Genomic DNA, 288,358 nt, shown 5'->3' with positions numbered 1-288,358 from the left:
CCCCCCCCCTCACAAGAAAATGAATAAGTAAAAGTACAGGCAAATTCTAGAAAAGTACAAACAAGTTTAAAACTGAGTTAGTGAAATAGATATGTAAATATGCATATGTATTCCATCTTGCTCCTGCTGACTTTCATTCCTCTTCTCTCCTATTCTAACTAGAGAAAAAAATAAAAAAAATATATAGCTGGAGCTAATGTAAGGCCTGTACCTGAGGTGAAAAGCTCCTCAGATGCAGAATCTAAGTTGTATGACTTGTTGCAGACATTCCCAGATGCTTTCTTTGCCAGTGTCTTCACTCGAGGCCAAGCCTATCAACTACGGAAGAGTACCAATCTGTCTGTCTCTGTATTTGATTTAGTCTTTGCTGGTGACGTAGTCCTGCCACCTAGTACTGACATCCCAATGTGTTTACCTGGAAAAGCAGAAGAGTTTTTGACCCTCTGTGAAGCATTTCAGCTACCTGTCAAGCGAGAAATCAGTGACACTCTAACTAAAACTTTTTACTGATGATGTTGGTACATGGGAGATGAAGAGCAAGCTGCATTCCTTCTGTGTTGACAATCAAGTGTTGGTGTGTAAATGTGTACCCCGTGCTACAATTAATTAATTCCGTCCATTAATTCATTTTAATTAATGCAGAGCAGTTCTAAAAGACTTCCATTTCAAAAATGACAATACACTGCGCCAAAGTGCATTTCAAAGGGTATGAGAGGAACTGATTTGATTGGCCAAGTCGAACCATGCTTCAACTCCACCTGCTTATCCATTTTCTTTAACAACTGCACCATGCCAGGGTTGTACACGTCACCAATTTACCAAAATATATTTGGCACATCTATGTACAACTGCACTTGCATCTGCGGATGGTTTAATGAAAATAGAGCCCATTGTGTCAACTGTGTTGACACTGAGGTGCAAGGCTTGTTGAAGTGCTGGTACCTGACTTTGAAATCCATACCATGTAAATCTCCCCTTGGGATGAGGCTGCTGTTTCACATCATTAGAGTCTAATGTAAAGTCCACCTATCTGGGCCTACATATGACAAGGTGGGCTTGGATTTCAAGGATATGCACCTTCATTACTATGAAACCAGTGAGTGAGAGAGCTGTTGAGAAGCTCTCTTTTTTGTGATTACCTTTGTGTGAATATCTGCAACTTATATTTGCAGAAAAGAGCTCAAGGACTTTTTCTGTCTTTTTGAAACATCTCTTAGTCTACTATATAAGGTCAGAGGCACACTGTCAGGAGAGGCAAATGTTTGGGGCCCCCAAAATAACTTTGGGAAAAGACGCCCCCAATGACCACTCATATTGGCACATTTTGCAATGACAACTATAAACCCCGTTAAACCTCCCATAAAGGAGAATAATAAAAAAAACTCACATAAAGGCATTATATAGTACACCACCACTGCCTCAAAGCCCCCCTAAGTCAGGCCCCTTCTATGAACGGTGGGAGGATCAGGAGAAAGCAGAGCTTGCCTACCTAATGCCGAATTCACAGTATATGATTGTAGCCCTGATTTACTAATAATGGTAATTTACTAATATTTGCCGCCCGGTAATAGGAAAGAACATTGGGTAGTGCAAGTCCTCCATTTAATTTGCATCTCTGAAGTAAGGATCTACTGACCCTGGGTGGGAGGGTGGTTGAACCCCCCCCCCCCCCCGATGAATGTGGTGATGGCTTGGTTAATTGAACTAAAAAAGTAGTTGGGAAAAAACAGCAGGATGGATTGGAATAAGTGAAGAAACTTAGGGTAAACTGATCATTTTAACAGCACTGATCCTACTCATAAGCGATAGTGGTAGGTTACCCCACCTCTGAAAGTCAGACTTCATTTGAGCAAAGAGGGGAACGAAGTTCACAGAGAAGAGTGGATAATGAGCAAGTTACATGAAACTAAAGCAGCATAGCTGAAAAGGTAAGTCAGATTGCTGAAGTTGTAATGCAGCTGGATTTATCGGGAAACATTCACTCTTCTGAAGATTGAGTTTTGTAGCCCGAGAACGAGACAAAATTCTCGAAAACTGAAATAATAGAGGGTAAAAACACGGCTGCATTTTTTAACATAAAGCAATAAATTGCATGTGTATAGAGATAGTTTATGTTCCACGTCCTCCCGTATCACACCCTGGATGGAGGTGGAAGCGTGTAAAGCTGCAGAAAGAAGTTCAATGGCCAGCACAAAGAGCAGGGAGTTAGAGGACATCCCTGACTTGTACCACGTTCGAGGGTAAAATTGTTTGAGCAAACCTCATTAGTGCAGACGCTAGCTTGAGGGGATGTATATTGTAGCAAATTCGGGGGACAACCCAACCACAGGAACTGCCGCGGCCGGAAAGCGAACCTGTATCGCCCGCACCGCAGGAGACATCGCTAACTGCTCGACTAAAGGGTCAGACCCGCGAGCCATGCACGTTACACTACTCCCGTCCTTCGGGAAGCGCGTCCCCGCGCTTAAGCATATCAGCTCCTTCACGCCTCAGGGCGCATACGCTTCCGATGGCCTTACGGTCGCGCCATCCCACTTCTGACACCAATGTAGCGAATTCGGGGGACAACGCAACCACAGGAACTACCGCGGCCGGGACGCGAACCTGTATCGCCCGCACCGCAGGAGGCATCGCTAACCGCTCGACTAAAGGGTCAGACCCGCGAGCCAGCGGCCAGCGTGTCTTCTTATCCATGCACGTGTAACGGGGGCAGTCCTATGCTGTTCTGTGCTGGTCAGCCTGCTGCATGCCCGTCACTCTCATCATTAGCTCTGCGTTGTGTTCTAGTTGGGTGGGGCCCCAGGTGTTGTGGGGGGCCCTCAGTCTCTCATCATCATCATCATCATCATGATCAAGGAAGGAGCGGGGACACACAGGACTCTATTTGGCCCACCTTGCCATTTATTTTGGTTTCAAACCCTTCGACAACCGTCCAGTCCTCCAGCGGGAGCGGTGTTTCTTACGGACGTGGGGGTCGAAGTTCAACCACTGCCCGGACTCCACTCGTGTGCGTTAGAAGTAGAAACCGTCCACGGGACTCCGATGTAAGAAAGGATAAACAAGTATTTTATCCCACAGCTTGCAGTATCTTCTTACAGGGATACTCAAGGTTACGTTCTCCTCAACCAGCAAAACTGTCCCACGGTAAGAAACAGGTGTGGCTCGGCTCGATTGCTGCTTGAGACTCCTCCCACAAAACAAAAATGGCCTCTCCCGCGTTCCCTCTTCCGTGTACCCACAAGACCTCTCTCTTAAAGCGACAGTACACGTATATGACGGTCGTTGGAAAACATACATAAAAGTAAATAATGACATAAAATAAAATGTAGTAAACACAAATAACAGCACACAGACAGGATTTGGTGATATTTCATACTCAAACAAAATAAAATAAAAACATTAATTTTAACCTGGTTACACACGTTACACTACCCCCCTCCTTCGGGAAGCGCGTCCCCGCGCTTAAGCATGTCAGCTCCTTCACGCCTCAGGGCGCATACGCTTCCGATGGCCTTACGGTCGCTCCATCCCACTTCTGACACCAATGTAGCAAATTCGGGGGGGGGGCAACCACAGGAACTGCCGCGGCCGGGACGCGAACCTGTATCGCCCGCACCGCAGGAGACATCGTTAACCGCTAGACTAAAGGGTCAGACCCGCCAGCCAGCCAGCGGCCAGCGTGTCTTCTTATCCATGCACGTTACACTACCCCCCTCCTTCGGGAAGCGCGTCCCCGCGCTTAAGCATATCAGCTCCTTCACGCCTCAGGGCGCATACGCTTCCGATGGCCTTACGGTCGCTCCATCACACTTCTGACACCAATGTAGCGAATTCGGGGGACAACGCAACCACAGGAACTGCCGCGGCCGGGAAGCGAACCCGTATTGCCCGCTACAGTATGTTAAAGAATGAGTAGCTACCCTTTATAAAACCAGTTTGTTCTTCTGATATGATATCTGGTAAGATTACTTCCAACCGCCATGCAAGGACCTAGTAGCGTGCTTCCCCATTCTGAGGAGTCGAGATATAGATGCCTGCGTCAACGTGGGTGGACGGGAACTACTCTCGAGATTCGTTGTAAATAGATAAAAAGGGGGCCATGCAAATAGATAAAAAAGCAGAGGGGCCAGCTGGGCACGGAATTTTTTTTTTTAATTCACAAGGAAAGTCGTCAGGGCCTGGGGCCTTACTCCTCTGCATTGATCTGATAGACTGGATAACCTCATCAATGGTGAGAGGAGACTCAAGGTCATCTGCAAGCTCAGGCGCAACTGAAGGAATCACCAGTTCATCAAAAAACTGGGTCATGTTAGCAGTGTCTGATGGGAACTCCGACTTATACAAAGTAGAGTAAAAAGATCTGAAGGTATCATTAACCCCCTCTAAGTCAGAAATCAAACTATCGGAGGAATCTACAATTTGTGGAATTGATCGTGAGGTCACACTGAGTTTTAATCGGTGCGCCAGCAGGTGGATTGCCTTATCGCCGTGTTCATAGTATGTACCACGTGAGCGCAAGAGTAAACGCTCTGGGTCCTGAGTAGACAAGAGACTGAATTCAGATTGGAGATTTAGGCGCTGTTTATATAGTTCTGGAGACGGGGTTAGAGCATACTGATGGTTGAACTAAAGAATAGCCATAGAAAGCTCATCCAACCTAGCTTTACGGGTCTTATTAAGACATGAAGAATAACAAATAATTTGCTCTCTGAGATAGGCCTTAGCAACTCTAATAGGAGTGAGTGTGGAATGGAACCTGTCCAATTAAAAATAAGAAAATCCTCAATGGAAGCGGAGATCATGTCACAAAACACTGTATCAGACAGCAAAAAAGAATTGAATCTCCAATATGGAGGTGTTCGGGGTTGTGCAGATAGAACTATGTCTAGGGTCAGAGGTCCATAGTCAGAGTTGTGATTGGTAAATATTCAGAGGAGGTAACCTTCGATAGTAACGCCTGATCAATGAAGAAATAGTTAACGCGAGAAAAGGAATTGTGTACATGTGAAAAGAATGAATACTCATGAGATTGGAGATACTGGTATCTCCAGGGGTCAGCACAACCATTCTGAGACGTGAAATCTGAGAAGGACTTTGCCATAACAGAGGGAGGCATTAAGTTAGGAGAAGAGTGGTCTAAAGAAGGGTCAATAACACAATTTAAATCCCCTCCGAATATCAAAAGGTGGGTGTTAAGAAAGGGAATCTTACTCAGCAAACTGTTGGCAAAAACAGTACAATAAGAATTGGGAGCAGTATGACAGGTGTGTGCCAAAGGGTACCAGTAATAATTAAATATTTCCAATTTTTCTCAGAAATAACATCAGAGGAGGAACATTTTATATTCTTACCAATTAGAACTGCAACACCTCTGGCCTTGGAATCAAAACCTGAGTGAAAGACCTGGCCAAAGTATTGCTTCTACAGCCTTGGGTGGTCTTTAATACGCAAGTGGGTCTCTTGTAAAAAAAAAAAACACATCTGCTTTTAGCTTTTTCAGATGGGAGAAGACTCTCGATCTCTTGACAAGGCTATTCATGCCTTTCACGTTCCATGATAAAAACTTAGTGGAATTAGGCCTATCTGAACTCACATCTCTACCTGCCATCTAAACTGTAAAATTTGAAGCGTGTATCGGCCCAAAGAGTACATGAGAGAGAAGAGAGAGAGGAAAAAAACACAAAATAAAACAACAACAAAAAAAACAGAAAAAGGAAAGGAGAAAAAAAACATACACACCCAGAAGACAAGTAGCATCAACAACCAACCACCCACCCCTCCCCAAACGATGGAGACAGCAGGTAAACCACTCTCGTAGCTTCAGGGCACAGAGGTGCACACCTCCTAACTACAGTACATTTGACTGGTTAGCGCAGTCGCCTGTGGTGCGGGCGACCCAGGTTCGCGTCCCAGCTGCCCCTTGAATTCGCTACATTGGTGTCAGAAGTGGGATGGCGAGACCATGAGGCCATCGGAAGCGCGTGCGCCCAGAGGCGTGAGGGAGCTGGTATGCTGAAGCGCGGGGACGCGCTTCCAGAAGGAGGGTGGTAGTGTAACGACCACGGATGACTAGACTCGCTAGCCCTTGGCTAACGGGTTGGATCTTTTAGTTGACTGCACTCCCGGCTGCGGCGGATTCCTGGCTGCCCCTTGAATTCACTGCAATATTAATAATAATCTTTATTTGTATAGCAATTTTCAAAAAAAGTCCATTAAAAGGCAATGCAGTAAAAATGTGAAAACATATAAACACACATGCACATATCTAACGAGAAAAAAAGCTTAATTTACAAAAATAACTACTGTGACATCCCTACAATACTAAATGTGTTTCTCCTGCCAAGGAACGCAACCTGCAGGTGAGACAAAATAATCACGCAGAAGGTTTCATTGCATTTTTGCAGTAACTGTTGGGTTGCGCTCCCTTCTATACCCCACCAGCTATAAAGTCCTAGTCCCTTTATTTCTCCAGGCTCCATCAACTAGTTTGTTGTGGTTAATATTCTCCCAGTCTGGGAGGTGTATATGCCTCAGATCTGCACTTAGGAGGAAGTTTTGGATGCATAGGGAGGCCATAGTTATCTTAATCACCTTGTCTGGCTCCAAGCATAGGACTTGAAAACCCTCAACACATTTGCAAGGTTGCCAAAATGAATTTTCTACCACTCTCTTATGTTTGATGTTACATATTTACATGTTGCTCCTGTTTTATGTTACATATTTTGACGCCTGTGTGTGTATGGTGTTATTTCTTTAATAAACGATTATGATGTTTGATCATGCACAAATGACCGAAGGAATTTTTTGACTGAATTGACTGAATTCATTTTTATAGGGGTGTGGGGTGGGCTCAATGGGCTTCTTTGCCTGGGGCCCCCCAGAGTCTAGGATTGCCACTGTGTAAGGTAGTTAGTCATTAAATCCCTGAGAATTTCCTTTAAATCTCCTATGCATGGGTCTGTTTTTTTTTCATTCATCATCAGCCGCTTCTCCGGGGTCAGGTCGCGGTGGCAGCAAGCTAAGTAGGTCACCCTAGACGTCCCTCTCCCCAGCAATGCCCTCCAGCTCCTCTTGGGGGACCCCAAGGCGTCCCCAGGCCAGACTGGACATGTAGTCCCTCCAGTGAGTTCTGGGTCTACCCCGGGGTCTCCTCCCAGTTGGATGTGCCCAGAAAACCTCCAAAGGAAGGCGCCTAGGAGGCATCCTAATTAGCTGCCCGAACCACCTCAATTGGCTCCTTTTGATGCAAAGGAGCAGCGGCTGTACTCCGAGCTCCCAAGCTCCTCACCCTATCTCTAAGGCTGAGCCAAGACACCCTATGAAGGAAACACATTTCAGCCGCTTGTATCCGTGATCTCACCAGTTCGGTCACTACCCAAAGCTCATGACCATAGGTGAGGGTTGAGATGAAGATTGACTGGTAAATTAAGAGCTTTGCCTTCTGGCTCAGCTCCCTCTTTACTACGATGGTCCGGTACAACATCCGCATTACTGCTGATGCTGCACCAATCTGCCTGTCAATCTCTTGCTCCCTCCTACCCTCACTCATGAACAGACCCCGAGATACTTTAAATCCTTCACTTGAGGCAACAACTCATCCCCAACCCGGAGGGAGCAATCCACCATTTTCCGGTAGAGAACCATGTCCTCAGACTTGGAGGTGCTGACTCTCATCCCGGCCATTCCACACTCAGCTGCAAACCACCCCAGTGCGTGCTGGAGGTCACGTTCTGATGAAGTCAACAAAACCACATGATGTGGGTTTTTTTTACTTTGACTTTGACATCATCTGCGAAGAGCAGAGATGCAATTCTGAGGTTCCCAAAAGGAACACACTCCTCACCTTGGCTGCGCCTTGAGATCCTGTTCACGAATATCACAAACGGAATCGGAGACAAGGGACAGCCTTGGCAGAGTCCAACACCCATCAAATACGTTTGTGCCGAGAATGCGGACACAGCTCTCACTTTGGTTATACAAAGACCGGATGGCTTGTAGCAACTGCCCCGGTACCTCATACTCCCGCAGTACCCCCCACAGAGTGCCCTGTGGTACACGGTCGTAAGCCTTCTCCAAGTCCACAAAACACATGTAGACTGGCTGGTCAAACTCCTATGCCCCCCTCAGCACTTCCGCAAGGGTAAAAAGTTGGTCCGTTGTTCCACGACCAGGACAGAGTCCGCATTGTTCCTCCTGGATCCGAGGTTTGACAATCGGTTGGAGCCTCCTTTTCAGCACCCTAGAGCAGACTTTCTCAGAGAGGCTGAGCAGTGTGATGCCCCAATAATTGGAGCACACCCTCTGGTGTTAGATTTGGTTTATGCAATGATATTACACAACATCTCAGAAACTACCAGTACGGTTTGACAAAAATTATGCAACGTCTTATTGAGATCTGGCATTATGAGACCATGTCTTCATTTCAATAAAGGGAAATTGTAGAAAATTGAGTTATTTATTCATTATCTATCCAGATGACCAAACAAGTGTAATGAACAAGGACTTCTTAAAAGTCCAAAAGCGTTGTGGTTTACATACATAGCTAATAAAACAGATATAGGTAATAATAGCTACAGTAAAACAGATGCAGTCATAGCTGAGAAAAAACAAAGATTCATCATCTTTCATATGTGCCTCTGCTTAAATGGGTGGTTGAAGCAGATGATGACAACATTTGTAATTTGGGTAATTACTTTTGATTTACATTAATGTATAACCAGGAGAAGGATTGTAAATTCATAAAAAAAAATCACACACACACACACAAAAGAAGAGCTCAAGCGCCTGACTTGTGCTACATAACATGTCACAATTAAGAGAACGTGTTCAAGATATGTTCCATTGGCTACCTTTCAAAGCTGAGTTAAATCCATTCATTTGGAATTTAAAACAAAAACTGCCTGTTGGACTTTGAAACTCAAATTTTGGCTTTAAATGCCTATTAAGTAGATGCGGGCAGGGGTTTGCTAGCATACCCCCAGGTGTTCCTCATTAAAATTTGCAACTTTTTTCTTTATATATCTGATATTGGCTTGTAAGTGAATGTGAGGCTTCGTGATGCTCTGGAGGGGAAGGAAGGATTTTTTTTCTTTGCAATTTCTTGTGTTTGTGTTTGAGGATCTTCGTCAAAACTAGAGGAGCTTGGTGATATATGGGTAACCTTTTAAATTACAAGCCATTCATTACTCAGAAATAATATATGAGTTAAACGGATATAATGAAACTATGACAGGTACTTATCGAGTAATATATGAGTAGAATAAGATTTTTCCATATCTCTAGTTTTGTTTTCTTGTCATTATAATGTGGTGTTGGAATATAATCTCTATCAAACACTGTATGGGTTAATTCACAAATCCCATTATGATAAACAGTATTTTGGATCATTTGATAATTTATGTCTCAGGAATAAAGGTAATCGGCTATTAAACTTAAATATAAGGTGAATATTGAGCATCGTGCACCCCTTACAATGGTTCTACTACCCAGAAGTTATCAGTCATTACATTACAATCACATCTATATTACACATATATATCACTTGATAAATTCTGTGTAATGACAGCCTGTAATTTAAAGGGCTACCGACATATGCTGATTTATATTCCAACTTTACACTGTACCCAATGATTCCAATTCTTTGCACACCATCTATCAAACGGGCTAAATAAACAGTGCTTATCTATGCTCTTCATTCAGGTTACTGATAAAGAGTAAATACTTTTAGTGTTGTGTTTACTGCACGTGTGGTTAGTTTGTTCAGGGTTGATATAAAGAGTACTGCTATGGCACCACTGGGTCTAGTTCCTCGCCTCACCTCTGATCTCAAACCCTAATTATTTTCAGGCAGAAATGTCTCGGCCACCCTGTGATTAAGGTGATTAGGCCATGTGCCCTCTCATCTTCGCAGGGTTCTGCTTTAAGTACTGAGGCTATCTTCACCTTTTAAATCCTGAACTTTCATGTACTGATAGGAATAGCCACAACATGATTGGGCTCTCATTATACATTTGGGGGCATCAGCTATGACGTCCATAGGACATTTAAATAAACCAAGTTAATTAGTTTCAGATCTGAAGTTGTACATTCCTGATTACAGGAAATTCTGTCTTTGCTTCCGAGAAACACACATGCAACGACTTTAAAAAATAGAGACATTTATTAATGGATAAATGTCTACCAATAATAGAATAAACGAGTAAATGAATAAATGAAAGAATAAATCAAAAATGAAAATCAGAATCAAATCAGTGAAAGAAATAACGACAAACAGAGCTTACCACTTAGTTTGGCGATGGTATCAGAGGGTATATGATTTTCAGAGTTACCGGAGGAGGCGGGATGCTATGGAAGGATTTCAATCTCTCTAAGACTTAAAATGAAGGTCTCAGATCATTATTAGACACCGACTCTCATCAAAGGCAACAGAAGTGACTCGAGCCTACTCGACATGAAGTGTTGCTGTAGAGATGATTTGAGCCGACTGGAGGCCGCTGTGGTCGGCGCAGGATACTCCCGACTTTGGGAGTCAGTTTGTTTCGAAAAGTGCTTCAGACTGAAGAGGTCACTTAGATGAGTGATGAAACATTTCTCTCAATAAGTGTTGTGTCCAGATGAACAGATTCAACTTTCTGTGATTTTCTTTACCTGGATTATTGAGCATACACTACCGTTCAAAAGTTTGGGATCACCCAAACAATTTTGTGTTTTCCATGAAAAGTCACACTTATTCACCACCATATGTTGTGAAATGAATAGAAAATAGAGTCAAGACATTGACAAGGTTAGAAATAATGATTTGTATTTGAAATAAGATTTTTTTTACATCAAACTTTGCTTTCGTCAAAGAATCCTCCATTTGCAGCAATTACAGCATTGCAGACCTTTGGCATTCTAGCTGTTAATTTGTTGAGGTAATCTGGAGAAATTGCACCCCACGCTTCCAGAAGCAGCTCCCACAAGTTGGATTGGTTGGATGGGCACTTCTTTGAGCAGATTGAGTTTCTGGAGCATCACATTTGTGGGGTCAATTAAACGCTCAAAATGGCCAGAAAAAGAGAACTTTCATCTGAAACTCGACAGTCTATTCTTGTTCTTAGAAATGAAGGCTATTCCATGCGAGAAATTGCTAAGAAATTGAAGATTTCCTACACCGGTGTGTACTACTCCCTTCAGAGGACAGCACAAACAGGCTCTAACAGGTACTATTTAATGAAGATGCCAGTTGGGGACCTGTGAGGCGTCTGTTTCTCAAACTAGAGACTCTAATGTACTTATCTTCTTGCTCAGTTGTGCAACGCGGCCTCCCACTTCTTTTTCTACTCTGGTTAGAGCCTGTTTGTGCTGTCCTCTGAAGGGAGTAGTACACACCGGTGTAGGAAATCTTCAATTTCTTAGCAATTTCTCGCATGGAATAGCCTTCATTTCTAAGAACAAGAATAGACTGTCGAGTTTCAGATGAAAGTTCTCTTTTTCTGGCCATTTTGAGCGTTTAATTGACCCCACAAATGTGATGCTCCAGAAACTCAATCTGCTCAAAGAAGTGCCCATCCAACCAATCCAACTTGTGGGAGCTGCTTCTGGAAGCGTGGGGTGCAATTTCTCCAGATTACCTCAACAAATTAACAGCTAGAATGCCAAAGGTCTGCAATGCTGTAATTGCTGCAAATGGAGGATTCTTTGACGAAAGCAAAGTTTGATGTAAAAAAAATCTTATTTCAAATACAAATCATTATTTCTAACCTTGTCAATGTCTTGACTCTATTTTCTATTCATTTCACAACATATGGTGGTGAATAAGTGTGACTTTTCATGGAAAACACAAAATTGTTTGGGTGATCCCAAACTTTTGAACGGTAGTGTACATAAAAACATCATGGTCAGTTGCATCTCCGGCATAGAAAGTCTGGTGGGGCACAGTAAAATTTGCATGGGCAGCATCCGACTCAAAAACGAAACTACACACAACCCTACTTGCTCAATAAATCCAAACACAAATGCACCTCATCAATGAATGAAATCACAAATGCACACATTAAAGTAACACGGCGCAGGAGTTACCAGAAATGGAGACAGGGATATGAGTGACGTCATCAACAATGACATTTGATCTACACAACTGGTATACTACCTTGTTATACAGCATCACAGTACAAATCTAGCATTGTCAAGCAGCAAGGGTTAAATTGGGATTTGTTACGTGGGGGGGCACTCTGTGGTTTCAGGGTTCCACGGGTGCACGCGTGTGTGCATAAACAATATCTGACTGAAATCATACGACAAACTGTAAATAAAATATAACAAGGTGAGAACACTCTACTCTGAACACTAAAATGCCAATCAAAGTCATTATAGAGACAGTTGGCAGTGTCCAAAACTACAGCCGACAATAAAATATTTCTGTAGGTGCACTCTCCTGTGTATCTGTATCAATGGTGCTGTTATCGCTACAGAGGAGAATAACAATACGAAGTAATGTGAATAGAATAGTCTGTTTAATAGTTACCTTAATCTGGAATTAATTTACAGTTTACAAATAAACACAGGCTGCCAACACTGTTTCAAATTTCCCAACCTTTCCATGGCTGTTGGCTACCAAAAGATAGGAGGCAACCTGCCGCCAAGTATCTTGCGTTAGTATAATTTTGTAAAATCGAAACATTGTTGAAGCAGAATATCAGAGCAATTTACAGTCTTACTAAATTTGTCAGTTTCTGACCTATATTTCTCCCTACCTTGCCCTCCACCTATGCCACACACTGGCCTCTGGCCTAACTTGATTAACAGGATGGCTCATATCAATTCATAGTCATAAAATTAAGCCTAGCAAAATGGCCCTGGCTGCTGACATTACTGCCATACCTAGCTAGCTAAAATAAGTTACTTGGCTGTCTGAGGATATGATGAGTTTGCCTTGATTTGAAACTACAAAACTTGGTAATGAAAGACAATGGTCCCCAGTTTGTAGTTAATTAAGTTTACGGCAGTTTGCAAAAAATATGAATTTTGATAGAAGAGACATTGTTTAGTGGAAATATCAGATGAACTGTGTGGTATACTCACTTGCGCCACGGTGAGGACATTTTCCCACCGGTTAATAAGCTCATAATGACAACACTGGCGTTACCCGATACACCGAGCAGACATTTCCTCTGCGGGTTTCCCGCCTGTCCGGGTCCTGCATGAGTCGGGCACGGCAGCCAGTGGATATGACAGTCTGCTCACCACTGACCGCAAAAGTGATGGTGCAACATCTGATGATGCAATGACGCAATGTCTAAATAAAAAAAGAAGAAGAAGCATGAATCGTTATTTGAATGGCCAGCATTTAATATATGTATTCTTTTAACAATAAAGGCAGAGTAAAAATGTATGAATAAAATGAAATGTTGATGGAGGATGTTGTTTTTTTTCCTTTTTTCCTGGTGCTCAACTCCGCCTGATGACATTTGTGCTGCTATGTGGCAGGGCTGAGCCCTGGACTGCCCCGGCCCAATTTAATCCCTGTCAAGTAGTATCAAATCATTGTGGTCTGCAACAGTAATAGCACATCCAAAACAACATTTCAGAGCAGGGAAACCCATTGCCTTCTGGGCCTTAACTTATAGCGAAAATAACACGCCTTGTAATAATGCAAAATAGACTCACCAGTGACATTCATTGAAAAGAAAAGATGCATGGCGATCTTTCATTTGGGCAAACGTCAATAACTTTTCTGTCAAAGTCCACCAATCCATGAATGAATTAATTTTCAACTGATAGCATAGCAAGTGCATTTAACCTCAGTCTCCCCATGGTCTCAAATGGTGTTGCATGTAGCTGCATAGCAACACCGATACAATAAATGACATTTACTAAACGTCTTGACGTACGTCATCTATTCTATTAATTTTTATTGGCTGCTCTCAGTATGGGGCCAACATGATCGTGCCCTACACCTCATTATTGAAAGCATGTTGAACATGCACACAGTGTTTTCCAACTGAACACTGATGGGCTGGCCCCATGCTCACCTAACAAAGACTGCTAGGAGAAGTACTGGCATTTACATAACAGGTACAGGAAGATATTTGGAATGTATCGGACAGTGCTAGCATTATCATATGTAATAAATGTGGAACAATGTTAGATATGGGAGGGGAAAACAATTGTTACACCGAATTGTTATCATGTCGTGCAATGGTGAGATCTGGTGGGGCCAGGCCCCACCGGCCCCTAATGCAGAGATGCTGTTGATCATGATAAGGTAGATGCATTTGCGCTTTTTATTCTAGTGTTTTGAAAGTCACTATTATGTAAAACAATAAAAAGTTTATGAAAGCCACATAACCGACTTGTCTAAGTTATGTCTGTCAAGCACACCACCTATGCATCTTTTCCCAGATATTGAGATCATGTTAGACTTATGGATATACTGGATCGGTCAAGGAGGCCCAGGTTACCAACAACTGCCACCAGTATTGTTGGCCAGCAGGGTGCCGCGGGATACTATGCTACTGTTGGGCAAAGGAGAAGGAGAGTGGGAAGGCATGTGCAGAGGCAGCGTGAGAGGATTAAGGGCAAGAGTGTGGAGATGAGAGTTGGAACTTTGAATGCTGGCACTATGACTGGTAAAGGGAGAGAGCTGGCTGATATGTTAGAGAGAAGAAAGGTGGGAATACTGTGCGTGCAAGAGACCAGGTGGAAGGGGCATAAGGTCAGGAGAATAGGAGAATGGTTCAAACTCTTCTACCATGGTGCGAATGGGAGGAGAAATGGGGTAGGGGTAATTCTGAAGGAAGAGCATGTTTAGAGTGTGTTGGAGGTGAAGAGAGTGTTGAATAGAGTGATGAGTATGAAGCTGGAAAACTAAGGTGCGTTGATGAATGTTATCAGTGCATATGCCCCACAAATTGAGCGTGAGATGGAAGAGAAAGAAGAATTCTGGAGTGAGTTGGATGAAGTGGTGGAGCGGGTACCCAAGGAGGAGAGAGTGGTGATTGGAGGACTTCGATGGGCATGTTGGTGAAGGGAACAGAGGTGATGAGGAGGTGATGGGTAGGTATGGTGTCAAGGAAATAAATGTGAAAGAACAGATGGTGGTGGATTTTATGAAAAGGATGGAAATGGCTGTGGTGAATACATATTTCAAGAAGAGAGAGGAACACAGTTTGACATATAAGAGTGGAGGAAAGTGCACACAGTTGGACTATATGTTATGTAGGAGGCACGATCTGAAAGGGATTGGAGACTGCAAGGTGGTGACAGGGGAGAACATAGCTAGGCAACAGCGGATGGTTGTCTGTAGGATGACTTTGGAAACCAAGAAGTGGAAGAGAGTGAAGGCAGAGCCAAGGATCAATTGGTGGAAGTTGAAGAAGGAAGACTGTTGTGTGGAGTTCAGGGAGGAGGGAAAACGGGTACTGGCTGGTAGTGAAGAGTTACCGGATGGCTGGGCAACCACTGCAGAAACAGTGAGGGAGACAGCTAGGAAGATACTTGGTGTGTCATCTGGACAGAGGTAGAAAGACAAGGAGACTTGGTGGTGGAATGAGGAAGTACAGCAAAGTATACAGAGGAAGAGGTTGGCAAAGAAGAACAGGATTGTTAGAGACATGAAGAAAGCAGACAGGAGTACAAGGAGATGTAGCGTAAAGCAAAGAGATGTGGCAAAGGAAAAGGTATATGGTGAGTTGTATAAGGTTAGACACTGAGGAAGGAGAAAAGGACTTGTATTGATTGGCTAGACAGAGGGACCGAGCCAGGAAGGATGTGAAGCAGGTTAGGGCGATCAAGGATAGAGATGGAAATGTGCTGACAAGCAAGGAGTGTGTTGAGAAGGTGGAAGGAGGACTTTGAGGGGCTGATGAATGAAGAAAATGAGAAAGAGAGAAGGTTGGATGATGTGGGGATAGTGAATCAGGAAGTGCGGTGGATTAGCAATGAGGAAGTGAGGGCAGCTATGAAGAGGATGAAGGGTGGAAATGCAGTTGGTCCTGATGACATACCTGTGGAAGCATGGAGGTGTTTAGGACAGATGGCAGTGGAGTTTTTAACTAGACTGTTTAACACAATCTTGGAAAGTGAGAGGATGCCTGAGGAGTGGAGAAGAAGAATACTGGTACCGATTTTCAAGAATAAGAGTGATGTGCAGAACTGTAGTAATGTCAGAGGCAGGGCTTAACTTGTGCCGGAGAAAGCCGGAGCGCGCTCCGGGACCTCCCAGATTTGGACCGGCATCTATTTGATTGGCTCCACCACATCTTTCGTCACGATAAAATAATCTGTAAAAACATTTTCTCTAATATCTAGAGTTATGTGTTCTGTCACTCTATTATTTCCCACTGACATTTTTCATAAATTGCTTGTTTGCCTACATTTGATGCATTTTAAATCAGCTATTTTTTGAGAGAAAGAGAGCGAGAGCGAGAGAGTCACGCAGTCCATGCCACGTCACAGGAGCTAACACGAGCTAATACACGGGTTCGCGTCCTGACTGTGACGGTCCGGCTGGGCTGCCCCCCACACAAGGTCAGATTTCCCGCACCACGGGCGACTACGTTAACCAGTCGAGTCTGACCTTTTAGCCAAGAGCTACCGAGCCTATTCATCTGTGATCGTTACATTATGCTAACAAGGGAACTACCAAACAGGGTACAAAGAGTTAATTGATGATTTAGAAGTACTCTTCCCACAACATTGGTCGGACGACCCTGGGGCACTGTTTGGGGAAGACAAAGTCGAAAGACTCTGCCAGTAGTTTAGAATCGATGGCGCGCGGAATGTCATTCAGGCATATAGAGATATTGGGACAATGGTGGGAAATTTGTCCCAGATGGACTGAAAGACCTCTTGGCAGCAGTCAACACTGTCCCCATCTCAAGTGCAGAGTGTGAGAGGGCTTTTCCCAGATGAACCTATTCTGCACCACCAACAGGTCATGTCTTCGCACATCCACCATCTCCACGCTACTCTTCCTTTGCCTTGTTGGACCACCGCTCACCCTGTTAAACCCCATTCCATATGTGAGGTCATGGATTACTAAAGGACATAGAACTGCACAGGACAGTAGGAGTAAAGTAATGTAGCGAATTCGGGGGGCAGCTGCGGGGAACCGGCACAGCCGGGACACAAACCCATATCTCCTGCACCCCAGGCAACAACGTTAACCAGTTGACTAAAGGGTCCGACCCGTTAGCCAAGGGCTACAGAGCCTATTCATCTGTGATTGTTACATTGCCCCCTTCCTTCGGGATTTGCGTTCCCGCGAATCGCCACAGCCAGCACGCGAACCTGGGGCTCTTGCACCACAGGCGACTACGCTAACCAGTCGACTAAAGGGTCCGACCTGTTAGCCAAGGGCTACTGAGCCTATTCATCCGTGATCGTTACATCATGATCATTTAAGGGTTCGTGTCCCGGCTGTGGCGGTTCCCGCGGCTGCCCCCCGAATTTGCTACATTGGTGTCAGAAGTGGGATGCATGCGGATGCGCTTCCCGAAGGAGGGGTTAGTGTAACGTACACAAATAAGTAGACACGTTAGCCCTTGGCTAACGGGTCGGACCCTTTAGTCGAGCGGTTAGCGATGTCTCCCGCGACTGTCCTGGTGCTGGATGTGAGTTTGGATGGATGTGATGTGAGTGGATGTGAGTTTCCCCAGCCTCACCAGCTGCCTCCTGTCTGTCAGGAAGTTTTTTAATCCACTGGCAGATGGGGGCTGGGGTACAGTGAGCCGGGTGTGGAGTGGAGGATATCTGGGACGATAGTGTCGAATGCTGAACTGAAGTCCACAAACAGGACCCTTGCATATCTCCCTGGGGAGTCAAGGTGTTGAAAGATATAGTGCAATCCCATGTTCACTGCATCCTCCACTGACCTGTTTCCTCGGTAGGAAAACTGCAGAGGGTCGAGCAAGGGGCCTGTGATCTCCTTCAGGTGGGCCAACACCAGTCTCTCGAAGGATTTCGTGACCACAGGCGTCAGGAATGATCATTAATAAAAAGGTCCCATGCGAGGCTTTCTTTCCTTGTGATATAAAAAAATAAATCAAAGGGTGGCTTACTTTGAAAAGAGATACAAAACTCAAGTTTGTTTCAAAATAGCACTGACACGTGCGCACCTTAGTGAGGGAAAAAGCAAAAATACGAAGTATAAGAGAAGTAGGAAATTAGGAATACTCTGAGAAAAACTGAAAAAGCGAAAAACTCAAGACATAAAAAACTGTTTAGAAATAAGTTTACTTAGAAGCGTGCAAGAAGAGAAAAGTCTTAAGGAGGTGGACAAGAAGAGACTAACTGAGACCAAATCCCAATACACCACTTAGCCCTATCCTCCGTTTTGCGTGTTCAAGTGTAGGGATAAGGTGATTAAATTCTTGTTGGGATAGAGGGGTAGGGTGAAGTGGTAGGGCTACATGGCCCTCCAAACAGGTTTTTCAGCGATACACTCCAAACCAAGCGTTACGAGAAATCGCCCAGAATGCCTTGCAAATCATTGGCAAGATGGAGGCGAATGCTGCACAAGCAACAAAAGAAAACAATAAGGGTAAGGTTTTACTTCTTAATAAAGATTTTAAAATTATGATATTATCTTAATGTAATTTCAATGTATTATAGAGCTTTTCTGTGTAACAAGTGTTACAAAAAAAAGTGATTATAATGATGTCTCATGCCATCTGAACAATTTTCTGGGCTATTTTCAGTATAATTTACTTGTCATGCCCAGCAAAATTAACATACCTGTCATTTAAAAAAAATACATTGTTTATGTCTTATATTTTTATAATTTTAAATATTTAATTCTTTATATTGTTATATTTTTCTTTCATCACCTTATTTTAACTTTTTTTCCCATCATAATCCTTGTTTTATTGGCTCTAATTCTCTTTGTTTTAATTATGCTCTTGTGACTTTATCCTGACCGTGTTTTATCTTGCTCTGTGGAGCAGATCTGGCATTATGTCTTATATTTTTGTTGAATTTTGTTGTTTTGTCTTGACTGAGCATTATATTATCCTGTTGTGTAAGGCACCTTGTTGCCAGGGAAGCTGCCAGGGAAGAGGAAAAGAGGAAGGCCAAAGAGGAGGTTTATGGTTGTGGTGAGGGAAGACATGCAGGTGGCAGGTGTGACAGAGGAAGATGCAGAAGACAGGAAGAAATGGAAACGGATGATCCGCTGTGGCGACCCGTAATGGCAGGAGCCGAAAGTAGTAGTAGTAGCAGTAGTAGTAGTGTAAGGCACCTTGTAACGTTGTTTATAAAGGTGTGATATAAATAAAGTTGATCATTATTATTATTATTTGGATAATGTGGGTTTGTCCATCCAACCATTATCTAAACCGCTTATCCTGCTCTCAAGGTCGCAGTGCCCCTCGCTTTATGACTTGCCTCTCTGGAACAGAGTTACAAGGGGTAGTGGTTGAAATCTTCCCTTATGAAATGGGGCAACCCTTCAAGACCCTGATATGACATCAGTAGTTGTCAATAGCATTTATGTAAACAGACGTGACGAGTTTGCTGCCAAACATTTTGAATCTGACAATGCCGTCACCTTCAGTTGTAGGGATTTCATGTGCATTGTCTATAGGCATCCTTTTGTAGTTGCCAGCAGCAAATCGAAGGAATGTAAGCAAAATAAAACATATTCAATGCCTGGTAATGCTGGTGGATCAGTTTGAGGTATATAGGATAGACTGCAAACAAGTTTTGTTGTAGTTAGCTGGCTACACAACATGCTAACTACCTAGTATAGTGACCCGGGAACTAACATTAATGTTGGATCGACCCGTTTGTGATACATACGTAATGTTGTTGTTGATCTGTGTGCAGGTCTGATTGGATAGAATACCGTATACATGCATTATATGTAGCTATTAATGTGTTTGTGCCATATGCGCTTGGTTTGGGGGATGGGGAAATGCCGCATTTCCCACAGTGTCACCTTGTAAAAGTCCTTCCGGTTAAGATTAAATGATGTGAACTTATTTCCTTTCAAGACTCGTCATCCTATGTCATACTGCAAGCTAAATCACAACATGTTCATCCTGTGTTTGTAGTTTAACATAGAGGCTTAGCTGAAGCAGGACTTCCGCCTCAGCAGAAGAGCCATGCATGGTCTGCAGAGGCTCCTAAAGAGAGGGAACAGGACCATGGCTGGGGTATTCAGCTGGAAGTCCTGATCTACATTCACTGGCTGGCTCAGGGACTGTCCTATTGGGTTGTATCCAGTGTTTTCAGTGGGCCAAAAGCCACAATCCACTGCATCATCCAAAGTTGCAAAACATATGGATAAACCTGAAGCAGCCCATCTGTTTACCACAGGCAGGAGGGCTCCATGCAGTTGGGCAAGGATTTGTCCAGCTATCACAAAGCCCTGTCTTCTCTTCTACCATTGCACCATAGAGAGCTTCCTGACCAGCTGCATCTCAGTGTGGTACGGCAACTGCACCTCAGTAGACCAGAAAGCTCTGCAACGGGTCGTCAAGGCGGCCAAGCATATCACCGGTACCCAGCTCCCAGCCATAAGACATTTATCACAAACGCTGCCTTCGAAGGGGTCTGAGCATCAGCAGAGATCCCACCCACTCCAACCATGGACTGTTCTCCCCCCTGCACTCTGGGAGGCGTTACAGGAGCCTCAGAGCCCGCACTACCAGGGTCAAAAACAGCTGCTTTGCACGTGCTGTTGCCCACCTGAACCTGGCCACCCATTGAATGTCTATAGATATTTTTAAATATTTTGTACTCTTGCTCTTTTTTAACTTATTTTAGCTTTTGGTCTTCATGTGTGTATATCTTATACTGTGTTTGCTGTGTTTGTCTGTGTCTGTCTTGCACTGTTGGTGAAGCCACAGCCCTCATTTCATTTTTAACATGTACCTGCACATTTTCTTTAATGACAATAAATTGAATTGAATTGAATTGATTTCAACAGCATCGTGGGTGCAATAGATGGCTGCCATATCAGGATCAGACCCCTCTACAGCACTGAATAGGCTATTTGAATTACAAATGATTCTTTTCAATAAACACAGACAATTTGTGATTCCCATGGAAAATTCCTTGATATCTTTGTTGGCTACCTGGGGTCGGTTCATGACATATGCATCACTAAGAACAGTAGCTTTTACAGGGCAAGACCATACCTTCCCACAGTAACATCCTTTTGGGTGATGGCGGCTATTCCTGTTTGGACACATCAATCTGCCTAATCACATCTTACAAGGAGCCCATTAATGGACAAATACAGGGCCATTTCAATTATTATCATTCCAGGGGGCGCAGCATAATCAAAAGGGCTTTCGGAATGATGAAGACCAGATGGAGGTCTATCCTTTTCCGAGCCTTGGAGGTTAAGCCTATGTTTGCACCTCTGGTTATTGCGTTGTGCCTTTTTACATAATGTGTGTCTGGATAATGGTGACATGCTGGGGCCAGATGTTGCACAGGACATCCTTGACCCCTAACCTCCCCGTGAGCCTGTAGCAGATAATGAGAGCTCTGAGAATGCTACAATGGAAAGACTGGCTGCCTTGGTCTCGGGCCATGTGCAAGCCCCATAGTAAGGATGCTGTCTGTGATCCAGAAATGGATGGGTATAGAGTAGGGTTGCCAACTGTCCCGTATTAGCTGGGACGCCCCGTATTTAGATCAAAAGTGGTTCGTACGTTTGTCCCGTATCTGAATGATTTAAAAAATATTTTGTATATACACATATACTGCCTTTAAATCTGGCATATGTGTGCTGTGTGGGAATACCGATGGGTGGCGCTCAGTTGGAAAGAAGCATTTTAAACTAACTGGCCCGTATGTGTAACTTACTCGTCTCCTCCTCTCGATCCTGTTGGGGAAAAATGAGTGCAAGTGTAGATGGTGATTCAGGCCCTCCGAAAAAAAAAAGATTGTGTACATACAATAAGCTGTGGGAAGAGAAAGATAATTGGGTTAAACTTTTCAGTGGCGATTTAGCTGGAGTTTTCTGCAACCTGTGTCATCAGGAATTTTTGATCAGCCACGGGGGAGAAAATGTCGTGAAACAACATGCCGCCACGCACAAGAGGACTACACAAGCTGAAGGTGCATCTAACATTAGAAAGTTCTTTGCCACGACTGCTACTGAAAATGACAAAGTTCCTGTGTGCGAGATTTCATGTGTATATCATACAGTTAAACAGGGACTGAGCTACAACAGCATGGACTGTAACAATAAGCTTAACAGCAAAAAGTCCTTGATAGATAAAGTTATTATTATTATTATTATTATTATTATTATTATTATATGTATGGATATATTTTTTAACAGACATGTGTTTACTCTATATCTTTAACCTACTATAGTATCTTCTGTATTGAAATGTAAAATCACTTTGGGCTACATGGTTTGTATGAAAAATACTGTACAAATAAAGTTCATTATTATTATTATTATAATATAAGGCTCTGGGCTACCTATACAAAGCATCATGTAGGCTGGTACTCTGGCAAACTTTTCTTTATTACCCCGGCCTCCCGTCCCGTTTTCCTGGGATAGAATGTTGGTAACCCTAGTAAAGAGTTTGTATGTTAGCTATGTTGAAATGGTTTAAAACCATTTATTTGGCATGTTCCAGTTTTTTCTTTGATACACACAGATGCTGCTTATAGAGCTTATCTTAGGAATGTCTCCAAGTTATTTTTTCCAAAATAATATTTACTTTTATTTTTTTCTAATAAATCTTTTCGTACTTAAATATGTCTCAGGAATTTTACTCCTTAGTTGGTATGTCTCGGGAATGCAACTACTAGCTACGTGGAAAAATTTGGTGTGATTGCATAAGAAAAGTCTGTTATTCATGCTCACAAACAATCTATTAGAAACAAAACTATTGCATTTTATTGGGCCATTGGCATCACAGTCAGCTACATTTTAACTGGTGCATTCTTATCGCCTAACAACATTGTTATATTAATGTACAAAAATGTAATATATAAAAACAAAGTATAAAAATAGAACATATGTGCTTCCGAGGTTACTGACATCTGAATAGTGCAATCACAATGTAAACAAATCAGGCATCACACAAACAACAACCTGTCTACTACAAGGGGAAAAATATTGCACATTGGAGTCAAGCCGACAAGAAATTAAGTGTTTGGCATTTTATCAATTAGCCGCTCAAACACGACTAAGAACTGCTCTGTTTTCACCTCTCTCTCCTCATGGCGCGTCTGCTCCTTAGCACCTTCCTGTACTAGAAAGTCCAGCATGGGATTTGTCTTCTTCTTTTTATGTGAAGGGGTTGGGGGGCTTGAGGTAGCCATAGCAGCAGTATAGGCTGCCATGGAAGAAGCTGTGCCTGAGGTGCAGGGGTTGGGCTCTGTGGTGTCAGCACTCATTGTGGGCTCGACGATCTCCTGAAAGAAAACAAGACAGGTGAGAAGGAATTATATAGCAGAACTGGGTGATGTGGCAATGTGTCTCATACAATATATAATAACTATGTTCACTATATATTTCTGCAAAAACAAAAAATGAAACATACTTGTTTGTCAGTCACAACATTACATTGACTGTATCCATAATCAACTGAATTCCAGGCTACATAGCATTTTAAATGGCCCTTGCACTGGTGAAGGGCTGGCTGGAGATGGGGCGGCACTCCGAGTGGACAGAGGTGTCAGCACTGGGGCCCGAGGTAAAGACCCAACACTCTCAATGGGGCAACTTCGAGCTCCAGGATGGGTTGGCATACCAGAGGTGGCAAGCTCCTGGACAAGGGAGCGGCTTCCTGCAGCTACTGGTGCCCCATTTGTCCCCAAGTTCTCCAGATGGTCCATAGCTCAGTGAGGGTGGGGCACTACGGGCACACCAAGACCCTCCACTTCCTCAGCAGGTGGTTCTACTGGCCTGGCTGTCAACGAGCCATGGAGCTGCACGTGCACTTCTGCAACTCCTGCACCCGCCGGGCCTGAGCCGGCTCCGTAGCGCGGCATAAGAGGGCCTATGACACATGGTGCTTTGGGCAGTCTGTTTGCCAGCAGCAACACCCTGGAACTTTGGGGGACTATGTATCGGATGATGGGGTTGTCAGGGATGACTAACCCCTCAGGTGGGGACTATGTAGCGGCCAGGGGAGGAAGTCACTCCAACTCTCAACGGCTCTGCGCCGGGAGAACGCAATGGCTGATGTGACTGTTAGTGTTACAGTTAAACTTGTGTTTTAACGATGTTCTGTTCATAATTTGGTTATTGTTGTGTTGTTTGTTTGGGGGTTCGACTTGGACTTAGTAGGAGATCGTTGACTGACCGACTGACTGGCTGTAGGACTGTAACTCAACTGGTGTCACAACTGGTGACATCAGTCACCAGTTGTGACATGGTGGGGGGGTCGTTACGTTACGAGGTCAGTTCTGGTCAGTGTGTTAATATCCCACTTCTTCTTTGCCAACCTCTTCCTCTGTATACTTTGCTGTACTTCCTCATTCCACCACCAAGTCTCCTTGTCTTCCTTCCTCTGTCCTGATGACACACGAAGTACCTTCCTAGCTGTCTCTCTCACTATTTCTGCAGTGCTTGCCCAGCCTTCTGGCAACTCTTCACTACCACCCAGTGCCTGTCTTAACTCCGCCCTGAACTCCACACAACAGTCTTCCTTCTTCAATTTCAACCATTTGATCATCGGCTCTGCCTTCCCTCGCTTCCTCTTCTTGGTCTCCAAAGTCATCCTACAGAACACCATCCAATGCTGCCTAGCTTCGTTCTACATGAAAAACATGTTCACATTTTAATTTAACACTGCCACGAGCATAAAAGTGCAAAATCAATGACTTACCTTCACTTGAGGATGAAGTCCATTCGCCTGTCTTTCTCCACGAATCTCTCCGTAACGTGACGTGACGCGACCTTAACGGCTCTGTTGGTTCGCACTCCTGCCATAAGCAGTGCCTTTCCTCACCTGTAGATTTCGCCTTAAGCTACGCAACACGCATGCACCAACACCGAAATTCACAACATTAAAGGCAATCCTGAAAAAAAGCAGAGCCTACCCTTCCGATTGGAAAAGTAGGCGCGCTTGTGCGCTATACGGCCTTTCGCTCTGATAAGTCCTGATAAGGACTTAAAAAGGACAAGGACGTCATAATATTTTAAAAAAAACAAGTCATAACACAGCATGCTTGTAACTAGAATCATATTTTTATATGTTGTTATGAATTTGTTGTATGGTTATTTTGATTAAACCCTGTGACCCTGGCCGCACGTCATTGCTTCACCATAGCTCAGGGTGTGGCCGTGGTGACGCGGTGCCATGTGGTTGGGCGGGGGTAGTGCTAGTTAGAGATGTTGTTCGTCGCCGTTTTCGCCACACAGTAATAATAAACGTCACTACAGTAGTGTTATACTCGACAAGAGAATGTGTGTATAGGTATAAAAAAACAACTTTCAAGAAACATTTCAAACTTCCCACCTGCCACTGTCCCGGGAGCGGGTCGCGACCGGCGGAGGCCGGCCGGTTTACGCCAGAAACAGCGCGCTCGGGGCCCGCCTCACCGGGTAAGTGAAAAAACGATAATGGCGTTTCACCTCTCTCCCTGAACGCTTTGTTATTTCCACTGTCGTTTCACTCGTGGTCGTTTTCCTTTTCTTCGGTGCATCGCCAACGCCAGATTTATGCTTTGAAGCCACGATCACGAGGGTACGCACGAAAGTGTTAATTGAAAACGACGCACACAACGTTTACGCGATCAGACTTAAAATGGCGACGACGGCGCGGCGTTGTTCTCCCTCGGGCCGACGAACCGCCTGAAACGCGCAGTGTTTTGGGCGTCGCGCAAAGTAGTCCGTCCGGACCGCTGTGTGTAACTCATTCATTCGTTCATTATTGTTAAGTGATATTAAATATAACCCGAGTGTATTTGTATTACTCTGTAACCAATGCATGCAACCAGAACAGAGGGTGAAGAAAGACACATTCATGTAGATGAAATATATTGCATGCCTCGCACTGAATGTGGGTTGCCCTCCCCTGGGGCCTTGGGAGAGATACCGTGTCTGGTGCAAGGAGGGCCCCCGATAAGAGTTACAGGTCCAGACAGGATGAGCACTCCCTAAAGCTCAACCATGAAAGGGAGCATTGACCAAACATAGTGGACAGGAAAATCAAGGTCATGTGTGATGAATGAACAAGGGAGGTGTTATGTATGCACACATCGACAGTGCTGCATTTGATTTGGTGCTGTTCTATTGTGCTGGGATCGATTGGTGATGCCTGCGGGCTCTGGGTTGTTTGATCGGGTCTGCCTTTGATGCTGTGTCAGTCTAAATAAAGAATGCCACGGAGAGGTTGTGTCGAGCGACAGCGCTGTGTCCTGACGTGATTTCTAAATACAATATTGGCGACGAGGATGGCTGATATCTCTCTCCCACCACCTGCCCCCTTCCTGGCATTACCTGGCGAGCCTCCGGTACCATGGACTCGCTGGCTACATAGTTTTGAAAATTACATCATCGCCTCAGGGCTCGACGACGTGAGCCAGGCTAGGAAGACGGCTCTGTTGCTTCACTGCTTGGGAGCAGAGGGTCATCGTGTGCTCGGGACTCTGGGGAACGTCACAAGCTTTGCCGAAGCTGTGGGACTTATGAGCACCCATTTCACTGCTCCACAGAGTGCCCTCCTTCGGCGATTTATATTCCGTCAGCGACACCAACTGCCTGGTGAGTCTGTGCGGCAGTACGTAGCTAATTTGCGAGGGCTAGCTAGCTCATGCAAGTTTGGCCCGCTTCAGGACGAGATGGTTCGCGACCAGCTAATCGAACACACCAACAACGCAAAGGTGCGTGAGACTCTCCTGCTGGAAAAAGATGATCTGCTGCTGTCCAGAGCAATTACCATCGCACTACAGGTTGAGGGAGCAGCTGAGTGTGCTGCTATGCTAAATACACAGCAAGTGGCCACCTCCAGTCAAGCTGCCAACGACTCCTCCCTCTACTCACGGCTGCCCCTCGGGACGCAACCCAGCCAGAGCGAGGCGGGCGCCGACTCCACTGGGGACGTCTTGCAACTGCAACGACGGCGTTCTCGGCCCCGCCCTCAACAGTCCTGTGGTAACTGTGGGTCTCGGTCTCATGTTTCAAGGGCTCAGAACTGCCCTGCCCGTGGCCAGACATGCCGTAGCTGCGGTAAGCACAATCACTTTGCCAACGTCTGTCGATCTTCCCCGGCTGGGTCAGAGGGCCACACCCCCCAGTTTTCAACCGCCGTCATTCACAAGGTGAGCTCTGCGCCAGTGTCATTCAAATCATGCACAGTCAACATTAATGATGTGTGCATTCCCCTGCTGTTGGACACCGGTGCAAGTGTGTCTCTCCTGAATGTTGATACCTACAGTCAATTTTTCGGTTCGCTGCCACTGTCCGCACCCTCAGCTGTCCTCTGTGGGTATGGTGACTCCAAAATCGATCTGGTTGGCTCTCTCCAACTGACTGTCCGCTATGGAACCAAGCTGGTGCCTAATGCAGTTTTTCATGTGGCACGCCGTGGGGCCAACCTGATGGGCCTGGACCTGTTCTCCGCTCTGGGGTTCTCCCTCTTAGACACAAGGGGGGCAGCAATCCTGACTGTCGCCACACCTTGGCAGCAGAAGTGGCCATCGCTGTTTATGGGGCTTGGCTGCCTCTCCGCCTTCACCCATCAACCTCTCCTCAACCCTGCTGTGAAATCTGTCATCCAACCACTGCGCCGCATCCCGTTGGCTCTCCGTGATGGGGTCTCCGCCGAGCTGCAACAACTGCTGGAAGCTGGCATCATTGAACCGGTGGACGCGTCACCTTGGGTCTCAAACCTCGTGGTGGCTAAGAAGAAGTCGGGGGGCCTGCGTGTCTGCGTCGATCTACGTGCAGTAAATAAGGCAGTGGTCCCTGATAAGTATCCACTGCCCACCTCAGAAGAACTCACTGCTCAGTTCTATGGCTCTGAGGTGTTCTCCAAGCTCGACCTCAGACAGGGGTACTTACAGGTGCCCCTCCACCCCAGCAGCCGAAACCTCACAGCCTTTGTGACACATGCAGGAGTGTTTCGCTACACCAGGATGCCTTTCGGTCTCAGCTCCGCCCCTAGCTGCTTCCAGAAAATCATGGTCTCCGTGCTGGCTGGCATACTGGGCGTGGCCATTTATCTGGACGATATAGTGGTACACGGGCCCACCAGTGAAATCCACGACAAGCGCCTTAACATGGTCTTCGCAGCCCTGTCCAAGCACAAGCTAACTCTCAATGCTGAGAAATGTGTCCTCTCTGTGCCAGCCATCGACTTCGTGGGGTTCCGGCTGTCAGCGAGCGGTGCAACTCCACTACAATCCAACGTGGACGCCATTCAGGCCATCCCTGAGCCCAGCTCGGCCGCCCAGGTCGCCTCCTTCCTGGGTATGACAAGTTACTACCTGAGGTTTCTTCCCCAGTACTCTGCGACCACAGCCCCCCTGCGCCAGCTGCTGCGTAAGGACGAGCCATGGGTGTGGTCAAAGGCATGCAGTGACGCTGTGCGTGATCTCAAGACTCAACTGATTTCACCACCAGTGTTGGCTCACTTCAACATCTCCAGCTCCACCTTTGTGACCTGTGACGCATCAGCCACAGCGATAGGGGCCGTGCTGTCTCAAACCCAGAACGGTGTGGAGAAGCCCATTGCCTTCGCCTCCCGTGCCCTCAACCTGACCGAGCAGCGGTACTCCGTGGGTGAGCGTGAGGCGTTAGCCTGTATCTGGGCTTGTGAAAGGTGGCACCTCTACCTCTATGGCCGCTCCTTCACCCTCAGGACAGATCACCAGGCCCTGACAGCGCTGCTGTCCACATCTGGGACAGGCCACAAATCCCTGAGGCTGCACCGCTGGTCTGACCGCCTCCGCCAGTACAACTTCAGCCTGCAGTTCACCCCAGGCAGAGACAATGTTGTCGCCGACCTGCTCTCTCGCTCTGTCTCCACCCCAGCTCCACAGACGGACACTGACTGTGTGGAAAAGGACATTGTCCAAATGCTACACACACCCCTCCAGGCCACTGTCTCTCTGCAGGAGCTGAGGGCAGCCTCCGAACAGGACCCTGTCCTCTCCCAGCTCCGCACCTACATCCAGAACGGCTGGCCTCACAAGGTCCCAGAGGAGCTGGCTGCGTTCGCCCGAGTCAGACAGGAGCTCTCCTGCTGGAACGACACCTGCGTGGCACGTGGGTTTTGCACAGTGGTCCCAGCTGCTCTCCGTGCACGTGTTTTGAATACGGCGCATGAAGGCCACCTGGGCATTGTGAAACTGAAACAGCGCTGCCGAGACCTGGTGTGGTGGCCGGGGATAGACAGAGATATTGAGGCTCTGGTGAAGGACTGTTCTGCCTGCCTTGTGAGTGGCAAGACTGGCCACCAGGCTCCCCCACCCCTGCAACCTCTCGCCTGGCCCTCTCAGCCCTGGGAACACCTGCAGTTGGACATTTGTGGTGAGATCCATGGAGTTCCCCACCACCAACGCTTCATGGTGGTCGCCTACGATCTACACTCAAAATGGCCTGAACTCACCACTTCCGGCACTGTGACCTCACAGATCATCATCGACTTCCTGGACTCTCTTTTCTCTCGCTGGGGCCTCCCAAAGGCCATCACCACTGACAACGGCCCTCAGATGGTCTCTGCTGAGTTCACTGCTTATCTCGAAAGCAAGGGCATCCGTCATATACGCACTGCGTACTACCACCCCCAGGCCAATGGCGGCGTTGAACGTTTTCACCAGTCACTGAAGAACGGCCTCAGAGCACACATGGCCCAAGGGTGCTCTTTCACGCAGGCCATCCGTCACACTCTGCTACACTATCGGGCCACACAGCACTCGACCACAGGCGTCTCCCCAGCCTCTCTCATGCTAGGCCGGGAACTGTGCATGCCCCTTGACAGGCTCCGCCCCTCCACACCTCAGGCACCTCCCTCTGGGGTCAGAGCCTCAGTCACTCGTCAGCAGACGCGGATGAAGCAACGGTTTGACCAGTCAAAACGAACCAGGGTGCCAGACATCAATGTGTCAGACTGGGTCAGGGTCCGCAGGCCCCACAGGGACAATAAAATGGCTTCATACTGGTCATCTCCTCTCCAAGTCACCCGTCAGCTGGGCCCAGCCACTTACCTCCTCAGCGATGGCACTCGGTGGCACTCCAGTCGTCTACGGAAGGTGTCAGCTCCGCCACACACAGCTGGTGACACAACCATAGCCATTCCCTCAGCATGGCGAGACGCCCCGGGGCTTCATGCAGCTCCTACACGGGCCCCAGACATTTCTGGGCCTCAGCTCCCCCTGCCATCTCCCTCCCCACCTCGGCCTGCCCAGCCTCAGGCCGCCCCGCGACCTGTTCGCACACGTTTACGCCCTGGCCACCTAGAGGACTTTGTGTCAACCTTTCATGTTTGAAATCCTGCCCGGGGGGGGGGGGAAATGTTATGTATGCACACATCGACAGTGCTGCATTTGATTTGGTGCTGTTCTATTGTGCTGGGATCGATTGGTGATGCCTGCGGGCTCTGGGTTGTTTGATCGGGTCTGCCTTTGATGCTGTGTCAGTCTAAATAAAGAATGCCACGGAGAGGTTGTGTCGAGCGACAGCGCTGTGTCCTGACGTGATTTCTAAATACAATAGGAGGTTTAGCATATAAAGAAGCTCACACACAAAGAAAGTCAGACACACACGACGGATTGGCAGTGTGTCTCCAGATCTGTACTCAATAAAATTATTTTAATCTCCTAAGACATGGTGGCTGTTTTCTTCACATCAACGGACCCGGGGACGAGGAACACGAAGGTGATTCCCAACAAATTGGGGGCTTCGTCCGGGATGTGAAGAAGCGGTCCTAATTGGACAGTGTGGCTGCCCGCCGACACCTTCCGAGCTTGGGGTCGACCCACAACACGAATAAGGTAAGCAGAACCTGTTTTAACGAAATCTGCATATTGGACTGAATTACTAAATTGTACTAAGCTCGGGAAGGAGAAGGCGGCCAGTTTAACAAAAAAGTAAGGGTTGGAGTCCCCTACGGTAAGATTAAAAAGGAGATGATCGGTAGAAGAGGTTGGAGTCCTCTGTCTAAGATCCTAGGTAGTGGCGCACCCACTCACTCTCTGACGAGGGGGTGAGATTAAGGCTGGGAAAACTCTCCCGGGGAATTGAGGACCCCCAAAGGAGGGAATCTTAGAGCTCAGTAAGGGTTGGAGTCCCTGAAAAAATTGGTTAAATACAGTAAGGGTTGGAGTCCCTGAAAAATTGGTTAAATAGAGCTCAGTAAGGGTTGGAGTCCCTGAAAAATTGGTTAAATAGAGCTCAGTAAGGGTTGGAGTCCCTGAAAAATTGGTTAAATAGAGCTCAGTAAGGGTTGGAGTCCCTGAAAAAATTGGTTAAATACAGTAAGGGTTGGAGTCCCTGAAAAATTGGTTAAATAGAGCTCAGTAAGGGTTGGAGTCCCTGAAAAATTGGTTAAATAGAGCTCAGTAAGGGTTGGAGTCCCTGAAAAATTGGTTAAATACAGTAAGGGTTGGAGTCCCTGAAAAATTGGTTAAATACAGTAAGGGTTGGAGTCCCTGAACAATAGATTAAATAGAGTAAGGGTTGGAGTCCCTAACAGATAGACAGGAGACGAAAAAGGTAGAATGGAAAAAGAAGAAGGAGAAAAAGCGGTGGCGGACCGCAGTGGAAGTCCCTGCAGAAGCAGGGCGACATACTGATACAAATGATGATGAACCAAAAAAATGAGGGTGCCAAGGCAAAGGCGAGACGAAGGGAGGAAGAACAAAGGAGGTTAGAAGAAGCTATTATAAGGGAAGAGAGAAAAGCGGAGGACGCTGTTCCGTTGGGGAGGTATTTGTGGAAGCAGGAAAAAATGTGTAAGGAAAAGCGAGTAGAGGCAGAGAAAAAGAGACAGACATGTGGGTTGATGTCACAGAGGAAATGGAATAAGACTATAAGGCAAGCTGAGGAAGATCGACTAAGATGGTATAATTATGCTATCATGTGGCAAGGGCTTGTTCATTGCATGAAAGAGAAAAAGAGAAAAAGACAGGGGGACCCCAGATAGAAAAAAATGATCCTCCTCCATACGAGGTGGGAAGATGTAGCCCACAGCCACAAGGACAGTGTGAGGGCGGATTATATCCGGTATTGAACATTACGGATGGTACATTTCAAATTGAAACAGCTCCGGTGCCCAGCGCCCCCAAGATAGCAACCCGATCACGGGGGAGAATAGAGACTGTGAATGAAGGGCCCAGCTCCCCGGAGGAGGAGGAGGAGGACGAGGAAGAAGAAGTCCCGTTTAAACAGAGATTAGCCAGACAACAGGGAGCCAGAGGGGCGCGGCCGAAGCCGAAACAGCGGGAAAAGGGGGAGAGGCCAGTGGTCATCACAGGCTCATTGTCGGGGGTGTGTGAAGATGATAATGAGATATCAGATACCTACCATGTGGGAGCCATGGGCGTAGCCCAGGGAGGCTGGGAAGATGAGGGAGAGAGAAGTAGAGAGAGAGAGGAGTGTGTGGCGGGGGCTTTACTAACCTCCGCCACTGAAGCAATGAGAGAAGCAGAGTTGTTGTTATCCCCAGGGAAAGAGAGGGGGGGGGCAGGGCCCCCTCCACAGACACGGGCTAGGTCCCGATTGCAGTGTCCACTCGTGCAGTCGCATAGGGGTCAGGGGAGCCGATATAAACCATGGAATTTGGGTGACGTACAAGCCCTAGTGGATAAGATGCCCCCGATAACTGAGGGAGGGGGCATATGGTTGGGAGAGTTGGATAAACTCACACAGGGAAAGACATTGGCTACTAAGAAGTATGAGAAAATATAATTGTATTGTGGCATACCATGCAATGAAAGTGTTTCACATGTAATGTTTAAAACACATGGAGAAACACCACGAGGGAAAGAAAATAAGTGTCCTAGTTTAGTACAGCAAAACCATTTGGACAAAATAAGACGTAATCAAAAGAACGAGTCTGGGACCGTCTTTTTCTTCCCTGTAAAAACGGAGAGTTGTCGCAAATTTAGGAAGAAATAAGTAAGAGAAAGAATAAGGACACAGGGAAAGATTTGTTGTTTTTCACAAACTGTGGGGTGGTTTCCTGGTTTTCGAGACTTTTCAGCCTGTGTGGAAGTTTGAAAAAAAAAAAAACACACACACACACACCAGGCTCCAAAACCAGTGTGTTTGCTTGTCAAATGGGGAAGGCCTAGCAGAATATAAGGGACAAGAGATAAGGTCAGGGACCTAGAACACTGTATAGCGCCTCCAGAGTAAAAGGGGACACTCGGGGAGTGATACCTGAGCGAGATTTGAAGTGAAGGTACGGCCGCCCCGTGTGGGTAGAAGCTTGCTGTATTGTTCTCGCTCGAGGTGATCAGAAAACCGGCGGTTGACATTGGGTGACCCGACGGGGCCCCAACCTCTTCTGTGGCTGAGTTCCCCGGCCTCCCCCGGACCTAGAGTCCACTTGGTTGGTGCATCAGTGTATGTGAACAAAGTGTGTCTTGAAAATGTCTGATAAAATTAAAGCAGTGATAGATGGCTGGCAAAAACTACCCCATGACACATTAGGCAGGGTCCTGCACAAAGCCGTAATGTTAAGAGCATACAGGACTCTGCCCGGAGAAAGAAATAAATTGGCAAAGAAAATTAATTAGTGATTTGGGCACATGAAATGCAGGAAGAAGGCCTGCTAGGGGCGTGGACTGATCCACCACCCAGCGCACAACTACTAGAACAATATGAGGCACAAGCCCGCGTTAAAGCGGCTAAGGTGGGAGAAAGGAAGTTGTACCAAATATAGACAGTAAGAGGGAGGATAATACACGTGATTCAGAAGGAAACAGCACAGGAAGTAATTAAATGGCTGGTTAAAGAACTCCTACCCAGATATGGGTTGCCAAGAACCATCAGATCAGATAATGGTACCCACTTCACAAGTGAGGACCTTCAGAAGGTTGAGGAAATGTTTGGGATCAAACACAAATACGGCTCAGTCTATCACCCTGCCTCCCAGGGACTGGTGGAAAGAGCAAATAGGACAATCAAGGAACAATTGGGGAAATTATGTAGCGAACTAAGCCTGAAATGGCTAGACGCCATACCATTGGTACTGTTCAACATGAGATCTCAACCAAATGCAGCACATGGGTTAACCCCTCATGAGGTGCTAACGGGTAGAAAAATGCCATGTCCATTCACCACTTGCCCTACCACAGACGGACACACTCTTATAGGACAAAGAAAAGAGATTGGTGATTATGTAACAATGCTTAACATAGCGGTGAAGTGTTTGTCCTCACAGGTACAGGAAGCGCTTCTGCATGATCCAGACGACGTCGTCCCACCACCGGTGGAAATAGGGGAATGGGTGTTGAGGAAACAACACCAACAAAATTGGAGTGAACCACGTTGGCTCGGCCCATTCCAAGTGGCCCAAGCTACAGACTACTCCCTGAAAGTCTGGTTGCAAACAGACAGACTAAGCAACTGGTGGCACAAGACTCAGTGCTGCAAAACAGACGCTCCGACCGAGCGGACACTGACTGACATTAGAAAAAACCTGAAGGACCTTGACAGTGACTACGACAATCCCAACGAGACCTAGACATGACACAGGAAATCCATTTAGGCTACTCGGATGTGACAGACTCCAAGGACTGATCACCCTATGGTGTCTCTCACTGATGATAGCAGGACCACTGTTGTGATGGAAAATGGCTCAGGCCTCACGAGAACGATCTAACCTAGAGTCAATTCATATTGAGAGAACTGGAACCCCACTTACTGATATCGCTAACGATACCAATCTGACCCAATTACACCACCACATAACTAAAAGAGCAGTCAACACAGCTCTAAGGGATAAATGTTTATCAATTTACGGGGGAATAGAACTAAATTATACTACAGGGAAAAGCTACACTTTCCAATTCGACCAAACACGGTGCCTGATGGCACACTTACCAGGGCATTGACAGGTCTAAAGATGCTCTCAGACGAGCTCCAAGAACATTCAGGAGTAAATGGCCCATTTGGAAACTGGATGTCAAAATGGTTCGGCAAATGGGAAAATTGGCTGTCCTCTCTGGCCGAACCCATATTGGTCATAATATTAGTGTTGATTATTGGAGTTTGTTTCTGTATACCTATGTACAAGGCCTTATACATTCAATGCATGGACAAACACATGAAATCTAGTATAACATCCCTCCCCCTGCCCTACCAGATGACAGAAGTAGAATTGCTCAGGCCTCTCAACCCAGACGGAGAGAGCCTGTTAAAAGGTGAGATAGGGACTTTTAGGGAGGATAACCACTCTCTCAACAGTTACCATTCTGGGATGTTCGGTATGGACCATCCCCCACGAGACGAAGGGGGCCTAGAGGGACCGGACCTCAGCGAGTTGGATTCGGATGACCCAGACAGCCCACTGGACAGCCCTGTCTGAAAGAGGATCCGTAAAGCATGCATTCTGCGTTTATGTCTCTATGCTTGTAGAAACGGCCTAGCCTCCCTCAGTTAACTACACTTTGTATTACTTATATACAACTCTGCTGTGTGCAATGAAGAAATGCTTGCTGCTTGTATTTCGCACCTATGTACCCACATGCTACACATAGGCCTTGCAGGTCATTAAGGAAGCCACAGTGGTGCCTTGCAAGGATGCCTGGGGGACATCCCACCCTGGGGTGGAACCAATGACCGAATACTGATATAGATACCCACGCGCCACACTTAAAATATTATGTGAGGTGATAAATCACCTCAACAGGGGGACTAAAGGAGCTGGGCCTGAGAGTAGGAACATTGTACGCCAGCCTGATAGAGACGGCCTTGGAGTAGAAACACTATGTGCACCAACCTCATTAGGACGGCCTTGGAGCAGGAACGCCATGCACATAAATCTGATTAGGACACGCGCTACACCTGCAAGAAATATAGGACGATCTACAAGAAGCGTCCACCTCTTCGGATGGACTCGAAGGTTCACCGATCCTCCCCAAAGCCGACACCGTTAGCAGAAGTCAGGGTGAAAGTGCTGGTAACCTCTCCCCTAGGTCATAGATGAACTAGCCGGACGATCACAATTCCCGGCCAGACGTAGACGGAGAACCGAGGGGCGGACGACTAGACAGACCAACGTATTAACAGATATAACTATGAATGACAGTCATGAAGACAAGGGGAACAAGGGTTATAATGGGAATAATGACTATGATGGTATGCCTTTGTTTAGGGTTGTGGGCCCTGGATCAGTCCCTTCTAAGAGCCAAAAGAGATGAAGTGAAAAGGGGGGAAGAGTTCAGGTGCAGTCAGGGACCAGGCGGGAGAAGGGGGTGGTACAACTCGTGGGTTAATTGGACCCATCCAGTAGGCACCACTGCCACATATCAGGTAAGGCTTTGCGACCTGTTCCCGTGTCCAGAAGGTCAGGAAGATTATTGGAAAAAACAGCCAGTCTACATATGCCGGAAGGTGTTGTGGCCCAGCTGTTATAAATGGTCTTATGTAGACGCATACACAGGGGACATAGGGAGTCACCGCAAAGAAGATTACGGCAAATATATGAAAGTTCAATTAGGAGGAGATGGTAAGACCATTATGGTCTCGATAGAAAAAACAGTTGACCGACACCTGTGGAAAGGGACCTAGATGAAGATATTAAACGTAGTTAGTGATCTCCTTAGAGGAGATCAAAAGGGGGAGTTGTTAAGTGATATTAAATATAACCCGAGTGTATTTGTATTACTCTGTAACCAATGCATGCAACCAGAACAGAGGGTGAAGAAAGACACATTCATGTAGATGAAATATATTGCATGCCTCGCACTGAATGTGGGTTGCCCTCCCCTGGGGCCTTGGGAGAGATACCGTGTCTGGTGCAAGGAGGGCCCCCGATAAGAGTTACAGGTCCAGACAGGATGAGCACTCCCTAAAGCTCAACCATGAAAGGGAGCATTGACCAAACAGTGGACAGGAAAATCAAGGTCATGTGTGATGAATGAACAAGGGAGGTTTAGCATATAAAGAAGCTCACACACAAAGAAAGTCAGACACACACGACGGATTGGCAGTGTGTCTCCAGATCTGTACTCAATAAAATCATTTTAATCTCCTAAGACATGGTGGCTGTTTTCTTCACATCAACGGACCCGGGGACGAGGAACACGAAGGTGATTCCCAACATTATCCAAACCGTTTATCCTTACTCAGGCTCGGGGGGACGCTGGAGCCTATCCCAGCGCTCATTGCGCGGCAGGCGGGGAGACACCCTGGACAGGCAGCCAGTCCATCACAGGGCCGAGGACACACACACACTTAGGGGCAATGTAGTACGGCCGATTCACCTGACCCACATGTCTTTGGACTGCGCAATCACGGTGGGATTGGTGTGACAACCCCGGAATATTTCCCCCAGTTACGGTTATTGAGGGGTATTGTGTCGTTGATCGTCGGCCCTCCAAAAAGGCAGCTGCTCCAGCCGGAGTGTTGAACTCTTGTCTGGTATCGTCTGCTATCACACGGCGCTTAGCAGCAAAAAGTAGGCTAAAGAGGAGCCCCGCCTTTCTCAATTCGGCCTTGACAGGAGTGAAGACGGCTCGCTTTCTGGGTACCTCAGCAACACAATCTGGATAGATGTGGATCTCCGAGCCTCTGTAAAACGGGACCTTTCTCTTTTAACAGGTTTTATTGATTTTCACAATACATTTTTTATGCACATACACATGAAAATATATATTGTAGTGGTTATGGGGATACATAATTCCCCTTATTGAGCTGGTAGGAACGTTAGTTTATAGCTGCTGTTTTCTCGGTTCGGGTTTACAGTGGTACACTTCCGCTGCGCGGGTTTTTTGTTGTTGTAATGGTGGAAGGAATAAATGGTGCACGTTGTGTAGCCGAAAGAGAAAGTTGTCACGACTCCTGCTTGAGCTCCTCTACAATATGGAAATAAATGGCCATAAATGCATCATACCTAATCCATATACATAGATTAGTACACAGATTGCACATGTATCTTGCCATACATATTATTCATAATACACACATACATATAGAAAAAGGGAAAATAAACAGACAAAAAACAAAAAAGAAAGAAAGAAATGGGGGGCGGGGAGTTCTCTGCTGCCTCAGTCTAACTAATCTTCCTTTATTGAGTGGGATTTGTAAACTCTTGTAATGGTCGAAAAAGGGAGTCCAAATCTTCATAAACTTTTGTATAGAGCCTTGACGGGTGTATCTGATTTTCTCAAGTTTCAAAAACTGCATAATGTCTTTATCTGGAAAAATTAGGTGGTGCTTGTTGCTTCCATTAGAGAACAATGAGATGTCTTGCAAGCAAGGAGGTAAATGCTATGATTACATGTGCTTTACCTTTAAGGGTACGAGTTGCTGGAGCAAAACCAAATGGGACACATATGGGGTTAGGAGGAATGTCTTTTTTAAACATCTTGCTATAGGCATTAAAAATACTGGTCTAAAATGTGTTAAGGTTAGGGCATGACCAGAACATATGTGTGTGATCTGCTGGTTGACTTTTACAGTGAGGACAGGAAGGGTCTGCATTAGGAAACATTTTGGCCAGTCTAGCATTGGTCAAATGTGCTCTCAAAACAACCTTTAGTTGTATTAAGCTGTGTCTTACACATGGTGAGGATGTATGTATTAGGCCAAGTGCAGCCTTCCAGTCATCATCAGTCATTTCCTCTTTGAGGTCCTCTTACCAAAGTCTCCTAACAACTTGCAATGAATGAGGGGAGATATTACTTATTCTGTCACATAAAGAATTGATATCAAGCCTTTGCAGTGTGGGGATAAAGAAGGAATGTGATCGATTGTATTGTTTGTTGGAAAATTTGGAAAAGAAGTAATGTTTTTCTGAGCAAAGTGTCGGATTTGGAGAGATCTGAAAAAGTGAGATTTTGGCAGATCGTACATTTGGGAAAGTTGTGTAAATGAACCGAATTTTCCATCAATGTATAAATTAGAAAGTGACTTGATTCCCTTTGAGAACCAAACTCCAAACGTAGAATAAGAGAGACAAGGCGGGAAGTTGTAATTATTTTGGATAGGGGAAAGTACTGATGTCGTATGCAACTTAAAATGTCTCCTAAATTGTGACCAAATTCTAACTGAATGGCACGCTATTGGGTTGGAAGAAAATTGGCTTTGAGGAGGCACAAATTAAGGAGCATAAATTAAATGGGCTGGAAGCAGGTTCCATTTGTACCTAGGCCTCACAGCTGTCTTGCACACACTCCCCCATTCAGGATAATATTTTCTTAATATTACAAGCCCAATAATATAAATGAAATTAGGTAGAGCAAGGCCAGCAAGCTTTTTAGGTCTCGGCAGCACACTTCTTTTAATTCTATGTGCTTTACCATTCCAGATAATGAAGTTATACTCTTCTCTAATGAATTAAAAAAAAGACTTCATGATCAGAATGGGGATATTTTGGAATAGGTAAGTACATTTTGGTAATATAATAATTTTAATAAGATTGACTCATCCAACTATGGACAGGGGGAGCTTCATCCATCCAGCCATAATTTATTTACATTTTTCAAATAAAATTCGAAAATTTTCCAACCGCACACCTCACCATTGTCACACTTCCCTCATACATATCCTGCACCACTCCTACATACTTCTCTGCAACTCCTGACTTCCTCATACAATACCACACCTCTCTTGGCACCCTGTCTTATGCTTTCTCGAAATCTACCAAGACACAATGTAACCCCTTCTGGCCTTCTCTATACTTCTCCATCAACATTCTCAAAACAAACATCGCATCTGTGGTGCTCTTTTGTGGCGTGAAATCATACCGCTGCTCGCTAATCGTCAGCTCTCCTCTTAACCTAGCTTCTGTTACTCTTTCCGATATCTTCATGCTGTGGATGATCAACTTTATACCTCTGTAGTATCGCCCTTGTTTTTGAAAATCGGTACCAGTATGCTCCTTCTCCACTCCTCAGGTATCCTCTCGCTTTCCAAGATTGTGTTAAACAATCTAGTTAAAAACCCCACTGCCATCTCTCCTAAACATCTTCATGCCTCCACAGATATGTTATCAGGACCAACTGCCTTTCCACTCTTTATCCTCTTCATAGCTGCCCTCACTTCCTGCTTGCTAATCCACTGCACTTCCTGATTCACTATCCCCACATCATCAAACCTTCTCTCTCACGCTCTCATTTTCTTCATTCATCAGCCCCTCAGAGTACTCCTTCCACCTTCTCAGCACACTTTCCTTGCTTGTCAGCACATTTCCATCTCTATCCTTGATTGCCCTAACTTGCTATACATCCCTCCCAGCTCGGTCCCTCTGTTTAGCCAATCAGTACAAGTCCTTTTCTCCTTCCTTAGTGTCTAACCTCTCATACAACTCACCATACGCCTTTTCCTTTGCCACATCTCTTTGCTTTATGCTGCATCCCCTTGTACTCCTGTCTACTTTCTTCATCTCTCTGACTATCCCACTTCATCTTTGCCAACCTCTTTCTGTTTAATTTGCTGTACTTCCTCATTCCACCACCAAGTCTCCTTGTCTTCCTTCCTCTGTCCTGATGACACACGAAGTACCTTCCTAGCTGTCTCCCTCACTGTTTCTGCAGTGCTTGCCCAGCCATCTGGCAAATCTTCAGTACCACCAACTCCTCCCTGAACTCCACACAACAGTCTTCCTTCTTCAACTTCCACCATTTGATCTTCAACTCCCACCATTTGATCTTCAACTCTGCCTTCACTCGCTTCCTCTTCTTGGTCGCCAAAGTCATTCTACAGACCACCATCCGATGCTGCCTAGCTACGTTCTTCCCTGTCACCACCTTGCAGTTTCCAATCCCTTTTAGATCGCACCTTCTACATAAGATATAGTCCACCCGTGTGCACGTTCCTCCACTCTTGTATATCACCCTGTGTTCCTCCCTCTTCTTGAAATATGTATTCACCACAGCCATTTCCATCCTTTTCGCAAAATCCACCGCCATCTGTCCTTCGACATTTCTCTCCTTGACACCATACCTACCCTTGACCTCATCACCTCTTTTCCCTTCACCAACATGTCCATTGAAGTCTGCTCCAATCACCACTCTCTCCTCATTGGGTAACCTGTCTACCATGTCATCCAACTCACTCCAGATTTCTTCTTTCTCTTCTGTCTCACACCCAACTTGTGGGGTATATGTGCTTATAACATTCAGCAATACACCTTCGATTTCCATTACTCTAACTCTCATCACTCTCTTCACCTCCAGCACACTCTTGACATACTCTTCCTTCAGAATTACCCCTACCCCATTTCTCTTCCCATTCACACCATGGTAGAAGAGTTTGAACCCCCCTCCGATACTCTGGTCCTACTCCCCCTTCCACCTGGTCTCTTGCACACACAGTATGCCTACCTTTCTTCTTTCCATCATATCAGCCAGCTCTGTCCCTTTACCAGTCATAGTGCCAACATTCAAAGTTCCGACTCTCCCCTCCACATTCCTACCCTTCCTCCTCTCTCGCTGTCTCTGGACATGCCTTCCTTCTCCTTCGCCCAACAGTAGCATAGTTTCCACTGGCACCATGCTGGTTAACAGTACTAGTGGCGGTCATTGGTATCCCGGGCCTTGACTGATCCGGAATGGAAATCTTATTTATAATCCACATATTCGATTTGGCAAGGATTTTACGCCGGATGCCCTTCCTGACGTAACCCTCCCCATTTATCCAGGCTTGGGACCGGCACTAAGAATGCACTGGCTTGTGCATCCTCAGTGGCTGGGTTCTAGTGATAAGTGAACTAAACACAGAAAATAGCAGTCAATTGAACAAATGAAGAGGTTAGATCATAAACCTGAAAAGCCTGTAGTTAAAACTGTGAGGATTTTGACCAATGAGTCAAAACTGGAGCTCCAGGCCTGCCTCGACTGGAGTGTTTTTGAGGCTGCATCTACAGACTTGGACGAATTTATGGACACTGTGACAGCTTATATCAGCTTTTGTAAGGACGTGTGTGCCCACCAAAACTTTCTGTACCTTCAACAACAATAAGCCCTGGTTCACAGTGAAACTCAGACAGCTTCGTCAGGCAAAAGAGGAAGGCTATAGGAGTGGAGATAGGATCTGGTATAACAAAGCCAGAAATACACTCACAAAGGAGATCAGAGTGGCAAAACTGTGCAACTCTGAAAAGTTGAAAAAGCAGATTTTTTGCCAATGACCCATCATCAGTCTGGAGTGGTTTTCAAGACATTACCAACTGCAGGAGATCAGCCGCCCACACTTCAGGGAACCATCAACTGGCTGACGACCTAAATGGGTTTTACTGCAGGTTTCAAAAGCAAACTTTAACAACCATCACCCTCTCAACTGCACTCCCTGCCAGCCACTCTCCCCTCCCCACCGAACCCTGAAATGCATTCAGGATCTGTGTTGAGGATGCACGCCAGCTCTTCCAGAGACGGAAGGCACCAGGCCCGGATGATGTGTCACCCTCCTGTCTTAAAGTCTATACTGACCAGCTGGCCCCCATTTTCATGCTGATCTTCAACGGATCACTGGAGCTGTGTGAAGTCCCCACCAGCTTCAAGAGCTCCACTATCATCCCAGTCCCCAAGAAACCCCATAGCACAGGATTAATAAAGAAAAAAAAAAGACTACAGGTCCATTGCTCCAATATCTGTGGTCATGAAATCCTTCGAGAGACTGGTGTTGGCCCACATGAAGAAAATCACAGGCCCCTGCTCAACCCCCTGCAGTTTGCCTACTGAGCAACAGGTCAGTGGAGGATACAGTCACCATGGGATTGCACTACATTTTCCAGTGCCTCAACTCCACAGGGACATGGGCAAGGGTACTGTTTGTGGACTTAAGCTCAGCATTCAACCCCATCATCCCAGATATCCTCCACTCCAAACTCACCCGGCTCACTGTACCAGCCCCCATCTGCTAGTGGATTAGAAACTTCCTGACAGACAGGAAGCAGCTGGTGAGGCTAGGGAAAATCACATCCAGCACCCAACAATCAGCACTGGTGCTCTCCAGGGATGTAGGCTCTCTCCTCTACTCTACTCTTCTTCCTCTACACAAGTGACTGCACTTCAGGTGACCCGTCTGTTAAACTCCTGAAGTTTGCGGACAACACAATCATCATTAGCCTTATCTGGGATGGTGACAAGTCTGCATATAGATGGGAGATTGATCAGCTGGCCCTCTGGTGCGGCCATAACAACTTGGAGCTGAACATGCTCAAAACAGTGGAAATGAAAGTGAACTTCAGGAGGGGTCTCCCAACACTGCCCCCCACCCCCACCCCACCATACTCAACAGCACAGTGTCTACGGTAAAAACCTACAGATTTCTGGACACCACAATCTCCCAGGACCTAAGGTGGGCATCCAACAAAAACACAATTATTAAAAAGGTCCAGCAGAGGATGTACTTTCTCCGCCAGCTCAAGAAGTTCAACCTTCCTCAGGAACTGCAGATTCAGTTCTGCACTGCAGTAATCCAGTGTGCCCTCGGCACATCCATCACTTTCTGGTTTGGATCTTCCATCAAAGAGGACAGGGATGGACTACAACAGACAGTTAAGTCTGCAGAGAAAATCATTGGTGCCAACCTGCCCTCCATTGAGGACTTATACACCTCCAGACTCAGGAAATGGACAGGCAACATCACTGCAGACCCATCACACCCTGGTCACAACCTGTTCTAGCTCCTCCCCTCTGGTAGGCACTACAGAGCACTGTACCCCAAAACAACCGGATATAAAAAGTTTCTTTCTGTGGGCTGTCATTCAAATGAACACTTAACACTGTCAAATAATTCTAACCATTTTGTCTTTACTGTAGTGTACATTGCATGTATACTGGTACAGTACACTGTCATGTCCATCCACCTCAGGCATGTAAGTAACCTGCTAACATCTATTTCAGCATCTGTGATATAGTCTCTGCACCATTGCACTTTTATCACCTAGTATTTCACCTGTATAAGTCAATCCTTTTGTTTAAATTTGAAGATTGTTGTGTTGTAGTGTTGTTATTCCATGTTAAGTACACTGAGAGAACCATGAAACCGCAGTCAAATTCCATGTATGTGCAAAGCAACATGGCCAATAAACATGTCTGATAATGTAGAGGAGAAGAGAGAACAAGAGAATAAACAGCTGCTATCGATCTCACAAAACCAAATCTCACGAAGGCAGAAGCCGAAAGCAGTTGCACTCGATTATCCAAAGGCATTGCTGTAATGTGCTGTACAGAGAGACAATTAAGATAGAGAACACTTGAATAAAAGAGGAGATTCCCCTGTTAAAATAATGAATTAAATTTGCATTATTAACAAAGTTCATTGAGGAAAATGTGGTCTAGTCATGCGGGGGGATATATATATATTTTTTATAGACCCTTAAATATCTTTCTTGCATATATCAGGAATCAGGAACACTTTATTTGTCATTCCACCTCATGTACTTATGCACATGAAATGAAACGAAGTGCCGTTTCCCCAGCCCACAGCAGTGCAACCTACAGACAAAAACGCATTCAAGAACTAGAAGAACACACATATATCCAAACCAAAAAAAAAATCACCTACTTATACTCTGAAGCCTAGTCAACTCTGATGTATATCACCTGATCAAAATCATGCTATCAGCATTATCATAATCATTCATTGCTCTTGTCTTTTCAGATAGCGCTGGACACTCTTCACAGTCCTTTTTCTGATCACAGCTACAAAAGTTACAATTGTTTTTTGGGTTTAAAGATCACATCTGTGTTGTAGGATGTGTTGTCATGGTTGCTTCACAACAGGGTTCATGGGAGATACACTTCCGCCAACACAGAACAGGAAGTAGGGGTGGTTAGCCAGGGTGTGTTAAGTGTAGTGTGAAGTTAACAGTTAAGCAAGTTCAACTTAAGTGCCTCTTGGATTTATTACACATCTACATGGTATTAGAATGGTGCGAGGACTCCATCGTATTGACCCGCTGGTTTTTGACGAGAACATTGTGGACAACTGGCTCAAGTTTAAGAAGGAATGGTGAGTGTACTGCATGGCCGGATTCTCTGCTAGCTCAAAAAAAAAAAACAAGCAAACACTTTCCTCAATTTGGCCAGTTCTGAAGCCGTGGATAAATATGAAACCTTCACATTTGGAGATGGTGAGGACAAAGACTATCTGGAGGTACTGATAAAAATGTTTGATGCCATACTATATCTACCACAAAAATGTAATAATAGACTGACATACATTTAACAACATGAACCAAAAAGTAGGGGAAAATATACTGTCATATGTGTCTACATTAAGACTGCTGGCTAAAAGCTGTAACTTTGGCAGTCTGACTGATGAACTGATCAGGGATTGGTTGGTCAAGTCAATTTTATTTGTATAGCCCAATATTACAAATTTGCCTCAGTGGGCTTTACAGCAACACAACGTCCTGTCCTTAGACCCTATCAAAAAAAAAAAAAAACTTTTAACAGGGAGAAAAAATTGGAAGAAAGCTCAGGGAGAACAGCAGAGGAGGGATCTCTCTCCCAAGATGGACAACGTTTACACAATTTACAGAATACAACATTGTAAAAGGATAAACAGAATTATAAAATTTGTGAAGAATATGATGCGCAGGATGCCAAGCAGTATCCAGACACCACCGAGAGAGAGAGAGAGAGAGAGAGAGAGAGAGAGAGAGAGAGAGAGAGAGAGAGAGAGAGAGAGAGAGAGAGAGAGAGAGAGAGAGAGAGAGAGGATAAGATATAAGATATATAAAAAGAAAAATGTGATGAGGGGAATGCCAAGCAGCATCCAGGTGGTGACCACCATCACCATGAAGACCTGGGAGGAGGACCAACTACACATGCAACACAAGAGAGACTCACGTGACACCATTCACACACACAAAAGACAAAGGAGAAGACATCAGAGAGAGAGAGAAAAGACGTGAGAGAAGAGAACAGTTTGCAATAGTCATTATTCATAATCAAGTCCTCAATTGGTGTGTGGTATCCATAGCGACACACCCTGTGCTGGCTGACAGCTGCTCAAACAGAGAGTCCTCATGCTGAGCCCCCTCATGGAACTTTGCATGTTACAGGAGTAGTTGGAATGGGCAATTAGGAGCTAAAAATGGGGAGTTGTATGCAGTACAGAAAGCTCCTTGTTCAAATTGTGGTGGAAAACGCATATCTGACAGAATCAAATTCCCTGCTTTCAACAAGCGCCTGTGGGAAATGGAATAACTTTTCCAGCTGTTGTAGATCCAAACAATTTTCTGCCTGCAAATATTCAAACACATAGAGAGAAGGGTGCACACACAGAGGAAAAGAGCTGGAATCACAGGCACAATCAGACAAGATGTCTTCTACTGTGAGAGCATAGCAGTTCCACCGCAGAAGGATGAACTCCTCACCACATTCTTCTCCACTTCCCCCCAGGAAAAACGGAGTCAAAATAGATACTGGACCGAAATGTAATTTCATGTCAAAGGCTACATTGCATTGTGTGAATCCCAATGCACTCATCAACCCCTCATTTACTGTCAACCTGATTGCCTATGGAGGTCAGGTGATTCAGACCATGGGTTTCACCACCTTGGACCTGAACTTTGGCAGGCTCGAATTTCAGGTAGTAGACCTCAACGTGAAGTTACTCCTGGGCCTGTCAGACAGAATCAAACTGGGTCTGGCAAGCATTGGTTTTGGGGTCCATACCATGCAGCAGGAGGCTCCAAGAGCTTAGCACATACAAAGATCTGTCTGACTGTATCACCAAAGGGAAGCTTCTGTTGCTCGATCACATGTGGATTGATGAATCTGCGCCTCTCGCTATATAAGCTCTTCAGGCAGGTGCTGCTTGCTATGAAGGACAAAGTAATAGCAGAACTTGATAGAATGACTAAACTAGGAGTTATCATACCTGTTGTGGAAGCTACTGAATTGAGCTCAAACATGGTGGCAGCCATCAAGAAAGATACAAAAGTCAGGCTCCGCATAGACCCAGTGCACCTTAACAAAGCTGTCCTCAGGCCCCACCATCCAATGAAAACTGTGGAGAAGGTCATTGCAGATATGCCTGAAGCCAAGGTGTTCAGTGTTCTGGATGCAAAATGTGGGTTTTGGCAGGTTCCCCTCGATGAAGAGTCATCAAGACTTACCACCTTCATAATGCCATCCCCCCCATTTCTGATTTCTACGCATGCCTGATGGCATTTCTACAGGGAATTAAGTATTCCAACGATGCATGGAACAGTGAGATCATAGTGGATGACATCTTGCTCTAGGGAAAATCTGCAGGAGCATGATGTACGCCTCCACCAAGTCCTGGACAGAATACAGGTCATCAATCTGAAGCTAAACCCCGACAAGTGTTACTTCAGGGTGTTTGAGGTCCCATATGTGGGACACCTGTTGAGGAGTTAGGGTGTCAAACCTAATCCTGAGAAACTCCCATAGGACAAATTTGGGCTCCAGCGATTCCTGGGGATGACTAACTATTTATCCAAATTCATCCTGAGCTACAGCGAAATCATAGCACTTCTGTGTGGACTTCTCCATCAAAACATGGACTGGTGCTGGCATGAGCACCATGTTGCTGCATTCTCTAAACTAAAAGACACACTAACAGGCCTGCCAGTACTGCAATACTTCAAGGTTCATCAGCCAGTTGTGCTGTCAGCAGATGCCTCTCTGCATGGGCTTGGTGCAGTCTGTTTGCAAAACAACAAACCAGTGGCTTTTGCCTCCGGGGCCCTCAGTGACACTGGATTGCACTATGTGCCGATTGAGAAAGAGCTCCTGGCTCTGGTATTTTCTTGTTAGAAATTTCATGACTTCATATATGGGCGAGCAGTGACAGTTGAAACTGACCGCCAACCACTCGTCACTGTTCTCAGGGACGCACTGAACACAGCCTCCACCCGTCTCCAGAGGATGATAATAAAACTCCGAAACAACCTCTCTGTGGTGCAGATGCATTCTCAGTCGCACCTCCCCTCCATGGACCCTGCTGACGAAACTAAGGACTATGAGGTAATGACTGTGGGCGTGCTCTCCAGTAGGATTGAAGAGCTCAGGCAGGAGACACTCACTGACCACACATGTAGGAGCCTGTCTGACTTAATCTCAAAAGGCTGACCTGCCTCATCCAAAGGACTCCCACATGGTGTCAAACCCTACTATGCAATGAGAGATGAGATCACAAGTGACTATGGACTGTTGTTAAGGGGTCAGTGACTCATCATTCTTCACTTCTCCAATAATACTACCTGTAACGGCTCCACCAGAGCCACCCTAGCATCAAGGCCACAAAGTGCAGAGCCAAGGAGGTGCTGTTTTGGCCCTCAGTGTACTGTGACATTGAAAGGGAGGTGTCCAGATGTGCACCATGCAACACCCTAAAGCCACACCAGCAAAAGGAAACCTCTGCTCCTCCACAAGGTCCCTGACTTGTCATGGTCCATCACTGTGGCTGACATTTTTGAGTGGGGTAACAAAGAGTGCTTAGTGCTAGTAGACTCGTACTCCAGGTGGTTTGAGGTTGATCAGGTCCACAGCTGTGCCAGCTCCACAATCGTCACAAAACTAAAATGACACTTTTCAACCCATGGTGTACCACAGCAACTTATGACTGACAATGACAGAATATTTGCCAGCAGGGAATTTGAAGAATTGGTACACATATGGGACTTTTCACATGTCACCAGGGGCCCCAAATATCCCCAATCAAATGGATTGGGAGAGCAAACCGTGCGCTCCGCCAAACATCTCGTGGAGAAATGCGGTCGTAATGAGGCTGACTTATCTACAGCTTTCCTCAACCTTCGCAACACCCCACCGGATGATCTGCCCTCACAGGTCCAGGCTTTGTCTCGCGTTGCACAAAGACTTTGATCCCTATAACTAAGTTCATGTTGCTACCCACAATACAGTCTGATGTACAGTCTGCCTTAGCAAAGATCAGACGACGGGGAAAAGAACATTACGATAAGTCCGCACGGGAGCTGCAACCTCTACATCCAGCACAAATGGTGAGGATACAAATGGCACGGGGCAATGACAAGGCATCGACTGTGATCAAAAAAGCTGCACAGCCCAACAGCTACTATGTCAAAGCCAGGGAGACTATATATATAACAGAAGACTTCACCGGCCATCAAACAGGGACCCAACATTCCACTCATCTTGATCCTGGCCACAAGGTGGTGCAACAGGACACTGAGCCACAACAGTCACCCCATTCAAAGAAACTGGCACACCCCAGGTTCAGCACTGCATTAATAACAGGACTGAAGCAGCACAGGAGGCGTCCGCTTGCACTACCACTAGGTATGGAAGAGTCTCGGGGCTCAACCCTAGATATTATGACCGCTTGATGTAAGGTTTCCCCTCCTATATGATATTCCTTTCTTATGCCTTGTACTGTTGAAAATACTCATGCATTCAATGTGGACTGTTCTTCTAAAAAAGGGGGGGGGGATCCTTGTTCGGTATCTCTTACATTCATAAAGTCCAGTATATGTGGCATGATAGACCAGACATAAAGAAGGAGAATGTAGACTGTGCTGTCGTGGTTGCTTAGCGACAGAGTTCATGTTAGAACTTCCGCGAACACAGAACAGGAGGTGAGGGGTGTTAGCCAAGGTGTGTTTAGTGTAGCATGAAGTTAATAAAGAGAGCTGTAAGCAATTTCCACAAAAGTGCCTCTTGGATTTATTACACATCTACACATGTAAGTCACTTTATCCTCCTCAGTATCATTAGCGTCTTGTGGACTGCATTCAGCACAATCTTTTTTTTTTATGGGTACTTTGCCTCAATTTATCAAGGCCTCACTTTGATCTTTTTCCTCATTTCCACACCAGACGGATGAGTAGTGAAGTGAATGTTCACTGTCTGAGGCAGAGAAGTGTTGACGTAATCACCAACATGCACAGATGTGCCTCCACATACAGTGTTGACGTAATCTTTGCCTGCAGAGTTGAAGCCAATATAAATCTCTCAGCCAAAGTTTAAGTCCACACACTGTGGGGTACATAGTAAAAGAAAAATAGATAAAAACCAGCACAGGGAATCGGCGTTAAGATATCATGCCGAGGCAATGATGGGAATAATCTATAACTGTGAGAACAAGAAGAAAGAGACAACTAACAAAGTAAACTAGGGGGGAAATCTGCATAATCTATAACATTATACATTTACATTCTTCATAGTAGAGCATCCTTATTTAAGATATTTGCAGTTGTTTTACATTGACTAAAACATACATGGTGACTGAAAAACCAGTAATTTTATCCAGTATTAATTCTTGTGATGTGACTCACCATGTAATCGGCTAGTCGAGGAGCGCTCTTCATTGATCAACTACAGAAAACACATTTTAATAAAAATTATGTTGAGCCTTCAAAAGCCTATCATATGTTCACCAATCCAGTTTGAAGGGAAATATTGATTAATAACACATCAACCTTTAAAACTATGTACCACATTTTAAAGTGTATATTTAAGCAATTTTGAATAAATTATCTAAACATTATCACCTTACATTCTTTGTTGTTGTTTGAAACATTCTTGCTTGTTTCTACCTAAATTCTGATCAACCTTCACACGATCACCAATGAAACCATCCATCCATCCATTTTCTGAACCGCTTATCCTGCTCTCAGGGTCACGGGGATGCTGGAGCCTATCCCAGCAGTCATTGGGCGGCAGGCACCCTGGACAGGCCGCCAGGCCATCACACAGCCCCCCACACACACGCACACACGCACACATTCATTCCTAGGGACAATTTAGTACGGCCGATTCACCTGACCTACATATCTTTGGACTTTGGGAGGAAACCGGAACCCCCGGAGGAAACCCATGCAGACACGGGGAGAACATGCAAACTCCACACAGAGGACGACCCGGGAGAACCCACCAAGGTTGGACTACCCCAGGGCTCGAACCCAGGATCTTCTTGCTATGAGGCGACTGCGCCACCATGCCGCCCCAATGAAACTATATATCTTGATAATCACATATGTAGTCCCAGGATGACTTTAAAGAGCCAAACTGATTTAAGAATCATCCCAATAACTTAAGCAAATTAATTCTTTGACCCTGTCCTTGCCACCTCCAACAAGGTTGCACATGTGCACAAGCACCTACACATGCCGCTGTACATATCACATACACAACACACACACACACACTCTCTAATGAAATCAATAATCAATTTTGCTAAGACTATGAAAGCTCTTTTTTATAACTGGTTTCAAAATCATAGCATGTGCATGAGACACTGTCAGGTAATAAGTTTCCCAATAATTTTCTGAGACACCCCTGCAGAAGAAAAATATTTCATGCTAGCTAGCTAAGAGCTGGAGGTGTTGAAATATTTTCTTGTTTACTGTAAGCAATGTTTCTTTTGTTTCTGTAAATCTCAAAACTCTGGTCTTGTTAGAACAGCTGTGAAAATAGATCGTTAATCATTGTTATCATATTATTATATCATGCCAACAGAATTGCTTCTTGGACATCCGGGTGGCAAGGTTTCTTTATCCCTCTTTAACCTTACTAAAAATGGTTTAACCTTACCATAAAATGGTCAAGATAATTGTGGACAGGACTTGCTCTCTGTCAAATCAATTTTATTGGTCCAAAATAACTCTAAAAAATAGGTGACTACTGCTGTCAGAAATGGTAGCCTTAATGATCTGCTGTGAAATTTGGGAGAGCTGGGCTGGAGGAGGTGGTATGACTGAGGATTCTTGAAGTGAAATGGGTCTTTATGAAAGTAAGTAGGATCCCTTTTTTGAGAAACATTTTGAAGGAAACCAGCACAACAAGGTTATATAGCACTTTGACTCACTCAACTCTGATACGTAATACCTGGAAAATGCTTGTGAAAATGATTGTATATGTAAAGGAGCAAGCAATGCTTTATATCAAAGTATTTATCAGTCTATATAAAAATGCCACTTGTACTGTCCTACTCATACCTGACAAGTCTGGGCATCTGCTGATGAGTGTATCATTGTTTATGATTCCAAGTAGGAGTTAACAATACATTTGGGCAGTACGGTGGCCCAGTGGTTAGCACTGTTGCCTCACAGCAAGAAGGTCCTGGGTTCAAATCCCAGGCCATCCCAGGTCCTTTCTGTGTGGAGTTTGCATGTTCTCCGCATGTCTGCGTGGATTTCCTCCGGGGGCTCCGGTTTCCTCCCACCATCAAAAAAGGCATGCATGTTAGGGTCAATACTCCTGTCTTTGCCCCTGACCATGGCAATAGGAAGAAATAACTAGAGTTGGTCCCCAGGTGCTGCACGGCAGCTGCCCACTGCTCCTAGTTACACAGCAAGGATGGATTGAATGCAGAGAGTAGATTTCATTTGTAATTGTGTACAAAATGACTAATAAAGAGTACTCTATTCGAATAGAATAGTATTCTGTTCTATTTTGCATATCTTAATATGACTTGTTTTAATGAGTTTAAATATATGGGGTCAATTGTCCAAAGTAACGAGGGGTGCAGAAGAGAGGTGAAGAAGAGAATGCAGGCAGGGTGGACTGGGTGGAGAAGAGTGTCAGGAGTGATTTGTGACAGAAGTGTACCAGCAAGAGTTAAAGGGAAGGTTTACAAGCTGGTTGTGAGACCAGCTATGTTGTATGGTTTGGAGACAGTGGCACTGATGAAAAGACAGGAGGTGGAGCTGGAGGCAGCAGAGTTGAAGATGCTGAGATTTTCATTGGGAGTGACAAAGAAGGACCGGATTAGGAACGAATATATTAGAGGGATAGCTCAGGCTGGACGGTCTGGAGACAAAGCAAGAGAGGCAAGTTTGAGATGGTTTGGACATTTGTGGAAGAGAGATGCTGGGTATATTGGGAGAAGGATGCTGAATATGGAGCTGCCAGGGAAGAGGAAAAGAGGAAGGCCAAAGAGGAGGTTTATGGATGTGGTGAGAGAGGACATGCAGGTGGCTGGCATGACAGAGGAAGATGCAGAGGACAGGAAGAAATGGAAACGTATAATCCGCTGTGGCGACCCCTAACGGAAGCAGCCAAAAGAAAGAAGAAGAATGAAATTCATACCTGTGATGACTGATTTTAACATAGCCATCCACCATACAGGGATACGCTCTGAGTGCCAACTAGACTTGGTATACCAAGTCCAGTTGCCCTCGACTCAATTCCTTTGGATAACCATGACCTGGATGAATGAGAACATTCACAGACGTGAGCAGTCAGGTTGTCAAACCACACTGGTACAGCCTGTCAACACACTCTCCATGGTACTGCCATAAAAGTTCATAAGACTTTTGGTGCTCAGACCAAAACTCTTGAGATGCCTCAGAAAATACAGTCTCTGCTGTGCCTTCTTGAGGATGCAATTGGGGTTGAGAGACCATGTGAGGGTGTCTGTGATGTGTAAACCGAGAAATCTAAAACTGTCCACAATTTCAACAGATGACTTATTGATGGGAATGGGAACGTGACTTCCTGTGATTTTTGTAAACTCAACAATGATTTCTTTTGCCTTATTGACATTTAGAGAGAGGTTGTTATCATGGAACCATATGGTTAAACCTTCCACTACCCTCCTATAGACCCTCTCATGACTGTCACTTATTAGTCCGATCACTGTGGGGTCATCTGCGAATTTAATGATGCTGTTGTCATATTTGGCAACTCAGTCATGTGTAAACAGACTGTACAATAGGGGACTGAGACAGCAGTCCTGGGGTGTGCCGGTCCTAAGAACTAATGTGGATGAGTATGTTTTACCTATTCTCACAGTCGGGGCCTGCCTGTCAGGAAATCTAATAGCCACTTACAGATAGAGTTTCCCAGACCAAGACTTCAGAGTTTCAACACCAGTTTGGATGGTACAGTTGTATTAAAAGCAGAGCTGTAATCAGTAAAACAGTGTTCTGACATAGGTATTTTTCTTTTCAAGGTGTACTAAAGCAGCATGTAGAGCAAGTGAAGTAGCATCATCTACAGATCTGTTGGACGTGTAGGCAAACTGTAATGGGTTAGGGGTAGCAGGAATGTTACATTTTATATATGATATTAGCAATCTTTCCAGACACTTCATAATAACAGAGATTAAAGCAACAAGTCGATAATCATTAAGGCAAGATACAGGTTTGTTTTGGGGTTTTTTTTGGTACAGGCACAACAGTGGTTTACTTAAAACACAGTGGAACCACACACAGGGACAGGTTAAAAATGTCAGTAAAAACCGAAGGTAGCTGAGTGTAACATGGCTTGAGGACACTGGAAGGAATGTCGTCTGGGCCAGCAACTTTATGAGCCTTAACCCTTTTAAAAATTTTGCTCACATCAGCCTCTGTGGCCTGTAGATAAACTTCATCGGGTGGTTACTGTGCTGCTGTCACTGGGTCCAAGTTGTGAAATTCAAAGCAGGCGTAAAAGTTGCTAAGCTCATCCGGGAGAGAGGCAGAGGTGTTGATGACCACACTGGGTTTAGATTTATGGTCCGTAATCGCCCGCAGCCTCCTCCACATGTGCCATGAGTCACAGCCACTGTAGTCATTTTCCAGTTTGTCCCTATTGTGTGTGTGTGTGTGTGTGTGTGTGTGTGTGTGTGTGTGTGTGTGTGTGTGTGTGTGTGTGTGTGTGTGTGTGTGTGTGTGTGTGTGTGTGTGTGTGTGTGTGTGTGTGTGTGTGTGTTATAGTGGCTTTGATGGCTCTCCTTAAGTCATACCTGGATTTTTTTTGTAGCATTCCTGGTCCCCCAATTTAAAAGCAGTGGTACGCTCCCTCAACCGTAGGCAAATGTTGCTGTTAATCCAGAGCTTCTGGTTGGGGTAGGAGTGAATTCAGTGGCGCTGGCAGCCTTAATCCTGTATGCACTGTGCTTACATTTTTTTATGATTTTGTTTGTTTTGGGTTTTTTTTTGCCACTCACGCCGTTTGACACATACATTTGAAGACCGATGATTGGTGTTAACGTCACTGGCTAATAGCGCACTGTGCGTACAGGGTTACGGCTGTTGGCGCCACTGAATAGAATGTACTGGGATACAGTTATTCACACAGAATCTAACATAGCCAGTGACTGACTCAGCATACTTGTCCAAACTTGAGGCTGAATCTTTAAAGATTGACCAGTCTGTTGATTCAAAACATCCCTGAAGTTTGGATTCGTGCTCTGTAGTCCAGCACTGTACTGTCCTCACGGTGGGCTGCGTGCACTTCACTTTCTACTTGTAGGCAGGAAGCAAGAGCATTGACAGGTGGTTGGATTTCCCGAAGTGAAGTCGTGAGATAGACCTGTAAGCTGCTTTGACTGTTGAGTAACATTGATCAAGAGTCTTATTGCCTCTGGTTGTGATGGAGATGGACAGTATTAGGAAAGTATATATTAGAGGGACAGCTCAGGTTGGTCGGTTTGGAGACAAAGCAAGAGAGGTGACATTGAGATGGTTTGGACATGTGCGGAGGAGAGATGATGGGTATATTGGGAGAGGGATGCTGAAGATGGAGCTGCCAGTCAAGGGGAAAAGAGGAAGTTTATGGATGTGGTGAGGGAGGACATGCAGGTGGCTGGCGTGACAGAGGAAGATGCATAGGACAGGAAGAGATGGAAACGGATGACCCACTGTGGTGACCCTTAACTGGAGCAGCCAAAAAAACAGGAAGAAGAAAAAGCAGAAGAAGAAAGTGACAACTAACTAACCTTCCACCATTAGGCAGAGGTGTATGCATGGCCGGATTAACCCACCAGGGGGCCCCAGGGCACGCACGTCCATTGCCCCCCCCCCCCCATCCCGTCAGATAGGCTACACAAACGATGCTAAACATTGTTAAACATAAAACTAATGCAAATACCCAACATGGTAGTCAACGCTATGCCAATCTGCATGGACTTTGTAGCTCGGGCCCCCGCATCAATAGAGACTAGCTTGGGCCCTGCATCGCCATGCACGGTTGGAACAAATGTCCCTTGTAGGATATGATTGAGGATCCCTACTATACATGAACACAATACCCCTGACCTTTTGGAGCCCCGCGTGGTCCGGGGCACTCGCCCGGCATGCCCAGTCCGTAATCCAGCCTTGGTTGTATGTTATAAACTCTCACTTTATTACTCAGCAGCTGCACCACTGCAGGTTCTTGGCTACATGTGATCCTCCTTTTATGTAAAGTGGGCTCATTGATTTATTTGCGTTGACTGTTAGACTAAAACATTAGAATAGCCGTATTCATAAAGATAAATCTAAATTGCCTGTGTATTTTCTGAAATTTAATTCTAACCATTACTTAACTGTTTTACAGCTGAAACACTGGGCTGTCAAAGACCAACAGAGCAACCTTTTTGCTGAAGTGGAAAATTGTGGTTTATCTAAATTTTATCAACTGACAGCAAATGAAGGTGTAACAAAGCAAGATAACAACAGGCAATGTTTTTCATAAATGGTAATGAAATTTACGGTAACACTTTAGTATGGGGAACATATTCTAAGTAAAAAAACTTAATTACTAGTGAATTAGTCATGATCAAGATGTCACTTTAGTATGGGGAACATATTCTAAGTAACAAAAACTTAATTTAGAGTAATTTAACACTATTAACACTTGTACTTTTGTGTTTTGTTATGTAAGAACAGACCATATTCATTACGTGTTAGTAAGGGAGAATAACTCTTCTTGTGGTACTACCACCTTATAAAGTCCATACTAAGCAAAGCATATTGAGATGGTGCTACTAATAAGCAATAATTCTGAGGTTATAGAGGGAAAACTCATAGTTAATGGCTTACTGGTTGTATTATAAGGCCATGCAGAATACGGCATTAATAAGTGCTTAATAAAGACCAATGAAGAGCCAATATGTTGCTAATTTGCATGCTAATACGCACCCAATTAATGGTGTATATGTTCCCCATACTAAAGTGTTACCAAATTTACTTTAGTCTAAAAGTATTATTGTCAGTGTTGTGTCTTCAGGAGTAGAACAGCGTTTTCGGTTTAAAGTCATTCTTCAAGCAACTCGGCTGAGGCCGAGTAAAGCATCGACCATGTGAACAATTAAAAGTGTTTCCTTTTAAATAACATTTTACAGAAACGTCAAATTAATGACTAAAGAAACAGACTTTAATAGACTCCTATTTAAATGTTACCTCGGGCCTGGGCGTCCGGGTAGCGTGGCGGTCTATTCCGTTGCCTACCAACATGGGGATCCATTGGTTTGAATCTCCAAGGAGTGTTAATATTTATTTTGTTTGCTTGCATGTTAATGTGTTCTTGTGTACAACAAGCTGCTCTGAAAGAATTGCCCCTAGCAGGATTAATAAAGTTGTTTGTATTGTATTGTGTGGCACCATAAGACACTGTTGTAGACCTGTGTTTACCGTATCCAAAATCTCCACAACGAAGCCAGGGAGCGAAATTGTATCCTAACCAATATATATGATGGCAAAAAACTCAAAATAAGGTTGTAAATGAAACCAGAATTGTCCTTTACCCATACCTTCATAGTGGTCTTAAGACCTTAGGGTGTTGACGTGTGGCGTCTGTTGCTATTATCAGAGCTACGATAATCCATATAGTCTGGTCAGTTAAGGGCAAATATGGGGTCAAGGCTGCAAAAAGTCATTCACATTTGAGCCAATGTTTTTCTGTTAATTTAGGGTCCAATAAAGAAAAAAATGCAAGGAGCCCAAAATTTTAGGTGGGGGAAGTCTCTGAAATGGCCACGCCCACTTTTTAGGCCTGGAAATCAGTATCTCGGCTCCTGAATGTCGCAGAGAGCTGATCATGGGCTCAAAAGAAGCAGAAGCACCACATTTATATAAGCATTATGAACAAACATATACCCCAAAACCTTTACTTTTTCAGGTATTTACAAAAAACTAATTTTCACTGGTCACATACATGGCCACGCCCACTTTTTAGCCCTGGGACTATATCTCAGGCTCAGCTCTCGGAGGTTGCCCCGAGTTGATATTGGGCTCAAAAGATGTGGAAATAACTATTTATATTAGTGCTCTGAACAAATATACTGTATGCCCTAAAACCTTCACGTTTTGAGCTATTCATGAACATGTTCTTTTTTCCATTGAATTGATCAGCAGCATGCAATCAACTTTAGCCAAATCTGTGCAAGAAGGCTATACAGTTTGTTTGAGTAAAAGTGTTACATCTACTCATGGAGTGCTAGTATTCAAGTTGACTCTTTGTTATAAGAGGAGGAACCCAGTAACCACCAAAGAAACAAAGCAAACCATGTGAGGTCCAAAAAAATCTTTATTTTAACCTCACACATCCCATCAGACTGGATTCAAACACTTGCTGAGGCACTTGCAATAAATGAGACATTTCATCCCTCTGCCAGCACAAGAACATGAGGTACACTTATTAGATCTGCAACTATACACCCCTGTTACTTGAGACAATGTATCTCTTGTGGAAACTGTGCTCCACTTGACGAAGAGTTCCTCTCCTTCGGTAGTCCAACCCCATTCAATGACAGGGGGACAAGGGAGTTGTAGCAGGCTGTTTCCCCACAGCCATCCTGCCTGGAATGTAGCTCTCAACAGATGCTGTAGAAGCGCATCCTGACTTGGGGGTAGGTCTCTCAGCTCATCATTAACTGAGTGCTTGAACAGCTGGAATCTGAGCTCATCTATACTGACACAGTTGTACAGTCCAGTCTTGTTGTACCAGCTCATTACCCAGGGCTCAATAACTTCCATGCTTTCCTTAACTGTCTCGATACTAGGGCAGCAACTTAGTCCTCTCAAAGCAGCAGTGAGTTCTGTGGACTTACTGTGGTTTATCCAGGCTTTGTATTGAGCAGTCTTTGAGTGGCCAAAGAAGGCGCTCACAGAATCACAGCCACTAAAAGAATGGAACACAGGCATGGCATCGGCCACATCTCCACCAAGCTTCTTGTGTGCTTCTGTGATTGAGTAGGATTGGCGTTTGCCAGGAACTGCAAAGTCAACTATAAGTTGCAAGTCATTACATACTGATAGGAACTGTGTAGTGAACCCTAGTAGGATGACTACCACATCGGAGTCGACTGTTCTAACTGTAACTGACTTGATCCCCTTGTTTAGCATGTGCATCACATGGCAAACGATGCGGTTGTCAGCCTCCTCAAGCATATCTATGCTGTCATAAAGCTGGATCTCGAAGCTTTCGCCGAAGTTTGCAAGCACCTTTCTGCCGTAGGTGATGCTGAACTCCTTGTCCCAGTTCCACGCTTGTGCCTTAGCAATCCTGGCGAACATTAGATTCAGGGCTACTTTGTTGTCTACATTAGACAGAAAAGCTTCAAAGAATTGCTTAGATTCTGGCATGGTGTCATTCTCACTGAAAGCCATCTGTGAACTACCTGCTGATCCCCGGTTCTTCCTAGTCGCAGTCTTGATACTCATATTCTGGTAGAGGTCAGCCACAATGTCAATACGATTGGCTTTCTTCTCATGACCGATCCTGGCAATGCTGTTCAACACTTTGATTACAAAGTCTTGGAATGTCATGCCTTTGGTGAGAGACTTTGCCATGATTCGTACTTGCACAGACAAATCTATCACAAGTCCTTCTGAGGATGTAGATTGAACTTGTACACCGATGTCCTTAAGAATTTGAGACTTTTGGCTATGATAAATATCTCCATCCTTTGTTGACAAGGCGTCGGGTAAACCTGAAATTGAAATGAATAGTTAAGCTAAGTGTAACTCTTGGGCTTACTGTCAAATCAATTAACTTGAATGTGAAATTGAATCAATGAATATCACTGTATTAAAAATCTGGTAAGACTTAAGTAACATCTAAAATATTTGAATAACTGACTTTATATCAATTAGTTTCACCTGTGAATTCACCACCAAATAACTTCCTTGTCTCTTCTTCTCTTGATCTGCAGGCCTCCTTCAGCTTTGCAAAGGTTCCTTTGGGTGGCTTGATTGCAGGGCTAGCGAGTTGGACTTTTGCACATGAACTTGGGAGTTTCAGGGCATTTCGTGAGATGGTTGCATTTACATCCTTCTTACTTAATACAATTCGCTCCTGCACAAACTGGTCATGCTGAGTTTTGCCGACTGTAAAGACAAAACTGGAGTCTTTACTTATGACATCTGGGAAGGGAATGGATGAGTTCAACCTCATGAACTGAGCTTCATCGAACGGGTTGGTAAGGATACCCTGGTACACCTTGAGTGTGTGGCTTGAAAATGTTTCCTTGAAGGAATCCAGCATTTCTTTGTGCCCGTGTGATGGATCTTGACCTTCGACCTCATCTAGGTAGCGCTGGATTTCGGGTAGCGCAAGTTCGAGTTTCCTGAAGAACTCTTGATCTTCCCGATTGATGATATCGACATATCCAGTGTCAGACTTGATGACCTTTATGTTATGTTCCTGCTTTTGATCACATGCAATCTTTGAGAATGGGTTGTCTCTGGTGTTTACTGTGAAAGAGCCTGAAAGAAATTCCTTGAACAAGTATGGGTGTCTCCATTTGAGCTCTTTGAGATCCTGAAGAAACACTGATGCCCATCTGGCATAGTGTGTATGATCAAGTGCAAAGAAAAGAGGAATGAGCTGCTCAAGTGCACTGATCATCATGATGAAGTTTGCCTCTCGAAAGGATCTTATGAAGATAAGAACCTTCTTGATTGTGTCAACAACATTGTTCCAGTAGTGAAACATGGGGCTGTTTTCATTGGCCACCCAGTTACTCCAAGTCAAACTGTTGTCCTCTAGACGTTTTGCCTGAAATGCTTCATCTCTCTTCTTGGCCAGCACCACAGCCAGGAGTTGAATACAGTATCTAGCCTTCTTTATGGAATTCACATCGCAGACAGCAGTTGTCAGACCTGTGATATTCAGATTAGCTGAGGTTAAGATGGTATCAAGGCCAGTTCCTTTTATCAACTGCCCAACACAGACAAGAGAAACCTTCTCAAGGTGCAGCCCACCCATGAACGCGAAGTATGAATGAGAAAACTCTTCCCCCATGGCCCACTGTATCATCTTCTTGATGGCATAAAGGGGCTGATCGGATCCACCCACTGCAACCTGGCCTGGGTTAAGATATCTTGTGTATGATACTGCTATTCTCATGACATGGAGCTGAAGACAACTAAGATATTTTCTAAACTCATGATTCGTGTGTGTATTGTGCTTCATGCTTTATAACATAGGCAGCGAATGAGATTCATGTCAAATATAGCTTTTTACAACCTTCAGGAGCTGATACGTGAAACGTGACCAGTAAAAATTAGTTTTCTTAAAATATCTGAAAAAGTAAAGGTTTTGAGGTATATGTTTGTTCATAATGCTTATATAAATGTGGTGCTTCTGCTTCTTTTGAGCCCATGATCAGCTCTCTGCGACATTCAGGAGCCGAGATACTGATTTCCAGGCCTAAAAAGTGGGCGTGGCCATTTCAGAGACTTCCCCCACCTAAAATTTTGGGCTCCTTGCATTTTTTTCTTTATTGGACTCTAAATTAACAGAAAAACATAGGCTCAAATGTGAATGACTTTTTGCAGCCATTTTGCCTTAACTGACTAGACTAATAGCGTGATGTGGCCAGTTAGCATACCAGTCATTGCTGTGTAACAAGAGTCATTGTAGTGCGTCGGTGCATCAGAAGCTGATTAAGAAAGATTTCAGAAACATTTCAGGAGTCATGGGGAAAGCATAATAGGGCATGTAATAAAATCATGTTTCGGAGAAAAAAAAGGATGAAGGCTGCACTTCAGTAATGTGTAGTTGACCTACTTTTAATCCCCTTCCCCTGTAACATGAAGCTTATGTCAATGGTTCCTCTGTGGGAACCTGCATGGTGTCCTGCTCTGTTGGTAGAAGGCTGCAGATGAAGGGATAAAGGGCTTACCTATTCAACTTTGCTGGGCAACTGATGAGGCTCTTCAGCGGACAGTCGGTTCACATAGGCACACAGAGGTAGCTTGGCATGCATAGATATGCAGACAACTACACACACACGTGTGCACATTTATAGGGGCTGGGCCTACACACACACACACACACACACACACACACACACACACACACACAGCACCTTACATACATCACACACTATTATTGTTGCTGTTTAGTTACTATTGTTGCTGCAGTGTTGAGGAGCCCAAACTCAAGAATTTTACTCTTGTGTACTTTTATGATGAGATGTAACAAATAAAGAATCTTGAGGATGTCTGCGCCGCTAAAGCACAGAGATAACTGCTGAGGTGAAAATTGCCTCCCGGAGTAGAAAGTGGAACGGTTGAAGTATTATCTATTACCTGGGTCAGAATGACAACCCTGTTGATCTGACTCTCACTGGTGCCTTAATGATCGATCATTTAATTCTCTCAACAATCTTGCGACCTAAATATTCCACATATAGTCTTGTAGCGGACCAGCCCTACAAACACAAATGTCCCTGACTGACTGACTGAGTGACCATGTTGGCATCCATTCATCCATCCATTACCCAAACCGCTTATCCTACTCTCAGGGTCGTGGGGACGCTGGAGCCTATCCCAGCAGTCATTGGGCAGCAGGTAGGGGACACACCCTGGACAGGCCGCCAGGCCATCACAGACTCGGCTAAAGGGGATCGGCCCCTTTAGCCGAGCAGTCAGCGATGTCGCCTTGTGGTGCAGTGCGCCTCGGATCGAATCCCGCAGGCAGGCATGCTGGCATCAGAGAACTTAAATAGAAGTAAAACATCATTTTAGAAGTAAAATGTCCCGACTACAGAGACCCGCACAAAAGTAAAACAGAATTCTTTCTGTTCTATTTTCATACATTTAATGCCCCTGTCAAAATGGCCTGTTGAACAATAAAGTATTATTGTAAAATAAATGATATAAATATGCATATATTTATAAATATTTTCTTACCTTCTTATCTATTTATTGGATTTATGAAAAAAAGCAAAAAGAAAACATTAATTCAGAATTTCATTTATTAAACAACCTTTCAAATCATGGGTTCGGATTTACAAATTCTGAGTGTTCTACATAGAAAGACAACATAACATAACATAACGTGATTTTTGCCCGGCTTCTGAGAGGAGAAAAAAGTGGGCACAGACATAAATGGAAGCCAGAGACATCCAGCACTCTGGGGTTATGAGAAACCAGGCAATATCCAACTTTTTCATGTCAAGGACCTCAAAAATAGATGCGTAACAGACAACAGACCTGTGTCTGAGAGGACCCCCCCCCCAAAAGAATCCTCCCTAAGAAGATAACATTCCCTGGAGGGTGATGTGATAAAAGGGAATTTAATCAATTTGTCATTCTGCTAGGAACCCGTTGCAGCCCTCTCAAAGCCCCCTGGTGGTCTTCGGATCCCAGTTTGGGAACCATTCTTCTAAACGACTTGATAACCACATTACTGCAAAGTGGATAAGATTAGGGATGTCACAAGAATCAATTCATAGATACTACGGAAAAATAGATACCAAGTCAATACCAGCATTTTTAGTTATCAGTACTATCAATGCCTCACTCTGTAACTGTTATTTTTCTAAACTAGCCAGAGTGTGTTTGTTTAAATTATGAAACACTGTAAGTTTCATTCATACTTACAGGACTGCAAGCCAAAATGAGAGCACATAATCCCACAGTTATATTTGTTGTTACAGCATGATATATCATACAGTTCCTCTAATATTTTTTTTTGGGCTGCTTTGCTTTCTACTTGAAAGCTAGAGGCCAATATTTGATTTGTAAATGTTATTCTAATGCAGCCTATATATTTAAATGATTAAACACACAAAGTTTCTGTTCAATTGTTAATGTTTATAAAAACTTTTTAAATAGAGGAGTATTTCCTGAATGGGACTTCTGGTTTTGCTATGGTATCAAATCAGGTATTGAGAGTAGTGGAACTTCAGTGGTACGTCTAGTGTGATGACATCACTAGTTTAAATTGTAAGTGTCAAAAAATTTACTGATGACTTATTCTGAGAGATTTGATCTGACGCGCTTCTGATTTGTTGTTCTCTGTAGGTTCTGTGCTGTTGTCCTATTGGCGTTTTCAGTCCAAAATGGCGGCAGCACTACTGCAGTGCCTTTAGTGGCAGTTGTCAAAAAAGCACCAGTTTTGTCTCTGCTGTACTCTTAACATGACTGACTGAGTGATTATGTTTGACACAATTGGGCTGCTGGATCAGGTGACCAGCGAGGTCACTAAAGTTTACACGATTCGTCAGCTGAGCACCAAGGGGCACGAAGGAGAATGTGAAGTGAAAGCTGGGGTAGGCAATTCTTTTATGGCGTCATTGGGCAAAAATTCCATAATAACTTTTCAGCATATTGTAATTCAAGTGGTCTAAGAGAAAACTAGATAGACTTCTGAACCTCCTCTTGGCTCTGCATTCAGGCTTTAAAAAATGTAGCGCGGGGAAGGAAATTTTAGCCAGTCATGGATCATTTCAGAGAGAGGGATTTCCTATTGGCTGTTCTAAAATGTTTGTACGTGATCAAGTCACGTCCGCTGTTCTCCACTAGTCACTTGTGGTTGTAACCCATCCATCCATTTCCCGAACTGCTAATCCTGCTCTCAGGGTCGCGGGGATGCTGGAGCCTATCCCAGCAGTCATTGGGCCACCAGCCCATCACACAGGGCCAGCATACACACACACACATACACATTCATTACCATCTAGGGACAATTTAATGTGGCCGATTCACCTGACCTACATGTCTTTGGACTGTGGGAGGAAACCGGAGCCCCTGGAGGAAACCCACACAGACACGGGGAGAACATGCAAACTCCACACAGGATGATCCAGGACGAACCCCAAGGTTGGACTACCCCGGGGCTTGAACCCAGGACCTTCTTGCTGTGAGGCGACCGTACTAACCACTGTGCCACCGTGCCCCCCATGGTTTATTACCCTAACCCTAAAAATCAACAAGACCAATTCGAAATGGCTGCTTCACATGAACAATAATAGTATAACTAAGAGATTTGCTGAAAAAAAATACACATGGATAATAAATAATGCTAATAATGGGTTACATTTATATAGTGCTTTATCTTGATAACAAAAGTGCTTCACAGTGAAGAGGGGAAACTCAACTGCCACCAATGTGTAGCACCCATCTGGTTGATGCACGGCAGCCATTTTTTGCCAGAATACTCATCACAACACATCAGCTTGTGGTGGAGAGGGGGGAAATCATTGAGTCAATTACACTGGGGGATGATTACGCGCAGATGAAGACAGCCAGGTGGGAATTTTGCCAGGACACCGGGGAACCCCCCCCCTACTCTTTGCAGAAAGTGCCATGGGATATTTAATGACCACAGTGAGTCAGGACCTTGGTTTAACATCTCATACAAATGATGGCATTTCCTACAGGACGGTGTCCCGGTCATTGCACTAGGGCATTGGGGTTTGTTTATTAGGACCAGAGGGAAGACTACCCCCTACTGGTCCACCAATAAACAGAACTATGATCCAAGTTTCACGAGTCTTGACAGGCTTTGACATTTCCTGGTTGTACATATAAATGTAAGGGGCTGAAGAGTGATACGGAGGTAATTTTATGGGAGGGGCTTAGTGAAGTGATTACAAGGCAGCAGAGAGAGAGGCAGAAGGATTTGCATTGGAATGTTCAATGTTACCTACTGCAGCTTTAAAGCACCCTAAATGACAATCGCCTCAAATAACAATCACTCGGCCAAAACACTCACTGGCAAAGATACAAAAGGACTGCCAGCTTTTTCTCTGCTAAAACTGCACAAATAAGACAAAAAGAAACCGTGTAATTCTCAAAGCACTCAGAAAGGGTGAAATATATCCCTAACCACGCTGCCCAGCAAATAGCGACTTGGGGCTCCAGTGCTATTTGCATGTATTTAAATTCGGTAATAAACATACATTTGGCGCAAAATTGGCCTCTTTCGATGCACATGAGCCTCATGGCAAAAAAAGTCCAGTTCACAAACACCAGCACTTAATAACCACAAGCAGTTAGAGTGAAAATTATTAATGTCTTCAGAGAGCTGGTGGTAACTGAAGCACATTTATAAGGGGTGTCAGGCCCAGACTTTCAAGTAATCATGGCAGCAGTGATTGTAGCCAGGCAAAGGCATCCTCATCTCAGGCGTGCTTGTGAGTGGATATTTTGCAGGAGAATATCACTTTTTGATTTAACTGAGACTGAAATCAATCACAGATTGGAATGTCTTATCTCATCCACAGGTTGCCAGGTCAAACAGTTCCTGCTATACTTGATGACGTCAAGGATGATGTTGAGCCTGCCTATTGTGTTCTTATTGCAAAGCCACCATTTATACTTTGCCACATGCATAACTTTAATTGGATGCAAAACAAGGGCACATTGCACTTAGCTGCAAAACTGTATGGGTGTGTTTGCGCTTTAATGTTATTTGCACAATATCTTTTGTGAATTGGACCTTGAGATGGGGGAGTAAGTGGTTGCAAGTGATGCGCAATCCATGATGCTATCAGCAGCCGCAATCCATTTGTTGTGAAATCATCTGTCAATACAGAGTGAGTTTTTGAAAAAGCAGACATCCGCAGATAGAAACAAATGAAAGAGGAGGGGGAGTTGACAGATATTTAGAATAAGTATACTTACAATTAAATGTCACAGTTTCATTTAGCAGACACTTTTATCCAAAGTGCCGTATCTAGTCAGAAGACAACAATGCAATTAAGTGCCAAAAAAATAGAAAGTCCGACAGGACACAGGTGTCAACGGGCAGTGCATGAAGGCAATGCATAGGACGCATAGAAGCATTTTTTTTTATTACACCATTAGGTGTGGAGGTGTGTATGAAAGAGCTGGGTCTTTAGCTTCTTATTAAAGATGGAGAGGAACTCAGCAGATTGAATCGAGTTTGGTAACTCGTTCCACCGCTGGGGAACTACAAAAAAGACGAGTCTGGCTAGTGACTTAGGGCCCCGTTGTGACAGAAGTGCCAGGTGCCTTTCAGTGGTAGAGCGTAGTGAGCAGGACTGAGTGTAGACCTGAATGAGGGAGTTCAGGTAGGTGGGAGCCGTTTTAGTTGCAGTTTTGTAAGCGAGCGTCAAGGTTTTGAATTTGATGCAGGCAGCAGCCAGGAACCAGGGGAGGGATATGAACAGTGAAGTAACATGCTGTTTTGGGTTGGTTGAAGACTAGATGCGCTGCGTGTTCTGGATCATTTGCAGAGGTTTGTAAGTGCATGCAGGGAGACCTGCCAGTAAAGAGTTGCAGTAGTCAATGTGTGATATTACAAGTGCCTATACCAGGAGTCATACTGCATGCTCAGACAGGTAGGGTCTAATTTTCTTGATGTTGTACAGGGAAAATCGGCATGACCGAGCAATCGAGGCCATGTGAACCTTAAAGGTTAGTTGGACATCAATCATGGCACCCAGGTTTCGGACAGACTTTGTGGGCATGAGTTGGGTTGATCCGAGCTGGAAATTGATCTTTTGTAAAGATGGACTCGCTGGGATGACAAGGAACTCAGTCTTTTATAAGTTAAGCTAAAGGTGGCATTCTTTCATCCATGCAGAGATATCAGCAAGGCACGATGATATTCATGCCGAGACTGTGAGGTCATCGGGCGGGAATGAAAGGAAGAGCTGGGTATTGTCAGCATAGCAATGGTATGAGAAACCATGCGAGTGGGAGTTACGAGCAGGTTTGGATGCTAGAGGGTAGAGATTGTTAAGAGAGGAGGCTAGTGAGGAACAGAGTAGTGTGTCTGTAGCCTCGTTGACAGGGAGTGAAGAGAATTCATTATGAGGAGGCACGGAAGCCAAGACCTCATTGGAAAGTTGGGTCAGTGTAAGGGACCGGATATTGTGGTAGAAGGAGACCATTTGTGGAGGAACGTGAGGATGTTTCAGTAAAGAGACCATGAATTGAATAAAGAAGTGGTCTAACAGATGTAGGGAGGTGACAGTCAGATTTGCTGTGGAGCAGTTCCGTGTCAAAATCAGATTGAATATTGCCCGCTCTGTGTGTGGGAGGGGTGGGGACCTGTTTGAGGTCAAGAGAGGACAGAACAGACAGGAAATCAGTCGCTTGGGTTTTGTCAGTATGGATTTTCATGTCTCCCATGACAATCAGTGGTGTTTCGTCTAGTTTGACTACAAAGTTCTCCAGTTGACACCCTGGTGGGCAGTATATGACAACCACAAATGGCTTAATAGGAGCAGTAACCATGATTGCATGGTATTCAAAGGAGGAGTTGTTGCTTAGCAGCGAAAGCTTAGTGAATTTCCAGTCTTTGGAAATGAGGACACCAGTACCGTCTCCACGCCCAACATAACAGGGTGTGTGTGAGAAAGCAGAGTCAACAGGGAGTGTGGCCGGTGTGTTAGTGTTTTCTGGACGTATCAGGTTTCGTTCAGGGCTAGTACCTGAATGTCTAACAGATTAGCAAGTGCTTGGATAAAAATTTTTTTTATTTACAGCTGATTGGCACTTCCATAAGCCAAAAGTAAAGGAAGAGTGAGTAGAAGAGACTTTTCTGAGTGAATGTATGTTCTCAGGGTTGCAGTGTCTGTGACATGCAATTTTTTCAATAACAAAACAATAGTATATTAGAGGGACAGCTCAGGTTGGACGGTTTGAAGATGAAGCAAGGGAGGTAAGACTGAGGTGGCTTGGACATGTATGGAGGAGAGATGTTGGGTATATTGGGAGAAGGATGCTGAATATAAAGCTGCCAGGGAAGAGGAAAAGAGGAAGGCCAAAGAGGAGGTTTATGGATGTGGTGAGGGAGGACATGCAGGTGGCTGGCATGACAGAAAGATGCAGAGGACAGGAAGAGATTGGAACGTATGATCCGCTGTGGCGTTCCCAGCCGATGGTAGTAGTATTAGTAATAGTAGTAGATGGTTGTTTTAGGTAGATCTTATCATAACTTTTTTTATTTTATTTTATTTTGCAACTGATCTAAAACTAATTTTAATGCAAACATATGTAATTTTAGGAGCACTCAGAGAGCGGCAGGTCTGTATCTTTTTTTCCCACAAAGTTGTTAAACTTTGAAAATCCAAAACCGTCAAAATGACGGCCTTGGATGTTCTAGTGTTTAAGGCACCAACAGAGACTGCAAGATCATATGTCTAAAGGTAGAGCATTCAACAGTGTCGGAGCCACAACTTCAAAGGCACGATCACCTTTTGTTTTCACTCGAGAGCGAGGGACAACCAGCAAGCCGTGGTCAGAGGATCTAAGCGACCTGCTGTTGATATAGGGATGGAGCAGGTTGCAGATGTACACAGGTGCCTGAATATACAGGGCTCTATATGTGAAAACAACATCCTTGAAATGAATTCTGAATTTGATGGGAAGCCAATATAAAGAACATAAAATGGGTGTAATGTGATTTGTCCTGCTGGACCTGGTCAACAGCCTTGCAGCAGTGTTCTGGACCATTTGTAGACGGTCCAGGGACAACTTGCTGAAGCAGGTGAAAAGGGAATTACTGTAGTCTAACTGGGATGGTATAACAGCATGAATGGTCATTTCTAGGTCAGGGTGTGACACGGCGGACCTCAGTTTGGCAGTGTTTCATAAATGGAAAAACATGTATGGGCCAATAATTTAAGAAGAAGAAAGGCACTTTATTTTGTCATTGTACAGGTTACAACAAAATTTGTTTTTTTGCATTTAACTCATCCTATTGTATAGGAGCAGTGGGCAGCTGCAGCCGCCGGGGACCAACTCCACGCCCGGGGACCAACATAGCCGAGTCGGCCATGTTGCTTTTTGAGCCAAGTCTCTAAACATCAGCAGGCAGCAGTTCTCCAGCCTTTTCTGAGAGGATAGCCTGACTCTTATCTCATCCATTTTGTTAGCTAGCGATCGGACATGAGCCATGGAGATGCTGGGGAGGGAAACTTTGAAGGGAGCGCTACTTCAGACGCTTCCCTGGATTGAGGACTTTACCGTGTACCAAGGTTATCTGGTGTCAAGTGCGTCTAGCAAAAAAAAAAAAAAAAAACACTGAGGCATCAGACTGTTGTATAAGGATTGTGGTTGTAGCGGTGGCAATATAAACAAAAAAATTGATGAAGACATCTGCGTGATTCTGATTGATCACCTGCGGCGGGTTCTCCTTGACTAAATCCAGCACATACTAGTTAGCCAGGAAACTACAACTTTCCCACGGTGGCCTCTCCCTTCCTGGTGTGGTGATCGCCACGGGTCCATCAGGACCTTAGCGTAAGGCCGCTCCTACGCAAATCTGTCCGCAGCAGCACCGTCTTGTGGTACCTCCTGTTTTTACAAAATCTGCTGCGGGGGTGACCGGGTGCCCGGCGGTATAACCGGGTGGGTCGATTGGACTCGTTAGCCTTGGTTGGCAGCCAATCTAGGAGAAGGACAACTCTGATTTCAAACCCGGGTAGATGAAGCTCGTTGTCAGGCAGTTTAAGGAAAACTCTGATTTAAAACCTCCACCTCCTTGCGGGTATACTCGTATACGGGAAAGGCTTCAGGAAGAAACCCTGAGGAAAAATCTGCATCCGTCTCCATTGCCAGTCTTGCCACTGGTGGCAGGTGGTCTCGAATGAGAGAGTGGGGTTAATGACACGCAACTCTTCCTCACTTTAATCATCGTGCAAGTCATAATATCAATGGGGAAATTGTCCATGATGGTAGAGGGAAGTGAGTAATCCCTTCTGAGGTTTAAAAGTTCCTGACGGCTATAGAAGATTGCATAACCTAAATAAACTTCAACATAAACAACAAAGAAAACAGCACTGAACAGGGAGCTGCAGTAGCCGCTGCGTCCAGCGCACCACCATCTTGGAGTATCCTTACATATGAAATGGTCACTTTTTAGATTTTGAGCAGGAACATGAATGAACAGCATGCTCTAAATACTTGGCGATGACAGTAGTAGTATCGATTCCATTATCCTATCCACTTATCCCACACAGGGTCACGTGGATGCTGGAGCCTATCCCAGCAGTCATTAGGCAGCAGGCGGGGAGACACCCTAGACAGGCTGCCAGTCCATTACAGGGCCCCCACACACACACACACACACACACACACATACACACACACACACACACACCCCTAGGGACAATTTAGTATGGCTGATTCACCTGACCTACAAGTCTTTGGACTGTGGGAGGAAACCAGAGCACCTGGGGGAAACCCACACAGACAAGGACATGCAAACTCCACACAGAGGACAACCCCCAAGGTTGGACTACGCCGGGGGTCGAACCCAGAACCCTCTTGCTTTGAGGCGACCGCGCTAACCACTGTGCCACCGTGCCGCCCAGTAGTAGTAACCAGTAGGGATAAATTATTCAGCAACTTAAAAAAAGGCTTCAGCATAAATATAGAACAGAAATTATAAGCAAAGAGGGTGCTGTAAAATTGAATGGTAGGGTGGCTGCGATTGAGACTCTGGACCTGCATAACATGGTACGGTATGGTTAATGAAGTCCTTTGGTTGGACATTTAGCCAGGACCTACTGAAATGAGTCACTGTGGACTACAACAGAGCAAAGGGAATTTGTAGGGGGAGAGTGAGTCAGTGAGAGAGCTGGCACAGGAATAAACACAATGTGTAATTGGAGTTTATGAGATGTGGTATTATGCAAAGGTCTCAGTGCTCATTAATGCAAAACGTACAAGTACCAGTACGGCCTACCGGCCCATTCTGGCCCACTTCAAAAACTGCTGATAGTGATGCTCATTGGGAATGGGGCAGCTCGGTACTGGGAATCGGGTTGCCTGTCAGCATTATATTTCACTACATCTTCACTACTATATTAAAAAAAAACTCGCTGTCTACAAAGATCACATATATCCTTACATCTTAAGATCCAGAATTAAGGTTTTTACTTGCTTGACTGCCCATTTACATGCCTTCTTCACCGTTTTCCCCTCCCTGCTGACTGCTCCATAACATCGGAAATCCCACTGGTTGAAAATAGGATGTGATCCCCCCTCCATTAGTCCTAACCATTGTTTGCTCAAAGTCAGCAAATCCTCCCCTTACTGTGCAGACGGGTTTTCTACCGATCAAATTGGATGTTTGGTGTGCTATTCTACCCGTCTCTGCTACAAACCGGCTGAACCACAAAGCCCTTATTGTAAGTTGTTGCCATCTGCAAATTGTTTTATATGATGCGTATGGCACTGTTGGTGTCTAGCTTTGTCTTTGTTCCTTTGTTTACTTATTAGTTTGCTTCACATGCTTAAATTTTACATGAATAGCATCACATGAATGAATATGTATTCTCTCAAAGGTTTTTTCAAACACAGACGACACACACAAAAGGATTGCGCCAGCCATGAAAACAATGACGTCTCTCTGTCCTAAAATCATCAAGCAAAGCAGCCTGTGCTCTTATTCTCAAGTTGGCAAGCAACACACGGTGCATTTTGATGAAACACTATGAAACGTTGGGTTCAATAGTAGATTTTAAAATTTGATGTTAAAGTCTCATCTATGTCCCTTGGGCTTGCAGTTGTGGGGGAGACTGTTGTTAGACATTCCTACCCCCCTCCTGTGCCAGATGTCCCATTTATTGGGTAAAACCTTCTGCATCACACACACACACACACACACACACACACACACACACACACACACACACACACACACACACACACACACACACACACACACACACACACACACACATGCTTGCATAGTCACCACCAGATCTTTTATCTGCTTCTTCATTCACGTCGTCGTGACATGGATTTTCTTTACCCCATGTAGCCCAATAGCGTCTGATCACCACTAAGTCATTTATAATGAATGTTATTATAATTTTCCTTCCCAGACCTAGGCTTATCGGTCATTGCACACAAAAAACTAAAGTTGAAGTGGATCGAATCACAATTTAAGAATCACATCACTGTGAATACACATGATGAATATGTGCCCTTTCCTCTTTTGATTGGACCTTAGAGAGATGATCTGGAAAATATCCAAAACAACACATTTGATGAATGTCCCTAGGTAAATGGGAAGAAGAGAATGGAGAAAAATGTTCGCATTTATTAATTGTGTTTCTGGACTGTTAATACACCTCTGTCATCTCTTCATTTATCCAGGGACAGTCTCAAAGTGCATGCTGTTTTTCAGCAATAACTTGCCCCACATTTGATACAGTTTTTCACATGCAGGCCTTGAAGCTCCATGTGCAAGTAAACTATTCTACTGTTTACAACCGATGAGTTGTACTTCCTTGCATATGGGCAGCTCAGTTGTTGTTTTCAAGGAAGAAATTAATTCCATCCTTTAAACTCTTTACACATTTGCCAAATCAATGCTGGAAATAAAAATCTTGGTCCTGCATTCACAAAACTCATGCTGTAATTGCTAAGCTACAGCCGACAAAGGTTGAGCTGTTATGGAGTGGGAAGCTTAGTTTTAGTCCTCTACACGTGATTGACTATTTACATCACACACATTCCTTCCTGAACCCTCTTCTTCCCCTTTGTCCACAACAATGACTGTTGCACGCTTTGCTCACATCAGCTGTGCCTTGTGGTATGATCACACTGCTGTTCAACCTCTTCCCATTCATAACCATGACTTTCCTTTTCCTAGTGCAGATAAGCCCTAACTCCACCCTAACCCTAACCTTAACCAATCAGAGGCAGAGTCAACCCTAACTGTAACCAAACAGAGGCAGACTTCGCAGAGTTTGGGCTTAACTGCGTTGGGGAAAAAGTGGCTTGCTGACCGGATTACAAACAGACATCATTACCCTCACTTTCACCACAACAAATGACACATGAATCAGTCCAATCTTTGTCCCCTTCCTTAGTCCTCACAATCTATTGCAAAGCAACGTCATCTGAAACTGATTTTGCTCAACAACACTCGTTCACTCAATAACAAAAGCCTCATTCTGAATGAATATATAACTGCTAGTAACCTAGATTTCCTCTGCCTCACTGAAACCTGGCATTTTCCTCACCCTGGGCTATTTCTGATTAGACCAGACCACAGCCACACGATTCACACATTGAGGATTCCCCATCCTAAAAAAAAAAAAACCTGGACTCAACCCTGATATCATGGGCAATTTCCAGCCTATCTCCAATCTCCCCTTTCTGTCAAAAATACTGGAATGTTTTGTTGCCACCCAACTCAAAGTTCACCTCATCCCCAACAACCTGTTCAAACCATTTCAGTCTGGTTTCTGTTCACAGCACAGCACAGAAACAGTCCTCCTTAAAGTCACCAAAGACTTCCTCTTCTCCTCAGACTCTGGCCGCTTCAGCATTTTCATCCTCCTCAACATCACTGCAGCTTTTGACATCATCAACCACATCATTCTTCTCTCCTGCCTTGAATCTTCCCCCAACATCACCGGTACCGCCCTCTCCTGGCTAAAATCATATGTCACAGACAACAGTTCATCAGTATCAAGAACTGCACCTCCTTCGCCACTCCTCTGTCCCAAGGCATCTCCCAAGGTTTAGTGCTTGGTCCTCTCCTGTTCATCCTTTACATGCTCCCCCTTGGTAACATTACACGTTGTCACAGTCTCCATTTCCACTGCTACACCGATGATGTCCAACTCTACATCATCCACCAAACCCATCACCACTACAACTTACAGTCCGACCAACTGCCTCACTGAAATTAAATCATGGATGCAAGCCAATGTCCTCAAACTAAATTGTGATAAATCTGACACGATCATAATCGGTCCCAAATCACTTACCAAAACTACTCACAACTTCTGCTTCACCATCAATCAATCTCCAAACTTTATTTGTAGAGCACCTTTCATACAGGTTAGCACTGTTCAAAGTGCTTCACAGATGACCGTTAAGCCGATAAGACAGAACAATTTGAGACAATCAGCTGTAGCTGATTTATGATTTTTTTTTGGGTAGACCAGATAGGAGAGCATTACATAGTCCAGCCTACTTGATATAAAAGTGTAATTTAGTCTCTTTGTGTCACTCAGGGAGAGAAGTAGTTAAACTTGAGCAATACTTTTGAGGTTATAAAAAGCAGATTTGGTGACAGACTCCACAGCCTTAAAGTTCAGGTCTGAGTCAAAGACCACACCAAGGTTTCTTGCTTGTTGGCTTAGAGGGAGTCCAAGAGAATTTAATTTTGTGACCATTTTCTCTCTCTGAGCTTTAGAACCTATGACTAAAATTTCGGTTTTATCCTGGTTGAGTTGTAAAAGGTTTGGGACAGCCAGACAATATCTAAAATACAGTTTAAAATGGAATCAATTGATCCTGTGTCATCAGGAGGGATGGCCAGATGAAGTTGTGTATCATCAGCATAACTATGAAGGAGATGCGGTGTCTTCTGATGACATCACCAAGAGGTAGCATATGTAGATTAAAAAGAAGTGACCCTAAAATCGATCCTTGGGGAACCCCACACATTATTTTGGAGGATTTGGAGAAGTTATACATTGCAACAACAAACTCTGCCAGAAAGATAAGAGGAAAACCAGTTAAAAACAGTACCCAATAGTCCAATGTGATCCCTCAGTCTATTTAAAAGAATTTTGGGATCAACTGTATCAAAAGCAGCACTCAGACCTCGTAGTAAGAACACTGAAGGCGTACTGGCATTATCCTGATGTCATTGACTACTTTTACTAGGGCTGTCCTGTCTCTGTGCTATGATTAGCCTGAAAACCAGATAGAAACATTTGAAACTTGTTGTTTGAGTTAAGAAATTTTAATTGAATGTACATCAGTGTTGTGTTTTTATAATTTTACTTAAAAATGGAAGATTGGAGATTGGTCTGTAGTTGCTACTACTACTTACTACTACGACTTTCGGCTGCTCCTGTTAGGGGTTGCCACAGTGGAGCATCTGTTTCGATCTCTTCCTGTCCTCTGTGTCTTCCTCTGTCACACCAGCCACTTTCATGTCCTCCCCCACCACATCCATAAACCTCCTGTTTGGCCTTCCTCTTTTCCTCTCGCCTGGCAGCTCCATAATCAGCATCCTGCTCCCAATATACCAAGCATCTCTTCTCCACACATGTCCAAACCATTTCAATCTTGCCTCTCTTGCTTTGTCTCCAAACTGTCCAGCCTGAGCTGTCCCTCTAATTTTTTTACTTTAATTTTTTTGATTTTGAAAAACTTTATTAATCCCCGTGGGGAAATTATGCTCTGCATTTAACCCATCCTAGAGGTTTAGCTAGGAGCAGTGGGCACCTGGGGACCAACTCCAGTTTTTCTTGCCATGCCTCAGTCAGGAGCACAGATGGTAGTATTAACCCTAACATTTTTGATGGCGGGGGAAACCGGAGCACCCGGAGAAAACCCACCGCAGACACGGGGAATACATGTAAACTCCACACAGAGGATGACCTGGGATGACCCCCAAGGTTGGACCACTCCGGGGTTCAAACTCAGGACCTTCTTGCTGTGAGGTGACAGCGCTAACCACTGGGCCACCGGGCCGCTAATGATTACCGTATACATGCAAAATATTTCACAACAGTTTTCGGCTAGTACATAATAATATACCTGTTCCTAATCCTGTCCTTCTTCATTACTCCCAACGAAAACCTTAGCATGTTCAACTCTGCCACCGCCAGCTCCGCCTTCTGTCTTTTGTCAGTGCCACAGTTTCCAAACCATACAACATAGCTGGTCTCACTTCCATCTTATAAACCTTCCCTTGAACTCTTGCTGGTACCCTTCTGTCAGTATTGTGGAGTATTGAATACTGTGGTGAATACACCTCATTGCATCGAATGATTAAAAATTGTAAGGACCACCTCAGATACTGAATTAAATACTTTAAAAAAAAAAGAGGTTGGGATTGGGTGAAGGGTACATTTGAAGGACTTCAGTGTTGTTACCAATTACCTGAGTATTTAAGAGTCAACCATGGCAAAACTATCCTGCTGGGCTTCACACTTTATGCTGGACGTTTCTTCACCTGTTATGGCTTTGTATAGTTGACAGATATTAGACCTGATATTGGCTGTCTTCTCTTTAAAGTAGTCTGTAAAATCATCACATTTAGAAGCGATAAGGTGTTTGATGTGGTCTGTAACAGGGATAATGACGTGATCAATGTTGTTGAAAAGCACCCTTTGAGATGCTTGTGTTAGAATTTCAGGTTTGAAATAAAAGCCTTGCAGCTCGAATTGCTTTGTTATAGTTTTTTAATTTTTCAGATAAAATCTCTTTATGCACAAGTAACTTTGTTTCATATCATCTGCACTCTGTGATCCAACAATTCCTCATTAATTTAGAAGTTTCATAATTCATCCAAGGCATGCTCCTCTTTTTAAAAATTGTTTCTGATTTTTCCCTTTTTTTCTTCCAATTTAGTGGCTGATCGATCCCTATTTTAGTTCCAACACCCACCCTCGTACTGCATGCGTTCGCCAACTGCATCTCTCCAGCCGGCAGTCTCGAAGGAGACGCCTTGCCACCTTCGTGACAAGGTGAATCCAGGCCGAACCACTGCTTTTTCTGACACACACAGAGATGCATTCATGTGACGAACACAAGCCGATTCCACCCCAGTCCCAAAGACAGCATTGCCAATATTGCTGCTTCATCGAGTCCGGCCATAGTCGGATCTGACGAGACCGAGGCGCGAACCCCGGTCCCCAGTGGGCAACTGCATTGACACAAAGCCGATGCTTAGACAGCTACACAGCCGCGGACTGGCGTGCTCTTCTTTTTAATTGTTTTTCTAATTTTAAGTGGTGCAACAGCATCATGGGCTGTAGCCAACTTATTGTTAAATGCATTAAGGAGACTGTCAATTGAGGAGGGAGTAGATGTAGTCTGGTTTTTGGCGAAATGTGCGAAGAAGTTTGAGGTCACATCAGGAGGAAGACAGTGCTCTTTCATGGCATGAAACCATACTGCTGCTCGCTAATCGTCACCTCTCCTCTTAACCTAGCTTCTATTACGCATATCTCCCATATCTTCATGCTGTGGCTGATCAACTCTATATCTCTGTTGTTGCTACAGTTCTGCACATCACCCTTGTTCTTGAAAATTGGTATACTTCTTCTCCACTCCTCAGGTATCCTCTCACTTCCCAAGATTGTGTTAAACAAGCTAGTTAAAAACTCCACTGCCATCTCCTAAACATCTCCATACCTCCACAGGTATGTCATCTGGACCAACTGCCTTTCCACTCTTCATCCTCTTCATAGCTGCCCTCACTTCCTCCTTGCTAATCCACCACACTTCCTGATTCACTATCCCCACATCATCCAACCTTCTCTCTCTCTCTCTCTCTCTCTCTCTCTCTCTCTCTCTCTCTCTCTCTCTCTCTCTCTCTCTCTCTCTCTCTCTCTCTCTCTCTCTCTCTCTCTCTCTCTCTCTCTCTCTCTCTCATTTTCTTCATTCATCAACCCCTCAAAGTACTCCTTCCAGCTTCTCAACACACTCTCCTCATTTTTCAGCACATTTTCCTCTCTATCCTTGATCGCCCTAACCTGCTGCACATTCTTCCCAGCTCGGTCCCTCTATTAAGCCAATCAGTACAAGTGCTTTTCTCCTTCCTTAGTGTCTAACCTCTCATCCAACTCACCATACACCTTATCCTTTTCCTTTTTTTCCCCTTTATTTCTTTTTCTCCCAATTTAGTGGCCAATCACTCCCTATTTTAATTCAAACACCCACCCTCGTACTGCATGTGTTCGCCAACTGCATCTCTCCGGCCAGCAGTCTCAAAGGAGACGCCTCGCCACTTCCATGAACCTTTTCCTTTGCCACCTCTCCTCACTTTACGCTGCATCTCCTTGTACTCCTGTCTACTTTCTTCATCTCTCTGACTAGCCCACTTCTTCTTTGCCAACCTCTTCCTCTGTATACTTTGCTGTACTTTCTCATTCCACCACCAAGTCTCCCTGTCTTCCTTCTTCTGTCCTGATGACACACCAAGTATCTTCCTAGCTGTCTCCCTCACTTCTTCTGCAGTAGTTGCCCAGCCATCCAGCAACTCTTCACTACCACCCAGTGCCTGTTTTAACTCTCCCTGAACTCCACACAACAGTCTTCCTTCTTCAGCTTCCACCATTTGATCCTTGCCTCTGCCTTCACTCTCTTCCTCTTCTTGGTCTCCAAAGTCAGCCTATAGACCATCATCTGATGTTGCCTAGCTACGTTTTCCGCTGTCACCACCTTGCAGTCCCCAATCCCTTTATGATCGCGCCTTCTACATAAGATAGAGTCCACCTTTGTGCATATTCCTCCACTCTTATATGTCACCCTGTGTTCCTCCCTCTTCTTGAAATATGTATTCACCACAGCCATTTCCATACTTTTCGCAAAATCCACCACCATCTGTCCTTCCACATTTCTCTCTTTGACACCATACCTACCCATCATCTCCTCATCACCTCTGTTTTCTTCACCAACATGCCCATTGAAGTCCGCTCCATTCACCACTCTCTCCCCCTTGGGTACACTCTCCACCACTTCATCCAACTCACTCCAGCATTCTTCTGTCACTTCCATCTCACACCCAATGTGCGGGACATATGCACTGATAACATTCATCAATACACCTTACCCCTACCCCACTTCTTCTCCCTTTCGCACCATGGTAGAAGAGTTTGAACCCACCTCCAATGTTCCTGGCCTTACTCCCCTTCCACCTGGTCTCTTGCACACACAGTACATCTACCTTTCTTCTTTCCATCATATCAGCCAGCTCTCTCCCTTTCCCAGTCATAGTGCCACCATTCAAAGTTCCAAATCTCACCTCCACACTCCTACCCTTCCTCCTCTTCCACTGCCTATGGACATGCCTTCCCCCTCTCCTTCTCCTTCACCCAATAGTAGCATAGTATCCACCAGCACCCTGCTGGCCAACAGTACCAGTGGCAGTCGTTGGTAACCTGGGGCTCGACCGATCTGATATGGAAATCTGTAAACTGGGCCTCAATCGATTCGGTATGGAAATCTAATTCAGATGATTCAGTTCTACACTACAATAATCCAGTCTTTCCTCTGCGCGTCCATCACTGTCTGGTTTAGATCAGCCACAAACAGGATAGGGACAGACTACAACGGACAGTTAAATCTGCAGAGAAAATCATTGGTGCCAATCTGCCGTCCATTCAGGACTTGTACACATCCAGACTCAGGAAATGGGCTGGCAACATCACTGCAGTCCCATCACACCCTGGTCACAATCTGTTCCAACTCCTCCCCTCTAGTAGGCACTACAGAGCACTGTACCTCAAAACAACCAGATATAAGAGTGGTTTCTTTCCATGGGCTTTCATTTAAGTGAATGCTTAACATTATCAAATAAATCCAACCATTTTGTATATACTGTACTGTACATTGTACATATACTGGTACGCTCTGTCATGTCCTCAGGCATGTATGTAAGTAACCTGCTAACATCTATTTCAGCATCTCTGATATATTCTCTGCACCATTGCACTTTATCACCTCTTATTCCACCTGTATAAGTCAATTCTTGTGTATATATCTGAAGATTTTTGTGTTGTAGTGTTGTTATTCTATGTTAAGTACACTGAGGGAGCCACGAAACCGGAGTCAAATTCCATGTATATGCAAATCAACATGGCCAATAAATATGATTCTTATTCTGATATAATTACATGCCTCTTTAAGCATTGCTGGTGCATCCACGCCCAACCAAGTTTAAGTGAGAAATTTTGTCAGCAATAAGGTAATTTATACGAAATGACTTGTCTGATAATGCCCTTGCATGAAAAACAGCCATATTGGCGTTCAGGTAGTGTAGCGGTCTATTCCATTGCTTACCAACACGGGGTTGCTGGTTCGAATCCCCGTGTTACCTCCAGCTTGGTCGGGTGTCCCTACAGACACAGTTGGCCGTGTCTGCGGGTGGGAAGCCGGATGTGGGTATATGTCCTGGTCACTGCAGTAGCGCCTCCTCTGGTCGGTCGGGGTGCCTGTTCGGGAGGGAGGGGGAACTGGGGGGAATAGTGTGATCCTCCCACGTGGGCTACGTCCCCCTGGCAAAACTCCTCACTGTCAGGTGAAAAGAAGCAGTTGGTGACTCCACAGGTATCGGAGGAGTTATGTGGTAGACTGCAGCCCTCCCCGGCTCGGTAGAGGGGGTGGAGCAGCAACCGGGATGGCTCGGAAAAGTGGGGTAGTTGGACGGGTACAATTAGGAAGAGAAAGGGGGAGAAATTAAAAAACAAAAACAAAACAAGAGCCATATTTAATTTTGATGACATATGGGCTGTGTTTTTATATCAACAATTTTAGAGAGTTGTGATTTGATGTATAGAAGATTGTTCGTGACAGTGCCCTTAGGTCTGTTTTTCAGATGAGGCAGGCGTGCATTTGGTCTAGTGGCAATTACATTTATACTAGAGTATACAATCACCAGGCTTAAAATGATAAAATTTGTTAAAATAATAAAAATTCTTGGGCGATGAACAACTAATATCTATTGAGGCAATACTGTCTCACAGCTGAAGCTGCTGAGAGACACAATGCGTCACAATGTGTGGAGTCATGTGTGCAAACTAAGAAGTCTAAAGAACTGGCCAATCCCACAACCCAATGTAGGAATTGGACCAGAGATAAAGAAACTTTTCCCATGGTGGCCTTTCAGCAAATTAAAAAGGCTAAAAATCATGTTTCAGCAGTTCAGACTGCTGGCAGCTGATGTCATTTGTACCGACATGAATCAAAGGTTTGTTGTTGTGGGATGGTTTTCCCAAAGGCTGGGGATTTTTTTCCAGCCCAATCATTCACAGTAGCTCCAGGGAAGCAAAAGGTTTTTTCATTGATCTGTCTACATTCAAATCATAAATCAAAATTATTTTCTATTAATGTTGTGTGTTTTGTTTTTGGTGTTGCTTTTATGTTCGTTTTAACTTATGTAAAGCATCTTTGAGTACTCTGAAAAGTGCTCTATAAATAAAACTTATTTGTGGTGTCTCTCAGCAGCTTCGGCTGAGAGATGCTATAAGGGATGTCGTAGCTTGAGGAAGCTGTGGGCAGAGGGGAAGTGACCACATCCATAGTGTCACAAGTGTTTTCAATGATCAGTCATTCGCGCGAAGAGGCTGAGACACTGGAGAATGTTTGCAGTTACCATTCGTGAACGCAGGCGGTTCGGATGTAGTCCATCTCTACTAAAATACGATGAACGTCCCCAAAGGAGATTAAAATTGGATATATAAAAAAGTCTGTGTAGAGCAGTGTGAGTGAAGCCATGTGTGCAAACCAAGAAGTTTAGACAACTGGCCAATCCCACGACCCAATATACGAATTGGACCGGAGATAAATAAAAATTTCCCATGGTAGCCTTTCAGCATGTTAAAAAGAAGGCTGAAATCATGTCTCAGCAGTTCAAACTGCTGGAGGCCGACATCATTTGTACTAACAAGAATCACAAGTTTTGTTCCTGTGGGGTGGTTTTCCCAAATGCTGGGGATTTTCTCAGCCAAATCATTCACAGTAGCTCCAGGCAAGCAAAAGATTTTTGCTAATTTTGCCCGGACATCCCTGATGATGAATCGCCAATGATGTTAATCATTGGTGCAGGGGATTCCGAGGCTGGAGTTTCTGTGTGGGAGGGAGAGAGGATTCCAGCTTTAGCTTACTCAACACTCCTGGGAGACAGAGCAGTGGTGGTGACCCACCGGGAGGGACAAACCCCATGGAAGGCACCTCAGCTGCCAGGTCTAGGGTGTGGTGACGAGTGTCGCATGCATGGCATAGAGCAATCATCTTGGAAGAGAGCTGCCAGACCGCTCCGTACTCCGCCAGAACACCTTCTGATTGGAGCCAAGCAATCAGTTGGCACAGCACCACTACTATCCTGGTGCACTGAAGCTGGTCTCCCTGGCTCCTCCAGTATACTAAACTGATTGTGGAGCTGACTGGCTAGCTGAGTGCGGTAGTGAGTGGGTTTTACCCCACTGGTGTTTGCTGTTCACTGAGACCTATGCCTCCTGTGTGTGTGGAGAGGAGCAGGCCTGGGAAAGGGTAGGCTATTGGTAACTCCACTCTGTCTCCCTCCCCACACATCGGCAACCTCAATCTTTTTCAACAGCAACCTCTCCTTAGAACACCATATGGGGAAGCCTGACCTGAGTGGCTAAAATGTAGGGGACAGACTCAAAACTGTTTCTATATAATAATATTAATAATAATAAAAAATATTTATTTACAGGGTGTAGCTCAGGGGTGGGCAATCTTATTCAGAAAGGGCCAGTGTGGGTGAAGGTTTTTGTTCCAACCAAGTAGTTACACACCTGATCCCACAAATCAACCAGTAGCATCTTTGCTGGGAACTTGATTAGGAGACACAGGTGTGCATTTGCTTGGTTGGAATAAAAACCTTCACCCACACTGACCCTTTCTGTATAAGATTGCCCACCCCTGGTGTAGCTACATGTAACACAAAAGAATGAACAAAGCAAACAAACAAATTAACAGTTAACAACTCATAGTAAAATTAGCATGTGCACACATCTACACCCTGACGTCCTACCCCACTAACAACTCCAAAGCTACTGCTCAAATACTCCTGAAGTTGATCAGCAGCACCTGAGTTTAGGCTGCGCCACTGTGGCAGGGAAAGCCAACACATGGTAATGATTAGGATTGATGGGACAAATGATGTGTTCTCACCCACTTTGTCACCCCCTCAAGACCATTACTCCTCAGAGTTATGGGACAGTAAGTCAGCAATGATATTTTTGTGTCTTAGGACCTCTTCAGTCAGGGAACCTCACTTGACTGACATGTTCTCCACTGGATGTCCCCAATGGCTGGGAATCGGGCCTCTCCCAACTAGCCTGGTTGTCAGACTGCTCTACCTCGAGCTCAGTGGGGTGGGGGGGTTAGAGACAGTTGCTGCTCCTTCCAATAGCTGCAAACCCCTCCTGATGGCCCTGCTACACCCCCTGCTGAAGCTGGACACTGCTGCTGGACACGATTCAACATTTGCTCCTGCTGCTTGCCTTCCTGCTCCATTCTGGCACCTCTGTCAGACTGTTTCCGCACCAGATGTCGCTAAAGACTGGACAGTTCAGCACAACCTAGTTGATCCAGCATTTCACTGTTGGCCCACATGCTGGTCAAGGACACGATGTCACGACTAAAAACACATCATAATTATTATGAATTTGGAGATAAACCAAGTAGACTACCTGCTCATCAAATTCGCCAATCATCTTCATCAGTGCATATTACCCAAATTAATACTGCAGATGGAAAAACTACTAATCCTCCAACCATCAACAACCAATTCAGGGACTTTTATGCTTCATTATATACATCTGAGAGCACATCTGATAAGACACAATACGAAAACTTTTTTTAGGTCTTTAGACATCCCTTCCATACATCCTGAAATATCTGCTGGATTGGATGAACCCTTCACAGTTGGTGAACTCAAAAGTGCTCTAATGCTGATGCAGATTGGGAAATGCCCAGGCCCTGATGGCTTCCCTGCCGAATCTGCAAGACATTTTCTGATAAATTATCCCCATTATACTAGATATGTTTAATGACTCATTAGAATCTGGCATACTCTCCCCTACATTATGTCAAGCTGTTATCTCTCTTATACTAAAAAAGGATGAAGGTCCCCTTCTTTGCAGTAATTACCACCCCATCTCTTTGCTTTGTGCAGATGTCAAGCTTTTAGCTAAGATGCTGGCAACAGAGTCTGCCCTGACAACTTATTTCCACAGACCAAACGGGGTTTGTTAAGGACAGACACTCTTTTCATAATGCCAGACGGCTATTTGATATATTATACTCACCTTCATCCTCAAATTCCCTGGAATTGGTCATTTCAATTGATGATGAGAAGGCATTTGACAGTGTGGACTGGCCCTATCTGTTTCATGCATTCATGCTAAATCTTCATAAAAGTGAACTCATGCCCATTAATGCTGCAGCTGCAGCTACAGGGTACCTCCTTTCAAAATTGCCATTTAAGGCATCTCTGGAAAGTCTTAGATACCTGGGTATCTGTGTAACTAGGAACTATTTAGATTTGTTTAAATGTAATTTCTCCCCTCTACTTTCTCGACTGACTCAAGACTTCCACCGTTGGTCTCTATTACCTCTGTCTCTTGCTGGCCGGATAAATTGTATAAAAATGAATGTGCTTCCCAAATTCCCATATCTTTGTCAACGCATACCTGTTTTTATCCCAAAGCATTTTTTTCCACTCACTTCATAGTTTGATTTTTCAGTTCATATAGAAAAAAAAATCCTTGGATTTGTAAAGATGTCCTATAAAAGCATAAAAGAATTGGGTGGTCTTGCATTACCCAACTTTTGATTTTACTATTGGGCTGCAAATATTCTCAGTATTTTACAATGGTGTGATACTAACAGTCAACCCCCATCGTGGTTGCAGATTGAGGAGGCCTCATGCAGTTCCTCCTCCCTGGTGTCCCTCTTGTGCCTTCCCCTGGCATTACCATCTCAATCATGCTCTAGTAATATAATGGTTAAAAACTCTCAAGATTTGGGCTCCATTCAGACGTCATTTCGGATTCCAGGCAATACCTCTTTCATCCCCTGTACACACACAGGATAGAAATGAAAATGTGCTGACAAACGAGGAGAGTTTGCTGACAAGGTGGATGGAGTACTTTGAGGGGCTGATGAATGAAGAAAATGAGAGAGAGAGAAGGTTGGATGATGTAGGGATAGTGAATCAGGAAGTGCAGTGGATTAGCAAGGAGGAAGTGAGGGCAGCTATGAAGAGGATGAAGAGTGGAAAGGCAGTTGGTCTTGATGACATACTGTGGAGGCATGGCGATGTTTAGGAGAGATGACAGTGGGGTTTTTAACTAGATTGTTCAACACAATCTTGGAAAATGAGAGGATGCCTGAGGAGTGGAGAAGGAGCATACTCGTACCGATTTTCAAGAACAAGGGTGATGTGCAGAACTGTAGCAACTACAGAGGTATAAAGTTGATCAGCCACAGCATGAAGATTTGGGAAAGAGTAATAGAAGCTAGGTTAAGAGGAGGAGAGGTGATGATCAGCGAGCAGCAGTATGGTTTCATGCCACGAAAGAGCAGCACAGATGCGATGTGTGCTTTGAGAATGTTGATTGAGAAGTATAGAGAAGGCCAGAAGGAGTTACATTGTGTTTTTGTAGATTTAGAGAAAAGCATATGACAGGGTGCCGAGAGAGGAGGTGTGGTATTGTATGAGGAAGTCGGGAGTTGCAAAGAAGTATGTAGGAGTGGTGCAGGATATGTATGAGGGAAGTGTGACTGGTGAGGTGTGCGGCTGGAATGACAGATGGGTTCAAGGTGGAGGTGGGATAACATCAAGGGTCGGCTCTGAACCCTTTCTTGTTTGCAATGGTGATGGACAGGTTGACGGACAGGATCAGGCAGGAGTCTTCATGAACGATAATGTTTGCGGATGACATTGTGATCTGTAGCGAGAGTAGGGTGCAGGTTGAGGAGAGCCTGGGGAGGTGGAGGTATGCACTGGAGAGAAGAGGAATGAAAGTCAGTAGGAGCAAGACGGAATACCTATGCGTGAATGAGAGGGAGGACAGTGGAATGGTCAGGATGCAAGGAGTAGAGGTGACGAAGGCATATGAGTTTAAACACTTGGTGTCAACTGTCCGACAGAAGGGTACCAGCAAGAGTTGAAGGGAAGGTTTACAAGATGGTAGTGAGACCAGCTATGTTATATGGTTTGGAGACAATGGCACTGACGAAAGACAGGAGGCGGAGCTGGAGGTGGCAGAGTTGAAGATGCTAAAATTTTCACTGGGAGTGACGAAGAAGGACAGGATTAGGAATGAGTATATTAGAGGGACCGCTCAGGTTGGACGGTTGGTTTGGAGACAAAGCAAGAGAGGCAAGATTGAGATGGCTGGGGTATGCTGGGGATATTGGGAGAAGGATGCTGAATATGGAGCTGCCAGGGAAGAAGAAAAGAGGAAGGCCAAAGAGGAGGTTTATGGATGTGGTGAGGCAGGACATGCGGATGGCTGGTGTGACAGAGGAAGATGCAGAAGACTGGAAGAAATGGAAACGGATGATCCACTGTGGCGACCCCTAACGGGAGCAGCCGAAAATAGTAGTAGAGACACTCCAACCCTCTGTTTCCTCCCTCTGTCACTGATGGGGCTATTGCAACCTGGACCAGACATGGGATTGCTTCTGTGAGGAATGTTTATATTGATGGCATATTTGCATGCTTTGATCAGTTAACCAGGACATTTAACCTGCAGAGGACCCACTTCTTCAGATACTTGCAAATCCGAGACTTTATTCGCAATCGCTTCCCTGGCTTCCCTGCTATCCCTCCTTCCACCTTGGTTGACACCATTCTCAATATTAATCCTTACCTCTAAGGCACTATTTCAAAGATATACAACACTCTCCTCACATGCCAACCCTTGTTGTCTGATCATTTACGCAGGACTTGGTCTTAGGATCTCAGTATTGAAATAGAGCCTGAGGTCTGGCAGTCAGTTTTGAGGCGGGTCCACACATCATCTATTTGTGCCCGTCATGGGGTTTTACAGTGTAGGGTGGTTCATAGAGTGCACTGGTCTAAAAACAAACTAGCCCGCATCTACCCTGGAACTGATCCAAACTGCGATAAATGTCACTCAGGACCAGCTAATCTCATCCACATGTTCTGGGCTTGTCCTGCACTGTCCTTGTTTTGGAATTCCGTTTTTGATTCCCTTTCAGCTGTCATGTTTACTTACATCCACCCCTCTCCCTTAGTTGCCCTGTTTGGTGTCCTACCCACTGGCCACTCGTTGCCATCCTATTTTGTAGAACGTGCAGCTTTTCTCACATTATTGGCGAGGCGTGCTATTCTGATCCACTGGAAGAGCCCTCATCACCCCTCTAATACCCATTGGATAAAGAATGCCCTAACCTTTGTGAAGTTGGAGAAAAATAAACGCTCCCTTCATGGCTCTAATGGACAATTTTATAAAATCTGGCAATCCTTCCTGGGACATGTCGGGTCCCTCCAACTGGATTCTGTCCCCACTGACTAGGTACCCCCCCTGCACTGTACCAACATCTTGTACTTCCAGGCTGAGTCCTGCTTTCCTCATATAAAAAGCACACAGTATGTATAGTATGTTACTGTCACCAAATTGTCTTGTTTTGCCTTCAAAGTTGTTTCTTTTTTGCTTTCTTTTAAAAACTATGTATATGTGTTTTATGTTATGTTATGTTATGTTATGTTATGCTATGTTATGTTGTTGTATGTGTTGAAAATCTTATGAATAAATCATATGAAAAAAAAAAGACACCACGAAGCCCAGGCACACCAGTTGCTTTTCCTTTCTCAGGTTGGCACCTCCTTCACTGCCTCCTACTGGCCTGGAGCCCACTGCTGCCACCAACTGTAGGGAAGCCTGACCTGAGTGACTAAAATGCAGGAGGCAGACTCAAAACTTTCTATATAATATAAATTGTTTATTTACAAGGTATAAAACAAAAGAATGACCAAAGCAAACGAACAAATGAACAGTTAACTGAACAAAACTCAACTCACAGTAATGGCGCTTAAATTAACATCAAATGAACAAAACTCAACTCATAACAACTGAACTGAAGTTAACATCATGTCCACACATCTACACCCTGACGTCCTACCCCACTAACAACTCCAAAGCTACTGCTTAAATACTCCTGGAGTTGATCAGCAGCAACTGAGTTTAGACTGCACCGCTTTGGCAGGGAACGCCGATGACTGGTAATGATTAAGATTGACGGGACAAATGGTGTGTTCTCACCCACTTTGTCACTTACCACATCAATCAAATCACCAGAACTGCCTTTTTCCACCAAAAAAAAAAGAAGCTCATAACCCTAACCTTAACCTTCTCTGCTGCCGAAACTTTGATCCATACCTTCATCACATCCAGAATTGACTACTGCAACACCATTCTTTACGGCTCATCATCCAAAGTCCTACCCAAACTCCAGTACATCCAAAACTCTGCTGCTCGCCTGCTCACCCACTCCCGCTCCTGTGACCACATCACCTCTGTCCTCCAGAACCTCCACTGGCTGGCTGCCCCACAATGGAGCCAATTCAAAGTCCTTTTCCTCACTCACAAAGCCCTCCATAACCAGCCCCCACCCCCACCTCACCGACCTGCTCCGCTACCATACTCCTTCCCGCAGCCTTCGCTCCTCTGATGTCAACCTCCTGTCCCACCACACAGGACCAAACACCAGGCCTGGAACGACAGAGCCTTCTCCATAACTGCCACCTCCCTCCGGAACCCCCTCCCCAAATACATCAGAGACTCCACCGATCTATCCACGTTCAAATGTGTGATTGTGTGTTTTATGTTTTTGGTGTGTTGCTTTTGTGTTCATTTTAACTTATGTAAAGCGTCTTCTGAAAAGTGCTCAATAAATAAAATTTCCCTGCCTGCCACCCAATGACTGCTGGGATAGGCTCCAGTATCCCCGTGACCCTGGGAGCAGGATAAGCAGTTTGGAAAATGGATGGATGGATATTATTATTATTAGTAGTAGTAGTAGTAGTAGTTTGTTCCAATGGAGAAGGGATTTTTTTTCATTCATGCATTGAAGAACTTTGTTTTGGCATTAGGCACACAATTATAACAGACTGGAAAAAGGAACTGGGTACGTTTGGAGGCTGATTCATACGCTTGTTCGGATACCGCAGATGAAATGGTTTCTGTAGGACATCACCGTTTTAATATTACCAAGCTTATGACTGGGCATTGTCTGGATAATATTAATGATTGTAAACAAAAGTTGCCTCGGTGAGATGGAGTGATTCAGCATCTGGGTAGCATAGCGGTCTATTCCGTTGCCTGCCAACACAGGGATCGCTGGTTCGAATCCCCGTGTTAGCAACCCTGCAGACACAATTGGCCGTGTCTGCGGGTGGGAATCCGGATGTGGGTGTGTGTCCTGGTCGCTGCGCTAGTGCCTCCTCTGGTCGGCCAGGGCACCTGTTTGGGGGGGAGAGGGAACAGTGTGATCCTCCCTCGTGCTACATTCCTCTGGTGAAACTCCTCACTGTCAGGTGAAAAGAAGCGGCCGGCGACTCCACATGTATCGGAGGAGACGTGGTAGTCTGCAGCCCTCCCTGGATTGGCAGAGGGGGTGGAGCAGTGACCAGGACGGCTCGCAAGAGTGGGGGGGCAATTGGCCAAGTACAATTGGGGAGAAAAAGAGGGGGGAAAGCCTCCCCCCCCCCAAAAAAGGAGAGAGATGGAAAGATTCAAGTTGAAGCTAGTGTGTGTGTTCATTTGTGTGCTGACTGACATTGAAACGATGGATTACTAGCAGCAGAGGTTGACGGTGGGTTCGGGTTTTGGGTCTGTATCAAAGTGAGAGTCATTGTTTGGATTGAGTGAGGCATTCATGAATGGAGTTTAAAGAAAAGAGAATAGGCTTTTTCCTAAGTAGTGCCAGAAGCGATGCCTGACTGTGTAAGGATAAAGCACGGTGACCTGTGCACAAAGACGAGATTTCACAATATGAATTCAGGAGGAATCTGTGTGTCACTACATGGAGGAATATTATACAATGGTGCATTCAGTGTGGACTTGAGCTACCAAAGCATGCAAAGCTAAAAATTGAGCTCAGCTGTATCATACTACTTTAATTGATTTTGAATGTTAAGCTGTTTACTGTTTAAGATGTATGTGTCCATTTACATGAAATGAGACGATTCTTGCCAAAAAGTTGGGTTGAGGAATCTTGCCACAACTTCAAAATTAAAATTCTGACTTCGAGTGCTGAGATGCAGCGCTGATGGTCATATTTATCATGTGCACATTTGGAAGAACGATCTGACTTTATTGAGTAAGTGTATTCTGAGCTTCATTTAATAATAATAATAATAATAATAATAATAATAATAAATCAATCTTATATAGCGCTTTTCTAACACTCAAAGTCACTTTATAATAAACAGGGTGAAACAAGACAACAGATAAACATACCACAGACATACAGGGGTGGATGGGAAGGGGGGGCTACGAGAGGGAGAAGCGGCAGCCACACACGATGCCGAAAGTACTCTCCCACTTAGGCACATACAAAAGGGGACAAAAAACAACAGCACTGTGGACGTTGATTTTCTGTAGGGGTTTACTCCCGTAGCCCGTTCCTCTCCCGAGGTAGCCACTAGGCAGTGGCACTATTTAACCCATAGCTGGGGGACGTTTAGACATTGCAATGGCAAGTGAAACAGACTGCAACACTTCTTCGTTAACTCAAGCTTTGACATTTAACAGTAACTACGAAGCGCTGAATATATTTGATATAGTCACTGCAAATGGCCGCTGAGTCAGTGAACGTCAAGACAAATTGAAGTGTGAAAACATTCATGTAGTTAAATCATCTAGTCATTCTTGCTACACCAGCCTTCTAATAAATACTATGATATCAGAGTTCATTTGTTCGTGATAGGCCTTATCGTATTCCTCTCTTCCTCTCTTCTCCGGTGCTCGCTCTTCCCTCCCAACACAATTTATGGTCCAACCTCAGAGGAGCTGCTTCCTGAGAGACTCTGGTATAACTGAAAAAAGACAAACAATACTTCATTAAAAACACTCTTAAACCAAAATCCTGCAATATGCATAGCTGGAGGAAGTAGTGTGGGGTGTTCGTCATTGCCAAGCGATCTTAATAACCTCACCAACATGTTTATTGCCGTTTGAGATTAAGCAATCAAGATGGCCCAGAAAGAGCATTTGGTCACTGTTGTTTACAGCTTTGAAGATGCTACGGTTTTCATTGGGAGTGATGAAGAAGGACGGGATTAGGAAGGAATATATTAGAGGGGCAGCTCAGGTTGGATGGTTTGGAGACAAAGCAAGAGAGGCGAGATTGAGATGGTTTGGACATGTGTGGAGGAGAGGTGCTGGGTATATTGGGAGAAGGATGCTGAATATGGAGCTGCCAGGGAAGAGGAAGAGAGGAAGGCCGAAGAGGAGGTTTATGGATGTGGTGAGGGAGGACATGTAGGTGGCTGGTGTGACCGAGGAAGATGTAGAGGACAGGAAGAGATGGAAACGGATGATCCGCTGTGGCGACCCCTAATGGGAGCAGCCAAAAGTAGGAATAATAGTAGTAGTAAATTGTTTATAGCTCCCATTTCAATGCTAATCCGTAGCATTGCACAGCAAAGAACAAAGCGTTAAGTTGCTCACCGTATAGAGAGAGGGGATGTTCACCATTGACAGCACAAATTCAGATGCCACAGGAATGAATGATCTGGAGGCCAAAAACAACAACAGGTTGTGAAATGAAACAGGGGAGCGTCGTCACACGCTGCCTTAAGATGCCTTGTGGTTTATTAAACTGAATTCCTCGAGAGCAGAATCACGCGTTCCAAACGTAAAAGCATGCAAGGCGGCATTGAGGATACGATCGCCTGTTTCAGCTCGGGTGATTAGAGGTACATTAAGCCGGCACAAAATGCCTTCACATCTGGCGCCTCAGAAGACGAGGAAAATAATACGTGTGCACATCAAGCCCGGTCCATCATTAAAAACAGGCATGAGGCAGCTTGAATAGTAACATAATTACAGAAGAAATTCCACTTTATCGTCTGCACCAGAGGCTGTGTTATGTTTAGAATCTGGACATCAATTGCACAATAATGTTGGTGGTAAACTATCCAAATACTGTAATCTCTGATTAAAAAAACCTTTTGGAAGTTGGATCCAGCTGGTTATTTGAAAGGAGTGTTTATGAATGGCTTTAAAGACCAAAAACAATGGAGTGGGAAGAGTAGTAGAGTTAATTGACAGTTTTTTTCCCCAAATCCTGTCTGGCCTTAATGTTTACCATCAACACCGAGGAAGAACATCCTACACAGGTAAAGCCACAACAGAGAATCTGACTTCACCGACCGAAAGGGCGTAAAGCATTTAAAATATTTTTGGATTGTTGAGATGTAAACTGCTGTTCCTTCAACCACAAGTGATTTTGCAAAATGCTCGGTCAGTCAATCAATCAATCAATCAATCAAACTTTATTCTTCATATAGCCATCCATCCATTATCCAAACCGCTTATCCTGCTCTCAGGGTCACGGGGTCATGTTGGGCGACAGGTGGGGAGACACCCTGGACAGGCCGCCAGGCCATCGCACAGGGCCGACATACACACACACACACACACACACACCACACACTCAGACGCACACACACACACACACACATTCAGACGCACACACACACACACACACACACATTCATAACTAGGGACAATTTAGTACGGCCTATTCACCTGACCTACATGTCTTTGGACTGTGGGAGGAAACTGGAGCATGGGGAGAACATGCAAACTCCACACAGAGGACGACCTGGGATGACCCCCCCCCCCAAGGTTGGACTACCCAGGGGCTCGAACTCAGGACCTTCTTGCTATGAGGCGACCGTGCGAACCACTGTGCCGCCCTTTTTCATCTATATTATTCATGCAACCAATTCTGTACATGAAATAAAATGCAAAGCACTCTACGTTACATGAAACTGCTAAATAAAATTGCACTGGGGGAAAAAAGACAAAAGGAAAACATCTGGACCAAGCAGGTGTTCTCAGTAGGTAGACTGCCCTGTAGATAAGTAGGTTAGATTAAAACAAAGAGTCTAAAAACGTTATGTATTTATGTATGTGTGCATATTTGTGGATTAATGAGTGCACCATTACATTTGGGTATCTGTCACTGAACTCAGCACCTGTGTTTATTCTCAATTACTCTGTCAAGTTGTATAATTTCTCTTTATGGCTGTAGTGATAAAAATTTATTTGTATAGCAGCTTTGAAAAACAAGAGTTTACAACAAAAAAAACCCTCAAGTTTTCCTCCCCCAAGTAATGGCTCACAACAACAGTACTCCCCCCCCCGCGCCCCCCCCCCCACACACACACACACACACACACACACACACACACACACACACACACACACACACTGGACTCCCTCTCTCCGCAGCTAATTGCAACAACATGGACATGTCTCATTTCTGGGTCAAAATGGGACACTTTGGCTGGGAAGAGATGCAGACACCTCTGCTATGGCACTTTAAGCTGCGTTTTCTTCATTTTCACCCAGAAATGAGACACTTTGGAGGTCCAACGTTCTGATTTTTCCAGCATGATGGATGACTGTGAAAATGAAGTGTACCAATGGACTAGAACGGAAAGAATGAAAGACATTTTACTTGTCGTTGCAAGCAACCATACAACGACATTCATACTCAGCCTTTAAGCCATCCTATTGTATAGCAGCAGTAGGCGGCTGCAGTGCCCGGGAACCAACTCCAGCTCTTCTTTCCATTGCCTTGGTCGGGGCAGGGGCAGGAGTATTAACCCTAACATGCATGTCTTTGAACTACATGCGCACTGACTATAAAACAGGGACAGACTTCAAAAATTATGAATTATTCCTATACAGAGTAAACGGTCAAAAAAACATGAAAAGGTTAAGAACATGCCAGGCTGCCCCTACGAGAATCGCCACCTTAACGCGGTGGAGGGGTTTTGGGTGTCCCGGTGATCCTGGGGAGCTGTGTCGTCGGGGGCAATAGCTCTTGGTAGGGTGTCCCAAGGCAAATTGGTCCCGGGGGGGGGGGGCAGACTAAGAGCAATTCCCAAAAAACCCAACGTAATTACAACACGTGCGGAGTGCCCTACTTAGCTTGCTGCCACCGCGCCCTGAGCCCGAGAGAAGCAGCCGATGATGAGATGAGACATGTCAGGCTGGTCTTGCTACTCTGTGATGTTAGCATAGCAGGATAAACACAGCTGGCTGCAGATAACATTAATAATGGGTTTGTTTGATTTGGGCATACCAGCATATCTATCAGCACTGCCAAACAGACAGACAGAGCTGACACTAACAATTTTTCAATAGTAATGCCAATGCTGGTTCTTTGGCACACCTACATCCAACAGGGACAAGAGTACCAAGACCAGACCACCATGTTTTTAAACTTTACATGCTTTTTAATCTGTAGATGTCACCAAACGCACTAAAATGTTCTGATATTAAATTACTCTTTAACAATAAGTCAACATCATTTTAAATAAAATCAAATAAATCATTGTAGAAATCCACAAGTTATAGCCAATAGGTCAAACTCAAAAAAGAAAGAGAGTAAGGGTATTCAAACACAGATTTTATACAGCTTCATATTGGCTTTCTTCTGTTTATTTATTTCCCGCCTGTATCTTTCCCCAGTTCCTTACCTAAACAGGAGAAAGAAACCGTAGGCCTCGGCCACCATGCCAATAACTGACCATCGGCAGAGCACCAGGGCTACACCTCCCAGGAAGAAGAAAGATCCGCGGAGCCTGTACCTCTGAACAAAGAACTGGGCGGTCCTGCGGAGGCCGGTAATGAATACCAAACCGACCAGGAAGAGAAGCTGTAGCAGCAAGGGAATCACAAAGAAAAAGGTGAGAAAATGCACGCACAGTAGTGTCGTCCCTCCTTAAAAGTTCACAAGACTTTCAGTCAATATATATTCAAACAGTATATGAATACGTATATATATCTCAGCAGATTTCAAATACAGGTCTACTTGTTAAATAGCCTATAATAATGATAATACTCTTGTTCATGATAAGAATGGCAACAAAATCATGTAACACAGACACAAATTAGGCATTCCGGGTACCGTTTGCCCCACAAGGAGAGATGAGCAGGTATGTAGCGGCAGAATGTAACTTTGCTTCCATGTGGTGACCAAATTTATTACATTACAAAAGCAAGAAAATTGAAAAATAGAACATCAGAAATGCAGGTTTTACAGTAATTTGATATACTGATTGATGTCTCAAGCTTTTGTCGATATGACAACGTGCCGACCGATGTTCAATATATCCATAGTTCTCATTGAACTATCACCCAGACAACACTCTTGAAATGGAAAACCAGACACAGATTGAACATTGCCCAATGGACAAACCTGCTAAAAGATGATATTTTACTCGGAAAAACTTTTACTTTGTTATTTCTTCATAGAAAACACTTTTTTCATTTTACTGGAAAAAATAAAACAAAAAAATCATGAAAAATGCATATTTTCAATAGAATATAGGCCATATAGGTTTATAGAAAGTGCATTGAAGATAAATAATAGACAAACTGACCTCTGCACCTTATGGTTTTGTGTGAAGGCAATAGAATAGCCACTGTGCGAGGCAATAACCACTGTGTGTTGGTAGCTGGTTTGCTCCCTCAGTCAATTTTTTAAAATTGCTTTCCTAATTTGGTATGCTACTAAAAGAAAGGTTTTGTTTTTTTTACTTAATATGAGTAACTTTAAGAGTGCTTTGGTTTGGTGTGATCTCCAGTTTTGTTCTTGAGCCTTCTTATCAAAGAGCAGCTTATCAACTTTCTCCATTTTTGATGCAAGTCAACTGAACATGCCAACAAGCTCCTTTTTCCTAAATAATGTTTTATGAACTGCAGCCATGTATACAGAGGTGAACACCCCGGCTTCAGAAAGTAAAAGTCCGACCATGTATTTGTTCCAGCCATTCACTAAACAAGGCGATTTCACTCTAATTAAATTCAGCTGGTGTAGTGTATGGGTGGGACAAACACGTGGCAGGACTTTTACTTTCTCAAGCCAGATTGTCCACCTCTGTATGTGTGCATGTCCTCTACCTGATGAAACTCATCAATACTAGACATAATTTTAAGATGCCAATCCACTTTTAATGACAAGAAAAGTTATTTTGCCATCTTCTTTCGGTTGAAAAGTTCCCCCTCGGTGCCATGCTGACCCCAACTGATGATGTGGTACCAAGGACTCAGGGGAGCAGAGGCCCAACAAAACCCCATTGAACCTCAACACTGGAGATAGGGCAAAACAAACGACCCAAATATACAATTGACACCCCCACCATAATCACTGCTGCAGACCTCCATTCCTGTCTCTTCAAACTTGAACTTTTAAAGTCAAAGTCAAAGTAGGCTTTTATTTGTCCCCAAGGGGGAAATTGTTGTATAGCAGTGGCAACATTCAAACACTTGATGTAAACACAGGGACTACTGTGGCTGAAGTGATTCCTGCTGTATTTGTGTCTTATTCAAGAGATTTTTGCTATCGCTGTTATTCATTTTTAGAGTTAAAAAGTTCATCTCAGTGTTCAATGATCAATACAATCATGATTAGCATACCCAGTAGTTATCAAACCATGTTCTGATTTTAGCTTTTTAAAACTGAAGCCGTCAGAATGCATGGTTTTAATTGGTTCTGTTGCAGACCTCTGTGGTCCTCTGGTAGTGTGACGTGGAGGAAATTGTGGAAAAGGATAGTCTTCCAAGAGTCCTCAAATAACTTCTAAATGGCATAAGTGTGGTGTGGCTAAGTCCAGACGCCGTTGCAATTAGACAGTACCTAATTATTGCTATTTTGTAGTTTTAGAGCAGGATAAGTGGTTTGGGTGATGGATGGATGGACTCCCCTTATGATGGCAGTGATATCTTACAGCCGCAGCACTCTTTTGGATATTGGCTTAGACTTAATTTACAGAGTTTATGACCAAAGTTGGTTACCTCTTCATGGCTGGAGGAGATCCATCGGGACAACAACAATGGCGGGGCCCCAGATGCAATGAGGGAAAAGAGGTGTAGGGGCAGGGGTGCTGGAACACGGAGCAGGCTGAGAGCTCAGGCTCACCATCTACCTCGGCCCAGTATCCTGCTCGCAAACGTCCAGTCTTTGGAGAACAAGCTGGATGACATATGGGCAAGGATTACATTCCAGTGAGATGTCAGGGGCTGCAACATCTTCTGCCTGACTGAGATGTGGCTATCCCCCTTGGTGCCTGATCAAGTGAGCCAACCGGCTGAACATCACTCTGAAAAGACAGAAGAATGGAGACCAGCAAATCCAGAGGCGGGAGAGTCTGTCTCATGAAGAATAATAGATGTTGTTATCTAGGGAACATCAAAATCCTCTCTTCATCCTGCTCACCTTACCTGGAACTCTTGATGATTTAATGTTGCCCGTTCTATATCTCCCTAGGTAGTTCAACTCAGGACTCATTACAGCCATGTACATTCCCCCACAAGTGGACACAGACAGAGCCTTATCCGAACTACATGACACCTTAACCAGACTACAGTCCAAGGACTCTGACGCTTCCCTCATCATGGCAGGGGACTTAAACAAGACAAACCTCAAGAAAGTTATGCCAAATCTTTTTCAGCACATAAAGTGCCCTACCAGGAAGGACAAAACACTGGGCCACTGCGACACACCCTTCAGGGATGGGTACAAGGCTAGATCTCTCCCACCTTTTGGCAAATCAGACCATGTTGCCATTTTCCTAATGCTGGGATATAAACAAAAAATGGTATGGCAAGAGGTAGTGACCCGAGAAGGCAAGCGTTGGTCTACCCAACTCAAAGGCTATGCTTCTAGTTGCTTTGAGTGACGTGCTCTGGGATATGTTCCAATCCTGCTCTAACGACATCAGTGAGTTTACGGAAGTAGTGAATAGATTCATAGCAACCATGGCAGAAAATGCTGTTCCATCTGTAAGGGCAAAGTTTTTCCCAATCAGAAACCATGGATCGACAGATCTATCCAGGTCACTCTGAATGCTTGCACTGCAGCGTACAATGCAAGACTAGTCAGATATAAAGTAGCGTCCTACAGGCTAAGGAAGGATGTAAAGGATGCGAAGCTATGCTGCAGGAACGGAGTCAAATCACAGTTCCAACAACATGACTGTAGGCGCATGTGGCAATGTCTGTGGACTATAACAGACTATAACAGACAATCCCCAACAGTGAGTACCAACACTGCACTGGCGACTGAGCTGAATGTCTTTTACGCTCAGTTTGAGGCTAATGCTAAGGCTAGCGTTGACCTGGCTGTCAGTGCGGTCAATGCCGGGACCTCACTGGTAGCGGAGAGCCCACTCGTCTTATAAGAGCACGAGGTCAAGAGGGCACTGAAGTGAGTCGACACCAGGAAAGCAGCTGGTCCAAAAGGCATCTCCGGGAGGATTCTCAAGTCCTGTGCTGACGTCCTGGCTCCTGTGTTCACAACCGTCTTTAACCTCTCTCTGACCCAGTCTGTGGTTCCCACATGCTTCAAACAGTCCATTATTGTCCCTGTGCCAAATATTCCTTCCCCTGCTGCTTGAATAACTACCACCCAGCTGCCCTCACCTCAGTAGCCATGAAGTGCTTTGAGAGGTTAGTAAAAGTTACATAATATGCTCCTCTCTACCGAGCACCTTAGATCCACTGCAATTTGCTTGCTGCCCAAACAAATCCACAGATGACGCCATCTCCCAGGTACTGCACACCACACTCTCCTACCTCAACAACAAGGGAGGGGACTATGTTAGATCGCTGTCTATAGACTTTAGCTCAGCATTTAGGCCTAACACTATTGTCCCTTAAAGGCTGGCCAGTAAACTCACTAACCTGGTTCTAAACAATTCTGTGTGTTCCTGGATTTTCTTTTTTTTCTGAATTTATTTCTGATTTTTCCCTTTTTCTCCCAATTTAGTGGCCAATCGGTCCCTATTTTAGTTCAAACACCCACCCTCATACTGCATGCGTTCGCCAACTGCATCTCTCCGGCTGGCAGTCTCGAAGGAGACGCCTCGCCAGTTCCGTGACAAGGCGACTCCAGGCCGAACCACTGCTTTTTCCGACACACACAGAGATGCTTTCATGTGACGAACACAAGCCGACTCTGCCCCCCTCCCGAAGACAGTGTTGCCGATTATCGCTGCTTCATCGAGTCCGGCCAGTCGGATCTGATGAGACTGGGGCGCGAACCCCGGAACCCAGTGGGCAACTGCATCGGCACAAAGCCGATGCTTAGACCACTACACCACCGTGGACCCCCCCTGGATTTTCTTACTACCAGACCTCCGGTGGTCAGGGTAGGTGGATACACCTCCAACCCTCAGCGCTGGGGCCCCCAAGAATGCGTGTTGAGCACTGTGCTGTACCACTTGTATACTTGTAGTTCCACTTGTACTGTGTGGCCGAACACAGTTCCAGTACCATCATAAAGTTTGCTGATGACAGAGTCATGGTTGGCCGGATCTTGAACGATGAAGAGGCAGCCTATCTGGAGGAGGTAGCAGGTCTGTCGCAGTGGTGCCGGGCCAAACATCTCTCCCTGAATGTTGGGGAAACTAAAGAGCTGATTGTGGACTATGCCAGGAAGTGTCAGAGGTCTTACACCCCACTGGAAATCAGTGGGACTCCAGTGGAGAGGGTGAGCAGCTTTAAGTACCTCGGTGTGCACATTACTGAGGACTTAACATGGACTACACATATGACACTGTGACAGCAAAGGCAAGCAGCACACGTATCACCTCAGACAGCTGAGTAAATTTAAGTTTTCACAGAAAGATGAACAGAAATTTGATTCTGAGTCTGAAAGTCGCACTCTCCTTGTACTCTGCTGCAGTGCAGAGCATCCTGATGGGGAGCTTAACCGCCTGGTATGGGAACAGCTCCTCTCAGGGCAGGGTGGCCCTGTAGAGGATTGTTTGATTGGTTGAGTGCACTATAGGTACAGTGCTCCCCTCCCTGCAGAGCCTACTACAGGAGGTGCTTAAACAGAGCTAGGAGGACAGTAAAGGACCCCCATCACCCAGTGCGACTACAATCAGGCAAGCGCCTACACTGCCACAGGTCAAGCACTGAGAGACTAAGGAAGAGTTTCTTCCCACAGGCTATCAGAGCCTTGAACAATGAACAATAAACAATAAACTCCGGAGTACAATATACATACAAGTATACAAATACTTTTGCCACTTTATTCACACTTTTTTGCATATTCTCTATATTTCTTGTATATCTTGGCTTATTTTTGTATATTTTGCTTATAACTTAGCTTTTTTTTATATATAATTTCTTGTACTTTGCATTGTGCACTGCCTGGGAGTTTGATGCAATAGCATTCGCTATACGTATTTGTATATATAGTATATATACTATGTGACATAAAAATCTCGTGAATCTCTCTCTTGTTAGATAACTACGCACAAGGCTACCAATAAGTGAGTCACTCCACAGCAGCATCTTAGCCCCCACTCAATGCCTTTTACAATACATTCTAACCCCTTTACTCCCATTTTGCAAAATGAAAATATGTGGGGGGGTCACAATGCCCCCCCAGCGACTGAGATATTTCACTACATTGAGTCCAGGGTGTTTTCCCGCCTGCTGCCCACTGACTGCTGGGATAGGCTCCAGCATCCCGCAACCCTAATTAGATAAGCGGTTTGGATAATGGATGGACGGATGAGTCTAAAATAGGTCCAATAGAAATATTTTCTAATTCTGTGCATGTGTGTGTGCTATAAGTTTGATATGAGTGAGTATGCATATTTCGTAGTTTTCAATTTAACATTAAATTAGTTCATCCATCCATCCACCCATTATCCAAGCCGCTTATTCCAATTGAGGTTGTGGGATGCTGGAGCCCATCCCAGCAGTCATTGGGCAGCAGGCAGGGGGACACCGTGGACAGGTTGCCAGTCCGTCACAGGGCCGACACATTTACACCTAGGGACAATTTAGTATGGCTGATTCACCTGACCTACATGTCTTTGGACTGTGGGAGGAAACCCATGCAGAAAAGGGGAGAACATGTAAACTCCACACAGAGGACGACCCGGGATGGACCCCCCAATGTTGGGGGGGTCCATATGTTGGGTTCGAACCCAGGACCTTCTTACTGTGAGGCAACCACGCTAACCACTGTACCACTGTACCGCCCAAAATCAGTTCATATGTACACTACATGTTTTAAAAGGGTACATAAAAAAGAAAGCCTATAGTATATAAAAAAACTTTGATACTTCACTTTTAACATGGTTGCCAGTACACTTCAGTTGTGTGCGTTTATGTGTGAAAGACAAACACCCTATGTGTGTTATATGTGTGATATATAGTACAAAGTGGTCAGAAACTGATTTGATGCACTGCGTTGTTTGGCTTTACAGCAAGCTTGACACTATTGTCTTCTGTTACTGCAGTCACAATGCCAGGATTTCAATTTTGGATGGGCCAAATTCATTTTGGCTGGACTTTTTAATTACAGAAGTTAATACTATGTGCCTTCCTTTGACGGTTTTCAACTGGTAGTCTTGCTAAAACAGAAATTATATACTGTGGAAGGCAACTACTGCCTCTGATTGATTATGACTTACATTTTCAATGCTGATATAGCTCATTATTTACCTGTGACAATTTGTATTCATTACAAGTGGTGCACGCAGGTATATTGTTCAAACTGTGCGAAAATGCAACATAGTATCTTATCCATCATGTTTATTTTTTGCTGTGGATTGTGTAGACCAATATATCAATTCATTTAGAACGCTGACATTTTAATTCTATTTAAATTAATACAGTCTTGTTTGGATGATCTGGCTGGATTATTTGTTCAATTTGATTGCAGGGAGAGAGAGCTCGACTGCCGGTTGAGCTAGATTGACTTTTAACAAGAGAGAAAGTGGAGCACTGTGCTGTCAATTCATAAGCTTGTCTCAAGGCAATATAGAGACAAGTCAGGCTGGAATTTTAGATAAAATTTTCAAACAAGTTTTTTTGGCCATCATCTAGCGCAACATGCATGCGCGGGCTTAAAAGGCCTGGGCCAACGTAAAATGGCCTGTTGTGATTGGTCCAGACTTCACGCATACTCACTATCTGCTAGCTACTGCTTGATGCAGAACGTTGTTTACATCCACAATCTTGTCAAGAGCCATGCTGAATACTGACACATCTGTCGATGCAGGAGTTTGCTGGTACCATACATTTTCGGCCATGTCTGTAATGCGCCTCTACAGTTCTCGTAGAAACGGGCATTTCTTTGATCCTGTTGATGATCTTTTATTTGTTGGGTAACCCAACAAATATGACCTATGACCTACTGAGGAAAGTCTCCTGTGTATACTCTCCATCGGAGAATGGCTTCCCATGTTTAGCAATGCACTGCATGACTTTATAGCTGCCCTCTGTCGCTTGGTTTTTGGAGGCACATCGGGTTGTAAACACGCTGCTTTGCTTCCTGTACTGGGCCGCTGCCCTCTTGATTGATTCAGCTTTATATCAGCTGTATCTGACGTTTTTCTTATGCCTTGATTCAAAATACCTTTTTTTATTGCCCCCCCCTTTTCCTCCCCAATTGTACTTGGCCAATTACCCCACTCCTACGAGCCACCCCGGTCGCTGCTCCACCCCCTCTGCCGACCCTGGGAGGGCTGCAGACTACCACATGCCTCCTCCGATACATGTGGAGTCACCAGCTGCTTCTTTTCACCTGACAGTGAGGAGTTTCACCAGGGGGACGTAGCGCATGGGAGGATCACGCTATTACCCCCAGTTCCCCCGAACAGGCGCCCCGACCGACCAGAGGAGGCGCTAGTGCAGTGACCAGAACACACACCCACATCCGGCTTCCCACCCGTAGACACGGCCAATTGTGTCTGTAGGGACACCCGACCAAGCCGGAGGCAACACGGGGATTCAAACCAGCGATCCACATGTTGGTAGGCAATGGAATAGACCGCCACACCACCCGGACACCCCAAAATGAGGTTTTACATTTTCGCAGCAGAGTGCACACAGCTTGGTCCTTTTGCAAAATAAATCTGAATTCGTTTGTCAAAGACGGTTCAAAGAGGGGAATATTAGACAATATTGCTTCTGCCATCGTCAGTTGTTTTTGACATATAGCAAAAAAGTAAAGCTAGCTAGCTATGCTACATTTTCACTACCGCTGTAATGCCGTGCTCGTCGGCAGATCAGAGGGAGGGGGAGGAGAGGTATGATAAACTACGTCACTTGTGTGTGCTCTTGCTGTCAAAAACAATGGCGTATTTTGAGACTAATTTATGTCAGTATTATTTTAAATGGAATTGTTCGTTTAGTTCACCATTAGGCTATATTCTATATTAAAAATATATTTATATCAATAAAAGTGTACTACTACTACCAGACTCTCGTGTCACATACTGCGCATGCGTTGGCGTTGTGTTTTACTGCTAAAAGGTCTGTCATAAATTGACATTTTTGTCTAGTTTTTTTGCCATTACTTTTAACAACTTCTAACAACTTTTAATTGATTTCACCCCGGCCAACCCAGCTGATGCTCCTGAGCTGAACCCCTCTCCTGCAACGATGTGGGCCAACACCGCAGCTTCCACACCTCCTGTGGCTAGCAATGTTCGGGTGGCTTGCTGCCCCACTGCAAAACCAAATCATTGTCCCTCATCCAACTCAACAACTTCCCGTCGTAAGACTGAGAGAGGCCGTGCTCAGAAATGGAGGTCTTCCTTGCCCTGAGTCAGTAGGGAATTTTTTCGGTAGGCTATCTTATAAAGAATGACACACACACGAGTTGCTCAGTGCAGCCAAGTATAATCAAAGTGTTGTAACATGTTCCTGAGCGCGGGTCATGTGTATCTAAGGTAAACTAGTGGATAGCCGATGGCATCGATCTATCTAGACCCGTAACATCCTCCTTTTCCAAGTATAAACACATACACATGAAGTTAGTGCAAAATAAAATTACTTTCATATACGAACAACCAATAACAGTGCAACAGCAGTAAATCTCTTCATATCCCATACCAGTGTAATAACCACAGTAGCGTATGATAACATTTTTCCTCTTTTCCCCCTCTCTCCCACATAGCAACAATCAACATTATTCAGATTACATAGTGAGTTTCAGTGGAGGTTTAGACAGCCGTCCAACCCTTGTGTAAGTGTGTCCATCCGAACGCGGAGCGCCAACAGGAGTAGATGGCGCCTTGGGCATGGACCTGATGGGGCTCGGCTCGAACACAGCCTGAGGGGTCTCAATGACAGTTTCTGTAGCTGGATCCCCGTCCGGTGTGTGTGCCGCAGCAGGTTCAACAGGATCGTGCGCGGCTCGTGCAGCTGGCTCAGCCACTCTGAGATCGATCCTGTTACGACGGTACAGGGAGCCATCAATGTCCACAAGATAAGACCTCGGCGCAACTCTGCGGAGACAAGTTCCGACTCTCCAGCGGCCAGTGTTATCACCTGGCAGGGGCTTCATCCGTACGACTTCCCCAATTTCAAGTACCGGCAATTCACAGGCAGATCTGTCATAGAAGGATTTGGCGAGTTGCTTCCTGTGGCGCAGCTTTTCAGTGACGCCCACGACAACAGCTGGTTCCAGGAGCTTGCTTGCCGCCGGGATGGACGTCTTCAACCGGCGGGACATGAGGCGTTGTGCTGGGCTGCTGTCCATGTTTTCCGTAGGTGTATTCCTCCAGTGAAGCACGGCTTTCCAGGGGTCTTCACCATCATGCGCGGCCTTACGCAGAAGATTTTTTACAATCTTCACGGCCGACTCGGCCTTGCCATTCGCTTTCGGGTGTCTGGGAGAGGAGGTCACGTGCTCAAATTCCCACTCAGAAGCGAACCGTGTGAACTGAGCTGTGAACTGAGGGCCGTTGTCTGTAATAACCTTCTCTGGCTGACCATGTCGGGTGAACTGTGCCTTACATCGCTTGATGACTGTCTCTGGAGACATGTCGGGTAGAAGCTCAATCTCCCAAAAATCGGAATAGTGGTCGACTATTAGGAGATAGTCTTTCTGTCTGAAGCTGAATAGGTCCATGCTCAAGACCTGCCATGGCCTGGTTGGTACTTCGTGAGAGAGCATGGTCTCCTTTTGCTGATTGTGGGCGTACACATTGCAGGTCGAGCAGCTGCTTACAAAGTCCTTTATCTCTGACTGCATGTTGGGCCAGTACAATGTCTCTTGAGCATGTCGGTAGCATGCATCACCCCCTATGTGACTTGAATGTATGCGCGTCAACATTTCTGGGCGGAGTGACTTTGGGATGATGACTTTTTGCCCCCGGAACAGAACTCCGTTCTGCACACTGATTTCATCCCTGAAGGGCCAGTACTCCCTAGCGATGAGGGGCGCTTCCTCCTTTACATCTGGCCAGCCCACGAGAACAGTGTTCTTCAGTGCCTGTAAGCATTCATCTCTGTCGGTGTGTCGTCTGATCTGTTCCAGCCGCTGGTTAGTCACATTCAGGTACTCTGCCTGGTTCACGTGCTGTATGTCTTCCTGCTCTTGTTGCAGAGAGCAGATAGCGTGTCGCTGATATGCAGTCCCTCTGCCGGAGCATCCAGCCGTAGCTCTGCTGAGCGTGTCGCTTATGAACATCTCTGGGCCTGGTTTGTAGATTACCCTCAGGTCGTAGTTCTGCAGAGTCATGAGCATGCTCTGGAGTCTCTTGGGCACATTGAGAAGTGGCTTGCTGAAAATAGAGATCAGAGGTTTATGGTCCGTCTCTGCTGTGATTGGGTCGCGGCCATATAGGTAATGGTGAAACCTCTGGCAGGCGAAGACGATACTGAGACACTCCTTCTCAATTTGTGCATAGTTTTTTTCGGTGGGGGTAAGAGCCCTCGAGGCAAATGCGATGGGCTGACCTTCCTGCATGAGACAACATCCGAGACCGCTCTGGCTGGCGTCGCTCTGGATTGCGATTGGCTTAGTTACATCATAGTAGCGCAGGACGGGCATGGCTGTCGCCAGCGCCTTAAGCTCATGAACCGCCGCCTCGTGCTTAGGCAGCCAGTGCCAGGGTGTGTCCTTGTCCAACAGGCGTCGCAACGGCTCGCAGACAGTAGATAGATGAGGCATGAACTTGGCTAAATAGTTAGCGAAGCCAATGAGACGCTGCACGCCCTTGGCATCTGTTGGGTTCGGCATGTCAATAATGGCTCTCACCTTCTCTGGATCGGGCTTCAGTCCAGCAGATGAGAGAATGTGGCCATGAAACTGCACCTCAGCCACCTTGAACTGCAACTTCTTCAGGCCGAGGCGAAGCTTGACCCCGAGGCAGCGTTCCATCAACGCCGCAAGCTTGACGTCGTGGTCGTCCCCAGCCTCCTTGTCTGTGTCCCCGCAGCCGACGACCAGGATATCGTCTGCAATGGGCTCAACGCCCTTCAGACCGGTGAGGAGCTCGTGCTGCTTGCGCTGATATATGATATACCTCAGGCGCCACCGATACTCCAAATGGTAACTTGAGCCACCGCTTCCTCCCCCAGGGGGTCCAGAACGTGGTCATGAGGCTACTCTCATAGTCCAGTTTGCATTGCAGGAATGCATCCCGAGCGTCCACTAACGTGAAGACTCTGGCCTTGGGCAATTTATACAAAATGTCCTCCAAGGTAGGCATGATGTAGTGAGAGCGCTTTAGGGCTTTGTTCAATGGTTTAGGGTCAATGCATATTCTCAGCTTCTCCGGTTTTTTAACAATCACCATGTTGCTGATCCAATCTGTAGGATCTGTGACAGGCGCAAGGTGGCCGTCAGCCTCGTGCTTGTCCAGCTGGGCTTTGACTGCTGCTTTCATTGCGATTGGGACATTGCGAGGGGCACTCTGTACTGCAGCAACACTAGGATCAAGGTCAAAATGGACCTCCCCAGGCACGGATTCCACAGGGGAGTTGAACACGACAGAAACAGCCTGAACAGTGCTGTTCAGGCTGTTTCTGTCTTTTACCATGAGGCTGTGAAACCAGCAGATAAAAGAAAAACTTAGAAGACTCTCAATAAAAGATTGATAAAAGTGGCAGAGGATGACAGGACTAACTGAAAAGGAATTTAGTTTATGGAGAAGATGAATTCCCTGTTGCCCCCGTTTCACAATAGCCTCAGTGTTCACACCAAATTTAAGGTGCTCATCGATGATAGTGCCCAAATACTTGTATGATGTAGCCATTCCCACACTTTCATTATGCATGATGCAGTCTTTGGCTGCATCTGTGTTATGTCTAAAATCAATTATCAATTCCTTGGTTATCACACCAAGAAATAAAATCGGTGAGTGCATTCCCATGGACTGATTCTGAATTTCAGAGGACGGTCAGCAATGCAGTGCCGTCAGAAAATTTGACCAAATAGCTGCCCCCCTAAGTGCTCCTGCATCCATCAGTGTACATAATAATAACCCCTGTAGCGATTCCAGTCCAACTATGTCCTTCATTCCAATTGTTTTTACTCTTTTAAATGCCCAGTCCATGTCAAATAAATCTTTCATTCTCAATGATTTAATTACTTCCCTCAACCTTGACTTTCTATTTCTTACTGAGACCTGGCTTAAACCTGGGGAGTGCTCCCCTCTAGTGGATCTCTGTCCACCCAGCTATAATTTTCTGAATGCACCCAGGTTAACAGGTCGTGGTTGGGGGTATAGTAGCTGCTTTTAAGAACCATTACACGTGTATTCCTTTTACTTTTGGTTCTTTTAATAGTTTTGAAGTCTTAACGTTTAAAATTGTGCGTGACAACCCAATTTGCTGTTTAATCATTTATCGACCCCCGAATTCATCTACAGGTTTTCTCAATGAATTCTCTGAGGTATTATCCTCTCTTCTTCTTAAATTTGATAGGGACGTTATAGTTGGTGATTTTAACATTCATATTGATAATCCTTTTAACTCATTTGTCATAGTTTTGTTAAACATTTCCAAATCTTTTAACCTTGTGCAGCATATCACTGGCCCCACACATAACCGTGGGCACACCCTTGATTTAGTTTTCACCCTGAACATGTCTCTTAATTCCCCCGAATAACATTGACTTTGTCTCTGACCATAAATATATATACTTTTGATGCTTCTTTACCACCCAGTACAATGCCTGAGAAATGTATAATTCACTCTTGCATCTTTAATAAGCAGTCAGCAGCCTTGTTTTCTTGTTATTTTTCCAATCTGGCCAGCTACCCTCCTCACTTCACCAACATTAATGACCAAGTTAGTTGGTTTAATGATTTGTGTACATCTGCTCTTGATTTTTCAGCTCCATATACTTCCAGGGCTGTCCCAGTTATTAACACAACCCCTTGGATCATTGAAAACATCTGCCAAAAAAGAAGGGAATACAGGAAGGCTGAACGCTAATGGAAAAAAATCTACTCTTGAAGTTCATCAACTCCATATGAAGGAGTTATCCAAATTGAATCAAACCATTAAAGATTCGAGAGCTGCTTACTTCTCTGACTTGATTGATAGTAATAAACATCACCCTAGGTTTCTGTTTAGTACTATCAATTAGCTTGTGATTCCCTCTCTTCCTACCATTTCCACCTGCTGCTAATGACTGTAAAAATATCCTGTCTTTCTTTGCTGACAAGATCGATGGTCTAAGGCAGCGGTCGGGAACCTATGGCTCGCGAGCCATATATGGCTCTTCTGGTGACGGCATATGGCTCCCAGACAATTTTGAGTTGAACATTTTTTTTAAAAAAAAATCAGTTTGGAACTGATTTTAAAATACTTGTGATATTTCGGGTCACGGGTCACCCGTGGGTCGGGTCGGGAACCAATGGCTTGCGAGCATGTCCGGGTCATTGTAAAGGTGAAAAAAATCAATTTTATCAGATAGCCAACTAGTTTATCCGCTTCAACCCTTGCAACGGAAAAGATGGCGAAAAGAAAAAAAGACGATGGTTACCGTGCATTCCAGGCTGCGTGGTCAGAGGAATCTGCATTTGTGGAGAGAGCAGGATCTGCGGTATGTCTAATATGCAATGATAACATTGCATCGATGAAACGGTCAAATATAAAGCGGCACTTCGATACGCACCATGCTTCATTTGCATGGAAATCTCCAGCGGGGGCCAGCAGCGGGAAAAGGGCACGCGAGGAGCTACAGCGGAGAGTGCAGACGAGTCAGCAGCAACTACGTGTGTGGACCAAGCAAGGTGACGGGAATTCCGCTAGCTTTGCGGGGGCTTTGGCAATAGTAAGGAATGGAAAGTCATTCACAGATGGCGAGTATGCCAAAACATTCATGCTTGATGTGGCCAATGAACTGTTTGATGACTTCCCAAATAAAGACGAGATAATCAAACGAATAAAAGTCATGCCCCTGTCAGCAAGAACTGTGCACGATCGTAGCATCATGATGGCAAATCAAGTCGAAGAAACACAAATTAAGGACATAAACGCCGGGACATACTTTTCTCTCGCGTTAGATGAGTCAACAGACGTTAGCCATCTATCTCGGTGCAGTATCATTGCCAGGTATGCTGCAGGTGACACACTGCGTGAGGAAAGCTTGGCTGTTTTGCCAATGAAAGGGACAACAAGAGGAGAGGATTTATTCACGTCTTTCATGGAGTTTGCTAAAGAAAAAAAACTACCGATGGATAAACTTATTTCTGTCTGTACTGATGGTGCACCCTGTAAGTTGGGGGAGAACAAAGGATTTGTAGCGCTTCTCCGTGAACATGAAAAGAGAGCCATCCTAAGTTTTCATTGCATCCTGCACCAGGAGGCGCTTTGCGCTCAGACGTGTGGCCAGGAGCTTGGTGAGGTGATGTCGCTGGTCATTCGAGTGGTCAACTTTATTGTTGCCCGAGCTTTAAATGATCGCCAGTTTAAAGCTCTGTTAGAAGAAGTTGGGAATCATTATCCCGGTCTGCTTTTACACAGCAACGTGCGTTGGTTGTCAAGGGGGAAGGTGCTCAGCCGTTTTGCAGCTTGCCTGAGTGAAATCCGGACTTTTCTTGAAATGAAAGGCGTCAAGCATCCTGAGCTAGACAACACTGACTGGCTCCTGCAGTTTCACTATCTCGTGGACATAACTGGCCATCTGAACCAGCTCAATGTGAAAATGCAAGGTATTGGAAATACAATCTCATCCCTTCAACAAGCAGTGTTTGCATTTGAAAGCAAGCTGGAGGTCTTTCTCAGGGACATTGAAACAGGTCGTCTTCTGCACTTTGAAAGACTGCAACAATTTAGAGATGCATGCTTAGCAAGTGACTCCACTCAACATCTGGATCTCCAGCAGCTAGCTGGCTTTACGTCCAATCTCCTGCAGTCATTCAAAGCACGTTTTGGAGAATTTCGTGCGCGCACTGGTCTTTTCAAGTTCATCACTCATCCACATGAGTGTGCAGTGGACAAAATCGACCTGACATGCATCCCCGGGGTCTCTATCGGAGACTTTGAGCTGGAAGTTGCTGACCTGAAGGCATCAGACATGTGGATGAGTAAGTTCAAGTCACTTAATGGAGAGTTGGAAAGTCTTGCGCGACAGCGAGCAGAGCTGGCGAGGGAACACAAGTGGACAGAAATTAAAAATCTTCAACCTGAAGACCAGCTGATTCTTAAAACTTGGAACGAGCTTCCTGTGACATACCACACAATGCAGCGTGTGAGTATTGCCGTATTGACCATGTTTGGCTCTACATATGCATGTGAGCAGTCATTCTCGCATATGAGGAACATTAAGACCAACCTACGCTCACGTTTAACTGATGGAAGCCTCAACACCTGCATGAAGCTCAACCTCACCACGTATGAACCAGACTACAAGGCCATCAGCAAAACCATGCAGCACCAGAAGTCGCATTAAAAGTAAGACATATTTAATTTATTATACGTTAAAAATACTATATGGCTCTCAATGAAATATATTTAGAAATATTTGGCTTTTATGGCTCTCCCAGTCAAAAAGGTTCCTGACCCCTGCTCTGGGGCATTTGTTTAGTCACTTTCAAGACAAGTCATACCATGCTGATGCTACTCGGATCTATTTCTCTGCCAAAACCAATAACCTAAATTAACTGTCCTCCCTCCATGGTTGCTTAGCTGCCACCAAAGACTGGATGTCCCTAAATTTCCTCCCTCTAAACCCCGACAAAACTCAAGTTCTCTTAATTGGTCTTGAGAACCTTGCCATCGCAGCTGATCAGTCTATTATTCCACTTCATTCAAACATCAAAACTACTGCTAATAATCTTGGTATCATCTTTGACCAGAATATGTCTTTTGATCACCATGTTATTAAGTTTGTCCAATCCTGTTTTCTCCAGCTAAGAAATATTGCAAAAATCAGAAATATTTTGTCTTTTAAGGATCTTCTTCTTTCGGCTCGTTCCATTTCCCAGGGGTTGCCACACTGGATTTGATAGTTTTCATTGGTACCCTGTGAGGGGACAGCACTGATGGCGGTCTTGTCAATCTTTGTCTTTTAAGGATATCGAAATATCAATTCACACTTTAATTTTCTCCTGTCTAGATTACTGTAACTCTACTCTGACCTCAACCAAGGTACTGTAAATCATCTGCAGTTGGTTCAGAATGCAGCTACAAGACTACTAACGACTACTACTTAGCCGTAGGTCCCATATTACCCCTATTCTTGCATCCCTCTATTGGCTATATAAATAAAAATTTACTTCTCCCCGTGTCTGCGTGGGTTTCCTCTGGGGGCTCCGGTTTCCTTCCACAGTCCAAAGACATGCAGGTCAGGTGAGTCGGCCATACTAAATTGTCCCTAGGTATGAATGTGTGTGTGTGTGTGTGTATGTCGGCCCTGTGTGATAGTCTGGTGGCCTGTCCAGGGTGTCGCCCCGCCTGCCACCCAGTGACTGCTGGGATAAGCTCTAGCATCCTCGCGACCCTGAGAGCAGGATAAGCAGTTCGGAAAATGGATGGATGGACTTACTTATTACTTTTAGCTGCTCCCGTTAGGGATCACCAGAGTGGATCGTCCATTTCCATCTCTTCCTGTCCTCTGCATCTTGCTCTGTCATGCCAGCCAACTTCATGTCTACCCTCACCACATCCATAAACCTCCTCTTTGGTCTTCCTCTTTTCCTCTTGCCTGGCAGCACCATCTTCAGCATCCTTTTCCCAATATACCCAGCATCTCTCCTCCACACATGTCCAAACCATCTCAATCTTGCCTCTCTTGCTTTGTCTCCAAACCGTCTAACCTGAGCTGTCCCTCTAATATACTCGTTCCTAACCATGTCCTCCTTCGTTACTCCCAATGAAAATCTTAGCATCTTCAACTCTGCCACCTCCAGCTCTGCCTCTTGTCTTTTGTCAGTGCCACCGTGTCCAAACCATATAACATAACTGGTCTCACAACCATCTTGTAAACCTTTCCTTGAACTTTACCCCTCTTTCGCAAATCACTCCTGACACTCTTCTCCACCCACTCCACCCTGCCTGCACTCTCTTCTTCACCTCTCTTCCGCACTCCCCATTACTTTTAACAGTTGACCGTTGACAGTTGATCAATACGAGTATACTAAAAATATTTATTGAATTGCTCCGCATACCTGTGTTAAAGGCCTTGTGTGCCACCGTTGTCACATGTGCCATTGGTTGCCAACCCCTGGGCTAGGCTGTGCATTACTAGCCCCCCCCCCCCAACACACAGACAGGCACATAAGCAGCTTCATCATCAATTTGAATTGTGGTGATTTAGATTGTTGAGGCTTCACTTGTGAGTTTTTTTTCCTCCCTCAGTGGTCTCCGTAGCTTTTATTTACAATGCCAGAACTCTTTTCTTTTGTCAAAAAGAGGCTTGTGTGTTTGTGTGTGTGTGTGAGAGAGAGAGAGAGAGAGAGAGAGAGAGAGAGAGAGAGAGAGAGAGAGAGAGAGAGAGAGAGAGAGAGAGAGAGAGAGAGAGAGAGAGAGAGAGAGAGAGAGTCCATGTCTTTAATGGAGGGTTACATGTTTTACTGCTATTCAACAATAAAGAACATAGTTTGGAATGATTAGTCTGTTTATTTAGAAGCCAAGACCCAGACGCTTTAGGCTAATATACAATAGGCTATGCCTTGCAATCAGTGTATTATGCTGGGCAAACAGCCCAAAAACGAAATAGTGCAACACTACTCAGTGTATTATGTTTGGCAAACTGCCCAAAAACGAAGTAGTGCTGACTTTGCTGTAGCCTAGGGTAAATATGGAGGTTTGGGGGGTCTGGTTTGGGCGGTTAATTAATGCATATTTTAGTGGGTTGTGTGGTGTGGGTATTAAAAAACCCTGACCTGCGCATCACTAGTGGCAGCTGATGGCACCGTGAATTGCGCATCACTTGCAACCACTATCTGCTCCCGTCTAAAGGTCTGATTCAACAAAAGATATCACGCAAATGATATTACACCGCTTGATCTATTAAACTGAGGACCAAATCAGACCTGCTATTTCTAGTTTAAGATCAAACAACCATTATCTATTCAACAACCCCCCCCCACACACACACACACAGAATGGAATGTTGCTGGCAAATTTGTGACCACAACATTTCCAAACACACACTGTAATTGCATTCATCAGAGCACAGAAGAAGAAGACCACTGCTTAAAAGCGGTAGGGCTCGCCTACCAGGGACTGGATGCAGTGGGACCAAGCACTCAAATGATCGTTGTCCTGGAAAGAACTCTGGGGTACCGACCAGGGCAAGTTGACCTTCCTCCTGTGTGCTGTGGCTGACCTCTTACCAACTCCAAACAATCTAAAGATCTGGGGCAAAGAATACAACCCATCCTGCAAGCAGTGCGGAGCAACCCTTTGCACCCTGAATCACATCTTGACTGGATATCCCAAAGCTCTGGAAGAAGGCCGATACAGGTGGAGGCACGACAGGGTCCTTACAGAAATGGCCAAATGGACAGACCTGCAGAGGTTTAAAGCCAATAAACACCAGGCATTACTACCGGAAGTTGTCACTTTCCAAATGGAAGGAGAAAAGGCTCCTTGGGCAAGAACAACTGCCAAGAACCTGTGCTCCATTTTGCATCGGGCTTCTGACTGGGAGAAGCAAGTGGACCTGAAGAAGAGACTTGTCTGTCCGGAAGAGGTGGCAGTAACCTCACTCTGACCAGACATGGTATTTCTATCCAGGAGCACAAAAAATATCTTAGTAGCCGAACTCACAGTGCCATGGGAAGACAAGCTAGCCATCTCTCACCAACAGAAGAAAGCCAAGTACCAGGATTTGATGGATGAAGCTCTCGCCAAAGGATGGTATACAACCTTGTTTCCTATCGAAGTTGGCAGCCGTGGTTTCCCAGCAACATCATTGTGCTATTTCCTGCAGAAGATGGGTTTGGAACCCAGACAGCTGAGGCAAGCCATTGGCGAGATAGCCATGGCAGCTGAGACCAACTCAACATGGTTGTGGTTGATGAGAGCCCACAGTTGGAACCCTTCTGCAGATGAAGGCTGATTTGGTTTTTGCTGCCCCACTCAGGCGAGGTGTACAGGCTAAGGGGGGGAAACGCTTGTGACCCTGAGATACCTGCTGAAGATGCAGAAGATGTGACTGCTCTGACCACCCTTCCACCAAGGAATACCATCAGAGAAGTTAACTCGTAACATCCTAAGTAGCTCCTGCAGTTTCTGCTTGTAGCGAAACATCTCTGATGTTTATTTCACCAGTAGGCACGTGTATCATTTTGCAACATTCTGATTTTCTCCCACTTCTCTAGATTATTATATAATTTCGATAACAATATCAACTTAACATAGACTATGATTGTAGCTGTTATTTCATTTTCTCCTTTTATTTATCATCTATATTTCATTTTCGGTAATGAACAGAATTTGCAGCATTTCTTCCTGTGCTGAAGATTACACAAAGGTATTTAGGTATTTCAACGGTATTTCAACCTATCAAAGGTATTTCAACCTATCAAACACTTGTCACATACTATCAGTCCTTGTATTTGACTTCTCATTCATTCAATATGAAAGGCAAAAAAATGTCTTTGAGCATATGAATTTAAACATGGTGAGAGTTGTGGTTTAACTTTCCATCTAATAAATTTTCCACACACGATATATATATATATATATATATATATATATATGTGTGTGTGTGTGTGTGTGTGTGTGTGTGTGTGTATATACACTACCGTTCAAAAGTTTGGGATCACCCAAACAATTTTGTGTTTTCCATGAAAAGTCACACTTATTCACCACCATATGTTGTGAAATGAATAGAAAATAGAGTCAAGACATTGACAAGGTTAGAAATAATGATTTGTATTTGAAATAAGATTTTTTTTACATCAAACTTTGCTTTCGTCAAAGAATCCTCCATTTGCAGCAATTACAACATTGCAGACCTTTGGCATTCTAGCTGTTAATTTGTTGAGGTAATCTGGAGAGATTGCACCCCACGCTTCCAGAAGCAGCTCCCACAAGTTGGATTGGTTGGATGGGCACTTCTTTGAGCAGATTGAGTTTCTGGAGCATCACATTTGTGGGGTCAATTAAACGCTCAAAATGGCCAGAAAAAGAGAACTTTCATCTGAAACTCGACAGTCTATTCTTGTTCTTAGAAATGAAGGCTATTCCATGCGAGAAATTGCTAAGAAATTGAAGATTTCCTACACCGGTGTGTGCTACTCCCTTCAGAGGACAGCACAAACAGGCTCTAACCAGAGTAGAAAAAGAAGTGGGAGGCCGCGTTGCACAACTGAGCAAGAAGATAAGTACATTAGAGTCTCTAGTTTGAGAAACAGACGCCTCACAGGTCCCCAACTGGCATCTTCATTAAATAGTACCTGTTAGAGCCTGTTTGTGCTGTCCTCTGAAGGGAGTAGTACACACCGGTGTAGGAAATCTTCAATTTCTTAGCAATTTCTCGCATGGAATAGCCTTCATTTCTAAGAACAAGAATAGACTGTCGAGTTTCAGATGAAAGTTCTCTTTTTCTGGCCATTTTGAGCGTTTAATTGACCCCACAAATGTGATGCTCCAGAAACTCAATCTGCTCAAAGAAGTGCCCATCCAACCAATCCAACTTGTGGGAGCTGCTTCTGGAAGCGTGGGGTGCAATTTCTCCAGATTACCTCAACAAATTAACAGCTAGAATGCCAAAGGTCTGCAATGCTGTAATTGCTGCAAATGGAGGATTCTTTGACGAAAGCAAAGTTTGATGTAAAAACAATCTTATTTCAAATACAAATCATTATTTCTAACCTTGTCAATGTCTTGACTCTATTTTCTATTCATTTCACAACATATGGTGGTGAATAAGTGTGACTTTTCATGGAAAACACAAAATTGTTTGGGTGATCCCAAACTTTTGAACGGTAGTGTATATATAGTGGGTTTTTTTCCCCCAGAAACAGTCAATGGTGTTGATAAAAATGCTCAACAAACGAGGAGCGGAGTTGAGGTTTTAACCACAGTGGCAACTGATGAGTGCGTGACGCACGAAGCAAGCTTGTTCTGCAATGTATTAAAGTTTTTTTTCCTGCGTCTGTCTTAACATTCTGCTCCTCATTTGTTGAGAATTTTTATCAACAATACCACTGATGGTTTCCAGAAAAGAAAAAATATATATAAAACTTATATAGCTTATATATATATATATATATAAAACTTTGTTAAAAGAAACACTCAATGATCACTCAACACTCATTCATCAGCTGTCAAAATTGACAGCTGATGATTGCTTATGGTTATGGCATGAAACAGGCTTGTACTGTCTCGTAAAGAATTTACTTGAATCACTGGATTTTATATATATATATATATATATATATATATATATATATACAGTGCATCCGGAAAGTATTCACACCCCTTCACTTTCCCCACATTTTGTTATGTTACAGCTTTATTCCAAAATGGATTAAATTCCTTTTTTTCTCATCAATCTACATACAATGCCCCATAATAACAAAGTGAAAAAGGTTTTGTAGAAATTTTTGCAAATTTATCAAAAATAAAAAACTGAAATATTGCATGTACATAAGTATTCACACCCTTTACTCAGTACTTGATTGAGGCACCCTTGGCAGCGATTACAGCCTCAAGTCTTCTTGGGTATGAAGCCACAAGCTTGGCACACCTATATTTGGGGTATTTCTCCCATTCTTCTCTGCAGATCCTCTCGAGCTCTGTAAGGTTGGATGGGGAGCGTCGCTGCACAGCTGTTTTCAGGTCTTTCCAGAGATGTTCAATGGGGTTCAAGTCTGGGCTCTGGCTGGGCTACTCAAGGACATTCACAGACTTGTCCCGAAGCCACTCCTTCGTTGTATTGGCTGTGTGCTTAGGGTCATTGTCATGTTGAAAGGTAAACCTTCGCCCCAGTCTGAGGTCCTGAGCGCTCTGGAGCAGGTTTTCACCAAGGATCTCTCTGTACTTCGCTCCATTCATCTTTTCCTCAATCCTGACTAGTCTCCCAGTTCCTGCCGCCGAAGAACATCCCCACAGCATGATGCTGCCACCCCCATGCTTCACTGTAGGGATGGTATTAGCAAGGTGATGAGAGGTGCCTGGTTTCCTCCAGACGTGATGTTTGGCATTCAGGCCAAAGAGTTCAATTTTGGTTTCATCAGACCAGAGAATCTTGTTACTCATGGTCTGAGAATCCTTTAGGTGCTTTCTGGCAAACTCCAAGCGGGCTGTCATGTGCCTTTTACTGAGCAGAGGCTTCCGTCTGGCCACTCTACCATAAAGGCCTGATTGGTGGAGTGCTGCAGAGATGGTTGTCCTTCTGGAAGGTTCTCCCATCTCCACAGAGGAACGCTGGAGCTCTGTCAGAGTGACCGTCGGGTTCTTGGTAACCTCCTTGACCAAGGCTCTTTGTGGTAGGGTAATGTTATGCAGCCAACAGCTCCCCCTGGGGGCACTGATTGATGTATACTTGCCTTGTGTAACATGCCTCAGTTGCGTTATGGGCACAGCCGGTGAATGCACGTTACTAAGAGACACAGCCCGACTCTTTCTGTTATTTATATGCACCTACACTTGCGACATGGTGTCAGAAGCTGTATTGGAACCCAAAGTGAGTCTTACGTTGCCTGTTGCTTCAACAGCGTGCGTTTATTTTTTTACTAAGCGTAGCTAGAAGTTTCAGTTAGCCTGCTAGCATTAGCAACGAGCCAAGACGATGGCTTCCAATATTCCGCCGCCGGAGCCCATGAAGATGACTGGGGATCTTCACAGCAACTGGGCTAGCTTTCGATCAGAGTTTGAGGATTATTTGCTTGCGACCGGGATCAACAAGGCACAGAAGCCGGTGCAGGCAGCGACGCTCCGGAGGCTAATGGGGAAGGAATGCCTCCATGTTTATGTGCACAACCTGGGACTCACAGCGGGAGAGCAGAAAGATGCTGGAGCGATACTCGACAAACTGGGGGAATACTTCACACCTACCAAAAACGTCATCTTTGAGAGGTATGTTTTTGGCAACCTTAAACAAGAGGAAGGAGAACCTGTGGATGCTTTTGTCACAAGACTGAGAGAAAAGGCTGCCACATGTGAATATGGAGCTATAAGAGACGAGCTTATAAGGGACAGGCTTGTTCTTGGAACAACTGATGAGGGCGCCAGACGACGCATGCTGAGAGAAAAGGAGCTTAAGTTGGAGGGAGCTATTGACATTTGCTGTGCAGCGGAGGTGTTGGACAATAAGTTAAAATCCATGTCACTTAGCAGCTCTGTGACTGGGGAGAGCATCAATGTAGCACATGGACAATGACCAGGACAGAGGCCTACCAGCAGGCCATCCGAGCCCACCAACACTTCTGCACAGCCACAGAGAGGCACAAGTGAATGCAAGTACTGTGGCACACCGCACAGACGGGGGCGAGACCTGTGCCCCGCATTTGGAAAGTCATGTCGCTTGTGTGGCACTGCTAATCACTTTGCCAAAGTATGCATGAAAACAGGCTAGCAAGCACGTCAGTTGAACGCTGTGGATGACCCGCCGCTAGGGGACCCGGAGGACAGCGACCGCGATGAGAGGGATGTGTACATGGCTGAGAGCGTGGGGGCTGTGAACACTCAAGGGAAAAAGTGGTTTGTAAACCTGCCACTGCACAGAGGGGTCCAGAGGTGCCAGCTTGACTCTGGAGCCACCTGCAACGTGATGAGCTTGAAAGACAAGATGAGACTGGCGCCTAGAGCGCCTCTTCAGAAAAGTCTCACCAGGCTGAGACTCTACAACAGTGAGTGGATGAGCTCAATGGGCGTGTACAGCACACAGTGTGTCATCAGGGGCAAGACGCACAGACTGGACTTTGAGGTCGTGTACACCAGCCAGAAGCCCTTGCTTTCAGGGGAGACATGCGAGAGACTTGGCTTGATACGCTTCACCATTCCCGAAGAGCTGAATAAAGTGGAGCACTGCAAGACAGGTGAGCTAACCAAAGGCTGTCTCATTAACACTTACAATGACGTGTTCACCAGCCCAGTCGAGTCACTGCCAGGTGATGTTCACTTCGAGTTGGATAGCACTGTGGCCCCTGTCCAGTGCGCACCAAGAAATGTCCCGGTGGCCCTCAAGGCAGCTGTTAAGGCGCAGCTGGACCAATATGAAAAGGATGGACACTTAACCACAGTCACTCAGCCCACAGACTGGATTAGCAATCTGGTCATAGTGAAGAAGCCGGACAAATTGAGGCCTTATATCAACCCCAAGCCACTTAACCAAGCGCTGAAAAGGTCCCATTACCTCATGCCCACTTTAGATGAAGTGCTGTACAAGCTGCCTAAGGCACGTATCTTCACCCTGGTGGATGCGCGCGACGCATTCTTGCAGTGTCGCCTGGATGAGGAGAGCAGCCTGATGACAACGTTCTGGACGCCGTGGGGTAGAAAGCGATGGCTGAAGCTCCCTTTCGGCGTGTCAGTCGCACCAGAGCTGTACCAGAGGAAACAACATGAGCTGCTGGCCGGTTTGAAAGGAATTGAGCCCATAGCCGATGACATCCTCATAGTCGGCTGTGGGGACACGGAGGAGGAGGCCGTCCGCAACCACGACGCAAACCTCATTGCTCTGATGGACAGATGCAGGGAAGTGAAGCTGAGGCTGAGCATAAAAAAGCTACAGTTTCGTGTGAGGGAGGTCTGCTTCCACGGCCACATACTGTCGGCGGAGGGCCTCAAAGCTGATCCCGAGAAGGTCAGGGCAGTCCTGGACATGCCAAACCCCACGGATGCAAAAGGCATTCAGCGGTGTGTCGGCTTCGTTAACTATTTATCGAGGTTCATGCCCCACTTGTCAGAGGTGTGTGAACCACTGAGAAGGTTGCTGGACAAAGGTGTGCTGTGGCACTGGTTGCCCAAATATGATGCTGCTATGAAGGAAATCAAGATGCTGGTCATGGCGGTGCCAGTACTACGTTACTATGATGTCAGCAAGCCAGTCACCATACAGAGCGACTCCAGTCAGACCGGTTTGGGCTGCTGCCTGCTTCAGGGGGGACAGCCGGTCGCGTTCGCCTCCCGCGTGCTGAACCAGACGGAGCAAAACTACGCACAGATTGAGAAGGAGTGCCTGAGCATCGTATTCGCTTGTCAACGCTTCCACTATTACCTATATGGGAGGGGTGATGTGACTGCAGAGACCGACCACCGCCCTCTGGTGTCAATCTTCACTAAGCCCCTTCTCAGTGCACCAAAGCGCCTTCAAAGCATGCTCCTCACACTTCAGAACTACTGCCTCACGGTGATGTACAAGCCAGGCCCTGAAATGTACATCAGTGACACGCTCAGCAGAGCCACCACCCCGCCACAGAGAACGGACACTCAGTACAGACGTGAAATGGTCTGCAGCATGCAGCAGGTGCAGTACGACACGGCAGCCATTCAGCAAGCAGACTATCTAAACGTCACCAGCCAACGCCTCCGCAGATTCGAAAACACACAGAGGAGGATGTGTGTCTTCAAACACTCAAGTCGGTCGTGCTGGAGGGATGGCCAGAACGCAAGGAGGAGAGCCCCATAGCCATCAGAGATTACGGGGTCATCAGAGATGAAATAAGCGCACAGGACGGTGTGCTTTTTAGGAGCCAGCGTGTCATCATTCCGAAAGCTATGCGTCCTGAGATGCTGAAACGGATCCACTACAACCACGTGGGGGGGTGAGGCTTGTTATAGACAGGCCCGGGATACTCTCTACTGGCCAAATATGCAGGGGGAAATCAAAGACTATGTGCAGCAGTGCTCAGTGTGTAACGAGTATGCACACGAGCAACAAAAAGAGACTATGATGTCACACCCGCTCCCCACACGTCCCTGGCAGCTGGTGAGCATGGACTTGTTCAGCTACGCAAGGCAGGACTTCCTGCTCATGGTGGATCACTATTCAGACTTCTGGGAGATTGATCTACTCCCAGACCTGTCGGCAAAAACGACCATTCGAAGGTGCAAGGCGCAGTTTGTACGGTATGGTATCCCTGACCGGGTCATTTCCGACTGCGGAGGTCAGTTTGATTGTGGAGAGTTTCGGGCGTTTGCGAGGGAGTGGGGCTTCGAACATGTCATGTCCTCCCCGAGACACCCAAAAGCTAACGGCAAAGCAGAGTCTGCAGTGAAGATTGTGAAAGGCCTATGCAGAAAAGCAGACCGGGCCGACGAAGACCCCTGGAAGACTTTTCTACACTGGAGAAACACGCCCACTGAGGACATGCGCTGCAGCCCAGCACAACGGCTGATGTCACGGAGGCTGAGAACTCTTCTCCCTGTGGCCGACCAGCTGCTAGCACCTCAGGTCATCACTGGGGTCACCGACAAGCTGAGGGTGAAGCATCAGGCAGCGAAGCTGATATATGACAGAACTGCGAGGGATCTGCCAGAGCTAAACGTCGGCCAGCCTGTCAGGATGGAACCAATCCCGGGTGACAGGACAGGCCGATGGAGGAGAGGAGTATGCCTGCAGCAGGTGGGACCGCGGTCCTATCTCGTCAACGTGGAGGGAACCACGTACCGTCGCAACAGGGTTGATCTCCGACCAGCAGAGGTTGCCCCTCCACAGCCGTCAGCCCACACAGAACGGCTACCGGAGCAGCCTGTGGGCGCGTGTGCAGCTGAAGGGGCCATGTGGGCGGGGGCAGCATGGAGGAAGTCGTCAGCAGCCCTGTAATGTCTCCAAGGTCGTCAGCCCCGAGGTCGCCGCCATCTCCCCCACAGGCTGTGACCACACCATGCCGTGAGTTACAGGGCCGGGCCTTCTCCTGGAGCGGGAGGCAGATTAAGCCTCCAGAAAGACTTGACCTCTAGGTCATACACTGTACTGAGATTGACACACACACACACACACACACACACACACACACACACACACACACACACACACACACACACACACACACACACACACTGGACTGTGGACATTAAAAAAAAACGAAACAAAAACTGTGACGTTCACTTCTAAGGTTCTTATTCAGTGGTCTTGGGGATGCTCTGATGCTACCATTTTGTTGTTATTGTTCTGCAAAGGTTTTGGTTGATATTGACTTGCTGTCTCTTCTTGATGCACTATTTCCATTGCACTATTTTAATATTGGGATTGAGCACTAATGTTCTAATGGCTAATACTATCCATTATATTGTTTGGTATTGTATTCTACGAAAGGAAGGGATATGTTGTAGGGTAATGTTATGCAGCCAACAGCTCCCCCTGGGGGCACTGATTGATGTATACTTGCCCTGTGTAACATGCCTCAGTTGCGTTATGGGCACAGCCGGTGAATACACGTTACTAAGAGACACAGCCCGACTCTGTCTGTTATTTATATGCACCTACACTTGCAACACCCTTCTCCCCCGATTGCTCAGTTTGGCTGGGCGGCCAGCTCTAGGAAGAGTCCTGGTGGATCCAAACTTCCTCCATTTACGAATGATGGAGACCACTGTGCTCTTCGGGACCTTCAAAGCTGTAGAATTGTTTTTGTACCCTTCCCCAGATCTGTGCCTCGATACGATCCTGTCTCGGAGGTCCACAGACAATTCCTTTGACTTCATGGCTTGGTTTCTGCTCTGACATGGACTGTCAACAGTGGGACCTTATATAGACAGGTGTGTGCCTTTCCAAATCATGTCCGATCCATTGAATTTACTACAGGTGGACTCCAATCAAGATGTAGAAACATCTCAAGGATGATCAGTGGAAACAGGATGAACCTGAGCTCAATTTTGAGTGTCATAGCAAAGGGTGTGAATACTCATGTACATGCAATATTTAAGTTTTTTATTTTTAATAAATTTGCAAAAATTTCTACAAAACCTTTTTCACTTTGTCATTATGGGGTATTGTGTGTAGATTGATGAGGAAAAAAAAAAGGAATTTAATCCATTTTGGAATAAGGCTGTAACATAACAAAATGTGGGGAAAGTGAAGGGGTGTGAATACTTTCCGGGTGCACTGTATATATACACACACACACACACACACACACACACACACACACACACACACACACACACATTTATATTTATATATATATTATAGACAGAGAAGGCAGGCCCTATAGCCATCAGCCCACATCCACTACGGCAAGTGGCAATAAAAAGTGACACGTGGATACGGCTGCAGTGTAATTAGTAAATTTGGGAGAAACAGCCATTCGTACTGTTAAGATTAATACTCATCTCACGTCTTTTGTTACTAGAAACTCCAGCAGTTATGAATGATATAGTTTTAAAGTCACAGGATGTTAAATATCACGTCGTTGATGGTAGCACGTGCTGGTTGACAACACTGCTGCAATAGTGGCTCACTAGTCAGCGACGTCATCCGTTCATCAGTCTGTTTGACTTGTTGAGTGACAACCGAGTTTTATGCACGTGGTTAGCCTGGCATGGGCTGAAATGATTAAATCTAATGGAACAGTTACCATGGAGACCCGTTTGGCTGTGTTGATCTGCAAAGCCTGTGTGCTGTTCAGAGGCTCTGATTCCTTCCCACGTGGTAATAACGGATATGGTGATGTTAGGTGCAGGAAAACAAGTTGGTAGTTCCTGGTGACCATTCCACTGCTGTTGGCAATCCATCATCTGCATACCGACTAAGGTCTGTCACTGGTCTCCTTAATGTCAGTAGTCTCAAACGGCCCATGTAATACACGCGTGAACAATTTAATCCTTGTAAATCACATTTCGGTGGCCTTACGCATACGAAATAGGTAGCGATTGTACAGAAAACGGCCTGTGTTCTGTTATAACAGGTGTCTGAAATTCAGATTTGACCAGAAATGTAAAGCGCTTTGAGTGGCTGTTGCAGCGAGAAAAGCGCTGTATAAAATGCAACTTGATTGAATAATATCTCTCGCGTGCATTGTCGCTTCACTCACTCACAAATAGGGTGGCGGTGGCACCCAGCCACACAACTTTAAATGGCACAGCAGATACCTCCCACAATGATGTTGCTAAACGGGATAGAATATTGAACTCACCAATTAGCAGAGTTGAAGGCGGTGATTCCCCTGCGAGTTGAATCTCCGCGTGACATCATCTTTCCACTCATTGCAAAATCTTGCTGTCAAGTCCGTTTCAAAAGACAACTGCACCAAGTGCGCCTTCCGTTCATGCAACACGGTTAGCCTTCTGTCTGTAAAGACGTTTTTCAATGCTGAGATCAAGTTTTCACACATGGCGGTCGATGCGCCAAAAGTGAGTGCATGTCTGAATGCCATAACAACACTTGGCATTGCCTCCAAAGCAGTGTGGTAGAATCCAGGAGATGGTCCAGTTATCATCACTGCTGGTGTTTCCTCTTAAAGTGGTGAGCAGCCTCAAACTCAGACTCTAGAGCATCAGTTCCAGGTGAAGCCAAGATTGGCTGTACCTGCGTGGCATCCAGAAAATGCTCACTACATGGGTCAAGTGCTGATATAGCTTTGATCAGTTTGCCGTTCCTCGCACTGAACCTTCTATTTCTTCTATTACAGTATCGACACTGCTGAAAAACAACCTCCTCAGTTCATTATCTTGGCCCTCTTTATCATCAGTTTCTCTCTGTCCGACTCCTGCCACAGCCGCGATGCCCTTCAGATTTTTGTTCTGCATCCTTCTCCATTTTTTGGCCTTTCAGCATTGTGCGCGTGGCACTGATCCAGAATGGTGGTGAACTCGCTCTCACAGCGAAGTTTTGCAAACACATTCTGCTGCACTTTGAATGAGTCCAAGACCAGGAGAAGATCAGTGTTCTCCGCTTGTAAGAGTTTGTTGGGAGGATCAAGCAACAAAAGGATTTTTTGCAGCATTCGTGCAATGAACCCAAAGCTGTGGTCAGTAATGGCCTTAATTAATCCCGTTGCCTCAATGCGCAAATCAGCTCCGTATTTGTACCTGCTGTCAAACTCAGTCAGTAAGGAACAAATTTACTCGTAGGATTGGAGTACAGCAGTTACTGTGGCCAAATGTCCTGTCCAACGCTGTTCTAGAAGTCGCTTCAGTTTTTCACCTTTGAGGTGAACTGCTACAGTGGGTTTCTTAAGAAACTTGTGGTGTGCCACACACCACCAGAAAATGTTCAATTTCTTTTTCATTTGACATAGCATAGGTAACTATAAATGCAGCTGGTGGTTGTAACAGTGGACGTATGGTATCTCTCTGTCCAATTTGTCCTGCAGTGCTTTCCTGATATCACCGACGCACCGTCATAGACTTGGCTAAGTATCTTAGATGGACCGAGTCCAACTCTGTAACTCAAGACAGGATTGTGTGTGCTAGCGTCTGTGCATCACTGGCTATGGTCAACAGCCGTTCCCTCACCTCATAATTATCTGTTAGAAATCGCAGAACAATGGAAATATTCTTAACCCCAGTTGGGTCCCTTGTGCCGTCCGCTTTAATAGTGTACCAGGACTCACCAATTTCATCAACAACTTTCTGTCAGTACATCACTCATTATGCGAATCAGCTCGCTTTGCATGGTGTGTGAAGTATATCGTGCATTTTCGGGTATCGTTAATATTTGTTGTAATTCTGTATCTTTCCTTAGAGTGTATTCAAATAAAGAGAGAAACGGGTTGTTTCTCTTGACTACACGAAACAAGCACACACAACACAGGATTTGTTTACTTGTATATTGATGAAAACTTCGGGAGCACAACACTGCACAGTCATCTCGGCAGGCATTAATGACACAATAGGATTGTATCCGGGCAAGGTTCTAGGTAGTGTAAACTACTAATAAGACTCTTTAGCCGAGTGGTTAGTGATGTCGCCTTGTGGTGCAGAGCACCCCGTATCGAATCCCGCACCGGGCAAGAAAATAACCGGTTACAGTAGTAATGGGTAAACAAATGTACTGCTACTGCCACATAGTGGACATACAGGTAAGTGGCTCTGGTTTTTTACACAAGTTACTACACAGGCCACAACTGTCCTTCTCTCGTGACTGAAACGCACCTTTGCTCCCCCGAAAAGCTAACTGGTTTGCCGCTAGAAATTCTATCATATCAATGATAGCAGAGAGATAATAACGATTTCTCGCTAACTGCCCTGTGTTGACAACTGTCGATACCTCTTTGCCAGTGTTGGCTGATCTCTCCCTCTTCCCATCTTGTCACGATATTCTCCACGTGTTCTTTTGATGCAGCATGTTTGTTCAGGCCTCTGCCTCTCTCGATCTCCTGCTTCCAGTGAGAGAACCCCATTTTGGTGAACACAGAGTCAACATCGAACCAAAATGCTGCGTCACTTTTGACGCTGTATTCCAGCCACTCCCTGCGCTTATACCACTGGTTTATGACCCTTAAGCAAACGAACTGGGAATTTGCTCAAGGTGGGCCGAGCCGGCATATCAACTCCCGAATCGGCCGGTACGAAGCTGCCAGTTGGAGAGCTGCTGTGAGGATTGTTTGAGGGAACGCTGCCGCTTTCCTCACTGTTAGCTGTGGCTAATGGTGGCTGTTGCTCCCCGCTCCGTGCCTCTGCTACTTCGGAAGCGGTGCCCTGTTGCTCCTCGCTACATGGACTAGCCTCAGCATCTCCAGGTGCGGTTCCCGCTCCTCCTCCTTCGCTTCCTTCATTTTGAGTTGGTAATTTGCTTTTGTCAATCTTCATATTGTAACGTGCCCCCCGAATTCGCTACAATATATCCATTTCGACTTTTGCTCAAGTCTGAGCATACTGTAACGTGCACAGATAAATGGACTCGCTAACCCTTGGCTAGCGACATAACCTTTAGTGGACTGGTTTACGTTGTCGCCCGTGGTGCTGGAGATCCGGATTCGCGTCCTGGCTGCGGCGGTTCCCGGGTTGCCCCCCCCCCCCGCATGACGCAACACGTGAAGGAAACGTGTTGCGTCATATATCATTTGGATTGGATAGATGCCTGTTTTATGTTAAAAAAAAATAAATCTTTCCTAAATTTAATTAAAAATGATAATTTGGTAAATAGCGCACCATGAAATAACGCAATAACGATTTTGAATTACTTAGAGGATTCAAACGTCTTGAAATAATTTGGGGGGGGGGGCTAAGCCTCACTACAGCGCCCCCTGGAGCCAAGCCTGCTAACGCTTCCTAACGGGAGCAGCCGAAAGTAGTAGTAGTAGTACATAGCATTAGCATTGTATAGCTAATGCTACACAGTACAACAGCATTAGCTCTACAATAGCTATTGTAGAGCTAATGCTATACAAGCCAACTACATCTCAGATGTATGTCGATTTGGAAAAAAGCGTCTGCTAAATGTAATTGTAACTTGTAGAAGAATAGCGTATTCTGTTGCCGTGTACTCACATTCCCAAAAGCCAGCAGGACAGAGTCAAAGTACAGCAGCACACCAAAGACCAGGAAAAACAAGCCGAATCCTGTCAAACCGACACCGATCTCTGGAAGACAGACAAGCGAAAACATGAGAATTGCGGTTGATTGATCATGTTTTCCAACAGAAGCGATCCCAAGTGATTTAGTGGTTCATTCACGTTTATCTCAAATTCAAACTTGTTGGCAGGGGCGATTCTAGAATCAGAGCTTTAGGGGTGCTGAGCACCCAGAGTGCTGGCCGGCCAGGCAAGATAGACTTGGGGGTGGGTGGATCAAACCATTTTCGAAGCATGGGGGGGTGCTGTATTTTTGTTGTTAAAATATTACGTTTAAACCATATACTGGATATGGGTTTGACATTTCTTCAGCTTATTAAACATGGACATACAGTAAAAAAATAAAAAATCTCTTCGATTTTAGGGGTGCTGGGGTTCAATTTAGGGGTGCTGCAGCACCCCCAAAAATGGGCTAGAAACGCCTATGGTTGTTGGTGGGAATTATTGTCAGTATAACAGAGCAGTTAGGTCATTTGGCATAGGACATATTACATTAACACTTCAAGTTACACACAGGCCACTCGTTACAGAGAAATAGCCAAGTAATATACGAGTAAAATAGATTTACTTGAACTACGATGAGTGGTAACAGATGAGTAAAATAGGGCCTTTGCTTTCTTGCCAATATAATGTGCTGTTGAATATCCTCTGTAGTGAATGTAAGATATTATTATTTGGAAGGTCCTGTCACTTGTTTAACTTGACCTACTCACGGGTGTACGTGCAGTGCGTGTGACGTATACAGGAAGTTAGACGCTCATGTTATGAAGGTTGTATGTTGAACGAACGCCAGTAAAAGCTACACAGTTAAGAACCTACGAAGTCGGCTCATTCTTGAATTATTCTTATGTCAGTAAGATAAGGCGTCTACGGACATTACATCATCCACATCAAACTCTGTATGGGATGAATACACATCACTTTGTACAAACCACAAGTATTTTGAATCCTTTGTGTCACATGGATTAGTAGTAATTAGCCATTAAACTTGAATATAAGGTGAATATTGAATTTCCTGCTGAGTTAAATAACTGCAGTAAAGACAGCACCACATTCACTAGCCCCTATTTTACTCATATGTTACTTAGTAATTACCACTCATCATAGTTCAGTTACAACTATTGTAATCACAAGTTACCCAGTTATTTCTGTGAGTGGCCTGTAATTAAAGGGTTACCCAATGTTTTTTTTATCATGTATTATTGTAAAACAAAAAAAAAACATCCATTGTTGAAAACAGGTTGAGGACATAGTAAACTGACCCCAACCTTGCCTCTGTATTCAACTCTTCAAATTTGGCACCCGAGCAGTACTTTCCCAGAATAACTAGGGTCAAAGTTTCCATTGCCATGTGTTTTTAAATAATGTCATACCTCAATGTCAGTCAGAGGATCAAAATGTTTTTTTTTTGGTGCAGTCCTCATTCAGCACAATGTTTAGTTGGCGTATTATTCATACGAAGGTGTAACGAGGGGCATATCACTTACTCTGAAACTCTGTGATCACCACCATGTTATCCTCAACTCTTCCCTCAATTCACTTCCTTCTTTCTCACACTCTTGCTCTCCAACTCCCACTTAGTTTCCACTCCCGTAGTTCTGCCCGATTTTCCCCATTGGGAATGGCAGAAGTAAGCTGACATTTCCTTCCTCCTTTTTCAGAGTGACCTTTGAGACATATCAATTTCTCAGAGGTAAACATTAACTAAATACTGTGTGCATTGAATCTGCAGATAAATGGATGTCACCACCAGTAGATACAGTAGATTTTTCCAGACGAAGGTCATGTCTGATATGACTAATGATTTCTTTCCGGTCCAAGGGACATGTATCCAAGAGAACACATTTGGAAGTGGTGTAAATTGTATGCCATCTTGCAAAAACTTTCTCAGGTGAATGTGCTTTATGGTATGATTAGCCACAGACAGTCTTCTGACAAACAATGCAATCACATTGTCGTCTCATATGCATGCTTTTTTCAGCTTTACTTGGTCATCACTTCTCTTCTCTTGTCTGCCAGCCATGCATGAGAAGGCTAATTTCATTCATTTCATGGTTGGAAAGTCAGTGTGTGGCACAGCTAGGTCATTCTTCTCACCAGCTCCATTCCCTTCAAAGTGTTTCCTTCTGCACGGACAACCAATATCAAGAGGAACTGCAGTATCCATACTGCTAGTGTAGATATGGTCAGTATGTTCTCTACATTGAACAGAGATTTGTACCATCACTTACCTGAACTGATATACCTCCTCATTAACATATAAACCATGTGAATTTTGATAGGGAAGGTAAATATGGTGGCCACAGCCCTTTCGAGAAGGTGCTGACCACCCCAATAATCTCTGTCAAAGTGGCAATCTTCAAAGTAGTGGAAAACAGCCGAGACTCATGTGACGGCTGCCTTCCACTAATCCCATTTCATGCTGACCCTCCACAGCTGCATCCTGACTCGATCATTACATTAGTCATTTAGCCGACGCTTTTATCCAAAGTGACTTACAATAAGTGCATTTAACGCAGGAAATCAGGAGAACTACTAGTCATCAGAGGTCATAAGTGCATCTTCTCTCTAAACAAGCATCTAAGAGCAAAACCAGTGCTAAAGTAAAAGTGCAAGAAAGAGATTTTTTTTTTAATGAGTGAATACAGTAAGTGCTAAGAGCAAGTAACAGGGTAGCAGTTCTTAAAGAGGTGAGTTTTCAACCTGCACTGAAAGATGGGCAGCGACTCCGCTGTCCTGACATCAGTGGGGAGTTCTTTCCATCACTGTGGGGCCAGGACAGAAAAGAGCCGTGACCGGGTCGATCGGCAGCAAGGGCCTCTTGAGCGACGGGGCAACCAGGCGTCCCGAGGCAGCAGAGCGAAGTGGTCGGGCGGGGGTGTAAGGCTTGACCATGGCCTGGAGATAGGAAGGAGCTGTTCCTTTCACTGCCCTGTAGACTAGCACCAGAGTCTTAAACTGGATGCGAGCAGCTACTGGGAGCCAGTGTAGGGACATGAGAAGGGGAGTTGTGTGGGAGAACTTAGGGCGGTTGAACACCAGATGAGCTGCAGCTTTCTGAATAAGCTCCAGAGGTCTGATGGCCGACGCCAGTGATGCCGATCACCTAAAGGAAACTTGAAAGGCAAGGTCTGAGATGTGTTCATAAAATGCAGAAAATGTCAGGAAGATTTGTCAGGCAAGTCAGTAATCAGATTTAACTTTTCCTGTCTAGGAACGTTGAACACAGCATAATAAAAAAAGTTCAGCAACATGTTTCTAATTTGTAAACGACTAATACTGTTCTTTATAACCTCAGCCATTGCTGTCTGTTCTCAGTTGTGTCAAGAGCTGCGATGGCGTGGTCTATTCCCATTAATATTCATGAGCTGACCTTTGATTGATAAAGGAGTGACATAATTTGATAGTTCGATCTGATTCACTATATGTAAACGAGTGTTGGATGACATCACAGCCGAGACAGTAAAATGCATTTAAATTAATTGATGTTAGCAAATGTTAGTGTGTCAATTTCAGCTCATTTTTAAGGTACATACCAATACTGTACAAGCACTAACTTTGTCTCACCTAATCATAATTTCACGATTCTGAAAAATGATAGTAGAAGTTTAATTTTCCAAAATTAAAAGTAAAACCAAAACTACTGCAACTGGCTAAAAGAACAAATACAAGCAGATATTGTGATATTGTTTAAAATTCCCTATTATTGTGATTTTTTTCCCATATTGCCCAGAACCATGTGCACCGTGACATTAATGGAATTTGTTTAAGTAATTCTCATATCTGCTTTGGGTATTTCCCATAGCACCGAGTAGAAAGGAACGTGTCTTTGTCCTACGTCATCTCTAGTCTTCAAGGGACAATACTTTTCACCTTTGGTGTCTTTGTGGGTATCACAGTGCCACCAGACACAGGTCTACAAAGTCAAACAGACAGATGGTCTCCGACCTGTGTTTAAAAGGAATCCACTCAGTCCTTTTTCAGCTTTATTTGTTCAGATATACATACAGTTTGATTTAACCAAGTCTGTAAGAGATCCTCAAGAAACAGACTGATGAAGAAGAGCAGACATGAAGAACCAACCTAAGCGGTATCAGCATTTTTGGCAGTGACACTCAAAATTGATAATTTCATCAAAATAATAGCAGTAATATGATTACTTCAGACAGCTAAACTTGATTTTTAGCATATGAAATACTGTGTGGAGTTAAGAGGCATGTAAAGAAACATATTTGTATACATTCACTTTATTGCTGGAAAGTTTTCCTAAAACAAGCACAGAATTTTTTACTCTTATATCGTTTGCATAGTTCAAGCATTTTTTCCCCCATAGTAACAACTGTTAATATTGATAATAAGACATACTGTAATCTAAACTGGAAATATTATTTACATTAGCCAATGTGCTAAATGTTTCTTTAATTCCATAAATGCTACATTTATTATCAGATATTGGACGTTGCTTTTTGGCTATTTCGCATTTCTCAACACATCCGATGCCAATTGTTCCAAAAATATCTGTATTTTAGTCTTTCAATACAATGATCAAAAGCAGTAAATTAAAAAAAAATATATTATGTTAGCAATAACAACTTTTTTCAATTATTGAAAAATGTAAAACGTTGTGGTATAGAGTAAAAATTGAACCTGTCAGCTGAATCTTTGTATTTGTCATGGAGTACCCATGCGTCTAAAAAAATATGTACTGCCTCTTTTGGCCTTACTATTCCCTTTCTGAAAAAACAAACGAGCAAAAAAAAAACAAGCAAAAATAGAAATATACTCTTCAGACATGTGTTTTCTCTTGCTCGGTGAGAGCCGTTATCTGCTTTTTGCGTATACAAACTCCTTTTTGTTCATCTGCTACTTAACATACCAGCTCTGTATGGTGAGTGTGGATATCCTTATACACAGACAACACCTTCCACATCTTAACCTGGGCCACACTGACAATGAGATGTGGGAGGGGAAAACTGAAGACGGCGAAGAACAAGGACAGACTGGAACAGACGGGAGGGAAAGGAATAAGACTGCTCAGATGCCAGAGAGCTGAAATCTGACTTGGCAACCGGTCTCCCTTATCGGGAGGCTCGGTCTGTACACACGGGCCTCTGGCAGAATAAGGGGAGTGTGACACGTTGGGCTTTACCAGTACTCTGGGCTGTGGAACATCACTTGCGGGAAATCATTTATCAACATATACTTGCAAAAGGATGTAAATGCAGCCGCTGGCACCCGTAACATCAAATGTGCCAGACCGTTTAACTTTTGGTGCACCTCTTTATAATACAGAACCATGTTATGTGGGGGAAGACCCTTATGCATTCAACATAAACCAACCAAGATTTGCTTAGTATTTTAAGGAATAAATTAAGCTTAAATAAAATGTTTTTTTTTTTTTTTTTTACTCAACTGGCTTGAACTGAAATAAGGACCCTTAATTTGGGTTGGGAGGGGAGCAAGCAGAGCATTTGGGTTGAAGTTTTTTTTTTTTTTTTAAATCAACACAGTTGAACATCCTCCAAATTTAAGTCAGAAATAAAGTACTGATATGCAGATTGATTCCACACCTTTAGAAATTGACACTAACACCATGTCCACAAACATATATAAGGTTATATATAAGGTTCAAACTTATGGCACTGGATGATACGATGGTATGTCTGTATATGTACCATACCTTCATATAACTACTATGAAATAACTGCACCATGAGCTACTGGCCCGACCTGACAACAAACTAGACTTTTCAAGCTAGGATACTCACACTTCTAAGGTCACTTCTATTTTCATTTACACCTTTTCACATTCTATATACCATTTATAAATACATATTCAACACGCTTTACCTATACTGAATGCTTGGGCAAACACAGAAGTCATGATGTAAGGACTATTAAGTCCAGTAAATTTGATGGTATGCATGAAAAAGGTCCAGTTAAATCAAATTCAAGTACTGGGACAAGTGTTTCTTGGTGAGGTCAAAGGGCCCCCTCTAATTCAACATATGGGTCTTGGAAAAGCTGCATTTGTAGGATATGAGATGATCAGGAGTCGAGGGCTGGCATAAATTAGGCATCACAGTGCTTTCAATAGGAGATTCCTCTTTTTTTTGCGAGCAGTGAAAGAGTGTGCTTTTGTGTACTAAGCTTATTGTAATTCTAAGTATGAATCGTGTGCTGGTGTGGGCAAGTGAAACAACACTTTTCTTTATGTCAGTGGCATTTGGCCCTGACAGAATCACAGACCATCGGTGATTTAAAGTCGGACTGAAATCGGTAATCAGTTTTAACTTTTCACAAAATCTTGAACCCAGCGGAAAAAAATAAATCTCAAAATAAGATATTGTAAACGACTATTGGTTTATTTATACTTTTATCTATAACTGTTCTCAGTTGTCTCAAGCGCTGTTGGGGCATGGTCTAGTCCTCATTAATATTCAGGATAACCTTTGAGTGATAAGTACAAGCAAGCATTGGCAGTACAGGTGGGTGGGGTTTAATAATTTGTTAATGTGATCTGATTGGCTATATGTAAATAAGTGCATCTGATGACATCATGAGCATGAGAAAAAAAGATCGGCAGAGAGAGGCTAAACTAGGGGGAGCTCTTTCAAAAAGAGAAAAACTGAATTTATCTTTTATACCTTTTTTTTCCAGTAGAAAATGTATGATAATTTAAGTATCAAGCGATATTGGGAAATACCAGTGCTTTAATTTCGGTCCGACTTTAACAAAGTTTACAGCAATGATTTGAAGATGGAAGTCGACAGGGGCACTGAGGTGCTTTGAAAGACAGGACCACTCCTCGGGGTTTTTGAGTCAAGAAATACCTTTGGATCCCATATATGGTTTAAGAAAACAGCTTGTTATATATTTCTAAACCACTATGATATTCCTTTAGCCTCCTATCCGGACCTGGTTCCCTTATGTCATCCCTGCAGCTCTTTGTCCTCTACATTTTGACCACGTGCTTCACATACTAATTGCCTGCCCCCCCTCCCCCATTTAAGCGTTTTCTGTGACTTTTAGTCATAGCGTACACCATCTTTGTTGTCAGTCAGTAATCTCTACTTGGTGGGTAATGTCCTGAGCTCTTATACAGAAATATTATATCGCAACTCGAAGCTGGTAAGATCTCTGGAGACGTGCCACTGTGCACACAGCTAGGGCGACTGTCGTGTTAGCAATGTGAATTCAAAGACAGAAACCACTCATCTGTAGTTATCAGCTGAAGAAAAGTAGAAGTGTGGGTGGCATACTGTGATATTGGAGTTGGAAGAAATGAATTCTGACTCTGTCTGTTCATGTGGGTTTTCGACCTCCTCACATCACGGCCCTCCGGGGGGTCTTCTCTTCACATTGTCCCATGCTTGTGTTATTCCAGGCTGGGTATGAAATCAAACAGTTCTTTGGGGTCATCTTCCACGTTTAAATGTCCAATGAATCCTCAGAAAGACGCTCCATCAAACTTGACAGCAGCCAGGGCTTGAGCTGGAGTGAAAATGGCAGAGACAATGGGGCAGGGAGAGATTGAGAGACATGAAAGGGAGAGAAAAAAACAGATTTCACTTCATAGTTTGAGGTGGTCTCCTCTCTGCTATGTGTTTTTGTGTTTCTCTGAGAGATGTTTACAACCACAAGGGTGAAGATAGATGCTGACTCATGATTGCAGGGCGGTTGGTGGCAGATTTATTCTGCTGGCAGTAGATACTACCACAGTGTATGAGAGTTGTTATTGGAAGGAATCTGCTTTCTCACAATGCATTCAACAAACCACATGATAAGTGTAAATGTGATGTTTTTGCACAGGACCTAGTTGCACTGTGTGGATGTAATTCTGACCAAAATGAATTCCACATATCAATTAAGACTAAAACCTTCCCAAGAGAACTCCATCCAAATATGAGAATGAAATAGGATATACAACCCAAAGAATTCAAAAAGGCAGTTTCTCTTCATTGGTTTCTGCATTCAATTAGCTTTCCTGAATTTCTTGGAAGGAGCCATACACACAACTAATCTGAATGGCAGTTTACTTTTTATACTATTACTATTTATACTATTTACTAATTTTTTTCCCACAATAACAGAGGCAGGTAAAGGACCTGCCTATCTTTACCAAATTGGATACATCCAAAATCGAGTTGTCCTTAAAAAGAGTATGTCTACAGTTCAATTTAATATATCCCACCCCCTTCCCACTTTTTTTTTTCAAAGATTCAAAACAACAGTGAAGAGTAACGCTGGAATGGATGAAAAATGTGAGTGCAAAAAGCAAAAAACACACAAACTCTAATTCCACAGAAGAATGGTAGCATTTCTGAAGAAACTGGCATCGGGTCAAACGAAGATCCAGTACATCATTGGATGTACTGGAGCTGAAGATTTCAATCAACAAAAAGGCGCTGATTTGATCGATGCCTAGAATGTCAATAATTCAATTTAAATGATGCTTTTAACGATGCAGGTAAATGTCGATAATATGACCTGGATCCTTGGTAAGGCATGGATACCTGGTAACAGCTCACTGTGTTATAAATATTCTTTTTCAATCTTTTTTCCACTATGCTCTTGCCCTTTGGCAACAGATGGAAAATAGAAATGAAAACGGGAATGAAAAATTGCACAGACTCTCTTTATTGACATTAGATTATTACAGGCCACAATCCAGCCACTGAGGATGCACAAGCCAGTGAATTCTTAGTGCCGGTCCAAAGCCTGGATAAATGGGGAGGGTTGTGTCAGGAAGGGCATCCGGCATAAAACCTTTGCCAAATCAAGTATGTGGATCATAAATCAGATTTGCATACCAAATCGGTCAAGGCCCGGGTTACCAACGACCGCCACCGGTACTGTTGGCCAGCAGGGTGCCGGTGGAAACTATGCTATTGTTGGGCCAAGGATAAAGAGAGGGGGAAGGCATGTCCAGAGGCAGCAGGAGAGCAGGAAGGATGGGAGTGTGGAGCTGAGAGTTAGAACTTTGAATGTTGGCATTATGACAGATAAAGGGAGAGAGCTTACTGATATGATGGAGAGTAGGAAGGTAGACATACTGTGTATGCAAGAGACCAGGTGGAAGGGGAGTAAGGCCAGGAGCATCGGAGGTGGGTTCAAACTCTTCTATTATGGTATGCATGCGAGGAGAAATGGGGTAGGGGTAATTCTGAAGGAAGAGTAAGTCAAGAGTGTGTTGGAGGTGATGAGAGTGTCGGACAGAGTGATGAGTACGAAGTGGAAATGGAAGGTGTGATCATGAATGTTACCAGCGCATATGCCCCGCAAGTTGGGTGTGAGATTGAAGAGAAAGAAGAATTCTGGAGTGAGCTGGATGAAGTGGTGGAGAGTGTACCCAAGGAGGAGAGAGTGGTGATTGGGACAGACTTCGGTGGGCAAGTTGGTGAAGGGAACAGAGGTGATGGGTAGGTATGGTGTCAAGGAGAGGAATGTGGAAGGGCTGATGGTGATGGAAATGGCTATGGTGAATATGTATTTCAAGAAGAGGGAGGAACACGGTGACATAGAAGAGTGGAGGAAGGTGCATACAGGTGGATTATATCTTATGTAGCATCGGATGGTGGTCTGTAGGATGACGTTAGAGATCAAGAAGAGAAGAATGTTGTGTGGAGTTCAAGGATGTGTTAAGAGAGGCACTGGTTGGTAGTGAAGAGTTGCTGGATGGCTGGGCAACTACTACTGATATAGCGAGGGAGACAGCTAGGAAGGTACTTGGTGTGTCATCTGGAGAGAGGAAGGAAGACAAGGAAACTTGGCGGTGGAATGATGAAGTACAGCGACGTTGGCAAAGAAGAAGTAGGATCGTCAGAGAGATGAAGAAAGTAGTTGGGAGTACAAGGAGATGTGGCGTAGTGAAGCGAGAGGTGACAAAGGAAAGGGTGTATGGTGAGTTGTATGAGGTTGGACACTAAGGAAGGAGAAAAGGACTTGTACTGATTGGCAAGACAGAGGGACCGAGCTGGAAAGGATGTGCAGCAGGTTAGGGTGATGAGGGATAGAGATTGAAATGTGCTGACATGCGAGGAGAGTGTGCTGAGAAGGTGGAAGGAGTACTTTGAGGGGCTGTTGAATGAAGAAAATGAGAGACAGAAGGTTGGATAATTCGGGGATAGTGAATCGGGAAGTGTGATGGATTAGCAATGAGGGAGTGAGGACAGCTATGAAGAGTGGAAAGGCGGGTGGTCCAGATGACATACCTGTGGAGGAATGGAGATTTTTAGGAGACATGGCAGTGAGTTTTAAACTAGATTGTTCAACACAATATTGGAAAGTGAGAGGATGCCTGAGGAGTGGAGAAGAAGTATACTGGTAGGCTGATGTGCAGAGCTGTATTAACTACAGAGGTATAAAGTTGATCAGCCACAGCATGGCGATATGGGAAAGAGTAATAGAAGCTAGGTTAAGAGGAGAGCTGATGATTAGCGAGCAGCAGTATGGTTTCATGCTACAAAAGAACACTACAGATGCAATATTTGCTTTGAGAACGTTGATGAAGAAGTATAGAGAAGGAGTTACATTGTGTCTTTGTGGATTTAGAGAAAGCATATGACAGGGTGCTGAGAGAGGTGTAGTATTGTATGAGGAAGTCAGGAGTGGCAGACAAGTATGTAAGAGTGGTGCAGGATATGTATGAGGGCTGTGTGACAGTGGTGAGGTGTGTGGTAAGAATGATGGATGGGTTAAAGGTGGAGGTAGGATTACATCAAGGGTCGGCTCTGAGCCCTTTCTTGTTTGCAATGGTGATAGACAGGTAGATGGACGAGATCAGGCAGGAGTCTCCATGAACTATGATGTTCGTGGATGACATTGTGATCTGTAATGAGAGCAGGGAGCAGTTTGAGGAGAGCCTGGAGAGGTGGAGGTATATACTGGAGAGAAAAGGAATTGAAAGTCAGTAGGAGCAAGACGGAATACATATTGTGAACAAGAGGGAGGACAGCAGAAAGGTGAGGATGCAAGGAGTACAGATGATGAAGGTGTATAAGTTTGAATATTTGGGGTCTACTGTTCAAAGTAACAGGGAGTGTGGAAAAGAGGTGAAGAAGAGAGTGCAGGCAGGGTGGAGTGGGTGGGGTGATTTTCGATGGAAGGGTACCAGCAAGAGTTAAAGGAAAGGTTTACAAGGTGGTAGTGAGACCAGCTATGTTGTATGGTTTGGAGACGGTGGCACTGACGAGAAGACAGGAGGAGGAGCTGGAGGTGGCAGAGTTGAAGATGATAAGATTTTTGTTGGGAGTGACGAAGAAGGACAGGATTAGGAACGAGTATACTAGAGGGACAGCTCAGGTTGGACAGTTTGGAGACAAAACAAGAGAGGCAAGATTGAGATGGTTTCGACATGTGCAGAGGAGAGATGCTGGGTATATTGGAAGAAAGATGCTGAAGATGGAGCTGCCAGGCAAGAGGAAGGCCAAAGAGGTGGTTTGAGGATGTGGTGAGGGAGGACATTGAAGTGGCTGGCGTGACAGGGGAAGATGCAGAGGACAGGAAGAGATGGAAGTTGATGATCTACTGTGGCAATCCCTAACGGTAGCAGCCAGCCGAAAGTAGTAGTTGTAGTAGTAGATTATTACAGGCCATTTATCTGTCAATAAAATCTGTCATGAGAGTTTGTAACTGGTGTTTTAAAGCATCGAAAAACTTAAAAGTTGACTAATCTCTGCAGCAAAAATACTGTGTGCAAAACAGGAGTGTGGTGAACATGAAAAAGATTCACTTGGCTATAGTCATGAATTCATTCACAAATTATTACCTCCTGTCCCTTTCCCCTTGCCACGTGTAGGCTGACGAATCAAGGGGAAAACAGGACCTTATATGTAATTCTAAGCAGCTGTTGTTTACATTTATTTCACAACTGTGTACTTTTTAATGAAACCCAGTGACAGTTTGCAAGAGCAGCCAGGATGAAATTAGATTAAAAAAAACAAAACAAACAAAAATGGAGGCAAACTTGTGCAAAACCAGACGGTGAGAAACAGGCACCGTGAAAGTATCGAGCAGGACTAAAAGGGCTGGGAGGTGGGGAGTTATGATTGGCAGACATGGTGTGGTGAACGGGTGACTCACCTTTATTTACAGACTCACACCTTCATGGTGTGGGCAGACTTGGGGAGGTCAGCAGAGGAGGGGGAAGGGGCCAGGCTTATCGGGGAGTTGGGGGGACTTGGGACGCACTGGGCTGGAATGGAATGGAGGGAGTCGGGGAGGAGTGTGAAAACAAGCAATGTGCCAAGCTAAACCACAGTGAGCAAATTAAAAGAAGTGAATTTGAGCTAAACAGCTTCAAGTAGAGGGATTATCACATACTGAATGTGATCATTGAAAAAAATATATTCATACTTTCATGTCAGGAAAAATGTTTCATGGGGTTTTCCATAATCAACAAAGATGTTAAAAATCTAAGGCCTCATTTGTGGCACACAGTTTATTTCTATTATTAGCATGATTTGTTTAATTCAACACATCATATTGGTATCTTTTGAATAAAAATAAATATCCTCATGTATTTCTACTAACCTAGTCAAACACAAACCAAAAGTAACTTTCTAGTTACAAGACCAAGCAGGGTCTGTCTGTCTGTCAAGAGATTATCCAATAGTAACTCCTGCTTATAACAACATAGCATATAGTTTACAGTCAAAACGTGCTTCTGAGCGTCCTAAAAATGTGCATTAAAATCCCGTAAATGTATAGATACTACTGGGGTAAGGCTAAGAAAAAACTATAGAGGGCGAGACCAAAGCCCTTGGCTTAGCAACAGCTCTAGAGCAGTGGTTCTCAACCTTTTCGAGCCGCAACCCCCCAGAATAATTAGGTTGGTGTTTGCACCACCCCCTGCCCCCAATAGAACTGGGGCATTTAACTCGCAACACCCTGATGCAAACACATCGATTGCTCATAAATTGTCTTCCCATGACTGTTGAGGTATTACTGTAATATAACACATGAACGCTACCGAACTCACACAGGAAGATCATTGCTCTGCCCACAGACAGAACAACAACTAATTCTAGTTTGGCTTTAGTGTTTCTGGATTTTATTGAAATAACGGTACCTCAGGTGAACACACACTTGGACTCTTAAAAGCACACTCAATAAAATCTATTCTAAGGCAAATTACTCACTGGTCTAAAATATGTTATTTTATTTTTTCCCGCGGAACTGCCGCCATAGGCTATGTGTCGCAAATTGTGGTCACTCATGTGCGAGCGCATCCTACTAAATGTTAGTCGTTGATATATTAACCTTGTTGTTCTGGACTGCACCTGCTATTAGTCTGCTGTTGTCCTCGCCGTCCTTCAATTTTCTTGACAACCGTTCTGCCACGCACAGTAGCTACCAAAGACCGCTGGATCCCAGGGTCCTCTTAAGAAACTGACGCTTAAAATGTATCCCTATTATTTGCACAGAAGCTGTTATTACTGACGTATGTCTTCAGGTGAATCATAGGACAATAAATTGAATGCAGTTAAAGGTTAAAGTTGACAATGATTTATGTTCAATTTCTGTGACATTCAATGTGATATGAAGAATGATTATTATTATTACCTGCTAAACATACAGATGTTTAGTACTGTATTGCTCTCTCTAAGAAGTCAAAGTATCCTGGGGGCCAGTGCACAGCGCACCACCTTTTATACTGTGACGGCACAGCAATTTAAGAGACGGTACACCTATATTTTTCACATCAGGTGCACTGTGGGTCTGGATGGTTTCATGCTTGTTTTCTCCACAACTGTCTGGTGACCCCGGAAATGATCTCGCGACCCCCTTGGGGGTCCTGACCCCCAGGTTGAGAAGCAACGCTCTAGAGAGAAATGTCTTTCTCTGCCTGCTGCAATAATTTAAACCATTTAAGCCTATTCTGTGGATGGACATTCTTCAATTCACATTCCACATTTTGCATGTTTGCATTTACCGAGATGTGTACAGTACTGGGTTTTTTGCCTACTCTAACATTTCCAAGTAGACCTCACTATTCCTTTAGATGCCTTGAAAAACAAAGTGCAAGAATGCCTGAGACACTTTTGGTCAAGCTATTCAAGCTTGGGCTCCAGTTTTTAATGAATAAAAGGAGTTTTGACTGTGGTAGCACATCCTTTCTACGTACAAAGAAAACTCAAATGTTGTTTTGATTTTAAATGATTGGCCCAAGAACTGGTTACAGTGATTTGTCTTCTGGGTACACAGCTTAAGAAAATATTCACTACGGAAAACCTAAGTGGAACAGAGGAACAAAATGTTTCTCCAAAGACAAAAATACAGCATTTCTGGGGGTGGGGGGGTTGTCATTTTGGTTTTTACAACTATAGGATGATGCTGTATGAACGGACTCCTGCGTGATGACAACGTGATTTCAGATATAAACCAACAGCACCAGTAACTGACATGAACAAGATGTAGGTTTGTGGTAAATTAAATATATAGTCAGCAATAAATAATTTGAGAGGTAAAAAAATCAAAGTCTAGACTCGAATATATGGTGACTGAACAACAGAGAGGTGGCCGCACAAAACTGCACATATCAGAAACAGACTTGAGCTCACTGAACAACTTTAGAAACATTTATATAATGGGATTCAAGCTTTTCTGCAGCAGTTTTTTTTAAAAACATTTTTAGTGTTTGTAATGTTTGCCTCCTGCACAATTGTAATCTGTTTAATGCTTAATTAAACTTTAAGGCTCAATAGAAAGGCATTTGGCCATTAGACATTCACTTAGCCAAGTCAAGTTTGAATTTTCTGTATCATGAGTGCACATCAAATGATTGACTGAATGATTCACATCAAATTCAAGAGACACAGACATTTATTTTTTTCTGATTAACTTATTTCGTTAGTTTGCATTCAGTTAGCTGTTGCCATCGGTTTAGGGATTTGTTTCTATGCGGTGAAACTCATAAGCCAACATCCATTAAACATCCATTGTGTACTTCTGAGCATTTAGAGAAACGATTTCCCTTGGGATTAATGAAGTTTTCTGAATCTGACAGCACATCTGGATAGATATTTCCATGCATCCTTGCCTAGACTGCGACATGAAAACAGTTCACTGCACTTAGACACAGTCGGAGCCAGCAGAGGCGGAAGTGCAATTTCAGGCCAAAATGGGCAGCAAAATTGTACTATGTTAGCGGATCTGTATTAATACATCCCCAGTTGCACCACTACACCCATCTTGGTGCAGGCGTGTTCCTTTCGAGTCATGAAATTACCAAATGGGCGCAAGCGGGGAAAATTTGCCTCGTGTTCGAGGAAACTGCCGATCAGCCTGCGTTTGTGCCACTGCTGGCTCTGCGCCAGCACAAACATACAGCCCAAAATAGTAAATACTTGTAAATTAAGTGCAGATAAGACTTAGAAAGAATAATAGTACAGTTTTCATTGTATGGTACTTTTCAATATTTAGGGCCCGAGCACCGAGCACCGCGAAGGCCATGTTGTATTGGCCCTATTTGTAGAGATTCTTCTTAATTCAAACGCATTTCGAGGTGCAAGGGGTGCTCGAAAACGTACAAAACTTTGCACGTGTATCAGAAATGGGGAACGCTGATATCTGTTTTGGGTCTTGGGCTGAGGGGCGAATTGGCCCTAACAATTTTCAAAGCCCCCATCTTTAAAATTGAAGTAGATGTACAAAATTTGGTAGAGTCTAGGCCTGTCGAAATCTACATGCCCATATTGAGTTTTAGTCATAGCGCCACCTACTGACAACAGGAAGTCAGCCTTATTTGACAAACCTCATCCAGTTTACATAAAATTTACATGGTGTAGCTACACGATATAAATCAACTGACGCATAATTTAGTGGGTGTTCTGTTACGTCACATAGTGGACACAGGAAGTGATATTTAACTCCATGCAACATTTGTTATTCATGAAAATTTATATGCGTGTCAGGCGACCTCCACTAGACGTATCGCTGCATTAAAGACACACTTGTGTAGTGGCGCCTACTGGCAACAGGGAGCGAAGTGTGATAGTCATAGCGCCACTTACTGACAACAGGAAGTCAGCCTTATCTGACAAACATCACTTGATTTATATGAAATGTACATAGCGTGGTCTACACATTATATACAGCAACATGAAATATAAATAGTGGGTGTTCTCACATGCAGTGTCCAACATGCATGAAAATGCATACATGTCAGGCGACCTCCACTAAGTGTATTGCTGCATTAATGGCACACTTGTGTAGCACCACCTACTTACTGGCAACAAGAAGTCGAGCCCTATGTTATAAACTTCCTTTGATTTACATGAAATTTAAAGTATGTGCTCTACATTTGATATGCAGCAACATTATGTACATTTAGTGCGTGTTTTCTAGCACCACATAGTGGCCGTAAGAAGTGATAGTGGTTTATCCACACACAAAATGTCCGATAATCCAGAACTTTCATAGCAGTGTCAACCAACCTCCACTAGCATTACCACAGCTGCTACTCCCCTCTGATAAATCTGAGGTGCAAGGGCCCATTCATCACTGCTTGCAGCTTTAATTAAGTTTGGCTTTCTAAATCTGGCAATTCCATTCAGATTTTTTTTAATTTACCCCCCCCCCCCCAGACGTACCCGGCCCATTATCCCACTCTTCTGAGCCATCCTGGTTGCTGCTGCACCCCCTCTGTCGATCCGGGGAGGGCTGCAGACTACCACGTCTCCTCTGATACATGTGCAGTCGCCAGCCACTGACAGTGAGGAGTTTCGCCAGGGGCATGTAGCACAAGGGAGGATCACGCTATTTCCCCCAGTTCCCCCGACCAACCAGGACAAATACCAACATCTGGCTTCCCACCTGCAGACACGGCCAATTGTGTCTGTAGGGACGCCCAACCAAGCAGCAGGTAACATGGGGATTTGATCCCTGTGTTGGTAGGCAACGGAATAGACCGCCATGCTACCGGGACGCCCGATTCCATTCAGTTTTATTTGAAACTGCATCACTCGTATAACTACAGTTCGATGGAGGTGCATCTGTTGTGATGGCTAAGTGGGAAAGGGTTGTTATGTTTGAGGTTAGCAATGGTTGCGTGAAGGCAGTCCTTACCTGATAGCAGGCGGCTACGTCGTGAGGCCTCAGCGGCGAGGGCACAGGACATTTCAATGCGTTTCTCCTGTTCCTGGAGCTGTTGCTCTGAGTTCGCCTGACCACCTCCTTCCACTGGGCCATCCAACAGGGGAACCACATTTTGTAGGCTAGAGCAAAGCCAGAAGGAAAGGGGGGAAAAGATAGCAGAAACCCAAATAAACAAGGATACAGGTGAGAGGTGTAACAAAAGAGAGAAAGATGAGAGAAGGGCATAGATGATACAGTAGGGAATTAATTAGTAGATGGAGAGTAGAAAATACCAAGACAGAATCTAACCAAATATTAAGACATTACACATCCTGGACACCATCTGTTTCAGCCCCTCCCTCCCATCAGGTAGGCACTTCAGCTCAATCCACACATGCACAATGAGACTGAAAAACAGCTTCTTTCCAAAAGCTGTGGCACTAATGAACTCAGATGTCTCCTCAGTCCAACGAGACTGATGTGCTGCCACCATTGGGCACGTGCAATATTTACTCATGTTACTTCATATCTGTCCACCGTACCTTTACTGCACCTCATAAGTTGTATTTTCTCATTAACTGTATTGTATGTTATACCTTATACTGCTTATATTTTGCATTTATATTGTTTAGACTCTGTACTTTTTATTGCTGATATTTTATATTATCTCTTATGCATGCACCATTTTGTGGTTGACACAACGACAATAAAGTTCTTGAAACAGTGTGTATTTGAACTCACTTTAAATAAGGTCGGATGCGTTTATGTAATTCATTGTAAGCTGCAATTACCACTGCCTTACTAAGGTTTGTAATGCTGGCCTTGAAAAGAAGGCCATATTATAACATCAAGCCCAAATTTATGAATCAGATACTTTGGCTGCCAAATTATTCCTTGTGCAAAGAGCAGTAACTTGTGAGGGGTACCAGAGCCAAAACATACTTTGATTTTGCAATGAGGGTCTTAATCCGCTCCACTTTCTTCTGCTTTTCCTTTTGCTCCTCGGGGCTCAGAGGAGCACGGTCCTCTATGTCCAGGTAGCGTTCTGGGATCAGAACTTTGTCTGGTGCCATTAGCTAAAAATAAAACAAAAAAGAAAGGGATATAAGAATAAATAAAGAATAACCATGCATAAACATATATGGACAAGCATATACATACATACAAAATTCATGAATGGAAAAATGTAATAGCTATATTACTCAATTCGGCACACACTTTTGTACACAATATCAAAGTGTGAACTTGTGTATGAGTCATTTTACTATATATAGGGAGCACTTGTGAAAACATCCCAATAGCAGTAATTTTTATTCTCTCTCCAAAAAAATATATCTCAAATCTAGCTCTTAAGAAAATAATGCATCGGTTAATTTGTCAACACGAAGCAACAAAGCTCAGAAGAAGAGAGAGAGGAGGGCACACATGTTACATGTGATGCGTCAGACTACACTTCATGTTGTTAGGAACATTTTATGTCATCAGCCCCCAGTCCCATTATGCACTGCTTATCTCACCTCTTTACCTATGTCCACATCATAGTGGTCTGGTTCGATCTGTAAACGTCTTAGGCGGGCAATCTCTTCCCTGGGGGACTCCACTCCTTCACCCCGAACCGCTGCCTCTAAATCCTTAATATCAACCTCGTGGGCTGTCAACCGCCTGCGTACCTGGACACACACAAAGAAATGGTCTGAACAATGCAAATAAAAATCTCATCCTTTTTTTTATATATACATTTTTTTATTAAAAATTTTGTAGAATGAAAAAAAAACAAAACAAGAACATGTTTATGAAGCAAGCAAATCAATCAATAAATCAACCCAACCATGAAAACAATAAAAAAAGAGCGAAAAAGAACAGAAAAAAGGGAGGGGAGGGGGGCATTAATCAGGAGACAGAGATTGAAGAGAGTTAAAAAAAACATCAAAAGGGTTGCCATCTGCCATACACGTTATCAGGGTTACCTCTCACAGCATATTTGATCTCATCCTTATGTCTCAAATACTAACAGGCTCATGTGGTGTGAATTAGAGCAAGATTCACATAGAAGTTTTCTAAGAGTGGTCAAGTTTGACCATTATATTCCCCCCCATCCCCCCCCCCCTTTTCCTCCCCAGTTGTGTCCAGCCAATTACCCCACTCTTCTGGGCCATCCTGGTCACTGCTCCACCCCCACCGCAGATCCGGGGAGGGCTGCAGACTATCACATCATGCCTCCTCCGATACACGTGGAGTCGCCAGCCGCTTCTTTTCACCCGACAGTGAGGAGTTTCGCCAGGGGGACGTAGCGCATGGGAGGATCACGCTATCCCCCCCCCCCTTCCCCCCGAACAGGCGCCGAACTGGCGATCCCCATGTTAGTAGGCAATGGAATAGACCGCTACACTACCTGGTTGCCCGATTCCATTACATTTTTATCAACAAGAAAAATTACAAATTGATAATTTCTTTTACATTTGATCATTTTTTCCACGATCACGCTAACAGCACATTGTCGACATGTCCCAGCGGAAGGATTCTACATACCACTTTGTAGCTGGATGTAGACTGGCCACCGGAAAGGTTTAAGCTGCGCCTCTTGTCCCTTACAGAACTGCTCTGGTTTCGGCGAATACGCTCATTCTGCTCCTCAACGCTCATCTTGGACTTCATCTCCGCCGGGAACACCGCACTCTTTGGACGCTCCTTGGGAGAACACAGTATCATAAAAATACATTTTCAGGTTGTGTGAAGTTATTGTGGTTGCCCTGCAGGTTAAGATAAACATTTGAGCCATTGCTTTTCAGATTTGGTGTATGTGGTTTTTCTCCCTGAACAGTTTTGTTTGTGTTGATTCAAAATCCTTTACCTCCTTTTGTCCTTTTACTGTTCATTCAGTTTCTTTCCATCTTGACTCAACATTTTGAATCTAATCTTATGTCTCCGATTTTTATCAACAGTCAGATTTCTCCATAACAATATATTATGAACAATATATGATGAATAATGAATGATAGCAGCATTTTTTTTTGTGTTCATCCAGAAATTGTCAGTAACCATTTATAATGAATAGCTTTACAGTTAAGTAGTGATTAATAAATGAGTAATGGGGCACTTATAAACTCTTATAATACACTTGTTAACATTAGTATATACTGAAAAATATCAATGATCACCTTATTAATACATCTTTGAATGTTCTACTTAGTGTCTTCTTCCTTTTTTTTTATCTAAACAGAACCTATCCCTTACCAGACTAGACTTTCAAGACCAAACGTTGTCCTAACTTTAACCATTTTGGATGTTGTGCTCAAACTTAACCTTCAGGCTTCTAATGTTATGATTAACAATTATAAAATAGAGGATAGTTATTGATAAGTACATGCTAATGTTATCAAGTGTGCTGTTAGAACTTATAAGTGACCTAGTTTTAATTTATCAATAACTATTTACAGTTACTCATTATAAAGCGCAACCATTTTATCAAATGGGCTTCAGTAAGTGTCATATTACGGGTTTCTTACTCTATTTAAATGGAAATACACTTTGATTTACATATCAAACACCTAAAGCGAACATTCTCCTGGAGGCTGCTGATCCCGTCGTATAGCACCGGGGCTGAAATGGGCTGAAAGGGACATGTAAAAAGATCAGCATGTGCACCACTGCACATTTAAAGGAGTCTTATTCCAGAGAATTGAGTTTGCTAATTTTGGTACAGATTGAGCAGTATTAAATGCTATTTATGTGCCGGTGAGACATTGTCTGAATACTACTGGGCCAAACAAGCCAGTCAGACTTGACCCTGGCGGTAATGTCACTCGTGGGTTTCAGTGAAAACGACCACTATTGTTGACCTGCTAATTGCATCAGCTCACCCCTGGAAAAAGCCTGCTTTACAAGTCGGGTGCAAATTGCTATACTCCCCAAGCAGGCCATCAGTATGTAAATAGTTTTGTGTGTGTGTGTGGGGGGGGGGACCAATGTGCTACACCCCCTGAAACCAGCATGTTTTATTCAAGGGGAGAATAAGAGGTTCAAAAAGACATTACAAAATTTAGATTTAGTGAATGAATAAATGTAAAACCTATACTAATGGCATGGAAAAACACATATGATGAATTTGCCATAGGAAAATGGTGTTGCATCCTTCCCAACCGGATACTGAGACTTAGAGAAATCTTTTTAGTCTATGCCAAGCTGCAATGATGGCGTACCAATTATGGTGTTGACTCCTATATTTGACACTGAAAAATAGCTAACAGATATAGCTGATACACTATTAGTGACCTTACTCAAGAATTTGGGGGTTAAAAACTTGCTTTATATCTAAACATGAACTCAATTCACTCTTTGTCAAGTCCTGCCCTCCTCTCATGCTCCTTGGTTACCTTTGCTAGGACAGACCAATAATAGAGTCCTTTTCCTGAAAACCTACTGAAAATACCCGTTGATTTAATTTGACTTCAACTCATTCATTCATTGATTAATTTTGTTTTTTAAAAACTTTGTCTCTGTAATAGGAAACATCTCGGGTACAGTACAGGCACTGAGCATTGTATGTATTTTCCCTAATCTGCTAAAAAAAGCATGACAATTTTTCTGACATCTGTCATGGCTACCGCCTGGGGTGCTAATGCTAACTGTCTCCCCTCGACAGGCTTACCTCTCCAGTCTATCTGTGACCAGATTTGGAGCCAGTGGTCTCAAATATCTTCTAAATGTCAGGCCTTTGGTATACCATGGAGTCTTATGTAGTACATGACAAAACATTCAGAGCCACAGCTGGATGGCTCAGTAAGTAAGCACGCCAGCTTTCCCGCCGGAGACCGGGGGTGCAAACCCTGGTTGGGATGACTCCCCAGTAAGTCCGTGGCTTAGACTCCTAATGTTACTCAAGCCAACTACCTCTCAGATGTTCGTCACTTTGGATAAAAGCGTCTGCTAGATGAAATTGTAAATTGTAATTTAAACACGCAACATGTCCAGACCGACTGAAGGACGTTAGCAATTTATGTCAGACTGCCTGTCCAGGGTCCCCGGGGGCCTGCTGTCCAGTGACTGCTGGGATAGGCTCCAGCATCCCCGCGACCCTGAAAGCAGGATAAGCGGTTTGGATAAAGGATGGATGGATGGATGAAGGACATTAGCAATTGGTTACTATGTGTATGGGCCCTCTTGTTGGTGGGTCAGTGGACCAACCAACAATTGGTCGATTGTGACGCTTCATCATTTGCAGTGTAGAGGTTCACCTACCCTGGAGATTCCGTTCAGCAACTTGCCATTGCGACGTGGGACACCGTCATAGCAGCTGTCTGGATCATCTGTGGGTGACTTGGTCCTGGGAGGAACAATGCCGACTGGCCAGGAACAGAATAAACAAATTTAGACCTTCTAATAGAGGATCAAGTTTAAATCTTCTGGCATATATATTTTTTTTTTAAATCTCTTTGGTTTAGTAATATAATAATCGTTCAACAGTGATGGAATGCTGAAACTGATAAGGGATTTTTTTTCTCCCCAATTGTACCCGGCTAATTATCCCACTCTTCCAAGCAGTCCCGGTCGCTGCTCCACCCCCTCTGCCGATCTGGGGAGGGCTGCAGACTACCACATGCCTCCTCCCAATACATGTGGAGTCACCAGCCACTTCTTTTCACCTGACAGTGAGGCGTTTCAGCAGGGAGACATAGCGCGTGGGAGGATCACGCTATTCCTCCCAGTTCCCTCCCCCCCGAACAGGCGCCCTGACCGACCACAGGAAGCCTAGTGCAGCAGCCAGGACACATACCCACATCCGGCTTCCCACCTGCAGACACGGCCAATTGTGTCTGTAAGGACGCCTGAGCAAGCCGGAGGTAACAGGGGGATTCGAACCGGCAATCTGTGCGATCGTGTTGATAGGTAACAGAATAGACCGCTACGCTACTTGGTCGCCCAGAGATTTGGTTTTATATGTGACTTAGAGAATATACTGAAAGGAATGAATTATCGTTGTGATGAACTGCTCTATGAAGCATGCTACTGTACTGTCAGTTTAGAGACATTCTTTATTCAGATGAAAAGTTTATATAAGTTGTCACATTATTAATAGTCTTAAGTGTGAAATCTCACATGTAAACCCCATTACCTTGGGGAACGTACCTTTATTTATGTTGGACTGTCTCTCCTGCTCCTGATCCTGCAGTTCACTGTTTTTGGTCCGTTCTCCAAACTTGGGCTGCAAGACCCAAAAATCAATCTTTACTGCTGTCTACAAAACAGTAAGTTTTCTTACAGTGCTATCAGTTATGGCCGTAGAGACAGAGAACGCATTAGAAAACGTATCAGTATGCATAACAATGAGCTGAGTTATTTCCAGTAATGGCAGAAAGCACACATCTGACTTAATACTCCAGTGTCTAGGAGCAGATACAGCATAAAAGCACACATACATTCAACACAATACTTCACAGACAATGGAATTAGCATGGCACCATTACTACTATGTTACTACACAAACAGGCACATAGAGAGCATGGATTAAAAAAAAAAAATTGTGGAGAACTCCACACCTCCAGTCTCAGCCCAATATTGGCACATCTTCCAGAAAGAAAAAGTATTATTTGTTGCTAAGCTAGAAGGCATGTTTTAAAAAGCACTGAACAAGCACCAGAAATGCGGTTTGAATTTAGATTTCTGGCAGACACTTTTGTAAACTTTTGAAATTTTATAAATTGATTGAAACTCACTCCAGGCTGAACAACCCTGAAGATTAAAACAACATGCAACCGATGTGGCCTCTGTTCCAAGAGGCGAGAGCCACTAGGAAGAGGCAGAAGGGGGGGTGATCACTTCTGGAATAAAGACTTTGGCAAGGCAAACAGAAGGTGAGCTGGAGACACGGAGGGAAACCAAAGGCAGTCGAGATGGAACAGATGAAGCAGATGAAGAGGATGGTTGGTAGTGTGCCTTGGGAAATGGACTTATGAAAGGTTCGAACACTATTGTCATGGTTTAGGGCTATTTTTAAAGGATGTGTTTCACTGACTGTGGCTATCCCACTGGAGGACTTTTTTGGACTAAAATGCAAATAACTCCACAGAAGACGAGCTGCAAAAATGATCCACACAAATATACTCAGAACAATTGGTTACAAATACCAGTTCACCAAAGATCACATAGTATTTGGTGACACAAGGTGTAAGCACATCTGCAGGGTCTGTCAGTTAAGACCAGCCAAACTTGGCAAAAACAATAACACGTTGAACTCCATTTCCACAAATTTAGATGTACAGTATCTGTACATTTCAATGGAAATGAACCTTTCCGGGTATCTTTTTTTTTTTTTTTTTTGGATTTGTCCTTTTTTCTCCCCAATTTTACTTGGCCAATTACGCCACTCTTCCGAGCCATGCCGGTCGCTGCTCCACCCCCCGCTGCTGATCCGAAGAAGGCTGCAGACTGCCACATGCCTCCTCCGATATATGTGGAGTTGCCAGCTGCTTCTTTTCACCTGACAGTGAGGAGTTTCACCAGGGGGGCGTAGCGCGTGGGAGGATCACGCTATTCCCCCCAGTTCCCCCCCCCCGAACAGGCGCCCCGACCGACCAGAGGCACTAGTGTAGCGACCAGGACACATACCCACATCCGGCTTCCCACCCGCAGACATGGCCAATTGTGTCTGTAGGGATGCCTGACCAAGCCGGAGGTAACACAGGGACTCGATCCGGCGATCCCCGTAGTTGGTAGACAACAGAATAGACCGCTACGCTACCCGGACGTCCCCTTTCCAGGTATCTTAAATAAATATACTTTTAATATACATAAATATGCCTTATGTGTCTGCTGTGGGACAAAACAAAAGAGGAAAAAATGCATATGCCATGTGGTTAACAAAAATGTTGACTCACAAATACAAAAACACCTTTTTCTGAAAATTTGCTCAGCAGCATCAAATACAACATGCATTTTTAAAATTAAGTGAATTTTTGCTCTAAATATCAGTGAATTTATTCAGGCTTACAACTTTTTCACAAATTATCCCATATTTGAATATCAGTTTTGGCAAATCAAAAGTCTACTTGTGCATACTAGTAGACTATTTGTTGACCATGGTGTATTTTCTACTGTGGATTATGCTCATTTTATATCCAGTAAAATCTACCACACTGGACAGGGGAGCCAAAACACCTTCCTTTCCCCAAATACCTTTCTGCTGTGAGTGTCTTCGTCATCAAGGTAACCATCATCGAAGCCAAAGCTGCGTAGCCAGGCGGCGCTGTCAGAGGGCAGAGGGGGAATGGAAGGAGGGTAGGTAGAGGAGGGTTCCAGGGGGTAATAGGATTTGGGTAGGGGAGGCCGTGGGGGCCCAATGTCCTATATGACCAGAAGGGCAGTAGGGAGGAAGTAAAGGTGGGGTGGGTGGGGGGTGGAGGGAGGAGGAGGACAAGTTGGAGGAAGAGAAAGCCCTGTGCATCAGGAGTTACAAAAAGCCAGGCAAGAGTGCAGAGCAGAAAGGACCCATGGGAATGATTTTGTGAAATGGAGCCATGGCTCCCCCATAAAGAGTTAGGGGTGAAAGATCACAGGTGTCCAATGAAATTCCTGTTTCTTAAAGCGAGAATGGATCTATATGCATATTCATGCAGGCCACCAGAGGGGAAAACAAAGCACTAACCCCTGCATTATATTCACCGTGATGTGAATATGTCGAATTAATTACACTTCTTTACAATACATAGATACGTGAACAGTGAATTTCAACTTTATAGGGAGACCGTAACTAGCTGTCTCTTTTTTGATTTTTCACTCCTTCATGAGAACCATCTCAACTTTTTTTTTTACCAAATAAATACCATCTGCATTTTAGCAAGCTACGGATGAACATAAGACATCAGGTATTGCTGCACTTACCAGCTCACCGTTCTGTTTCTTTTATTTTTTTTCAGCAAACTGCACAAAGTCAAGTCTTTTAGTATTTTCTATGTCTAATACTTGTATTCTGGCGTGTGCCCTGTACTTTGTAGTAGTGCCAGCCACTGTCACATTATAATATACGTATGCATTCTGTGTGCTCTGTGCATTATCTGTGTATGTATGTATTGCATCTACATATATGTGTGTGTGTGTGTGTGTGTGTATATATATATATATGATATCAATATAAGAAACATTTATCTGCCATTTGTATAGTCCTTTCCAATGATGACTAGTGCTACAGCACACTATATGCTGTAATTTAATTCATTAATATTATCTTTTACGTCCACATAGTTCATGTAAAATGCTCCAAATGTGGACTGTTGTTCGAGCTTTCTATTGTTTTCTATGCTTTATGACTTATTTGGTTATTCTCATAAACACTTTATATTCTTTATGATTTATGTTTTATATCTCCTTTGCAAATTATTATTTTACATCAAAGTTTTGCACTCCTATTTTACGCTAACCAAATCTAATGTATTACTTCATGAACAAAAAAATCAATTAACTTAAAAAACATTCAGTCAGCTCGTCTAAGTTCTTGATTTAGGAAACAGTATGTTGGAACCGTTAGGGAAACTTCAGTCAGATGTACTGACTTCCAGGTAAGCGTTCATGAATCATCTGCCATAAAGATTTAAAAGAGCAAGAAGATTGTTTTGGTCAAAAAACATTTTTAGCTAAAAAAAAAGAAAAAAAAAAAAGAAAGAAGTGAGCCATCCCCCCCCCCCAACATGAAAATTCATAAAATTGGAGGATGTCCCCAGACAAATCTAAATAAGGCCACTGACAAGGTAGATAAGGGTATAAACTTCTTTAAATGGTGTCAAGGACATTTTCAACTGGTTTTTCGCTGTCCAAACTAGCCGACGGATGATGTTTACTTCTTGGGTAAAACGTAAGCCCAGCATGTGGTCATCGACTGAGTTAGGACTGCTCAGCAGATCAAGTACAAATGGGTGGATATCGATGAACCGTGCTACATTTTCTCCACTGTGTTTAAAGATTGGTTTGCATAAAGACTTTACCTGAGGTTTTATTATTGGATGAATTGGGTTCTGATACCTGGCAGAACATTTGGTTTTCATTACTGCCAAAGTTAAATTGATTGTTGGGGTAGGTGAGTGGCCGGGCACCTGCGTACGATCGAAGTCGGGCCTGAGAAGCTAATGTATAATGGTATTGGGTTTCAGGGCTGGCATCCCTGAAACGTGTGCTTGGCGATGATGTTGTATGAAGCTCTTGGCAATTACTAAGTGCTAACAGGTTAGCCTTATAAGAATCTTGAAATAGCAGAGGCTGTGTTTCGGGGCTGGAGAAATATCTTTTGGAAGAACGGTATCTGAAGCCATCATGGTGGCTAGCTAGGAAGGGACGCTGGTGGGAGTTTCTCTGGTCTTTTCTCTGGTCATTCATAATATGCTGACTGGGTGCATTTGAAGTAGACTTATTGTGACTCTGCATATCAGGGTGTGACTTATTTGCATCTAAACTCTTATCGGTTACTTTGGTTGAGTGGACAGAGTGTTGGTATTTCACGACAAACCTGGTCTGTTCTCTAACACTGGCTTTGGCTGGACTCGTGTTCTGGGTTAAGGTTGGGCTGGTTATGCTGTTTGGGTTTTGGTCTGTGTCCTCTGCAACAGGCTCTATTTTCTCTGTGGATTCCACCAGGGTTTGTTGGAGGGCTTGATGGGGATGGGGAAGGTTATTGTGGTGGGTGAGTTCGATCTCTATTTGGCTGGCATGGGTTTTGGAGGTGTAGGAATCTAAACACTCTGCATGGAGGTCTGAGTTAGGATCCATGTAGCTTTTGGGTCTTGGTGTAGGTTTGGCATCAGGTTTGGGATCACTTTTGACATGGGGGCCTAAAAATGACCTGGGACGAGGTTTAGGACTTAAACTTCTACAGACTCTGGGGTTGGTGTTAAAGTCAACGTAGTTGTTGGTGTCAGATTCTGGGTTGGTGTTGGGCCACGGCTGAGTGCATCCTGTGCTTACCTCCGGGCCCATCTGTTTGGTGGGGGAGGCCTGGGAGCCGGGCACTGGGGAGAAAGGACTGAGTGGGCTGGTGAGGCTTACTGAGCTCAGGGGACTGGCTGGACTATTGGTACTAAAGGAGCCGGACGCACCGCTGGCCACTGTTGAAGAGCAAAAGGGGGTTGGGTGGAGTGAAAGGAAGAAGTTGGAGTCAATATATTGTAAACAATCATGACACTGATGTTCCCCATTTGTCAGTTGTATTTCAGCTGTGTTTTGTGCATACCTCTGTGCTTGGCTGTGTCAGTGCCTCTGGATGAATTACTCTTGTGCAATCCCTCTAACACGTCCTGGACCCTCCAGAATTCTTTCTGGATGTGCCTGTGAACTAATTCGCTCTGCAAAATCCCATGAGTGAGCGAGTGAGCGCGAGAGAGAGAGAGAAAACAGTGAGAGATGGACAGAAAAGAGATGAGAAGAGATGGGGATGGAATTTTCTGAGTGCTGAAAACGATCTTGTTTTCTTAAGTTGCTTAGCCCCAGTAAAAGAGGAGAGATACCAGGAAATGGTTATGCGCTTACTCTTGAACCCTGATGAAACATGTCAGCACGCCCTACTTTTTAACAGGATGTTCTTACACCAGAGAGAAATAAATGTCCCTCCAAAAGGCTCTTGACTTCTTAAGAGAAAAATGTGATCATCAGCAGTTATACAAGAAAGATAAAGGATTCATACCCCCTCCCTTATTACAGACTACTGATATGGTAGTTTTAGTTTCTTTTTAGGTCAGTGTGGGTGTTGCATTCTTTAAAAAAGAAAGTAGCCAGGACAGAACTGATATTAAGCACTGACCGGTTTATAACTGACTGATGGTAAGTTTTAAATCTAAAATTAATGTCTGCATAATTACATTTCTGTTAAAGTACAGACATTTATTTGGCAACAGAGTAGTTTTGAACAAAAAACAAAACTGAGGACTGGCTGCAGTTTTTGACTTAGTCTACAAGACTTCTTTTGTGTCTTGATGCTGAAAAAAGCAAGCTTTTACCTGCCCTCCCGCATTAAGTTGCTCCCACAGGTCTCCATGTATAGCGTTGGCCTCGTCCTCTAACGCCTCAAACTCCATCCGTGTGGTGGTTAATGCCTAAAAGCAACACGTGGGTAACATGGTTTATCACTTTGACCATTCTGATGATGTTTGATAAACCAAGTTTGGTAACACTTTAGTATGGGGAACGTAGTCACCATTGATTAGGTGCTTATTAGCATGCAAATTAGCAACATATTGGTTCTTAATTGGTCATTATTATGCACTCATTAATGCCTTATTCTGCATGGCCTTATTATACAACCAGTAAGCCATTAACTGAGTTTTCCCTCTATAACCTCAGAATGATTGCTTATTAGTAGTACCATCTCAATATGCTTTGCTTAGTATGGACTTTATAAGGTGGTAGTACCACAAGAAGAGTTATTCTCTCTTACTAACACGTAATGAATATGCTCTGTTCTTACATAACAAAACACAAAACTACAAGTGTTAATAGTGTTAAATTACAGTAAATTAAGTTTTTGTTACTTAGAATATGCTCCCCATACTAAAGTGACATCTTGATCATTACTAATTCACTAGTAATTAAGTTTTTTTATCTTCCCCATACTAAAGTGTTACCCAAAGTTTTATAATGATAACCATTACATACTAAGCGCTTAAAATGCAGTAATAAAGTGCTTAAAGCTGCTACAAGGATTTTTGTTGACTTTGCACACCCCTGTGGACAGAAGCAGTGGTGTTTCACAGAGAACGACTTCCTTTTGCATAAGTGTCACCTCTTGTCAAATTAGATCCACATTCATCTACTGGTCGCTTGTGTGTTTGTTTTAAAGAGGTGAGGAGAGGTAGTGGCGTTTTGGAGAAATAGCTATTTGCAAGCTATACTGTGATGAGGTCATGTGTCTCTTAATTGTGGCTATGTATCTCGTCTGCGTGCCATAAATCGTTTTGTCAAACGTTGCAGGGAATCCGACCCGCAGACAAGCATCTGGAATCAATCTGGAATCATTATGCACGTAGCAATAGCTAATCGTTTGATTGTCAGTCATATGGAGGCGTCTACATTAAATTGGGATTGAGGGAAAATCTCCTTATAGCAGCTTTAGCCCTGATAATCTTTAGAAATCAAGTTTTACGAGTGTTTTATAAAAGGAAGTGCTTTATAAAAGGGCAGCAAACTGACTATCTTGATATCACTGAGCCAGTCATCCAGATGTAGACTGACTTATCTAGGCTATAGGAGAACCGAAAAAGCATCTGTAGCAGTATATCTCAAAATGGACATTTCTGATCAAACATCTTACACTGGACGCCTGCGACAGCTCTCCTCTGATGTTGATGAGCTGTTTCTGAAGGGTCTCCTTCTTGAACTGCAGTTTATCCATGGCCAGGGGCTGGCTGCAGTAGAGTTCCATCTCCTGGTGTGTGGCCACCAGCGCACCCTCTAGGCTGTCCTGTGAATAACAACCCCAGCAAGGGTGTGTAATTTGATTGTCCAGAATAAGCTACTCTACTTTTCCCCAACCTTAAACCAATGGTGCATAGTTTAGGAAACCCCCATATACACTAGAGTTAAATGGAGATATTGTTGTGTGTATGGAGATGGGAGGAATACTGGCTTACATATACAGCAACCAATCTAAACAAAGTATCCGTATGACATTTGCAAAAATACCTGCACTTATAACTTTGCCCACTGTGACAGTGCATATATGTAAATGAAACTACAAGTAGATGAAATTGTGCCTTAAGTAATAAAACCACAAAAAAAAAAAATCTGAAAAGCATGAAATAAGCTTGATAATCTTCACTCCGAGAGGTTACTTAAAATAATATTCTGTATCCCATCCTCTAAACTATTACTCTTTATAAGATTTGTTTTTTAAGAGAGTAAGAATAATGTCATATCCTTCAGTGATGCTCTCAGGGTTTTTGTTTTTCATGTTAGTAATCACAAATTATAACTTAAATTTGTCCCTTCTCTATTTGAGTTGAAGGATGACCAAATGGCGAATAAAACTTTTTAACTTACGTCACATGACAGGTTTCGGACGATAACATACCTTGTCCATTCTAAGTCGGTGGACTACTGCCTCCTGGTCTTTCAAAATTCGGCACTGCTCACAAAGTCGTCCCAGAAGTTTCTATTGCAGGTGTGGGTTAGGGAGCGGAGGTGGAGGTGGTCAGAGCGTTAATTAAAAAAAAAAAAAGGAATACAAAAGAAAAGCCAAATTATGACAAGTGTGTGTGTGTGTAATGCATGTGCAGAGTTGTGTCTGCCCTGTAAGTGGTGTCTACTTGTATGCTGGTGTGTTTGCTTGTTTTTCGTATTTTCTTTTCGGTGAGTGTTATGTATAGATGAGAGCCCATACGCAGGCTCTCTGCATGCAGTCTTACACTGGTTTCGATTTCATTGAGCTTCAGTGTTGGATGTAGCTCTCTGTTATAGACATCATGGAGGGGAGGCACCTGTGAAAACAAGGATTGGACGTTCACTCACAATGAGGCCATGTCAGTCATGCATAATAAAAACATTATTGTTCCAGTGGGATGAGATCTTGGGTTTATAGGTTTTTTTTCCCCATTTGTTCTTTATTCTGAGACATGTTTTGGGCAAATTATTGTGGCATCTGGCTATTGTAATACGGTAAGAGAAATCTCTGCCAGTGAATAATTATATTGCGATGCACGCGTAGCCATTATTTTGTTGGCTGACATTCTCGGGGGTATTTCTTATACAATAATGTACAAGGTGATTAAGTTCATCTCAAAGAACATTGTTCAGTGAAAATTGGGTCTCTGTGGGGCTATTCATCAGCCTAACCTCAACAGCATGTTGGAAAAACTGATACTATATTTTCTTATGTACGTATCTGCAAAATCATTTGTAAAACCCGTGAGGCATTCTGGAAGTGTCTCACAATCAAGAACATATTTAAGAAATACAGCACATTATAAATAATGTCAGTGGGATGACAAGCAACTTAATAGAATGAGACATGGAATTTTTTTACCGCCGGCCAGTACCGACACCCCCAGCCATGCCCTCTGGGCAAAGGTCATACCCAAGACTTCTATGTCATTCCATGCTAACCGGATGGGGACATGAGGATAGGAAGAGGTTGTCCATGTCCTTTGAGGGTAGCGCAGCAGCAGCTAGTGATGTGGTGTTACCAAAACACAATCACTAAAGACTACAGCCACAATACGGAGAACACTTATTGTACTACAGTATGAATGGAAAATATAATTTTGTACCCTTACAGGGAAGTGACAAAGGCATATGAGTTTAAATACTTGGGGGTCAACTGTCCAAAGTAACGGGGAGTGTGGAAGAGAGGTGAAGAAGAGAGAAGAGAGTGCAGGCAGGATGGAGTGGGTGGAGAAGAGTGTCAGGAGTGATTTGCGACAAAGGGTACCAGCTATGTTATATGGTTTGGAGACAGTGGCACTGACAAAAAGACAGAAGAGATGGAGCTGGAGGTGGCAGAGTTGAAGATGCTAAGATTTTCACTGGGAGTGACGAAGGACAGGATTAGGAACGAGTATGTTAGAGGGACAGCTCAGGTTGGACGGTTTGGAGACAAAGCAAGAGAGGCAAGATTGAGATGGTTTGCACATGTGTGGAGGAGAGATGCTGGGTATATTGGGAAAAAGATGCTGAATATGGAGCTGCCAGGCAAGAGGAAAAGAGGAAGGCCAAAGAGGAGGTTTATGGATGTGGTGAGACAGGACATGCAGGTGGCTGGCGTGACAGAGGAAGATGCAGAGGACAGGAAGAGATGGAAACGGATGATCCACGGTGGCGACCCCTAATGGGAGCAGCCGAAAGTAGTAGACAGGGAAGTGACGAACCTGACTGACTCTGAACAAGATTAGCATGGCTCGTACCATAAGATTGTGCCCTTTTGAAATAGAAAATGTCATGTCTAATTAAGTATATACCTTGAGTGAAATATGAAGGATGTCATAGTTTTTCTAAGCATTGTGATGCGTTAAGCAAGGCACAAAACAATGGTAGGTTTAAGAAAAGTGTACACTAAAATGTATACTATAAACAAAGTATACACTCATGGAAGTGTCAAATAGCAAGAGAAGATGTAGCATTTTAAGAACACATTTGGGGTTACCCTGACAGGCTAGGGATAAAGAAGTGTGGCAGCCATGAATTACAAACACTGAACAGGACCACAAAAAGCACAGATGACAGTGTGTAAAGCAAAGACAATGAATAACACAATGGATAATGATGGACTGCCACTGCAAATCCGGTTTTAATTAGACTTCTATCGAAAGTCTACTCAATTTCTAACAGCCACATGCCAGAGAAAATGATTTGAAGGAAAAGAGAGGCAGGCTTAGGAAGGACTGGATTGACTCGCTGTTGCAAAACACTGGTCTAGCAGGCCTTGAACCTGGTTTAGAGTTAAACCAGAGTGGGTTTGCCAATTTGGGCCCTGACCTAACAGGACTGGAGTAGGCAAAACTGGATTTGGATTAGTGAGGTTGTTGGAGTCACTTCTTCCAAATTTGTAACGAAACCTTAGTCTCAACTGGTTTCAGGGATCTCTATGCTCAGGACATTCATCTTGGACAAGACAATATGATGGCATGAGGATAATGTCTTTGCCAGGGTATAGAGTATGAAGGTAAAAGGTAATAACTTACTTCAAAATTGAAGCGGGCTATTGTCAATTCATCCCCTTGTTAAGAGTTAATTGTGTGCAATCCATTAAACTATTTGATAGACATGGATTAAGAGTAGTTTGAGACAGATGTTTTACTCACTTATGTATTCTGAATTATATATAGATTATTACTCTAGTCTTAATTGTTATCCGCAACACCAGCCCCAAAAAGGTATGCGGCATAAATATACAGTACTGACGGCTTAAGACTGCCTCTCAGTAGCCCTCTCTCCTCCCTTACTTGCATGTAAAGCTTTGCTCTGTGGGTGACCATGCCAATAGGACAGCTTCCTTCTGTCACCTGAAGCGAATGGGTAACGGCAAGAAGTTTACAAGCTCGACAGGACTCAAACAGAGAGATGCGACACGAATCCTTTGTTCAGTAACAAGGTTAGAATGTACTTAATACAATTTCAGAGATGACAAGTCAAAAATAGCCAGAAGGAAACAGAGAAGAAAGAAAAATGGCAGCTTTCAGTGCTTTCTGTGTATGTGTGTGTGTCCTACCTGTTGGTCTAGGTACTCCAGATTGCGCTGGAGTTGAAGGTCTAATATGTCCTCCTGAGCCAAGCAGTGACAGCAGCGGCAGCAGCAGCAACAAAAGCATATATTAACACTAACATAGAGAACAAGAAGCAAATGTCGAACAGGCTTATCAAGGACACACGCACCCCTAAGTCCAATGGAGACCAATGTTATGAGGGTATTAGCATAGGAGAGGAGAGAAAAGGGGAAGAACAGACAGGTGCAAAGAGAGGGCAGAGAAAGTAATGGGAGAGGCAAGCATGGGATAAAGGCCAGTATTAGAGCAACTGCAAGCCTGGGCAGCAAGACGTGCTAGGCAACAGGACTGTGCTACGATTACCACCAGAGGACTATCCATTTGCGCTGAGTGTGTGTGTGTGTGGGGGGGGGGGGCTATGCGTACATTTGTGTGTGTTGCACATGAGTGTGTTTCAGGTACAGTAGTGGCACATACCATTTTGTTGTGGAAAGAGGGGGATGCTGGGTAATTGTAGTGGTATACTCCTTGGCTTAGGGATCTCCTATCACCAGAGTAGTCATACTGATTGAGGGAAGAGAAAAGGGGAAGAAAAGGGGGGGGGGGACATGAACATAAATGGAGGGAATGGAATGGGAAATGGATAAGTGGACGATGAGAATGAAAAAGAGGGCATATAGTTAGAGAACACAAAAACAAACTAGGCACTCAAACATTGTGGAGGTAGTGAGCAGCCTTGCTGAGGTTACAGGAACAAACTTGTTTTCCTGTTTCCCTCAGTTTTTTTAGGCACACAATGACTAAACTTAGGCTACGTTCAGAATGACGGCTGAAAATTGATTTTTGGCAAATCCAGACTGGAATCAGATCGCTTTTGTAAAGTCTGGACGGTAAAAAAACCCCAAAACAAAACAAAACAAAACATGGAAGTCTATTTTTGCAAATCTGACTGAAACCACATTCACAGGTGGTTTGAAATGCGATTCAAATCAAATTTCCAGATAGGTGTCTGAGTATAGTCTCTGACACTGGACTTCAAACTGTCGTTTACGTCGCTCGTTATGTCATGTCACATAATGCTGACATCACATAGCTTGGTAACGAAAAGGAAGAAATGGAGGAAGAAGTGGCCGCATGTATCGACCTCCTCCTTCGCTGATGCTCTCTGATATGAGGAAGGGATTCTGTACCACCACTAGTCATCGCTGTGGCATTAACAGCGAGAGGATACGTCTCCATTCTCTGTAGCCTGCAGCTTGCTGCTTTAATTCCAGTTAACAGACACGCATGTGTTGCTATGGTAACCAATGCAAACAGGTAAATGATACCTTAACAGACAAATGTGACTTGATCACTTGCAAACAGACGTTAAGTCTTAACACCACTGTGTGTATTCTCTCTGGTGAATTAAACCCTAAATGTGAAATGCATGTTATGCAACAGATAACACCGGCACACTCTGCCAACGAGATTATAGCGTATGGATTATGGCGTATAGATTACTGACTATTGCAAACTGTTCTTCTCTCACATATTTTCTTTCTCTGTGAATGATGTCGTCTCCTTTCTCTTTTTTCTGTGTGTGAATGGTGTGATGTGAGTCTCCCCTGTGTGCACGTGCAGTTGGTCCTCCTCCCGGGTCTCTGTGGTGACGGTGGTCGCCATCTGGAGGCTGCTTGGCATCCTCCTCATCACATTTTCTTTTTATATATATATATCTTACAAATCCGTATAATTTTGTTATCCTGTTTCAATGTTATATCCTTCTCTCACTAAGTTGTGTGACTAATTTTTATTTGTTTATTTACATGGTGATGCTGATCGAGTGGCTCAGGTTCTGGGCTGTTCCGATGGCATCTTGACACTGCTCGACATCATCCTCATCATGTTCTCATATTCTTCATATATTAAATAATTTCATATAATTCTGTTATCCTACCCTTGAGGAAAAATTGGAATTTGTGATATTGGGCTATACAAATAAAATTGACTTGACACACAGATTCACATCTGCATTGACTTATCAAAATGCTAACGTTTCGGTCACAAGACTTTTCTCACGGCATTGCATGCTGAATCTTCTCACGGAAGCCCAGACAGAAAATGTTGCAAAGTGCTAAGTTTCTTAATATTCAATTGATCAGCCAACAACATTTCAATGACGTCACATTAAAAAAAAAAGGGGAGGGGGGGCGGACTGTCCTTAAGCAAAAACAATCAAGTCCAGAACAACCCAAACACTGGGAGGGATGCTGGGCTGTTGGGGATGCTTAGGTTTGTCTCTGATGCAGAGCTGAGCGACTCAGACCACAGTGTGGTCCAACTCGTCCCATTTTAAAGGCAGATAGTGTAATCTCCAAAACCTGTTTTTACCACCCTGAACAAGTGAACCGTTGGAGCCAAAGAGGAGCTTAATGGCTGTTTTTCCTCTCTGAATTCTGTGATAACACAGCCTAGAAAAGGAAATGCATTAAGAAAGTGTTATTAATTTGTTTAGGGAGGGATTTATCTATTAAATCAAGTATGAGAATGTCACTGTTTGTCTGTTGCCCTGTGATGGCCTGGCAGCCTGTCCAGGTTGTCTCCCTACCTGCTGCCCAATGACTGCTGGGATAGGCTCCAGCATCCCCGCGACCCTGAGAGCAGGATAAGCGGTTTGGATAATGGATGGCTGGCTGGATGGATGCTGAGTAGTGCCTGACTTCAGCATTTCACCACCACATGATTCCTGCATCTATTTTTTTATTTTGATATACTTTAATGATCCCTGTAGGGAAATTATGCTCTACATTTAACCCACCCTAGCTGCGTAGCTAAGAGCAGAGGGCAGTCGCCATGCAGCACCCGGGGACCAACTCCAGCTCGTCTTACCATGCCTCGGTCAGGGGCACAGACAGGAGCATCAACCCTAACATACACGTCTTTGATGGTGGGGGAAACCGGAGCACCCGGAGAAAACCCACCGTAGACGCGGGAAGAACATGCAAACTCCACAAAGAGGACGACCCCCCCAAGGTTGGACAACCCCGGGGTTCGAACCCAGAACCTTCTTGCTGTGAGGTGATAGCGCTAACCACCGTACCACCAATATATGGCCACATCCTCTGTTCTGAAGTACAGGGAAGTGCTATGTTGCCATTGATTCTGCTTATGTTTCTGAGCAAACTATTCTTTTCTGCGAGGATCTTCTTGAGTGTATTTGAGTGTGACTTGCAAGAACGACAGAGATGAAGAAAGCTGCAGAGAGAGCTGTCAAGACAGCTGTTTTATGTCCAAGTGAGATAGAGGATGATGATAGCTGATTCTTACGCTTCCTCCCTCACATTGAGCTATGTTTACTTGTCATTTTAGAGATTTGTTTCTGTACACTTAAAGCTGCTACGAGGAGTGTTGCACTGATTATCCATCAGTCTCAGTTTCATCTGATGCCTCCGTATGATTTATATAATCAAATGAGACCATCGTCAAGGAGATGAGCTATTTTGAAATAATGATTTCAGATGCTTGTCTCTGGGTCGGATTCCCCACGAAATCTACTGAGAAGATTTACTGCACACAGACGGTATGCACAGCCACAATCTTGCAAACAGCTGTTTTTCATCTCTCGCTCCTCTCTTCAAAACAAATGCAATGAGCTACCAGAGGGTGAATGGAGATCTTTGCGACACCAGGCAACGCTCATGAGAAATGAAGTCATTCCTCCATGAAACACTACCGCTTTTGTCCACAGGGGCATGCAAAGTCAACATAAATCCACAACTCCTTGAAGTAGCTTTAAAAAGGATCACAATGAAACGACAGCAACATTAAAAATTGTAAATCCTGCCGTACGTACTGTTCTTTTGTCCAGGTGTGAAGTAACAGAGAGAATATAGATGGAGGGAGAGATAAAAGGAGGTGGTAGATAGAGGAGAAAAAGCAGAAGAGGGTGCGAGAGAGAAAATCTTTATGTAAGTGTCTGCTGACCTGTCCATCTCTATTTGGCAAGTTGGACTGTACTCCTACTGACAAACAAAGAATTTATTGAACTCTTAAAAGTTGTCTGGTATGAATAAGGCCGTTGAATTTTACACAAAAAGTTTGTATCTTTGGGGAAATGACTCTGGCTCATGCAACTGCAGTAAGCGACACTTCTTTCTTCCTTCGTAAATGTATGTGTATGATGCGTCACCCTTATCTGTTATGGCCAAAATGAAAGAACGAATCACGTTTGAATGGATCACTTTCGAGTTTGATATGACTCGAATCTCAAATGGCAGACACTGAATCAAACTGAATGTACTGATGTGACTTGTACGACAACATGCAGTGATATTACAAAGGTTGAATGTAGGCCTATCAGATGCTATCTATGGCATGGTTCAAGCTATTTATAAAGACACAGACAGTGATTGACTATACATCGATCATTATAGCCGCCGCCACAAAGATAAAACAAAAAATTGAATAAATACAAATATACACAAACTCACACCCACACACACCTTACCTTGGGTGAGCTGTAGGATCGTCTCAGGCCATAGACGGATGGATCGGCATAGATCACATCCTCCCTCATCCTCCCTGGCACACGGTCAAAGCGTGCTGAGAGTGAGCGTGCCGGAGAAGTGAAGTTGTGTGGCCCCGGTGAGTAGGGCCCCCTGGATGTTGCAGGGGACCTAGGTACAGACCTGGAGCGTGGCTGGATGGACAGACGCCTCATGGAGGCCTGGGCCATTTCCATGGGGCCCTCGTTATAGTACTGGGGCCCCCAGGAGTCTCTGGACATCGGGGGCCCATAGAGTGGAGGAGGCCCATCCCTCAATGACCTGCGCTTCTCCTCCACTGTCCAGTGACGATCATAACCTCCCACAGCCGAAATGGAGCAGATACTGTCAGGGCGAACCCCTGGAGGATAGAGAGGGAATTCCTCCACATACTGAGGACCACCAGGGTAGACGCCATAGTAGTCAGCCGAAACACCCCGGTTTACTGTGTAGTAGTGAGAGGGGCTGAAAAGAGAAGAAATCAGTTAATTAAATGTAATGATCATTTTTAAAAAATCAGTGTCTTATACTGTTCTCCTCACTATTTAAGTTTCCTTGCAGTTGTATAGCACTTTCCCTACTGATTCATATTCTCTCAACCGAGAATATAAATACACTTTATGTTTTTAAAGTTCTTTTTTGTGGAAAGGTACACAGAAAAGTCATGTGACAAAAACATGGAAGAAAAAGACAATGCAGATGAAGCACAACAATACAGATATAAAGCAGCAATTCAAACATAATACACAGGAATGGAGCAAAAAATATAAACATTCACAAACAGAAGGATAGAAATAAAGGAAAGAGTACAAAAGGAAATAAAGTAAGAGGAAGTCAGGTTATTTGTTCAAGTTTGAGTGACATATTTGAAATGTAGTCATTTTTCTCTCTTCAGTTGTTTGTGCTGTCTTTTCCCAGTTCCCATCTCAATGTTCCTCCCCGCTTTTTATGCTGCCTTCAAATGGGGTTGTGTTTACCGTGTTCACGAGAAGAGTCCATAGCCCCCTCTTGTGGTATTCACGGATTTGGAAGTGGACATTTTCTGACAGCTCCGAGTTGTGACGTTTTCAGAAATGGCAAAGGCCATGGGGGAGTTCGTTCATTTTTCAGTGGATGGTAAGTTAATATATTGTAATTTTAGTCATGTAATTTTTCTCAGCAATTTTATAATATGTCTGAGGAAAATGTTGAGAGGCGGCACGGTGGTGCAGTGGTTAGCGCGGTCGCCTCACAGCAAGAAAGTCCTGGGTTTGAGCCCTGGGATAGTCCAACCTTGGGGGTCATCCCAGGTCATCCTCTGTGTGGATTTTGCATGTTCTCCCCGTGTCTGTGCGGGTTTCCTCCGGTTTCTTCCCACAGTCCAAAGACATTTAGGTCAGGTGAATCGGCCATACTAAATTTTCCCTGTGTGTGTGTGTGTGTGTGTGTGTGTGTGTGTGTGTGTGTGTGTGTGTGTGTGTGTGTGTGTGTGTGTGTGTGTGTGTGTGTGTGTGTGTGTGTGTGTGTGTGTGTGTGTGTGTGTCCTGTGATGCACTGGCGGCCTGTCCAGGGTGTCTCCCCATCTGCCGCCCAATGACTGCTGGGATAGGCTCCAGCACCCCACGACCCTAAATTGGATAAGCGGTTTGGATAATGGATGGATGGAAAATGTTGACATTCCCAACGGCCTCATCTTTTTCCACTGTCAATATGCCTTTGCATTTCCTGAATTACATGGAGGAGGAGTCTTTTGGCGTCCATGTAGCCTAGCAGCGGTGTTCTCACAACTGAATGACTTGAACGCCAAGCATATCGTGTACACGACGTCCCGTGTCGTAACCACGAGTTCCATTTGAAGGCAGCATTAATAATTCATAGTTCACGCTCAAAGCATGTACATTTTAGTATGCGCGATGTTAGCATGCAAATGAAGAATGTGACCAGAATGTGTATACACACTGCACAGGCGAATATACTAAAATGAAGGTGAGCAATGCTGGGCAAAAGTTAGCATGGGCTAGCTATACTTTGAAATATACAGCGAAAGATTCTGCCCCCTCACTTCCGCTTGAGAGCCTTGTGTATTGCAAACGGATGGACAGCAAATAGGGACCAACGGAGACGCTGGCTTGCAAAAAAAAAAAAACAGTTTTAAGTTACACTCGCTGCTTGTTGCTTTACGTAAGCTTATGGTCACTAAACAATCTAAACTTTCCCATAACTCTTTGCACTTTTGTCTTTTCCATGGAAACGACTGGCCAGTCGAAGACTTTCAAAACCAATATGGCGGACAATGTAGTAGGAGGAGCAGCCGGTGTTGGCAAATTCAAGTACTTTTTTTTTTGGCAAGTTCATATTTCATGGCAGATTATGTTTTTAGTATTAATTACGGGCTAAGGCTATATCAAAAGTGACGAAGCAAAAGCAACAAAGTTCTTCTAATTCTAACCTGATGAAGTCCTGGTGTAAGAAACGGCGATGTAATGTAGCGGTTCAGTGATCGTCATTGTGCAACCAACCACCACTATTGGCGATATTTTCAGAAAATGATAAATTTCTACATTTTACCACTAAAAAAACACTAATCCCTATAATTTACATAATTTTGATGACATTTGATGTACACTATACATTTATGTAATGAACATTTATGAAACCCCTAGAATAGGTGAGTAAACTATTACATAGTCTTCAAATAAAAACGTGGGTAAACTGCTTTAATGTGTTTTAACCCTCCACTACACCACTGGTTAGGTAGGGTCACTTCCGCTACTATAACGTACATAGTATGTGGTGGATACTGCCTTCTACATACTGGATAGTATGCCCTAATAGTATGCACGTACACCACATTAAGTATATAAAATGCACTAAAAACACTGCTTCTATCTCTCTTTGGCATTGTGTACCTACCTGTTCATGTCTTCTTGTGCAGCCATACCACGCCGCTGGTTGACCCACTGCTGAAGCTGTGTCATGGAGCTCTTCCTTTGGGCGAGCCTCTCAGGAGCCGTCCTGGGCACAAACCCCCTCCTGAGCACCACATTGTCCGGATGTTCCCTGGTACTCTGCGGTACACCACCCCCTTTTGGATGACCCTGAGGTGGGTGATCATTACTGTGACTTCCAGGAGCACTGTTATGGAGGGGTGGGCCATTGTATACATTGTAACCCCCTCCATTCGGTTGGTGGTTGGAACGAGGAGTGTGGCTGGAGCCTGGGCAGGGGCCACCCTTGTCTCTGTCTGTGTCTCTCTGGCCACCTCCTGTTTTGCCCTCTCTCATCCTTCCCTCCTGGTCCATGTTGGGGGTGGAGGGAGAGGGTGTTTCTGTGCTGTCAACCCCGTTGAGTTCAGGTTTGGGGGGTCGGTTGCTGTCTGCGTTGTTGTTGTTGTGGATGTGTGTGTTTGTCTGTGGATGCTGCTGCGTGTCTGTGTCTGGGGCTTTGTTTACCATCATATGGTCTGGATCACTAGTAGTGGTGACGCTCTCTGAGTTTGTCCTGCAGCGTACAAAAAAGTACAAGAAAAAGGTAAATAAGGAAAACGGTGCATTTAATGTTGGCATGCACAGAGATAGCGAGGTATAGTCCAACTGTGTGTGTACACCATGTTCCGCTAACCTATTTTAATTGCTAATAAGCTAAGCTGCAAATGGAAAATAAATATTTCTGAATACATATTTGTATGTACTTTAGGTAAGAAAGTTGATGTGTTAACATGATCTGAGAATGAGTGATGGAAACAGAATGGTCCTAATTTTTCAGATGGCAAATACGTTTACATCCTTCTCCATTTTCTCTTGAATGTTTTTAATTATGTCTTGTCACATTCTGCACATAGGCAGATTGTTTAGTGCAACGTTTGTGTGCAGCCCGCTCCCCTGCAATGCACTGTTTTTGTTTGTTTTGGGATTGTAAGTACAATTAGCCCTGTCTGCAGCTTTTTTGTGCAATCCCTAGGTCCTTTTTGAGAAATCGAACACCATGTCAAAATGGCTGAGTGCGCTGTTTTTTTCCCCAAGTTAATATTTGGGTGTTGTTGCATCGTTGCTATTTTACCGTAAACCAACACATACTGATCAGTACTTAAGGTCTGAGTCTCATCATCTTCTGGAGCACAAACTAGGAGTCATCAGGACGCTGTACCACCGAGCTGATAACATCCCCACCGACACAGCGGCCGGGGAAGGGGAGAAATCCCACATTAAACAGGCCCTGGTTAAGTGTGGTTATCCTAACTGGGCGTTTGTCAAAGCCGGGAAGATGCCCAAACAGTGCACCAGCCAATCGAAGAGAGGAGAAGGATAACAGCTGCCTAAGCATAAACCAGTGGTGATTCCGTATGTGGCGGGAGTTTCAGAACAGTTGAGATGCGTATTTTCCAAACACCGGGGGTTGTTTGGGGGTTGCTTTCAACCCCCAAAACATGCTGCACCAGAAATTGGTCCACCCCAAGGACCGGGTCCCCTGGCACAAACAGAGCAGTATAGTGTCTTTATGCATGCTCAATAATCAAGGTAAGGAAATCACAGAAAGGTGAACCAGTTCATCAGGAGCAACTGATTCACCTTTATGTGAGAGCAATATAATGTACGCTGTTAATTGCTGGGAGGATTGCCGTGACTTGTACATCGAGGAAACCAAACAGATGCAGGCCAAGAGGATGGCACGACACAGAAGAGCTAATGCATCAGGCCGGGACTCCGCAGTCTACACCCATCCACAGGCCAGTAGCCACTCTTTCAAGGATGAGGATGTGCGCATCCTTGATAGGGAGGAACGCTGGTTTGAACAGGGAGTCAAAGAGGCCATCTATGTTAAGAGGGAACGACCATCCCTGAACCGAGGGAGGGGCCTAAGAGGGCATGCTGTGATTGCAACTATTCACCAATCCTCTGTGAATAGTACATATGGCCATTGTAACTCCAGTTAACAGCCATGGCAATCTGCATATGAAACCAATCGTTGTTTTAGGCCGTTATGTATTGTTTATAAGGGTGGGGATACCTGCAGTCAATTGAGACTGAGGAGGTCATTTAGATGAGTGGTGAAAGGTTTCTCTCAATATATGTTGTATCCAGATTAGAGTCCTGCATTGGGTACCCGGTGGGTGACCCGCAAAAATGTCGTTAGCAGGTGATATTTTGTCTCGTTTTTGGTTGTGGGTTCGGTCGGGGGTAAAACAAAGGAACGGGCGGGCGGGTCGCGGGTGTGGGATAATAACATTTAAAAATAGTATTTACTATGTGGTTTTTTTAACCTCTCACCTCATCAATCATATCCGGCTGTCAGCGGTCGTTAGCCCGTTAGCGTTTAAGCTGCTGCAGCATGCTCGAAATTGAAATGGCTGATGAGCTGAAGGCAAAAATAGCTAGTGGAGAATATCAGATTGCCGACAATTCTTCTCCAAGAGCGAAGTCCAATGTCTGGGGGGCTTTTGGCGTATTCATAGATGGTGAAAATAACCAAGTCAATGGGTTTGCTGCTTGTGAAAAGTGCCAAAAAGTGTTGGCTTAGGATAGCCGCAAACTCGGTACGTCGTCACTGAAGAAGCACATTGAAACCTGCCGTGCCAATGTTCCCACCAGTATAACAACAATTAACCACTACTTTACAAGAAAAGTTGACCTAAAAGCAACCAAAAGGGAAGACAAAGAGAGGGTTGCCAAACTAGCAGTAAAATTTGTCTGCGCATATATAGTTTACATGAGTGCGTCCTGCATCATAGCACTGCGAGACATGTCTCGCAGTGTTTCGGGTCGGGTCGCAGGTCTTGTATCAATGGGTCGGGTGGGGTTGCGGAAGTAATGGTTTATATGTGCGGGTTGCAGGGCGGGTACGGCATTGCACGTTCCGGGGGCGGGGCGGGTGCGGGTCTCAAAAAACAAACCCGTGCAGGACTCTAATCCAGATGAACTGATTCAACTTTCTGTGATTTCCTTACCTGGATTATTGGGCATGCATAAAGACATTTGGGTGGAAACATTACGTGTGTGTGTGTGTGTGTGTGTGTGTGTGTGTGTGTGTGTGTGTGTGTGTGTGTGTGTGTGTGTATGACAGCAGGGCGGGGGGAGGGGGTGTTGGTCTATCTGTATTTTCCTTTAACGCCTGTCTTTCGTACCTCTCGGTTAGCTGGAGATTTACTTGTGCAGCGTTGCTCATAACCTTGATCCACTCTTCCTGTTCCTCTTTGCTGTCTGCGCTGAAATAGTAGGTCCTTGTCCCTGCGTGTTCAGCCTGCATGCAGAACACAATAGGATTCTTAAACTCCCCTTCCTCCTCCTCCTCCTCCCCCCCCCTCCTCCTCCTCCTTGTGCCAAACCTGGAGAGAAAGAGAAAGAAGAGAAAGAAGGCAATGAGACAGAGGCAAATTATTAACAATACATTATAATCACCCCCTGGTTATCATTACAACATAAAATGCCCCCTCATGCAGGTAACACATTTCTTTGGCTGTGTACTGTATTTAGCAAAGCAGTGAATTTGCATGCATTTTATTTAAAACTGACATAGAGAAGGCACCGGCAAAATATACAATGTGGGGAAAAAACGCAGGGCAGGTGTGTGTGTGTGTGTGTGCGTTTTTTTTTGTTTTGTTTTAATTAGGATACGACTACTAAAAAATCTGTAAGTCTGACATGCAATGAGAAAACTTTTTCATGCAGCTGCTTGGCACAGGATAAGGGATAAACAGAGGAGTAATGAAAGACAATACTACCTAGATTATTTCACAGGCATAGTGAAGGACGGCTAAGGCCCAGGGATCCTCACAGGAATGGATATGAAAGCGATGGAGTGGAGAGAGTGAGGGAGATAAGGATCAGGGGTTAAGTGTCAAAAGGTCATTTAGTACATGATATGGTCATCTGCAGGATCTAGGTAGGGGTGTTTAAGGTTAGGACAGTAAATACCCTACTGTGTATTGCTGCCTAGATTAACATTAGGGCCCTTAAGAGCTGTGGTTTTCTTTTTTTTTTTTAGGTGGAAAAAAAAAGAAGCTCTGAATCCATCCATCCATCCATTATCCAAACTGCTTATCCTGCTCTCAGGGTGGCGGGGATGCTGAAGCCTATCCCAGCAGTCACTGGGCAGCAAACGGGGAGACACCCTGGACAGGCCGCCAGGCCATCACAGGGCAAGCTCTGAATCATATACACATATTTTTGATAAAGCTATAGCAAAAGGGCATCTGATGTCTTGTAATGTCACCAATCGACCACATGAGGGCAGCAAGACACAGAGAAGCGATGGAGCATTTGATGATCATTCGTTTGATAGCTTGACAAAAACTAATTGTGAATTAGTGTACATATTACAAATGAGTGAAATTATGAGAGATTACAAATGAGTGAACTTATGAGAGATTCAGATACAGTCTGTGTTAGCAATTAACTGGATACGATGTCACTACAACATGAGACAAAGCGACGGGCTATGTGCAGCAAAACAAGTATTAAACCTCCTCTGGGGTTTTCCCCAGGTCATTCTGAGTAAGAAACCTCTTCTCAGAGCAGTGGCTGATGTCGTGCCATGCTGGATAGTGTCTTGTGTAAAAACCACTCACTGACACACAAGTCAGTAATTCAGTCAGTTGTGAAGGCGAAACAAGGTTTTGTTTGTATGGATTTGTAAAGAGTACCATTTGGTAGATAAAGTTCGACATTAAATGACAATAATCGATACCCAATACAAAGTGAATGCAACTAATTCCAGAACACATACACATAAGATGAAAAATGAAGACTACGGTTAGAGTACATACAAATATTTGTATGCCAGCCTCGAAATGTTTGTCATCACATAATCAGAGTCATGTTTACTGGCCATGTAGGTCTGCACATACATGGAATGTGATTCTGGTTTCGTGGCTCTCTCAGTGTACTTAAAATAGAATAACAACACTACAACACAACAATCTTCAGATATACACACAAGGACTGACTTATACAGGCGAAATAAGAGGTAATAAGGGTCAGTGGTGCAGAGAATATATCAGAGATGCTGAAATAGCTGTTAGCAGGTTACTTACATACACACCTGTTTTTTCATTTTCTGTGTGATGAAAATTATTTGTTTGTGGTAACACCTTTACTTAATGAAATGTAACTGGCAATTTGGGTTGTCTGTGTGTGTCTATACAAATTCGGGTATGTGTGAGATAAGAAACAAGAGAGAGAAGACAGATTGTGTGCTGTTGGGCTGACTGCAAAATTTGACCTCTATTGCCCTCATAGCTCACCACTTGTGTGAGAGCATTTAGTGCAATGTTCATGGCCAACCTGGCCCTCAACTCCAAAACACATTAACTCACAACCTGTGGCACAATTCTGCTCAGTTTTGTTTCCACGAAGTGTGGGCTGTTCAGGAGATGCTCTCATTTTAAGAGGGGATGTTGAGTATGTTGGCACCTAGGATGTGTTGTTTGTTCGATTTTGTGTTTTGTTTTGCTCAGCTGTATTGGAAATGAGATCCATCCAGCCATCCATCCATCCATTATCCAAGCCACTTATCCCAATCAGAGTCGTGGGATGCTGGAGCCTATCCCAGCAGTCATTGGGCGGCAGGCGGGGAGACACCCTGGACAGGCCGCCAGTCCACCACAGGGCCGACACATTCACACCTAGGGACAATTTAGTATGGCCGATTCACCTGACCTATATGTCTTTGGACTGTGGGAGGAAACTTGAGCACCCGGAGGAAACCCATGCAGACACGGGGAGAACATGCAAACTCCACACAGAGGACGACCCCCAAGGTTGGACAACTCCGGGGTTCAAACCCAGGACCTTCTTGCGGTGAGGCGACCGCACTAACCACTGCGCAACCGTGCCGCCTGAAAATTAGGTCTTTACCTCAATATATTTCCGAGTCTAAATAAAGGTTGAATGAATAAATAAAAGTAAAAACAAAACCATCAAACACATCTTTTCGCTCATGTTGAGCAAGAAGCAAAAGCCTGAAGAGTTACGCCTCACACTGAAAGACAGAACAGACAACACAAACGGAACTGAAAAGCTCAGGGCGGCGCAAACCCAAACTCCCAGAACGAAATGCAGTTGGTTTTTTCCAGAAATGTGCAATTTCAGTTGGGATGTTTGTAACAATTTAGGAAAAGAACTCGGTCATCAACAGCTTCGAGATAAGGGTGTGTGGGAAACAACTGTTTTTGCACAGCCTCTGAGAGTACAACGTACTGAGATTTTCGCTGTTCAAAATTGGGGCTTAGCAATTACAGATATTGTTGGCTGATATTAATAAACTTCTCTGTTATGGTCAGAGGGGAAAAACTACTACTACTACTACTACTTTCGGCTGCTCCCGTTAGGGGTCGCCACAGCGGATCATCCGTTTCCATTTCTTCCTGTCTTCTGCGTCTTCCTCTGTCACACCAGCCACCTGCATGTCTTCCCTCACCACATCCATAAACCTCCTCTTTGGCCTTCCTCTTCTCCTCTTCCCTGGCAGCTCCATATTCAGCATCCTTCTCCCAATATACTCAGCATCTCTCCTCCACACATGTCCAAGCCATCTCAATCTTGCCTCTCTTGCTTTGTCTCCAAACCGTCCAACCTGAGCGGTCCCTCTAATATAATCGTTCCTAATCCTGTCCTTCTTCGTTACTCCCAGTGAAAATCTTAGCATCTTCAACTCTGCCACCTCCAGCTCCGCCTCCTGTCTTTTCGTCAGTGCCACTGTCTCCAAACCATATAACATAGCTGGTCTCACAACCATCTTGTAAACTTTCCCTTTAACTCTTGCTGGTACCCTTCTGTCGCAAATCACTCCTGACACACTTCTCCACCCACTCCAACCTGCCTGCACTCTCTTTTTCACCTCTCTACTGAAAAAAAAACCCTTATCAATAAATGCATGCATTTATGTCCACTGTGCATATTTTAACGCATTTTCATACTTGTACACAAGTGCAAATACACTCACCGGCCACTTTATTAGGCACACCTGTCCAACTGCTCGTTAACGCAAATTTCTAATCAGCCAATCACATGGCAGCAACTCAATGCATTTAGGCATGTAGACATGGTCAAGACGATCTGCTGCAGTTCAAACCGAGCATCAGAATGGGGAAGAAAGGTGATTTAAGTGACTTTGAACGTGGCATGGTTGTTGGTGCCAGACGGGCTGGTCTGAGTATTTCAGAAACTGCTGATCTACTGGGATTTTCACGCACAACCATCTCTAGGGTTTACAGAGAACGGTCCGAAAAAGAGAAAATATCCAGTGAGCGGCAGTTCTGTGGGCGAAAATGCCTTGTTGATGCCAGAGGTCAGAGGAGAATGGCCAGACTGGTTCGAGCTGATAGAAAGGCAACAGTAACTCAAATAACCACTCATTACAACCGAGGTATGCAGAAGAGCATCTCTGAACGCACAACACGTCGAACCTTGAGGCAGATGGGCTACAGCAGCAGAAGACCACACCGGGTGCCACTCCTGTCAGCTAAGAACAGGAAACTGAGGCTACAATTCGCACAGGCTCACCAAAATTGGACAATAGAAGATTGGAAAAATGTTGCCTGGTCTGATGAGTCTCGATTTCTGCTGCGACATTCGGATGGTAGGGTCAGAATTTGGCGTCAACAACATGAAAGCATGGATCCATCCTGCCTTGTATCAACGGTTAAGGCTGGTGGTGGTGGTGTAATGGTGTGGGGGATATTTTCTTGGCACACTTTGGGCCCCTTAGTACCAATTGAGCATCGTGTCAACGCCACAGCCTACCTGAGTATTGTTGCTGACCATGTCCATCCCTTTATGACCACAGCATTCCCATCTTCTGATGGCTACTTCCAGCAGGATAACGCGCTATGTCATAAAGCTCGAATCATCTCAGACTGGTTTCTTGAACATGACAATGAGTTCACTGTACTCAAATGGCCTCCACAGTCACCAGATCTCAATCCAATAGAGCACCTTTGGGATGTGGTGGACCGGGAGATTCGCATCATGGATGTCCAGCCGACAAACCAGCATCAACTGCGTTATGCTATCATGTCAATATGGACCAAACTCTCTGAGGAATGTTTCCAGTGCCTTGTTGAATCTATGCCACGAAGGATTAAGGCAGTTCTGAAGGCAAAAGGGGGTCCAACCCGGTACTAGCAAGGTGTACCTAATAAAGTGGCCAGTGAGTGTATGTATATATATATATGTGTGTGTGTGTGTGTGTGATGGTGTGCAGTTTGTGTGTGCTTGCGCGTCACAAAAAAACCATCTCTCAAATTAACATCAAACTGGATGTCACTAAATTTCCTGCTTTTAAATTGGGATAAAACTGAGATGCTGGCCGTTGGCCCTGCTAGAGACAGACGCCAATTTGATCAAGTAACGATAACAATCAACAACTTATTTCACAAAGTGTTGCAGCCAAAAATTTTGGTGTTGCATTTGATCCCAGCTTTTACTTTGATAAGCATGTTAAGGAAATCACCAAGACTGCCTTTTTTTTCACTTACGTAACATAGCTAAAATTCGGTCTTTCCTGTCCATGGCTGACGCAGAGACTCTAATACATGCATTTGTTTCATCCAGACTTGATTACTGTATTGTTCTGTTCTCAGGTCTGCCACATGCGAGTCCTAAAAGTCTTCAGATGGTTCAGAATGCTGCTGCTAGAATCCTAACTAAATCTAGGAAATCGGACCATATTACACCAATTCTTGCCTCCCTTCACTGGCTTCCTATCCATGTTAGATCAGAACACAAGGTGCTTCTGCTGACTTATAAAATCCTAAATGGGTTTGCCCCATCCTACCTGTCTGATCTCCTTAAATCATACATTCCATCTTGAGCACTTCACTCTAAAAATACAGGGCTCCTGTGTGTACCCAAAGTTAAAAAGAAGTCAGCTGATGGCAGGGCCTTTTCCTATCGGGCTCCGTTCTTGTGGAATAACCCGCCTGCTGCCGTCAGACAATCAGTCAGTTGAGTCCATTGAATCCAAACTAAAAACTCATCTTTTTGCCTTAACCTACAATTAGTTGCCTTTAAGTTGAGTGCTTCACAACCTGTACTGCATGGTGGGTCAATTTCTGTCTCAGTGATATCTTCTGCCGTCTCTTCTCCCGTGTATGTGAATGGTGTGAGTCTCGCCTGTGTGCACGTGTAGTCTGTCCTCCTCCCAGGTCTCCACGGTGATGGTGGTCACCACTGGGACACTGCTTGGCATCCTCCACGTCATTTTTTTTTTAATATATATCTTTTAAATCCATATCCTGTTTCAATGTTACATCCTCCTCTCTCCGATGTGTAACTGTTTTCTCTTGTCTCTTCTCCTGTGTATGTGAACGGTGTGATGTGAGTCTCCCCTGTGTGCATGTGTAGTCTGTCCTCTTGTCAGGTCTACATGGTGATGGTGGTCACATGGCTCAGGTCCTGGGCTGTTCCGGTGGCGTCTAGACACTGCTTGGCATCCTCCTTATAATTCCATTATAAGTCTGTTATCCTCTTTCAATGTTGTATTGTGTAAATTGTGTAAACACAACACCCATTGCATGTTGTCCGTCTTGGGAGAGAGATCCCTCCTCTGTTGCTCTCCCTGGGGTTTCTTCCTATTTTTCCTCCCTGTTAAAGGGTTGTTTTTTTTTTTAAGGGAGTTGTTCCTTATCCAATGCGAGAGTCTAAGCACAGGATGTTGTGTTGCTGTAAAGCTCCCTGAGGCAAATTTGTAATTTGTGATATTTGGGCTATACAAATAATACTGACTTAAAATGATTTGACTTAACATCTGTTTATTTGTGTCCTTCTATGTGTCTTTATATATTAGATACATAATTATCAATAAACATTTAATGAAGAAATATTTACTTAATATTAAATAATATATAATAACCTATTTAATTAATACATATTCAATATTTATTATTAATATCAAATAAATAAGTTAAATTTGGGTCTATACAAAACAGGAGTGTCATCATTGAGAAGACTGGTAACTTGAGTGAGCTATTTGTGTGCTAGTTGTGTGTGTAGAAGCTTCGATGAGGTTTGCTTTTGTTTGCAAGTGATGGAGTGGATGGAGTCGGAGGTGGAGTGGGTGGGTGTGCGATCATGTGTGCACACGACACACGTGAATGTATGCATGTTTCATGTGTGCAGATTTCATGGTGCATGCGTTCCCATCCGTCTGTTGACCTTTCCTCCCCTCCTCCCTCTTGATCCCCATGTCCTACCCCCTCCCCCTCCCCCACCCCCAGCAGTGGTTAGCAATTCCAATCCAGTCTCCAAGCAGTGTTCCTGCTCACTCCAGCAACGTCCTGTTTCTACTGCCACAATCATCAACACAATCACTGTTAGAAACCGATTTGCTGCATTACACAAAAATAATGACGGGGAGACATCTCCGTATTGATAACCATAAATTATAATTTACCTTCATTAAATACAGTAGAATTTTTCTTATGCTATTTTGATTTTTTTTTAAACACGTCTTTTCCTTGTAGCGCTACAAATTTATAGTCATCCTGATGCAAGCATTTTTTTTTGTGTGCGTGCAAATGATTAAATCTTGTTGTGTGTTATGTATGAACACATCAAGTCCATACAGACACAGCAGCTACTGCTGCTCACTGAAGGGTGTAGTTGAGCGAGCTGGAGACACGGCAGATATATGCCGCACATGATCAGTTACCAGGATGTGTGTGTGCGCATGTGTGTGTGTGTGTTAGAAGAGCGTATGACTGATGGTGTTAAGTCAATGTGTGTGTGAGTGTGTGAGGAAGATGCTCATAATCATAAGGGAAATGATGTCACTTGCCTCCAAGTCATTTCCTTCCAGCGTGGAGTATATTTAGGCGCCACCCCCACAGTATGGCGTATTTGGACCCCACCCATACAGTGATGGGGAGGTGATGCAATTGGCTGAAACCAGCAGGGACTTGCCTACATACCCAATAAGGGAGGCAGTGGCTACGGGGAAAACGGGGAGGGGAGGGGAGGGCGTATTATGTGTCACACATTTCTATATCATCCAGTATCCTTCCCTACCCTTCCATTGTTCCCCTTCCTTCTTTCATTTCTCCCCCCACATCTCTCTCCACCTCCTGGACTTTTCAGCTTTGCTTATCGCTCTCTTCATACTGCTCTATTTGTCCATCACCCCCCCCCCCTCCTCGTGGATTTCAATCTCTCTGTTTGTCCTTCCCCCTACGCAAGACCAAGCTCAAAGTTCAGAATAGTGGAAATGATGATATAAGGGTAGTGCACTTTTACTGAATACTACTATCATCTGAGGGGACAAATGAATTAAGGAAAGCCATCATAAAGTTAAGGATGCACTAATCTAAGGAATCATACGGAGCGTTTTCATTTGAAAACAAATTGCGACATGTTAAGGGTGACGTTTATTAAAATCTGTCTTTATTTCTTTACTTGGAATCTGCAGTTCTCCATCTGAAACATGAATCACCACATGTAAAGGCCGTCTTGACAACCTTATGTGATTAGCAGATTATACAACAGCATCCTGTTAAGCAAGCTGTTACAGATGACTCACATCCATCCCATTTTGTGTGTCTGTCTGGGTGTGTGTACTCTTTGTACACCGTGTACCTGGCATGTGGGTCTCAAACACAATTGTACCTGTCCATGAGTGTGTTTGTCTATGATGAAACTGTTCAATGTGCAGTGTGTGTGTGTGTGTGTGTGTGCTTGAGTAGAGGGGGAGTTGTCTGTGTGTGTGGCCATAGTACACGGCGTCTCTGAGCAGTCAAACATGCTCTCTGGTCTTTTGACACCAGTAACCTCATGATCGTTGTCGTACATTATCGAACTGAAAAATTCCTGTCTAGCTGGACACCCACAGTGAGACAGACACACAGGCATGTGCACACAGGGACGCACAGAAACACACACATGCATACATATATGGTACACTTTGCACAGTTCCTCGTCTAAAAACACACACATGGGCTGATAAAAGGTACATATCGAACACTGTCCCATTTCTGTCTTTGTCCCTCTGTTACTCACTGTAAAAAGTGTCTCTTCAGAAACAAGAAAAAAATACATATTAAATCAGAAAGATTTGCTTGCATTAAGCAAAATTTAAAAAAAAAAGAAAAGAAATGGAGTGAGCCAAATTCACTTGATTAGATTTCCTGAAATAAGCATAAATACCGTAGCTTTGAAGCAGATGAGTGCTTAAAACTAGCCAAAAGACAGGCTTGGTGAGTAATGGAATACAGTAACGGCGTCCAGGTGGTGTGGCAGTCTATTCCATTGCCTACCAACACGGGGATCGCCGGTTCGAATCCCCGTGTTACCTCCGGCTTGGTCAGGTGTCCCCTACAGACACTATTGGTCGTGTCTGCGGGTGGGGAAGCCGGATGTGGGTATATGTCCTGGTCGCTCCACTAGCGCCTCCTCTGGTCAGCCAGGGTGCTTGTTCGGGGGGGAGGGGGAACCGGAGGGAATAGCGTGATCCTCCCACGTGCTACGTCCCCCTGGCGAATATCCTCACTGTCAGGTGAAAAGCGGCTGGCGACTCCACATGTATCGGAGGACGCATGTGGTAGTCTGCAGCCCTCCCCAGATCGGCAGAGGGGGTGAGGCAGCGACCGGGATGGCTTGGAAGAGTGGGGTAATCAGCCAAGTAAAACTGCAGGGAAAGGGGGGGGCCCAAAAAAACAGAAAGAATACAGTAACAGCCGTTACGTAATCAGGGTAAAAAAAATTAACTGTATTCCAATACAATTACAGGGGAAAAAAAGTAATCCGATTACCAATAAAATGTTTAAAAATGGGGATTATTTTTCAGGATTACATTTTGAAAATAATATAAAGCACATGTTGTTCCCACAGCGCCGCGCGGGTGGCACCGCACAACTGCCGCCGTGGGCTACTCGTCGCAAATTGTGGTCACTCACTCACTCATAGAGGACGTGAGAGGGACGCGAGACGTGAGCAGCGCACAAGCATTCTGTCATCCAATCCATACTGACTGCTGTCTGCGTTTGGACGCCTCCGCCCATTTCATCTTGTCTGTCAGCAGCAGCTCCCGGGGTACCGAGTGGACGGTGGCCGGCTAACCTGCCTTCACCAGGCTGACTGACAGCAGAACTTAAATGACTCAAAATAGTTTTCATGTCGGCTTCATGGGAGGAAATCAGCAGTTATTGTATGTATTGATTGATTTTATTTCCACGCCCACCTTTAGTGAGTGAGGGGAATCTGCCTGTAGTGAAACAGACAACCTCATAGATGGACTGGGACTCTTAATCGATCAATGTAGATATGGTTAATAAATTAAAAACACATACAACGGGATATTTGTGTGACAGCCGTGTGCAGATTCCACGTCACTAACATGACAAAAATAGACTCGAACTGTAAAAAAATGGTGGGGGGGTCGTGTGGATTGATACATTTGAAGGAACCCCGACTATTAGGACTTGTAGGCCTTAATATGCTATAATTGCCCTCTCCAACTAAAATAAGTTGTTAGAAATGCATGAAATGTTTTCATCATGTTAAAAATCCTCAACATTTCATATATTTTGACCTATGGAGTTTGCACTACTTTACGTGTGCAATGCACTCTGGGTCGATGACGGGAATTGGTTGCGCTTGAGAGGTAAGCTAATGGTGCTACCATTACCTGTTGCTATTTTTAATGGCCCACAGTAGATAAATTATCAATACAATGCGGTGCTGCTTTTGGTTGTAGTTTCCAGATGAAGGGCAAAAAAAGAAGTGATGTAAATCTTCACAGCTTTCCTAGCGATAAGAAGAGAAGAAAGGGCGGGAAAATGCTTGCGGACGAATACAACTTCCTAAAGACCCGCGGCTGTGTTTTTGCAACTTCTCTCCTGATGCATTTGATGCATTTAGTCAACCACAGCTGCTAAGAGAGATCACAGGTGCTGCTTGTTATAAATGAAGACTAAAAACAAATTTTGTGCCTTCAATTTTCACCCACAAGGGGTCTAAACGCCCTTGGATAGCGAGGGAAATCCACTCAAAAGAAAGGTTAACGACAGAGGAGACACTGGACGCTCTCCTGCTAGGATGTAAACAACCCGCTCCTGCAGTTCAAGCCTCTGAAGGCGAACCATCGGACATGACCCTGATTATGGAGGAACCTAGCAATCCACCCGTTCAGTCAGTTCAGCAATCCTTAAGTGTAGTGTTCTCCAAGTAAAACCGATGCAGCATTTCAGACAGATATAGACACAGACATGTCTGATGCAGTGGTACAGTGGCTGTCAGATTTGCACTATCTGGTAACTACCGACTGTGTTTATGCGGGTAAACATAAAATTGAGTTGGATAAACAAATAGAGGGGGACAGTTAGTCCCAGTATCTGTTCCTCCCAGATGATGAACTTAGCGAGGATAGTCACCCACAGTACAGACTATCTGATCTGGAACGCAAATGTAAATGTAAGTTCATCTGAGCCTTCTCAAATCACCCAGGAATCATAAGCTTCAACTGACACCCATGAAGAATATTGGCTTTTTCTAGTTTTTGAGGAACAGTTAAAACAATTGCTTTAGTATTGTTTAAAGTGTGGCACTTTGATTTTCAAGGAAGATACGAAGGAGCTGCAAAGTGAAGGATCACAGTTGACACTAGAGCTCACATGTGCTAATGGCTGTAGGTACAGATGGCAGACTCAGCCTACTCTGAGTGGGACCAAAGGGGCAGGAAACCTGCTTTTGGCAGAATTAGTTTTCTTCAACAGCATCCATTTTGCTAAATTTTAATGGTTCTGTAGAAACATGAACCGCAAAACAATAAGTGAAGACAATTTAACAACACCGAGGAAGAAGTTTGTGTTTCCTGTTATTGGAAAAACATGGACCAAAGAGTACAGTAAAGTGTTAACTACCATGAATCATGAGAAGTAGAAGTTGTACTCTGTTGAGATGGCCAGTGCGTCTCTCCAGGCCACTCAGCCAAATACTGCACATACACTTTTTCAGACGTGCAGTCAAAAGGTTGTCGACTTCAAAGTAATAAGTTGCACCCATTTTTCGAACTCTAATGCCTTGGGAATCAAAGGTTTTAAGGACGCTCTTAAAGCCATAGAAGAAAATGGATTGAATGTCTCAACCATCTCCACTCACAGACATCCACAAATTGTTAAAGAAATGAGGGTCTGTAATCCAGAAAAATGCCACTGCAGCTAAGAGGAGGGAATGTGAAGGCCTGGGAGAGTGGATTCCATCCATTATACATCATTTATGGCGGAGTGCACAAACCTGTGGGGGTGACGCCGAGGTGTTGAAAGAGAAATGGGTATCATTAATACACCATGTTACCAACTGACCTGACTGGCCAGGGAACAGGCTTTATCACCGATGTGCTCGTGAACCCCTTGATGAGATGAACCAAAGAAGTAAGCTTTGGTTAAGGCCAGGATCTGAAGCCCGCATAGCACTCATGAAGAATGTGAAAGACTCACGGCTTTTGAAAGAGCTGGATCATCTGACCAAGTGCATCAGCACAACACCACTAGAGGTATGTTCAAATATAGAAGTCTTACAAACGGTTTCACCTTAATATAATGTGGTGGTATTTTTTTTTGGCAGGATGTGACTCACATATTTTATTTTTTTTCATCATTTTTTTTAAAAAATTTTATCTTTCAGCAGGTTGCAGGTGATTAGAGAGCCTGCTAGGTTTAAATCTAGTGCGCATGTGGAGTCAATTATTTTAATTAACATGTTTAGTCAGGGAATTTCTCCTAATGCAGATTATCAGACTGACAGCTTGGTCTATAACATTGAGACTGTCTCCCTACCCTGCTGTATTGCTCCCAAACTCTCCTTTCCTAAATGTATGAATCACAATAATCTAATAATCATACCTACCACTGGTGGGGGTGAAATATGCAACGACGTACCTAATAATCTACAGAACCAAACATCTAATGTTATCAAAAGTGTGACCACATATCGTGCAAAGCGTCGGTCATCAAAACTGTCAACAAGGTGTCTAATTCCAATTAATATTTCATCTAGTGGTAGCTCTAAAGTTCTGCCTACTACTGATCACTTCCACAAGATGAAGCGTCCCCACCCAACTACACTTATGCCCATGTAGCGCAGACAAATAAACAAGATGGGGTGTTGCCTTAATATCTAAATCTATTTTCAATCTGACTTCCAGATTTGAATCTAAATTCCAGTCTTTTGAGGGTCTTGTTCTTGGTCCACCTCCCTCAGCCATGAATAGACTTGGCTCGGGTCAAATTGTGATATTCTATCAACCTCCTGGCTGTTACTCACTATTTCTTGAAGAATTTGGAGAGTTTGTCTTAGTCATGTTACTCATTCTGATGAGATTCTAATTCTTGGTGATTTCAATACTCATCTGAATAGGGCTGCTGATCCTCTAAGTAAAGCCTTTTTGGCTCTTGTTGATACTTTTGGGTTCGCTCAGTTTGTTCAGGAGTCGAGTTATTGGAGTGGTAACACCCTTGATTTGGTTTTACCTAAAGGGAGAGCTGTTTCTGAACTGCATGTCTTGCCAACCACATCTGCTGTGTCAGATCATTTTCTCATCAAATTTGAAGCATTATTGGCCTGTCCTGTTAATGTCAGCACAGATGTAATTGCCACTCGCCACATCAGTCCATCTACTGTAGCTGCATTTGGCCAGCAGCTGCCTGAAGTCTTGGCTCCTTTCACTGTAGAGAGTCACTCTGTTGAAAATCTCACTAGTGAATTAAATGTGGCCCTCTCTAGTCTCCTCGATTCAGTTGCATCTCTCACTGCCAGGGCTAGGTGACTAAAGAGGCCTACACGCTAATTTAACGACGAGACACGTGCTCTTAAGCAGGCTTACAGGAAACTGGAACGTAAATGGCGAAAATCAAAATTGGAAGTGTTTTGCCTATCGTGGCACCAGTGTTATTGAAATACAAGCATGATTTATCTGCTGCAAAAGCAGCATATCTCTCTCACTTAATCAATATTAATAAACATAACGGCAGATTTCTCTGACACTGTATCTAAACTCTTTCTTTTTTTTTAACATGGTGATGGAGGTCGCGTGGCTCTGGTCCTAGGCTGTTCCGATGGTATTTGGACACTGCTTGGCATCCTCCTCATCATATTCTTCAGATATCTTATAATTCCATTATAATTCTGTTATCATCTTTCAATGTTGTATTATGTAATTTGTGTAAACACAACATCCATTGTATGTTGTCTGTCTTGGGAGAGCGAATCCTCCTATGTTGCTCTCCCTGAGGTTTCTTCCTATTTTTTTCTCCCTGTTAAAGGTTTTTTGTAGGGAGTTGTTCCTTATCCGATGCGAGGGTCTAAGGACAGGATGTTGTGTTGCTGTCAAGTTCACTGAGGCAAATTTGTAATTTGTGATATTGGGCTACACAAATAAAATTGACTTGACTTGACTTAATAAAGACATTTAGGTTTAATATAAGTGCTGGAACAATAATAAGAAAAATTGCACAAGCATAAGAAAATATTTTACTGCCATATTATTTTTCGTCAACTTGTTTTATGTATTAATTTCTAATTTCAAGGTTTTAAATGCAAACTTGTCTCTTTTCAAGATACTAATATAAATTTTATTTTTATTTATTTATTTAGGATTTTTTTTCTCTGCCCTTTTTCTCCCCAATTGTGCTTGGCCAATTACCCCACTCTTCCAAGCCATCCCGGTCACTGCTCCACCCCCTCTGCCAAGCTGGGGAGGGCTGCAGACGACCACATGCCTCCTCCAATGCATGTGGAGTCACCAGCCACTTCTTTTCACCCAACAGTGAGGAATGCTGCCAGGGGGACGCAGCGCTTGGGAGGATCACACTATTCCCCCAAGTCCCCCCCCCCCCGAAAAGGTGCCCAGACCGACCAGAGGAGATGCTAGTGCAGTGACGAGGACACACCCATATCTGGCTTCCCACCCACAGACATGACCAATTGTGTCTGTAGGGATGCCCGACCAAGCTGGAGGTATTACAGGGATTCGAACCAGCGATCCCTGTGTTGGTAGGCAATGGAATAAACCGCCACGCCACTTGTACGCCCTTACAATTTTTGTTTTAAAAAGCAGAGCAGGTAGGCCACCCATCTTAGTATTTTGTATTCATCATGAGAGTGTAATGGAGAAGGAGAAAGTAGGAGAGACACAGAAGGGAAGGTTCGGGGTTCGTCCCTTGGCTGGTAGGAATACATGTAGGATTCTGGAGACAACAGACATAACCATCCAACTAGGGCTGCACGATATATCGTTTCATCTTCGTCGAACTCTAATGGTGAAAAAAGTTCACTCCTCACAAAATAAATCACACTCATTTGACTTATATATGAGGGCATGTAATTATGTTATCGATCACATTCGCCAACCTGTCACTCTTTGAATTCCTTGAACAGGCCAGCATGTCTGTCGGCGAGATGCATTGCCAAGTTGGATGAGTTGGTTCCCTTGGTCTGTCTGGGTTTAACACTATAACGACTTGGATTTCACTTCTACCTAAAACGACCATGGGCAGTCAAAATGACCGCCGGTTTAAAACTCTATATATTCTGTCAAGGTAATACCCAATTGAGATATTAATGCATTGCATATGTTAGTATGTCTGTTAGGAAACGACTGACACAAAAATTAACATTCTTACAACTATAACACTATTTTTAAACAATTTAAAGTTCAGAGAGACATGGTCAAACTTGAATAGCAAAATTGAAAAAGTGAAAATATTACCTGAAAAACAAAACGGAAAACACATATTGCTGATCTAAAAAACGTAGCAAGGCCTATAAAACGTGAAATGTAAAAAAAAAGGACTGAAAATAAATATTGAAACAGTCCAAAACAAAAACCAGAACTTAAAAACTACTAGAACGACCATGGGCAGTCATTTTGACTGCCACGGTTTCTAAACTATATTCTGTCAAGATAAATACCTAATTCAGATATTAATGCATTGTATATGTTAGTATGTCTGTTAAGAAACTAACTGACACCAAAATTAACATTTTAAAACTTTTGATACTATTTTTCAAACAATTTAAAATGTCCGCTGTCCAACGCCTGTAAATACTGCAATGCCTCGGTGGTAGTCATGGTGCGCCTGAAACGACGTCTGTAACCACACATGTTGGAAATAATCAAAAATCAAGTTTAGACTATTACTCTGCAGCGGAGAACGCTAGTGTGTTTCTAGGACAGAACAATGAACTTTGCGACGGAAATGATGCGACCCACACACGTCAGAAATAGTGAGATGACGCGCAAATTACGAGCGGTCATTTTGACCGCTCATTATTATTTTAGGTAGATCTTATCATAACTTATTTTTTGTGCAGTTGATCTAAAACTCATTTCAATATGCAATTTTAGGAGAATTCAGGGAGCGGCAGGTCTGTCTAAAAAGGTATTAAACTTTGAAAATCCAAAGCAGTCATAATGACTGTCTTGGTCGTTCTACAGACAGGCTATGTGATGTGTGTGGGCTTGCTCTGTCTGTTGTTTAAGTAAGCCAAATAATGTTATATTATCGCTCCCTGCATCTGCTTAGTCAACAAGCTGTGGCGGGTCAGCATGCCTCTCAAAAAAAGCTGCAGTGTGCATATGAGAGAAAGGAAAACATGGTTGACATGCCCACTACGCCTGAAGGGAGTGGAAGCGGAGCCGCCCCACTGTCGCGCATTGACTCAACTCATAGGAAATACGGCTCTTATCAAAACACCGTCATTCTTAAAGTACTGGTACCAATAAAATGGGGGTATAATACCGTTTTTAACGGCAGGGTATTGCGATACCTTTCTAGTATCGGTATGGGGTGTGGGGGGGAACTGGGGCGGAATAGCGTGATCCTCCCATGCGCTACGTCCCCCTGGCGAAACTCCTCACTGTCAGGTGAAACGAAGCGGTTGGTGACTCCACATGTATCGGAGGAAGCATGTGGTAGTCTGCAGCCCTCGGCAGAAGGTGTGGAGCAGTGACCGGGACGGCCCGGAAGAGCGGGGTAATTGGCCAAGTACAATTGGGGAGAAAAAAAAGGCAAAAATATCCACAAAAAATAAAAGATTTTTAACTAACTGAAACTTGGTCAATTCATTTTCAGGTTTTTTTTTTTTTTTTTTTTTTTTTTTTTGAGGGGCGTTTTACTGGCATAAATGCAGATGATACGCCTGAAGCTGGACTGGTAGGGGACATACATGTCACTGTCACTTGTCATAAGTGATATGATAATGTTTGCTTTGACAGAGACTACACGTCTTATATAACTGAGCTCCCAAACCCTACTCTGGCTACTGAACTTGTCAATGCAAAGTAGCTTGTTATATTTAAGACACTGTTATATAAGTGTTATAGCGCCTGCTTGTTATTTTGCACTTTCTGTAACAGAAACATAATATAGGTCCCTCTGAAAAACTCCTTTTGCAATGTAATCATTCAGCTGTCCAAAGTCTCCAAGAACATCTACCCATCTAGGTGTGAGTCTAAGTTTTGCTGATAAACTGTGTTTTGTGCATTAAAAAACACAAACATTTTTTTACCCTTACAGTGGGACAAACCCCCTAAAAATGCTGGAAAAGTCAGATTCTTACAATAAGACAAAAATATCTTGATTTCAAATCACCAATGCTGATGACACTGATATGATCCAGGATATCTAACATTTGGGCCTCGACTATTCTAAGGATGTTTTTTTTTCTCTCTCTTCCTCCTCTGATCCTTTTCCTTCAGCTTTTCCTGCTCTTTTCCTGTTAAAAAATTCAAATCAACATTAATATGCTATCAATCTATATTTGTATCTGTACCATAGGCATGTGACCTTGACTCCTGTTGTTAGGCAGACTTTGACAAGATTAGTGCATGCCCGCCTAAAAGCCATGACAGGTCCCCTGCTGGACTGCCTGCAGCTTCCATGTGGAGTAAACAGGTCCGTGCAGTAAACACGGGCCTGCAATTCATTCTAGGTCATCTCTGCAGCCCAGGGACCAATGCCAGGGGACTGTTTGTGGACCTCAACTTTGCATTAAACTTTATTGTACCAGAGCTCCTGCCAGTCAAAACATCCCTGCTGACTGCGCCATACCCGACTTGTCGATGAGTCTTAAAACTTCCGGACAAATATATGACAACAAATGAGGATGGCAGCAAACACAATGGACCTCGATCACTGACAGCATAAGAGTGTATCCTCTGTGATTTATTTTATTTAACAACCACTTGATTAGTCAGTCGTCTTCCAGTACAAAAAAAAAGTGGTTGGCTAACTTTAACGCTACCATCAAAAAGATTTAGTAAAGAATCTTATTTTTACTGCACTGGCTAAAAAGAAATCAAACTGCCACAGGCAACAATTTCCCAATTTGACATCGCTGTCAAAAAGTCCATCCTCACAACCTCTGTAACTGTCTAGTTGTGGTAAGCCACCAGATGAACGTCATCCAGTCCAGCCAAGAAGGCCGCCTTCTCTCTAGGACCTCCTCAACTCCAGGCCCAAGACTCGTACAGCCAGGATTATTACTGACCACACTCGTACACATATTTTAAGCTGTTTTTTTTCTTTTCTTAAAGGGGGACGATCACAATATTCAACATTATCTCAATAAATACTACGATGTAGGGATAGCAGCTGAAAATGTGCGGGAAAATGTCCGCCGGCAACATCACTGGTGTATGACCTGTGAACGTGAAAACTAAAACCGTTACTTCCTGGTTTGCCTCATCCTTCAGCGGGCTACATTGAAATAGGCTGCATTATACATACAGAAATGCAAATAACAATACTACATACAGCTGTTGTAGCAAAGGCCACCACATGTTATATAGACAGTGATTTACAGATTAGTTATAACCGTTAAATTGAAACAACCACAAACCAAACAGTAGGAAATGTGAAGCAACTGAAGAGACAAAGTTACTTAAAGAATAACACAATGGCCGTATAGGGCCAGGCAGCCGTTTTTCAGCGGACCGTTTAGCAAAACAAGCTAACTAGCTATAAATTCAATAAACGTAACACGAGCGCTAATTGGCTAACACGAGTTCTAACTGGCTAATGCTGCCTCTTTGAGCAAGCCCTGTGCTGTTATACTTTTCTATACAGCAATAACTTCATTCAATGAATTCAAATTATAATTACGCTTTATCTCTATTCACGTCTCTCACATTCAAGGTACCATGGATATAGACCAAAATAGCCAGGGAGTGTTCAAAGAGACAGACAAACAGACAGAAAGACTGCAGGAGTATATAATGCAAGCCCGCTAAATTGTTAACAGGCTACTTTTCCTCTAAGCAAGGGGCTGCAAATCATCTAACTTTGAATGTCTGTGGGGCAGAATGCTTTATTATGTTCTGCACGTGCTATGAATTGGCAGTGTCTACTGTCAAGCACTCCTCTGTGGATGTCTGAGTGTGTGTGTGTGTGTGTGTGTGTGTGTGTGTGTGTGTGTGTGTGCCTTTAACATTAGCATTTGGTTTGAATGCTTACATGCACATCTTACAACCTGCTTATCAAGTAATAGATGTTCTAACAATGTTTGAATTTGAGTTTCTATGAGTATCCAGAGGGGGATTACTTTTTCCACTGACACAAGACTGTCCCTGCTTATTTCTCGCGTAAACCCTCCCTCTCATCCATATTCTACCAACACAACTCTGAATCACTGCCTGTGTGATTGAGAGATGACAGAAAGAATGGGAAAGACAGAAGTACATGTCAGTGAATCTGTGTCACAAAGAAAAAGATGTTTGTTGTGTGCGCACAAGCAAGCGCAATGTGCTTGTGTGTGTGTGTGCATGTGTGTCTTTAACTAGCCAACCAGGCCTAGCCTGCAGGAAATGCAGCCAAAGCAATCATTTAAAATGCAGCACCAGTCAATGCAGGCAATTGAAATGCCACACAAGCTATCCTCTCACAACCCTGCAGCACGGCTTTCAAAACGCAGATAGCACTCGGCTAAATGCACTATTTCATACAACTACAAATATGCTTCCGAGTACAAATGGATCTTCTGTGTATCTGTATGTATGTAGGAGTGTGTGTGTCTGTCTATCTATCTAGCTAGCTTTTTACATTTGCTTTAGGAAGTGTAGTGTGCTTTAAATTCCTCTGAATTGCCACTAAATGCATTAGAAACATTTTAATATATTTTTGTCAGGTCTAGAACTTCAGTTTTACCGTAGCCATCTAAGCAATTGTGCTCCCATGCAATCCAAGCTCTGTTTGAGTAGTGCTTGAGTAGACAAAAAAATTATGGGCTAGATAGGTCAGTCCTTTCTCTCTGTATTTCCTCACTGTAGCGCTCTCTTTCTCCTTACCATGCACACACACACACACACACACACACACACACACACACACACACAGCGTGAAGCAAAATCGCAAAGGTATGACAAAAGCCTAAGGGAACTGTGAGAAATTTTCATTGAGGAATTTCTCACTCCACAGCGATACCCCTTCCCCACTCCACTTGGTACGATCCATCACATTGAGCGTCACAACATGGTGTTAGTCCAGTGTGCACCTGGAGGAGTGGGGGTGGAGGGGAGGTTGCGTGCATGCTAAACTACATCTGGAAATGCTATGCAGATATACTCTCAGCAGCACGAGAGTCTAGCTTTTGACTTTTCAACAATCCTGAAAGGAGGCACACCAAGTGCAGATGTGGATGGACAGAGAAGTTAGAGCTTGCACACGCACACATACAGACACACATTTTGAAATTAGGCACCACAACATAGGTCTCTGCCCAGAAGGGGATCAAATAGCAGGGTAAACCGGTTGCCATTACGTCACTGCAAGGTACTATATAGAACAACAGGGATTTGCACAAAAGCCCCATAGTTGCCCTTTCAGTTACCTTATAACTATGGTATTATGAATGGGCTGATCTGTGTGGCTACTGTGCACACACACTCGCACACATACCCACTTTATTACTGTAATACAATCCTAAAACTGCTTGTTGAGTCACACACACAATGAAACACAGACTTACACAAACAGCCATGCACAATATATGCATGCTGCCGTTTCTGCTTAATAATTTACCCCAACCTACGAGGAGTCAACGAGGGCAATCTCAACAAGGCTGCTGCAGGCTTCGAAGCACCACTTCCATACTCTTTGGCTCTGAATGTAAACTTTCCACAGCCTGATGAAATATCAGACACGTTTTTTCTTTCAGACCAGGTCATAAATATTGCGCCACTCTTTTACCACACCTCTTCCTCTAATAAAGCTGCAGGTGAATTCACGTTTCAACACCTCACTCCCAAGGTAGTGACACAACAAGTCTCACCACAATGGGCTAATATGGGAATTGGACATGAAAAAAAAATACATATATATATATATACAATTTATTTGAATTACTGGATTTTATATATATATTTGTTGTTGCTCTTCCAACATTTAATTCCAACATTTAGATTCAAGAAAAATTCACGTTTCTGTACAATACCTTTAAAAGACTTGATAAGTTTTAAACCTTGATTTACTCGACAGTATCTACAGGACAAGGTACCCGAGGTTGAACATGAGCAAAATAACAAGCTGTAAGTGGCTGAAAATAGATTTGGTACAATATCTTAAACTCAAGCAGATTTCAGAATGATGACAGAACCAGTAAATCAGTGACTCAGTACAGGCTCTTTATCTTTTAGGTCTGGATAAGAACTTCACTCGACAAATAGAAAGCCAGGTCTTTTTGTCTAATCTCGGGGCTTTTCGTCAGTCAATCAGACATGAAAGTGTTGAGGATGACCCCTCCCTGCCCAACTGCGCTACCTCACTCACTTTATTGGTCAGTCTGAAATGCAGGTGTCATAAAGAGAAGGCCGTTAAACAAGAATAACTAGACAGTGTTGACAAGAGCATGCTTGGGCAGAAACAGAGACGAACTGCCTTGGTCCATATCAGTGATGACTTGAGGAATTCAGGAATGCAGACAGATGTACTGTGTTTCTGTGAGGACTGGTCGAATTGGCCCATGTTAAAGGGCCCATACAGGTGTTTTTGCACGTTTCAGCCCAGTTTCGCCCCCCCCCCCTTTTTTCTCCTCAGTTGTATTTGGCCATTTACCCCACTCGAGCCGTCCTGGTTGCTGCTCCACCCCCTCTGCAGATCCGGGGAGGGCTGCAGACTACCACATGCCTCCTCCGATACATGTGGAGTCGCCGGCTGCTTCTTTTCACCTGACAGTGAGGGGTTTCGCCAGGGGGACATAGCGCATGGGAGGATCCCGTTATTCCCCCCCAGTTCCCCCCTCCCCCCTGAACAGGCGCCCTGACCGACCAGAGGCGCTAGTGCAGCGACCAGGACACATAACCAAATCCGGCTTCCCACCCACAGACACGGCCAGTTGTGTCCGTAGGGATGCCCGACCAAGCCGGAGGTAAGACGGGGATTCAACCTGGCGATCCCCGTGTTGGCAGGCAACGGAATAGACCACCATGCCACCTGGAAGCCCTTCATCATGTATTCTTTACATTAGATTTTTGAATAGTTACCCAGTTCCCCTATTTTCTTTAAAGTTACAATCCTTAATCCAAATGTAAACAAAAGGGTAACCCTGCTACCAAAATACAGAACCTGCCATCACTCCCAAATTGATTGAAAGGTCTGTTAATACAAGGACAAATACTAAACAACGAATAAACCTGAGTTTTGAAAGTGGCAGTAGGCAACTTTTTTTGCTTTAACTTATCATTATGAAGTAAACACTGATTGCAGGGTATAATGGCTGTAGATTAATGACACCACCAGCATTTAGATTGGTTCCCTATAAGCCGTTCTTTAACTATCCAAATCTGTCTGCCACTGGGTACAATCTCGCGGGAAAATTAAGGCTCGATTTACGGCACAAAGGAAGTGCGTCGACCATTGCGCAAACAAAACAGGGAGAGCGGTTTTATTCATTTTAATTTTATTAAAGCACTCTTGTTTTCCCCGGTAACTATCGGTAGCTATTCCCAGTAGCGGACATAGCCGACAGTGGAACAACCAAAGTGACAGTGGAAACTACCCGGCAGGAGAATAAGAACCCCATTGATGGAGGAGGCAAAGAACGCGAAGAGGGAGAGTGACAGAAACAAGTAAAACAAGAGTGAACCTTGGACAGGCATTCACTCGATGGAGGGAGATTTGGTGTTGTATCAAACTCTGTTTCCCCATCAAGATCTGTTTCCCCCTAGCCAGATGAAAACGTTAGCGTGGAAATATGTTAGCTGTCAGTTACGATTAGGTTAAGGTAAGCGTTAGGTTAAGGTTAGGTTAGGTTAAGGTTAATCAAGTGTCCCGGTGTTGTATTAAACTCTGGCTAGAGGGACACAGATCTCGAAGGGGGAAACAGAGTTTGATACAACACCCGGGACTTGAGAAGGTTCCAAACTGACGCTCAGTTTGCATTCTTTCTACTGGATCAGTAAGTAACACAACCTGCCTTATTAATACTTGTTTTAGTCTGCCTTTATCATAGCACTGAGATCGGGGTTTCTAGTTCAAATTGGGATTCTTACGGTTGTTTCTTGCTTGGGACATTAGCCAGGCTGATAATAAACAGAAAGCGATCCGGTTGTCTTTGCGACAGCGGCGCAAACAATAATACCACTTGCAAACGCTGGGGGGTGAAAATTTGCCTAGTGACGCTTTAATTATGCTCTAAAAGGTTTGTATACACCAGTAATGGTGATAAATATTAATGTAAAACAAGCCCATATTTTCAATTACAATCGGTTGAGAAGGACACAAAATACTTATTTTCAATCTATATCTCAAACTTTTCATTTTGATCTGTAAATATGCCTACATTTTATGCGGTCAAATACATCACAGATTGGATCATTAATTCAAAAGTTCAGGTGATGAACTCACTGTAAAATTCTCTGCTTTTCTGGCTAATATCTCTGTCGCCACGAAAATGTCACTGACATCTGAATTTTGTTTATAAAACCGTCTTTTTGCCGGGAACTGTTTTCTTGCAGAGACATGCATTGTGTTTTGCAGGTGTCTTCAAGTGTGTTGTGACTACCCAGTCAATTTCTCAAATCAAGTTGCACTTTCAGTAGCGTTATCCACCAATGATAATGTAACTCTGAGGAAAACATAAAGGCTACTAATCGTTCACTGTCGTAGATTATATATCTCAAGCAAGTTTCAAGTCTGCAAGTTGATTTTCATACCACATTGAAATTAATGGAAACCAGCAGCTCTGCGGAAGGTAGAAGTGTATTCAAAAATCTAAAACACTATGCTTTGGAAATGGTCAGTAGTAATGTAAAGTATCTATACTTTATACTTTTCTTTTATACTTGTCGTAAATGGGCGTAAAACATGCAAAAACACTGGTATGGTCCGTTAATGCTTATGAAAATACTACTTGACACACTATGCCACTGACACATATATACAACTATCAGCACTATATAGATCTTTATATAGTCTGAAGCAAAACACTGTGACAAAATAACATGAATACCAAGGAGCTTTACAGACTATACCACAAAGCTTGTTGTGTCTACATTATTGTGTGCTGTGCCATAAACCCGGAAAACCTATTTTCTAAATACAAGGGTCACTTTAGCGACCTCAAAAACATCCCCTATCGGTCATTTGTGTGTTACCAGCATTCCTTATCAAGGCAACATGACCTGAGGCCAGATTCACAAAACCCTCTTAAGAAAAAACAATTTTCTCAAATGATATTCTTTCATAACTTTAGTTTTGGGCAGCTGGATTCTATAAAAACGTCACAACCAGGTGCCAGGGCGAGATCGTAACATACACCCAAGAAGAAGCTACGACAATGGAGGACACGGCTCCGAAAAGGTGCAAATATAGCGAGGTGAAACGTCAAGTGGACAAAGCTCATTCCAAAACGAGAATCTGGGCTCGGCTTTCACCCGCTGGCAAGCGCTGAAGGAGAGGATGGGAATGAGGAGAAGAAAGAAGAAAGCCACTTTATTTTGTCATTGTACAGGTTACAATGAAATGTATTCTCTGTATTTAACCCATCCTGTTGTATAGGAGCAGAGGGCAGCTGCAGCGCCCGGGGACCAACTCCAGTTCTTTTTTCCATTGCCTTGCTCAGGGGCACAGACAGGAGTATTAACCCTAACATGCATGTCTTTTTGATGGTGGGAGGAAACCGGAGCACCCGGAGGAAACCCACGCAGACACGGGGAGAACATGCAAACTCCACGCAGAAAGGACCTGGGACGGCCTAACCACTGGGCCGCCGTGCTGCCCCGCCAAGAGCTACGTGGAGTTGGCCCGTACACTGGGATGTGTTCTGGCAGCTGCAGTCAGGGGGCGTACTTCTGGTGTCATTGAGTCAGGGAGGAAGATCCAACTTCGAATGTTGTGTTTACAAACCACAACCGACAAACCTTATTCATTTTACCTTTAACAACACTGGCCTAAAGTATTTCTAAAAGCAACTTGTTGCTGGAGGACAATAAACACAATATCAAACAGGAAGGGGAAAATGAGACTACAAGAGATAGGATAATATAGCCATACTGTAATAAGGGATTGTGAGGTTTCACCTTCATTTTGAGTATTTTTTTTAAGGTTTTAATGGTTAAGACGGTTGTGAATTCGTCCATCAACCTTTTATTTAACACTCCTAAGAGATATTTTGCAAGTTTTGTTCAGTTGCATACACTTTAAAGAAAGAAGATGTATGTGTAGAGCTAGGTTATGTGAATAACTCCTATGGCTGAAACGTTACACGGCCCATACAAATGAATAGATCATATTTAAAACTGCACTGTTGGGGCATCCGGTTAGCGTGACAGTTTATTCTGTTGCCTACCAACACGGGGATCGCCGGTTCAAATCCCCATGTTACCTCTGGCTTGGTCGGGCGCCCCTACAGACACAATTAGCCGTGTCTGTGGGTGGGAAGCCGGATGTGGTCATGTGACCTGGTCGCTGCACTATCGCTTCCTCTGGTTGGTCAGGGTGCCTGTTCGGGGGGGTGAAATGGGGGGAATAGCATGATCCTCCCACGTGCTATGTCCCCCTGGCGAATATCCTCACTGTCAGGTGAAAAGAAGCGGCTGGCGACTCCACATGTATCGGAGGAGGCATGTGGTAGTCTGCAGCCCTTCCCAGATCGGCAGAGGGGGTGGGGAGCAGCGACCAGGATGGCTCGGAAGAGCGGGATAATTGGCCAAGTACAATCGGGGGGAAAGGGGGGGAGGGGGAATAAGGAGAAAAAAACTGCACCGACTCCACTGGAAATCCCCGATCAACTGTTATTCGCTGCAGCAACAACAATGGATCAGTAGGCTGCCTTTTACCAAAGCTTTTCAAAACACTCGGGATTTTTCTTGGGATTAAAAAAAAAGAAAGGCCTTCATCGCTAAAACGGGGAGGGGGGGTAGAAAAGCAATTTTTGATCTTTTGCATCTCAGGGATTCTTGCAGGTGCTTAGAGTTATTCTTGTGTGTTATTTGCATGAGATGTTCACTTCCCGTCTGCAAAATCAAGCGGACAGCGTTTCACTTGCCCGGACAGAAATTGCAGCTCATGCCCTCATAAAGACTTGCAGGCAAATGCCCTGTCAACACAACTGCCATAACAGCTCTGGTGCCCCCTGAGTAAGAGAAAAATGTCAGTGACTCAACAAGAAAGAAATGTTTACTCTCCGTCCATGCTGAAATTACTACAGCTGATGTTATTCTGGAAACTGGGACCTTTATTGATTGTATGGTTTAACGAACCAATCTGCCTCAGAGTGTCAAGTTGCTGTTTATCGATTTTAAAGTTGTGATGGTGCGGGTTTCTGGGTAAAATAATCAGAAATTGCCTATTTTTAGCTATGTTGTTTGTAGCAAGTGAAGCCAGGACGTGTCTCTTCAGATCTACAATGGAGTAATTTTTGACTTGCTGTGTTAACTGTGAAAACGGGGACAAAAATAGAGTCAGAACAAGCAACAAAAGAGCATCTGACAACGGTATAAATACAGACGAGACAGTGCAACATGGGGGGGGGGGGCAACGTAGGCTAGTTAGGACCAGTTCTGCTGAGTAAAGCTTAATGTGAGTTGGTCCTTCCTGCTGGTCCTCTGACAGCAGTGTTGGGGACACAGAAAGTGACGTCTCCCTCTTTTTCCACAACATTCCCTCTTTGTGCTCCCCCTCTGCCTCTCCCTATCTCTGTCTCTCTTGTTCGCTCATCAATCCTCCTTTCTATGCCCTCTTTTCCTTAGGACGTTTGTATGGTCCAGCTTTGTTGTGGTGCAAAATCCAGTAAAACTATGCAATGTTTTCTCACACGCACACACACATGCACACACAAAGAGCTGCAAAAAGCAAAGATTTGAATCTGTTGAAACCTGCAGAATTTACTCTTTCTGTCCGAATTTGTTTTCTTTGCAAACACTGGTAGTTGCATGTTCCAGTCAGCCTATCCTCCTGTGCCACCGTCCCAATGCCAGAAAATCCCCTTTACCCCATAATGCATGCGACCAAATACAGACTCAAATCAGAAATCCACACCCGATGGAGCTGTGAAAGATCTAAGATGATACCCAAACTCATTCACGATCAGTCGACCACAAGTCCTCTAGAGCTACAGAAAGGTGCAGGCACAAACATAAATCCTTGGTTTGCAGTAATATTACCACACCCCCCCCCACAAAAAAGTGCATTTATTTGTGTTGTCCAATAACTACTGCATTCTCTGCACATAGAAGAATTAAGAGGTGGGGGGGCATGTCTTGATGAGGTTTTGCCATAATAGGATCACAGTACCCCACATAGCCCAGGCAGCACGTTAACATGACAGCCCCCCCCCCCATAATAACTAGGAGGACAATGGCAAACTATTTCTCACCTTAAAGGAGTACTTCCGGGTGATGTTATCCAAGGGCTGGACCCCTCCGATCTGGAAACTCAGCAGCGGCAGGCTCCCCAACACCGTATCTTCTTTGTCATCTAGATAAGACAAAGTCAAAATTTAGATCTGACTAAAACATGACACATCTCTGTGGTCCAGAATTTCAATAAACAAAAAAAAAGAAGATCAATAGAATCAAGCAAAGTCACACCTGCAAAAATCCAGACTTTAAACCCAAACAAACCCTGACCACTCAGGTTTGAAACCTACGAAGCAAAGTGTAAACACACAAGTCAAAACGTATTCTGCCGTGCGGCGCGCTCTGCACAGGGCGGGATTTGAAGACCAATCTGAAGGCACACGCTCTCTTTCCAATGTAAGTGCTTCCTAGAATAGATATCCATTATGGTCCTGGTGTTCCCGTGATAACAGATGGTAATAGTTCACACACTCACACACAGGATCTGAATGATGTGCAGTAAAAAAAAAAAGAAAAAAGGATGGCGCAGGAAAAAGAGGGAGCAAGACACAAGTGCTGATTAAATAATGGAAGACATCATCAAAATTTCAGCAGCTGCGAGGGAATCCAGAGAGCCACCTGTTCTGTCTTCTTCTCACTGTGTGTGTCTCTCTCTCTCTCTGTCACTGTGCCTGCTCTCTCTATTCCCTCCCTTCCTTCATTATAGCCACTGGACAGAGCTCTACGCAGAAGCAAGAGGCTCCCTCTCTAGCTTTGTATTAGTGTATGTATCAGAGAGAAAACAGGGAGAGGGAGAGGGAGAGAGAGAGAGAGAGAGAGAGAGAGGGGAGAGAGAGAGAGAAAGGAGGGAGGGGGAAGGTTGCGGTGGGGGTTGTTTTGTGCGAGCATACAATACGCTGTTCTCTGTTTGTGTGTGTGTGTGTGTGTGTGTGTGTGTGTGTGTATGGGAGAGGTTGAGATAATGATCAGCCAATGTGACTCAGTGTTGCTGGAATCTTGGCCCCCGGCCAAACTGTACCTGCCAAGCACCAATAGCAAACCAAGAGCTCATAGACGAAACATACCAAGGTATGGCAGGTTAAAAAATAAATAAATACCACACCTGTCTCACCACTCCTTGTTCATTTTGCTGCCATTGCACACGTGTGGTTATTGCCAATGGATCATTGAAAACTTGGTTCATATAGCACATTCAGGACATTAAAATACAGCGCAACGCATTTTACATTATGTCAAAGTGCACGGATAAAAAGTTGGTAATGACGAAAGAAGAAAACAAGCAGATAAGACAATGTATTACATAATTAAGAGAAAATAAAAATTTAAAAAAAATAAAAAAATAAAAATAATATAGTCCAGTGGGTCAGTAATTCTTTATGAGACAGTACAGGCCTGTTTCATGCCATAAGCAATCATCAGCTGTCAAAAATAATAGATAAATAATAATATATATAAAAAAATATATTCAAACTTAATAAAATGGAGAAGAGTATATAAACGGATAATGAAATACCATGACATGACAGAATCTGTGATTGATCAACAGCAGGTTAGCTGATGGGGCGGGGGGGGCTGTAGGCAAAGGGACGATTAAAAAGATATTTTCAGTAAGCGTCTATTTAGGGTCGTCGACTTTTCCCACAGACTCCCACTGAAATGACCCAAATGTGACGTCTCTTTGAATTTTGACGATGAAGTTCAACATTTAAAAAATGTCTCATGAAAATTTTAAGTGTCACTTGAAAGCCAAGCACAGAGTGCTGCAGAACAAGCTCTTTGTGCGTTTCCTCTGCAGTTTTGGGGAGTGTAGTGCCAGGTGAAAATCGGCAGAAATCGCTTTTACAAGACGACCAGAAGTAATTCACCAAACAAAATAACACACAGGGCATGTTTTTACACAATCATGGAAAACTAAAGGCAAAATCAGTCACACGGTAAGAAACACTCGTGTTAGTGCGACTGCAGCAGTTGGGTTCCTGAATAAGAGAGAATCTTGGTATGATGAAGCACTTCCTAGGACATACTATTATTTCAAAACAGAAAGCAAATTAATACAAAGGCAAAGGGCTTTAGTTATTATACAATTCATCCATCCATCCTTTATCCAAACCACTTATCCTGCTCTCAGGGTCGCGGGGACGCTGGAGCCTATCCCAGCAGACATTGGGCGGCAGGCAGGGAGACACCCTGGACAGGCTGCCAGTCCATCACAGGGCCTCCGTCGTGTCCACGAGCAGCAATCAGATAGGTAGGGGGAGTATTTTTGCAAGAGTGACAGCATGATGATGAATAGGGTCTGGCTGTAGCACTGACACTCTCAGCGGTCTATATTACTGTGTGTATCATGCTTCAAATAGGGATAAGTTAGCTTGTGGTGAGCTAGCTGATGGCATGATGATTTGAGGTGACTGACTTCTTGTAATTTGCCCTTCCGGCCCCCCCCCCCGTTATAGTTTTCAGCACAGTCATATCCATCCATTATCTTAACCGCTTAACCTGCTCTCAGGGTCGCGGGGATGCTGGAGCCTATCCCAGCAGTCACTGGGCGGCAGACACCCTGGACAGGCTGCCAGGCCATCACGCCCGCCCCCCCCCCACACCCCACACACACACACACACACACACACACACACACATTCATTCCTAGGGACAATTTAGTACCGCCAATTCACCTGACCTACATGTCCTTGGACAGTGGGAGGAAACCGGAGCACCCGGAGGAAACCCATGCAGATACGGGGAAAATATGCAAACTTCACACAGAAGACGACCCGGGACGACCCACCAAGGTTGGACTACACCGGGGCTCGAACCGAGGAACTTCTTGCTGTGAGGCGACCGTGCTAACCACTGTGCCACCATGGCCCCTGCACAGTCATATTTTGGGAGAAAATGTAGATACAGTCTTGTAATGTGTACTTAAGGAAAGTAGAGTTGTGTGAGCCAACAGTGTAATTTACAATTCAAAATTGTGTTGCAAAATTTATGGAAATTTAATGGTTGACAAACATACCCTGAGACATGATGGCGCTGTGAAGCTAGTCACGCACAGTCACACACAGTGCTCTACAAATATACACCTCAAAACAACCCTAAAAGGGGGACGTCCAGGTAGCGTGGCAGTCTATTCTGTTGCCTACCAACACGGGGATCGCCGGTTTGAATCCCCGTGTTACCTCCGGCTTGGTCGGGCGTCCCTACAGACACCATTGGCCATGTCTGCGGGTGGGAAGCCGGATGTGGGTCTGTGTCCTGCTCGCTGCACTAGCGCCTCCTCTGGTCGGTCGGGGCGCCTGTTCGGGGGGGAACTGGAGGGAATAGCGTAATCCTCCCACGCGCTACGTTCCCCTAGTGAAACTCCTCCCTGTCAGGTGAAAAGAAGCGGCTGGCGACTCCACATGTATCAGAGGAGGCATGTGGTAGTCTGCAGCCCTCCCCGGATCGGCAGAGGGGGTGGAGCAGCAACCGGGACGGCTCGGAAAATAGGGTAATCGGCCAAGTACAATTGGGGAGAAAAGGGGGGAGGCCACAAAAAACCCCTAAAAGGTCAACCTGTTAGGTAATTCACTCCTGATTTTGCAAACTGAAAAACAAACTTTTACCATCCTCCTCTTGATGTACCCTTGAAAAACATCTAACATGCTCACTAAGTAAAATGCACTCGGCCTGTGCTGTATGCTGCAGAGAAGGAAAGACAGCAAACAGGAATGATCCTGGGAATCACTGGGGAAATAATCGGGACTTCAAACCCACACTAAATACGGAGGTCTCCAGGGGGAGTATATATTAGGCCATCTAATTCCTGTGGCACACTGCTGTAACTACACTGCAGCATACCCCCTCAACAGCACGCATAGAAACATACACAAAAAAAATATGTACACTAATCCTTACATAATATACATAATAGGGGTCACAATGGCAATCCTGGTATTGGGTTGTCTGAGGTAATTAATATGTGGGAGAGAAATTTCAAAGGTCTCTTCTCCAGACAGGCTTTAGATTTTGATGATAAATATAATAAGAACACACATATGCTTGAGGGAAAAATGTAATACGTAGAGAGCCAAATATTAAAAGAGGAATATTGTGTAAATGAGGACCTTAATAAGGGTCTTACTCATAATGAAGTTCAAAAGGCTATCAATAAAGCAAAATTGGGAAAAGCAACTGAGGTTGAAAATACACCAAATTAGATATTAAAATCCCCCAAATTATTTGATACTTTGTGCGAATTATTTAAAACATGTTTTGAATCTGGCAAAATATCATCTGTGTGGCTTAAATCTATTATAAATCCAATACCAAAATCCCTAAGTGAGGACCCGAGGGTGCCATTAAATTATAGAGGGATCAGCCTAATGAGCACAGTTTACAAGCTGTTTTCCACTATACTTAATGTGAGGCTCATGTGTATCTAGACAAACAACGGCTTCTCGTGGAAGAGCCAAATGGGTTTCATAAGTCAAGGTCATGTCTTGATCACATCTTTGTATTGTCTACAATTACAGTGAATAGAATTAGTGAAAACAAGGCGGAGGCAGAGCTGAAGGTGGCAGAGTTGAAGATGTTAAGATTTTCATTGGGAGTGACGAAAAAGGACAGGATTAGGAATGAGTATATTAGAGGGACAGCTCAGGTTGGACGGTTTGGAGACAAAGCAAGAGAGACAAGATTGAGATGGTTTGGACATGTGTGGAGGAGAGATGCTGGGTATCCTGGGAGAAGGATGCTGAATATGGAGCTGCCAGGGAAGAGGAAAAGGGGAAGGCCAAAGAGGAGGTTTATGGATGTGGTAAGGGAGGACACGCAGGTGGCTGGTGTGACAGAGGAAGATGCAGAGGACAGGAAGAGATGGAAATGGATGATCTGCTGTGGCAACCCCTAACAGGAGCAGCCGAAAATAGTAGCAGTAGTAGTAGTAGTAGCAGCAGTAGTAGTAGTAGAGAATCAGTGAAAAAAGTCAACATAGACATGCTTTACTGACTTTCATAAAGGCTTTTGATATGATCAAGAGGGATCTTTTAGAAAGAAAGATGAAATAAAGCCCCTTTATTCGACATTGTTTTGTGACAACAAATTTGTTCTCTGCATTTAACCCATCCTATTGTATAGGAGCAGTGGGCAGCTGCAGCACCCCGGGACCAACTCCAGTTCATCTTTCCACTGCCTTGCTCAGGGGCACAGACAGGAGTATTAACCCTAACATGCATGTATTTTTGATGGTGGGAGGAAACCGGAGCACCCGGAGGAAACCCACGCAGACACAGGGAGAACATGCAATCTCCACACAGAAAGGACCTGGGACGGCCTGGGGTTCGAACCCAGGACCTTCTTGCTGTGAGGCATCAGAGCTAACATCTGGGCCACCATACCGCCAAAGCTTATAGACTTATCGAGTGTGGGGTGAGTGGAAAATTCTACAGGGCACTAACAGCTCTTTACAACGAGCCCATAGCCTGTAAGATTGAATGAGCATCACACAAATCGGTTCCCAACCTCATCAAGGGTGAAACAAGGTGATGCTTTGTCCCCCACATTTTTTGCAAATTATATAAAGTTTTTGGCCAAACAAACAAACTGTAAATTTGTGGGCTAATGTGTGGAAGGGAAATGATAAGTATTCTTCTGTATACAGACAACATAGTTTTGCTATCGCCATCCGCAGACATAATGCAGCAGATGCTCTCATACATTGAGTGCTGCAAAAAAATGGAGATTATTTATCACCAAAAAAAAAACTGAAATCAATCACTTTAGAAAACTCTCATTTACCCACAGTACTTAGCAGTTTAAAAGTTGAATCATATGAGCCGAGTTATGCAGACTCATAAATACCTCGGTTTCTATAGTGATAAACATATGAATTTTCTAAAAGGGGTTACGGATCTTGCTGAATCAGCAGGTAGAGCTCTGGGAGGAATCATTGGTAAATGTAAAAATTTGAAGGATATGAGTTTCCAAATACTGCGCCACCGTGCCGTCAGGACTTCGACCAGGTGATTGAAAAGCAAACACCAACAAGGAGTGTGTGGAGTTTGCGTGCTCTCCCCATGTCTGCGTGGGTTTCCTCCGAGTGCTCTGGTTTCCTCCCGCAAGTCCGAAAACACGTACATAGGTCAGGTGAATCGGCCATACTAAATTGTCCCTAGGTGTGAATGTGTTGGCCCTGTGATGGACTGGCGGCCTGTCCAGGGTGTCCCCCTGCCTGCCGCCGAATGACCGCTGGGATAGGCTCCAGCATCCCGTGACCCCAATCGGGATAAGCGGCTTGGATGATGAATGAATGAATGAATGAGTTTCCAAACATACTAAACGGTTTCAAGCTTGTGTGCCCTGTGCTTGATTATACTGTCAGGGTTGGGGGCCTTAGAAATATGTCTGTGTCTGAATCAGTGCAAAACAGTGCTATAGATATTTTCTGGGTCTGCACAAATATGCACCAACGTTGGCTATAGTGGGGGACATGGGATGGGAATCATGTGAGGCTCACTGGGGAGTTATGTATAGCTCCGTTATAGAATCGGTTACTCGATATGGAAGAAAGTAAGTTGACGAGACAAAAATGTACACGGGACAAGCACATTATTGGTTCTTGGTCTAATTTTTCTGCAACTCCGGGTTTGGTGAGGCTTTTTTAATAACAAAAAGCTCAACATTGTTGGTTGTAGAGGATCGGTGTTTGCCAAGGTCACAGGGCAGTGGGCTTATGATATATGGACTAAACCAAAACTACTTATTTTTACGATGATAAAAACTAAATATGGTATGGAGAATTGTGTTGTATATAATTTGTCCCAAAAAAATGAAAGATCTCTATGTGCCCAGCTGAGATCTGGTATTGTAACTCTTGACTGCTGAAACGGGACGGGTATGTTAATCTAGAAGAAGAAGAGTGGACTTGTCCAGTGTGCTGTCTAAATGATATAGAAAATGAGCTACATTTAGTTTTCTACTGTCCTTTTTATTGTGAACTGCGTGACGCTTTGTTCAGTAAGATAAAAATAGACATTGATTTTGTGAATATGCCATCCATTATCCGAGCCGCTTATCCTGCTCTCAGTGTCGCGGGGATGGTGGAGCCTATCCCAGCAGTCATTGGTCAGCAGGTGGGGAGACACCCTGGACAGGCCGCCAGGCCATCACACAGGGCTGACACACACACACATTCATACTTACGGACAATTTTAGTACGGCCGATTCACCTGACCTGCATGTCTTTGGGCTGTCGGAGGAAACCGGAGCCCCCGGAGGAAACCCACGCAGACACGGGGAGAACATGCAAACTCCACACAGAGGATGACCCCCAAGGTTGGACAACTCCGGGGCTAGAACCCAGGACCTTCTTGCTGTGAGGCGACCGCGCTAACCACTGCGCCACCGTGCCACACAACTGACTGTGAATATGGAATAATGCAAAAAGACTGAGTTGGCTGTTCACCTATGAAACATATAAATTAGCCAGTTATCTGGAGAAAGCCTGGGAGAAGGGGTGGGGGGGAACTCTTTACTGAGATAATTTCTAGATATGCAACCGTTCTTCATGTGAACAGCTCATTTAGGATCATTTTTTCGTTTGGTTTTTATTTTGTTTGTGTTTCTTTTCCTTTTTCAACATGCTTTGTATGTGCCGTATATGCATTTGTATATACCGGAAGATGTAGTATGTGCTGTAAGTGGTGGTGTCATGCAATACCAGATGGGACGGGCCAAATGATTGGCATGACACAGAAATAAAAATGAAATGAATAAATGAAGACAAACACAACCAGAAGCCTCGTTTGGGACTGAAAGTAACTGTGGGCCCGTTCGCTGGACGCATTCCAAACAGGATGAAGCTCTCTCCTCACCGTGAGACACGCCGACACTTAAAGGCCAACCGTCCATGAAATAACCGATGACTGTTTATCACAGCTTCTAAACAATGTCACCTCACATCACGGCCTACCGTCCAGCCGCAGCCTATTACCAACAAGACCGAGAGCTTTGTTCCAGGACTCGGTGCGGTCTGTAGGCTTGTTTTGAGACCACAGAATGGGGCCCATCCTGTGCATGGAGTATATCGGCAGGCTCTCTCTCTCTCACTACATAAGATTTTATGTTGACTCTACGATTCCCACAGAAAATAACTCTACTGTTCAACCACCATGCCCTTAATAAGCAAAGGACATCAAATTATTTTCAAAGAAAAAAAAAAGGCTTCCAGGCATAGGGACAGAGACAGTACCGAGTGTGTTCAGAAGGAGGCGTAGCGGGGAAATATGGCGAGGCGCTAACACCTTAAAGGAGAAGATGGAAAGCAACCTGAAGCGAAACGGCATGAGGGATGTGTGGAATGAAATCCAATAGGATCACTAAATTCTCTGTATATTTCACGTCCATAGTTTGCATTCAAGTGACAGTGGCGGGCAAAACAAAGTTCCAGCATGGCGGCCAACAGTGGAAACTCCGTAGAGCAGCAGCACAGACCTGTCAATTTTCCAGCTGTTCCAAGCAACGACTATTTGGATCACCTTACGAAAGAAGAAAAACAAAGATATATTAACAAACTACAAGTTTTGGGCACTTGCGATCCATATACAGCACCCGCCGCAGTATTTCAGTCTCTTAAAACAGCGAAGACCCTGCCAGAGCTCCAATTTGGCGACGTTTACATATGTCTTGTGGAGAATCCCTCTCCTTACACTGCCGCCAGGATGAAAGCTTACAAAAGTACAGACAGTTAAATGTATTTTCATTCTGGATGGGTCAATAACGCTGCCGTTTGGGAAGTGTTTTGCCGGCCAGGTGGGTGTTCCAATATGAATGTGACGTCACGTGAAAACTGTGGATAGTCTCCCAAGTCTCAGTTCAGCTGGCAAGGCTATTCTGTGACCAAACATGTCTGCACGTAAACACGCCATCCACATACTATGTACCCCAATCCAACACTAGTTTTTCTCTCACGTGTCCATCGTTGTCACTCCAGTGGTTAGAGTAGGTGAACCAATGCAAGGAAAAAGCAGTATTTTTCAGTGGTTTTACACCCAAGACGCTCAAAATGTGATTCAGCCAACAAGCAGAGGTTAGAGTATGACTCGATACCGTAATGACATTACAAAACCACAGGCGCCACTCAGACATCACATCCTTTATCACCATCCATCCATTATCCAAACCGCTTATCCCAATCGGGGTCACGGGAAGCTGGAGCCTAATCCCAGCAGTCACTGGGCGGCAGGCGGGGAGACACTCTGGACAGGCCACCAGGCCGTCACAGGGCTGACACCGATTCACCTGACCTACATGTCTTTGGACTGTGGGACGAAACCGCAGCACCCGAAGGAAACCCACGCAGACACGGGCAGAACATGCAAACTCCACACAGACCTGGGATGACGCCCAAGGCAGGACAATCCCGAGGTTCGAACCCCGGGCCTTGTTGCTGTGAGGTGACCACACTAACCATTGCACCGACATGCCGCAGTAGTTATCCTTTATCACCGAGAAAAGTAAACAGTGAATGTTGGTACACCTTTCTGAAGATGTGACCGCCCATTTAAACAAATACTCCCACACTCTGGGTAACAAGCTAGTGGAGCTGTGGGGCACCTTTTCACTCTGGATCATCCCCCTGAGTCGTACTGAGGAGGGTTTTAAAGCATGCCATTTAGCCCCATAATTCTTTCTGCCCTAACAACGCAGTGTCAGCCAGTCGGGAGACTGACGTCCATGTCTGCCCACACAGCACTATAAAAGGGAGGTGGAGGGGAGAGGAAGATGATGAGAGGCGGTGAGGAGAAGAGGGATGAGGGGATGGAGAAAGAATGGAGAGTAGCCAGGGTTAATGGCTGGACAGACAGATGGATCGATGATAAAAGGATTAGCAGAGAAGAAAGGCAGCGAAAGACCACACTTTCACAAGCCCATCATGTCTGTATCTGAAATCTGACAAATGAATCACTCGCTGGCAGGGTATCTTATGCACATCGAAAAGTTAGTTTCTCTGTACATATCTTGTCAGAATTGTTGGCGTTGACTGAAGTCTATTTAGCTTACACAAACATACTGCTCAGCTTCCCACAGAGCGCACACAACCGAAAACCTTCTTCAATACGGTCGACACCGAGGTCTTTTGCCTCCTTCTCTGCTGCAACATTTTTCACCTCTGGCTTCCTGCTGGCATGTAAGCCCTAATGTTTAGTCATGCCGTCACACATTACTCCTTGAGCACCCCCCCCCCGCCCCCTCCCCATCAGCCCCTTCTGAACTGTTTCTCTTGACCAGAACACAGCTGGGAAAGTCTCAGACTTGCTATTTATGATTTTGTGTGTTGAGAAAATATGTTTGTGGTAAAAAAGAAATACTTGGATGAGAAAGGGGGGGGGGGGCAGGATGGAAAGCTAAATGAGGGTAGTTAGAGGCCATCTTTGTAATGTTGGCGAGAGTGACTTTTTTTTGTTCAGCAAGCTTATCTGTTCAATATCCATCCATCCATCCATCATCCAAGCTGCTTATCCCAATCGGGATCGCGGGGATGCTGGAGCCTATCCCAGCAGTTATTGGACAGGCAGGCGGGGAGACACCCTGGGCAGGCGGGGAGACACCCTGGACAGGCCGCCAGGCCATCACAGGGCCGACATGTGGTCCTTCTCATGTGCCAGTCCCACATAATAAGGAAACAAACACTTAGGCAGGCAAGGACATCCGTCCTCAGACTGCCATGTGTTATTTACATATGTACATCCAGGCTGATCTCTCCATCTTCCCAGCACGCGGTGGCGCTTTTGCTAGATGTTGCTATTGCTTTGTAATAATTAGACTGCCTGTGTTAGCTTTGGTCTGATAATACCATTTATATGAGGGTGGGAATTGTTTTTACTGCTGAGCTGATGGCACACAAGTGACTCTTCATACAAGAGGTTTAATATTCATATTGTAAATAAAATCATCTCCTTCGTTGGTTACATATACATAAGCCCACTAACCATCCCTCGTGCTCTGTCTAGAGCAGGGGAAGCTGCCTTCTGTATTTACACCCAAAGTAGATGGAACGCCCTGCCTGAGGACCTGAGAGAGGCCCCCACGCTGGACACGTTTAGAAGCAGGTAAAAAAACCTTACTTTCAAATCAGCCTATGGCTAAGCTCTTGGTGTGTGGGTGTGTGTGTGTTTGCTATTTTTACATATTCTGCTCCGATTGCTGTTACTTTTAATTAATCAGTTTTTATGGCACTTTTATTTATTTTACTAACTCAGTTTTAAACTTGTCTATACTTTTATAAAATTTGTCTGTACTTTTTTTTAACCTTTTTTTGTTGTTGTTTTTGACCTGACTGTTGGGTTTATTTTGTTTGTTTATTTATTTATTTTTGGACCCCCCCCCTTTTCTCCCCAATTGTATCTGGCCAATTACCCCACTCTTCCTGCTCCACCCCCTCTGCCGATCCAGGCAGGGCTGCAGACTACCACATGCCTCCTCCGATACATGTGGAGTCGCCAGCCGCTTCTTTTCACCTGACAGTGAGGAGTTTTGCCAGGGGGACGTAGCACGTGACAGGATCACGCTATTCCCCCCAGTTCCCCCTCCCCTCTGAACAGGTGCCCTGACCGACCGGAGGAGGCGCTAGTGCAGTGACCAGGACACATACCCACACCCGGCTTCCCACCCGCAGACACGGCCAAGGAACCCCCGACCGAGCTGGAGGTAACACGGGGATTCGAACCGGCAATCCCCGTGTTGGTAGGCAACGGGACAGACCACTATGCTACCCGGGCGCCCTTAAAAATCCCATTTTTACAAACGCTATAATTATTTGAAAAAGCATTTAACTTTTACATAAAGTGTGAGAAAACAAAACCCACATCACTTTTAAAGCTTTCTGATGTACTCAAATCCTCCAAACACAATACTGCATAATACTTCATAACACTTCACAATACATCATGTGTACTTTAACATGGTTTTAACATGAATACGATGACCGTCGGTTGAAAAACATTCCACACCTTTGGGCTAAAGTGGTTTCACCCAAGTTCAATGAGCAGAGGGTGTGGAGCTGGTGATTATGGTGATAACGGGGTGTGTGTGTGTGTGTGTGTGTGTGTGTGTGTGTGTGGTTGTGGTTGTGTGCTGGGTGTGAGCAGGTATAAATCCCACTGACATGTAGATACCACATTGAGAGCATTCAGTCTGAGACTGCGGTCGGGTAATTTCGGTGACAGTAGGCCGGCGCAACAAATATAAACACCAGCATCTGGATTCCACGGGCCGGGGCCACTGGGAAGCAGCAACATTCAAGAGTTACGGTTTGGTTAAAGTGGGCTGGTACAGTCGGTGGAAAATTGCGGTAGAAAAATTGTAAAAACTATAATATTGCTTACACAGACGTCACGAGTCGTAAAACTTTGACAGATTTAGAACGGTGGTGTTTCTTGTTCACACATGTTCACAATGTCATACGTAAACACGCTGACCTACTTACGCCCACAATTACTCAGCCCATCTTGATACGGACCACCACCACACAAGACTTGTCCTTTTATCATACACACACACACACACACACAACACAGATACACAAATCAACCCCTCTTGGGCTATTAGTGTCAACTGACCCCCTTAGACTGAAGGACCCCCATGCACACGGAAGGAAACAAAAAAGGTCCATGAAAAGGTTCATCTCGGGGCATCCGGGTAGCGTAGCTGTCTACTTCGTTGCCTACCAACACAGGAATCGCCTGTTCGAATCCCCATGTTACCTCCGGCTTGGTCGCGTCGCTACAGACACAATTGGCCGTGTCTGTGCGTGGGAAACCAGATGTGGGTGCATCTTGATCACTGCACTAGTGCCTCCTCTGGTCGGTCGGGGCGCCTGTTCTGGGGGTGAGGGGGAACTCGGGGGAGCAGCGTGATCTTCCCGAGCACTATGTCCCCCTGGTGAAACTGCTTACGGTCAGGTGAAAAACAGCGGCTGGCGACTCCACGTGTATGGGAGGAGGCATGTGGTAGTCTGCAGCCCTCCCCGGATCAGCAGAGGGGGTGGAGCTGTGACCAGGACGGCTTGGAGAGCGGGGTGATTGGCCAGGTACAATTGGGAAGAAAATGGGGGGGGGGGGTTAATCTCGATTGAGATGCTCTGGAAATATGTTGCTGAAACTTTTGTTTTGAGTATGAACCATGACTCATACTGAAACTGAGAGAAATATAGAAAGAAAAACCTAAAAGAGAGGACCTCCAGTATAAAAACAATGTCTTAGGGTACCTCTCTGCTCTCAAAATACAGGGCTCCTGTGTGTACCCAAAGTTAAAAAGAAGTCAGCTGGTGGCAGGGCCTTTTCTCCAGGCCCCGTTCTTGTGGAATAACCTGCCTGCTGCCATCAGACAATCAGAGTCTGTTGAGTCCTTTAAGTCCAAACTTAAAACTCGTCTTTTTGCCTTAGCTTACCTTTAGTTGCCTTTAAGTTGAGTGCTGTACTGCATAGTAGGTTGGTTTCCGCCTCAATGAATTTACCAAGCCCTGTTCTGCCGACGAGATTATAGTGTATAGACTGACTGTTGCAAACTGTTCTCTTCTCTCACATCTGTTCTCTCTCTTTCTCTGCATGGCTTCTCCTTTCTCTTCTTCTGTGTATGTGAATGGTGTGACATGAGTCTCTCTTGTGTGCACGTGTACTCTGTCATCCTCCCAGGTCTCCATGGTGAGGGTGGTTGCCACCTGGAGGCTGCTTGGCATCCCGCTCATCATTTGCTTTTTTATCCATCCATCCATCCATCCATCCATTTATCCTGCTCAGGGTCCCGGAATGCTGGAGCCTATCCCAGCAGTCATTGGGCGGCAGGTGGGGAGACACCCTGGACAGGCCGCCAGTCCATCACAGGGCCGACACACACACGCACATATGCACACCTAGGGACAATTTAGTCCAGCCGATTCACCTGACCTACATGTCTTTGGGATGTGGCGACCGCGCTAACCACCATGCCGGTCGATCCCTATTCAACATTAAAGCCTCCCTCCGTGTGTTCATCATATTCTGTACTTCCCTGCTCATTTTCAACTGAAACTATCAGTTCTTGACATTTTTTCGCTGCTTGACTTCTCACATTGTTCCGCTGATTGTAAGCCCAGTTCCCCTCCATATTACCTTAAGTACTTAAGTACAGTTCTGCTTGATCCAGAAACGGTGCCAAACCCAAACACAGCCCTCATGTCTTGTCCTTTTATTTTCTGTTTATGTATCTTATAAATCCATATGATTTTGTTATCCTGTTTTAATGTTACATCCTTCTCTCAAAGACATGCAACAAATTTTTTTTTGTGGTCTACATGGTGATGGTGGTCACGTGGCTCGGGTCCTGGGCTGTTCCGGTGGCGTCTGGGCACTGCTTGGCATCCTCCTCATCATATTCTTCATATATTTTATAAGTCCATTATAATTCTGTTATCCTCTTTCAATGTTGTATTCTGTAAATTGTGTTTTATTCTGTAAAACTCCCATTGCACGTTGTCCATCTTGGGAGAGATCCCTCCTCTGTTGCTCTCTCTGAGGTTTCTTCCTATTTTTTCTCCCTGTTAAAGGTTTTTTTTTTTTAGGGAGTTGTTCCTTATCCGATGTGCGGGTCTAAGGACGGGATATTCTGTTGCTGTAAAGCCCCAAGGCAAATGTGTAATTTGTGATATTGGGCTATAAAAATAAAATTGACTTGACTTGACTTGACTTGACTTAGGGCTCTAGTTTACCCGGGTCATAGCGCAGTCGAGGGTGCAAGTTGATCTAAGGTGCGGTCAACACTTTCCTGCTAATTTCGGGACATGCAGCGCTGGTGGTAATCAGGTACGGCGGACGCGTGGGTGTAAAAGGGTTGGCTTAGAAGGAATAAATTATCAGTAGGAGCGGTGGGGGCTGTCTTCTATTATGGCCAATCAAATCGGCTCCTCTCATCGTCTTTAAAAGCAGTGTGTGCTCTCTGTCATGGCAAACTGCCAATTTTGCAATGGATGGCGGAAGTCCATAAGGCACAGAAAAGCTTTTCCTGGGAGGTAACTGATGTCCTTGTTCGGGAGGTGCAGAGTCACCAAGTGCCCATGCAACAGACACCAGCATATATTAACACCTGTTACAATGTGATATGAGACAACATGCTAACATGGCTGTTTGACAGGCTACTGTTTATCATGTCTCCATTCTCCTCAGCATCTTTCTCTCTTTCCTACACATTCTATGAACACAGCAGGAGACCTTAAATAGTTGTGATCGTGGATCGTTTAACCTGGGCACTCAGTTTGTTCTTCCAGGTTGAATGAGGTTAATTCCATCCATCCATTATCCAAACCGCTTATCCTGCTCAGGGTCAAGGGGATGCTGGAGCCTATCCCAGTAGTCATTGGGTGGCAGGCGGGGAGACACCCTGGACAGGCTGCCGGGCCATCACAGGGCCGACAAACACACACACATTCATACCTAGGGACAATTTATTGTGGCCGAGTCACCTGACCTATGTGTCTTTGGGTTGTGGGGGGAAACCGCGGCACCCGGAGGAAACCCACAAAGACACGGGGAGAACATGCAAACTCCACACAGGGGACGACATGGGATGACCCGCAAGATTTGACTACCCCGGGGCTCAAACGCAGGACCTTCTTGCTGTGAGGCGACTGCGCTAACCGCTGTGCCACCGTGCCGCCCGAGGTTAACTGAAATGTCGAAATTCCGGTCGCTGTGTTGTTTTCTGAGCGTCATGATGCACACTGTTTTATATTAGAAGACAATCATACACGTGCAGATATTTTGTTTAGGGATTAAAAAGGTTTTGGACAGTAGTCATTAGTTAAATTATTCAAAAGGTAGGTCAACATAACATACACAAAAGTTTTGTGTGTGATTTTGGATGTCTATGCTTAGTGCACCTTAGCTTAAAGCCCGGAAACTACCACACAATGCCTGCATCTGTGCTAAAATGTGGTCTGAGCAGGAGGCGACTCAGGTGTAATATTTGCATTTATTTATCTATGTATTTATTATATTCCACCCCCCCCCTTTTTTCTCCCCAATTGTACTTGGCCAATTATCCCACTCTTCCAAGCTCTCCTGGTCACTGCTCCACCCCCTCTGCCGATCCGGGGAGGGCTGCAGACTACCACATGCCTCCTCCGATACATGTGGAGTCACCAGCCGTTTCTTTTCACCTGACAGTGAGGAGTTTCACCAGAGGGATGTAGCGCATGGGAAGATCATGCTATTCCCCCCAGTCCCCCCCCCCCCGAACAGGCGCTCTGGCCAACCAGAGGGGGCGCTAATGCAGTGACCGGGACACACCCACATCCGGCTTCCCACCCGCAGACACAGCCAATTGTGTTAGTAGGGACACCTGACCAAGCCGGAGGCAACACGGGGATTCGAACCGGGATCCCCATGTTGATAGGCAATGGAATAGACAACTATGCTACCTGGGCGCCCTGATATTTGCTTTTATTTGACACCAAACTAGCACTGTCACCTGATTTTGACTGACACACCCTCTACTGCGCCCCAACCCCCATTTTGGCAAGTTTAGGTAGCTGCAGTCAAACATGGCGCTGAAACGTGGGCGTGTTGACACAAATGGGCGTGTCTACACAAGTCAGCGGGTGGTTAAGGTTAAGGCTAAGAGTTGGGATGGGTGTCGGCACGCCCACGCTGCAGCACCATGCTTGTATGCAGCTACCAATCACTTTATTTCAGTGCAAGCGAAGTCATGGCGAGCCTGGAAATTAGCAAATGCGCCTGGGCGAGAGAGGCTAAAATTCACACATGCTGACCGGTGTTGTGCCAGGTCAGTCAGTGAGTCCTCGCTGTCTGTGTGTTTGTAAGAGGGCAAAAGGGGCATCATTTTCTTTTATTTATTCAACATGTGGCAATTGTCACAAAAGATATGTGCTGCACGAGGAGCCTGGGCCATCCAGCATGATGCGACTGACTCACACCAGCTTCACCTGACCCCCCCCCCCCCCAAAGGCCTCCTAGAGCTACCGCTGCACCACCACCACACACAGTTCATGGGTACTGATAACTCATGTTGCAAAAATATACAGAGCAGAGATGAAAATACATTCTGCTTTGTGTTGTTTGTGTGACTTTCAGACTTGACTCTCAAAATAACCATCCTCTAATATATTTCAACTTTCTCCAGTCATGTTGGGTCAAGTTTCATCTCATCTTTACTTTGTTATTGCTGTCACCGTGGATTTTTCTGGCCCTTAAGCATTCCCACTTTTCACAGAGCCCTGGGGTGCCTCTTGTTAGTTTGGCAAGTCGTTAGGCAGGGCTGAGGAGTCATCCATTTAATATGAACCATCTCAGCTGCTTTGATGTGATGGAAAAGGAAACAATCACGCTGACTCTTTTTCATGTTATGTCTTTGATCTCAAAGGAGGAACAATGTGTCACTTGGACATTTCAGGCAAGCTTCCGAGGAAGGGGTGTGTGTGTGTGTGTGTGTGTGTGTGTGTGTGTGTGTGTGTGTGTGTGTGTGTGTGTGTTTGTGTGTGTGTGCCAGTGCATGCCTATTTATGTTTTTCTATTTAAGTTAAATATTGCTTTTAGTGAAAAACCAGTTATTCTGTATTGATACGACACATGTACGATACGGTGTGCTGATTTTCCTTTGAAATTAAGCTCCATACTAGTTTTTTGTAATAATTTAACTGTAATTTCACTGAAATTGCACAAACTCCACATGTCTACTTGTATTCTACTGATAGGTAGTGGAGGTTTTCCAAGGCCACAGGGCAGCATGACAATATCATTATTATTATTCAAATGTCATATGCTACAGTAATCTGTGAACAATCCAGAAAATACATATTGTGCTTGCAAAACTGAGTCACCCATGACTCAATGACTGTTGCAACACTGGTTGCACGGTGCTTGTAATCAAGATGACAGGTGAGCAAGTTAATAATGGTTTTAAATGGGACACGTTGATCTGGACAGACTTAATTAACACAGGATTGTCAGACTTACTCAAAATAAAGACGGGTAATTCAATGCTAAAGCTTTTACAGGGATAGTATGAGCGAACTGCTGACATTTTGGGATTAAACCTCTGCAGTTCTGAGCTAATATTTACCAATTATTATCGAATAATTATTAGACCTCCCCTGTTAGTAATGAAGATGTGAAGAGAAGAAGACAAACCTTTGTAGTAGAACAGGCATCGGTCCGCGAGAACAAACCATCTTTTGTTCCACTGCTTGACTCCACTGCTGGCCTAGAAGGACAGACAATTCCTCATAGTCATTATCTTCTTATTTTACTTTCTAACATCTTCGCTGTCATACTCACTATCCTGAAAACCTACGCCCTCTAGAGGTTGCATTCCTACTGGAGATGAATCTTAATTTCTCCATTGACCAGTTTTCAAAAAAGAAAAAAAAATTACAAACCCACACTAGCACAGTTTCTGGAATTGCAGGCTTTTCTGGATGTATATATGAACTATGAAATATAAAAAAAAATAATTGTGAAATGTTTTTTGTCTGTTAGACCACAAAGATAATCAGATTCAATAAAAGTTGACTCAGATCTTATCTAAGGGGCATTGCTACATTGATAGCGCAATGTAGCCTGATTTTTTTTTAACAAAATTCCCTATGGATCATTCAAGCTGAGGTATGAACACTACCACCAGAGGGCGATGGTCTCGCTTGACCTTTCTATACAACACAGTCCTGCATGTTGGGAACCACTAATTTTGACTGAACCGAGTCAATAAGTAATGATGAGGTGGTCCACAGCCAAATAGCTCCTTTTCAGGAAATAAGATTAAGATAAACACAAACACACATCGGGGGGGGGGGGGGGGCTTTTAAGGAAACCATTCTGTTGGACAAATAAGAGTGAAGTCCATTTGATTTGGGACCGGGAGAGGAAACGATTTAAAGAGTGACTGTGTTTTTAAACACTTTGCATCATAACATGAAAGGAGTGATGTCTCGGCTTTGTGAGTGAAGTAATGGAGCTAGAGGGCTGGCTGGCTCATTTGAAGAGTAGTCCAAATTGGCAGTTGTTTACACATCTGTGGCCCATGCCTGGTTAAAGTTTGAATGCAAATCACAATCAGTTGATTTCCACTGAGAAGCAATTGGACCAGTCTTGTAGCTTGTTTGGCCGACTCAGATGAAGTTGGACAAAAGCGAGAGAATAGGCCTTACCTGTTTGTAAAGCCATCCCTGTTTGGTAACCTCAGCCTTGGGGTTTCGTCTCATGGAGTTGGAGCGCTTCCCAAAAGAAGCCGCTTTTCTCGAACTCCGAGAAGGCTGCCGAAGAACATTGTCGGAAAGATGCAGGAAGAGAAGGATAAGTGATAGAGAGAGGAGAAAGGAGAGGAAAAGACAGGTCATTTTCTTGCATGAAAAGAGTTGATATTCCTGGATCATTGCACCCGTCAACACCCGTGTGTGTGTGTGTGTGTGTGTGTGTGTGTGTGTGTTTCACCTGTGTGTAAGGCTGGGCCTCAGGGGTCACATCAGACACCATCTTAGTGCTGTTGGGGTTTGCATTCACATCAGTGTTGGCTCGAGCAGGTTTGCCTCCCACCTTCCCATTCATATCCAAGTCCCAACTCCTTAGGAGAAAAAAAGAGAGTGAGAAACAGAATAGATACTCCTGTGTACACACAACCTTATACACACACAAAGAAATCTGCTAACCGATCCCATTAAGAAGGCCATGTTTAGAATACCAGAGATGTGAAAAAGCCAACAAGAACAATAGTTGTTTCTACTCTCATTCTGGTCCTTGTCTTCTCTTCTATTCTGTTAACCACAGTTTATCCACTTCTTATCAGCAGTCACCATACCAACTTCACACTGTTCACTTCCTCATGTTTTACCTCACTGTGTGTCTCTGGACCAGGCAGGTCCAATCAAGTCAAATTCAGACTGGTTTTGTCTATTCTTTTCTAGCCCAGGTTAGTTTAGTATAGTCTGGTACAGTGTATCTGATCCAGGTTCATTCTTGGCCATCTCATTCTCTTCTACTTGAGTCCAGTCCAGTCCTGTTAAGTCCAGTCCAGTCCAGTCTTGTCCAAATTCAGTCCTGTCCAATACAGTCAAATCCACTCTGGTCCAGTCCAGTCCAGTCTAGACCAGTCCAGTCAGGTGCAATATTTTTACGTCAAGATTTTGATTCAGGTTCTTTCTTGGCCATTTCTTATCCGGTCCAGTCCAGTCCACTCCAGTCTGTTCCAGTCTAATCTAGTCTAGTCCATTTTTTGGGTCCCAATATTTATTCAGATTTGTTCCTCATCATGTCATTGTATTCTATTTGAGTCCTATCCAGTCAAGTCCAGTTCTGTCCAGTCAACTCCACTCTAATCCTGTCCAGACTAATCCATTCTAGTCCAGTATTTTTATGTCCTGATTTTGATTCAGGTCATTCCTAGCAATGTCATTCCATTCCATTCCAGTCCAGTCCAGTCCTGTTTAGTCCTGTCCAGTCTAGTCCAGTATTTTTATGTCCTAGTATTGATTCTACCATGCTGGGGATGCGGGAGTGGTCCGTCCTATTCTGTCCAGTGCAAACAACCCTCAGGAGGTTGATATTGATCAACTGACCAGCAGAGATTATTTCACTGGCTCCACTTTCCTCATCCCTTCCCTTTGCTGTGTCTCACAATACTTGTGCCCCATATTCTTTTTACTGCATTTATTTGCATTTTCTCTCCTCCCTTTCTCTTGATCTCAAGACTCCTTCATTTGTCATTTTCTCTCCTCTGCCACATTTCAGTTTCTTTTGTTCAAATGTCTTTCTCCTCTGAAGCATGTGTAATAGTATTGATCAGAAAAATGATGCTTGGGCTAGACTACACCAAACAAGAGGTGGTAGTGTCACCTCCTATTTCATGCAAAAAATCAACTGCCTTCTTTGCTGCTTATTGCAACCGCAATACAGAAAAATAATTTTACTGATATTTAAACAATGATTTATTTGGCACAGTTGTTAAGTGCTCATTTAGCTGAGCTGAATAACTATACTAACTATTGTGATAAACAGCGACAAGGTAGCAGCAGCAGGGTGGCGGCATTTGTTCAGCCTATCATGGCTAAGTAACATGCTGTGTATCTTGCTTAATCTTATTTTCAGTTTATGACAGTCAATTCACATAGTAACAGCTTACTTTCCAAATTATGAAAGTAACAGCCTCACATGTTTAAACTGTAAGCTGTGGGTATGCAAATAATTAGACATGTTTTGATTAAACAGGTGTTTTTTAGCACTTTGCGGCAGTGTTGTAGTACTCGAGTCCAGGACTCGGACTTGAGTCCGACCCGAGTCCTGAAAATCAGGACTCGTGACTCAACTTGGACTTGAGCACTGATGACTCGGACTCGAGCATTGACTGCATTCGGACTCGGAAGTTGGAGATGAGGACTCGGACTTGTTAATTGATAAAGACTGCTTTTTTGTTTTTGTTCGTTTTTTTGTTTGGCTATTGTGTCACAAAGTAAATAAACTCCCTTTGAAATGGTGACTGCTGTGTCGTTTTTGAGTAATGTAGACCTTTTTTATTTGTTTGTCAGCTTTTTTACGGTGCCAGAGTGGAGCACTGGAGCCCATCTTGGAACTCAACCTTGATCACTCGGACTCGGACTCAGGTCATGGGGACTTGACTCGGACTCATTTCAGACTCTTCTTTAAGGACTCAGTCTCGAACACTGGGGACTCGAGACTCGACTTGGACTCGGGGTTTAGTGACTCGACTACAACACTGCCTTGCGGGTTTTTGGATTTTCTTCCCATTTTTTTTGTAAAATCAGGCATTATATGATGGAAGAATGTGTGTACTGAGGAAGGCTTGGTTGTAGGATGATGTGGTATGGGGTGCTTACTGGAGGTATGTGTGGATTGATGAGGACTCCTCCAGATGGATCTGGCTCACTGCTTGCCCTGCTGGCCCATTAGGATCATGATGACTGGAGAAAGGAAGACAGAAAGAAACAGAAAGATGAGCATAGAATAACTAAACTGATATCAAAGCACCTTGCCAGTCAAACTATTGATTATTCAACCTGGCCAGACACGATCAGTTAGACTAGTAAGGTAACGCTGGATTGGATGAATGAATTAAAGCAGCTGCCATTCTTCTCCTGGGCAATCAGCAGCATGTCTTCCATTAGTGTATGAAAAATGGTGAGACTTGGGTGTCCGGGTAGCATAGTGGTCTCTTATGTTGCCTACCAACACGGGGATCGCTGGTTCAAATCCCCGTGTTACCTCTGGCTTGGTCGGGCGTCCCTACAGACACAATTGGCCGTGTCTGTGGGTGGGAAGCCGGATGTGGGTCTGTGTCCTGGTCGCTGCACTAGCGCCTCCTCTGGTCGGTCGGGGCGCCTGTTCAGGGGGGAGGGGGAACTGGGGGGAATAGCGTGATCCTCCCATGTGCTACGTCCCCCTGGTGAAACTCTTCACTGTCAGGTGAAAAGAAGCGGCTGGTGACTCCACATGTATCGGAGGAGGCATGTGGTAGTCTGCAGCCCTGCCCGGATCGGCAGAGAGGGTGGAGCAGCGACTGGGATGGCTCAGAAGAGTGGGGTAATTAGCCGGGTACAATTGGGGAAAAAATCCACAAAATAAAAATAAAAATGGCGAGACTTAAAAAATTCAGATAAAAAAGATGAACGCAGCAAAATGAACTTTTGTTTTTCTTTGCATGATCTTAACAAGTTTAGAAAGAATACACCTGCAAGGAGCTTCCACTACCTCACCAAAACCTCTCTTCTTGTGTGTGTGTGTGCATGTGTGTTTGTGTGCATTGTCTGTATGAGTTTTTGTGTAGAAAAGAGAATATAATGAAAGACTCAGTGTATGCTAATAAAAATCAGAACTACATTAGCAAACAACTTCATAGCCAGCTGTCTCTCCTCTGATACAATGTGTTTCTCCAAGAACTGGACAACTCTGTGTTTTAGTACGTGCTGACAGTTGTGTTCACATCTTGTTTTTGTTTTCCTTTTGTTTATTCAAAATGCAATTTACCAGAGTGTAAATATCACTGTGTTTTATGGGCATGGTAGTATAAAGTGATATCCTGCCTCCTAATGGGCTATTGTCATCAGCGTCTGTTGAGTATCTATTATAATGAGCAATTATAAATAAACCTTCTATCACTTCACCCTTTTCATTGGGCCCTCGTCACAATGTATCTTTTATTTTTGTGCCTTGTTGTAAAATATCTTACATATTGTACAACTGAAAACATGAGTTAAATCCCTTTGCTGAAGTAACTGAGTAATTAAATGTTTTACATTTGGTGTTTAACTTAAATCTTATTCAATCTGGGGCGTCCGGGGGGTGTGGCGGTCTATTCCCTTGCCTACCAACATGGGGATCGCCGGTTCGAATCCCCATGTTACCTCCGGCTTGGTCGGGCGTCCCTACAGACACAATTGGCCGTGTCTGCGGGTGGGAAGCCGGATGTGGGTATGTGTCCTGGTCGCTGCACTAGCACCTCCTCTGGGCGGCCGGGGGGGAGGAGGAACTAGGGGGAATAGCGCGATCCTCCCACGCGCTACGTCCCCCTGGCGAAACTCCTCACTGTCAGGTGAAAAGAAGCAGCCGGCGACTCCACGTGTATCGGAGGAGGCACGTGGTAGTCTGCAGCCCTGCCCGGATCGGCGGGGGGGTGGGGGTGGAGCAGTGACTGGGACGACTCGGAAGAGCGGGGTAATTGGCTGGATACAATTGCGGAGAAAAGGAGGGGGGGCTCTTATACAATCTATCTCGTTTTAAGGAAACGATTGTTTTCACAAGGCCGAAATATCTCATATATAGATTTGAGCTTGCCCGTGACAGGAGAAGATTCAACATTTAGCAGTAGAGAGATAAATAGATCGATAATAGAGAGATAAATAGATGGATGATAGATAAATAGATCGATGATAAACAGAGAGACAGACAGACGGACAGACAGACAGATGTGAACGTGGGCAGAAGCAGCTCTGGTTGCTCGTTCGACGACAGGATTATATTACACTGTTTGCAAGTGAACACATTATGTTTGCCATTTGACTAAGTTTACAGTATTGTTATTCAATATATACGTGCACGCAGCCTGCTCACTCACACTCTCTGTTACACCCACGCCCACATCCAAACAACACATGATAAAGAGGACACGGGGATGTGGACACACACACAAAAAAGCTCACATTTAGTCCTGAAATCAGGACAGTATAACTCACAGCAGAGCCTCGAGCTCTACTCTGTTTATAGCTAAGCATAACATCTTATGACAAACTCGTGTGCGTGTGTGTGTGTCTGTGGCTGTGTGTGTGCGCGCGCAATAGTGAGAGAGCAGGACAGAGAAGAAAAACAATACAAGGTTTGTGAATGACTGAGGAAGACGGAGGGACTCTGCAGCATCAAGAGTTTTCTAGGTTAAAGAAAGCAGCTACATTAAAACACGCAATTTAGCCGAAGTTGCACAGAAAGACACAAAGAGACAGATATTCGTATAGATACACATCATATCCTAGCTAGATGCAAGGTCTCTCTCTCTCTCTCTCTCTCTCTCTCTCTCTCTCTCTCTCTCTCTCAGGCGCACACACACACACACAGAGTAGCAAACAATGTAAAGCCGCTTCTCGTTCTCTTTCCTCCCCTGTGTCTTTCTTCACCCGTTTCCCGGCTGCTCTGCATTGCAGTCCTCTCTGACCTCCAAGCTCCCGGTCTTCCGTGTAAACACCCCTCTTTCCACGCTTTCCCGCCTGCCCACCCACCCCGTCCCACTGCATGTGACGTTCCTTCCGACAATGCACAGCTCCGTTCCCCCACCTACCTCGCCCTCCTGTCCACGCGAAACTTCAACATCCTCCCCCGAATCAATCATATATACCACAACCCGACAGACAGGGGGAGAAAGAGGGAGGGATGATGGACCAAGATGGACAGAAGTGAGAAGAACAGCTGGGGGTTTACTGCTGTAGAGCTGTGGGGTATGCGAACTGCTGTCCTCTTCTCTCTCCTTGAGAATGCCACACTGTTGCCAGCATACCTCTCTCTACCCTCCTGCTCGCTCTCTCTTTTCCTTTCTCGCCTTGCTCCGTCCTTACAAACAGACAAATACTACGCTAGCTCTTTATCATGTCACCTCTCTCTCTCTCTCTCTCTCTCTCTCTCTGCTCACTCACTATCACCATCTCCTTCCTTTCTCTCTGCCTCTCTCACATGTACTCCCACTGGCTCCCTTGCAGATTGAGAATTGCAATGGTCAGCTTATTCAGCTCCCTCAGTCCAGCTGACATACTCTCCCTCTGCTACCCCCCCCCCTCCATCACCGTCACTCTCTCTCTCTCTCACGCCATGTCTCCCTCTTTCTCTCGCTCTCCATTTTCTCCGAGGGCTGGGCAGTAAGACAGATACCCATGTGATTCCTTTGCCATTGTCATCTCCCAGATTGACGGGTTTCTCCCCTGCTACTCTATGTGTGGGTGCGCGCACACACATGTGTTTGTGTGTGCGCGAGTATGATCTTGGAGATTGTCCCGAGCAGTGGTCCCCTGGGACGGGCGTCAATTCCTACCCAGTGGGGGTAGTGTAGAGAATGGAGGGTGGGATCAAACGACGTTTAGCTATTCCCATACACAGCACAAACAAAGCCTTCCTCCACCTCTTTTCATTTCGACTTCATCCCTAGTCCCAGGGTTTTCCATACAACAACTATTTTGGGGCGCCCCGCCAAGGTCTGTCAACTACAGTCCACATCAGTTTTCACAAAATTAAGCTGAAGACCTGTTGTGGGGAGTGATTTGCAAGTTGGCTGGGTAAGGAGAGACTGGCTTTGTGGCGTCAGCAGTTCGACACCTGCTGGCAGGTCACCTGCAGATGGCTGACAATCAGACACACATGAGTTGAGGTAGTGGTTAACCCTGTATACACGTTTCTCACTGCTGTGAAACTGGGACCTGCAATACACCGGACATACCAGAGCTGAATGTTATATATATATATATATATATATATATATATATATATATATATATATATATATATATATATATGTATAAAGAGAGAGAGAGAGAGAGAGAGAGAGAGAGAGAGAGAGAGAGAGAGAGCGAGAGAGAGAGCAATATCATCTACTACTACTACTTTCGGCTGCTCCCGTTAGGGGTCGCCACAGCGGATCATCCGTTTCCATCTCTTCCTGTCTTCTGCATCTTCCTCCGTCACACCAGCCACCTGCATGTCCTCCCTCACCACATCCATACACCTCCTCTTTGGCCTTCCTCTTTTCCTCTTCCCTGGCAGCTCCATATTCAGCATCCTTCTCCCAATATGCCCAGCATCTCTCCTCCACACATGTCCAAGCCATCTCAATCTTGCCTCTCTTGCTTTGTCTCCAAACCATCCAACTTGAGCTGTCACTCTAATATAATCATTCCTAATCCTGTCCTTCTTTGTCACTCCCAGTGAAAATCTTAGCATCCTCAACTCTGCCACCTCCAGCTCCGCCTTCTGTCTTTTCGTCAGTGCCACTATCTCCAAACCATATAACATAGCTGGTCTCACAACTATCCTCTAAACCTTCCCTTTAACTCTTGCTGGTAGCCTTCTGTCGCAAATCACTCCTGACACTCTTCTCCACCCACTCCACCCTGCCTGCACTCTCTTCTTCACCTCTCTCCTGCACTCCCCGTTACTTTGGACAGTTGACCCCAAGTATGTAAACTCATATGCCTTCGTCAGCTCCACTCCTTGCATCCTGACCATTCCACTGTCCCCCCTCTCATTCACACATAGGTATTCCGTCTTGCTCCTACTGACTTTCATTCAATATATTATCCAGTAAATCAGGGGCATCCAGGTAGCATGGCGATCTATTTCGTTGCCTACCAACACAGGGATTGCAGGTTTGAATCCCTGTGTCACCTCCGGCTTGGTCAGGCGCCCCTACAGACACAATTGGCCGTGTCTGCAGGTGGGAAATCAGATGTGGTTATGTGTCCTGGTCGCTGCACTAGCGCCTCCTCTGGTCGGTTGGGGTGCCTGTTCGGGGGGAGGAGGAACTGGGGGGGATAGCGTGATCCACCCATGTGCTACGTCCCCCTGGCGAAACCCCTCACTGTCAGGTGAAAAGAGGCGACTGTTGAGTCCACATGTATCGGAGCAGGCATGTGGTAGTCTGCAGCCCTCCCCGGATTGGCAGAATGGGGTAATTGGCCAAGTACAATTGGGAGAAATAGGGGGGAAACCCCCACCCCCCCAAAAAAACAGTAAATCAACACGAGTCAAACCAATGTATACAAATCAACATTTAAGTCCACAAACCAATGTATAAGCAAGTAATGCAACATATATGCTAGCAAACCGATACATTCACCTGCAGCGCAAACCCATTGTTTAGCCTAGCGATAACCTGGTATATGCCAGCAAACCAATGTATAGTCACTATATAAACTGACAAACCAACATATAAGCTACAAAAGTAGTGCATCTGGCAGCAAATGTACATACCATTTAGTTTACCACCCAAACAATGGATATTCCCACAATGACATCATATGCCATTTTTCCTGAATGGCATTCCATAGCAAACAGGACTAAAGAATGTAGTCAACATGGGCCTGCACTTCCTCCTTTGGTATCTCAATAAGCTCAGGGACTTACAATAGGTTACTGTTTGTCCACTTTAGCTTTAAATTCAACATTACCGTGCCAGAGCTGCTGGTGGCCAAACTTTCTCAGTTGAATGTGGCAGACCCTACCGGTCAGTGGATCACCAAAAGACGGTGACCCTTAGCATTGGCGCTGCACAAGGGTGTGTATTAGCTCCTCCTCAATATGTCCTACAGGTTAAGATCTTAATATTAGCTGACAACACATCATTAAAAGGTTAATACAAAACTAAGATAGCTCAGGTTACAGGCGAGAGGTAAAGCAGCTAGCTTCATGTTGCAGCCAGACAACCTCGAGTTCAATGCTCTTAAAGCAGTAGAGATGACTAGTGACTTCAGGAAAGGCATCTTCACCTCCTCCATAACTGTCTGGTTTGGGTCAGCCAATTCACAGGCAGCGGCATCTCTGGCATGGAAAGTCTGGTGGCGCATAATCAACTCTGTATGGGCAGCATCAGATTCATCAATTAAACGGCACACAATCCTACTTGCTCAATGAGTCCAAGCTCAAACGCACCTCATCAATGAACGAAATCACAAATGCACACATTAAGGTAACGCAGCACAGAAGTTAGCAGAAGCGGAGACGTGGATATGAGTGACATCATCAATAACGGAATTTGATCTTACACAACTGGTATGTTTCCTTGTTATAGAGCATTGCATTTCAAATCCAAAGTTATCAAGCAGAATACAATCATTATAATAGTCTGCAACTGTAATGACACACCCAAAGCGACATTTCAGAGCAGGGAAACCCACTGCTTTTGGGGCCACAGCCAAAATAACACTCCTTTTAATAACGCAAACTAGACTCACCAGACACATTCTTTGCTTGAAAAGAAAATATGTATGACGATTTTTCATCTGGGCAAACTTGTCAATAACTTTTCCATTGAAGTCCACAATCCATGAATGAGTTAATTTTCAACTGTTAGCATAGCAAGTGCATTTAACCTCTGTTGCCCCATAGTGTCAAATGGTGTTGCGTGTAGCTGCATAGTAACACGACGACACCGTAAATGATGTTTATGAAATTTCATTCATTCTATTTCTTCCCAATTGTATCCAGCAAATTACCCCACTCTTGCGAGCCATCCCGGTTGCTGTTCCACCCCCTCTGCTGATCCGGGGAGGGCAGACTACCATATGCCTCCTCCGATACATGTGGAGTCACCAGCCGTTTCTTTTCACCTGACAGTGATTAGTTTCGCCAGGGGGACGTAGCACCTAACAGGATCACGCTATTCCCCCCAGTTCCCCCTCCCCCCTGAACAGGCGCCCCGACCTACCAGAGGAGGTGCAAGTACAACAACCAGGACACATACCCACATCCAGCCTCCCACCCGCAGCATGGCCAATTGTGTCTGTAGGGACGCCAGGCCAAGCTGGAGGTAACACAGAGATTCGAACCGGCGACCCCCGTGTTGGTAGGCAATGGAATAGACTGCTATGCTACCTGGACGCCCTCATTCTATCATTTTTTATTGGCTGCTCTCAGCATGGGGCCACCATGATCGTGCCCCACAAGTCATTACTGAAAGCATGTTGAACGTGCAGACAGTGTTTTCGTCTGTTCACTTGGTTAAATGAATGCTGACGGGCCAGCCCCGTGCTTGAATGTAGGACTTGTGGCAGGGGGCAGGGACTTTGGGGGGCATCCCTTATTTCACCACATAGAAGGTGGCAACCCTAGGACAGAAATACATACATACATACATAGAAACAAACAGACAAGAGACTCCTTCCATTTTAGTTAGCTAGCTAGCCGATGGTCATACTAACACAAGCTAATGCTGAGTCTCATAGAGCTAACTTGAATGCGATAGCAAACATCAACAACTTCATTTGTTGACCCATAAATTAGTCAACTGACTAGCAAAAAACCTGACAGGCTACACCATTATTTGTTGCTGCTGGGATCACCCTGCACTTTAATCTCTTTTAATAAAACACGTGCTAAAGGGCATTTCAACAAAATTTTGTGTTGGGTGTTTGTGTTTTCGAAATTTTGACATCAAGATCTTCATTTCTACTGCAAAGTATATCGGTTACAAATATCAGTTATCGATCTCCTTGATTACTCGGTATCAGCCCTGAAAAAACCATCAGTCAACCCATATTTTGAACACACCAAGGAATATCATCTAAAATAGTTTTCTAGTCATAAATACTTTTATTTTAAATCCAAGCAAATATTTTATCATTGTTCAAATAAGTAAATTTGTTTTCTTGCTAACAGTTGCTGTATTTATTTCAGGCAACATAGTTTGCATAATTTCCAATGTGGACTTTTTATCGATATAATAATCAGGTCACATATATGGTGTTTCAGTAATGACATGCTGCAAGGACAAGGCAAGGGCTTGATGAAGGCACTGCATCCATTCACACCCAAACACACACACACACACACACACACACACACACACACACACACACACACACACACACACACACACACACACACACACACACACACACACACACACTTAACACCTGTCCCAGGACCCCACCTTATATCATGTGCTGGTCTCCCTCCTGCTATCAAGAGTAATGAAAGATGGTGGGCACTGGGCTGAGTCAACAGGATGTAAGGTCTGGTATGACGGGAGGATGATGAGGATGGGAAGGTGCCAAACTAACAGTAACACATGACAATAAGATGGGACCCTAAAACTGGATAGGGATCTAGTTAACACTCCTGCAAATTAACAGATCCAGCACAAGCATGTGGAGGTTTTGCTATTGTTTTCTCAGGAAATTTTCTAGTTTGTGGTAGGGCTGGGTGATTTTTGACAACATCAAATATCACAACATTTTGACAAAATACCTCAATTAATAATAATAATGACTATATTTTGGAGATGATCATTGGTGTTTTCCAAGATATATACACACAAGAACATTTTGAGAAATGGTCATTCAGTATGTGGCGGTGATAACAAAGCGGGTAGAGGTATGGTTTATTTCACTCAGCTGAAACAGTCAAATAGTTTTAGAAAATTAATAGTTCATTTTTGTAATCCAGCCTTTTTAAGACCAGGGAATGACAACGTTTAAGTTATGTCACAATATCACACTAACCACAATCCCAGACCATATCACAATACTAATATGATATAATGGCTAGCTCTAATATATAGGCTTATGTGTTTTGCATCATAGCAGAGAGAATACTAATTTACTTATCTAATAATAATTTTAATGCCCATTAGTTAATCTTTTTGTGATATAGGTCTCAGTATAGTTAAAAGACAAGCAGTAGCAAAGCCTATTATCATTTACTATGCAAATGTCAATGCTTCAGCAATGCTTCATCATACCACCAATTCTATTTATGAGCCATAGAATATGGGCACAACCATTATGAGCAGAATTAATGTGTAGACGAGGAATCAGATCCATACAACAAAAATCTCCAGAATCTATAGCGAAAAACCAGTACAACCTTATTAGCAAGCATGCTATGTTCAAGGTCTCATCTCATCATCAGCTGCTTCTCCAGGGTCGGCTCGCGGAGGCAGCAAGCTAAGTAGGGCCCTCCAGACGTCCCTCTCCCCAGCAATGCCACCCAGCTCCCCCTGGGGGATCCCAAGAAGCTCCCAGGCCAGATTGGACATGTAGTCCCCCCAGCGAGTTCTGAGTCTAACCCGGGGTCTCCTCCCAGTTGGATGTGCCCGGAAAACCTCCAAAGGAAGGCGCCCAGGGGGCATCCCAATCAGATGCCCGAACCACCTCAACTGGCTCCTTTCGAAGCAAAGGAGCAGTGGCTCTACTCCCGAGCTCCCTCCGGATATCCGAGCTCCTCGCCCTATCTCTAAGGCTGAGCCCAGACACCCTACGGAGGAAACTAATTTCAGCCACTTGTATCTGCGATCTCACTCTTTTAGTCACTACCCAAAACTCATGACCATAGGTGAGGGTTGGAACAAACACTGACTGGTAAATTGAGAGCTTTGCCTTCCGGCTCAGCTCCCTCTTCACCACAACGGTCCGGTACAATGTCCACATTACTGCTGATGCTGCACCAATCCGCCTGTCAATCTCCTGCTCCGGCCTACCCTCACTCGTGAACAAGACCCCGAGATACTTGAACTCCTTCATTTGAGGCAACATCTCATCCTCATGCTATGTTCAAGGTCTTCCCATTTAAACCAGTGAGTGAATTATACTGCACAAGGTGGATCTCAGCAGCTTTCATTTAGCTGGACTAAGTCACTACACCAGCTGTGGAAGAGGGGTTGATGCCCAATTGATGGTTAAATATAATCTGAAGCTCTGACCTAGGACTGTTGTACTCACATGGAATTACTGATAGTCCTAACAAATGAAAGGAAAGGGAAAAATCCCTCTTGCTCCATTTGTTTTATGATGTATAAGATCAAACCATATCCCCCATAATCTTAACAGGTAGCTCCAGTTTGCCAAAAAACAAAAAAAAATCATAAACTCATGTCAAAGCAGTGCCCAGAATTAGGTTTAAGTGTGTGTGTGTGTGTGTGTGTGTGTGTGTGTGTGTGTAGATTTTAATTAGGATTTACAGAGATTTCAATTGCTGCAGACAAAGCCAAACTGTACATGATAGTAGTTGGGACATGGAATTACATAAACATAGGGAGACAATTTAGGATTGATTAAAAAGGACTCCCCCCCGGCATTCACATTTATCCGCCAGAACAAAATTCCATACTCTTGTATTGAGGCTTACAGACATGGTATTGAATAAATAATATTTGTAAAGCGTAATATCAAAGTGGTACTGTCCAAATTTCAGTGTAGTGGTCAGGCACAGAATGGAATAAAAACAGATATATGCATACGATGTTAAGTGCAGGTAAAAGAAGGGCACGATTGCGGGGCGTCCGGGTAGCGTGGCGGTCTATTCCGTTGCCTTCCAACACGGGGATCCTGGTTCGAATCCCGGTGTTACCACCGGCTTGGCCGGGCATCCCTGCAGACACAACTGGCAGTGCCTGCAGGTGGGAAGCCAGATGTGGGTATGTGTCCTGGTCGCAGCACTAGTGCCTCCTCTGGTCAGTCGGGGTGCCTGTTCGGGGGGGAGAGGGAACTGGGGGAATACCATGATCCTCCCGCGCGCGCTACGCCCCCTGGTGAAACTCCTCACTGTCAGGTGAAAAGAAGCAGCTGGCACCTCCACATGTATCGGAGGAGACATGTGGCAGTCTGCAGCCCTCCCCGGATCAGCAGAAGGGGTGGAGAAGCGACCAGGTCGGCTCGGAAGAGTGGGGTAATTGACCAGGTACAATTGGGGAGAAAAAAAAAAAGATGCCACAGTTGTAGACACTGGTAATACATAGTTGTGTATCAATAATATTAGCTAATTATAATAATTATAATATGCTAATAACAATATGCTAATTGTAATATGAGTAAGTGAATAAGTGAGTTCCTTTCCTGGATGCTTCGCATCTAACAAGTGAACGACTTCATGAACTTTTGTCACAAACGATGAATGGAAAATACATGAATGAAGAGAGATGCATTAATGAGACGTTTTTTAAAGCAATTTTATGGGGGGGGTTTCTTTTAATTTAGCTAAGCAAGATTAATAAAGATGCTTAACAGGTTGTCATCATCAAGCTTATGCTATACGTGCTTATGGAAAGAAATACAATTGAACAGAATGTGTTAAGCACTTTTTAAAATCTAGGCATTTAGTAAAAACAATGTATAAAGATCAGAAAAAGGGTCAAATATCAATACCAAATACAAAATGTTTATTATACTTTTGAAAAACAAATTTTCAGTAAATGTCAGTGTTCTCACCATGGCCAAGATGTTATTTCAACAGTAACTAGACCTACGTATCTGCCTCATACATGACTGTCTGAAAAGACATTTTGAAGAACACCCATTTCAAACTCAGTGAGTATTCCTGGTTTTGCATGGCTAAGAAAAACTATCAACATAATCAGAATCCGAAATCCTTTATTGATCTTCGAGGGGAAACTGGGCCAATTTACAGTTGCTCACATTCTCAAAGCTAAAAAAAAAAAAGGTTTTATATAGAACCATAAGTTAAAGAAAAATAGAAAAATAAGAAATATGCAAAAATATGTGCATTACACTACAATATATAATATATGCAGAAAAATAAAAAATATATAAAAATATGGGTAGATTATGAATGCAGTATAAAATATACCAGAGTATTGCACAGTAGAAATATCGGTCCCTACTGTAGTCATCTGCTGCAAAATGCAAAGAGCATACCCGAAGATTTCCAAGTATTGATGTTGGTGCGTTCTCATCATATTTGGGTTTTTTTAATTGCTTGGTTGTCGCATCCAGGCATGATACAATGAGAAGGCCCGTTTGTTGTCAATAAACCTAAACCAATTCAATTTATGTCGTTTTTTTTGGTTTGCTGATCGAAGATTGAAGATTCTAAGATGCCGTTCTTTGTACACAGAAACGTCTGCCTCCACGAGCTGGGCTGGCTGTTGAAGGATTTGGGGTTTGGGTGTCAGAAGCACAGCTCCACGACCAGGATAACTCAGATTTCTCGGTCAATATAGCACACACTGAGGAATTTATTGCTTCAATTGACCATATTTGTACTCAAAACCGATCGGAGATCCACATAAAAACCGGCAAAATTCCCTTCAACTACGTCATTGGCATAGCCATTAACTATATACCACTATGCACCATGCAATAACTCGAGTCTGACAGTCTCTCAGTGAAGAATTTACAACAGTTCCCATCACATTTCTAAATATTGCAGCAGAGCAAACTTGGTAATTTGTGTGATTTCAAGTCCATAATGGCAAAACAACTCAAAACAGATTTCAATCGACATCGTGAGAATTTTCACCAAATAGATCTCATCAATTTATTCATCCATCCAAAGTGACGACCATGTGAGTGCTGTTAAGCTAAAATCAGCCTTTTAACCTGAAGGGTTTGTATAAGGCTGTCCTTGGCTTTGACTTTGAAGAGCTCCAGTGCTTTTTGGAGCAAATCTCTTGAATTCTGATTTTCCAGTGGCTGAGAGCAGTAGATTTTTCTGTCAGGAAAAAGACTTTATGGGTAGTACACCAAAGCAATAACAAAGATGCCATTTATCAACGATGAAGGCGTCTTTTCTCTGAAGTTTAAGGGCGATGGTTAATCATTGACAGCCAGAAGATATATTAAGAGTGTAACTAAGATCAGGCACTAGGCAGTCGGCTTTAATCAGAATATGAAGACTTTATTCATCCCTGAGGAGAAACTGCGTAACTTGAACTAGGCCTAAGGATAGGGTCTAATGATAGTGGCTGTCGTATATTTCATTGGTGTATTTCATTGATTGTAAAGCCCCTCGGGACCACTTTGTAATTTTGGGCTATACAAATAAACTTGACGTGATTAGGCCACCACCTGGGACACAACTGGCGAAACATCATCACTACTAGACTAATGAAACTTCCTATACAAAATCACAAGAAGTCCTAAAGCACTAAACATCAAAACGAAACTAAGAACAAGCTTCAACAAGCTTGACAAGCTGTGCTCAGGGGGGAAAGTGAGAAAGTGTAATTTGGAAGAAAAAAAAACACGCATTACATCGTAACACATAAAGAAAAACTGAAAGACATTATCTGCAAAAAACAAATAAAACATGCACATACACACATCTTTTAAATTATGTATTACTTCAGTATCCTGACAGCTGGGCAGATTTCCCATTTCTGTGTCCCAGTCTACCACTATGAAAAAAATGGAATGCCAAAAACTAACATTTACCAGAATCTCTGTCCTGCTTCAGGACAGATTGACTGGAAGCTCTGTAAAGTATCATCTGCTTCTCTCTAACCAATTATAGGCATCTGTCAGCATTAAGATGAAAAACAGCTAAAGTGGAGAACCAGAACTAAACAACATCAATGTTTATGGGAAGAGACATCCGTCTTACTTAATGATAATAGAGAGGGGGAAGCTCAGGCCATGTTATCTGTAAGAGACACATGCCTCCAAATTAATTAGTAGTCATCACTAATAATCTGTTGCCAGCAAGCAAATAGTACTTATCATGTACTCATGGGTATCTAAAAGGAATGAGAATGGAATGAGAGTAATTTGAAAAGAGATGCTAATTATTTAGATTGATGAATCACAGATACTAAGGCATGCTCTTGACCAAATATTTATGATCTCTATATTTACAAGTTGTGTTGAATGTTTTACAGTCAGAGGGCATGCCTGGCTTAAGAGTTACTCAGATTTGTTTTTGAAACAAGCGCGTAACTGTTCCGACCCACAGCACACCTGTACTGCACATGCAGGTGCAGCAAGGCAGTGTTCAATGAGAAAGGGAGAAACGGCAGATGTCTCTCTCAGGTCGTCCACGAGTGAGTGAGTGACCACAATTTGCCACGCAGAGCCCATGGCGACAGTTGTGCACGTGCTGTTCCTACTAAACATCCCTTTCAGGTCATCTGTGAGGTCAATCAATCAATCAATCAGATTTTATTTGTATAGCACTTTTCAAGGCTGTGTCATTGCCCCAACCCTGTTCTTTGTCTTCATTGTCCACATCCTCCACCTCACGGGACCCAATCTGCCTCAGGGAGTCAAAATCATGTACAGAACTGATGGGAATCTTCTGAACATTAAAGTGGCGGGTAACTGAGCTCAAATCTGTGTTTTGGGAACCCATACCCCAGGAAAACATATCAGTAACCACCCAGCCAATTCTGTATGATTAAAAATGTTGTGAAGTATATAAAACAAAGCTTCAAAAACGTGTAAAAATCTGCAGCGTCCACTGGTTTCAGACTCTGGGGGCGTGGCACCGAAAGGAAGACGGCGACGTCACCAAGGAAGCCGGCCAAAAAAAATCAAGAAAGGAAAACGGGAAAAATACCCAAAAACGGTCTAACAAATCAGTTCTATACATGGTTCAACACATTTTAACATGTCAACAGCAATACATCTCCCACATTTATAAAGTATTTTGAAGCAAATCTGTCAATTCGGTTACCCTGCTCTTTAACAGATTCAGGGCTAAAGGTAAAACCACCACCACATCCATCATTGAGCTGCAGTACACTGATGACAACACTTTAGTGTCCCTCGTAGAAGAGGAACTAAAGAGCATACTGGACACCTTTGTGAAGGCATACAAGCAGCGTGGCCTGGCCATTAACATGGAAAAGACCCCCCACCCAACAGAAATATGCCTGCTCGGCCCCCATCCATCTCTGTAGACAACACCAGACTTGAAAATATGGAAGAGTTCCCACATCCTGGCAGCCTTCTCTCCTCCAAAGCCAATATTGACATTGAAATATACCATCATCTCAGTGGTGCCAGTTGGGCCTTCTCAAGAATGAGTAAAAGGGTTTTTGAAAACTGCGGCCTTCAGGCCAGAACAAAAAGTGGCAGTGCTGCCCACCCTGCTGTATGGGTGAGAAAACTGGACCACATATAGTAGGCACCTGAAGGAACTTGAGGCATAACAACAGCGATACCTCAGGAAAATCGTTAAGATCAGCTGGGAGGACAGGCACACCAACTTCAGCGTCCTCGAGGAAGCCAACATGCCTACTGTAACTGCCACCATCGCACAACATCAGCTGAGATGGACTGGCCATGTCCTCTGCATGTCTGACTCTCACCTCCCAAAACAAGTCCTTTACTCTCAGCTCAGGACAGGATGCCGTGCCCCAGGAGGACAAAAGAAGCAATATAAAGATAACATCAAGGCCCACATCAAAAGGTTTGGCATTGACATTAACACCTTGGGACAAGCAGCAAAAAACAAGGAGGCCTAGAGACTGGCTGTCCGTGAGGGTGCTGGGCACTACAACCATGACCTCCACCGTGCTGCTGAAAACAAGCACCGACTCAGAAAGGAGCAAGTTTCCAGAAAGCCCCAAACCACATCCTCAACCACTTCTTCACACCCTTGCTAACATTGCCCCAAAATATGCGGCACTAGGATCAGCCTCTATGCCCACCTGAAGACCCACATGCACCTAGAAGGAGGAAAGTCATACTTGACCCCAAGTAACTGCCAATGAGAGTGAGCGAGTGAGTGACCATTCACAATTTGCCACACATAGCCCATGGCAGCAGTTGTGCGTATGCTGTGGGAAAAACAAACCGCTATACCTTCTGTAAAATCCAGTTTGAGCTGGTATCTGGTGACCAGCTGGTCAAAGACACGAGGTGAGGTAGAACCACAGCTGTAACACTATATATAAAGTGTGCAAATTTTAGTTTGCATGATTTTATTATGCGAAATGTACGCATATGCATACTATGTTCACAAAAATACTACACTGAAAAAAAGTATGACACAAACTATCAAATTCATCCTATAATTTGTGGCACCTTTGTCGTTTCCATGAAAACGACCAACCAGGGTAAAATTTTCCAAAGCATCATGGCAGATTTCAAAGCGGGAGGATCAGCAGCTGGTGTTGGCAAATTTCAAATGTATTGTATAACAATTCCATGACAAAATATGTTTATAGCATAAACAGCTAAGGCTAAATTGAAAGGGACTATGCAAAACCAAGTTCTTCAAGTTCAAGTGTTACATAGGGTCTGGTTCTGGTGCTACAGAGGTTCACTTCTGCTTGGATATGAGTCCACCAAGTGTGATTTATGTAGTAATCAGTGTATACTGCATTCTGCGTACTGTATAGATGGACATAGGTACTACAATACACGGTCACTTCTCCACCTCTAACGCCCTCATTTCTTTTTCACATTTTCTTTCTCATTTTGCACTTTCTCTTTTTGTTTTCTTTAGCACTCATTTGCGATAATGGGCTATAATTGACTTGACTTCCTTTGTATATCTCTTTCAGGCACCCTCAACCTCTTGCTGACATCAGCAGAAGAAACAAAAGCAAAGCAGCCAAGCACAACAAATAGTTCCACATGATATACACAGAGCAGGCAGCTACTTATGCGTCTGTGTGTACAAATTGCTATACTCGTGAGGTTCAACCCTTGACAGCCTACCTTTCTTGTGAGGACAGACTTGGTTCATGATAGGGTTGGGCCGACGTAAAATTTTTTAAAACCGGTTTGATATTAAGCCAAACACTGAACTGACATACCGAATCTTGCCACTAGGTGTCAAACTTGACACAGCAGTTGCTCCTGTGTGGACCATGAATGAAACTGATTGAGCGTGTAGCGACTCCAGTCCAGTTGGTAGCGGTAACGCACCTCTAAGCTGGCTTACCAACTGCCAATAAATCCTGAATAAGAAGTGTTGCCAATTTAGCGACTTTTTGCCCTTGGGATAAGCGGCTTGGAAAACGGATGGATAATTACCTGGCAACAGTCACTGCCGCCATGATCACTGGAAAGTCTGGGTGTGACACCCCTTAAGACATTTCAGTAGTATCTGCAGCCATATATTACACTCATTAGCGTGTTTACCACTGCGCTGATTCACAGCCAATAGGGGAAACTCCCACTTCTGTGCTGACCAGTGACATCCTTGGTCAGCCGACCAATCGTGTAACTTCAATGACATGGTCATCGCTAGCTGGGATCGTCATTGATCACCTGATCCAACAGCCCAGTGTGTCAAACTGGTCACTCAGTCAGTCACTCACTCCAATCAGTCAATCAGTCAGGGACTGTAGAACCTGGTAATGTAATAAATCCCCGATAATGTAATAACCCTGATAATGTAATAAAAAAATGCACTTGAGGTCATTGAAAATGCAATAAAAAGTCCGCGGTGGCGTAGCGGTCTAAGCATCGGCTTGGTGTCGATGCAGTTGCCCACTGGGGACTGGGGTTCGCGCCCCGGTCTCGTCAGATCCGACTATGGCCGGACTCGATGAAGCAGCAATCATTGGCAACGCTGTCTTCGGGAGGGGGGCGGAGTCGGCTTGTGTTCGTCATGTGAATGCGTCTCTGTGTGTGTCGGAAAAACAGTGGTTCGGCCTGGATTCGCCTTGTCATGAAAGTGGGGAGGCGCTTTCCTTCGAGACTGCCGGCCGGAGAGATGCAGTTGGCGAACGCATGCAATACGAGGGTGGGTGTTTGAATTAAAATAGGGATCAATTGGCCACTAAATTGGGAGAAAAAAGGGAAAAATCAGAAATAAATTTTTTTTTAAAAATGCAATAAAACCTGATAACGTAATAACTTCCTGATAATGTAATAAATTGCATTTCCCGATAATGTAATAAACTATATATCATAGCTAACCCTAACCCTAACCCTAATAACGTCCCGTTAATGTAACACATTATTACATTATTGGTGAAAAGTTCATTACATTATTGGGACATGCACTTTATTACATTATCAGGAAGTTATTACATTATCAGGTTTTATTGCATTTTCAATGGACTCAAGAGCAGATTTTTATTACATTATCGGGGTTATTACATTATTGGGAATTTATTACATTATCAGGTTCTACAGGGACATTTGAGTTTGTAGGGCTGGCCCCGCTAGCCAGTCAAGCCAAAAAGATGTGTCCTATCTGTAATGCAATAAAAAAAAATTGTTCCTGAACAAAATGTAAGTTATTCCAGTGTATTTTAGTGCCATTTTAAGAGTTTTAAGCATATTTTGATGATTATCGGGATAGCATCGTGAATCGCAATTATTTTGGCCAGGATAATCGTGACATGAAATTTTCATATCCTCCCACCCTTTGTGGTGACTTCCACTCAGTCATTCTGAAGGACAAACTACTGCTTAATGCAGCAAGGATTGACATAAAGTACTCATGGAAGACCAAGTAGAGAGAGAAAGATTATTGCTCCACACAGAGAGTGTGACTGACTGAACAGCTGCTGCAGAAACAGAGACTTTATTTTTTTATTTTCTATAGGCTATTGGGGAATGCTTGCAGTTACTGGTAGTTTCAATTTGTTTAGGATGGACACAACCTTATGTTTGTGATGTTTCGATCTTGTTTGTGACAAACCAATCAATATTACAAATCAAAGTATAATACAAATATTTTTGTTACACTTGTACGTATTTCTAAATGCTTTTGTTATTCTGTGTTGCAATATGTCCTGCAAAATGTCTTGCACTTCAAACTGTGTATAAGCATAGTGGATTCCAAAAAAATCATTGCATCATCGGGGGTCGGGGGTGTAGGACTTGTGGCAGGGGTGCAGAAACCTGGGGGTGCCCCTTATTTCTCCACATATAAGTATGCAAAATGGATATGCGGGCTGGATCTATTAATAAATCTAAAACATGGCATGGGCCGCACGAAACTACCTCATGGGCTGGATGTGCCCCATGGGCCGGTAGTTTGAGACCCCTGGGGTTAAGGGTTAAGGTTTAAACATGCAGTTCTGATGGTTAAGGTTAGGGTTAAGGGCTAGAGAATGAATGTAGTCAATGAGGGTTCCTGACAACTAGCAGCATGTGTGTTTACCGATATGTGTCTGAGCGTGTTCAAGCGAATATCCTGACTGACTGAACCCTGCGGCGTAACCATGTTCCAAAAAATGCTAACAAATCATCTAAGTGTTGACAAACCTCCTTATCCTATCCTAACACACTTCAAAGCAATGACCCAGAACAGTGCGGATGCCAACATTCTGGCATTTCAACACACAAAAAAGTGTCTGCACTTCAGCAGCAGAAAACAGCAGTATTGATTTTTGGCTAATCTAACTTTGTTGAACGTACGTAGAAGCTGTTGCTTTTTCAAAATATCACTGATGATAGTTAGCAAATGGGATTTTTCTTCAACAATTTGTAATGAATGTTGGGGTAATTAAGGATAAGTACTTCTACATCTCAAAGAGAATTTATATGTCTCTAATCCTGATTTCATTATTTTTCATCCCTCTTTCTGCCAAATCATCCCTGCCGAGAATGATACCAGAGAGAAAGATAGACACTAACTCCGGGGGCCAATTTCCACTTTCTGTTTCACTTTCTCTCTTTCTTTTTGTCCTTATCTGTCCTTTTCTTTCTGATTTTCTCTCAAAAATCGAACATGTATGCTCACACACACAAACTCCTCCATCTCTACTTTTAATCACTGCTCGTCAGCTCACTTTCAACAAGGTTTATAACTGTTTCCTCATCGCTGTCACACAAACCATCTGACACTGCCAACAGACACACACAAACCCACGCGCAAAGCGAACAAATAACACACCCATGTTAAAATGTTCCAAAAGAACATGGTGCCATCTTAGACAGTGTGTGTGTGTGTGTGTGTGTGTGTGTGTGTGTGTGTGTGTGTGTGTGTGTGTGTGTGTGTGTCTCAAGGGGTCTTTTCTCAACCGATTCCTGGTGGCATTTTTCAATGAAGCCAATATTCTTTGATCTCTAAAGCAGTGGTTCTCAAAGTGGGGTCCACAGACCTCCTAAAACTGCGCTATCATTAAAATGTGCCTATCTACAGATGGGGACCGACCATTTGCACCAATAAAACAAGCCTATTGTGTCCATTACTCCCACCCACGTTAGCTTTGGGCCAATAGAAACTCTGATATGATTGTGACACATCGCATCAATCTGTCATGAATCACTCACTTCACTCAGAACCATTCCTGCTGTTGCTTAGCTTGGCTAATTAGCTAGACAGCTAGCTAGCTGATGAGCATGGAGAAATATTTGAGTCAGTCCACATCGTCAAGTGACGCTAAGCCCAAACTAGCTAAATTGAGAAAATTTGACGACATTTATATCGAGTTTGGTTTTATTGAGAACAGTGACCAAGATGCTTCATGTGTCTTCACATGCTAGCGAACAAAGCCATGAAGGCAGCCAAGCTAAAGTGAGATCTGATTACAAAGCACCTGGAATATAAGGCAAAACAAAATAATTTTTCTGTCAAAAGAGCAAGGAGAGCTGGCATTGGATCGGCTGAGGGAGCCTGGTCTGCTGTGTCTGGTGGGCTCAGGGACCACGGCCCTGCCTGGAGCTGCACCCGAAGAGGAAGCACCGAGGGCAGGCGGTTCGCCCTCAACATCGGGGCAGGCTAGCCCATGCAGACCAGCAGTTCCGACAGTCATCCTGGCTGGTGTTTGCTCTCTGGACAGTGATTTTTTTTTTGGACTGTGTTGTTACCCGTTTGTGTGTTGTTGTTGTTTTTTTTTTTTGCTTTGTTCTCTCTGTTTTTGTATGTTTTTGGTGGAGTCGTTTTTGGAAGTTTTTTGATGTGTGTTTTTATCTTTTGTGTCGCACTGCTGTGGGCTGGGAGAAACGAAATGTCATTTCTTTTGTGTACCAAAGTACACGAAAGAAACGACAATAAACTGTTCCTGATTCCTGAATACACCGGTCAGAAAACACGGTGGGTGAACCTGGTCACAACTTCAGAGAAAGCATAGAAGGCTTCTTATTTGGTGGCTCAACAGATTGCCAGAAGTAAGAAGCCACACAAAACAGCACGGGTACTCATACTTCCGGTGGCGGTTGAAATGTGTGAAGCTATGCTTGGGACAGAGGCAGCTAATAAACTGAAAGCTGTAGCACTCTCAAATGACATCGTGAGGAGGAGAATTGAAGAACTCTCAGCTGACATTCGGTCACAGCTACTGGATAGATTGCGTTCCTGTGAGCAATTTTCTATTCAGTTGGACGAATTAACAGACATTGCCAATGTGGCTCAATTGATTGTTTTGGTTGGCTACCCATGGGAAGGGAACATTTTGGAGGACTTTCTGTTCTGCAAGGAGGTGCCCGGCAGGACAATGGGTGAAGAAATATTCAGACCCCTGGATGCTTTTATGACTGTAGCGGGACTGAGCTGGGACAATTGTGTGGCCGTTTATAGAGACGGTGTGGTGGTGATGATAGGCTGAAAGAGTGGGGTTATTGTGCGGATAAAGGCTGTCAACCCAAGGTTATGGCTATGCACTGCATGCAGGCACTCGCATCCAAAGCATGGAACCAGACCGTTACTCTTGTTTTGAAGACAGCTTTGACTGCAGTTCATTTTGTGAAGTCAAGGGCACTTTAGTCACGTTTGTTTGGACAACTTTGTAGGGAGATGGATCCTGGGGCATGATGCACTGCTATATCACTCTGAAGGGTGATGGCTCTCTTGTGGTAAAGTTTTGCAGCGGGTGTTTGAGCTACGCAGTGAGATGTCAGAGTTTATGAGAGGACAAATCCGACATTGCAGTTTTTTTTTCCAACCTAGAGTTTGCGGCCAAATTGGCATATGTTGCCAAAGTATTCAACTTGATCAACAGCCTTAACCTCTTTATCCAAGGAGACTATCCTGGAAGTCAGTGCCAAAATCACCACCTTCATAAAGAAAACAGAGCTATGGAGAAGGATACATGATGAAGTAACAGACATGTTCCACCAACTGACTGAGATTCTCCATACAAACAACCTGTCTGTGGTTATAGTGAGAGAGGTAGCCACCTCTCACCTCAGTGCACTGAGCAAGCACTTCCGCTTATACTTCTCCGTGGTGAACACCAATGCCTGGGACTGGGTGCGGGATCCCTTTGCCCCAGCTGCAACAACAAGTGGCCTAACGGGTAAGGCAGAAGAGGAGCTGTTGGACTTATCCTGTGATCGGGCATTGAAGGCCCGATTCCAGCAGATGCCTCGTGCACTTTTGGCCCTCCCTCTCCCATGAGTATCCTGAACTCACTGCCAAGGCCACGATAATATTGCTCCCCTTTCCTATCACTTACCTCTGTGGGTCATCATTCTCCACTTCAACAGCATTGAAGACTAAGTACAGGACTCGTTTGTATGTGGAGAATGGTCTTACAGTCTGCCTGTCATCAATCACTCCAAGAATGAAGAAACTGTGTAGTGCGAGAGGGGCTCACCCATCACATTAATTTAGGTGAGCTCATCAAGTGAGATTATTGTGAATTGTGTGAGAAAAGAATGTGACATATAATGCAAATATTCCAATCAAAATTTTCTTAAGTAAGCTTAATTACAATGATGTGTTCTGTAACACATAACGTCTGTTATGATTTGCTCAGAGCTTTCTGCCAATGAGCAATAAGTTCATTATTTTAAAGTTGAAGCACTTAAGCTTTAGACTGGTCATTTTAAATGTCTGGGTTTATTAGGATTATGCCAGTATTGCTACTGTTCATTTTTCTGAAAGATTTTAAGATCAATTACTTAAAAAGTGTAAATGCTGGGGGCATCCGGATGGTGTAGTGGTCTATTCTGGTGCCTACCAACATGGAGCTTGCCGGTTCAAATACCCGCGTTACCTCCAGCTTGGTCGGGTGTCCCTACAGACACAATTGGCCATGTCTGTGGGTGGGAAGCCAGATGTGGGTATGTGTCCTGGTCACTGCACTGGTGCTTCCTCTGGTCGGTTGGGGCGTCTGTTCGGGAGGGAGGGGGAACTGGGGGGAATAGCGTGATCCTTCCACGCACTACGTCCCCCTGGCGAAACGCCTCGCTGTCAGGTGAAAAGAAGCGGCTGGTGACTCCACATGTATCGGAGGAGGCATGTGGTAGTCTTCAGCCCTCCCCAGATTGACAGAGGGGGGTGGAGCAGCGACTAGGACGGCTCGGAAGAGTGGAGTAATTGGCTGGATAAAATAAGGGAGAAAAGGGGGGGAGAAAAGGGGGGAACCCCCCCCCAAAAAAGTATAAATGCTTTCGAGTCCAAAGGCAATTTGAATAAAATGATCCTCTGTTTAAAAGTATATACCAAGTGTTATTAACATGATTTAAATTGAAATGTGTTTCTGTTTATCACTATGAAACAGGTCTGAAGTATTTTACAATACAAATAGTTCCAATTGCGTCTAATACAACGGATAGTAGTAAGCATATGCTTAATCGGTGTTATGATTATGAGAGGGTCCTTGGAAAATGTTCTCTCCTGTAAAGGGCCCCTGGCCCCAAAAAGTCTGAGAACCCCTGCTCTAAAGGAGCACGGTGTATGATTAAACACAGTTTATTCCATTCTCTTTTTAAGTTAGTGTTGTTTTTAGGATTGTTGTTTGCTGGAGAGGTTGCCCCCCCCCCCCAACATCCCCGATCTGCAACACATGGGTGCCTTTTCAGCAGTGAGAGGCATCTTGCCATTGCTAGGCAGACACAGGATCAGCTGTCAATCATTTGTGTGCGAGCATTAGTAATACGTGAAGTAGCTGCACAACTCTACCCATCCAACTTGACATTACTTCCTATTGTTGTTAAGAAAGTGTATCTATTTTCATTATTTATGCTATTTTTTTTTATCTTTCTCCCCCATCTTCATTGTACACAGTTCAGTTGAGAAAGCCCGCCCCTCTGCTCTTCTGATTGGACAGTGGAGAAAAAATGGCGGCGGTGACGTAGGACGCTTTTCTTATCAGAGTTGAGCGATTTTCCAATAAAGTGAGGCACCCCAGATGGTGAAAAATTGGAAGTGCTCCGGATGCCTAAACAGTGAGTGAAACACTTGAAACCCGTTGAAAAGAATCAAGAATCAGAATTAGATTTATTTACCAAGTATGTTTCCATGTACAAGGAATTTGACTTGGTTTGGCTCACACTAGACAATATACAATACACAATATATAGACATCAGACAGTATGAAATCCACCATATACAGTACATATGATAAATAACAACAGCTTCAGCAAAAAAGTTGGGGGTAAGGGAGGTTGCACAATAACAAGTAAATGTCGGCAGTGATTAGGGAATACTGTAAATAAACAAGTTATGTACAGATGACGCATATACTTCATATAAAGATGATAGCAGATAAATATGGAGTAGATAACGGACTAAAAACAGTACGAAAAATGCATCTCTCACTGCCATGAAGGCATTCAATATGACTGCACCCTAACATGCCTGCCAGTCTGCGATCAGAGTAAAGAAAGTGTTGAGACCCCAAAGCCCTGCAGTTCCCTGTGTGGTGGTTGAATCCCAAGTGGTTTTACTTTTTCATTTTTTCATTTCAAATACAAGGTTGGTTATGACAAACTAGGTTGGATCAGAGCAGTGAATCTCTGCTGACTGTGCCAATTCAGCATTGCAGAAACCAAATGAGTTCATTAGCATGAGGGATTCTGGATAGTGTGCCGTCCAGGGACTCATAAAAGTGTGATGCTATCAGCATATAAACTGGCATATTGATTGTCAAGCAAAGGCTAGTCTTGTCATTACCCTTCCGTTAAAAACCACTGGGGAGATTAAGGGCTGTACCATTGGAGTATACCCTTGATTGCAAGGGCAACTCCATTAAGTTCTTCAAGTCACTTCTAAAATTAAACTAAAATAAAAATCTGGAAGATGATGTAAACTTTGGTGATGTTTATCAAGGACTCCTTCCCTGAAAACATTGCCTGGCTTATGGCATTTCTTTATTAGTATGTAAGCAACAAGTTGCTTTCTGTCCCTTTCTGAACAATGAGGAGAAGTCAGATGGACATTTAAGCTGTAGAGTGAGGACACTGAAAGCTGTGTCTAGCTGGATGGGTGTAAGTGAGACTAGAAAAGGGTCACTTTTTCCAGACCCCCCCCTCGATGATTTGAACACTATGGACCAACAGGATGGCTCATTCATGCAGGGCAAGGGCTCTGATGAATAATGCTGCAGGATATTGAAAAAAAATAGTGATTTTTTTTTAATTTTGTGATGTGCATTGCAATAGTAAAGAGTAAAAGGAATTACATAATTTTAGACACTATATACTGAGTGGCCAGTTTATTAGGTACACACACCTCCTTCACATACAGTTAGGTCCGTAAGTATTTGGACAGTGACACAATATTTGTAATTTTGCCCCTGTACACCACCACAGTGGATTTGAAATGACGTAACCAATATGTGATTCAAGTGTGGACTTTCAGCTTTTAATTTAAGGGGTTGGACAAAAATATTGCATTAACCGTTCAGGAATTACAGCCAGTTTTATAGATGGTCACCCCACTTTCAGAGGATCAAAAGTAATTGGACACTTGACTAACAAGTAGTTTCATGGGCAAGTAAGACCTTTTCCTTCATTATTCCATGACAAATTGAGCAGATAAAAGGTCTGGAGTTCATTCCAAGTATTTACATTTGGTAGCTGTTCATCGGAACTCTCAACAGGAAGTCCACAGAGGTGTCAATACAAGTGATGGAGGCCATCATTAGGCTGAAAAAGCAAAGGAAATCTATCAGATGGATAGTAAACACTTCAGGAGTGGCCAAATCAAAATTTTGGTACATCTTTAAAAAGAAAGAATGCACTGGCAAGCTCAGCAACACCAAAAGACTTGGAAGACCACAGAACACATCTACAGTGGATGATCGCAGAATTCTTTCCCTAGTGAAGACAAACGCATTCACAACATCTAGTGGAGTCAAAAACACTCTTGAGAGGTAGGGGTATCACTGTCCAAATCTACAATCAAGAGACGCCTGCATGAAAATAAATACAGAGGGTTTACAACAAGGTGAAAACCACTGGTGTCACTTAAGAACAGGAAGGCCAGATTAGACTGTGTTTAAAAACATCTAAAAACGTACCCAGTTCTGGAACAAGGTTCTTTGGACAGATGAGGCAATGATTAACTTGTACCAGAAGGATAGGAAGAGGAAAAGTGTGGAGAACAAATGGAACAGCTCATGATTCTCAGCATACCAAATCATCTGTCAAACATGGTGGAGGTAGTGTTATGAAATGGGCATCTGTGGTTGCCAATGGAACTTGGTCATTGGTGTTTATTGATGATGTGACTACTGACAGAAGTAGCAGGATGGACTGTGATGTTTATAAGGATATATCATTTGCTCAGATTTAGCCAAATGTCACAAAACTGAGAGGTTGGCGCTTCACACTGCAGATGGATAATGACACAAAACAAGCTGAGAAAGCAACCCAAGAGTCTCTCAAGGCAGAAAAGTGAAATATTCATCAGTGACCAAGTCAGTCACCTGACCTCAACCCAATTGACCTTTCGCAAAGTCCCACCCCCCTTAGTTACTGTTGCTATGCCCGTCAAGCATTTCAGAACTATCCAGGAAGTAGCCGGAAAACACCAAAACATGAAAGAAAAAAATCAGCGCATTGTGTGGGTAAAAGTAACAGTAATAATACGTTAGCTGTATTAGCTATCAAGAATAGCTAGTAGCAAGCTTAGCTTGGAGCAGACAGGTATTTTTGTTGATTTTGGATGGATTAAGCTGGCCATGGGGTCTGCTATACTGCGAAATCTATTGCTGACATTGCGCTTCTTGCGTTCTGGGTTTCGGGAAGGGAAAGAAAATCACACCCCCTCCAAACTTTTCAGATATCTAGTATCCGATTTGCAGATCCCATAGGCACACCGTTTCAGCATTTTGCTGTGTGTTTGAAAGCTTGACGGACCGTTGCTAAGGTAGGATTGGACAAGCACCGTTCTGGGGTGGTACTTTGCAAGAGGTCAATTGAGCATGCTTTTCACTTGCTGAAGATCAAACTAATGGCCAAAAGACCCACAAACAACCAGCAACTGAAGGCAGCTGCCATTAAGTCTTGGCAGAGCATTTCAAAGGAGGAAACTCAGAATTTGAAGATGTCGATGGGTTCCAGACTTCAGTCATTGACTGCAAAGGATTTTCATTCAAAAATTAAATATAATTCTTATAATCACAGTTATGTCTGTTTGTTTGTCCAATTACTTTTGAGCCTCTGAAAATGGGGTGACCCTGTATATCCATGGCTGTAATTCCTGAACAGTTAATGCCATATTTTTATCCAACCCCTTAAATTAAAGCTGAAAGTCTACTCTTCAATCACATCTCAAATACTTCATGTCAAATCCACTGTGGTGGTGTACAGAGGCAAAATTACAAATTCTGTGTAACTGTCCAAATACTTATGGACCTAACTGTAAATGGTGCATGTGACTGTGCTATGTCGTATACAGTATGTCGCTTTTAACTTTAACTGTCAAAGCTCCATTTTCAAAGAATCTATCCCTCTGACAATGATTAGGGTGATTTTAGATGAAATAAGGCAGTTTTCCAAGTCATTAATTCATACCAAATTACATTATTTGTCTTATGTACTAGAATGTATTTCTCCAGAAGAAGACATAAAAAGGTGGACCTTCCTGGATTTTGTTTTCTATCAGGCAATAGACGTTTTAGCCTAATACAACTGTTGGGCCCAATTTGCCTTACATTGCATTCTCTGCAATGTGACTATTGCATGTTTATATTGCAATGTCGATTCTGAAACAGTATATTATTCAGACCTACTGATGAGGAAAGATGTGAATGGGTCCGAGTCTCACTCCAACAGTCATACCACTGTCAAAGAAAACACCCTTAGCCCTTGGTCGCATATGCAACCTGCCCCCATTCAGTTTAATCCATTGCTGGGGGGCTTTCAGGTTGGGAACAAAACCCTCTACAATCAGAGGATTTAGTGTGAAAATGTCGTTCGATTGCTCCTTCTACCATATTACTGGGGCCAGTAGAGGTTTGTATTACAGCACTGCATCCCTCTTTACCTCTTTTTTTGTTCATTCATTCCCTCGATTATTCTTACTTCTTTCTTCCCTTCTTTCAATCTTTCTCCAGCCCCGTATTTAACTGTTCCTCCGTAGCTTGAGCTAATGTATGAGAACCAAATATAACTGCAAGGCACTTATCATGGAACTGATAAAAATGGACACACACACATACACACAAAATCACAGACAGAGTACATGTGGGATTGATCAGATGGGCCAGTTCACATTACGTAACATTTTTTAAAAAGTTTAGCATCTAGTGTCCCAGTACACATCTGAACCCATTGACTGCTGTACGTGAGAATACCGAAAATAGATGTTTGTTTTCCTCTAGTCTCTGTCAGAGGTAGTATTTCCAGAAAATTTATTTTTTCTTAACTGTAGAAATTATCAAAAATTGCTGACCTCTCCCTCGCCTTAATCTTACTGTCCCCTTGACGAATGCATATAAAACACTGCAGATGCCTAAATTGCTTTTTAATCTCTCTTTCCATTCCTCCCAGTCAACTTTGTGCTCCTTTTCATCTGTTTCATTCCTTTTCTCGGCTCCGTCTTTGAACTTTTTCTATCAGTTCCTCACTTCTTCTTGACTTTTCCAGCTTTTTTTTTTCTTTCTGTCTCGTCCCTCCCTAATGTTACCCTTTCTATCTTAAAATAGCACTCCGCAGCTTGTTCGGATAATGCCCTGTTGCTTTTTGCCTGACAGTTCAACTTTCCTTGACTTTTAGTCCTCGGTTTTATGTGCCAACTCATCCATAATTAACTTTAAATACATGGGCCACAAAGGCAAACGGTTTACAACCTTTCTACCCAGTTGGAGCCCATTGTTCAAAAAGTAAATGGCCATCTCTCAGGGTAAATATTTGGGACCAACCAGGGTCTCTCCCCACGCTTTGTGAAATATGTTACTGTGCAGCAATCTTGTAACAAACAGCACTTTATCAAGATTTCAAGATACTTTATTGATCCCTGTAGGGAAATTACACTCTGTCTTTTTGATGTTGGGGGGGGGGGCGGGGCAACCGGAGAAAACCCACCGCAGACACGGGGAGAACATGCAAACTCCACACAGAGGATGACCTGGGATGACTCCCAAGGTTGGACAACCCCAGTGCTCGAACCCAGGACCTTCTTCCTGTGAGGCGACAGCGCTAACCACTGCGCCATCGTGCTGCCTTATCTTATCTTACCTGATATCTGCCTTATCTTATCTGATATTCATGCTATAAGTTAGTGCACAAAAAAGGTCTTCCAAAAACGTTTTCCACAAAAAAATTATGAAAACATTTGAATTTCTGATTTATTTTGATGCCAAAATGACCAAAATTGTAACAAAATTGCACTTGAAACTACAAGATGCACATACAGTAGATGCAGCTAGTGTTTCTAGGACTATAGTAATGATGAGGTTTTGCTCCCCCCCCCCCCCAAAAAAAATTTGAGCACTGCAAAGTATTTTGCTTTCTCCTACCTGCCGACCAACCACTTCTTTCCACACCTTTCTGGTCTTTCCCCTCGCTCCTTTCTCTGTTTTTCTTGTATTTTTCAGTCTATTTCTCTCCCATTTCTTTATTTGTGTCTTTATTTCTCTTCGGCTTCTGTCTCCCCGTCATAACTTAACCAAGCCCGAGGAAGGTAGCTCTGTGGATGTTGCTGAGACTTCACTGTGCCTCGGTTTGTTTGTTCACTGTTTTACAAGATCATTAGGCAGAAAGGGTCTGCTGTACAAAACTATGTTTTATCGCTGCTGGGTATTTTCCAACATCAGCTCCATCCAGATTAGACAATATGGTCAAGTCTTCTTTGGTTGATAGTGGTGAAGGAAGTTTTTTATTATTTTTTTTTCCTAATCAATTTCTACAATAAGTAGTGGAAAGAGTAATAATGTTGAGTTATAAGGGGACAGATATAGAGTGACATAAGTAGCAGGTAAGGTACAACAGTACAGCTTATCTGTACTAACTAGCATGTGTATTGTGAATAACATTCCCTCTGTGATATGTATGTGTGTGCGTGTCTGCACACGGTTCCATGCATGCATCCACATATGGGTATTTCTGCATACTGTACATGCATGTTAGCTGACACGTTTTTCAGTTATTGCAAATACTGGGCCTCATGCAAGGACACTCAATTTTCATTTATATTTCTCTCATATTTTGCTTTTACATGTGCATCAGAAATCAGTGCTGGATGAATTAAACACTTTTAACCCCCATGAAATTGTTCTTCCTGATGGGTATGGTTTTTGTTTGTGAACTGAATTTGCATGCAATTAATCTTCCATTAACATAGTATAGTTATTACATATAAGGAAGGATGGGATATAAGGAAACTAAGGAGTCAGAGTACAGTAATCTAAATAAGTGTAAACATGTTTAAATATGGCTTTGCCTTCGGGATCCCACATGAGTTCTGACATGAAGACACTGCTGCAGTATCTCATTGCTACGCTTTAAGACGTTTCAAACACTTGGATCTTGATCTGACCCCGCTCCCGCTTTATGACGAGCTGTGAACGCTTACATTTCGCTATCTAGACCACATGCAAAGCTGTGTATTGTTAGTGAAACTACACAAACATAGACCATTCAACAAATCACATACACACAGACATTTCACTCTTTTTTTTCTTTGGGGATTTTTTCCCCTTTTTCTCCTCAATTGTACTTATGAGCCATCCAAATCTGTTCCACCCCCTCTGTCGATCTGGGGAGGGCTGTGGACTACCACATGCCTCCTCTGATACATGTGGAGTCACCAGCCGCTTCTTTTCACCTGACAGTGAGGAGTTTTGCCAGAGGGACATAGCCCGTGAAAGGATCACACTATTCCCCCCAGTTCCCCCTCCCTACCGAACAGGCACCCTGACCGACCAGAGGAGGCGTTAGTGCAGCGGCCAGGATGCATACCCACATCTGGCTTCCCGTAGACACAGCCAATTGTGTCTGTGGGGATGCCTGACCAAGCTGGAGGTAACACAGGGATTCGAACTGGCGATCCCCGTGTTGGTAGGCAATGGACTAGACCACTGTGCTACCTGGACGCCGGTTTCACTCTAACTTAAAAACTGATCTGAACCCCTATGCCGGTGAAATAATTTTCATTATGAACCTATTTTTGAGCAGTCATGTACCTTCATCAACACCAGTATTGTGAAACTGGTAAACAAATCATGAGCCCCCCACCCCCCACCCCTCACTCCCCCACCCGCCTTAAGTCAAGTCAATTTTATTTGTATAGCCTAATATCACAAATTACAAATTTGCTCAAGGGGCTTTACAGCAACACAACATCCTGTCCTTAACTATAACAAAGCTGAAGTAACAGCTGTTCATCAGAGATGTTGCAGTATGCCATCTATCATTCTGAATAGCTAACATAGTGGGTCAACATCCAAGCAAGCCTCTTTCTTGCCTGCTTGTTTGCTAGCTTGTTTACTTTCACTTTTGGATTCCTTCCTGCTTTCTTCCCCTTTCTCCATTTTTAAATCAGTCTATCGTTTTTCTCCCCTTCTCTTGCCCCGTCTCTCAACCTCACTCAATCAACAATTTTACTTTCCTTTTTCTGTTTTCCCTTGACACCTGGGCTAACATCGGTGTGTCTTGCAATCTCTGCGCTGCGTATAAAAACCCTCAAATCACCACAAATTTCTCTCTCACCCCTCTCCGATTACATGTCTGCCTTACTAATAAAAAACAAAGCCCGAAGAAATGTTTTAAACAACACCATTTCTAAGAACAGTTTCCTCAGGCAGGTCTTTCTAGTGTCTTTGAGCCCAAATAGAAAAGCCTGCATGGTCATGGTCAGTCATAAGTCTAAACTGGAAAAACCAGAAGACACTGGCTATAGGACCACTGGTTGCACATATCCTATTGGGTTATTCAGCCCTTCAAGTTAGAGAGACAAACCTACCCATGCTTTAAAAGTCACAAAAATTTTTAAAGAAATAAATCTTCTCAAATTACCATTACCAGGTAATGATTCAGATTGTGAGTGATATGATTTTGATCTGTGATTACCAAATTCCAACCTTGCCCACTGTGTTGAAATGAGTTGCAGACTTGGGCATTTGACACATGTGAAAATAAAGACCTTGGTGTAAATGTGATGTGATGAGATAAAATCAGGAATTACAGATGACAAAATAAAGAGAGACTAATCTAATGTGAAGAGCTAAAAGCATACACGATAAGCCGTGAGTTATCTGTTTGTCAACATGTTATGTGAGAGAGTCACACACAAGCTAGCAAAGCTGGAACAATAAGCGCTTGTCAACTGAGAAAGAAAGCCAGAAAACTGAGGATTTAGTAAATCAGGTAAGCAACATATAAATCAACATTGATGTAGCAACTACCTAACCAACAGGACAGACTCCCCCCAGCAGCTGTTTATTTGATACTATACATTTCGGAAACAGTAGTCAGGTTTCCCTCATGTATCCCGAGGGAGGCTGGGGACATGGAGTCTGAGTGGGCCATGTTCAAAGCCTCTATTGCAGATGCGGCAGGCAGGAACTGTGGTCATAAGGTCATTGGTGCCTGTCGGGGCGGCAACCTAAGAACCCGCTGGTGGACACTGGCAGTGAGGGAAGCCGTCAGGCTGAAGAAGGAGGCCTTTCGGGCTTGGTTGGCCCAGGGGTCTCCTGAAGCAGCAGACAGGTACCAGGAGGCCAAAAGAGCTGCAGCTTCCACGGTCGTGGAAGCAAAAACTTGGTGTGGGGGGAGTTTGGCGAGGCTATGGAGGAGGACTTTCAGTTGGCCTCAAGGAAGTTCTGGCAAACCTTCCGGCGACTCAGGAAGGAGAAGCAGGACTTTACTCAGGCTGTGTTCAGCCGGGAAGGGGAACTGTTGACCCGGACTGGGAATGTTGTTGAGCGGTGGAAAGAACACTTTGAGAAGCTCCTGAACCCCGCTAACATGTCCTCAGTGGAGGAGGTAGAGTCTGAAGATTCAGTGGAAAGCCCACCTATATCCCTGGCAGAGATCTCTGAGCTAGTTAAGAAGCTCCTCGGTGGCAAGGCATCGGATGTGGATGAGATTTGCCCTGAGATGCTGAAGGCTCTGGACACTGTTGGGCTGTCTTGGCTGACACACCTCTTCAGTGTCGCGTAGAGGTCGGAGACAGTACCTGTGGAGTGGCAGACTGGGGTGATGGTTCCCATATTTAAAAAGGGGGGCTGGAGGGTATGCTCCAATTATCGGGGCATCACACTGCTCAGCCTCCCTGGGAAAGTCTACTCTGGGGTGCTGGAAAGGAGGCTCCGACCGATTGTCAAACCTCAGAACCAGGAGGAACAATGCAGATTCCGTCCTGGCCATGGAACAATGCACCAACTCTTTTCCCATTGCGGAAGTGCTGCGGGGGGCATGGGAGTCTGACCAGCCAGTCTACATGTGTTTTGTGGACTTGGAGAAGGCTTACGACAGCTTACGTACCCCTGGGGCACTCTGTGGGGGGTACTGCGGGAGTATGGGGTACCGGGGCAGTTGCTACAAGCCATCCAGTCCTTGTATAACCAAAGTGAGAGCTGTGTCTGCATTCTTGGCACAAAGTCAAACCCGTTTTCAGTGGGAGTCGGATTCCACCAAGGTTGTCCTTCGTCTCCAATTCTGTTTGTGATATTCATGGACAGGATCTCAATGCGCAGCCAAGGTGAGGAGTGTGTTCCTTTTGGGAACCTCAGAATTGCATCTCATGTGGTTTTTCTGGCTTCATCAGAACGTGACCTCAGGCGCGCACTGGGGTGGTTTGCAGCTGAATGTGAAATGGCCAGGATGAGAGTCGGTACCTCAAAGTCTGAGACCATGGTTCTCTACCGGAAAATGGTGGATTGCTCCCTCTGGGTTGGGGATGAGTTGTTGCCTCAAGTGAAGAGGTTCAAGTATCTCGGGGTCTTGTTCACAAGTGAGGGTAGGATGGAATGGGAGATTGACAGGTGGATTGGTGCAGCATCAGCAGTAATGTTGACGCTGTACCGAACCATTGTGAAGAGGGAGCTGAGCCGGAAGGCAAAGCTCTCAATTTACCAGTCAATCTTCGTTCCAACCCTGACCTGTGGTCATGAGCTTTGGGTAGTGACCGAAAGTGTGAGATCACAGATACAAGCAGATGAAATGTGTTTCCTCCGTAGTATGTCTGGGCTCAGCCTTACAGATAGGGTGAGGAGCTCGGACATCCAGAGGGAGCTCAGAGTAGAGCCAGTGCTCCTTCACATCGAAAGGAGCCAGTTGAGGTGGTTCGGGCATCTGATTAGGATGCCTCCTGGGCACCTTCCTTTGGAGGTTTACCGGGCACGGCCAACCGGGAGGAGACCCCAGGGTAGACCCAGAACTTGCTGGAGGGCACCTTGGGATCCCCCAGGAGGAGCTGGAGGGCGTTGCTGGGGAGAGGGACATCTGGAGTGCCCTACTTAGCTTGCTGCCACTACGACCTGACCCTGGATAAGTAGCTGAAGATGAATGAATGAATGAATGGTCGGATTTCCATCCAAATGTATCTCAAGTTTTAACCGACTTTTCAGAAAATCAGCAAAAGAAAATGCGTATTCATGCACGTTTCCATCCACCACTATTATGCGAATATTAGGAGTTGGTTTATCAAGATATGTAGTAGGTGGCGCTAAATCCCCAGTCAGGTGCCATTATACCATTGCAGAAGCATAGGGCAAAACAAGATTATGAAATTAAAAGAGCACCAGTCAAACAGAGGAAAATTGTGATGGAAAGCATGGTGATGGAGAACACACTGGGTAATGGAAATGGAGAGTTTTGAACAACTAATATTACAGCTATCTGCTCTTGGAAGAGTTCTGGCATTTATGTTTGTTTCTTGTATTAATTCAAGAAACTTTGCAGCCTCCTCATCGGTCCACACATGCCTGATGTTTTCATCTGCTGTCATTTTTTTGTCTCTTCGGTGGAGCGAAGCTTGAGTGACATTTTAAGTCACGTGATTTCTGTACGTCATCATTTATTCACTGAATCTGTTTCCAAAGCACTTAGTCGCATTTACCTTTTATCGATACACCAAATTTTCAACCTCCCCCAAGCATAGAAACTTTTTTTTGCGATATTTCGATCTTTTTTAGAATTTTTTGCCGTTTCTACTCAGGTTTCTTTATGCAAATTTAAAATGCGCATAAAAACAGGTGAATGGAAACAGTGGAAACATCTTAGACAATTCATATAACTGAAAAGTAACATTAAGTTGCAACGTGTGTGTGTGTGTGTGTGTGTGTGTGTAGTCAGTTAGTCAGTCAGTAAGGGTCTTTTCTTCTGCTTTTTGCAACCTTGAACAAGGCATCTGAATAAAAGGATAATGCAACCCCCTCCATCCAATACACATAAATCTGTTCTTCTTTCTTCTCTCATTTTCAGCATGAATTCTCTTACCCATCCATCACAAACTTCCAAATCTCCCTCTTCATTTATATTCAGCTATGGGATTTTTTCTATCCATTATATTTATTCTTGTGGGATCTTTTTACTCTCCTTTCACCCTATACTCATATTCACCCCTCCACCTTCTCTCGTTCACTTAAACTTTACAGTCCCCTTTTTATCCTTTGTGGTTTCCATCATCCTCACCCTCCTTTTTCTTCACCACCCGTGTCTCACATTCCTTCTTTCCCCGCAACAACATCGCTCCTATCTAGAAACCAATCAGCAACGGGGATCCACATTTACCCCTGGCTCAGTGAGCTGACTAATAGCTGTCCCTCCTCATCCTCCCACTCATTTCCCATTTCGTCCTCTTGATCATTCTTATACGCCGTTATCTGCTGGCAACCAGGTTTTATGTTTTCATTGGTGAGCACATGCATGCATGCACACACGCACCCCCCCACACACACACACACACCTACCTTAGGGTAGAAGTAATTATCTGGAGGTGTGGCATTGATGGGTTGATATGTGTGAATTTGAGACAATAAACAAGTGGTTTATGGGGTTTGGTGGTGTGCTTCTGAAGGGCTGTAAGTAAGGAGAATAAAAAGAACCCAAACAAAAACAGCAACACACACACAACACACACAAACACACACAATTACTCAGTGGGTTTTTTTATGTTTTAGTCGCTTCGAAGCCCTTTAGGTTATAATGCAGTGGCTCTAGAACATAATGGGTTGAGTTGCAAGCACCCGTTGAAACTTCTTGCAACTGAGCAAGTAAACAAAATTATTTTGGGGGGGGAAAGAAAACGAGAAACTCCTATTTTTTTGTTTGGAAAGTCTGGGATGGTGATGTAACAGGTCCTTTTGGTTGGTTTTTGAATGCGGTGTGGGCTCGGTTGCGCACAAAACCATGGTGGACATTTTTCAATAAGCCCTCAGATAAATTACGCCTTTTTGCAGGGACAGTTCCTCGGTTCGGGCTTCTCGCTTAGGTTGCTGCTGCATTATCTGAGAAAACGTGTGAAACGAGAGGAGAAATGTGGAGACTTTCTAACAATACGACAAATAAATTTAGTCTTTCAACATCAGTGACACTGTATTGGGCATTGGTGCCTATTTGGCTGGCACACAGACACACACACAGACACACAGACACACACACAGACACAAAGGCCTCCATTCAGTAGAGAGGGAACTAGAGTATTCCTCCGTCTGCTTCATCTCTCCCTTGCTCTTTGTCTTTCCGGCTTGGGCGTTGATGCTTACCTTCAGCCAATCTGCTGCCAGCTCTGCCCGGGAAACCCTTTTCCCAATGTCATTCCCACCAGGGTGGGAAAAAAACCCAGTCAAACAGCCATAATGTCCATTCACTCGCTCAACCAAAATAAAAACCAGGGATACACTACTGCATTTGTCAGCATTACAACCTTGCTTAATACAACCTAAATTAATCCATCTTTATGAAACTACCCACGTTTAAAAGCCGAAATCCATGATTTCCCCCCAACCCATCCCTCTCTCAAGCAGCAGGAAATACAGACAAGGTGTGGCAGCCACGGTCGCTTGTGTGACGACCGTTCAGCAGCAAACCGTTCCCACGCTTGTGCAAGTGGCATCCTTGGACCAAAGCTAGCACAGACAGTCTATTTTATTACAAACTACATCAAAGTGTCTTGAAACACTGTTGAGCTGTAATATTGACTGTAGAGCTGGTAGATCAGCTGTCCATCAGAAGCACTGCCACGTCATCATCATGTTTCAGTCCTTTTTCCCGTTTTGGTAGCAATGTGTTGCCGCTGCAATGGTGTTCATACTATCCGGTCAAAACAATTTCACCATAGGGGTGTCCGGGTAGCGTAGCGGTCTATTCCATTGCCTACCAACATGGGGCTCTCCGGTTTGAATCGCCGTGTTACCTCCGGCTTGGTCGGGCGTCCCTAAAGACACAATTAGCCGTGTCTGCGGGTGGGAAGCCGGATGTGGGTATGTGTGCTGGTCGCTGCACTAGCACCTCCTCTGGTCGGTCAGGGCGCCGGTTCAGGGGGGAGGGGGAACTGGGGGGAATAGCGCGTCCCCCTGGAGAAACTCCTCACTGTCAGGTGAAAAGAAGCGGCTGGTGACTCCACATGTATTGGAAGAGGCATGTGGTAGTCTGCAGCCCTCCCCGGAACGGCAGAGAAAGTGGAGCAGTGACCGGGATGGTTTGAAAGAGTGGAATAATTGGACGGGTACAATTGGGGAGAAAAAGCCCCCCCCCCCCCAAAAAAAAAAACCCCAACGATTTCATCAGCAATATATATGAAGTGTCTCCAATCATGGTAAGGACGCTAGTTGTATTATGTAACCCGACTCCATGGTTCAGATGTATAAAATAACTATTTATTAATGAAGAAAGAGCCCAGATATTAACTATTTCTACAATATAAAAATACAACTATTACAGAACACTATTAATCAGTATATTCATTACAAACTGCAGCCATAAACCTGACTGTTAGCCTGTACACCAAGTAAACTACTGTAGCGGTCTCACCGCTAGCTGCAGGCTTTTTCTGTGCACTGTTAACATTCCCATCTAGCCAAAATGCATGTAGCTCAGATAAGCTTCCAGTTAATGCCATTAACATGATGGATGTCTTGTGATTTTTTTTTTTTGCAATCTAACCAAGGCCCCTGCTTTGTAATTAAGACATGGGGATGTAAGGCCTAATCTGAGGCCCTTAATTAGTGGCAACCAACCCCATTTTAATCCAGTTGCCCACACACACACAATTATAAAATACACAGACACACACAAACACACGGGCTATCGGCCCAGCTGACTATGTCCTGACACTGGCTTTAATGGGCAAGTTAACGCTTCCTCTGCTGCTAAATATACCCCAACAATGAGCCAGGGTGGGGATTTTTAGTAATTATGAGGAAAGTATCAATTAAGGACAGAAGGAGGGTCAGACAGACCTCAGCAAGGAGACGGATGGTAAACACGAGGGGTATCTACTTGAATTTGTAAATTCCTGAGCTGTGTGCGAGAAACAAAATAGCATCATATAATTATCTTAACTATGGGATTACAAACATTTTGTACTCTTGTGTGGTAACTATAGGCGAGCAACCAACAACTAATTTGAGAGGATAGTTTCGCGGACCTCTTTTACTGGTTTTTATAGGTGACAGATTTATGGGTTTAGGGTTAGCCTCTGAAGCTAATAAAGTTAATTAGACTGAAATCCGTGGCAGAAAGGCTTGTTTCCAAACTAGTTTTGTAGCACAACTGCAGGTGCTTCCCCTGAATAAATAAACCGAGGCAAACATTTAAACACTGATAAAACTTATCCTTTTTTTACGTTTTGTGTGCTACCATTACAATGAGCTAGTTGGTAATTTAACACACCTCTGAAGAACTGGTCTCGAAGAACTGGTGGAGGAAATGGACAATTCTGCACTGTTCCTCAAGGGTGCAGACATCCTCATCAAGGTCCTCCTCCCTTGGCTATGTTATTTTGTCCAAAATCGTCTTTGGTGTTATATCTGTATCAGAGGGCCTGGGAATGAGCATGTTCATGAAAGGTTGGCAAGGTTAGGGGTTCGAATCCTGGTTACTCAAAAGTCCAACAAAAAAACTGTTGTAGGTTTCTCTCTGCTAACATCGCCTTTGTGTTTGTGTGATGTTGTGGTGTGTGGCGTGTGAGTGATTGTGTGTGGGCCTCTCTGATGGACTGGCAGCCAATTGAGAGAGCCTCTCTGCCAATGGAGACAGGCTCAAGCCACCCAGAAGATTGAATTGGATTAAGTGGGTTAAGACAATGAAAGCAATTTGTCTGAAAAGGATGAGTAAGGTCGCAACTCAGTGGCTAATGGTCCGATCCTCTGAAGATAACGTACATTAGTTGAACAGGGTTTAATAAAAATCTTGGAAAACGAAAGACTTTATGTTTAATCCATCATTTATGGACCGCTCAAGTAAAAGTCACTGTCTTTGTATTGATATGCAAAACTTCAGATTCTGCAAGGATATCATTAAGACTATCGAATTCATAAATTTTCACTGAATAAATAGATAAAATGCAAATCAGCAAGCAGAAAATTGTACTGCAGACTAAAATAAAAAAAAACAACCTAATTAAGTTTTATTACGTTTTTCATCGCTTTTTTTTTTAACATGCCATGATAACAGTAATACAAACTTTTCATGCACAATGTGACCAAAGATCTCCAGAACACCTGACTTTCATGCAATATCCATCTCCTTTTCAACCGTGCATCCATCTGCCCAGCCATTCATTTCCGCAAGCTCAAAAAAATAGCGTTAATACTGTAGTCAATTAATAATATCTTCGGTTCCTCATCTTTGGACAAAGTAGCATACCGTGCTTGGATGAAATATAACCCTGCGCATAAAAGCAAAAAAAAAGAAGAAGAAAAAAGATATATATCATCTAAAATTTTTTGTTATCTTCCCTCCATTTCCACTGGACTTGCGATATTACATCACAGCACTTGGCGCCAAAGTTCAACTGGGCTGAATGTTTGGGCGCCAAGTCTGCCAAACTGCAAATCAACACAAACTCATTTTACATGCTGTGAAACACACAGACAAAAATGGGTTTGACTGTGAAGGGTTGGAGGGTAAGCGTCCGGTGTGCAAGTCTCTAAACTCAATGAAACATCAGCGAGGGAAGGTTTCCATTTGACAACCCCAATGACGTATCAGCATTCACAGTCTCACCCACCTAACTGTTCAGATGACACCACCTGTGAAATGGGCCACCAGAGTCACGATGGCTTCGCCTGATGTTCTCTTTGATAGACAGGTAAGTCAGGATGTGGTTTAATACATTAGTTGATTGTCTGTGTTGGCTTTCAGTCTGAATATTCACTCTGAAATATGGCACAATGACTGTTATACCAAATCCGGTGCACTGCTCAATGTTAATGGACTGTCCATTAATTGAGCGGTGCTTACAGACAGCTTCTTGGTTTGATTCCTGCTTGCCAAGCCTTAGTAACAACCCTAATCGAGCTTAAGGTTATTAAAGCCTCTCCTTGCTTCACACGCTGTCTCAGAGAAACCACCTGTGCCTAAGTCACACATTGCTGTCTTATCCTGCTTATTGTTTTAACCCATGTGCTGTACAGCAGACCTGGTCAGATATGACTGTTTTTGTTTTCCAGCGTAAAGTATATTAAGTCTGTTCGCTAACTTGATAGGCCAGCAGTTAGGTTGAATGGAGGTACACACAATGTAAAATGCTATTAGACTTATAAAATTATGCAACTTATTTTTGCCTTAAAATAACAGCTTCAAAGTCATTTTGATGGTACACTGACTTCTAATAGGGAGAATGGTGCCCCTTTCATTCCCACTTCACGCCCCCAATGCCCATTCTTGCACTATGTAACTTAGGTTGAGCGGGTACAATCTCCCGCAAGCGCTATTTTTTTGTTTTCCAAGGATGGTGAAGTCATGACCTGCCCTACTCTGCCTCTGACTGGCTAGTACTTGTTGCCTTCATTGGTGCGGTTGTTTGGTCACATGAGGAGTCAGATTGGTTAGGGTAGGAATATCAGGGGTAAGACAATCAGAGTTACAGTGCAAGAACAGGCGTTCGGGGCACGGAGTGGGAATGAAAGAGGCACCATTCTCCCTATTACAAGTCAGTGTATCATCAAAATGATTTTGAAGCTGTTATTTTAAGGTAAAAAAGTTGCATAATGTTGTTTTAATTTTATCCATCTGTCCATTACCGATAACCCGCTTAATCCAAACCAGGCCAACAATCGTGTACCTTCACTACTGAGTGGGGTAATTTCAAATTATTTGCCCTCATATTTCATTCATTTTAACCCTGGCCATTCCCTTTCCCCTGTGGAGACATCACCATCCAATTCCAGCAGTTATATTAGCACAGTAAAACAAATCTAATGATATTTGTCCCTATCACCCCTGTCCATCCATCCTTTATCTATACCTGTTTAATCCAGTTCATGGTCATGGAGGGCTAGAGTCTAGGCAGGGAGACACAGGTCGGCAATCCATCACAGGACACATACACAAACTCCCTCACACACCACTCACACCTATGGACAATTTACATACACCAATTCATCTCACATGCATGTCTGGACTGTGGGAAAAGACCGAAGCACATGGAGGAAATCCATGCAAACTCATTCATCACATCAATAACACCTTTTAAGATACCGGAGAAGATCTTAATGCACTAAAATAAGAGTCCATTTAACCCCTGACAAAAAAAAAGCATGTCAGCATGCTAATCATTAGCATAAATCAAACACATGATTTATTAATATTACAGCTGTTTGACTTTGCAGCAGTAAAGGTGATCATTGTGGGCAGACTGCACCTGCCATTTCAGATAAACCGAATATAATATTAGCCTTTATGAGACGAACGTGAATCAAAACTACAGTTAATAAAGATGCTGCACAAAGCTGTTATCTGGCTCTAGGAAACAACTTTGTATGACAAGTGCTTACAGCGCGCACAAACGCACAACACACACTTACTTCTCGTCACACCCTTCATGCATAGTTTTATTCATTCCTTCACATCAGCCGTGAATCTAATCTGGCTTTAGTAGCAGCTCAGGCACACACACACACACACACACACGCACGCGTAGACACACACACACACACGCACACACACACACACAAAGAAAACACACGCCCAACTGTATTTCATCAGAGACAACAGAATCAAGCCACAGACAGAAACCAGAACTGCCGCCCTAACTCTGCTTTTCTCCAAGTGCTTCTTATTTTCATAAAAACAGAGCATGTGCAGGAGTGCATACCTTCTTCCGCAGCTCCCCCGTTTCTTGTTTTCTTCTGTTATCCCTCTCTTCTTTGTTTCTTTCTTCACTCAAGTCCTTGCGTTGGTGATAGTCACTCACAGCATGCTAGGGCTTGGTTGGAAGGGGCGGACTAGGGACTGGAGAGAGAGAGAGAGAGAGAGAGAGAGAGAGAGAGAGAGAGAGAGAGAGAGAGAGAGAGAGAGAGAGAGAGAGAGAGAGAGAGAGAGAGCGAGGGAGAGAGGGGGGAGAATTAGAGTCAGTCCACATGAAGTCAGGAGAATCGAAAGAAAGAGAGAAACTTGAAACCACCAGCGCTCCTGAAACAATCATCCCCCTCCCTTTCCTCCCCCCCTTTCCTCTCCTGCCATCTACCTCCATCTCCTCTCCTTAAACCGCCGTTTCCCTCCCTTTTGCTACCCTGCATTCCTCTCATTCACGTATTCTGTCCAACTTGATTCCCCTCATCCCATGCTTTCCATTTTCCCTCACTTCTTCTGTCACTTTGCCAACTTCACTCCCCCCCCCACCCCCCATTCCTCAACACAGCTTTCCTCTATTTCTCTGTTTCTCTCTCCATCTCCATCTGCCTTCTCTGAAATCATACACTGTACACCTCTCCTGGTCTGAGTTGAGAAAAGGAAGTGGTGGTGGTGGTGGTGGTGGTGGTGGTGAAGGGGGGGGGGTCTTTTTACCCACATTCTCACCAGAGTCAGTGTACAGACCTTCACTGAATTTTGTAGCATTCTCCAAAGACTGCACTGAAATATCAACAGCAGTGTATGACACAGCTGTACTAAACACACACACACACACACACACACACTTAAAATCGAGGCCCAACAAGAGGTCACACCCACTAATCCACAATTACATCTTCCGTGTCCAGAACTTCTCCGTTGCAGCAGACAGCGTCAGTGACAGAGGAGGTTGGTACACCAAAGGCCGCCATGTTTTGTGTTGCTGTCATGGCCGGCATCGTGGTGTAGCGAGAGCCGCGGCGTCACGAGCATCGAGAGTGACGCAAAGGACGGTTTGAAATAACCGATTTGAGCAGCCAAACTGAGACACATCTCAGTAAGTTTGATTTTATACTGCATTTCAAATCAGGTGAAGGTGGTTTAAAGGATCATTTGTTTGAGGGGGTTTCACAACCCAGGTCTTATTTTCCTACTTTTTTGCCATCCTGCATATTAGTTATGATATCATCCTACTCATAGATAGGGTTCATTTTGGAGACTTAGCTACAACACTGTTGGTCTCGGCTTTACAATAGTGTCTTACAGGGGTATCAAACATGGTTCGACAAGTCCAATTTAACCCATTTTTATTACGCGGGTATGTTGAATACTCTGTTCTGATTGGTCAATTGAACCATTGTCAAGACTGTTGTCAACTGTGACCTCATCATCATTCCTGATCCATTCAAAACATATGTGCTTCATGGGGCCTTTGTATGCTAATGTCAGCAAGCTAACTACACAGAACTAAGTCTGGTTAAAATGACTTTTATTTGGGGGGGGGGGTTCCCCCCTTTTTTTCTCCCCAGTTGTACCTGTCCAATTACCCCACTCCTCCAAGCCGTCCTGGTCACTGATCCACCCCCTCAGCCAATCCAGGGAGGGGCTACAGACTACCAAATGCCTCCTCCGGCACATGTGGAGTTGCCAGCTGCTTCTTTTCACCTGACAGTGAGGAGTTTCACCAGGGGGATGTAGCATGTTGGAGGATCACGCTATTCCCCCCAGTTCCCTCCCCCCCCGCAAAGGAGGCGCTAGTGCAGTTACCAGGTCACATACCCACATCCGGCTTCCCACCCGCAGACACGGCCAATTGTGTCTGTAGGGACACCTGACCAAGCCAGAGATAACACGGGGATTCGAACCGGCGATCCCCATGTTGGTATGCAACGGACCGCTACGCTACGCTACCCGGACGCCCCATCAAAATGATTTTTAATGATCATTTTCTGTCAATTCATGAACTTCTTTCGTTAGGTAAAGCAGTGTGATAGGTGGGCTGGCCTTCTGTTGAAAAACGATGACCTGCGCGTCGGAGTTTCTTTATAATGTTTTGACAGAAGACCACTTTGTTGGGGCTCATCCCTTACATCTAAACCAAGTGTTTGGAAGTGAAAATGAAATGCAGGATAAAAGTTACCACCATAAATGTCCCAATATTGTCAATATGGTCCAACACATTGCTGAGCGTCGCCCTGGTTCAACCAGCCTTCACTTTCCATAGGAAACCATGTACACAGCCTAACAGATGCACTAGGGTTTTGTTGTAGTTGCTGTTGTAGTAGTAGCAGCAGCAGCAGCAGCAGCAGTAGCAGTAGTTGTTGTCGTTGTTGTTGTTGCTGTTATTGTTGAAACGACAGGTTTAAGGCTCGTGCTCAGTTGTCCCATTAAATGATATTGTAAAGCTGTCAAGCGGTGGTCCCATGTCCAAAAACTCAAAAAATTATACTGATGCATAAAATGATATCTTAACTGGTATGCATGGCAGCAAATACCACAACAACAAAAAACACAAGACTGAGGTTGTAAAAAAGAAAAAAGAAAAAAAAGGAATATTCCTTTAAATCTGATTTGCAACAATTGGTTTCCATTTGGAGTCAATTTATTGTCCAGACATCCATCCATTCATTATCCAAACCGCTTATCCTGTTCTCAGGGTCGCGGGATGCTGGAACCTATCCCAGCAGTCACTGGGCAGTAGGCGGGGAGACACCCTGGACAGGCCGCCAGGCCATCACAGGGCAGGCCGACACACACAGATACACACACATATACACACACACACACACACATATTTACACCTAGGGACAATTTAGTACGGCCGATTCACCTGACCTACATGTCTTTGGACTGTGGGAGGAAACCGGAGCACCCGGAGAAAACCCACGCAGACACGGGGAGAACATGCAAACTCCACACAGAGGACGACCTGGGACGACCCCCAAGTTGGACTACCCCGGGGCTCGAACCCAGGACCTTCTTGCTGTGAGCTGACCGTGCTAACGAGTGCGCCACCGTGTCACCCTGCCTGTGCAGACATGATAAAAGAAATCTGATTCCAATTGGGACATGCCAAAAATCACATATGAGCAGCAAAGCCCTGGTTTGTGTTACTATGGTTGTGTTTGTTGTAGCAACACAGGCACAGTGATTAAGTGGGTAGCACTGTTCCCTCATATTAAAAGGGTTCCTGGATTCAGTCTCAGTCCATTTCTATGGAGTTCGCATGTTTGTGTGGGTGCCCAAAGTCCTGAATGTCCGGTGAGCTGGAAACTCTAGATTGTCCATGAGTGATATGAGTGGCAATCTGAGTGATTATGGGTCCAATTTGGCCCTGTCCAGGACGCCTCCCTAGGTATGCAGGAAGAGGCTTCAGCCCTTATGGCATTTTGCTTTTGAGACTGATGACTCAACATTAGTCACACTGGGGCTTGTGCAAAACACAGGTGTGCTTTGACTGCCTGCCTCGAACACAGCGAGAGGGAGGAGAGAGGATTGAGGAAGTATGCTTGGCAAGAAAAAAGCCCAGCCCTTGAGGCTGCGGTAATTCGGCTTGATGCATCAAATGGCTGACATTACTCATCTCCACACTTATCTCTCCTGGCCTCGTTGACATGTCCACACATGTTGGTCTCATCCACATGTCCAGATCTACGCCACATCTACCTTCCTCTATCAGCAAAAACATTTTAGAAAGAAAAGAAAGCCACTTTATTTTGTACTTGTAATGTTACAATGAATGCCCATTGTACCCGGTAGCTGCAGCGCCTGGGGACCAACTCCAGTACTTCTTTCCACTGCCTTGCTCAGGGGCACAGACAGGAGTATTAACCCTAACATGCGTGTCTTTTTTAACATATAGCACCTTTTGCATCCAATGCGGGTCGTTTTTGTTTCATCATACGCAGACAAACACACTCCTTATATGCCTTGTGTTACTGGAAGATCAGTCAGCCAAGCCCTCAAGCGATTTATGCGTTTGCACTCTCAGGAAAACTGAAACCACAGATATAAATTATTCAGTAGCCACAACTCCAATCAGCACATGATGTACATAAAAACATGTAATTCTGACCAGCTGTAAGTGCACTCACTGCAAGGTATAAATGAAGAACTTGTGGCTGCAGATACCCGTGCTTGTCTGCACTGCGCTCTGCTTCCCCTTTTCAGTGCAACGGAGGAAATGCCCAAGCTACCTCAACCTTAAAAGCCCCACTAAGCTAATGCCCCACCTGCTTCTCTAAACCCCCGAGACGAGGCTGTGCGCCACTGAACAATGTGCTTTCTGCCCAGCTCTCCGCGAGCACCTCTGACTTCCTGGCACTGGTTTGGAGGCAGTGAGAACGAGGAGCTGCACTTCTGGGCAACGAGGAATGACAGTGTATTATTAACTTTAGTGTGTGTGTGAGAGAGAGAGAGAGAGAGAGAGAGAGAGAGAGAGAGAGAGAGAGAGAGAGAGAGAGAGAGAGAGAGAGAGAGAGAGAGAGAGAGAGAGAGAGAGAGAGAGAGAGAGAGAGAGAGAGAGAGAGAGAGAGAGAGAGAGAGAGAGAGAGAGAGAGAGAGAGAGAGAGAGAGAGAGAGAGAGAGAGAGAGAGAGAGAGAGAGAGAGAGAGAGAGAGAGAGAGAGAGAGAGAGAAGTCAGACTGGCAGAGAACCAATGGGAATCTGGATGGGGAGTTTAGAGGCCAATATGAGAACTGAACTGTTGTTTGATCCTAAAAATATATATATATATATATTAAAGAGAGACTGACATGCCCTTTCTGAACACTTTTTTAACATTGGGAGTTTGAATCATGACTGAAAATAGGTATGGTTTTATGAAGTCAAAGCTATTGGCTACTCCATGTCAAACGTCACCGCGCTACCGATACCGCTCATACCGCTCATGTCCACCGACATGATAACTGACCGATAAACATCGATTAATATCACAATTTGGTGCGTATTTTGACTTCATAACTCAAAATCTGTTTCAAACAACAATAACACACAGGTACGTGGACATAAAGTTTTTAGTTGTTATAAAGCTCTCATCCGTAGTATAGAGGGCTGTGTAACTCTATATGCAGATTGACTGGTGTCTACGTATCCACCGGCACAACTTGTCATTGGACACCATCTACAGCCAATCACAGATGTCTCTCGAGTGGCCGCAGGCGCGCCGTTTGGGCCACTGAATTTCTCCGTGGTCACATTCCAACTCAGAACACAGCCTGTCAATAGGAATTTTCAGATTTTGACGTCAGTATCACTTTAAGAGACTGGACTGCTGGTGAAAAGAAAACCTGAATTGATGAAATGCGGATTTTATACATGTTTTTTTGTTGTTGTTGTTTTTTTGTGAATTAATTATTGCACTGTATTCAAGTTGCATCTCAGATTATGTCCGGACACTTAACTGCCTCAACATTGTTACTCACATTTTTTTGTGATTTCGTTATCAACCCGTCACCTCCTCTGTCCTGTATTGTATTATTTCCTCTGGGTTTTACTTGTTTTTTTATTCACTTACTTCTGTCCAACTTTAGAAGGTTTGCTCTTAATTAAATGCTACAAATGACAAATCTATTCTATCAAATTGCCAAAAGGGCGATTCTCAATATCAGCAACTCATTTATCCATCCACCCATTATCCGAACCGCTTATCCTGCTCTCAGGGTCGCGGGGATGCTGGAGCCTATCCCAGCAGTCATTGGGCAGCAGGCGGGGAGACACCCTGGACAGGCTGCCAGACCATCCATCACACAGGGCCGACACACACACACACACACACACACACACACACACACACACACACACACACACACACACACACACATTCATACTTAGAGACAATTTAGTACGGCCGATTCACCTGACCTACATGTCTTTGGACTGTGGGAGGAAACCGGAGCACCCGGAGGAAACCCACACAGACATGGGGAGAACATGCAAAGTCCACACAAAGGACGACCCGGGACAACCCCCAAAGTTGAACTACCCCAGGGCTCGAACCCAGGGCCTTCTTGCTGTGAGGTGACTTTATCAGTGACTTCAATTTAGTCTCTCTTCATAGATATCTATAATTCATTTTGATTTAGTCATAATTCTGAGTGAACATATACATAATGATGTTCTATCAATCAATCAGTGAATAAATCTTTATCAAATAACGCATATCTTCTAAAATGCAATGTAATGAGTGGAGGTTAAAAATGCAAAAATAAAACAAAAATCAGTTATCATGCGTGAGAGGCCTTTTCAGATAAACAGAAAAAAAACCTAAATTACATTTAAGATTATAGTATGTGTCAATAACAAAACCATAATAACAGTAGATATCTACATGTTTACAGTAAGGACTGGTTGAAATGTTGACTACAGGTATCTACGACAGAGCTCTGACCTGCGAAAATGCTCATTTTAGCACGTACGCAAGTTGTGGTTACCAACACCTCGATTATGAATCATTATCATCACAGTTTAAATGAAAATCCAGTTGTCTTAAACATATTTACGACTAGTCCAAGTCACATTATGTAAATCCCATTTGTGCAACGTAACATTTTTTGGGGAGAAAACAGAATTCAGGCATGAACTGATAGTTTGACTTGCCACAACCCTTTTTTTTTTCTCTCCAATGGCTGAGATGTAACATGAGGGAGCTGTGTAATCACTGTATTTACTTCTGACAAAGACACTTGCAGATATCGTGTACTGAATTACCCCCGTGGCTTCTCTCTCCGGAGCCCGCCGGCCAAGCTGAATGACCCACAGAACAGCCAGAGACTTTTTGTTTATCTTTTTTTCCCCTTGGCTCTCCGCCAGCCAACGGCTCAACTGAACCCAGTGGGAAAACTTGCACTACTCCAGATGGCCGCACCGCCTACAGTCTGGAGCCAGACAGAGCATCTAAATCGGGAAGTCTATTGACTTCAGTGCAGGCAAATTGGCCACAAGTCTTCCTTTTCAGAAAATCTGTTGTTTGCGATAATGTTTTTGTTGAGAGGAGTGCGCACCAACTGTTTTGTTGGTGTGAAGTTTAAAGAAGCTGTTTTGGCAGACACAAATGAATGAATGAAGAGAAAAGTTGCTTTATAAAGTAAATGCATGAAATTAAATATGCATCAGTCGTATCAAAACGCAGCTCATTAGGATATCATGCAAAACTTTTCTCTGCCATGCATCACCTAATTTGTTTATCTCTCGTTATCGCCGTGTATCTTTGTTTTGACTCTCCAGTCTCTTCCTCCCTCTTTCTCACATATACACTCACTCTCTCCCCCTCCTTCGTTAACTTCCTCACTCACAGACATGCAGTAAGTATTTACAATGACAAAATACAAAGCACTCTTCCATAACCCCTTCAGAAATGCCACAGGGGCCAAAGAACTTGTTGTACCCCACGGGTCAGCCAAATGGAAAACTTGGCCTGGATAAACAGGATATAAAGCAGTGCTCTTATTGCCTTTTATACACAGAAGACAAAGGCCCCAATAATAAATACCTTCACACAACGTTTTCCTTTTATACTTACATATCCTACAAGTTCAACACAAATGACCTGTAGACAATGAAATAAACCATGGTTAAAGCTACATTATGTAAGTTTAAGACAGTAGCAGTGCTTGTTTGCTGTGAGCAATTCGTCCTTGGTGAGTTTACTGTTTATTGTGATGCTGCAATGCTAAACAGTAATGAAGGTGTCAGGCTGAAATGTCGCTTTTGTCAACTACTGCCATGTATTAACCTATTTAAAATGACCGAGGACAACTTGGAGCTTATCGTTCCTCAGTGAGCAAGAGCCTTCTTTGTTTTTTCTTGACAATATCACAAGATGACATATAGATGACATACATCTATGAAGACTGCAAGGGATGCAGTTTGTGCTGCAGAAATTAACGTATCAAATAAATGCATGTGGCTGTAGACCGAAAATAGATTTTCCAGTGTGAAACCTTTGTTGCTGTATGCCACGGCAGAAGTACCACTTGCAGCCAAAAGGAGCCGTTACTGGGCCAAATTTGCATAATGTTGCTTTAATAGCTTCGGGCAATCTACAAAAGGGCAAAAATCTCCCACCTCGACCCGTTAATCTGCACCAGTAAGCAGCTGGTAGTCAGGGGACTATGCGGGTGACTTGCATTCTTTCAGGGCAAGTCAGTTGTCCTCTGCAGGACCGCAACAGACAGTGGCACCTCATGCAGTATTTTGTACCTGAACTGTACGGTACCCTCTTTTCCAGTGCCGCCTCCTACTGGTGTGATAGTCACCATGTCAGATTAGGCAATCATAGTGCCACAAATTCTTGCCATGTCTTGGCCGGGAGACTGGCAACACTACAAGTATGACCCCGACCAATCATAGTATGCTGCCTTTCACGATCTTGCGTGAGTTCATAGGTCATCGTGGAGGAGGGTCAAGAAATTGTCAGTCATGGCTACAGAAACGCTATGTGTGATGCTGGCAGTCTTATGTTCCAAAAAGAAAAAGAAAAGAAAGATAAAACAATTGTGGACGCTATTGCGGCTAGTGCTACTGGGGAATGCTAACCTAGCACATCTTAACCAGCTACTCACCAGGTTGCTGAAGTGTCGCTGCTATTTCTCGCCAACATTTAGCCTATCTTTTTTGACTCTGTCATGGTCCTCCCTCGAGGAAACGTCAAAATGGCCTGCAGGGGAACTGTTGCCACTGCTCAGCGAACCTTTTTTCGGCTTCGTCGTTCCCCCTGACAGCAACAACAGCATCGCATTCTCTTTGCCATGTTAAGATATATGTGCGCCAGAGAGCACCCTGTCATCCTATTGGTCAACGTCAAGGAACACATCGTAGGAGATGTCAGACTAGGCGGGAAAATACAAAAAAATTCTGACATGCTAGAATATTTGTAACTACATCGCTGTTCTTCGACTATGGCACACTATGCAGTGTAAAGACGCCTGTTCGTCGTTCCCGACGTTCATAATCGAGCCTGACACTGGACATTTGTCGGCGACGCCAAAATCGGGCTGAAATCGTGTAGTCTGATCCCGGAATTAGCAAGACTACCAGTTGGAAACCGTCAAAAGAAGGCAAACAGTATGAACTTCTGTAATTAAAAGGCCCATTCAAAATTGAAATCGTGGCGCCGCGCCAGCAGTAACAGAACACAATAGTGCCAAGCTTGCCATAAAGCCAAACAACGCAGTGCATCAAATCAGTTTCTGACCACTTTGTACTATACCGCACATAGGCTTGCGTAGGGCATTTGTCTTTCACACATGAGCGCACACAACTGAAGGCCACCGGCAAACCGTGTACCCTTTTAAAACATTCAGTGTACACATGAACTAACTTCGTGTTAAATTGAAAACTATGAAATACGCATACTCACGCACATCAAACTTACAACACACACACACAATTAGAAAATAATTTTAGTGGATCTAGATTTGACTCAATGTAGTGACATATTTCAGCCACTAGGGGGATAATCCCCCCCACACACACACACAAGATGAAGAAAGAAAACCACAATTTCTTTGTATTTTGTCTCTTATTATGGAAGTCGTTCTTCTGAGGAGCTCTCGCTTGCAGCAGGCAGTTAAAAATGAAGCAGTAAACACGTGGCCAGGCTGGGAAAATAGGCCAATGTGAACTGGCAGTGCCTCTTATGATGATGCCCTTTAATAAAATGTCTGGTAAACAAAGAAGAAAGAGGAGAAGTAAAGAGAATGATGAAGGGGGGGGTGATTCAAAGGAGATTTAAATGAGAGAGACGATAAGAGACAAGGATGATAAGATGCCAGTGAACAAGGGACAGAAATTGGTTTAAGACTTAACGAGATAAGGGGTATGGTGGTCAATGAAGACTGGAAACAACTAGAAACAAATAAGTTTCCAGAATTAAGAGAAAAAGATGAAAAGCAAGACAGAAAAGAAAGGAAGACTTAAAGACATTAGCCTGAAAATATATGTTCAGAGAAAAATAAAATGTCTTTGCTGCAAATGATCCCAAAATCCAATCCCATCCCATTATATCTAATTCTAAAACAAAGTACAGCATGTGACTTACAGGTGATATTAAGATTATATTAAGTTTGATAAATCAGAACAATGTAAAAATCTTGAGTGTCAAGATGTGCCAGGAAACAATTCAGATAAAGATTTATATTGGACAATTCAAAGAGAGCTGATGCAGCATGTCTGGACGTTTGTTGCATTAAAAAGACAGACGATTGTGGGATTATACGGATCACCCTTAGGGTGCCATAAATAGTCCACAGGATGGTGCCAGACACAGGGTGAGTCTTACACATGGGTAAAATGGGGAAAGGTGTTCTGGCACCCTCTCTCTGCCATCTCTGATTTTCCTGTCTCTCGCCCCTCTCAACACCCACAGACACACTGTGCACCGGAGTGTCGCGTGGCTGCTTCATGGCCTCAGAGCTGCCCGTCTCTGCAGAACAGCACACGTGTGCTTTGTAGGTTTGAGTCAACTTGTCCACAATTGTGTGCACTTTCATGTGGATTAGTTTCAATTTAGAGAATGACACATGGTGCACAATGCTTTATGGAGGAAAAAGGCATTCATCACCAAGTTCAATTCATTTTGAATCACCAATAACAGTTCCACCACCATGCAACAAAGTGCCTATCGACCAGGCACTTTTGAGTATTTTTTATAATTTTATGCTATCTATCTATCTGTTACTCTGCCTGTCTCTCTATCTCAATTGTCATTTGACATTAATTTTAACTCATACAACAAAAAAAAATTAAAAGGAGGGGAGAATGGATATTTGAGAACAGTGTGCCAACAGGTAAAGTTATGACACGTTAAAATGTCCAGCAGGCTTTATTTAAGAGCCATGTTCATTATCACTCAAGTAACGGGGAGTGCAGAAGAGAGGTGAAGAAGAGAGTGCAGGCAGGGTGGAGTGGGTGGAGAAGAGTGTCAGGAGTGATTTGCGACAGAAGGGAGTTAAAGGGAAGGTTTACAAGACGGTTGTGAGACCAGCTATGTTATATGGTTTGGAGACAGTGGCACTGATGAAAAGACAAGAGGCGGAGCTGGAGGTGGCAGAGTTGAAGATTTTCACTGGGAGTGACGAGGAAGGACAGGATTAGGAACGAGTATATTAGAGGGACAGCTCGGGTTGGACGGTTTGGAGACAAAGCAAGAGAGGCAAGATTGAGGTGGCTTGGACTTGGAGGTGGCCAAAGAGGAGGTTTATGGATGTGGTGAGGGAGGATATGCAGGGTGGCTGGTGTGACAGAGGAAGATGCAGAGGACAGGAGGAGATGGAAAAGGATGATCCGCTGTGGCGACCCCTAATGGCAGCAGCTGAAAGTAGTAGTAGTAGCTAATTAAAACTGACAACACCTTGACTTAAGCATTTTATCTGCTAAAATGTTGAAGTGGTGGCACCCATTCTTTTGTGCCCTGATCAACACAGAGAAAAATCCTCACTACAGCTCAAATTAGGATTGAAATGCATAATATTAAAAACTGATGCAACTGCCTGGTATAAATTGTCTATTCAGATTCTATAATGCATATTAACGAATTTCCCAAACTATGGAGGCCTCTCTAGGTGCTGAATTAAACAAAAGCTTGGAAAGGGATAATCTCCCTGAGTGCCACACCAATCGAGACTGTCCTTGCCATTTTTAGCGTTCACAGGCCACATAATAATCCCAATGATTTTACCTGCCTGATCCGTCATTACTCTCAGTAATTCCAGATTAACCATAAATCAGTGACTCGTAGTTTTGTCGTGACAATTATAATACGCTAAACTCTTCTCCTTCTGCTTTCAGCTTGTTCCCCATTTCCCAGGGGTCCCCACAGCGGATCTGATTGTTTCCATCGGTATCCTGTGAGGGGCACAGCACCGATGGCGGTCTTGTCAATCCGCATAACGATTTGGCAAAATTTTACATCGGATGCCCTTCCTCACACAAATACTACCCCTATGCACGGGGGCACAGGTAAAGTGCTGGGTGCCATCCCAGTATTCATGGACTTGGACCCATGCCTGTAATATACTAAACTACCATCCATCCATCCATTATCCGAACCGCTTATCCTGCTCTCAGGGTCATGGGGATGATGGAGCCTATCCCAGCAGTCATTGGGCAGCAGGCAGGGAAACACCTGGACAGGCCGCCAGGCCACCAAGCCACGCACAGGGCCAACATACACACACACACACACACACACACACATTCACACCTAGGGACAATTTAGTACAGCCGGTTCACCTGACCTACATGTCTTTGGACTGTGGGAGGAAACCGGAGCCCTCGGAAGAAACCCACACAGACAAAGGGAGAACATGCAAACGCCACACAAAGGATGACCCGGGACGACCCCTAAGGTTGGACTACCCCGGGGCTCAAACCCAGAACTTTCTTGGTGTGAGGTGACCGCAGTAACCACTGTGCCACCGTACCACCATACTAAACTACCAATTAAAATTTTTTTTTAAAATAAAATAAAATTGAAATAAAAGCTGATGGGTCCATCTTGAGTAACTTACCACGAATGAGAAAGCAAACTGTTTGAATGCAACTTGACAAAATAGCAAAGTGAGAAATTAAGTGCACAGTATAAGAAATGCGAGAGAGCATTAGTGTGCAAACTCCCCCGTGCCTTGTGTATGTATGCTCGCTCGGTCTCTTGGCTCCCTCCCCTTCCTCTTGTATGTGACCAGTAGCCATGGTGTTTTGTTCCAAACTGAAAGGGATAGATAAAAGAGCTGGTGGGAGTGAGAGGGAAAAGTATGGACTGTTAACTGCAAGGGAGAGAGAGAGCGAGACACAAAGAGGGAGACAGATATTATGCTCTACAAAGGAGAAGGATTGAAAGATCATAGGAGACAAGGAAACGAAAGAGGGTTTTCTGACTGCAGAAGGTGGAGACAATGCAGAGGAAAGGTAATCTGTCCCGTCAGCGTCCTAACACACACACATGCACACACACAAACACGCCACGCACACACACACACACACAAAACCACACACGCGGTGTGTGTTTGTGGCAAGAGAAAATGACACAGATGCACAAAAGAAAGGCCAAGTGAGCACAGAGAAGAGAAGGCGTCATGACTGCTTCACCAGCACACATCAATCCATATACATAATACACAATGTGCAGTAGTGTAGTGGAGGGTCTACGCGGGTACAGGGAGTATACCCTCCTATTTTTCTGCCGGTTTACAGTATAATTACCCGTCAGCCAATAAAGCTATTGAAATACACACCCACTTTCTCCTTAGTGATCTACCCATCGAGGTCGTAGTATGCCTACCTCCTCAGTAACCACTACGCCACTGGAAAAAAGTACGTATCTTAAGAGAGACAATGAGAGGCCACAGTAAAATGTGCAGTTTTGTCAAACAACACCCTATCACAGACGAGAGAGCTCACAGTTGGCAAGTTTACAACAGGACTGTCCATCAGAGCTGTTGTCAGAGATCTAATTTTAAATTCATGTAGACTTAGTTGTCTAATATGAGAAAATAAGTGGTACGGCCCACTGGTATTCGGAAAGACGGACTGTGTTTAACGCCCATCAAATCCTCATTTATCACCCCTGGAATTGTGCGAGCCATTTAAACGCCGGATGAAACTACTGATTTGCACAACTCGGGAATTTTCGCATGCATTTTCCAAAACCATCTCACTAAAGTTCAGCTGCAGTGCTTGCTTCTTGTTCTGAGCTCATTAATACTTACCACATAAAGAGCAGTCATTTTCACACATCAGTCAAAGTTTAAATGGTAGTGGCAGGATGGCAGACTGTGAATAGTGTCAAGGGGGCGAGCTGTTTGTTGATGTCAGCTCTGCGAACAGCTTCTTCCACTGGCATGATGGGGTTATGGTGGAGGCAGATGTAAGATAAGGGCACTGACTCCAGTGCATTTCACCAGTGGTAAAAGTAAGTGAACACAGATGCACTGACCACAGCCAGTGGTCGCACACCTGATGCGATCGTCTCATGTTCTGCCATGATGGGGCCCAGACGTATGTCGCAAGGATCTGCTATAGAGTTCAAGGAAGTTGAAAAGTTCTTCCAAGACATGCATACTTTCTAGAAACTTCGTACGTTAGAGAAGTTTGAGAAGCCCTGTGAACCCTTTATGAAGGTGTGTTGTTTTTTTTGTTTTGTTTTTTGTTTCTTAAAAGATATCTGTGATAGAGAATATTATCCCAAATGACAGTAAGTCATGGAGTCAGTTGCTAGCATATATATATATATATATATATATATATATATATATATATATATATATATATACTAGAAGAACCCCGCTACAATGTAGCGGTTTGGTTATCCACCCGTCTAAATCTCTCTCCTCTTCATCCTGCCAGCTAACCGCCTTCCCCCTGCCCCTAAACCACCCCCCACTCCGACTCCCTCCTCCCAAATGCTCAGAATCATCTGAAATGCCGAGAAAAGTGGTTTTTAGCCATTTTTAGAAAACGCATATTTTGTATAATTATGCATAATTATGCATAATTATTTTAATTTTCTGCTATTTTTCTGGTCCTCTCTGGAACAATACCTACCACCTCCAAAAAAAATTAGGATCATAAGTGCATTTTTGCAAAAATGCACATTTTTCCATAATGCCAAAACATTTCTAAGGCCCAGAAATTTTTTTTTATATAGGTGAAAAAAATCAAAGACGCTCAGAATCATGTGAAATGCCGAGAAAAGTGGTTTTTAGCCATTTTTATAAAATGCATATTTTGCATATTTGTGCATAATTATGCATAATTTTAATTTTCTGGGATTTTCCCCTTACTCTCTGAGACAATACCTACCACCTCCAAATAGAATTAGGATCATAAACGCTTTAGTTTTCGGTCCCGCTATCTACACTAACTAACACACACACACACACACACAAACACCACACACACACATTCCAAAAATATATGAGTATATATATATATATATATATATCTTTCTATCCATTTATTTATTTGGGTTTTTTTTCTCCCCAATTGTATCCAGCCAACTACCCCACTCTTCCGAGCCATCCCGGTCACTGCTCATCTGGGGAGGGCTGCAGACGACCACATGCCTCCTCCGATACATGTGGGGACACCTGCCACTTCTTTTCACCTGACAGTGAGGAGTTTCACCAGGAAGACATAGTACGTGGGAGGATCACGCTATTCCCCTCAGCCCCCCCCCCCTTCCGAACAGGCGCCCCGACTGACCAGAGGAGGCGCTAGTGCAGTGACCAGGACACACATTCACATACAGCTTCCCACCCACAGACACGGCCAATTGTAGCTGTAGGGCCAACCCGGCCAAGCCGGAGGTAACACGGTGATGCGATCCAGCGAACCCCGTGTTGATAGGCAACGGAACAGACTGCCATGCCACCCGAATGCCCCCAGTTGCTAGCATATCTACACTCAAAAGCCGTGCATAAGCAAATACTTCTATCTACATAATTAGCGTGCAATATTACTTTTTTCCAAATCCCATTTCGTTACATGTTTACATAGATGTTTACATCTTCGATAAACTCAGCTAGTGATGGAGAGGGAAGAAAACAGTCCAGAAATGAGTAAATGAGAGGAATATCACTGGCTAGCGGGCTACTGAATAATTCTGTGGCTGCATGCATGCAAGAAAAAGAAAATTAGATTTCACCCGGATTCAGACTTGACAACCGCAAATCTGAAATGTGTAGGGATTAACTTCAGACTTGCTGATTTATGGATTTGTTTTCACAACCCTTCACAGTCATGCATGAAATGAGGGAGACAGCTTTGAGAGGGAAAATTCTGCACAAAAATACCATGACCCCAACACGCAAATCAAGCACATTACACATAATTATACATTATATTGATCAGAATAATTACAGTACATGTGTTAAATTCTGTATATGACTAGATAATATGACTTTAAAAAAAAATGTTTTGAAAGTGCTCACGGTGTCCAGTGAAACTCACAGGTTCCAGTCCCAGACAAGGAATTCTGTGTCAGATTTTCGTGGGAAAAAAGAGGCTCCTGTCAAAAACAGTGTCCATTGGACTTCGATTATAAATTCATCCATTTCTGATTAGAGAGCATCGGTCATCCCCATGGGGCTGACCATGTGGGCCAATTAAGCACTCAATCAGCCTGGCACAACATACACGCTGTGTCTCCACAATAGCTCAGTCAAAGCAGAGACAATAAAAGTCCCCTTATGTTTGCTCTAAGTAAGATGCTTCCCCGTCCAATTTGGAGTAATTTTCTTCCAGATCACCAGGTACTGAAATCAGTTTTGCCAGGGGAGATCTCTTTAACAGCATTCAGTGGTTCCAGAGAAGATCAAGTTCAGTTGTGTGGGTCATCGAAAAAAAAAAAAAAACCCACAAAAAAAAAAATCACAAAAATTCTACTTGTATCTAAACATCTTGTTTGAATACTAAATATTTAGCCAACAAATCATTAATGACAAAGCAAGCTGAAAGTCACACAGATGGTATAAATTTATGAATGGATACAGGGTTTTGATGTTTGCACATTTTCAATATTGGCAAATGTAACAAGGCGTGTCTATGAAGTCATTGTTTCATTTGGCAGCTGGCTTACAGCTGTGTCACTACCGGCTGTGTGAAGAACCAGAGACAAAGAACATTAATGAGACCCTGGGGAGAGGAGAGCACTGAGGAGGAGACAAGGAGGCTTCGAAGAGATTGATTATGGGGTATTGGAGAGAGTGAGAGAGAAGTGTTTTGGGAGAAAGAGAAAGAAGGGGAGAAAGCATGGGAAGGGGTATGAGATGAAAGAGGTGGTAAGGGGTAGAATATATGGAAAGAGACATTCGGCAGAGATGCAAATGAGTATGAAGAAGAATGAGTATGAACCACACACACTGGCGGCTGGTGACTCAAAAAATTGGGGACAACAGGAGGAAAACCAACCCGCGGTGTTGTGTTATTTTACACTAGTTTGCTACTTATCTCTGCTTTCTTATGGTCAATGAAAAATTAAGCAGAAAAACAACAGTTTACAAGATTAGCAGTCTTAATCCTCACCTTTGCTGCGTAAACCAAACAGCAGAATGGCTGTGACAACAAATAATCCACAAGATGTTCTTCCCCCATCCCACCCCTCGCGTCTGCGCCCACGCCTCTCTCTGATCCCTCACTCACGCTGCCGTTATTTGCCTCATTAGCAATAGCGGCACCACTTCCTTCCTAATCCATTCTCACCGTTAGCTTAACAGTCTTTCAGGGCTGCTACGACAAGCTAATAGTTGCATTGGCTAACGCAAGTAGCTAGCTACTGCTTGATAAAAAATGGAAAATGTAAATCTGGAAGAAAAAAAAAAGGAAATTTGGACTCTGTTGAAATAAAATGTAATTGTTAGTGATGTTTTTAAAAGTAATTCTTAATTTGCACGGGCTAATTTATTTTCTAATATGCTACGGTATGAATATATCCTTTGCTTTACCAACAGTTCACGTACAATAAATACAGTGGTAGAGGAAGATGAAATTTGGAGATTATCGTTGGACCAATGAGATGTCAATATTAAATTCTGGTTGTTGATTGGTTGGGGAGGACAGCCTCCATTTGAGCATCATTTTACATGATTCTACCAATAACAGATCAGCATAAAAAAAACAAACAAACAAAAAACAAGTAACAGCCGGAGCCTGTCCTCCTCTGCCCCCCACCACCAAAAGACTACCCTTTCCACTTTTACCTGCAGGTGTCGCTGTTGAAGCCTTTTGATCAGAATTTCAATAATGGATATTTTTCAAAGAAAGAAAAGTTGTTTTATAAATGATCCTGAGATTTGGCAATGTTTTTTTCAACCAACTACTCTTTCCTATTTTGATCTCCATCTTGCCTCTCAAAAACAGGAGGAGCAACCTCCTTTGCGTCTACAGACCAGCCTCCTCTGACACCTATGTTAGAGAGCAAATCAAAGTCAAGAGCCCATTTTTCAAATCCATTATGGTGGCCTTGGAGTGGTGTACCTTAGTGGTTCAACCAGGTGCCATGGTCACGCAGCTCCATATGAAATCATGGCTTGTGCAATGTTGACACAGCTGTCTATCTATCGCTTTTGCGGTCTGAGGACTATGGAATAGCTGGAACTTGCTTCTAGCACCTGCTAAAAACAAGTTCCAACTCATAGATTGTATAAAAACATGAATGCAGTGTCTGCGGCATCACACAATGGTTTCTGAAGAGGCTTTTTTGAAGCCACAAGTTTATGTTTTACACCCACTGGCATTTTGACTGATTTTGGATGCATGCAAACCGTCAGTGACTCCACAAAGAGACCTATCAATCAAGGCAATCGAGCCCCCATGCAGCATACCGATCTTAAAACCTGAATATCTTCTTAATGAAACAATGATTTTCAAAATCCCCATCAAAACACACCATGTAATAAGTGAAAGAAGTTATCTGAAACCCTTACTTCTTTTGGAAAATTTTTTGACTTTATTTCTAGAGATCAGCTGGGATTTTTCCCAGTGGGTAGCCATACAGCTGGAGTCTTTTTGGAGTCTGCATCAAGTGACCTTAGAAGAACTGTGCATCTTAAAGGCGCCTCCACCCTAGCTTCCAAAATTAGCAGTGGTGGTTGGAGCTTATTCCAACTTCGCTAATGAATTACTTGTCAGTAACAAGATAGCCCCTCCTATCTGATGAGAGTTTTCATTCCACTTTGTGCCTCTCAGACTAAATCACATCCATAACCCAGACAGTTAGACATTAGACTGCAGACCTAATGTGTTTTTGTGAGAGCGGGAGAGACAGTACTTCAAAATCCCTCTTACACGTCCACCCACATTATATAACCTATACCCTAGTCTGACCCTGCTTTCCATGGTAGTTTCATCCCACAGGCTGATTAAGGTTTGTGAGTTTGTGCTGTGGTCTAATCCACTGCAGCAGCTATCTTGCCCATCCCATCCCCATGAAATATGGCAATCTGCCAGAGACGGGGCTCTGGAGGGATTTACCCAACGCTGCTGAGCTCTGAGCCAACGACAACATGATGTGGATATGAAGACAGGTGTAGTTTGGAGGTTACCTAAATATGACAGCATAAATCAATCAGCACAGACAGACTATCAATGTCATCCATTGCCACTGACTGATGGCACTGACTGACGAAAGGTTGGGCAACGGACTTGGTTAAAGTCATATGAAATCAGTAATCAGATTTAACTTTCCATGTCTAAAAACCCGAAGACAACATAATAAAAGATTCCGCAACGACTTCTTTTTGTAAATGACTAATATTGTGTTTTATACTTTTATTCCACAAGTGTTCTCAGCTGTCTCAAAAACTGTGAGGGAGTGGTCCGGGTTTGAATAATTTTAGATGGGTTTTCCAAAAAGACTAAAAGTTTTATCAGTCCGGCACAAAGGGTGCACTCACTGGCCAGCAAGTTCATGGCAGGGAGTCGTATCCACCATGCTATCTGTAGGCAAACAGGAATAGATCTTGCCACTGTAGTCGTAGAGCCAATTCCAGATCATGTGTACTTTATTCCTCAAAATCTGCCGAAGTCTCTTTCGCTTTTAACATTCTAGGAGGCTCAGTTTCGTATCCGCGTGTTTGCTTGTACATAACAAGTGAAAGAGAGATAAGAGACGGAGGAGGAGAAGGATGAGGATGAGCCCCCAGCGGATTCTTATTGCACACATTCAGGAGCACACCAGGCGTCGATGCTATGGTGGCAACACACACACACACACACACACACACACACACACACACACACGCACGAATCATTCCCCTCCTCACAGTACAATTAAGGGGTGGGGCTTAGAATAAGGTGCGACTCAAGGACAAAGGAGAGCCTGAGGCTAAACAAACTAGTTACACAGTGTCACTAACCATTGGCAATTCTCTCTCTCCCTCTACTGCTTTATATCTATATGTGTATATCTCCAGTCATCTTCCTCCATTCTTTTCCCTTCGTGCTCTCCCCCTCCTCCATGCCCTTATGCTCTACAACACTCGGCTTGCTCTTGCCCGTCTTTCCCTTTCTGCAGATTTAAGGGGTTGTCCCTGTGCTAATGACTGTTGCCATGGTTACGAAGGCTAAAGGGTTCTGTCTGAGGAAAAGTGTGTGTGTGTGTGTGAGAGAGAGAGAGAGAGAGAGAGAGAGAGAGAGAGAGAGAGAGAGAGAGAGAGAGAGAGAGAGAGAGAGAGAGAGAGAGAGAGAGAGAGAGAGAGAGAGAGAGAGAGAGAGAGAGAGAGAGAGGTGGGGATTTAGCATTTAATTCCCCCTCCACATGGCAGCCATCAACAAGATTAGAAATGCACAATAATGGGTTTATGCCGCAATTGTTCCTACATACAGATTTGCTCTTTGACTAACCGTTTAGGAAATCTTTCTGCATTCACCGATTTCCTCTTATCGAGGATTTGATAAGAGCCGGTCTGAGTGGTGCAAACCCATGACTGCACACCAGCGCGCAAATGTCCCAATGCTCAAAAGTGAAATTTAATAAATAATTTTTTTCATGCATGGACAGAGTAATTACACTATTACAGAGCATAAAAATACATATACGCCTAAATATTCATATGAATATTGTGTGTGTGTGTGTGTATATATATATATATATATATATATATATAGCGTTTTTGTCCAGAAACCGTCAATGGTGTTGTGAGTGCTCGACTAATGAGGAGCAGAATATCACTAATGAGGAGCAGAATAATGAGGAGCGGAATATATGATATATATATATATGAGAGACATGCAGAGATGCTAATGGATGCTGCTTAGATGAATATTAACACCATTGTGGCTCCCATCCCGTCCGCTCCTCCATCACTTGTAACCGATGGCGACGTGCAGGTATAATGTTTACATCTTTTTGTTTTGACTGCAGCAATTTATTAATTTCATTAACATTTTTACTGACGAATCAACTTCAAATTTAATCACGTTACTAAGTTATTTAAATTATTTAGACATACATGTCTCAATGGGATGTTGGCGCCTAATCTGCTTTTTATGTTCTTCCCTAATCCTTTTTTTTTTTTTTTGCATGACACTCAAAATTAGGTCTTTATGTGCTCTTTCTGAGGTGTTAACTACGTTGGTTAAAGGTCATTGCCATGCACATTAAATTCACTGTACAGGCAACAAGACACGTTCGACATTCAAGGTGTGTATGAGGGCTCAGACAAAGGCACATAGAGACGCTGCTGTGACGGTACACGTAACCGTCTCTGCACAGGGTGCAGGAAAAGGGTTTCTTGGTGACCGCCGGGGACACACAAAGGATCGCAGTGTCGCACACTCGCACACGAGTAACCTCCAAAAACCTCAGCATCGCGTCACTGCGTCTGCTGGGTTACACACACATCCAGTGCTGACTGGTCAAAAAGAGAAGCGATCTGCCATCGTGACATCCATGAGTAGTGGGGGCAAACGCACAAAAATTACACAGACTCGCCGCAGGACGAAACAACACAACACAGAACAAAACAAAAAGTGGATTCATGATAAAGGTTTCTGTGCTGTTTTTTTTTTTTCTTTTGCTTATTTTCCTTTTCCAGATTTCTTCGACCATTCTTCTGCAATTTGGTTTTGCAAACCGACAGTAACCTCGGAAGCACACATTTAAGAACATTTTGTGCATCTGACGCGGATTTCCTTTTACGGATTCTCACCAGAAAGAATTTAAGAGCAATATGAAAAAAAAAAATTTGTTGTTGCATGAGCCCAAATGTGTTTAGCTAGTGTGTTTTGATCAAGAATCTTCTCCAAAATAGACAAGTTTCCTTCCTATCAGAAATCTGGTCATAACAGAGACCTGATTAATTTATATACACACATACTCTATACACATATGCACACACACACACTTAACACTGGAGTTCAGACTTACACACCCATGCACTGATCCTCTCCCTGCACACACATGCTCATAAGTTCACATGATGAAATAAAGCTCCATTGTAGAAAAAGTCTGCACATCGGTACAACTGAGATCGAGACGCCATTTATAAAGTGCCTGTCTCCCAACTCGTTAGTTTGTAAACACCCATAAAATATAATGAAAGCATGCTTATTTAGGATGGGGGGCCCCGGTGGCATGGCTGTATACTCTTCCTGCCACTTTGCTCTGCCTGCCTGCCTGCCTGCCTGCCTGCCCAAAAAGACTCCACCATCCTTCTCAGAGTATCCTGCATAATTCCTGGTCAGGCTCCTGTCATCTCTCAATTAGACAACTGCAGTGCAATTTCCTCTGGTTTCCCATTCCATGCAACCCACCCGCTGCAAAGACACAAGAATCACGATGCACGCTTGGTTTTCAACCTGACGAGATGCAGGTACGTCTCGTCTCTTTGTAGCGTTACACTGACTCGTGGTTGCTGTTTGCATAAAGTTCAAAACTTTGCTCACTCTTTTCATTTTATCTTTGGTAAGCTACTATTTATTCCCGCTCTAAAAGTGACAAACTTTAGGTCCAGACTTTCCCCTTAACTAGCCCTAACAATACCCTGTGATGGCCTGGCGGCCTGTCCAGGGTGTCTCCCAGCCTGCTGCCCAATAACTGCTGGGATAGGCTCCAGCATCCCCACGACCCTGAGAGCAGGATAAGTGGTTTGGATAATGGATGAATGGACAGCCCTAAAAATGGTGGACTGGGGCGTCCGGATAGCGTAGCGGTCTATTCCGTTGCCTAGCAACACAGCAATCGCCAGTTCAAATCCCCATGTTACTTCCGGCTTGGCCAGGCGTCCCTATAGACACAACTGGCCATGTCTGTAGGTGGGGAGCCAGATGTGGGCATGTGTCCTGGTCGCTGCACTAGCGCCTCCTTTGGTCGGTCAGGGCGCGTGTTCAGGGGGGAGGGGGAACTGGGGGGGATTAGTGTGATCCTCCCACGTGCTACGTCTCCCTGGCAAAACTCCTCACTGTCAGGTGAAAAGAAGGAGCTGGCGACTCCACATGTATCAGAGGAGGCATGTGGTAGTCTGCAGCCCTCCCCGGATGGGCAGAAGGGGTGGACCAGCTACCGGGACAGCTCAGTAGGGTGGGATAATTGGCCTGAAACAATTGGGGAGAAAAAGATGGGGGGGGGGTTGGTGGACTGAACTCCCGTCTTCCAGCAGGGCAGCAGAATCACTTAGTTCACTCAAAAACGCCTAAAACCTTTCTTTTCCAAGCCTACCTCATTCCTTAAGTGGCCTCATAGCATAACCATGATGCTCATTTTGCAAGTAATCCTCTATTTCTCAGTTTCACTAATTGCACTTGACATGACATGAACCC

General features: G+C 44.2%; 2 protein-coding genes across 2 annotated transcripts; both read right to left on the bottom strand.

The window, feature by feature from the left end:
• Window positions 1–90,744: 90,744 nt before the first annotated feature.
• Window positions 90,745–129,934, bottom strand: golt1a (golgi transport 1A). The gene is made up of 5 exons (XM_056275056.1): window positions 129,792–129,934; window positions 128,222–128,313; window positions 95,152–95,330; window positions 92,105–92,168; window positions 90,745–91,470 (listed from the first exon to the last, which is right to left on the bottom strand). Exons 1-5 carry the CDS (start codon window positions 129,814–129,816, stop codon window positions 91,423–91,425), a joined length of 408 nt encoding a protein of 135 aa, XP_056131031.1. The 5' UTR covers window positions 129,817–129,934; the 3' UTR covers window positions 90,745–91,422.
• A 2,319-nt stretch (window positions 129,935–132,253) lies between these two features.
• Window positions 132,254–225,766, bottom strand: plekha6 (pleckstrin homology domain containing, family A member 6). Its single transcript, XM_056273327.1, has 25 exons — window positions 225,640–225,766; window positions 222,692–222,775; window positions 220,296–220,425; window positions 220,013–220,117; window positions 218,997–219,069; window positions 200,856–200,956; window positions 173,180–173,295; window positions 169,972–170,559; window positions 167,043–167,544; window positions 163,031–163,117; window positions 162,559–162,612; window positions 159,761–159,832; window positions 159,427–159,507; window positions 158,668–158,817; window positions 157,358–157,453; window positions 156,595–156,706; window positions 156,330–156,469; window positions 151,509–151,584; window positions 150,621–150,724; window positions 147,912–148,070; window positions 146,900–147,052; window positions 146,325–146,458; window positions 145,374–145,522; window positions 140,388–140,499; window positions 132,254–135,797 (listed from the first exon to the last, which is right to left on the bottom strand). Exons 1-24 carry the CDS (start codon window positions 225,669–225,671, stop codon window positions 140,402–140,404), a joined length of 3,396 nt encoding a protein of 1,131 aa, XP_056129302.1. The 5' UTR covers window positions 225,672–225,766; the 3' UTR covers window positions 132,254–135,797; window positions 140,388–140,401.
• Between the last annotated feature and the right edge of the window lie 62,592 nt (window positions 225,767–288,358).

The sequence above is a fragment of the Lampris incognitus genome, chromosome 2 (assembly GCF_029633865.1).
Source record: "Lampris incognitus isolate fLamInc1 chromosome 2, fLamInc1.hap2, whole genome shotgun sequence".
NCBI classification, from domain to species: Eukaryota; Metazoa; Chordata; class Actinopteri; order Lampriformes; family Lampridae; genus Lampris; species Lampris incognitus.
Note: the sequence above shows the minus strand (reverse complement) of the source record. Positions and strands in the feature narration are given on the sequence as shown.

Bases quoted from the DNA above. Each gene is read 5' to 3' on its own strand.
- golt1a (XM_056275056.1), bottom strand. From the start codon at position 129,816: ATGGTGGTGATCACAGAGTTTCAGA. The intron at 128,314-129,791 runs GTAAGTGATATG...TCTGTCTTCCAG, and splicing joins GGTGATCACAGAGTTTCAGA to AGATCGGTGTCGGTTTGACA. The intron at 95,331-128,221 runs GTGAGTACACGG...TTGCTGCTACAG, and splicing joins TCCTGCTGGCTTTTGGGAAT to CTTCTCTTCCTGGTCGGTTT.
- plekha6 (XM_056273327.1), bottom strand. From the start codon at position 225,671: ATGTTGAAGTTTCGCGTGGACAGGAGGGCGAG. The intron at 200,957-218,996 runs GTTTGTCTTCTT...TGTCTTATCTAG, and splicing joins ATGCCTGTTCTACTACAAAG to ATGACAAAGAAGATACGGTG. The intron at 148,071-150,620 runs GTAGGTGAACCT...TGTTCTCCCAAG, and splicing joins TGCTGAACGGAATCTCCAGG to GAGCGTCCAAAGAGTGCGGT.